General features: G+C 42.8%; 7 protein-coding genes across 8 annotated transcripts in view; 2 read left to right on the forward strand and 5 right to left on the reverse strand.

Annotated features, from left to right (window-relative positions):
• Window positions 1–1,553: 1,553 nt before the first annotated feature.
• On the reverse strand, window positions 1,554–16,503 carry LOC139400778 (ADP-ribosylation factor-like 5A). Its single transcript, XM_071145427.1, has 6 exons — window positions 16,133–16,503; window positions 5,849–5,909; window positions 5,367–5,514; window positions 5,015–5,098; window positions 4,077–4,228; window positions 1,554–3,816 (listed from the first exon to the last, which is right to left on the reverse strand). The coding sequence occupies exons 1-6, from the start codon at window positions 16,176–16,178 to the stop codon at window positions 3,768–3,770; spliced, it is 540 nt and encodes a 179-aa protein (XP_071001528.1). The 5' UTR covers window positions 16,179–16,503; the 3' UTR covers window positions 1,554–3,767.
• A 409-nt stretch (window positions 16,504–16,912) lies between these two features.
• On the reverse strand, window positions 16,913–70,966 carry LOC139400789 (voltage-dependent L-type calcium channel subunit beta-4-like). 2 transcript variants are annotated; one of them, XM_071145438.1, is made up of 14 exons: window positions 70,681–70,966; window positions 69,222–69,305; window positions 28,504–28,623; window positions 28,120–28,242; window positions 27,627–27,757; window positions 26,073–26,149; window positions 25,066–25,085; window positions 23,646–23,726; window positions 21,356–21,414; window positions 20,936–21,045; window positions 20,562–20,713; window positions 20,209–20,304; window positions 19,840–20,034; window positions 16,913–19,529 (listed from the first exon to the last, which is right to left on the reverse strand). In XM_071145438.1, exons 1-14 carry the CDS (start codon window positions 70,729–70,731, stop codon window positions 19,251–19,253), a joined length of 1,578 nt encoding a protein of 525 aa, XP_071001539.1. In that variant the 5' UTR covers window positions 70,732–70,966; the 3' UTR covers window positions 16,913–19,250. The 2 variants fall into 2 exon arrangements, with proteins under 2 accessions (XP_071001539.1, XP_071001540.1); XM_071145439.1 differs by lacking the exons at window positions 69,222–69,305; window positions 70,681–70,966 and adding an exon at window positions 48,507–48,883 and having other exon boundaries at window positions 16,914–19,529.
• A 500-nt stretch (window positions 70,967–71,466) lies between these two features.
• On the reverse strand, window positions 71,467–87,250 carry LOC139400814 (signal transducing adapter molecule 2-like). The gene is made up of 14 exons (XM_071145440.1): window positions 87,065–87,250; window positions 86,130–86,214; window positions 84,689–84,764; window positions 83,724–83,819; window positions 83,406–83,552; window positions 78,310–78,376; window positions 77,969–78,170; window positions 77,662–77,756; window positions 77,441–77,523; window positions 76,514–76,601; window positions 76,289–76,343; window positions 75,771–75,927; window positions 74,864–75,024; window positions 71,467–74,731 (listed from the first exon to the last, which is right to left on the reverse strand). Exons 1-14 carry the CDS (start codon window positions 87,102–87,104, stop codon window positions 74,563–74,565), a joined length of 1,521 nt encoding a protein of 506 aa, XP_071001541.1. The 5' UTR covers window positions 87,105–87,250; the 3' UTR covers window positions 71,467–74,562.
• A 582-nt stretch (window positions 87,251–87,832) lies between these two features.
• Window positions 87,833–99,612, forward strand: LOC139400830 (very-long-chain (3R)-3-hydroxyacyl-CoA dehydratase 2-like). The gene is made up of 7 exons (XM_071145441.1): window positions 87,833–88,051; window positions 89,650–89,767; window positions 90,631–90,649; window positions 91,240–91,328; window positions 91,937–92,058; window positions 96,018–96,196; window positions 96,602–99,612. Exons 1-7 carry the CDS (start codon window positions 87,927–87,929, stop codon window positions 96,679–96,681), a joined length of 732 nt encoding a protein of 243 aa, XP_071001542.1. The 5' UTR covers window positions 87,833–87,926; the 3' UTR covers window positions 96,682–99,612.
• A 3,670-nt stretch (window positions 99,613–103,282) lies between these two features.
• Window positions 103,283–234,800, forward strand: LOC139400846 (adenylate cyclase 5). Its single transcript, XM_071145442.1, has 21 exons — window positions 103,283–104,230; window positions 162,707–162,856; window positions 167,359–167,480; window positions 197,548–197,659; window positions 200,966–201,093; window positions 207,650–207,808; window positions 210,605–210,746; window positions 211,887–212,021; window positions 216,991–217,013; window positions 219,241–219,400; window positions 220,395–220,492; window positions 221,157–221,244; window positions 222,162–222,278; window positions 222,543–222,701; window positions 222,904–223,079; window positions 224,141–224,161; window positions 224,464–224,596; window positions 224,677–224,940; window positions 225,229–225,433; window positions 227,289–227,413; window positions 230,664–234,800. The coding sequence occupies exons 1-21, from the start codon at window positions 103,283–103,285 to the stop codon at window positions 230,790–230,792; spliced, it is 3,594 nt and encodes a 1,197-aa protein (XP_071001543.1). The 3' UTR covers window positions 230,793–234,800.
• A 12,756-nt stretch (window positions 234,801–247,556) lies between these two features.
• On the reverse strand, window positions 247,557–260,070 carry LOC139406075 (vesicle-trafficking protein SEC22a-like). Its single transcript, XM_071148542.1, has 7 exons — window positions 259,985–260,070; window positions 259,003–259,217; window positions 256,146–256,309; window positions 255,663–255,836; window positions 252,135–252,253; window positions 251,769–251,837; window positions 247,557–248,137 (listed from the first exon to the last, which is right to left on the reverse strand). The coding sequence occupies exons 2-7, from the start codon at window positions 259,182–259,184 to the stop codon at window positions 247,937–247,939; spliced, it is 909 nt and encodes a 302-aa protein (XP_071004643.1). The 5' UTR covers window positions 259,185–259,217; window positions 259,985–260,070; the 3' UTR covers window positions 247,557–247,936.
• A 26,410-nt stretch (window positions 260,071–286,480) lies between these two features.
• Window positions 286,481–288,358, reverse strand: part of LOC139400859 (protein disulfide-isomerase A5-like) — a 52,211-nt gene continuing 50,333 nt past the window's right edge. Inside the window, 1 exon segment of the mRNA XM_071145451.1 lies at window positions 286,481–288,358. This exon segment is cut by the window's right edge and continues 2,282 nt beyond it. The gene's annotated coding sequence lies outside the window, so the exon portion shown is untranslated.

The following is a 288,358-nucleotide window of genomic DNA, read 5'->3' on the forward strand; positions in this document are numbered from 1 at the left end:
ACATACATATATACACATACATATATATATATATATATATATATATATATATATATATATATATATATATATACACACACACACACACACACGTATATATATATGTATATACTGTATATGTATGTATATACAGATACGGTGGGGCAAAAAAGTATTTAGTCAGCCACCAATTGTGCAAGTTCTCCCACTTAAAAAGATGAGAGGCCTGCAATTTTCATCAAAGGTACACTTCAACTATGACAGATAAAATGAGGGAAAGAAATCCAGAAAATCACATTGTAGGATTTATTTGCAAATTATGGTGGAAAATAAGTATTTGGTCACCTACAAACAAGCAAGATTTCTGGCTCTCACAGACCTGTAACTTCTTCTTTAAGAGGCTCCTCTGTCCTCCACTCGTTACCTGTATTAATGGCACCTGTTTGAACTTGTTATCAGTATAAAAGACACCTGTCCACAACCTCAAACAGTCACACTCCAAACTCCACTATGGCCAAGACCAAAGAGCTGTCAAAGGACACCAGAAACAAAATTGTAGACCTGCACCAGGCTGGGAAGACAATCTGCAATAGGTAAGCAGCTTGGTTTGAAGAAATCAACTGTGGGAGCAATTATTAGGAAATGGAAGACATACAAGACCACTAATAATCTCCCTCGATCTGGGGCTCCACGCAAGATCTCACCCCGTGGGGTCAAAATGATCACAAGAACGGTGAGCAAAAATCCCAGAACCACACGGGGGGACCTAGTGAATGACCTGCAGAGAGCTGGGACCAAAGTAACAAAGCCTACCATCAGTAACACACTACGCCGCCAGGGACTCAAATCCTGCAGTGCCAGACGTGTCCCCCTGCTTAAGCCAGTACATGTCCAGGCCCGTCTGAAGTTTGCTAGAGAGCATTTGGATGATCCAGAAGAAGATTGGGAGAATGTCATATGGTCAGATGAAACCAAAATAGAACTTTTTGGTAAAAACTCAACTCGTCGTGTTTGGAGGACAAAGAATGCTGAGTTGCATCCAAAGAACACCATACCTACTGTGAAGCATGGGGGTGAAAACATCATGCTTTGGGGCTGTTTTCTGCAAAGGGACCAGGACGACTGATCCCTGTAAAGGAAAGAATGGGGCCATGTATCGTGAGATTTTGAGTGAAAACCTCCTTCCATCAGCAAGGGCATTGAAGATGAAACGTGGCTAGGTCTTTCAGCATGACAATGATCCCAAACACACCGCCCGGGCAACGAAGGAGTGGCTTTGTAAGAAGCATTTCAAGGTCCTGGAGTGGCCTAGCCAGTCTCCAGATCTCAACCCCATAGAAAATCTTTGGAGGGAGTTGAAAGTCTATGTTGCCCAGCAACAGCCCCAAAACATCACTGCTCTAGAGGAGATCTGCATGGAGGAATGGGACAAAATACCAGCAACAGTGTGTGAAAACCTTGTGAAGACTCACAGAAAACGTTTGACCTTTGTTATTGCCAACAAAGGGTATATAACAAAGTATTGAGATAAACTTTTGTTATTGACCAAATACTTATTTTCCACCATCATTTGCAAATAAATTCATTAAAAAATCATACAGTGATTTTCTGGATTTTTCTTCTCATTTTGTCTGTCATAGTTGAAGTAACTATGATGAAAATTACAGACCTCTCTCATCTTTTTAAGTGGGAGAACTTGCACAATTGGTGGCTGACTAAATACTTTTTTTGCCCCACTGTATATACATATATATACAGTATATACACACACACAAACACACACACATAAACTCAGCAAAAAAAGAAACATCCCCTTTTCAGGACCCTGTCTTTCAAAGATAATTTGTAAAAATCCAAATAACTTCACAGATCTTCATTGTAAAGGGTTTAAACACTGTTTCCCATGCTTGTTCAATGAGCCATAAACAATTAATGAACATGCACCTGTGAAACAGTCATTAAGACACTAACAGCTTACAGATGGTAGGCAATTAAGGTCACAGTTATGAAAACGTAGGACACTAAAGAGGCCTTTTTACTGACTCTGAAAAACAACAAAAGAAAGATGCCCAGGATCCCTGCTCATCTGCGTGAACGTGCCTTAGGCATGCTGCAAAGAGGCATGAGGACTGCAGATGTGGCCAGGGAAATAAATTGCAATGTCCATACTGTGAGACGCCTAAGACAGCACTACAGGGAGACAGGACAGACAGCTGATCATCCTTGCAGTGGCAGACCACGTGTAACAACACGTGCACAGGATCGGTACATCCGAACATCACACCTGCGGGGCAGGTACAGGATGGCAACAACAACTGCTCGAGTTACACCAGGAACGCACAATCCCTCTCCATCAGTGCTCAGACTGTCGGCAATAGGCTGAGAGAGGCTGGACTGAGGACTTGTAGGCCTGTTGTAAGGCAGGTCCTCACCAGACATCACCGGCAACAACGTCACCTATGGGCACAAACCCACCGTCGCTGGACCAGACAGGACTGGCAAAAAGTGCTCTTTACTGACGAGTCGCAGTTTTGTCTCACCTGGGGCGATGGTCGGATTCACGTTTATCGTCAAAGGAATGAGCGTTATACCGAGGCCTGTACTCTGGAGCGGGATCGATTTGGAGGTGGAGGGTCCGTCATGGTCTGGGGTGGTGTGTCACAGCATAATCGGACTGAGCTTGTTGTCATTGCAGGCAATCTCAACGCTGTGTGTTACAGGGAAGACATCCTCCTCCCTCATGTGGTACCCTTCCTGCAGGCTCATCCTGACATGACTCTCCAGCATGACAATTCCACCAGCCAAACTGCTTGTTCTGTACGTGATTTCCTGCAAGACAGGAATGTCAGTGTTCTGCCATGGCCAGTGAAGAGCCAGGATCTCAATCCCATTGAGCATGTCTGGGACCTGTTGGATCGGAGGGTGAGGGCTAGGGCCATTCCTCCCAGAAATGTCCGGGAACTTGCAAGTGCCTTGGTGGAAGAGTGGGGTGACATCTCACAGTAAGAACTAACACATCTGGTGCAGTTCATGAGGAGGAGATGCACTGCAGTACCTAATGCAGCTGGTGGCCACACCAGATACTGACTGTTACTTTTGATTTTGACCCCCCCTTTGTTCAGACACACATTATTCCATTTCTGTTAGTCACGTCTGTGGAACTTGTTCAGTTTATGTCTCAGTTGTTGAATCTTGTTATGTTCATACAAATATTTACACATGTTAAGTTTGCTGAAAATAAATGCAGTTGACAGTGAGAGAACGTTTCTTTTTTTGCTGATATATATATCCCATTTGGGATGCAGATGTAATGTAAATACTGGACTGTACACACAGGGCAATACCACCACCTCAGGCCGTCCGACAATACTGCAACAAGGCCACTCTGGGCAGGCAAGCCCACTCACACACAACTAAAGACGACTCCTGTTAAATCTGAGCTGTCCCAAGCATTCCTTTTTCTTATAATATGAAAACCAAGCGTGCAGATTCAGAAATTAAATAGAGTCTTTTGTTTAGTTTTTCTTTCCAGAATGGATCCTGAAATGGTAGAGTGGTACAGTTCTGGTTGTTCACAGTTCTCAGTCAGAGCAGATCAGTGTTCTGTAGAAATAAATAAACACGCAGCAGAAAAACAACATCCTGGCCGGTAGCGAGTCTGGCCAACCGGGTCAAGTCAGTCTCATGGAGAGGAAAAGAGCCGCCTGTAAACCACCCAATCCCTCAGGACTGAAGGTGTAGAGAGAAGAAAGGAACATCACACTGTTGTTGTTGATCAGCGTCAAAGGTCATCTAACCCGCAGTCGTGACATCATCCACTCCAGGCCCTGGCACAACCTAAAAGGTAGGGAGACAGGATGGAGAGAGATAATGTCATTTTCAGCATATAAAAAAAGTGGGAATAAGACAAATGCTAGTTTAAATGTAAGCGACCCTCCAAGGAGGAAAGACCATAGCTTGCCGGTCCCTGGTACTAAAAAAAGCTGAGCAACAGTGCCCTACTGTATGAATGTTGGACCAGGTCTCTTGCAAAATAACTTTAATCCCAACGAGAATAACCGGCATAAATAATGGTTAAATTAAAATATTTCGCTTACCCCTCTCCAGTGAGGGCGCAGCAGGCTTGGATGTGCCACTGGTGGTCTTTGACTGAGGTGAGCTGCAGGCTCTGGGAGATCTCAGCCACAGACATACAGCCTTTCACATCCTGTTTGTTAGCAAAAATCAGCAGGCCCGCCTTCTTCAGGTCCTGAAGAGAGGTTGAGGGTGGATGACAAGATGACGCCGATAGACATGGTCACTTTATTCCCAGCTCCTAAGCAACTTTGTTTCAAACATTTCGCTACAACCGCAATAACATCTGCTAAATATGTGTATGCAACCAGTAAAATTTTATTTGAGTTTGGGTTCTAAGACAATTAAGGAGTAAATACAAGGAGGGAGGATGAGGAGAATGAAATTGAGAGGTACCCATATGCTCATAGATCATCATAGAACATAGGCAGCTTCCATGTTTGCTAGGCTGAGGGTAGTATCACAGATTGAACAATGAGACAGATATTTCACTGGACGTATAAATGTGAAGCATCCGCTTGGCGTTTCCACTCAATACCAAATATGGTAGTGAGAGGAAGCCCAGCGGCCGGCAATAGAAGAACGAGATTTTGGCCGACATTCTGCACATTTTCGGTTCCCAAAACTAGAGTCTGTTTCAAACAGTGGCAAAGTTTTGTAGACTTTAGCCTTTGCCAAAGTTCTAAAAAATTGAGTTGATAAGAAAGAGTGCAAAGGTGAATTGAGTTGTTGCACACGCACACTTCACAGAGTAGGTGTTCCCTAACGGAAATAGGCAAATGTTTGCAAGAACACGCCAATAGGATCTCGCTAGCTCGTGCTTGGCTCTGCCCTCCTCCTTGCTTGTTCTGCCCACTATGACAAATTTGTTCCCATCTTAGTTATAAAACTCATTCTACGTTGACACAAATATTGTGTGCAGTGTGCACTATAAAACATGGCCAAGAACACCAAAACTCACTTCATCTGCAAGCATTCTGTAGAGCTCCTCTTTGGTGACAGAGATTCTCTCTCTGTCTGTGCTGTCCACCACTACGATCACAAACTGGAGAGAAAGATAGGGAGAGAGACATAAGAAAGGATATTAAAAAGACAGTCGTAACACTGTACATTAAGTTACTCTTATATCTAAGTAATAACACAAGCAACATTGTATTAATCCTTTAATATTTTGGAATTTACATTGTAATTACATAGCAATATTGTTGAGCAGTTTTTGTTACATGTTACCAGACAGCCTAGTTTAATTCAAGACACACACAAGTTAACAGTTCAACAAACAACTGCCATACAGCCACAGTACGTGGTCTGACCTCTGTGTTAGTGTAGTACGTGTTCCAGGAGGATCTCAGTGACTCCTGTCCTCCGATGTCCCACATCAGGAAGTGCGTGTTGTTCACCACTATCTCCTCCACGTTGCTGCCTATTGTAGGAGACGTGTGGACCACCTCATTCATAGAACTGCAAACACAAGCACAGGAGTTTCTCAATATCAATGCAAAACAACAATCAAGTCAGTAAGAATGTTGGTAGGCATGAAAACAATGTGGTTGTCAACAGGTAATTTTGTAAATCTATTCCCTATTGGATCACATTCTTCCATAAGTGGGTTAACCAAAAAGTATTTAAGCTAAGGTCACTTTCTCATTTAGCAGAAAAAAACCTTATGAAGTCCTAATCTCCCCCTAGTTGTGAGAAGAAATGAGTCTACTGTTGTTGTACCACTGTTTTCCCTTCTTCAGACCTCACTCTCATCCCCCTATCTTTATCTCCTAACAGCAGGCAAAAAACTTACAACTGGTAAAGTATGGTGGTCTTCCCCGCATTGTCCAGGCCCACAATAATAACCTTGTGCTCTGAAAGAAAAAGAGTAAGAAGAAATAAGTCTTAAAAACACGTACAAATAATCACAAGACACTAGGCAATAAACTTCTAAAATAAGTCTGACTTCAATGCACTGTGGCTGACCTACACACCCAATAGGGAGCAGCACCATTCTTCATTTTCTTCTAAAACACTGTTGATATTGTTCAAACAAAGGACCTCAGATCTCCAAAGCACAGCCATGAATTAAACAATCCATTCTGTTTTGGAGCAGACTTCGAGACTTGACAGTGAAAAACTACCATGTTTTACACATTTTCACACTGCTCTCTCACTCAGACTTAGCAGTGCCAGAGACGAGGGGGGAACACGCACAGTTAGGCCTACATTAGGGTGAGCTTGCTTTCTCAAGCTGAAAGCAGCAGCTGTTGGGAATGGTTGGACGGATACTGAGCCACCACCTGGTCATCCAAGCAAAGTCAGAGCCTTCTGGACTCAAACATGCAGCTCCATGTAAACACTGTCGCCCTGTACGTAACCACATTGTGACTGGAATTTGAGAAATGCACAGTATTAGCAGAGAAGAACCAACCAGATATGGGCATAGGCCAGGTTGAGCAAAATTATTACTAACAAAGCTGAACAAATAGCCTAACCACTCCCCTTTTGAAAGCTGCAGACAGGAGTATAGTGTGTTTGGATTGGATCTAGGGCTGGGCCTACTCAATACTCTCTCCTTCTCACATCACTCCCATCTCCCTTACTCGTGCCCATATGATCAACTTATGTAGACACATCATGTGATTGACAAGGAAATGTTGGTTGAGCAGGACGGAAATTACAGAAGTGAATCTTTTGTCTTTAAAACCCCAGAAAAACAGAACTGAGAGGGAGCCTCAAGAACATCTAGAGCCTTGTTAGTTTCTGGGCCATAAGGCTCAAGAGGGGAGAGAGTCAGTTTACAGCTCTACATGTTTTCTGACATGCCTTCAGGACCATCCACCATGCTTAGTCTTAAGGCACTGGGGCTCACATATAGTTGGACTGATCCAGTACTGCAGATAAGAAAGTAGCCTACACTCTGCCAACACTGCTCCTAGGTCATTATCACCAGCTTCTCCTTATGTCCTCTGGCTATAAGGAGAAGAAGTTTATAGCCAAATTGTATGTGCTCCTATGTACTTCACATGTTGGTGCTTATATAGATACAGTGCCTTGCGAAAGTATTCGGCCCCTTTGAACTTTGCGACCTTTTGCCACATTTCAGGCTTCAAACATCAAGATATAAAACTGTAATTTTTTGTGAAGAATCAACAACAAGTGGGACACAATCATGAAGTGGAACGACATTTATTGGATATTTCAAACTTTTTTAACAAATCAAAAACTGAAACATTGGGCGTGCAAAATTATTCAGCCCCTTTACTTTCAGTGCAGCAAACTCTCTCCAGAAGTTCAGTGAGGATCTCTGAATGATCCAATGTTGACCTAAATGACTAATGATGATAAATACAATCCACCTGTGTGTAATCAGGTCTCCGTATAAATGCACCTGCACTGTGATAGTCTCAGAGGTCCGTTAAAAGCGCAGAGAGCATCATGAAGAACAAGGAACACAACAGGCAGGTCCGAGATACTGTTGTGAAGAAGTTTAAAGCCGGATTTGGATACAAAAAGATTTCCCAAGCTTTAAACATCCCAAGGAGCACTGTGCAAGCGATAATATTGAAATGGAAGGAGTATCAGACCACTGCAAATCTACCAAGACCTGGCCGTCCCTCTAAACTTTCAGCTCATACAAGGAGAAGACTGATCAGAGATGCAGCCAAGAGGCCCATGATCACTCTGGATGAACTGCAGAGATCTACAGCTGAGGTGGGAGACTCTGTCCATAGGACAACAATCAGTCGTATATTGCACAAATCTGGCCTTTATGGAAGAGTGGCAAGAAGAAAGCCATTTCTTAAAGATATCCATAAAAAGTGTTGTTTAAAGTTTGCCACAAGCCACCTGGGAGACACACCAAACATGTGGAAGAAGGTGCTCTGGTCAGATGAAACCAAAATTGAACTTTTTGGCAACAATGCAAGACGTTATGTTTGGCGTAAAAGCAACACAGCTGAACACACCATCCCCACTGTCAAACATGGTGGTGGCAGCATCATGGTTTGGGCCTGCTTTTCTTCAGCAGGGACAGGGAAGATGGTTAAAATTGATGGGAAGATGGATGGAGCCAAATACAGGACCATTCTGGAAGAAAACCTGATGGAGTCTGCAAAAGACCTGAGACTGGGACGGAGGTTTGTCTTCCAACAAGACAATGATCCAAAACATAAAGCACAATCTACAATGGAATGGTTCAAAAATAAACATATCCAGGTGTTAGAATGGCCAAGTCAAAGTCCAGACCTGAATCCAATCGAGAATCTGTGGAAAGAACTGAAAACTGCTGTTCACAAATGCTCTCCATCCAACCTCACTGAGCTTGAGCTGTTTTGCAAGGAGGAATGGGAAAAAATGTCAGTCTCTCGATGTGCAAAACTGATAGAGACATACCCCAAGCGACTTACAGCTGTAATCGCAGCAAAAGGTGGCGCTACAAAGTATTAACTTAAGGGGGCTGAATAATTTTGCACGCCCAATTTTTCAGTTTTTGATTTGTTAAAAAAGTTTGAAATATCCAATAAATGTCGTTCCACTTCATGATTGTGTCCCACTTGTTGTTGATTCTTCACAAAAAAATACAGTTTTATATCTTTAAGTTTTAAGCCTGAAATGTGGCAAAAGGTCGCAAAGTTCAAGGGGGCCGAATACTTTCGCAAGGCACTGTATATATACACATACATGCATGCATACACACACACACACACACTTTTCTCAACAATGACCTTTACCAACATTTATATTTCATTTTGCAGAAATGATTTGCATTCTGTAAGATGAACCCTTACACTCAGTGGGAACTGACCTATATAGATAGGGATAGATTGAAATGTTTCTACAGAATAAATATGGAAGGCATATGCATAACCATGGTAGCAATCAAAAGGGAACAGTTAGGAGATAATGGGAAAATTATTAGATTAAAAGGTGAGGACAACAGTTCACCTGACAAGACTGAATCCAAACATTACACTTGATTGTATGAGCATTTTACATTTACTGTTCTTTTCTCTGCATTTGTTGATCTGAAAATACTCTGGATACATTCAGTAACATGATAAGAATATTCTTGGGAATTTTGTGGAACGTAAAGCATAAGACAACAAATAAATGACAAGGACTTGAGTGAGAGGTGCATAGTTCCTAAGTCATTTCAATGCACTTATGACTGAAAGAGTCTTCAACTAGTTCTCCTAGCTGTGTTGTTGAGGAATTAGAGCAAGCACACTTTTGTTTGGAACTCAACCTTGCCATCACACAATTACTGTTGTTGTTTAGACAATGGAAAAACGGCCCATTGTAAATCGGAATATGGGTCAGGTGGGCATTATTTGAAAGCTTGTTCTATTGCAAACATGAGTAGGTAAATTAATATGATCTTACAGTGTTAGGATTTCACAAGGCAATTCAGAGAAGCAGACTATAATTTTGGTGCGCACAGAATAGAGTCATGAGTGCATTCAGATGTGTGATCCACGGCAAATAGTCTTGACAACACAACAACAACCAAACTCATTCTGTTCAGGGAAACCCAGGGTATAACGCCATGTCATTTTGTAACTGTACACCAAACATAGTGATCAGAAAGGTTGACACCGTACACTGAGTGTACAAACTCAGGGGTGCAACTCAATATTAGGAAGGTGTTAATGTTTTGTACACTCAGTATATTACAGTACATGCATTCTATGATATGGAAATGTGAAGTGCACACTTGGACAACGAAACACTTGCAAAAGTGGCCCAATTAACGGGATGGGGAGCAACTTCTTGTTGCCCGTGGTGCTCAAGTTCAGAACGGCTGTCAGTCACAACCGATACAGCGATGTGAAGTGGAGACCCTGAGCTCATGTATAACATGTTAGTGTACAGCTACTGTCTGCATTCCGATTTAGGCACATATGTCTCCAAATCTGCCATTTTCAACCCATATACGAGTACAAGTGTTTTAGTAGGGCTGGGAATTACCAGGGACCTCACGATACGATATCAAAATACTTAGGTGCCAATACGATATTGCGATTCTACATGTATTGCATTTCGATACTGTGATTTTATTGTGATTCAATGTTCCTAACATATTGCTCAAAATATGTTTGCTGCAGAGGGACAAAAGAGAACCATGACAAAAGGAGTTTTGATCAGTTAGGAAAATAAGTGCTGAAAACAAATGGGCTCCCTATTTAAAAAGAAGATGGCTCTACAAGCTATAAAGGATAAATATTGGAGTTTTGGTGCAGTTACAGCAAACTAGCTCAAAAACTAAACATTGCAGTATTGTCAAAATGATACTTATGCAAGTTGGTAGTTCCTTTTAACATGAGTCTTCAATATTCCCAATTAAGAAGTTTTAGGTTGTAGTTATTATAGGAATTATGGGACTCTCTCTATACCATTTGTATTCATTTGTATTTCATATACCTTTGACTATTGGATGTTCTTATAGGCATGTTCTTGCCAGCCTAATCTCGGGAGTTGATCGGCTTGAAGTCATAAACAGCGCTATGCTTGAAGCACAGCGAAGAGCTGCTGGCCAACGCAGGAGTCAGTTAAGAACAAATTCTTATTTTCAATGACGGCCTAGGAACAGTGGGTTAACTGCATTTTTCAGGGGCAGAAAGACAGATTTTTACCTTGTCAGCTCAGGGATTTGATCTTGCAACCTTTCGGTCCAACACTAAACACTAGGCTACCTGCCACCGTATCACAATTTCAGTGGGTCAGAAGTTTACATACACTAAGTTGACTGTGCCTTTAAACAGCTTGGAACATTCCAGAAAATTATGTAATGGCTTTAGAAGTTATTAATAGGCTAATTGACATAATTTGAGTCAATTGGAGGTGTACCTGTGGATGTATTTCAAGACAGGTTAGCCTAGTGGTTATAGCATTGGACTAGTAACCGGAAGGTTGTTCTGCCCCTGAACAGGCAGTTAACCCACTGTTCCTAGGCCGTCATTGAGAATAAGAATTTGTTCTTAACTGACTTGCCTAGTTAAATAAAGGTTAAAAAAAATAAAAAATAACTCAGTGCCTCTTTGCTTGACATCATGGGAAAATCAAAAGACCTCCAGAAAAAAATGTGTAGACCTCCACAAGTCTGGTTCATCCTTGGGAGCAATTTCCAAACGCCTGAAGGTACCACGTTCATCTGTACAAACAATAGGACGCAAGTGTAAACACCTTCTGCCCAAGCAGCCGTCAAACCGCTCAGGAAGGAGACGCGTTCTGTCTCCTAGAGATGAACGTACTTTGGTACGAAAAGTGCAAATCAATCCCAGAACAACAGCAAAGGACCTTGTGAAGATGCTGCCGGAAACAGGTACAAAAGTATCTATATCCACAGGGAAACGAGTCCTATATCGACATAACCTGAAAGTCCGCTCAGCAAGGAAGAAGCCACTGCTCCAAAACCGCCATAAAAAAAGCCAGACTACGGTTTGCAACTGCACATGGGGACAAATATCGTACTTTTGGAGAAATGTCCTCTGGTCTGATGAAACAAAAATAGAACAGTTTGGCCATAATGACCATCGTTATGTTTGGAGGAAAAAGGGGGAGGCTTGCAAGCGAAAGAACACCATCCCAACCGTGAAGCACAGAGGTGGCAGCATCATGTTGTGGGGGTGCTTTGCTGCTGGAGGGACTGGTGCTCTTCACAAAATAGATGGCTTCATGAGGGTGGAAAATGATGTGGATATATTGAAGCAACATCAATATATCAGTCAGGAAGTTAAAGCTTGGTCGCAAATTGGTCTTCCAAATGGACAATGACCCCAAGCATACTTCCAAAGTTGTGGCAAAATGGCTTAAGGATAACAAAGTCAAGGTATTGGAGTGGTCATCACAAAGCCCTGACCTCAATCCTATAGAAAATTTGTGGGCAGACCTGAAAAAGCGTGTGCGAGCAAGGAGGCCTTACAAACCTGACTCAGTTACACCAGCTCTGTCAGGAGGAATGGGACAAAATTCACCCAACTTATTGTGGGAAGCTTGTGGAAGGCTACCTGAAATGTTTGACCCAAGTTAAACAATTTAAAAGCAATGCTACCAAATACTAATTGAGTGTATGTAAACTTCTGACCCACTGGGCCCATTGAATGTGATGAAAGAAATAAAAGCTGAAATAAATCACTCTCTACTATTATTCTGACATTTCACATTCTTAAAATAAAAGTGGTGATCCTAACTGACCTAAGACAGGGGATTTTAATAAGATTAAATGTCAGGAATTGTGAAAAACTCAGTTCCGACTTCAACTGTACCTTGACACAGCACTCAACACCTACTTGAACTACTCTGGACTGTCTTCAGTCTGTCAGTCAGTGGAGTACTTTACTTTCATTACAACTGAACAACTACTTTGGTACTTTAAGGAAAGGGAAATTCCTATTTTTGCTCTCAGAAACAACTGTATATTCCTAGTTAGAGATGATGACACAATAGTAGTATGGGAAGCCAACTTCCCATGGGGGTGGTCTTATCGATGCCATTATGTAGATACTTGTTCTGGTGAGTGTTATTTTTTGCCATTAGGTAATGCAGATACCAACTTGTTTTGAACCTGATACAAATCTTACTATGTGAACTTTTTTTGCAGCCACTGCAAAAAATGCAGATTGCACAGAGCACACAGCTGCGTCACCGGAGTTTGAGCTCACCACCAGTTAGTCTTGTGTAAGCAAATGCATAAGATATTTTCTCAGTTGCAAAGGTCGCTCAGGTGCTTTAGGCTGTGTGAGCAGTTAAAATATATGCATACTGTTCCATTCACACTCTACTACTGTCCCTATTTACTGTAAATAGCCATTGTAACTGGTGCTGTGCTAGTGTATTGTATTTGTCCTTCACCTTGTGAATGAACTGCCATTGTTCCATTTAAACCCCCACAGTGAGATGAGTATTTGAAATTACTGTTTGACGTACTACTGACACCGCAGCACAAATGGAACGCCTCGCGCCCCATGGGCTTTATGACATGTGGGACACCGTTGCTGGTAGAAGACTACCAATCAAAGCCTTCCTCAGACACAGGACATAGCCAATTACAATAGACCTATGTGAGAGGACAAGGTCTTTATATTACAAAATAAAGACATTGTGAGAGGAGATTCCAATGAAACTAGCCTGTTTTTATAAGACAATTCAGCTACAGTATTGCTCTGACTGAACCAATATGGAGCCACTCAGAAATGTGTCACGTATATTTTAAATGAGACCAGAAAATACAGTGTACAATGCTAGGCTACATATGCAAAAATACTTTAATGTAGAGCAGATATGAAAGGTGCTGTAAGCCTCTAACAATAGTTTGTCAGTGAAGAAGCTGGGTAAAAAGTTGACAAAACAGATAATTTCCATTTTCAGCAGCGTTGAAAACATAAAAAGCACTGCATGACAGGACATGCTTTGGGTGGGAGGTATGCCTAACTCTGGTAGTAACAGACAAAAAAGATGGTGCTGTATTTCGTTAGAGGCTAGCTGTCCAGCCAGGGACAACTGTAGCTTTGTTGTAAACTCCTTATGGAATTGCCATACCATACATGTTTGGCTTGACAATGACAGAAATGGAGTTAACAAAAACACTAGCATATCAAGCATATCTGGAACCAGGCTAGGACAACAGACAGGAGTCGTCATCATTCAGAATGAGTCATTCCTTCATTTTCATCCTTGGGTAAACACATTCTGATGTGGCAGTAAACACGTTTCCATCCAGTTTTTATTACGGCTGGGAATAGCCAGGGACCAGCCAGGGACCTCACAATACGATATTATCATGATACATAGGTGCAGATACAATATGTCTTGCGATTCTCGATATTCTATGTATTGCTATTTGATACTGTGATTTTATTGTGATTCAATGGTTGAAGCATATTGCTCACAGTGCCTTCTGCAGAGCGACAAGAGAGCCATGAGAAAACTAGTTTTGATCAGTCATGGAAATAAAAGTGCTAAAAACAAATTGGCTCCCTATTTAAAAATAAGATGGAAATCAAGCTATGAGGGGAAAAAAACGAGTTTTGGTGCAGGTACAGCCAACTAGCGCAAAAAATAATATTGCTATATTGTCAAAACGATACGAAACAAAATAATATCACAATATGTTTTCACCCCCATCACTAGTTTGTACGCGAGTAAAGTCATGGCATATGAAAAATATATTTTTTAAACACGACAAGTGTGAAGGAAACAGGAAATGTCGGTATAATTTAAAATGTCGACAGACAATTTGTTCTTTCGACAGAAAATGTATTATGCAACAAATTGCGGTGGAAACGATTTATTGTGTGACTGTTGATAGAATAACCTTCATGTCGAGGTAAATTTGCAGTCACGTGATGCTATATTTATTATGGATCCCCATTAGGTGCAAGGCAGCAGCTACTCTTCCTGAGGTCCAGCTAAATCAAGGCAGTTATATAGTCCAGGGTGGTAAAAGTGCATGGTGATGAGCTTGATGCTACTTTCCAATAAAATCGAGGGTCTTCATTTGTAAACTAGTTACACGATGATCGGTGCTAAACTGTCAATTAAGAAATCAAAATAATCTTGATTTTATCCATCTCAACATAATCTTACCTGTCGAGTGTCTACTTTATCCGTGAACAGTTGTCTGGAGAGCATGCACGAAAACCAGATTGGGCAAATGTGCCAATTATCGAAACAGTTTGTGTGACAAAACTATGGAAAATGGAATGGAGACACTTGACACTGTTTTGTTATTCGTTACATGAACATTTAAGCGCAACAATTGTTTATGTGCACTATGTCATAACGCACAGACTTGTATCCGCAAAGTCAGTCTGATGGAAACACCTCTGGTGTGGAAAGGCACATATTTTAATGCCGGTTTTATAATATTTGCACGAAAATCTGTCGCAAATTGGATGGAAACCAAGCTACTGACTGCATGCGAGTGAACCACTTTAGTTACGATATCCGTGATTGTTTATGTATTTGGCCTTTTATTTGACTAGGCAAACAAGTCTTTACCGCAGTCAGTGATCCCCTGAGAATAGATAGGCCTACAACATAAAACCGAACGGTCCAGAGAGAACTTTCCATAGAAATACTCTGCTGCCCTCGGCGCTCATGTTACAGGGGTTCGCACTGATCTTATTACATATTGAGTAAGCTCAGGATTGAGCGGGGAGGAATTGGTTACATTTTCAGCTAATTCAGACAAATGCACTAAAGACGACAACAGCACAGTTTTAGTCTACAATCTGTGAGGGGAACGGGACAAATGTAGCTGGGCTCGTGCTCAAATTTGAAACTTGAAGTTCCATTTTACTCTTCAGTGATCCTGAATTTTCCTACCTGATAATATACCTCTCATTAATATACCTCTCATTATAGTTCAATATGGACACAACACCTAGATAACATAAACACCCACCAAAAGAGTACTGTATTTTATGGGATCTACTAGTACACTTCCCATGGAAAATAAAAACTCAGGAGCTTATGCTTCCCAAGAGGAAGAAAATGTGCAACATTATGTACATTGTACTGTAGTGCCTGTTCCTCTGTTTACTAAGCCAAACCGGAGTCGGTCTACTCTAAACAATGACAATGTAACATTAGCTAGCAATGTTAGGCCTTGAAAATCAGAATAGCTAAGGATATAACGTTAACTAAATCTGTCGTTCTGCCCCTGAACAAGGCAGTTAACCCACTGTTCCCAGGTCGTCATTGTAAATAAGAATATGTTCTTAATGGACTTGACGAGTTAAAGGTTAAAATAAAATAGTACAGCACAGGCCCTCTGAACACTGCAGTGTTGACGATAGCTAGCTAGCTATGAGATATATCATTCAACTAACGTTACCTAACTAATGTATGTATTACTGTAAATTACAGCAAAATAGTTATAGGTAGCTACAGTAACTGGGTAAAGAAAAGGCAGCTTTACGTTAGACTGATATAGGCCCGGTAAAAACTAAAGCTATGATACATTAGCAAGTAAACTAACGTAGCTAGCTAACGTAACCAGTGGACCAGGCTTGGCTGTGTTGGCTAACAGCTGGACTAGCCAGCTAACTTATCCATTGAACTTAACACTCGACGTTAACGATATATTTACCTTGATGATTGAAAAGCCTCCATAGCTTGGTGAAAAGTATTCCCATGGCTGTTGCGGAGCCTTTGGACAACTACCAGTAGCTACGGCCAATTAATTTAGCTAGGCTATAGCGAATTCCTGAAGATGTTGCTAATGCGCTAGCCAGGCAATGCTGCTGTCAGTATCACACTTGGCAATATTTGACGGTGAAAAAGAAACCAGTAATGTCAACGCTTCTTGACAACGTTTTCATCTTTGTACGAAGGCCTTTATGGTCGACATAGAATTACAGGACGCGGTTTACACTTTATTTCTAGATAATACAATGATAACTGGCTTGCTTGGTCCGCTGGAGTGCGGTCGTCAACACTGACGCACGCCTACTCTAAACTGCACTCTCTCCACAGTCGGTCCAGTGAGGATGGATTCCAGAGAGAATCAGAAAATTATTACCCACAGTAGTACTGCATCAATAGGCACTTTAAGTCATATTTTGAAGTGAGGCAATTGCAAGCATTCACAAAATGCCACATATTTGATAAGACAGTGTCTTCAGTTTAGTCCATGCAGGGAACCTGTGGGACAAACAAACATAAATTGCACAACAAAGGAAGGACAGTAAATGATCACAATGAATAAATCATGATTCACTGTAATTCGGCGAGTATCCACTGGATGTACACTGCTTTGTGTTCTGTTTTAGTGAAGAGGAAATTCTTTTTTTGATAAGAAGGGCCAACTCAATGGCCTACATCTTCAGATAACACATCTGTCCTAAGAAGAGAGGCAATGAAGAAAATAGTTCCTTATAACAGAGCTCGGAATTTATTTAACAAAATAAGTAATTTTTTTATGCAGCTAGAGTTGGTTCTCATTATACATCAATGTTCCATAAAACATATTTCTCTTTCTTCTTGATGAATTAAAGTGTTGTATTAGTCATGCAGTTATGCATTTCCCTTTTGAATGTCATCTTTCACAAAAATAACAATAACACAATAACATAATCATTGAACTGCAATGAAGCCGCTAAGTAGCAGAGGAAGGAAAAGCATCAGCATGCAGCACTGTACACATTTGCATAGTAAATTATCTTTTTTCTCTAGATTAGTTTGTCTTCTTTGTTTTTCTCTTTACGAGCATGCCTTTATAGAATACAGCATAAACAGAAATCAAGCTGTCTTGGCAATAGAAGAAGGCATTCAAAGATGAAGAAGAAATAATAATGATGCACACCCAGTATTGGTGCACAACACACAACTCATAGTATATAGAGAGACATTATCTGACGTAAACTTCTAGCCACCACCTCCCCAGTCTATACCCTTCACACTCTCTACACAACTTAACTTTTATAATTGGCTAACCATATAGACCTTAAAAACTCCTAACTAAAATGCTACATTTTGAGGATATGTATATGATTAGGAGAGTAACCACTCCATTGCTACAGTGCTAAAAAAGAACGGAAGTATGAATAGAGAAAGAAGTTTAACACAAGGCCTGGGTTAAGCAATAAGGCTGTAATTTGTGTTATGATACGCAAATTCTTGGGATAGTAAAATTGTCCTTTAAAAAAACTACATAATTTTGTTTTCACGGCCAGTACATGGAAGACTTTTAAATGGGGCATTAATATAGAATAGCCGATGGTTGGAAAGCAAATAATACTGACCAAGTGTTTGATGTCAGAATCACAAACCTTTCTGACAATATAACATTAACTTCACAGCAGACTGAAGCCTTCTCTTCCTCTTATGTGTTGACTAATTTAATTGTTGAAATGTGAGTACCATAAATAACAGTCACTTACTCAACTACAGTGTCCTACTGGTTTTTCAATAGCAACAACACATACATAACATGATCATTATTCCATGGCATTCTGTATATTGACAAAAAGACATGATGGCATTGATCATTCTAAACCAATGAAACTTTGATGAATGGACAGCAGGTATTTCTTACTGGCCAAACAGGACTTTCTTTGAATATATTACACTTGAATTAAGAAGACTGTTAAAAAGAGAAGAAAATATGATGCAAATTAAATCACTATCAGAGGCTGCTTATACAGAACATGGGATGTGGTAAACCAATCAGATGATCAATATTCCCCTGATTGGAAGTATAACCATCTTCACTGAGCCTATCCTCTGAAACCCATTTGAACAATAAAAAATAACCACACATGGGCATATTGCCCTTCTCAACATTGGATGCCTAGTCTTGAGATCTACTAACTTGAATTTGGCTATTTCCTCTTGGATTCCACATACTAAACTGATAGGCAAAGTCTTCACACTAGAGTGTTAAGGTACTATATAAAGAAGGGATGCACCCTTTCCTGAAAGAGCACAATATATGAAACTTGCTCAGCAAATTCTACTTAGAAAAGTGTGATTTTCTGTCCTGATGCGGCATGTCGCAAATGGCACTAAGTATCATTGAGGAGAAGAAGGGAATAGAAGTCCAGGAAACTAGAAGATTCCAATTCAGAAACCCCCTAAATAATCACTCAACATTTTGCAAAACAGAAACTTTGTCTGCTCTGAGAAGCAGGTTATAGGCTACAGGACTGGAAACACTAACATCCAAGACAATTTCAAACAACTTAGTGATATTAATTAAAGATACAGTGCACTGACTCTGCTGCTATTGGCTCCTGGAAACGTGCAAAGAGGTTCTCTGCTGATCGAGTGATGCATGGCGCTGCCTGGCACTGGTTCAAGGCAGGTGATGATGGGTCATCATGACCACCACGACAGCTATCCCTGCTAACACTGAGACAACAGGGAGTCGAGGACCACATGGTCACCCCTTTCACCCAGCCATGCCAAGTCTCTGCCATGTTAGAAAAGAAGAAGACAAGCCCAGTGTTGGGCCTTCCCTTAAAAATAAACATGGTGAAAATCTGCTCATCCTATTTTTCGTTTTTTTAAAATGGAGGCGTCGAGATTTGATTTTCAGTTGGTCAATGCTCACGTTTCCAGTGTGAACCAGTGCCAGAGGTAAAGCGAGTTACTAACACTTTATAAAAAGGTTGTTACAGTACAATTAAATGAAATAGCTGTCTTGTGGCTCTGTCGTACTCAAATGTGAAGGGAAGGGAGGCCTATGTGATATAAGGGTCTTCAGCTCAAAGCCTGTGCCTGGAGTCATGGCTATAGCCTCCGGGGGAGCCATTGCGGTTACGGTGGGGCTTGTACGTGTCCTGGTAGGGGTCATGATAGTCCTCCTCCACCAGGGGGTAGTGGACCTGGTCCCGGCTGTGCTGCGAGCCGGAGGATAGGCGGTTACGGCTCTTCCTCTGCCGCTCATTGTGGTAGTTCTCGTCTGAGGGCATTAGGCTGTGTCTCTCGATGGGTGAGTGGTCTGCTGCTGTGTGATTGCTGTTCCTGTTTGTATTTCTTTGGCCCTGTCCAGGGAGAAGGAGGGGACATATTGTACAAATCTGGTCATTCAGCCATTGACTATAGCATCAGCATTTTCATTACTGTGGCAATATTTTTTTTATATAGTGAGAAAAATCTCAGTGACTATAAGACTCCATAAATAGGCAACAATCCTGTATCATTTCACTACTGACTGATACCTTTTCCAATTAATTATTTACAACTGATTTGCCCAACGATAATTCAGCAAAATAAACAGTCACTATAGCTATTGCCACCACATCTATTGTACTTTAACCCCCTATTTAACTAAATAAGATCAATTATAATCACCTGTTGGTTCACCAGCCCGGTTATGGCTGTGGGGTACGGAGAGAGAGCGGTAGATCCCAGGTTGCGGCCCAGCAGAGGGTTGAGAGGGGTACTCAGGGAGGTGTGTGTGGCCCTCCAGTAGGCTTCCAGGTACTCTGCCAGGTGCTCACATGCATCCTCCAGCTGATTCTCATCCAGAATGATGTCAAACATTTCCTGAGAGAGAGAGGAGGGGAAAGAGAGAGACAGACAGAGAGAGCGAGGGTGAGAGCAGAGACATGTAGAATTAGACTTGACAGACTGATTTGCTGATAGCCCTTGTGAAGGCCAGAGACAGTAACAGGATGTAGCAGTTGACAGAGTGTACTGCGGGGGATATTGGATGCCTACCGGGGGGCACTGTGCTAGTTTGTCCGCTGCCACCAGCTGCACATTCAAGTGTTTGCTCTGGGATTTCCCTCTCGACTTGATCAGCCGCTGCAGAACCTGTGGATAGTTGATATATAAATCAAGCCAGAAGAGGGCAGCAATGCAAATCAGCCTGGTCATGGTTGGAAATGGAAATAGTCACAGTGGGAACCCATCAATGTCAAATCCTTGAATTCACCTTAAAAAATATATTTGTAGATGTCAAAAGGATTTCACTCCCAGAGCCTGGTTCCTCTGAATTCCCTCCCATTTTCAATATAGGTACATTAGTAGAATTAGAACCATTTGGGGATAAAGGGAAGCCTAAAAATTACCTTAGGAGAGGACACTTTAACATGGACGATGATAGGTGCTAAGGACGTCTTTGTGAGCTGGGCCGGATGGTTGATCGTGTCAGCATCCAGAACCACCAGCTGTAAGGATCGGGCCAGCTCAAATATCCTCTCAATCTCACTCTGAACTTCCGCTGTACAGGAAAAAGAAGACAGATCACAGACAGAGGATGAATCTATTTATAACGACAAGCTCAGAAGACATAAATTCCACAAATTCTGTGTAAAACAGATCCTTTATCAGATATGAAAAATATATTATATGCATACATGTATTTGTAACTTCCATTTTAACATGTACAATATACCCACATTAAAGTAAAGAATGATAGCATTCAATGCCATTGTGATGATACCTAGGTTGGATCTGGTGTTGGATCTTTCAATGATGGCCCTCTTGCTGGGGTTGTTGAGCACTGACCTCTTGGCCAGAGCGATGTCTGCCGTTACCCTTGTAATGGATATCCTACAAGGTATAGAATCAAGACAGACAGAATAGGAGAACATACAACACAACATATTAGTCACAATCCAGACTAGTATTGTATGGTTACCAGAATGTTTATAAAACCTAAGGAAAGACCTAGTCAAAACAGGTGGTCAAATAAGGTACTTTGACAACTCAATAAATTCATTCACAAGTGCTTTACATCTTTTTTTCAACTAGCTATAGTAGTTTGCATGAGGGTAAGTGGAGCAGCATGCAGAGGGTTAGTACAGTGTGCAGGGGAAAGGGCTGGAGACAATATGCAGGAAAAGGGCTGATGACTCCTCACCTGCCATCAAACCTGTGCTTCAGGAAATCAAAGAGTGCTTTCTGCATCATGTCTGTCACCTGCACACAGAGCCCGGGAGCAGCAGAGGATGGCAGACAGAAAAGAGGGATAAAATAGTGAGGAAAAATGAGTGAAAGATAGAGAGAGCGTGAGTAACAGGACAGGTGAGAGAGGGTTAAGACAGACAGCAAGGAAATAAGCCAGCAGAAATTAATTGACAATTCCTCACAGCTATAGCAAGCCTGGAAGAACCCCTGCAAGACCCATTTCATATGCTGAAGCTACATTCCCTGATGGGCAATGTTTATAAATAGCACATGTTATGGACAAAGGTACCCAAGGATGTCAAAAGAACAGTTGTCAACTTTGCAATCATTTTCGATTTCAGTATTAGTGCTAAATCATGACCATCCCATCTTTCCCCATCCACCACCATTATCCATCCAATAAAGATTTCTCCATATTCCTCATATCTAGAAGGTCTCTCTTTATGTAGTGTTGGCTTGTCTCTCTTGTTGCGGTGTGTGTTTTGTCCTATATTTTTATATAATTTATTCAAAAAGGTAATCCCAGCCACCGTCCCCGCAGGAGGCCTTTTGCCTTTTGGTAGGCCGTCATTGTAAATAAGAATTTGTTCTTAACTGACTTGCCTAGTTAAATACAGTTTAAATAAAAATGAATTATGACATCCACCCAGAAGGTCCATTCAGGCTCCTCTGGTCCTGCCTGTGATTTTTTCCACTGGGCCAAAGCATCCATCAAAGGAGAAGCATGATCTCTGGTTTCTTTCCACTTCATTTTCTAAAGAATTAATCCTGGTTACATTAAATAAGGTGATTAAGGCCTACAATGAAGTGTCATAAAGACCAATGCCGATGTGATGAATTGGGCTATAGCAGGCCAGACCAGTCTTCATTAATGCTATTTTTGCAAGCTATTTGAATTACACTCTGAAGCTGGGTAGAACTGTAGTTTTGAGGACAAGTCTAGCAAGGAGCAGTGTGGAACAATTATTATATGGTATATCCAAAAATATGAGAGTTAAAGACTTTTCACACAGAAATAATCATATTCTTTATAGTTAATGGCAACATTGACATTTTTTACATTTCGCTAGGGACATTTTTAGAGGAAAAAAACAGATGTTGTGTAAGCTCTCTTGACATTGAGCATGAATGACAACAGCGTCATGCTGTTCACACAACAAAGCAGTGTACTGTAATGAGATATTTTGGACCAATACACACGTCTCTGTAAGTTGGGCAAAAATTCCCATTAATAAGACCAAATTGTGCCCCCATTCCATCCACCTTGTCGCTGACAAAAAATATATATATTTTTGCTGTATTATCATAATAACAAACACAGTTTTCTTGTACACACACAGATCTTCTGGTGCTGTTAATCTCTGTGTTTCTAATTTCAAGCCATGTTCCACTTTTTCAGACTGACGTGTTTTACCCAGAAGGTTGTTACCACGGCAACACGGTGGAGAGGAGATGAGGACTGTGATTCTGTGTGAAGATGATCCTAGCTCCTCACTTCCCCCCATACATGCCAGGGAAAAGATGCTGCCCTATTTCTTCTGCAAGCCCCCATTGCTGGTTAGTTAGCAATGAATGGATCGGCCTGACATAGCTGTTATTGTTGGAGACCTCCAAATATCTACTCTGATAATAAATGGGGGAGTTATTCACTGTCCGTGAATGTGTGGGTAAACCTCTTCAATGGAGCTGCATCTTAACCTCTAGTCTACACGCTGACGGTCCTCAATATTGATTACAAAACGGAGAGCTGGGAATTGTTGTCACTTTGGTGTAATGTATGGCACACAACCAAATATTGCAGTCGTTCTGAATTGCTATTTTGGAGGCTTAATAACACTTGACCTGTCACGCCCTGACCTGAGAGAGCCTTTTTATGTCTCTATTTTGGTTTGGTCAGGGTGTGATTTGGGTGGGCATTCTATGTTCTATTTTCTATGTTTTTCTATTGCTTTACTTTGGCTGGGTATGGTTCTCAATCAGGGACAGCTGTCATTCGTTGTCTCTGATTGGGAATCATACTTAGGCAGCTTTTCCCCTTTTGTCAGTGTGGGAAGTTGCCTTTGTTAGTGGCACTATAGCCCTCTTAAGCTTCACGGTCGTATTGTTTTGTTGGCGACATTAGAAATAAAGTAATGTACGCTCACCACGCTACGCTTTGGTCCACTTATTCCTTCCAGGAAGACGGCCGTGACATGACCAATACAACAACAAGAGACCGAAAGTATTATTGCTATGATGCCAACCTCATATCCCTTCAGGGACGGTCCTACCAGGACCACCGGTCTCATAGAGGGGACCACGTCATAGGGAGGGATGTGTTCAGTCTGTAGTGGAGATAGATGGTTAGAGGGAGCACAGACACCACAGCAACATGTAACATGCCATTCACCATTATGAAGTCCTTTTATTAGGTATTATTACATGTCAAGAAAGTTTGTCAGTGTATTTACAGTGTTACAACGCAACGTGTTACCAATGGATGTTGAATGTGTATAACAGTAGCTGGATATATTACAGCTATCCGCTGTTAAGTGATGCTATTAAGACATTTGGACGGTTCTGTTTTACTTCCTAAAAATGTGCTGACAAAGTGTTGTTACAAAAAATACTGCCAGCAGATTAAAGACGAGATATCCAATTCTACACATTTTGCCATAGGGTGTAGAGAACTGTTTCCAGTTTTTAATATGATATCTGAGTGACTAACATATCAATGTGGGCTCCCCAGTCGTTGAGACTGGTGTTTTGCGGGTACTATTTAATGAAGCTGCCAGTTGAGGACTTGAGGCGTCGGTTTCTCAAACTAGACACTAATGTACTTGTCCTCCTGCTCAGTTGTGCACCAGGGGCCTCCCAACCAACAAGAATAGACTGATGAGTTTCAGAAGAAAGTTCTTTGTTTCTGGCCATTTTGAGCCTGTAATCAAACCCACAAATGCTGGTGCTCCGGATACTCAACTAGTCAAAGAAGGCCAGTTTTAATACTTCTTTAATCAGCACAACAGTTTTCAGCTGTGCTAACATAATTGCAAAAGGGTTTTCTAATGATCAATTAGCCTTTTAAAATGATTAACTTGGATTAGCTAACACAACGTGCCATTTGAACACAGGAGTGATGGTTGCTGATAATGGGCCTCTGTACACCTATGTAGATATTCCATAAAAAATCTGCCGTTTCCAGCTACAATAGTCATTTACAACATTAACATTGTCTACACTGTATTTCTGATCAATTTGATGTTATTTTAATTGACAAAAAAAATGATTTTCTTTCAAAAACAAGGACATTTCTAAGTGACCCCAAACTTTTGAACGGTAGTGTATATATTTACAAAGAATATATGGGGGATTGGAAATGATGCAGACAATTACATTAATGGAAGCCACAATCGATTTGCAATATTAAAGCTACCCCCTAAAAATAAAAATAAATTATATAAAGATAGTATAGTATTTATAAGAGATGAATTGGGGTGAATAAATAGCAAGTCAATTCAGTTATTATTATTCTGTATGCCTGAAATAGAGATCGAAACTTGCATATGGAGGATGAAATGCCGACCAAACTTATGAATCTGGGTACAACCAGTTTCTTATTTGGTTACAGATCTTGGAGGTTACCTGTATGTGAATGAATGAATGAAAAGTGTGTATACTACTCACCACTTTCTGCTTCTGTTTTCCTGTAAAAATGATAAAATAACTGATAAGTGCCTTTGAATGCAAAGCAGAGACCTAATACAATATACAGTACAAAACATTACAGTGATACCTTTTTAGTATCACAGTACTTTAATACCCAGTGGTTGGGTTGAAACAGTTGATGGAAACATTTGGATTGTACAATGATGGATGAAAATAACTTATTATCACACAAATAAATGAAGTATTAAATATACAGTATGTATACAGTATATTAGTGGTCGAAACACTTTATTTATTTGTTGCTTCTATTCCAAACCTCCCTTTGCAGGTGGCAGCCATTGGTTGCACTTGATAACTAACTTTGAAGTTGCATTATCATATAAAAGTGTTTGGTGTCTTATAAAGAAATTGAAATAAAGATAGAGTATTATTTCAATGTATGCTTAGTAGCCCTTGCTATAAGTTGGAGAAGATCCTTTGATTTGGATAACCAGAGTTTGGGCTATATGGTTATGTTTCACTTAAAGCAAACTCATTGCATGGACATAATGCCTGTCCATAATCCTCTTGGAGGAAGAGGAGGAGGAGTGGACTGAGAGTGCATGGCCCACCTCATTCCAGTCCAAAACATGGCACATTCTGGAAGACACAAAGATCTCACAACTCCATATTCCATCCACCCAACCTCCAGCCACTGTTTCCCATTTGACATTTAAAGGTGCATCATTTTTAAGAAATTCTACGAAAATGTAACTACATTTTTTTTTTATGCTGGTGTAGAACAATAACATTGGGTATGTATACTCTGGTAACCATTCAGTTCATAGTGACGGGACCGCCAGTTCTCACACTGGATTTGATATGTTAATAAACAACACACTGAGCAACAATGATATGTTATGTTAGAGACAGGGACAATTAGATCATAGCTCTGTTTGCTTAATGATTCCTTCTGACAAACAACTAATGAGACGTCGCACCTGGAGAGACGCCCTTCCCTAATAGGCTTCTGTCTGGAGGCTCACCTGCAGAGGGAGGGTTGGGTTTGAACCCGCCTGAAACCATGTCTCCTAGACTGGAGGAGGAATTCCCACTGGACTTACTGCAAGGCACAAAGGATAACAGACAGAGATAGAGAGAATAATCATTAATGTGGAACACAGATCGTTTCATCACAGAGTCAAACAGAACTCCTATCCCCAGGAGAAACAGGGTCACTAACAATTCTCTGTCTTTGATCAGTCATTTTATTGTTACTTTAGACATCCTTGGTGTTTTACTGTTATTTTATTCTTCTCCGTTATTGCCGCTTGCTTGTTTTTATCTCTTGAATTGTATTATTTTACTGTAAACTGTGTTGTAGTGGTAAATGCACTTCTAGAATGCACTTCCATGTCGAATATTTAGCAGTAGAATATAATTATCCAACAGTAGAATGTAATTGGATGAATACTATGTACATGGTAGACTATATAAGTATTGACTATACATTGTTCCAGAAATTATGATAACACAGGGCTGGAATCGAATTGGCTAATATATAATTTATGAGCCGTGATCGCCGTGGAGATGATATCTATCACGGCACTATGTTTTACCACACTGTTTTACCACAACTGCTGCATAATGTAACCCTCTGCAACATGAGGCCAACGGGGAATACAAAATGTCCTTTAAAATAGACAACAAATAGTTAAAGCATAGCTGAATGAGGAAAATGATATATGATGACGCATATAATCTCTTATCATATTAATGTCACCTAAGAAACACATCACTAATCTGTTATTATGAGTAATCTCTGACCTGTTTTTATGAGTAATCTCTGATCTGTTATTATTAGTAACCTCTGATCTGTTATTATGAGTAACCTCTGATCTGTTATCATAAGTAATCTCTGACCTGTTATTATGAGTAACCTCTGATCTGTTATCATGAGTAATCTCTGACCTGTTATTATGAGTAACCTCTGATCTGTTATTATGAGTAACCTCTGATCTGTTATTATGGGTAACCTCTGATCTGTTATTATGAGTAATCTCTGATCTGTTATTATGAGTAACCTCTGATCTGTTATTATGAGTAACCTCTGATCTGTTATTACGAGTAACCTTTGATCTGTTATTATGAGTCACCTCTGATCTGTTATCATAAGTAATCTCTGACCTGTTATTATGAGTAACCTCTGATCTGTTATGAGTAACCTCTGATCTGTTATTATGAGTAACCTCTGATCTGTTATTATGAGTAACCTCTGATCTGTTATTATGAGTAACCTCTGATCTGTTAATATGAGTAATCTCTGACCTGTTATGAGTAAAACACATAGTCACAGCAGTGTCAGACCTGGAATGGAGAGTAGGTGGCTTCTCATTGTACTTTAGTAACTTTTTATAATAACTTTTATAAATGCTTAATAAAGTTGATAAATAGTAAATTAATGCTTATTCATGAAAGTTCTTATAAATTGTTATTCCCTCTCCAATCCCCTACCCATCCTCTAACACAGCCCCTCCTCCCAACCAAGCCCACCTCAGCCCCTCAATACACCACCCCCAGCCCCTCCACCCAGGCCTTACCCGTAAGAGCGTGTGCCCCTCTTCTGCTCCTGTTGTAGACGAATGTTATCCAGTTTCAGAGGACTGGGGATGAATCCGATCTCACAGCCCTCCTTCACCAGCCGGCCAATCCACCAGTCATTACTGTACTTCTGTAATGGGCAAGACAACATGAAACAACTCAATGACTGAAGTGTGTGTGTTTTGTTTGTGTTTGTTTGTTTGTTTAGAGATACAAGGCTGTATACACACTCTATGTGACTCCATTGATTCCCAAGCAGGACATGCATTATTGATATTGCGTCATCCATAATGGCCCGTGAACAGATGTGGCTTGAAGCAAACATAGGCTGTCTGAAATGGCACCCTATTCCCTATATAGTGCACTACTGTTGGCCAGAGCTACTTTTGGCCTCATGGGTTCCAGACAAAAGTAGTGCACTACATAGAGAATAGGATGCCAATTCAAACGCAGCCATAGCTTTAGCAGTACAGTGTGTTATATATGCTGTACCTCTTTAATGTGCAGGAAGTCCTTGGCATCGAAGGAGATGGCGGTTCCTGCCACAGGGACATCCTCATCCAGGGCTCCACAGTAACTGACGTTAGTCTTCACAGCAAAGGCCACGGCTTTGGCCTGAGACGATACAGGAAACACCATGTATAAGAAGAGTGCCTAGCCTAGCTAGATAAGCTCAACCATAACCCACAGGGCATTACTGGTTGCAAAGATGCCCGTTCTGGTTTTAATTTGGTTGTAATAATGTAATTTCAACCAGCTTTGCCTACTGGGGCCTTCCCAATGATAGGGGCCTTGTTCTTAAGGTATATGCCTGTGAGAGTACAGTAGCATAGCATAAGGCTACACAGTGGGACACCTAGCAGAAATCTGTCTCACCTTGGCCTTCTCCAGCTGAACAGTGGCCTGCTGCTCCTTCTCCAGCTTGCCGCCTGTCGGTTCCTCCTCCAGGGAGACATCTGAGTCCGATGGTCGGCTAGTGTAGGAGTCAGCTGAACCCTGTAGTGTGACAAGATAACAGTTAGACAACAGCCAGACAACAGTGAGATGGTCGGCTAGTGTAGGAGTCAGCTAACCCTGGACAGGAACAAGACATTATGACATTTGTCCCTGAAATATATTCAATATTGTAGCTGAACCACTCTGTAGTTCTCATTACTATTATGGCACATTTTTCTGCGCTTACACAGGTCAGTGAAGTTTGTGAACTTTTGCATCACTATGAAAGCTGTAATGCTGTGTTGAAAGCTGCAATGCTGTGAACATATATTAGGTAAGTCTAAATGGTTAACCTACTGTACATGTCCTAAATATTACCAGAATGCAATGAATAAGCACAGAGTAGATGTGGCAGAGACAGGCCTACAGCCAGGTGCAACAGAGGGGGGGTCCGTACGTCATGTGGCAGGGAATATGCCTTTCCAAGCGGGATCAAAGGGACCCTGATTAAAGCTGGTGAGCCGTGCGACACAGTTCACAAATATGTGAAGGAGAGAGAGGGAGAACAGAGAGACAAGGACGGCAGGCTGGCACACAAGTGGCAAGACAGCTCCCTTTCTACATCAATACCCCTCAGGCTGAATGGAGCAGAGTGGACTAGTGTTGGAACTGACAGTGATTGCCAGGGTAGATGACCAGTTTGACCACCATGATGTGTAGTTGGTCATTGAAACTTCCACAAAAGCAGCAGTGAAATTATTTATCTAAAAGGTTCAAAGAAATCTTGGTCAAGATCTGCTGTCTTTTCTTGCTCGGTGCAACAAGGTTAATCAATCTTCAAGGCCCTTGTTCCTTTGTGTGGGATCTTTTGATTCCTGGATCAAAGTAGTCTATTTCTAATGCTTTCAATAGTCTCTTCACAGGAAGCTGATTAGAATGAGAGAGAGAGAGAGAGAGAGAGAGAGAGAGAGAGAGAGAGAGAGAGAGAGAGAGAGAGAGAGAGAGTGTGTGTGTGTGTCCCTGTCTCTGTCCCTGTGTGTTGCTTCCCTGGGTGGACGTGGGTACTGTGGCTCGGCCCACCACCCAACCTCAGGCAGTCTCATGTCATTACGATCAGAAGAGCTGCCCCCGATACCATACGCACGCACACGCACACACACACACACACACACACACACACACACACACACACACACACACACACACACACACACACACACACACACACACACACACACACACACACACACACACACTATTAGCAACGAGTCAGTAGTTGCTGGGAGAGAGCCCGGTACAACACCCCCTCACTCAGTCAGAGCGGGAAAGACGAGAGTGTGAAGAGGAGATAGAGGAAGATAAAGGGACAGACCGTGAAGAAAGAGTGAGTAGGGGATGAGAAGAAAGTGTGAGAAGGACATCAAAAGGAGGGGGAGCGGGGGAGGGAGAAAAGTAGAGAGGGGGGAGATTGAAAGAGGAAGAAGAGGGATAGATAAAGAGAGACGGACAGGGACAGAGAGAGAGAGAGAGAGAGAGAGAGAGAGAGAAAGGGAAATAGATAGACAGGGAGAGGGTGACAGAGACAGAGAGACAGAGAGATTTCCCATCAGCCTTGTGAGCGACTCAGAACACACTGTCAGCACAGCAGCACAGCGGAGCCCCAAATGCCAGCACGCAGCGCCTGCCTGCTGCAAGGGGGTGGATGATTCTGAGGGGGGGGGGGCAAGGGGACTCTATTTCAGGCTTCCTGACGAAGGCAATGCTAGACATGATGACGATGATCACATCTACAGCGCAGTGTGCAGTCACAATGGCTATAACATTCACTCAGAGTGTTACAAAGACAACTGATATCTCAGTTCTGGGTCTCGATGTGTCTACTGTGACATGTGATGTTGCTAAAGAGTTGATGACAAGGCAGACATATGCACTCCTACCTCTAGACCTGCCCCCATTCCTGTCTAATAAGTAATACAATAATGACATGTAATATGTTACTTTCAAGTCCTAGGGTTAAATCTGTAGCTGTTTTGAATTGGCACATACACTGGGCACATACTCTTTGTGACATCTACTGATGTAACATTTGCTGTCTATCTGTTTGGTCTATAGGATACTGAACTGTCCTGCGACTCACAGGCCCCGCTGCATCATAGCCATCAGCCACTCGTCACCCCCTGCCCCTTGACCAGGCCCCCCAGTCAGTCACGTGACCACATGTTACATAACTGCAGCAGGCTGAGTGACGAGAGAGGAGAGGCACCATCATCATCATCACCACCACTGCTGCTGCTGCTACTACTGTTGACATCAATGTCCAGTCTGATTAATCGCCCTGTACCCTATATCTCTCCCTCGCCTTCTCTCTCCCTCCTTCTTTCTCTCGTTAAAAAAAAAAAAGTAATACTTTTTTTTAAACCTTCATTTAACTAGGCAAGTCAGTTAAGAACAAATTCTTATTTTCAATGACAGCCTAGGAACAGTGGGTTAACTGCCTTGTTCAGAGGTAGAACGACTGATTTTTACCATGTCAGCTTGGGTATTCGTTCTTGCAACCTTCCGGTTACAAGTCCAACGCTCTAACCACTAGGCTACCTGCCACCCCTCATACCTCACCTGTCACGTTCACTCCTGCTCCCCCGTTCAGGCGCTGGACGTCACCGGTCTACTAACCAGCGGTTCTGGCAACCCATCTTTACGCACACCTCCATCTCATCATCAGTCACACCTGCACGTCATTACTCCCTTGATTACTTAACCTTTATATAGCACTCTTTTGTTATCAGTCATCAGGTGGTATTGCTTATGTTTCTATGTCAGACACTTCTCTTGTTTTGTATCGCTCCATGTTATTATTAAACTCACTAACCGCACCTGCTTCCTGACTCCCTACATCTACGTTATAGAATACTACCTCAACAAATGGAAGTAGCAGTTAACCAAGACATCTCCCAGATGGTCGGCGAACAGAGACACCTACTTCGTCAACACAATGACCAGCTGGCTCATTTGGGGACGGCTATGGATGAGGTCCTCCGCGTTCTTCAATGAGTCGACATTACTCAAGGGGCGTCATCTCCAAACAGAGGAGGATTTTCTACCACAAGTCGACCCAGCGAGCCAGTACCGCAGCCCATCCAGCAGTCCGTTCTGGTCAGCGATGCCTGATTGTCTCTCCTGGACAAATATGACGGGACTCCATTGAAATTCCTTGGCTTCCTACTCCAGTGCTCCCTCTATTCCGCTCATCAGATGGGAGCCCCCACCACGGAGAGGTCCAAGGTTGCCACGGTTATTTCTCTGCTGACTTGACCAGCGTTGGAGTGGGCCATGGCCATCTAGGAGAGGAAGAGATGGGTTCCTATGAGGGGTTCATGGCTCTCTTCAGGGGGGATCTTCGACCATCCACCAGAGGGCAGAGAGGGGGGTGAGCTCTTATTCCAACTAGGGCAGGATGGCCAGACTATGGTGGAGTATGCACTCACCTTTCGGACAGTGGCAGCATCCAGAGGACGGCATGAGCTGGTGCTCCGCACCCTATTCAGAAGAGGATTGCGCGAAGAGTTCCAGACGGAGTTGGCTATGGCAACCTATCCTTGGACCCACTCAACGCGATGGCCATCCATCTGATAACCTTTTTCGGGAGTGTCGGTACCGCCATCGCCTCTCTCCCTCCTCCATTGATCATTCTGAGTCAAAGCCTGAACCCATAGAGGTGGGGGCCACATGTCTCTCCGTGGCTGAGCGACACCATCATAGACAGCTGGGGCTCTGTCCTTATTGCGGACAGGAGGGACACCAGCTTCTAGGGTGTCCAGTATGTTCTAACAGGGGGTCCACGGGTTAGGTGTGAGTATTCCATCATCATCACTTTCCGCTAAACCTTTCCTTGTAACGATTTCACTGGCTGGCTGTCCTTCATGTTTTGTTTCTACAGGTCTAGTGGACTCCGGTGCCGCGGGTGAATCTTATTGACCAGGCCCTCGCCTCCTCCCTTAACATCACCTCATACTCATTCTCCTCTCCTTGCCTGGTTCAAGCACTGGAGAGTCAACCACTGGAATCTGGGATAATCACACACATCACAGCACTACTCACCCTCACCGTGGAATCCATACATCAAGTAAGCCTTCCCTTCCTCATCATCAGTGCACCCGTACACAAGATCATCCACCTGCTTACCCTTTCCCTGTGGTTCCACATCGGTTGAGAGTCCTGTGGTTACCCTTCAGCCCAACATCCCGGAGGTATACCAAGATCTTTGGGAGGTTTTTCCAAGACCCACGCTACCTGTCTCCCTCCTCATCGGTCCTGGGACTGTGCCATCGACCTGCTTGCAGGCTCTGAGCCTCCGTGTGGCCGCATCTACCCTTTGTTGGTGGCCTTCTTCTTCTTTGCCAAGAAGGGGGTAGGATTGTGCTCGTGCATCGATTACAGAAATCTGAATTCCATCACCAAGAAGTACCGCTACACTCTCTTGTTGGGGCGGGCCGCAATTGAACAACTCCGCGGGGCCTAGTTTTTCACCAAGATGAACCTGTGGAAGTGCCTACAATTTGATCCAGATCCGGGAGGGGGATGAATATAAGACTGCCTTCAGCATGATGTCTGGTCACTTCGAGTACTTGGTGATGCCTTTTGGATTAGCCAATGCTCCGTTAGTGTTCGACATTCTGACGACATTCTGGTCTATTCAGCTAGCTTGGAGGAGCACAAGTATTGTTTATGTTTCTATGTCAGACGCTTCTCTTGTATTGCTCCATGTTTGTTATTATTAACTCACTAACTGCACCTGCTTCCTGACTCCCTGCGTCTATGTTACATCATCCTCTGCTTACAGACCAAAGATTGTAGGCGCAACGTATATCAATCACGACCACCTCCTCTTCTTCCATATGCTCACAGAATTATTCAGTGTCTTTATCATTTTCCCATGCTACAACCTGTCAAGAACAGTAACATATGCTGGCTCCTGTATGCGCGGTGTGGACTATGCAGTTCCATTGGCTGTAATAGAAACCTAGAAGTAAATACAACAAAGGACATGTGGAGACATGAAAACATGACTTATCATACTGTGACATGATGTAATACACATGATGTAATGACCATGTGAGTCATAACTTTCCTTTGGCCTATACAGTGCATTCGGAAAGTATTCAGACCCCTTGTCCTTTTCCACATTTTGTTACGTTACAGCCTTATTTTAAACTGGGGAAAACTTATTTTTCTCATCAATCAACACCCAATTCCCCATAATGACAAAGAGAAAATACCTTAATTACATAAGTATTCAGACCCTTTGCTATGAGACTCGGAATTGAGCTCAAGTGCATCCTGTTTCAATTGATCATCCTTGAGATGTTTCTACAACTTGATTGGAGTCCACTTGTGGTAAATTCAATTGATTGGACATGATTTGGAAAAGCACACACCTGTCTATATAAGGTCCCATAGTTGACAGTGCATGTCAGAGAAAAAAACAGGCCATGAGGTGGAAGGAATTTTCCATAGAGCTTCGAGACAGGATTGCGCCTAGGCACAGATCTGGGTAAGGGTACCAAAATATTTCTGCAGTGTTGAAGGTCCCCAAGAACACAGTGGCCTCCCTCATTCTTAAATGGAATAACTTTAGAACCACCAAGACTCTTCCTAGAGCTGACCGTCCGGCCAAACTGAGCAATTGGGGGAGAAGGGCCATGGTCAGGGAGGTGACCAAGAACCCGATGGTCACTCTGACAGAGCTCCAGAGTTCTTCTGTGGAGATGGGAGAACCTTTCAGAAGGACAACCATCTCTGCAGCACTCCACTAATCAGGCCTTTACGTTAGGGTGGCCAGACTGAAGCCACTCCTCAGTAAAAGGCACATGATAGCCGGCTTGGAGTTTGCCAAATGGCACCTAAAGGACTCTTGGACCATGAGAAACAAGATTGAACTCTTTGGCCTGAATTCCAAGTGTCACGTCTGGAGGAAACCTGGCACCATCCCTGCGGTGAAGTATAGTGGGGGCAGCATCATGCTGTGGGGAGGTTTTTCAGCGACAGACCCTGGGAGACTAGTCAGGATCTAGGGAAAGATGAACGGAGCAAAGTACAGAGAGATCCTTGATGAAAACCTGCTCCAGAGTGCTCAGGACCTCAGACTGGGGCGAATGTTCACCTTTCTACAGGACAACGCAGGAGTGGCTTCGGGACAAGTCTCTGAATGTCCTTGAATGGCCCAGCCAGAGCCCAGACTTAAACCCCATCAAACATCTCTGGAGAGACCTGAAAATAGCTGTGCAGCGACAAACCTCATCCAACCTTACAGAGCTTGAGAGGATCTGCAGAGAAGAATGGGGGAAACTCCCCAAATACAGGTGTGCCAAGCTTGTAGCGTCAACCTAACCTCCCCATCATCTGGTACAAGCCAAGAGTGCCACACTGGAACCTACATGCCTCTCCTCAACTGCCATCCAACTGATGATAGTATCAGAATTTGAAAAAAGATGTGATTCATTTGGAAGACAAAATGTATATAATGTACAGCATATCTGATAACTTGGTCAACCCCATCTGAAATATAATAAATCATTCACAAAGGACTTCCTCCAGCTCTACCATCTAAGATCATCTTCCTCAGACATACATTTAGGTTTTAATATGTTACTATACTGGCAGAAAATAAGCTATGGGGGAAAGGTTTTCTACACCAAAGCATTCACAGAATTCAGTCAGCTGATCACTCCAGTTTGGAACACATTATACCAGGCAGCCAGCTGGTCTGTCTTCCCATTACTGCAACTCAGCAATACTGGAGAGGATGGGGAGACTAAGCAATACTGATCAAATCAAATCAAACTTTATTTGTCACATGCGCCAAATACAAAAAGTATAGAGCTTACTGTGAAATGCTTACTTACAATCCCTTAAACCAATATTGCAGTTCAAGAAGAGTTATAAAAATATTTACCAAATAAACTAAAGTAAAACATGTAAAATAATTCAAGTAACAATAACGAGGATATATACAAGGGGTACCGGTACCGAGTCAATGTGTGGGGGTACAGGTTAGTTGAGGTAATTTGTTCATTTAGGTAGGGGTGAAGTGACTATGCATAGATAATGAACAGAGAGTAGCAGCAGTGTACAAAACAAATTGAAGAGGGGGGGGTCAATGTAAATAGTCCGATGGCCATTTGATTAATTGTTCAGCAGTCTTATGGCTTGGGGGTAGAAGCTGTTAAGGAGCCTTTTGGTACTAGACTTGGCGCTCCGGTACCGCTTGCCGTGTGGTAGCAGAGAAAACAGTCTATGACTTGGGTGACTGGAGTCTCTGACAATTTTATGGGCTTTCCTCTGACACCGCCTATTATATAGGACAAGGATGGCAGGAAGCTTGGCCCCAGTGATGTAATGGGTCGTAAGCACTACCCTCTGCAGAACCTTTTGAGAATCTGGTGACCCATGCCAAATCTTTTCAGTCTCCTGAGAGGGAAAATAGTTTTGTCGTGCCCTCTTCACGACTGTCTTGGTGTATTTGGAAAGATGGAGGATGGGGAGAGACTGGAGGATACTAGGGGAGGATGGGGAGAGACTGGGGGATACTAGGAGATGATGGGGGAGACTGGGAGATAATAGGGGAGGATGGGGAGAGACTGGGGATACTAGGGGAGGATGGGGAGAGACTGGGGATACTAGGGGAGGATGGGGAGAGACTGGGGGATACTAAGGGAGGATGGGAGAGACTGGGGGATACTAGGGGCGGATGGGGAGAGACTGGGGGATACTAGGGGAGGATGGGAGAGACTGGGGGATACTAGGGTAGGATGGGAGAGACTGGGGGATACTAGGGGAGGATGGGAGAGACTGGGGGATACTAGGGGAGGATGGGAGAGACTGGGGGATACTAGGGGAGGATGGGGAGAGACTGGGGGATACTAGGAGAGAATGGGAGAGACTGGGGGATACTAGGGGAGGATGGGAGAGACTGGGGGATACTAGGGGAGGATGGGGAGAGACTGGGGGATACTAGGAGAGGATGGGGGATACTAGGGGAGGATGGGGGAGACTGGGGGATACTAGGGGAGGATGGGAGAGACTGGTGGGATACTAGGGGAGGATGGGAGAGACTGGGGGATACTAGGGGAGGATGGGAGAGACTGGGGGATACTAGAGTAGGATGGGTTAGACTGGGGGATACTAGGGGAGGATGGGAGAGACTGGGGGATACTAGGGGAGGATGGGAGAGACTGGGGGATACTAGGGGAGGATGGGGAGAGACTGGGGGATACTAGGAGAGGATGGGGGATACTAGGGGAGGATGGGGGAGACTGGTGGGATACTAGGGGAGGATGGGGAGAGACTGGGGGATACTAGGGGAGGATGGGAGAGACTGGGGATAATAGGGGAGGATGGGGAGAGACTGGGGGATACTAGGGTAGGATGGGAGAGACTGGGGGATACTAGGGGAGGATGGGAGAGACTGGGGGATACTAGGGGAGGATGGGAGAGACTGGGGGATACTAGGAGATGATGGGGGAGACTGGGAGATAATAGGGGAGGATGGGGAGAGACTGGGGATACTAGGGGAGGATGGGGAGAGACTGGGGATACTAGGGGAGGATGGGGAGAGACTGGGGGATACTAGGGGAGGATGGGAGAGACTGGGGGATACTAGGGGCGGATGGGGAGAGACTGGGGGATACTAGGGGAGGATGGGAGAGACTGGGGGATACTAGGGTAGGATGGGAGAGACTGGGGGATACTAGGGGAGGATGGGAGAGACTGGGGGATACTAGGGGAGGATGGGAGAGACTGGGGGATACTAGGGGAGGATGGGGAGAGACTGGGGGATACTAGGAGAGAATGGGAGAGACTGGGGGATACTAGGGGAGGATGGGAGAGACTGGGGGATAATAGGGGAGGATGGGGAGAGACTGGGGGATACTAGGAGAGGATGGGGGATACTAGGGGAGGATGGGGGAGACTGGGGGATACTAGGGGAGGATGGGAGAGACTGGGGGATACTAGGGGAGGATGGGAGAGACTGGGGGATACTAGAGTAGGATGGGTTAGACTGGGGGATACTAGGGGAGGATGGGAGAGACTGGGGGATACTAGGGGAGGATGGGAGAGACTGGGGGATACTAGAGTAGGATGGGTTAGACTGGGGGATACTAGGGGAGGATGGGAGAGACTGGGGGATACTAGGGGAGGATGGGAGAGACTGGGGGATACTAGGGGAGGATGGGGAGAGACTGTGGGATACTAGGAGAGGATGGGGGATACTAGGGGAGGATGGGGGAGACTGGGGGATACTAGAGGAGGATGGGGAGAGACTGGGGGATACTCGGAGATGATGGGGGAGACTGGGGGATACTAGGAGTTGATGGGGGAGACTGGGGGATAATAGGGGAGGATGGGGGGAGACTGGGGATACTAGGGGAGGATGGGGAGAGACTGGGGATACTAGGGGAGGATGGGGAGAGACTGGGGGATACTAGAGGCGGATGGGGAGAGACTGGGGGATACTAGGAGAGGATGGGGGAGACTGGGGGATACTAGGGGAGGATGGGAGAGACTGGGGGATACTAGGGGAGGATGGGGAGAGACTGGGGGATACTAGGGGAGGATGGGGGAGACTGGGGGATACTAGGAGAGGATGGGAGAAACTGGGGGATACTAGGGGAGGATGGGGAAAGACTGGGGGATACTAGGGGAGGATGCGGAGAGACTGGGGTATACTAGGGGAGGATGGGAGAGACTGGGGGATACTAGGAGAGGATGGGGGAAACTGATGGATACTAGGAGATGATGGGGGAGACTGGGGGATACTAGGGGAGGATGGGAGAGACTGGGGGATACTAGGAGATGATGGGGGAGACTAGGGGATACTAGGAGATGATGGGGAGACTGGGGGATACTAGGAGAGACTGGGGGATCCTAGGGGATACTAGGGGAGGATGGGGAGAGACTGGGGGATAATAGGGGAGGATGGGGAGAGACTGGGGGATACCAGGGGAGGATGGGGAGAGACTGGGAGATAATAGGGGAGGATGGGGAGAGACTGGGGATACTAGGGGAGGATGGGGAGAGACTGGGGATACTAGGGGAGGATGGGGAGAGACGGGATACTAGGGGAGGATGGGGGAGACTGGAAATACTAGGGGAGGATGGGGGAGATTCTCAGTTACACTGGGTGAGGAGACTCAGACATAATTGGGGGGGGGGGGGGGTTGAGGAAAGACTGAATTATACTGACAGTAGGAGGGGGAGATTCAACCATACTCGGGAGGATGGAGGGATAGGGGAAGTTTGGGGAGACTGCAGGAGGATGGGAAACACTCAGATCCTTTGCAGTATTCCCTTCTATCTTGTGATAGAGCATCCATGATCCTACAATGGAAGCACAAATATGTTTGATGGCCTGTTATCATTGTGGTCATGACCTTCCCTCTGAGTAAGACAGAGGAATGTAAAGAACTTGTGAATCCACTGTAAGACAATATTCAAAAAGTACTGAATATCCATACCATTCACCAGCACCTTCATTGGCCAAGAATATCATTCCACTGAACCAAAAGGTACAGGAAAACTTGAACAAAAATATGCAGAGCATAACAACAAACCAAAAAGGGTATTTTGGCAAAAAAAGACTGAAAATACCCAGTTGAAACTCATTGAAAACAACCAATGAGGCAATTTAGTTAGGATTAATGGTACCAGGACCAGATTTCACCAGCAGAAATGATCCATTTAGAATCTTTCCATCAATACAAATAACTGTTATTTACTACTGTCACGCCCTGGCTATAGAGAGGCTTTTATTCTTTATTTTGGTTAGGCCAGGGTGTGACTAGGGTGGGCATTCTAGTTTCTTTATTTCTATGTTTTTCTATTTCTTTATTTTTTGCCGAGTGTGGATCCCAATCAGAGGCAGCTGTTTATCATTGCCTCTGATTGGGGATCACATATAAGTTGTCATTCTCCTTTTGGTGTTTGTGGGATCTTTTGTTGTTGTTGTTGTTTGTTAGCTCTGTGAAGCATGCAAAACGTGCTGTTGTTATTCTTTTGGTGTTCTGAGTAATTAAAGAATCATGAACACTTACCACGCTGCACCTTGGTCTCCTTCAGACGACAAACGTTACAACTACCTCATTATGGCAAAATGTATGGGAATGTAAACCAAATATTCATGTCAGTACATTTCTTGGTAAGATTATTTTAACATTACAAAACATACATATACAAATGACAATATCACACAAACATCAACTACATCACACCTGCCCAGACCCACCTGTTCACACCCCCCATCTCCAGCATCCTCATCACTCTCCACCACATGACCTCAAACTGCACCATTTTGTTTCTCTCCATCGCCCAGGCACTTTCAACATTTAGATAATAAAGCATTTGACCTTCATGTCAGTTCAAAACAATCGATGTGTCACCCCTATGTCAGACTTTGACTGATCAACAAAGCAAACCATCCAGCAGTTACGTAGAAGGAAATTACTTTGACCTTGTGGCGACAATGTTTTTTAAAATTGTTTTATTTAACCTTCATTTAACTTCCAAGTCAGTTAAGAACAAACTCTTATTTACAATGACATCACTACAAGAGCGACAACACAACACTACATAAAGAGAGACCTGAGACAACAACATAGCAAGGCAGCAACACGTAGCAACACAACATGACAACAACATGGTAGCAGCACAAAACATGGTACAAACATTATTGGGCACAGACAACAGCACAAAGGGTAAGAAGGTAGAGACAACAATACATCACACAAAGCAGCCACAACTTTCAGTAAGAGTCTCCATGATTGAGTCTTTGAATGAAGTGATTGAGATAAAACTGTCCAGTTTGAGTGTTTGTTGCAGCTCGTTCCAGTCGCTAGCTGCAGCGAACTGAAAAGATGATCGACCCAGGGATGTTTGTGCTTCAGGACCTTTAACAGAATGTGACTGGTGTTGTATGTGGTGGAGGGCTGCAGTAGATATCTCAGAAAGGGGGGAGTGAGGCCTAAGAGGGGTTTATAAATAAGCATCAACCAGTGGGTCTTGCGAAGGGTATACAGAGATGACCAGTTTACAGAGGAGTATAGAGTGCAGTGATGTGTCCTATAAAGAGCATTGGTGGCAAATCTGATGGCCGAATGGTAAAGAACATCTAGCCGCTCGAGAGCACCCTTACCTGCACCCTTTCCTGCCGATCTATAAATGATGTCTCCATAATCTAGCATGGGTAGGATGGTCATCTGAATCAATGTAATTATTCTTAAAGCACATCTCACACTAGATTTATTAATGTTTTTTATTTGATTTATTTCACCTTTATTTAACCAGGTAGGCCAGTTGAGAACAAGTTCCCATTTACAACTGCGACCTGGCCAAGATAAAGCAAAGCAGTTCGACAAAAACAACAACACAGAGTTTCACATAAACAAACGTACAGTCAATAATACAATAGAAAAATCTATGTACAGTGTGTGCAAATGTAGAAGAGTAGGGAGGTAAGGCAATAAATAGGCCATAGAGGCAAAAATAATTACAATTTAGCATTAATTCTGGTGTGATATATGTGCAGATGATGAAGTGCAAGTAGAGATACTGGGGTGCAAAAGAGCAAGAGGGTAAGTAAAAATATGGGGATGAGGTAGTTGGGTGTGCTATTTACAGATTGGCTGTGTACAGGTACAATGATCGATAAGCTGCTCTGACAGATGATGCTTAAAGTTAGAGAGGGAGATATAAGACTCCAGCTTCGATGATTTTTGCAATAAGTTCTAGTCATTGGCAGCAGTGAACTAGAAGGAAAGGTGGCCAAAGGAAGTGTTAGCTTTGGGGATGACCAGTGAAATATACCTGCTGGAGCGCGTGCTATGGGTGGGTGTTGCTATGGTGACCAGTGAGCTGAGATAAGGCAGGGCTTTACCTAGCAAAGACTTATAGATGACCTGGAGCCAGTGGGTTTGGCAACTAATATGTAGCGAGGACCAGCCAACAAGGTAGTACATGGGGCTTTGTTGACAAAACGGATGGCACTGTGATAGACTACATCCAATTTGCTGAGTAGTGTTGGAGAGAATTTTGTAAATGACATTGCCGAAGTCAAGGATCGGTAGGATAGTCAGTTTTACGAGAGTATGTTTGGCAGCATGAGTGAAGGAGGCTTTGTTGCAAAATAGGAAGACGATTCTAGATTTAATTTTGGATTGGATATGCTTAATGTGAATCTGGAAGAAGAGTTTACAGTCTAACCAGACACCTAGGTATTTGTAGTTGTCCACATATTCTAAGTCAGAACCGTCCAGAGTAGTGATTCAAGACGGGCGGGCATGTGCGGGCAACAATAGGTTGAAGAGCATGCATTTAGTTTTACTTGCATTCAAAAGCAACTGGAGGCACGGAAGGAGTGTTGTATGGCATTGAAGCTCGTTTGGAGGTTTGTTAACACAGTGTCCAAAGAAGGGCCAGATGTATACAGAATGGTGTCGTCTGCGTAGAGGTGGATCAGATAACCACCAGCAGCAAGAGCTACACCATTGATATATACAGAGAAAAGAGTCGGCCCGAGAATTTAACCCTGTGGCATCCCTATAGAGACTGCCAGTCCGGACAACAGGCCCTCCGATTTGACACACTGAACTCTATCTGAGAAGTAGTTGGTGAACCAGACGAGGCAGTCATTTGAGAAACCAAGGTTATTGAGTCTGCCGAATGTGGGTCAAGAGAGACTACAAAGGAATTGAAGCTAAGAAGAAATATGATCTCTGTTTGTGCCTCTTCACATGCTTGGCAGAGGCATGCTGTCATGACACACTTTAAAGGTGTTACATCTAGAATGTCTCCAAATTTCTCCCCTATGTGGAAGCTAGGTGAATTGCAACAGTACTAGGCTGCATTCAAAACAAATCTGCCCCGTGTAGCATTTCCCCTTAACATGGCGGAGACTCCAATTGAGCCTGTAAAAACAATATTTTTTGTTATTGAAAATATATTTCACATCGATTTAGATGGTACAATGATTCCCTACACTATTCAGTGCTTGCTTTCTCACATAAACTTAAACTGAGCGAACAGTGTAGAATTTCAATAACCAGGAAAATTACAGAACGATTTCTACATCAGCCGCTTGACCCGATTTCCACTAGATAACACAGCCACAAAGTCAAAACAGCTCTCCCATTTTGACAACAGATGCCGCTTTTGCGGGAGAAATGAATAGGCGAATATCACTGCCAATCACAACACTGGTGGGTAAGTAATACTGTGAAACATTATGATTACACTATTACTACAGATATATTATGGACATTTTCTGGAATTACAATGCAAAAATTCAAACAAGATCCTGAAGTGTATCACCTTTAAAAGATTCCTAAAATGACTTGTAGTGGGCACAAGGCACCCGCCACCTCTCCCACCACCAGGCCACTCACACTACTAGGTCACTAGTGAGAAAGTTATCGATGAGTGTCAAGAAAGATGGGCTTGAAACAATCAAGGATCAGGCCACACTCATGCCTTATCTGTTGAGACGCCTAGGAAGATACTGTCTGAAAATGGCAGCCACTAACACTTCCAGACCGGTGATAAGCACCGATAACAGTCTACAGGACCATTAGGAAATATTCTGGAGCAGAGGTGCCTTAAAGAAGTTTACAACTGCTGGGTAACAAGACACCCTCTTACAGGGGAGATGGATTAAACAAATGTCTAAGACATAGCGCTCACACTTTATTGGGATAGTCCATCTGTAGATACTATACAGATGGTCATACTATCAACAAACTATCTGTTGATAAGCAACTGCTTGCTAAGGTGCCAGTTAGGGTTAGGTTTAGAATAAGGGTTAAGGTTAGGTTTAGAATAAGGGTAAGGGTTAAGATTAGGGTTAGGACAGGGCCAGGGTTGAGGATTCGGATAAGAGTTAGTAGCTGGTTAGTTGAAATGTTACTGATAGTCTGTAGATAGTGGTGGGCAACTCAACATTTTTGGGGGGAATTTAGTCGGGGTCTCAACTTACTGTTGCGAGTTAGAAAAGTAGAATGCACAAGGGGTAATTCAACATTTGGTTGTTTATGAGCAGTTTTTCTCTTGTTATGTCAGTCATTGATAGTAACTCAATAAGCCCATGTCAGCTAAACATCTTTTGATTGGTAAAATCAGCTATCTAAACTTGTAGTAATCATGGTCAAATTACTGCACTGATTTTGTTAGTCAGTCTCCTCACTCAGATATTATATTATATATAAAACCTGCAAATAGTTCTCTCCACCCTATGGCAGAATGTTAAGAATTGCACAAAATGTGCTGTAAAACAGCTCATATTCCTCTCCGCCCCATGGCAAAATGATTAGAATTGCAGCAAACCTGCTTCAAGCAGCAACATTTTCTCTACACCCCATGGCAAAATGTGTAGAACTGCGGCCCCTCATCATGAGTTGCGATTTTTTGTGGCCCCCACCCCAATCAAAGTTGTCCATCTCTGCTCAAGAGCATCTACAGATGGACTATCCAAATAAAGTGTTACCGATTTGTCCAGGTCTTGATTAACCTATTGGATGTGGTCCCCACAAATTATCCAGAACATACAGAAAGAGAAATGTATTGGAAATAGAAAAAGATTATGACCGTGTAATAATAGTGCAATTACAGTGTAATTTTTTGACAATGTGATGTAAAGAATATCAGTTTAGTTTCACCAATCTACAGGAAGACAGATGGAGGGAGAGTGTGAAAAAGCACAATAGATGCCTGCTCAGTGTGAATCTCCATCCCTTCTCTCACCTCAACCTCCCTTCAACCCCCTCTCCCTCCCTTCACTCCTCTCTCCCTCCCTTCACTCCTCTCTTCCTCCCTTCACTCCTCTCTCCCTCCCTTCACTCCCCTCTCCCTCCCTTCAACCCCCTATCCATCCCTTCACTCACCTCAACCTCCCTTCAACCCCCTCTCCCTCCCTTCACTCCTCTCTCCCTCCCTTCACTCCTCTCTCCCTCCCTTCACTCCCCTCTCCCTCCCTTCACTCCCATCTCCCTCCCTTCAACCCCCTCTCCATCCCTTCACTCACCTCAACCTCCCTTCACTACTCTCTCCCTCCCTTCACTCCTCTCTCCCTCCCTTCACTCCCCTCTCTCTCCCTTCACTCTCCTCTCTCTCCCTTCTCTCCTCTCTCCCTCCCTTCACTACCATCTCCCTCCCTTCACTCCTCTCTCCCTCTCTTCACTCCCCTCTCCCTCTCCCTCTCCCTCCCTTCACTCCCCTCTCCCTCCCTTCATTCCCCTCCCCCCTCGCCCTCCCGTCCCTTCACTCCCCTCCCTTCCTCCCTTCACTCCCCTCCTCTCTCCTTCCCTTCACTCCCCTCTCCCTCCCTCCCCCGCTCCCTCCCTTCACTCCTCTCTTCCTCCCTTCACTCCTCTCTCCCTCCTTTCACTCCCCTCTCCCTCCCTTTATTCTTCTCTACCTCCCTTCACTAATCTCTCTCTTCCTTCACTCCTCTCTCCCTCCCTTCACTCCTCTCTCCCTCCCTTAACTACTCTCTCTCTCCCTTCACTCCTCTCTCCCTCCCTCTCTCTCCCTTCACCACTCTCTCTCCCTCCCCTCACCCTCCCTCTCTCCCTCCCTCCCTCACTCCTCTCCCCTCCCCTCCCCTCCCCTCTCTTCACTCCCCTCCCTCCCTTCTACTCTCTCTCCCTCCCTTCACTCTCCTCCCTCCCTCACTCCCTCCCTTCACTCCTCTCTCCCCTCTCGTCACTCCCCTCCCCTCTCCCCCTCCCTCGCCCTCCCTCCCCTCCCCTCACTACCATCTCCCTCCCTTCCCTCCCTTCACTACTCTCTCTCCCTTCACTCCTCTCTCCCTCCCTTCACTACTCTCTCTCCCTTCACTCCTCTCTCCCCCTTCACTACCTCTCTCTCCCTTCACCCTCCCTTCACTCTCTCGCTCCCTTCACTACTCTCTCCCTCCCTTAACTACTCTCTCTCTCCCTTCACTCCTCTCTCCCTCCCTTCACCACTCTCTCTCCCTTCACTCCTCTCTCCCTCCCTCCCTTCACTCCTCTCCCCCTCCCCTCTCTTCACTCCCCTTTCCCCCCCACCCTCCCTTCACTTCCCTCTCCTCTCTCTTTCCCTCCCTTCACTCCTCTCTCCCTCTCGTCATTCCCCTCCCCTCTCCCTCCCTTCACTCCCCTCCCCTCACTACCATCTCCCTCCCTTCCCTTCTCTCTCCCTCCCTTCACTCCTCTCTTCACTCCCCTCTCCCTCTCCCTCCCTTCACTCCCCTCTCCCTCCCTTCATTCCCCTCCCCCTCACCCTCCCGTCCCTTCACTCCCCTCCCCTCTCCCTTCCTCCCTTCACTCCCCTCCTCTCTCCCTCCCTTCACTCCCCTCTCCCTCCCTTCCCCGCTCCCTCCCTTCACTCCTCTCTTCCTCCCTTCACTCCTCTCTCCCTTCCCTCTCCCTCCTTTCACTCCCCTCTCCCTCCCTTTACTCTTCTCTACCTCCCTTCACTAATCTCTCTCTTCCTTCACTCCTCTCTCCCTCCCTTCACTACTCTCTCTCCCTTCACTCCTCTCTCCCTCCCTTCACTCCTCTCCCCCTTCCCTCTCTTCACTCCCCTTTTCTCCCCCACCCTCCCTTCACTCTCCTCTCTCACTCCCTCCCTTCACTCCTCTCTCCCTCTCTTCACTCCCCTCCCCTCTCCCTCCCTTCACTCCCCTCCCCTCACTCCTCTCTCCCTCCCTTCACTCCTCTCTCCCTCTCTTCACTCCCCTCCCCTCTCCCTCCCTTCACTCCCCTCTCCCCCCCTTCATTCCCCTCCCCTCTCACCCTCCCGTCCCTTCACTCCCCTCCCCTCTCCCTTCCTCCCTTCACTCCCCTCTTCTCTCCTTTCACTCCCCTCTCCCTCCCTTTACTCTTCTCTCCCTCCCTTCACTCCTCTCTCCCTCCCTTCACTCCTCTCTCCCTCTCTTCACTCCCCTCTCCCTCTCCCTCCCTTCACTCCCCTCTCCCTCCCTTCATTCCCCTCCCCTCTCGCCCTCCTGTCCCGTCCCTTCACTCCCCTCCCCTCTCCCTTCCTCCCTTCACTCCCCTCCTTTCTCCCTCCCTTCACTCCCCTCTCCCTCCCCCGCTCCCTTCCTTCACTCCTCTCTCCCTCCCTTCACTCCTCTCTCCCTCCCTTCACTCCTCTCTCCCTCTCTCCCTCTCTTCACTCCCCTCCCCTCTCCCTCCTTTCACTCCCCACTCCCTCCATTTACTCTTCTCTCCCTCCCTTCACTAATCTCTCTCTTCCTTCACTCCTCTCCCCCTCCCTTCACTACTCTCTCTCCCTTCACTACTCTCTCCCTCCCTTCACTACTCTCTCCCTCCCTTAACTACTCTCTCTCTCCCTTCACTCCTCTCTCCCTCCCTTCACCACTCTCTCTCCCTTCACTACTCTCTCTCCCTTCACTACTCTCTCCCTCCCTTAACTACTCTCTCTCTCCCTTCACTCCTCTCCCCCTCCCTTCACTACTCTCTCTCCCTTCACTCCTCTCTCCCTTCACTACTCTCTCCCTCCCTTCACTACTCTCTCCCTCCCTTAACTACTCTCTTTCTCCCTTCACTCCTCTCTCCCTCCCTTCACCACTCTCTCTCCCTTCACTCCTCTCTCCCTCCCTTAACTACTCTCTCCCTCCCTTCACTACTCTCTCCCTCCCTTAACTCCTCTCTCCCTCCCTTAACTCCTCTCTCCCTCCCTTCACTACTCTCCCCCTCCCTTCACTCCTCTCTCCCTCCCTTCACTCCTCTCTCCCTCCCTTAACTCCTCTCTCCCTCCCTTCACTACTCTCCCCCTCCCTTCACTCCTCTCTCCCTCCCTTCACTCCTCTCTCCCTCCCTTAACTCCTCTCTCCCTCCCTTCACTACTCTCTCCCTCCCTTCACTCCTCTCTCCCTCCCTTCACTACTCTCTCCCTCCCTTCACTACTCTCTCCCTCCCTTAACTACTTTCTCTCTCCCTCACTTAACTCCCTAACCAGCCCAAAAACGTTTTTCTCTTGTTGATTCCCATCACACATCAATAAAAAGTTGGGTTGCTCCATAGCAATTGAGTATAATGGTGTGTATGAAGACCTATTCTAGCACTGTTTAGTCTGCATTGATAGGATTGTGGTACTGCTCTGTATTTTGGACTTCATGGTTCTCTGATCATTTGCATCCCTATGTGTGTGTTGATTGTACTATACATGCTTTCATCTGAGAGAAAGAGTGAAAGGAGAAAACAACAGAGTGAGAGAAGGAAAATGGTGGGACACTGTCCCTTTAAATGAGACACAAAATACTTGCAGCTCTCTGTTCCAAGGAGCTACATAATGATACATTAAGCAATCACAACCTTAAAGGGAAGGGCTAAGGCTCTGCTCCGCAGGCTAACACACACGCACTCACACACACACAGAGTTACAGCGTGTATTGGCTAATCAGTCATCCAAAGACATGGTAGATGGTATAGAGAGAGTCCTGTATGTCAAGATCAGTGGATGTTCAATAATATAGAACAAAGTAATGAAGGGTTCATCTAGCTTGTTCTCCTTCAGTGGCATCAGAAGCCTTGGAGAATCACACAGAGAACCATACAGAGAACGAGAACCACACGGAGAACCATTCAGAGACACATGCATCCCTCTCCTCCATCCCCCCCCCCCCCCACCCCCCCATGATCCACACACCTTATCTTATACACGCTGAGTCTCCACCCTCCTCCGACCCCTTGTGTGTGTTTGAGTGCATTTTGTGTGTGTGTTTGCATGTTCAACCAGTGTCAGTTGTATGGTGTTGTCAATACACAGACACCTCTCTCTCTCTCTCTTTCTCAGACACACACACACATACACACAATGAGAAAATAACAGCACGGCACAGGCAATTAACACTGCTTACACCATCTAGCCCTCCACCACAACCCCTTACTCACCGCCTCCGAGTCTTCAAATCCATGTAGGTACAAATTATCATACATGGAGGTTTAATATTCCAACAAGCGCCACTTGACGAATTGACAAAAATAGTAACGATGGATTGAAGCACCAGCACTAGAGATGGATTAATGGGTGTTTACATTCCCACTAGATAGAAAACAACCACACCATAGCAGACATTTTAAAAAGCCCCTTCTTATTGTTCTCCTCTCTTAGCCTTTATGGTGAATTGAATGTTTTTGCCCCAGGCTTAAAGAGTTTTCCTTAAACCCATAATAAGGCAAAGCAGAGCTTCAGTTATCCCCAGAGGCTGCTTTCTAGATCCAGACCTGGCATTTTATCTGCCTTCCAAATGAAGAGCCAACTGTTCCTCAATCATAGGCTGATGACAAAGCAGGGAGGCAGGCTCCTGATTGGCTTCTTCATGCTCCAGTCAGCTTGAGCGAGCATTCTCACTGATGGTGAATAAGGAAGAGAAGAGGAGAGGAGGGTCTGTAGATTGAGAGCGGCAGCCTTTCCCCTCCATCTCTGACTGGGGTCTCATGTAATTTTCTACCCATGTCTAATACCCTCTGTTGTATTCTCACTATCTCTCTATCTTTACCTCTATAGCCCTCCCCTATCTCTTTTTATTTTCCTCTGTCGTATGGTGGCTTGGTGAAGAGGCTAATATGTGTGTGTGTTTATATTTTTTTAACCCTTATTTTACCAGGTATGTTGAGTGAGAACACATTCTCATATACAGCAATGGCCCAGGGAATAGTTACTGGGGGAGGGGGGATGAAAGAGCCAACTGGAAGCTGGGGATAATTAGGTGGCCATGATGGTCAGATTGAGGATCAGACCCTTTTAACGTCCCATACAAAAGACGACACTCTACACAGGGCAAAGTTCTGTGGCATTGTAATCTTTTGGGGGGGCAGAGGAAATGTGCCCCCTACTGGCACTCCAGTACCACTTACAGCAGCATCTGTTCTCCCATCCAGGGACCGATCAGTATCGACCCAGCTTAGGTTCAGTGGGATGCAGGTGTGTGTATGAGTGTGTGTTGACTACATTGCATCCCACAGTTGTCCTTTGGGTGGTGGAACCATTCTTGATACACACAGGAAAAGTGTGAAAAACCCAGCAGTGTTGCAGTTTTTGACACAAACCATTGCGCCTGGCACCTACTACCATACCCCGTTGAAAGGCATTTTTATCTTTTGTCTTGCCCATTCACCCTCTGAATGGCTCACACACAATCCATGTCTCAATCCATGTCTACGCTGATCAAAGTGGATTTAACAAGTGATATCAATAAGAGATAATAGCTTTCACCTGGATTCATCTGGTCAGTTTATGTCATAGAAAGAGTAGGAGTTCTTAGTGTTGTGTATACTTGTGTAAAATTAGACATACAAATCATTTCATTTTATAATGAGGAGATATATTCATGATATATTTTTCTTGTTTCTGATTACAATTTCGATAAACAAGTACATTCTCAAACAAGTGTGTCCCTTTGATTTAATCAAGTGAAATTGCAGTGAAACATTTGTTGGGATTCAGAGAGCTCCTTTCAAAATACATGGTGGAAGACTGGAGCAATATCGCCCTCTAGTGATGAAGAGACTTACAGCAGGTGCACATGCTACAAACTGCCCATCTTCTCATCTGAAAATATGAAACATCACAATCGGACAGATTTGACTCTCTCCTACCCAACCACACTTTTTTTTTACATTGTTTGCAAATTTATATGTGACACGTATTAATGCCAAAATAACATGCAAAACAGGCAAAACAAAAGTAATTAAGTTAATAAAGCCGTATCCAAACATCATGTCTTTTTTGCATTCTTGAGTAAGGCAGCTCCAAAATGCAGGCGTTTCAGCCTAGCTCAGTGATTTTTCTGGTGGTGGTGGGGCAGCCAGCGGAAAATACAGATAGTAGGGGTTGGTAATGTTCTCTAAATGCGCCAATATTGGCTCAGGTGAGGCTCAAAACAGGTGGGGCTCTGAATGACGGGTCACCACTGGACCTGAACATTGACTGGTTAGCAACTAGCTGTTCGCTCAAGAGGAAGCTTCTAACTGTAATATCTGTAATATGACCCAGGTTATCACTTAACCAACTAGAGTGCATACCAATGGTGTTGGATCTGTGACATCTACTTGTGTTGATCATATCTTCACTAATGCTACAGAGCTTTGCTACAAAGCAATATTAGTTTCCATTGGCTGTAGTGACCATAACATTGTGGCAATAACAAGGAAAGCCAAAGTGCCAAAGGTTGGGCATAAAGTAATTTATAAGAGTAAAGCACACTGCCCTTAAACAGTAAAGCACCCTTTGCTGGCTCTAACAGCCGCCCAATCAGTTTGCTGTCTGTTCTTAGTAAACTGATGGAGAGGATTGTGTTTGACCAAATAAAATGCTATTTTTTAGAGAACAAGTTAACTACCGACTTTCAGCATGGAATATAGAGAAGGGCACTTAACTTGTACTGCACAACAGATAATTGGTTAAAATAAATGGATAACACTTTGTTAGTTGGAGCTGTTTTGTTAGATTTCAGCCTTTGATGTTATTGCTGTCACTTGGTTGGAGAGTTACTTATACAATAGAACCCAGAGAATGTTTTTCAATGGAAGCTTCTCTAACATCAGTAGTGCTGAGCAATTAACCAAATTTGGTAAAATTCCATTTAGTTATTTTCTTTCCTGTGAGATCGATGTGTAGTTTCTCTGAAGATAAATCAAATCAAGCCCGAACTGTGCGACGTAGTTGAGAGTTGTAGTTTCCAACAGGCCAATATTTTACATAGGTTAGCGCAGAAAATGTGGTAATTAACTACAATGACCATAATACATATTTACTTTTTTTGTATAAGCCAACCAATGGGGAAAAGTCTTTGACTTTTTGTGTATATAATCCATGTCAATTTTGGTAAATGTATTGGTTGCCTGGTGTGGCTTCTTTATGTATTCTAAATGGTCAAATAAAATAAAATAGAAAATTACTCGCCTACTTGTGTCACGTTCTGACCATCGTTCGTGTGTGTTTTCCTTGTTTTAGTGTTGGTCAGGACGTGAGCTGGGTGGGCATTCTATGTTGATTGTCTAGTTTGTCTATTTCTATGTCTGGCCTGATATGGTTCTCAATCAGAGGCAGGTGTTAGTCATTGTCTCTGATTGGGAACCATATTTAGGTAGCCTGGGTTTCACTGTGTGTTTGTGGGTGATTGTTCCTGTCTCTGTGTTTTCACCAGATAGGGCTGTTTCGGTTTTCGTTACGTTCATTACGTGCTTTGTTTTGTAGTGTTTGTATCGATTTGTGTTTTACGTTTGTTTATTAAACATGGATCGCAATCTACACGCCGCATTTTGGTGCGGTACATTCCAGCTCCGTGTATCGGCCGGGCTAGAGTGAGCGTCGAGCCAAGTGCCATGAAGCCGGCTCTACACATCTGGTCCCCAGTGCGTCTCCTTGGGCCGGCTTACATGTCACCAGCCTTGCGCACGGTGTCTCCGGTTCGCCTGCATAGCCCAGTGCGGGCTATTCCACCTCGCCGCACTGGCAGGGCGACCGGGACCATTCAACCGGGTAAGGTTGGGCAGGCTCGGTGCTCAAGAGCTCCAGTGCGCCTGCACGGTCCGGTCTACCCAGTACCACCTCCACACCCCAGCCCTCCGGTAGCAGCTCCCCGCACCAGGCTTCCTGTGCGTGTCCTTGGCCCAGTACCACCAGTGCCAGCACCACGCATCAGGCCTACAGTGCGCCTCGCCTGTCCAACGCTGCCAGAGCCTTCCTCCTCTTCAGCACTGCCGGAGTCTCCCGCCTGTTTAGCGCTGCCAGAGCCTTCCGCCTCTACAGCGCTTCCGGAGTCTCCCGCCTGTTCAGAACTGCCAGTCTGCAAGAAGCTGCCAGTCTGCAAGGAGCTGCCAGTCTGCAAGGAGCTGCCAGTCTGCAAGGAGCTGCCAGTCTGCAAGGAGCTGCCAGTCTGCAGAGAGCTGCCAGTTTGCAAGGAGCTGCCAGTCTGCAAGGAGCCGCCAGAGCTGCCAGTCTGCAGGATGCCGCCAGAGCTGCCAGTCTGCAGGATGCCGCCAGAGCTGCCAGTCTGCAGGATGCCGCCAGAGCTGCCAGTCTGCAGGATGCCGCCAGAGCTGCCAGTCTGCAGGATGCCGCCAGAGCTGCCAGTCTGCAGGATGCCGCCAGAGCTGCCAGTCTGCAGGATGCCGCCAGAGCTGCCAGTCTGCAGGATGCCGCCAGAGCCGCCAGTCTGCAGGATGCCGCCAGAGCCGCCAGTCTGCAGGATGCCGCCAGAGCCGCCAGTCTGCAGGATGCCGCCAGAGCCGCCAGTCTGCAGGATGCCGCCAGAGCCGCCAGTCTGCATGGAGCCGCCAGGGCCGCCAGTCTGCATGGAGCCGCCAGGGCCGCCAGTCTGCATGGAGCCGCCAGGGCCGCCAGTCTGCATGGAGCCGCCAGGGCCGCCAGTCTGCATGGAGCCGCCAGGGCCGCCAGTCTGCATGGAGCCGCCAGGGCCGCCAGTCTGCATGGAGCCGCCAGGGCCGCCAATCTGCATGGAGCCGCCAGGGCCGCTCCAGTCTGCATGGAGCAGACTGGCAGTCTGGCAGTCTGCATGGACTGGCAGTCTGCATGGAGCCGCCAGGGCCGCCAGTCTGCATGGAGCCGCCAGGGCCGCCAGTCTGCATGGAGCCGCCAGGGCCGCCAGTCTGCATGGAGCCGCCAGGGCCGCCAGTCTGCATGGAGCCGCCAGGGCCGCCAGTCTGCATGGAGCCGCCAGGGCCGCCAGTCAGCATGGAGCAGCCAGAGCTGCCAGACTCTTCCAGATCTGCCAGTCAGCCAGACTCTTCCAGATCTGCCAGTCAGCCAGACTCTTCCAGATCTGCCAGTCAGCCAGACTCTTCCAGATCTGCCAGTCAACCAGACTCTTCCAGATCTGCCAGTCAACCAGACTCTTCCAGATCTGCCAGTCAACCAGACTCTTCCAGATCTGCCAGTCAACCAGACTCTTCCAGATCTGCCAGTCAACCAGACTTTTCCAGATCTGCCAGTCAACCAGACTCTTCCAGATCTGCCAGTCAACCAGACTCTTCCAGATCCGCTAGTCTGCCAGAACCGCCAGCCAGCCAGGATCTGCTGGATCCAACTACCTGCCTGGGCTTCCTCTCAGTGCTGAGCTACCCCTCTGTCCCGAGCTACCTCTGTCCCGAGCTGCCCCTCTGTCCCGAGCTGCCCCTCTGTCCCGAGCTGTCATTAAGGAGGGTAACCTATCTAGGGACGCTAAGGAGGTGGACTAAGACTATTATGGAGTGGGGTCCAGCGCCAGAGCCGCCACCGCGGAGAGATGCCCACCCACACCCTCACCTATAGGATTAGGTTGTGCGTCCGGAGTCCGCACCTTGGAGGGGGGGTACTGTCACGTTCTGACCATCGTTCGTGTGTGTTTTCCTTGTTTTAGTGTTGGTCAGGACGTGAGCTGGGTGGGCACTCTATGTTGATTGTCTAGTTTGTCTATTTCTATGTCTGGCCTGATATGGTTCTCAATCAGAGGCAGGTGTTAGTCATTGTCTCTGATTGGGAACCATATTTAGGTAGCCTGGGTTTCACTGTGTGTTTGTGGGTGATTGTTCCTGTCTCTGTGTTTTCACCAGATAGGGCTGTTTCGGTTTTCGTTACGTTCATTACGTTCTTTGTTTTGTAGTGTTTGTATCGATTCGTGTTTTACGTTTGTTTATTAAACATGGATCGCAATCTACACGCCGCATTTTGGTCCGACTCTCTTTCCCATACAGAAAATCGTGACAACTTGTCTGGTCTGTGTGGAGAAGACACGGAGACAGAGAAAAGAGAGAACGCCCGATCGAGAGGGACAGAAATCAGATGCTTTGCGAGGTATCCTGAAAATACATTATCTAAGTGATTGACAGTTGGTATTCAGCAGCCATAAAATTATGCCTTATTTACTTTGAAGAACTACTAAAATTGTGATTTTGTCAGACAGCATAGGCAGCAGCTCTATAGAGACGAGATGAATACTTGGAATTAAATAATAAAGTCAGAAAATAAAACAAATGTAATATACACAACAACTGAAATATTTTATTAAAGTAATGTGAATACATGATGGTTCATACTGTAAGTTAGGCCTCACTCCCCCTATCTGAGATCTACTGCAGCCCTCCACCACATACAACACCAGTCACATTCTGTTAAAGGTCCTGAAGCACAAACATCCCTGGGTCGAGCATCTTTTCAGTTCGCTGCAGCTAGCGACTGGAACGAGCTGCAACAAACACTCAAACTGGACAGTTTTTTCTCCATCTCTTCATTCAAAGACACAATCATGGACACTCTTACTGACAGTTGTGGGTGCTTTGTGTGATGTATGGTTGTCTCTACCTTCTTGCCCTTTGTGCTGTTGTCTGTGCCCAATAATGTTTGTACCATGTTTTGTGCTGCTACCATGTTGTTGTCATGTTGTGTTGCTACCATGCTTCGTTGTCATGTGTTGCTGCCTTGGTGTGTTGTTGTCTCAGGTCTCTTATGTAGTGTTGTTGTCTCTTGTTGTGATGTGTTTTTTGTCCTATATTTATATTTGATTTATTTTTAATTTTTAATCCCAGGCCCCCGTCCCCGCAGGAGGCCTTTTGGTAGGCCGTCATTGTAAATAAGAATTTGTTCTTAACTGACTTGCCTAGTTAAATAAAGGTTAAATAAAATCAAGTTTTAAGCATTAATGGCCAGTCACTACCATCATGTGACTTTTATTAGTTGATTTTTTTCTGTGTTGTTACAGCGTTCCTCCCACATGATGCATTAATGTACGAAATAGAAAACCGTTATTTTTTAATAGAAACGAAACTGACCCGCCCTCAAAAATCACTAATCGCTCAGCACTAAACATCAGATATGTACAGTGCAGTGTCCCTCAGGGCAGTTGCCTTGGACCCGTTATTGATCTTTGTTTCTCTAAATGATTTGCCACTGGTCTAACACTATACTATAATGACTATGTATGCGGATGATTCCTCACTCTACATGTCAGCACCCAAAGCCAGTGAGCTCACTGAAATTCTACATAAGGAGTTCCAGTCAGTATCAGAATGGGTGATTAATAATAAGCTGTTCTTAAATACATCTAAAACTAAAAGCATTGTATTTGGTTCAAAACATTAAGACCTGAACCTCAACTGGAGTTGTACATAAAGGGTGTAATCAATGAGCAAGTTGAATCAAATCAAATTAAATCAAATTTTATTGGTCACATACACATGCGATGTTTAGCAGATGTTATTGCAAGTGTAGCGAAATGCTGACAGTGCTGACAGTGCAGTAATATCTAACAAGTAGGAAGCTGTTCTGCGTTTTTGACACAAATCCACTGTACTAGTTGTTCAGGCTCTGGTGTTGTCCCATCTTGATTACTGTCTGGTAATATAGTGCAGCAAAGAATGACCTAGCAAAGCAGCAGCTGGCTCAAAACAGAGCACCACGCCTTGGCCTTAACCCTACATACATAACTTACATCAACAACATGTATGCCAGCCTTTCCTGTTTGATGGTTGACAAGAGAGTAACTGCTTCTCTTCTAGTTTTTATGAGAAATATTACTGTGATGAAAATTCCAGATTGCCTGCATAATCAATTAACCTTCAGCTCAGACATCCATACATACCCCACAAGACATGCCACCAGGGGTCTCTTCACAGTCCCCAAGTCACGGCTACGCACCATTTTTTAGAGAGCCATGATCGCATGAAACTCCCTTCCATTTCCAATTACTCAAGCAAACAGCAAAATTACCTTTAAAAAACGAATTCAACAACATCTCATTGAACGGCGGGGACTGTGGGCAAAATGCAAATTCTGAAATTTTGTAGATTGACTCGTTAAATGGTAGTCAAGTTTTTGCATTTCAGCAATTCACAGAAATGTAAGTCATTGATGCCTTGCTTGCTATAAATACCAAGAAATCCACAAGGACTGACCAATTGGAGCTGGGTCTGCTCAAGTGTGCTGCCCCCTCATTGCTGGCTCAGTAACCCATAGATATTTCAAAAGTATGGAAAACAGCTTATGTGATGCCACTCCACAAGGGCAGGGATAGCAGTGATCTTGATAATTATTGTCACATTTCCAGGCTTCCATGTCTAGCTAAGATTCCTGAATCCTTGGTAAATAAACAACTTAACTCTTTTTTATCTGAGCATAGCATTTTGAATATAAATCCATTTGGGTTTAGTCCAGGGCACAGCACTAACACAGCAACCACATTAGTTGTTAATCATTTTGTGAATGCTTTAGATGCTAAAATGAATTGTGCTGCCTTGTTTGTGGACAAACAAAAGCATTTGATTCTTTGATCATGCCATTTTAATGAACAAGTTGTACTCGATTGGCCTGGGCTCTAACGCCTTCTCTTGTTTCATGATTATCTAAGTGACAGAACTCAGGCCATCGTGATTGATGTGGTTAAGTCAGAATTTCTTGAAGTAACGGTGTTCCGCAGGGGTTGATTCTAGAACCTGTTCTTTTCACTATTTATACAAATGCTATTGGTCAATCTGTTAAAAGTTGTACATTTCATCTATATGATTGTCACGTCCTGACCTTACTTCCTTTTTTATGTCTCTATTTTTGGTTTGGTCAGGCCGTGAGTTGGGGTGGGCATTCTATGTTTTTGTTCTAAGTTTTGTATTTCTGTGTTTGGCCTGGTATGGTTCCCAATCAGAGGCAGATGTCTATCGTTGTCTCTGATTGAGAACAATACTTAGGTAGCCTGTTCCCACCTGTGTTTGTGGGTAGTTGTTTTCTGTTTTGTGTGTCTTCACCTTACAGAACTGTTTCATTTCGTTCACTCTCTCTCTCTTTGTTGTTTTTTTGGTTATTGCAGTGTTCAGTTTATTTATTTAAATTAACATGGACACTTACCACGCTGAGTTTTGGTCTGATCCTTCCTATTCCTCATCCGAGGAGGACAAAGATCGCTACAATGATACTATTATGTAAGCAATTGCCCCAGCTGCTGACCTAGCTGTCACAAGGCTACAGTCCCATTTTGCAACTATGTAGGAAACCTTTACTGATTTAAAACTTGTGCTTTAATACTAAATACATGTTGTTTTCAAGTTCTCATAAGATTGTCTCAGATGGATTATATCTTCACTCATTGGATGGTTCTATAATCGAAAGAGTCTCTGCATTACAAATACCTTGGTATTTGGATTGACAATGATTTGTTTAAAAAAGAATATGAATGAGCTTGTTAAGAAACTAATGTGAGTTTTTTTTACACAAACAGATCTTGTCTCTCTCTAGTCAGCAGGAAGCAGATTGTGCAATCAACCTTGCTAGCTGTTAATGATTATGGTGATACTATTTATCAAAGTGCAGCTGCCTTTACTTTTAAACCCCTGGATGCCATTTTTTATTTAAGCTTTAACTCAGACAATGCTGGGCCAAACGTGCGCTGCCCTATGGGACTCCCGATCTCGGCCGGTTGTGATACAGCCCGGGATCGAACTCAGGTCTGTAGTGACGCCTCTACCACTGCGATGCAGTGCCTTATACCAAGGCCGTTCTCCCCTGATTGCTCAGTTTGGCCGGGCGGCCAGGTCTAGGAAGAGTCTTGGTGATTCCAAACTTCTTCCATTTTAAGAATGAGGGAGGCCACTTTGTTCTGGGGGCCTTCAATGCTGCAGACATTTTTTGGTACTATTCCCCAGATCTGTGCCTCAACACAATCCTGTCTCGGAGCTCTACGAACAATTCATGGCTTGGTTTTTGCTCTGACATGCACTATCAACTGTGGGACACAGGTGTGTCCCATTCCAAATCATGTCCAATCAATTGAATTTACCACAGGTGGACTTCAATCAAGTTGTAGAAACATCTTAAGGGGGCCTCCCGAGTGGCATAGCTGTATCAGGCACTGCATCGCAGTGCTAGAGGTGTCACTACAAACCCTGGGCTGTGTCATACAATTGAGGCGGCGACCAATTGGCCCAGTGTAGTTCGGGTTAGGGGAGAGTTTGGTCGGCCGGGCTGTAGCGACTCCTCTGGCGGACCGGACGCATGCATGCTGACATGGTCGCCAGTTGGACGGTGTTTCCTCCAACACATTGGTGTGGCTAGCTTCCGGGTTAAGCGAGCAGTGAGGCTTGGCTCTCGACCTTCGCCTCTCCCGAGTCAGTATGGGAGTTGCAGCGATGGGACAAGACTGTAACTACCAATTGGTGTGAAAAAATAAGTGATGACAATGGAAACAGGATGCACCTGAGCTCTATTTCCAGTCTCATAACAAAGGGTCTGAATACTTATGGAAATAAGCTATTTCTGTTTTTTCTTTTTAATAGATTTGCATAAATAAAAAATAAACCGTTTTTGCTTTGTCATTATGGGGTATTGTGTGTAGATTGATGAGGAACATTTTTTATTTGATCCATTTTAAAATAAGGCTGTAACGCAATAAAATGTGGAAAAAGTCAAGGGGTCTGAATACTTTCCAAATGTACTGTATATTTATGTTATCTGTGCAATTTGTGTCATGCTGTATTTGACTTGTTTTATGTTGTATTGAATTTTGTTCTATAAAATTGTATATGCATGGCTCCCTTGAAAAAGAGACACTGATCTCAATGGTGACTCCCTGCTAAAATAAAGGTAAAATAAATAGAATACCCAACCCCCTTTTAGGACAGGTTTGACTCTCTCCTAACCAACCCTGTTTTATGATAATGGAGAGGAAGAGGGTTCATCCTTTCCACATCCCCTGACCTCTACAGTAAACCCCTGAGGCTTCAGTAATGGGAAGGGGGAAGGGTGTTCATCCCTTCTATGTGCTTTCTCACCTAGTGGTAGCCCATCATCTTCACTGGACTGGCCTCATCTAATACCATCAGTATGGGAAGCTTCATGTAATGTGTGTATTTATACAAAAAATAATAGATAGAATATAAAGAATCGCTAAAAACACCTATGACTTAGAATGAGAGTCAAGGTACAGTATTTTAAGGCATGAGAAATTATATGGCCTATGTTCAGTAGTATCTAGAATCAGGCAGCAGAGAGCACTAGTGCACTATAGGTCTCCAGGGAGGGAGAGAGACCCAGCTGCACCAAGAGCTGACACTCTGCCTAAATAGCTGACTGCACTACAATTGATCTACTTCTCATCTGAATAAGGGTACAAAATTAGATATGGAAGTTTTCCACCAGAAAACATTTTTGACGTCATTGTACTCAATGAGATGTCTATGTACAGTACAGCTGTGTAGCCCGGCTGGCAACTGCATCACTGCAGATCCTAAGAGACAGACACAGACCCACTGTGCTGTAAACAGTTACTGTCCTAGCTAGCAGAGAAAAGACTCATGCCATAGATCTTAAGAGGCAGGCTCACTGTGATGTAACAAGTTACTGTCCTAGTTACTGAAGCTTATCCCATAGACTCATCCCACAGATCCAAATTGACCTAGTGACACTTTTAGAAAAAATTGTGCTATGTAGAACCTAAAATGGTTATTTGGCTGTCTACATAGGAGAACCCTTTAAAGAACTCATTTTAGTTCCAGGTAGAACCTTTTTGGGTTCCAGGTAGAACACTTTTGGGTTCTACATAGAACCCAAAAGGGTTCTACCTGGAAACAAAAAGGGTTCTAACTGGAACCAAACATGGTTCTCTAATAGGGAAAGCTGAAGAACCCTTTAAGGTTCTAGATAGCACCATTTTCTAAGAGTACAGCAAACTCATCTCCTAGACACGTACAGCACACTCTGACATCAGTGGAGGCTGCTGGAGCTCCCGAGTGGCGCAGCAATCTAAGGCACTGTACCTCAGTGGTGTCACTACAGACACCCTGGTTCGATTCAAGGCTGTATCACAACCGGCCGTGATTGGGAGTCCCGTAGGGTGGTGCAAAATTGGCCCGGGTTTGGCCGGGGTAGACCGTCATTGTAAATAAGAATGTGTTCTTAACTGACTTGCCTAGTTAAATAAAGGTTCAATGAAATAATAATAATGTACAGAACGGGGCAAATGGAATGACATCAAACACCTGAAAACCATGTGTTTGATGTGTTTGATACCATTCCACTGATTCTGCTCCAGTTATTACCACGAACCCGTTCTCCCCAACTAAGGTGCCAACAACCTCCTGTGCCTGACATTGGCAGACCCTCTTTGCCTGGCTTAAGCAGCAGACTCTGGCTGATGTCTGGTGTCAGCCAGTATAAGACCCTCTTCCTCTGACTTTGAGATAAGTCTTTATAAAAGGTTCTTGAGTAATAAGGTCATGAACCATTAGGATTTGCTGTTGAAGGACTGGTACTGGTAGTGTGAGAAGAGGAGAGGAGAAGGGTGAGAAGTGGGAGAGCTGTTTCCAATGCTTCATGAAGAAGTGACTCATAAATGAACTGCTCCAGAGTTCAGCCAGGCGACCTACATAAAAGGGATTAACCAGAAATCAGCATCTTGTATAATCAGTTTGCTATAGTTGCTGCTGCTACTATAACTGAAAAAATAGGCTAACCAGATGGCTTTGTTAAAGGCATTGTCTACATCCCAAATGGTACCCTATTTCGTATATAGTGCACTATTTAGAGAAAAGGGTGCCATTTGGACACATTATTGTGATTTAGAAAGGCAATTAAATCTCAGACAGCATTCAGCGGATTCAGACAAGCTTCGCTGCTTAGCTTTCATCCCAAAATGAGATTTATTTCAGAGGTGAATGAATGTAAAAGCCATTCAATTAAAATGTCTAAATATGAAGACTCCCGTCCCAACTCAGACAGTCATGGCTTTAACCTTGGAGCCCCGGGCATAAATCATGGCTGGAAGTTTCTGTCCAGTTCCTAGAACTATACTGAACAAAAATATAAATGTACATGCAACATATAAGGAAATAAGTATATTTTAATTAATTAATTAGGACCTAATCTATGGATTTCACATGATTGGGCAGGGGTGCAGCCATGGGTGGGCCAGGGAGGGCATAGGCCCACCCACTGGAGAGCCAGGCCCAGCCAATCAGAATTTTTTTCCCCACACAAAAGGGCTTCATCACAGACAAAAATACTCCTCAGCACCTTGGCAAAGGATAAATGCTCACTAACAGGGATGTAAAAAAAAATGTGGGAGATTTGTTTTTTGTGCGTATTGAAGATTTCTGGGAAAAAAATTTCAGCTCATGAAACATGGGACCAACACTTTACATGTTGTGTTTATATTTTTGTTCAGTGTATATTGATGAATTATCTCATCCTAGTGCAGAAGTTTTCAAAGTGTCAGAGATGGGGGGGGTGTTGAGTCACTACTGAATTAAGCGAAGGAGCTGCAGAGAATAGAGAAGAGTCGAGTAGTACTTTATTGACCCCAACTTGGTCAAGTGTTTTTTTTTACTGCTTGGGCACCTTGTGAGTCACTACTAAACAAAACTGAAGAACTGATACTGTACATACATCTTTTAAATACAGTTATACAGTACAGTCATAAAACTGGTTGGTTGTCAGACAGACTCAGACAGTGATGTGGATGGTGGAACTACTTACTGTTCATTCAGTCTATGACTCAATAATACCACCTCAGATCAACTAAAGCTGCTCTCTGAGTGCTGCCAGCCTACTATCCTAAAACCACATAGAATGGGATTATCTCATAAAATATTGGAAGGTTGCAAGATTATTTTGCAGTTTATTTTGGTCTGTAAACAGCTGCCTGTCCATCCCCTTTCCTGTATTTCAGTAAAGAGGGGGGTTTGAGACCAAAAAATGAGAATTGACCATGGGACAGAACCCAGAGACACAGTCAGGGTCAAAGGTCAGATTGGAACACGTTATTCCCATAGAATTGGAATTATTTATTCTAATTCTATGACTATCCCATCATGAACCCAACACTGAACATCTGTCTACAGGAAGCTAAATATACCATCTGGGGATGAGGGAAAAAACGCAATAAACGCTGCTGTAACATTTCACCTTAAATATCTATCCGCCCACATTTCCTCTCTCTTTTGACTGTTTTCTCTAGCTTGAGTATTTCTCCTCATTCGACCTCTCTTAAACCTCAGACACACTCCATCCTTCCCTTATTACTCTCAAACCTCTCTAGTTCGTTAGCAGATTCACTGCAGGTCAAAAGTTTTAGAACACCTACTCATTCAAGTTTTTTATTTTTTTAAATTATTTTCTACATTGTAGAATAATAGTGAAGACATCAAAACTATGAAGTAACACATATGGAATAATGTAGTAAATAAAAAAGTGTTAAACAAATCAAAATATATTCTTCCAATAGCCAACCTTTGCCTTGATGATAGCTTTGCACACTCTTGACATTCTCTCAACCAGCTTCACCTGGAGTGCTTTTCCAACAGTCTTGAAGGAGTTCCCACATATGCTGAGCACTTGTTGGCTGCTTTTCCTTCACTCTGCAGTCCGACTCATCCCAAACCATCTCAATTTAGTTGAGGCCGGGGGATTGTGGAGGCCAGGTCATCTGACGCAGCACTCTATCACCCTCGTTGGTAAAATAGCCCTTACACAGCCTGGAGGTGTGTTGGATCATTGTCCTGTTGAAAAACAAATGATAGTTCCACTAAGCCCAAACCAGATGGGATGGCATATCACTGCAGAATGCTATGGTAGCCATCCTGGTTAAGTGTGCCATGATTTCTAAATGAAGCAAAATCAGTGTCACCAGCTAAGGACCCCCACACCATCACACCTCCTCCCCCATCCTTCACGGGGGGAACCACACATGCAGAGATAATCCGTTCACCTACTGTGCATCTCACAAAGTCAAATTTGGACTCCAGATCAAAGGACAAATTTCCACCTGTCTAATGTCCATTGCTCATGTTTATTGGCCCAAGCAAGTCTCAAATCAAATCAAATCAAATCAAATTGTATTTGTCACATACACATGGTTAGCAGATGTTAATGCGAGTGTAGCGAAATGCTTGTGCTTCTAGTTCCGACAATGCAGTAATAACCAACAAGTAATCTAACTAACAATTCCAAAACTACTGTCTTATACACAGTGTAAGGGGATAAATAATATGTACATAAGGATATATGAATGAGTGATGGTACAGAACAGCATAGGCAAGATACAGTAGATGGTATCGAGTACAGTATATACATATGAGATGAGTATGTAAACAAAGTGGCATAGTTAAAGTGGCTAGTGATATATTTACATAATTTCCCATCAATTCCCATTATTAAAGTGGCTGGAGTTGAGTCAGTGTCAGTGTGTTGGCAGCAGCCACTCAATGTTAGTGGTGGATGTTTAACAGTCTGATGGCCTTGAGATGGAAGCTGTTTTTCAGTCTCTCGGTCCCTGCTTTGATGCACCTGTACTGACCTCGCCTTCTGGATGATAGCGGGGTGAACAGGCAGTGGCTCGGGTGGTTGATGTCCTTGATGATCTTTATGGCCTTCCTGTAACATCGGGTGGTGTAGGTGTCCTGGAGGGCAGGTAGTTTGCCCCCGATGATGCGTTGTGCAGACCTCACTACCCTCTGAAGAGCCTTACGATTGAGGGCGGAGCAGTTGCCGTACCAGGCGGTGATACAGCCCGCCAGGATGCTCTCGATTGTGCATCTGTAGAAGTTTGTGAGTGCTTTTGGTGACAAGCCGAATTTCTTCAGCCTCCTGAGGTTGAAGAGGCGCTGCTGCGCCTTCTTCACAATGCTGTCTGTGTGAGTGGACCAATTCAGTTTGTCTGTGATGTGTATGCCGAGGAACTTAAAACTTGCTACCCTCTCCACTACTGTTCCATCGATGTGGATAGGGGGGTGTTCCCTCTGTTGTTTCCTGAAGTCCACAATCATCTCCTTAGTTTTGTTGACGTTGAGTGTGAGGTTATTTTCCTGACACCACACTCCGAGGGCCCTCACCTCCTCCCTGTAGGCCGTCTCGTCGTTGTTGGTAATCAAGCCTACCACTGTTGTGTCGTCCGCAAATTTGATGATTGAGTTGGAGGCGTGCGTGGCCACGCAGTCGTGGGTGAACAGGGAGTACAGGAGAGGGCTCAGAACGCACCCTTGTGGGGCCCCAGTGTTGAGGATCAGCGGGGAGGAGATGTTGTTGCCTACCCTCACAACCTGGGGGCGGCCCGTCAGGAAGTCCAGTACCCAGTTGCACAGGGCGGGGTCGAGACCCAGGGTCTCGAGCTTGATGACGAGCTTGGAGGGTACTATGGTGTTGAATGCCGAGCTGTAGTCAATGAACAGCATTCTCACATAGGTATTCCTCTTGTCCAGATGGGTTAGGGCAGTGTGCAGTGTGGTTGAGATTGCATCGTCTGTGGACCTATTTGGGCGGTAAGCAAATTGGAGTGGGTCTAGGGTGTCAGGTAGGGTGGAGGTGATATGGTCCTTGACTACTCTCTCAAAGCACTTCATGATGACGGAAGTGAGTGCTACGGGGCGGTAGTCGTTTAGCTCAGTTACCTTAGCTTTCTTGGGAACAGGAACAATGGTGGCCCTCTTGAAGCAAGTGGGAACAGCAGACTGGTATAGGGATTGATTGAATATGTCCGTAAACACACCGGCCAGCTGGTCTGCGCATGCTCTGAGGGCGCGGCTGGGGATGCCGTCTGGGCCTGCAGCCTTGCGAGGGTTAACACGTTTAAATGTCTTACTCACCTCGGCTGCAGTGAAGGAGAGACCGCATGTTTTCGTTGCAGGCCGTGTCAGTGGCACTGTATTGTCCTCAAAGCGGGCAAAAAAGTTATTTAGTCTGCCTGGGAGCAAGACATCCTGGTCCGTGACTGGGCTGGATTTCTTCCTGTAGTCCGTGATTGACTGTAGACCCTGCCACATGCCTCTTGTGTCTGAGCCGTTGAATTGGTGTCCTTTAGTAGTGGTTTCTTCGCAGAAATTCGACCATGAAGGCCTGATTCACACAGTCTCCTCTGAACAGTTGAACCTGGCCGGTTCCCCTCTTTCCACTGGGATTCTTTGCCTCTAACCCTATTACAGGGGCTGAGTCACTGGCTTACTGGTACTCTTTCATGCCGTCCCTAGGAGGGATGCGTCATTTGAGTGGGTTGAGTCACTGATGTGATCTTCCTGTCTGGATTGGGTTGTGCCGTGGCGGAGATCTTTGTGGGCTATACTCGGCCTTGTCTCAGGATGGTAAGTTGGTGGTTGAAGATATCCCTCTAGTGGTGTGGGGGCTGTGCTTTGGCAAAGTGAGTGGGGTTATATCCTTCCTGTTTGGCCCTGTCCGGGTATCATCGGATGGGGCCACAGTGTCTCCTGACCCCTCCTGTCTCAGCCTCCAGTATTTATGCTGCAGTAGTTCATGTGTCAGGGGGCTAGGGTCAGTTTGTTATATCTGGAGTACTTCTCCTGTCTTATCCGGTGTCCTGTGTGAATTTAAGTATGCTCTCTCTAATTCGCTTTTTCTCTCTTTCTTTCTCTCTCTCAGAGGACCTGAACCCTAGGACCATGCCTCAGGACTACCTGACATGATGACTCCTTACTGTCCCCAGTCCACCTGGCCGTGCTGCTGCTCCAGTTTCAACTGTTCTGCCTGCGGCTATGGAATCCTGACCTGTTCACCGGATGTGCTACCTGTCCCAGACCTATTATTTGACCATGCTGGTCATTTATGAACATTTGAACATCTTGGCCATGTTCTGTTATAATCTCCACCCGGCACAGCCAGAAGAGGACTGGCCACCCCTCATAGCCTGGTTCCTCTCTAGGTTTCTTCCTAGGTTTGGGCCTTTCTAGGGAGTTTTTCCTAGCCAACATGCTTCAACACCTGCATTGCTTGCTGTTTGGGGTTTTAGGCTGGGTTTCTGTACAGCACTTTGAGATATCAGCTGATGTATGAAGGGCTAAATAAATACATTTGATTTGATGTTGAGATGTGTCTGTTACTTGAACTCTGTGAAGCATTTATTTGGGCTGCAATTTCTTTTTTGAGGCTGGTAACTCTAATGAACTTATCCTCTGCAGCAGAGGTAACTCTGGGTCTTCCTTCCCTGTGGCGGTCCTCATGAGGGCCAGTTTCATTATAGTGCTTGATGGTTTTTGCGACTGCACTTGAAGAAACTTTCAAAGTTCTTGAAATGTTCCGTATTGACTGACCTTCATGTCTAAAAGGATTGATGGACAATCGTTTCTCCTGACTTATTTGAGCTGTTCTTGCCATAATATGGACTTGGTCTTTTACCAAATAGGGCTATATTCTGTATACCCCCCTACCTTGTCACAACACAACTGATTGGCTCAAACACAATAAGAAGGAAAGAAATTCCACAAATGAACTTTTAACAAGGCACACCTGTTAATTGAAATGCATTCCAGGTGACTACCCCATGAAGCTGGTTGAGAGATTGACAAGAGTGTGCAAAGCTGTCATCAAGGCAAGGGGTGGCTATTTGAAGAATCTCAAATATAAAATATATTTTTTATTTGTTTAACACTTTTTTGGTTACTGTATGATTCCATATGTGTCATTTCATAGTTTTGATGTCTTCACTATTATTCTACAATGTAGAAAATAGTAAAAATAAAGAAAAAGTAGTGACCGGTAGTGTACATGCTAGCAGATATCCATAGACTTCCAGTCATTGTGCTAACACTAGTTAACATTGGCTCGTGAAACTACCTCTAACTTTGTTCGAACTGGACACAGAGACATAAAAATGGTATCCACAAGTTCATCTGACTCTGGGGAAGAAGATAAAGGGCCTCCTTGCCAAAATCCCGAAGTATCCCTTTAACACTCTCCAGCCACCACTCTTGTCTGTAAAGAGATTAAATCCAAACACATAGCTCACTGACAGTGACAGGAGTGACCCAGAACAACCCTGGTCTGAACAGGCTGGCTCCCGAAGGACAAGCACAGAATAAGAATAGGGAAAATTTGTAAGATCACCCAAGATACGCATCTGGATCTCTTGCCACTATGCCATGCCCATGATCATATGCTCATCCTTCTCTAACCTTAAAACCTTAAAACTTCAATATGGGGGTTTTCCCCAGCAAAACGGCAGCATTGAAATGACGATTGAACAGATTCCCAGATCCCATATTATACCTTTAAGTAGATTGGATAGATGCACTGGATAGATGCACTGAATAAATACACTTAACACTCACTCAGGGCAGATGTTGTTTCTACATCCATCGATATACTCTTATGAGGACAAACTGAGGAAGGTCAGCCAAGCGGTAGTGTAGGAGCTGTGTGTGTGTGTGTGTGTGTGTGTGTGTGTGTGTGTGTGTGTGTGTGTGTGTGTGTGCGTGCGTGCGTGCGTGCGTGCGCGCGTGCGTGCGCGCGCCTTGTGTACCTAGATGACTTGTGAGAAACTGTATTTTCCCTCTAAAAATATGCTTCAATCAGGCACAAATGTATTATTGTCACACAGCATGAGATGCGTCTTCAGGACCTAATTGGATAAACATTTACCGTTTGAGAGAGGAATAAACTGTGAAAACTGAACAAACTGTGCCTACATCCAATTAAAAGACAAATGATTAATAGTGTATCGTTTAAAAGAAGGGTATAGTGAACATAGAATGAGGCAGACTGAGACTCTGCATATCCAGACCGCAGCTGCGACCTGAAATATCACAGTATGCAAAGTAACCATTCAAACAATAAATTCCCTCATGACTGCAGTGACCTACATATAAAGTACATTAAACACATCCTTATGCATGTACACATTCATAAAGCCTTTATAACAGCTACATAAGACATAACAGCCATCACAACATAAGTCATAAGTGTCATAAGCAAATCTGCCATGCTGATTTGGAGCTGATTTGTTAAGCTTTAATATGTGCACAGCTTACATGCACGTGCAAACACACGCACACACCTACACACACGCACGCTAGCATGTGATAGGCAAGCCCCCTGACAGAGAGAGAGAAGCAGAAGCCAATAACATTAAGATGTCCTTGTAATGCTGAATAGCCTTGACAGAGTCCAGTTTCCTAGGCAACCCATTACTTTGGATGTCACAGTCCAGCAGAAAATGGTCCTCTCTGTATTACTGAATAATCATTTTAGGACTATTTTTGCATTTGTTATACTTTCATTTGTTATACAGTTGAACACAGGTGCTGCGACAACTATGACTATGTCCAGAACAATATGTCTCACTCATTCATAATAAATGATACATGAATGGTAGTGAATACAGAGAGTGAATACAGTGATAATGAGAAGACAGTGAATTCCAAATCACACTCAAATCAAAGCCACTGGCTCAGCAGGCAACAGAGGTGACAACCCAATGTTGAAGCAACACCTGTTTTGTTAAGTGTGTTCACTGTTCTCTTCTCCCAGAATAATTTAACCATTCAGAATGTTTCATTCAGACAATACATTTTGCACAGGATGACCCACATTTGTTAGGGGTCTAGTACAGACAGTACGCAACTGACAACTGTTAATTGGATAACACAACTGACAGTTGGTTACAAGAGCATTCATTGCTGAAAACCTAGCAGCAAATATAACTAACGGGGTTTATAGAGGCATGATAGTGGTGCTGTAATACAGTGTATAGCCTAGTTTTGGACAACCCTGATACAATTTTTGTTCCTGTGTAGTAATTCTGTAATTATTCTCGTAACAATATTGTGATATCACGTTGTTACATAGTGATCTATAGTAATTGCTTTGTAATTGTGTAGTAATGTTGTTTTTCTAGTTTCTCTCACCTGTCTGAGGATAAAGCTGGTAGAGGTGGTGCTGCCGTCACTCCTCTTCAGCCGACTGCGTCTGGAGTAAGTCCCTCTGTTCACCTGGTGGGCACAGCCAAATCACATAAGTCACTCTGTCACTCTCACTTTGCAGCACCACAACAAGGGCACCTTCAGGAACTCCCTATCTGACTCCAGCATCTGGGGCCTCAGGTGATCAGGTGACTGTCGTCAGATGGCTGGGCAAAGCCAAAACATACTGTATGCATTTCCATCCAGTAGACTTCTGGGTGTGACGGTGTAGACTCCTGGCTGAGACCTAAAGACTTTCACTGGCTCCCCAAACGAATGCCTCTAGGCTTTAGCTCAGCTAGAGACCTTTCATAAGAACTAAGGAGAGGGAAAATACAACTGCATCCCGTTTCATTTCTGCCTAACTTAAAAACAATTGTGCCGTTGTTAGAATATTTACAGTTTATCACATGTTGACTTGACTATATGCTGTAAGATGTTGAATATGTAAGCTGTTGTATGTAACATATTGATATAAGGCTGTGAAACTAGGTCATGTGTTCAGTCAGTCTGCCCTTCATAATTGGATTCCAGCTATATGGATGAATTATTAAATACCCTATTTCAAACCACATAAATCAGATTCACACACCCTACCTGCAAAACTTCACACCGAACATCAGTAACCATCACATACAGTAGGGAGGCTATGACTGTACCTAGCCGATTAAACTCAACTCCACAATTTAGGATGGAGTTAATGGCAACTAGCGTGAGCGGACTGGAGCTCCGACGTCACAAAAAATGAAGAAAAGATGCTGAAATCAGTCGTTTTGTTTTTTATAAAACCTTAATTTTATGTGACATCGGAGCTCCAGTCCGCTCACACAAGTCGCTGCTCAACTCCATTGTAAATCGTGGAGTTGAGTTTAGTCGGCTAGACCAGTGGTTCCTAACCTTTTTTGGTTACTGTACCACCAAGTACATTTTGCTCTGCCCAGAACACTCTTGAATTCCCCTTCATGCATTTTACAAGTAAGTCTATGGTCTCATGAGTCTTCTCAAGCACACCCTGTGGATAGGCCAAGTATCCCTGGGGTACTTAGGAAACACTGGGCTGGACTGTACCTTGCATTATTGAGAGTTGTTTTACAAATGTGAGAAAATAAATAAACTACTGTAGCCTATCAATAAGGAAATATTTAGACAACATTACTCAAGGATAGAAGCTGACATTTTTCTTCCCCTGTAACCAACTTTCTGAAGGTAGCCCCATAGAGAATGTTTCCCCCATTTTGGTGCAGTGGAGAACACTTTGTTGTCCGACACTGACCTCCCAGGATAGTCCTAAATACATAAACGTAAAACACATCACCTCAGTTGGATTTAAAAGTCCAGTGTTTTTGTCAGGGAGTCAGGGACCAAGAACAGCGTGTACAGTATCTCCTATAACGCGGCACTTTACCTTCTGGAGTCCGTCGCTAGCCCGGTGACGGGTGTAGATATGCCGGGACATCTCGGCTAGTTCGTCGGTCCAGGGGGGAGGCTGTCTCTCTGTCCCGGTCCATGGCAACTGCTGTTGCGGTTGTTGAGTTGGTTCCTCCAGCTTTGCACTGTTGCTTACAAACTATCAAAGAGATGAGGAACGATACAGTACTTTCTTGGTAAACAGTCCGTGTGAACGAACCAGTCTTTGCGCGTGTACAGTGCTACTCCACACTGCTGTTGTATGATACGCTACAGATGTGCACGCGCAACTGGCACGATCTTGGCTGCTGGTCTCTGCTTCCCGCATCATCCATCGTGCGGTCCATCGCCATTATGGCATTGGTTTTATCTGTCATTATTATCTTTGTAAAATAGCCTAAGATGCAAATACACAATTGTTTACGTTTGGATGTTTCTAGAGAAATAAGCTTATTTCATTACAGTTTTGTTTTATTACAGATTTGTATATGCTATATTATACTGTATATTTATGTATTTCTGACCATGGAATAACCTGTACATATCTATGGATTTGGAATTAAAAGAATGTAACAATGTACTCAATAATTAAATATGAAAACAATAAATTGTGCTGAAATATATTTGGGGATTAGACTCTGCATGTGAGAGCTGATAAAATAATGAAACTATTGTCCCTTAGGTTTCCACAAAATATAAATTCATCTTTGGTGCTCTGTCTTACAGGGGGGAAATATAAGAAAAGACATACAGTACGAGTCAAATGTTTGGACACACCTACTCCTTCCAGGGTTTTTCTTTATTTTAACTATTTTCTACATTGTAGAATAATAATAATGAACACATCAACACTATTAAATAACACATGGAAACATGTAGTAACCAAAAAAGTGCACTGGACCTTTAGCTTCAGTCTATCTTTGAGTGGGAAAAAAAAGAGTAAAGAAATGTATTCTGCCAATAGAGTATGTGTATCCTGCCAATGGAAAGTTAAGCGAGTAAGACCCAAAGACAGCTCACAAAATAAATTGGAGCACTTAGGACACCAGGATTGTTAAAGCTTCAGCTTCTGTGCTAGAATATTACTAGTTCAGCTCTTCAGTGGTCAAATTGTGAACTCAAAGAAAACACTCACTGAATAAAACATTGTGTCTCCTAGTAACAATTATAGAGGTGACTGCTCATGCATCACTGGTCACAGTGAGACTGTGGAGAGATTCTTCATATAGTGATTCTTCTTCCTACGTAGACATTTGTTCACGCCCCTCACCAAGGTCATAACAGAAGGAACCGAGCCCTACACAAGGTAATTTTAACAGAAGGAACCGAGCCCCTTCACCAAGGAATCCAAAGGAAGGGACACACCATGACTCATTGAACATTACATCTGACAATAGGGGACAACCTCCAGTTGCACAGGTACAAGATGAATAGTGTTGCGTCTTCCCCTTCCGAATAGATTGTAAGACCCCATACATGGTCAGCAAGAAACGGAAGACATGAGTGAAAAGAAGTCCTTTACAGATGTGTAAAACGCAGGAACATTGTGTGTATGATTTCTGCATGGGAGAACATGGTCCGCAACCATCTGCCTTGTAAATGACTGCCTATTGTTATTCTCTTTCTACATCATGTGTGTCATTGACTAACTGTTCTCCCATCATCCAGCATACACTTACAAGATGTCCAATTATTTCACACTATTCAGAGAACACATATTACAACAACAAGAATAAAAACAGAATTATCAGTACAAGAGAGCCTTGAACACAGGTACATTTTATTTGAAAGAATATTAGTCGACTGTGTTTCGAAATAATTTTTTACAATAACACAAGATAAAGAGAAACCTTGATGTTACAAAACATAGTCGGTTATTATGTCGGTAGTACTGAATCGGAACATTCCCTGGAAATGTTTTAAATATAAAGAATTCTAGATATACAGATGTCAATTCCTTATTCCTAAAGAAAAACAAGGCATCCAGTGGTAAATAAAATGTTAACAAGGTTAAAGTGCAATACCCACAATGCCAGAAGATATTTTACATGTAATGTACACAACACCTTTTAAGAGGAAAGTTAAGACAAATAAAGCATAGACAGTTCTTATGAGTCAGAGTTGACTTGATCCAGATTAAACAAAAACAGAATCCTGGTCTTCGGTCTCACTCAACAGATTCATTAAGTTCAGATGAACATTTTAGGTTTAACAGTTCTCTAGCTACTAGTCTTTGTACAATCCACACCTTTATCAGTAAATACCCATTTCTAGCTGTTGGTCACGGTAGCTATTTGTTCTGCTTGCATTTTGGATAAGACACAAATAAAGTAAAAACAAAAGCATTAAAAGCAGAAAGTATATCTTACATCTAGAAACCATAAAATATTATCTGATCATATGGATATAATCCAGGGAAAATATATAATATAACAAATATAATACAAATAGAATTACAACATTAAAATTAAAGGTCCAACTGCAGAGCAGACAGCCATACCAATGCAAAGATAATGCATAAATGAAAATATGTTTGAGAAATAGATTTCTATGAAAACGTGACCGCTCACAGCCCAGAAACATAAAAAGCAGACAGATATCAATATAATAAATCACAGACATCTATTAATAACGTCTATTGTCAAAAGCCTTTTCAACAAAAGAGTGAATTAAGAAAGACCATAGAAAAATAGATAGGACTAGGCTCATTTCCCAATCAACCACTTATAGCTTGCAATTACATCTTGTTAATCACTGTATATGTGGGGCCTCCAGGAAGTTGCCTAGAGCCTTGGCACATGAATATTGTGTTAACCAAAAGCCATGTTGTTATTTAGCCTGGTCCCAGATCTTTTTGCGCCATCTTTCCAACTGCAGTATTGTTATTGTCAAGCCAAACATGACAAATTCCATGAGTTAGCAAGAGAGCAGAAACAGACAGGCACCAGGCTAGATCACATTTGCATTACAAAAAAAGTAATGTGTATAAAAATGTATATTGAACCTACAACTGCAGTAATTTGGAAAGGCTGCATGGTCACAATTCAAAATCTATTTAACGCCAAGTTAATTTGATAAATTCACCTTGAAGTAGCACACAAATAAAAATGTTTAAACATTTTGCTTTACTCCTAGAATGTATTAAACACCCAAAGGGTGTTGCAAGGCAGGCAGTGTATGGGAAATTAATCAAACTATATTGCGGTATTATAGTAGTGACTAAACCACAGAAAGAAATACCGATAGCTGTAGCACTTCATAACCTTTGGCCCCGAGAAGGGTAAACTAAAGTGGATGATGCTGTTAGATAGAAAAAAACAAGTCCTGGTCGGGGTCAATTCCATTGAGAATTGACTTGTCCTGGCCAGCCATGGACTCCTTCAATCGGACTGATTTCCTGATAGACCAGAGGGTGAAGAGAAATCAACATTTAAAAATATAAAATAAAAAACTGAACAGGGACAAACACACACATACCATCTATGATGCAGTTTGGAAATGATCAGCTGGACAGCTGCCCACTTAAATGTTTTTGAGGCAAACCAGGTTAAGGAAAATGACTTATTTTACACTCTCTACTTAAAACGTTCATCCCTTCAAAATGGGCTGTGGTGGCTGGTAGGTTGGCATGTAGTCTCCCTCCTCTCACACAGCCACTGACCTTTGTTACAATCATCTAGGTAGTGTCCCAAATGGTACCCTGTTCCCTACATAGTGCACTACTTTTGACCAGAGCAGTAGTGCACTACGTAAAGGGCATTTTATCATAAAGGTCAAAATAGGGGGAGGATAATCACACACACACTTGTGTATTGTTGTACTGTGTCTGTTGGTGGGGATATGCTGCTGCTCACTCAGACAGCCTTGGTTGTATTGCACTTTACAGGAGAGGCTGCTGATAGTAGGCCTGTTGCTGCTGTGGGGCCTGGTGCGATGAAGCAGCCATTTGATAGGAGGCTGGTGGCAGGTTGGAGTTCTGATAGGCCGACATGTCCATCTGTGGGGCTACACCCATCTGTGGTGGGTAACCGGCAGGTGCATATGGAGAACTGCAGTGAAGAGACAGAATAGTACAATAGTTGCCACCTACCGCCTAACACAAGCATAAAGGCCGACATTTAACCTTAACACAGGAGCAATGCCCCCCCCAAAAAAACTCACAACGGAGAGGAGAGGCCTACCTGTAAGGAAGCTGTGCTGGCTGACCATTGGGAGATGTGACGTTAGGGGGGAGCGACTGGAGTGGTCCGGGTTGGTCAGAGCCCATGTAGGCCTGCTGGCCTGGGGGGCCCTGGGGCATCCCTGGAGGTATGTAGGAACCACCAGCCTGACCTGGGTATCCCTGAGAGATAAAGAGACCGTGTTCAATATGAAATTTGATAAAATATATTTTTATTTTATTTATTTAACCAGGCAAGTCAGTTAAGAACAAATTCTTATTTACAATTACTGCCTACACCAGCCAAACCCGGACGATGCTGGGCCAATTGTGCGCCGCCCTATGGGACTCCCAATCATGGCCGGTTGCAATACAGCCTGGATTCGAACCAGGGTGACGCCTCTAGCACTGAAATGCAGTGCCTTAGGGCTCCCTAGTGGAGCAGCGGTCTATTTCATAGTACACTCACTGTATATTGATTTACTCCACAAAAATATAGCATACGTTGGCAAGAAACAACATTACAGGCAGGCAGTTATACAAGGGACAGCTTGTTTCTAAAATGGCTTTGCAGAGCTGTGCAGAAAGTGACAAGGAGGTAAAAAGAGTCCAAGCATGACCACTGGAGTCTCCTATTAGTCTACGTCTCCAAGGAGGGACACTGACATCCATCATCAGGGACAAATTGCACAGCAGACAAAACACACAAGGTCACACAAGGTCTGCGTCTGAAATGGCATCCAGTTGCCTACATAGTCCAAATATAATTATTAGATTTTTTTTTTTTACCAGAGTCCAACATATGAATATGGTGCCTTTATGGACCCTGGCATAGTGTCTGCCTTCACTGAGGTCACCTGGTTGTGGATGTACAAGGTGACCTGAACAGAAAGTATGTCACAGTGGTTTGTTTCTTTCTCCTAATTGACCTGCATGGGGAGTTGAGAGGCAGGTGCGTAGTGGGGCTGCTGCTGGGACTGCAGTTTGGAGTAGGCTGTGTAGAATGGTGTCTCGTTCATCAGTTTGTTATAGAGCTCCAAGGCCTCCAGCACCTTCACATTCAGCTCAGACAGCTCAGAGTGTTGCCTGCCAGGGATGGAGGGAGAGAGGGAGATGGGAGAGCGAGTGAGGTGGAGGGGTGGAAAAAGAGAGAAAGAGGGAGAACCGCAATGCGAAGGAGAAAAAAAAAAGAAGAGGTTATCACGACACTTGTAGGACAAAGACTAAGGTTCTGTGAGGGTGATGATCCCTGGTACTCATCCAGATAGTCAACATAAAGCAGGTATAACTAAATGAATAACTATGTACTCTGGCCAACATATTTGACTAACCAATAGAAATAAAGGGTGTCATGCAAACACTGCAGTATAGCCTCTAATATACTATTGGAAATATTGTCCATTATGAGTAAGTACACTGCAGTATACTGCAGTTAAATTGACTTTACCTGTCAATGTCTTCCAGCTTGTCATCAATCATTGGATTCATCTGCTCACAAGCACCTGAGAGGGTAAAGCATTGATCAAGTGAGGCTAAACAGACAAAAACAGTGTGAGTGTAGTGGTGTAGTCAAGCCAACTGCAGTATGTGTGAGTGAGTGAGTATATAGTCAAGACAACTGCAATGTCAATGAGCATGAGATTTATAAGAGCAGTAAGTCATTGTTTTATACCCTCCTGTTGGACCAGCTCTGGGCAGTCAGGTGCTGCGTCAGCAGGGTCAGTATTCTGGAGCAGATACAGCGCTCCATCCATCTTCTCCTGGGGGGGGAGAGCGTAAGAGAGAGGGGGTGAGGGACAGGTGAAGGGAGGAGAAAGTCATATGATGCTACAGGGTTTTCATTGGTCAAATTATCAAAATGAATGGTGGACTGATTGATTGTACCCATTTAACCAACTATGGATAAGCTAAATTATATAGGCCTGCAGGTATGTACAGCCATAGGCTGAATCCCAAATCACTCCCTTCCCCTTGGTCTTCCATTTGTGCATTCACGCGCACCTCCGCCATATGCACATCGCACCAGGCTTCACAGCAGCAACAGGCCTACTATCAGCAGCCTCTCCTGTAATGGCAGGCAACCAGGGCTGTCTGAGTGAGCAGCAGCATATTTCCACCAACAGACACATTGCAAGTGTCCCAAAGGTAGGGGATAATTAACTCTCCAACTCTTCAGCCAAGCCAGCAAGGCTGCAGGCTTCAGAGTGAAGCACTATCCCAACACGCACCACAATATGTTTGGAGTTCGCAATGTAATACAAAAGAATGGAGAGGAATTCTTAAATATATGCCACGTCTGATTAAGACCTGACACAAGTAACAGATGAAATACCTCGCAAATAAATGTTCACTGGTACAGAGGTTCATCTTCTAAAGTGAGAGGGGGATTTGTTCATTAGAATTTCATGCCAATTGTATTATTTTAAAGTAGAACATGAACTGCATCAGTCAAGTCACGAGTGTCCCGAAGTTGATGGGTTTATTGATCCCCTCGCCACTCTCTAGAAGTCACCCTTGGACTTTCATCAGCAACATGTGACAACATGCGAGTGGTTTTGGAAGCACCAATATAGTAGGTCCAGTACGTAGAAGCACCCACCTCATCTATAAAGACAGGCTCAGACTCCACTATGGCTTCTATTTTGGGCTCCTCCGGGGCTGGTGTCTTCTCCACATACGTTACTGTTAGGAGAGAGATTTACATTTGACATTTAACCGACACACTTATCCAGAGCCACTTTACGGTCAGGATTTCAAACATGAAACCAAACACTAGAACGATTCTCCCTGCCTCAGTACAGGAAAAGGGGAAGAACCTACCTAGTTCAGGCTCAGCATTGAGGTTGGTCGTGACAAAGTTGGATGGGAAGAGACCTACTCCTCTGTGGTTCTCTCCTTTCCACCAGTTTGAATCACTGTGGCAGCAACATGGTGTTATCAGTTCAAACATTCTTGTAAGTAAAACCATTTATTTTGTTTCCATAAAAGGACTGCAGAACCTGAGAAGGTTGGCACTAGATATATGACTGAAGACAATTAAGTTGAAGCGTGGTTTCCACATTGGCCTATACAATAGGTCATCATATAGGTCAGACTCAGGTTTCCATAGCAACACTTCCTTAGCTACCTGTCGTCCAGGACTAGAATGAGCTCCCCCGTCTTGAAAGTGAGCTCGTTGTCTTCGGCCGCCTCAAAGTCGTAGAGCGCCCGCACCTTCCGAGAGTCCTTGCTACCCCCTCCTCCGTTGGTGTTGAAGGGGGGGTCGGCGGACACGGTGAGGGGCCGTGTCTCAGCATGCTGCTTCTGTTCCTGCAGGGACAGCTCGATAGCTGCAGATAGGAGGACAAAGGCATGAGGGTCAAAACACATATGTTTTAATCTCTCTAATAATGTATTTATTCATCCACCTGCACAGTTCATAATGTAATATAATGTGGTGTTCTAGAATCTGTTGGATAGGATCTGTACCTTTGGCAAGGTCGTCATCGTCAGATGGTTTACTAACAGCAGGTGTGGTGACCTTTAGGCTGGACCCCTGTTGACAAAGAGGTGGCTGGTTATAGAGAGCGAGAAAGAAAGCCTTCCAGAACAAATGGGGATTTGGATTATTTGTGACGCCACCTGTAGGGATTAATAGGTACTACAGGCTTTCCATGTAATATTGTGGTAGTAAAGAGTATGAATAAGAAAGGACCTCAAATAAATCATCACTTCATATGCTTAAAAATATAGCCCAACAACAGGAATATAGTGACATTCTATGAAGAATAAACTGTTGTCTGTGAGAGGGGTTGGGCAAAGTAGTTTCAGTAGCAAACACCTCACAATGCCACTTATTAACAGGACACTCAGCCGACCATTTCAGCTCGGAAGTAGGCTAAGCAAATAAGCACCAGACTGTTCCTCAATCACAGCAGGAAATCTCATCCCCCTTATAGGTAGAACTGGGGTATTATCAGAGGAAATTACATTCGGCGCTCATGCCTTAAAAACAGACACACAAGCTCCACCCTCCTCCTCTTTATTGGCAACACATGGGTGAGCAAGTGCACTGAGAACACAGGCAGACTGCACAACACGGAGCCAGCGAATGTATACACACAGAGCTTATTTGTTACAGGGGACCACAAGTGGAAGTCACAAGGAGAACTTTGTGTTTGAGATAGGTAGACGATAACAGTCGTTTTAGTTTTGTTGGCGATAGCAGTTGTTTTAGTTTTGTTGGAGAGTCTGGCTACAATCAGAGGGTAGAGTACTGAAAGATGATGGTGAATTTTTAAAAATAAAATGTCGGGTCAAATGGCTCTATTTTCCAGGTAAGGCGCATAGTCCCTCAAAGAACAACATAACATCGAGGCCCTCTGGCACGAAAAATGGTCAATTAAAACAATAGCCAAACTCTTTTAGGCGGGAGAAACAGAGTTAGTAGGGAGGGAAGACTGGCCACAGCTTATACAATGATATAAAATGTTATTGGTCACATACACATGGTTAGCAGATGTTATTGTGAGGGTAGCGAAATGCTTATGCTTCTAGATCTGACAGTGCAGCAATATCTAACAAATTCCACAACAAAACCTAATACACACAATCTGGTAAAGGAATAGGATGAAAATATACAAGTATAAAATATATGTATGAGCAGTGACAAAGCAGCTAAGATGCAATAGATAGTGAAGGATACAGTATATACACACACACATATGAGATGTAAAAATCCTTAAAGTAGCATTATTAAAGTGACTAGTGTGCCATTTATTAAAGTGGCCAATGATATCAAGTACATAGGTAGGCAGCCCCCTCTCTGTGTTAGTGGTGGCTGTTTAACAATCTGATGGCCTTGAGATAGGAGCTATTTTTCAATCTCTGTCCCAGCTTTGATGCACCTGTACTGACCTCGCCTTCTGGATGGAAGCAGGGTGAACAGGTAGTGGCTTGGGTGGTGTTTGTCCTTGGTAATCTTTCTTGCCTTCCTGTGACATCGGGTGTTGTAGGTGTCCTGGAGGGCAGGTAGTTTTCCCCATGGTGATGCATTGTGCAGACCGCACCACCCTCTGGTGAGCCCTGTGGTTGTGGGCGGTGAAGTTGCCGTACCAGGCATTGATACAGCCTGACAGGATGCTCTCAATTGTGCACCTGTAAAAGTTAGTGAGGGTTTTCGGTGACAAGCCAAGTTGCGCCACCTTCACCACACTGCCTGTGTGCGTGGACCATTTCAGTTTGTCTGTGATATGTACACAGAGGAACTTAAAACGTTCCACCTTCTCCACTGCTGTCCCGTCAATGTGGATAGGGGGGTGCTCCCTTTGCTGTTTCCTGAAGTCCACGATCATCTCTTTTGTTTTGCTGACATTGAGTGAGAGGTTATTTTCCTGACCCCACACTCAGATTGCCCTCACCTCCTCCCTGTAGGCTGTCTCGTCGTTGTTGGTAATCAAGCCTACCACTGCAGTGTCGTCTGCAAACTTGATGATTGACTTGGAGGCGTGCATGGCCACGCAGTCGCGGGTGAACAGGGAGTACAGGAGAGGGTTGAGAACACACCCTTGTGGATCCCCAGTGTTGAGGATCAGCAGAGTGGAGATGTTTCCTACCTTCACCACCTGGGAGAAGCCCGTCAGGAAGTCCAGTACCCAGTTTCACAGGGCTGGGTCGAGACCCAGGGTCTCAAGCTTAATGATGAGTTTGGAGGGTACTGTGGTGTTGAATGCTGTGCTGTAGTCAATGAACAGCATTCTTACATTGGTATTCCTCATGTCCAGAGGTATAGGGCAGTGTGAAGGCAATTGCATCTTCTGTGGACCTATTGGGGGCGGTAAACAAATTGGAGTGGGTCTAGGGTGACAGGTACGGTGGAGGTGATAAGATCCTTGACTAGTCTCTCAAAGCTCTATTTCATGACGTTTGCCTGGGGGGGTTGGTTTATGACAGTCATAAATACCTCTTCCCCCCCTTTTCCTCTCTCTACCCTACTAAGGTTACATTTGCAAAACCCTTGGTTAACAGAGATTCTGGGAACGTCAGAATGTGGGGGGAAATTAACAATATTCTGGTAATCCGAACAATTGAACATATGCGGTGGTACAAATCTGTCATTCTGCCCCTGAACAGGCAGTTAACCCACTGTTCCTAGGCCGTCATTGAATATAGGAATTTGTTCTTAACTGACTTGCCTAGTTAAATAAAAGTTACAAATAAAAAAAAATAAGAACTACAGAACGAAGCCAACATCAGCATGAGCTTTGGTTGCGAATGGTATGAACTTTTGAACTCTTATTCACTACAGAAGTGATACCTCCTAGCGGTTGAGTTAGCGACCGCAGCTGCAAACGCAGGTTAGGAAGGAACAGACAGAGTATCCCGTCTATCACACAACGACGTTACTACAACGTATGCAATTGACAACCAGAGACATTCTTCAAAGGACAGAGGACTCGGTTTGGCAACACGGCCTTCCATCTACCACCAACCTACTGAAGCGCAGCTCAGAGTAAATATTTATTGCATTTTCCTTTTCCAAATGGGCGTTAATTTAGAATGCATAAGATACTGTATTTACGATAGCACAGCTTCTACCTGTGTCTCTCAGTCTTCCAGCTCTTTCACTCCAATCCAGCCCCTTTTCCTTTGTGTAACAAGTTGTCATATCTGTTCCGCCCGCTAGGGACGTTTTGCTTTATGACGTAATTTGTAATCAAGTTATGATGAATTGTGTGTATGTGAATTCTGTGTGATTAGTTAAGTATTTAGTAAATAAATAAACCCAATTTTGTATTGCTGATTCAAATCATTAGCCAGGGTTCTTGCAGATAACCAAGAATTTACAACTTTCAGATGAGACTGCTATGAATGTAAAATATTACTAGGTCTTTAAGAGTTTATTCGGAAGATAACAGCTCTATAAATATTATTTTGTGGTGCCTGACTCTCTAGTTAATTACATTTACATGATTAGCTCAATCAGGTGATATTAATTACGGAGAAATTGTTTATAGAATAGCATGTCATATCACTTAATCCGGCATAGCCAAAGACACGACAACTACATGATGACAGAACTGAGTGCTACGGGGCGATAGTATTTTAGTTCAGTTACCTTAGCTTTCTTGGGAACAGGAACAATGGTGGCCTTCTTGAAGCATGTGGGGACAGCAGACTAGGATAGGGAATGATTGAATATGTCCGTAAACACACCAGTCAGCTGGTCTGTGCATGCTCCGAGGACGCAGCTAGGGATGCCGTCTGGGCCGACAGCCTTGCTAGGGTTAACACGGTTAAAATGTTTTACTCACGTCGACCACGGAAAAGGAGAGCCCACAGTCTTTGGTAGCGGGCCATGAAAGTGGCACTGTATTGTCGTCAAAGAGCACAAAGTTGTTAAATTTTTCTGGGAGCAAGACGATGTCCGCGACGGGGCTGTTTTTCTTTTTGTAATCCATGATTTTCTGTAGACCCTGTCACATATGTCAAGTGTTGAGCCATTGAATTGTGACTCCACTTTGTCTCTATACTGACGCTTTGCTTGTTTGATTGCCTTACGGAGGGAATAACTACACTGTTTGTATTCGGTCATGTTTCCAGTCGCCTTGCCATGATTAAATGCGGTAGTACGTGCGTTCAGTTTTGCAGGAATGCTGCCATCAATCCGCAGTTTCTGGTTAGGAAAGGTTTTAATAGTCACAGGGGGTACAACATCTCCTATACTGGCCCACCGAGTCAGCGTATACATCAATGTTATGGTCTGAGGCTACCCGAAACATATCCCAGTCCATGTGATTGAAGAAATCTTGAAGCGTGAAATCCGATTGGTCAGACCAAAGTTGGATAGACCTAAGCACAGGCGCTTCCTGTTTTAGTTTCTGCCTATAGGAGGGGAGCAACAAGATGGGGTCATGGTCAGATTTGCCAAAAGGAGGGCGGGGGAGGGCCTTGTATGCATCGTGGAAGTTAGAGCAGCAGTGGTCAAGTGTGTTACTCGCCCGTGTACTGCAATCGATATGCTGATAGAATTTAGGTAGCCTTGTTCTCAGATTAGCTTTGTTAAAAATCCCCAGCTACAATAAATGCAGCCTCAGGATATATGGTTTCCAGTTTGCAATGTCCAGGGAAGCTCCTTGATGGCCGTCTTGGTATCCCCTTGCGGGGGGATAAATATGGCTGTGACGATTAGCGAGGAGAGTTCTCTTGGGAGATAATACGGTTGGCATTTGATTGTGAGGAATTCTAGGTCAGGTGAACAAAAGGAATTGAGTCGTTAATCATGAAACATACACCCTCGCCCTTCTTTGTGCAAACAAAGGATCCACTTTGGGAAAGTCGTATTCCCGGTTGTAGTGCTAGTTGTGCTGGTAAGTTGAAGTCTCTCTGATATCCAATAGTTCTTCCCGGCTGTATGTAATAACACTTAAAGTGTTCTGGGCTAACAATGTAAGAGATAATACATTAAAAAAAACTAAATACTGCACAGTTTCCTAAGGACTTGAAGCAAAGCTGTTATCTCTATCGGCGCCATCTTCAGCAACACTAGGTTAGGGGGATGGACGCCAGGCTGTTGACTACTTTACCTGTGAGCCAGAAGACGGGAAGGCGACCCCCTCCTCTCTCAGAGACTTAATGGTGGCACTGATCAGACTGAGCTGTGGATCTTTCTGGAACTCGTCACACCACTCCACCATCATCCCCTTCAGCTTATCACACACCTTGGGGTGGGCCTGCGGGGATAATAGTAATTACTTTTAGTCTACTTACTTATTTGAGCGAGGCAAAACATTGACACAAAGAGCTTGATAGAGCCAGTTGATTGTTATCCTCACGTACATAAGTCTGAACGTCATCAATTCACCAGACATATTTCAACAGAAAAACTTTGACAGCTTACGTACCCTGCTCAATATAGCTCGGACTTCAGTGGCAAAGTCCCGTGAGCAGATTTCTAAGTGAAAGATTCTTCCACTGTTATTGACACAGGCAGCCAGCAACTGAAAAAGAGGGAGAAAAGCCAGGTTAGTCCAGTAGTCAGCCTGGATGATCTATTTTGAGGCTTCACAGTAAAACAAGAGTAACGCTTTGATTCACATCCACACCAAAGTTTAATAATCGATTAACACATTAACAGATATGACACCAGTGAAATTATGCATGTTTTTATGATTGGGGGGGTTAAAGTTGACTGAGTGAGAAGAGAGCGACATCTAAAAATAGGACAGACATGTGACCATCTACCCCGATGGTGAGTCAGAAAGGAAGATCACATGTTCTGACGTTGAGCATCATCACTCCATAATAACACTGAGCAGCAGAAAGAACAAAACAGTAAAAACCTTTCTAGGGCCATGGATCATCACACTGACTGTGCTGTGGCAAGGCTGCCCACAGCGATGATACTGAGTTACGAGCTCAGAGCTCTAGAACTGCCAAGAGCAGCAGGAGATGGACCACTCCTCCCAAATACTTTATTAAATCAGACTGGAGTGTCATTGAGGCTTAGGGCAACAGTCAGTTTTTGATCCACCAGCCACAGTGCATAAAGAAATTCACACTCGGAAGAAATTCTAGCACATTGTTCAAACTCTGTTGTCCATCATATAGCAGGATTCATGACTCATATTACCTGTGTATATGATCCCAGTCACTCAACAACCTCTAGGGCCTGACACCAGGAAGTGAAAAACCTGACCTTGCACTAGGTTCCCACCTTTCCAATATATTTCTACATTGGCTCTAGGCTAAGCTGAACTCAATCATACATTAATAAACCTGTTATACAGTAAGGAAACCCACTGGATTTTCCAACGGTCTAGTGAATGATGTATTTTGTCTTGAATAACACAATAACAAAGTCACTCACGGTGAGGGCTTGCATGGCAACGTGTGGGACCTTGTGGTTTACTCTCTTCATCACAGACCTCAGGCAGTCCTTAGCTCTGGGAGAAGACAGGCAGGTAGAGACATACGATTAATATGGCACACAAGTAGTAGGTTATTACAACATGAGTCATCTTCAATATACGCTTATTAATTGCATATTAAAATAGCCCTCTCCCCTCCAATCTTCCTGGAGACCTGCTGATACACTAGTATGACTCTGTAGTTTCACATATTACAAATACTTGGAAGCAATGTTCCCGATAAGAGAAGCACGAGATTAGAAAGTTGAGTGAAGTTCAGAGTTGTCGCCATTAAAAAAAAGACACATAACGTTTCCTTTTACTGTGGGAATTGTGATCGAATCAATGCAATATTAGCCACTTTCAATGCAACATACGGAAACAAAAACGAACTATGCAAGACTTAGTATGCAAAACTAACTATGCAAGAGATTTTGTTGTAGGCAGAACGCATCAGAGTATGATTCTGTGCATTGACAGGCATGACACAGGCTCGTACTCTACACAGACCGATGCGCCATAACCAATCAGAACCGACCTTTGCCCTATATGGATTTGTGCAGTTCACTTTTACAGTATGAGCAATTGCGATTATTATGCGCTTGTTTTGAGATCAAAGCAAGAGCTGAACGTAGCCATCTGTGCACATTTGTTGATATTTTTTGCTAGTTAGTGAGTTATTTGCCCAGTTATAGCTAATTTATAGTCAGCAGTGTGGGAATGATTGCTTCCTACAAGAGCACAAAACATGTACATTTCTAGCCATCTTCGAAAGCTAGTCAGGCAAAGAGCTTTTCTTTATATCTTAAAGGGGCAGTGTATATTTTGAGACAGGCTTGAATAAGCTAAGTAGCCAATAGGCAGAGGGTAGCATAATTTGTCTGATTCTCTGCAATAATGGTTTGGGAATAAAATGTATTTTATTTTGTAAAGTGGTTTCTTGCATTAAACAACTAAATGTTCAGTCACCTCCTTGCCTGAAGTGGATAAACAGGTTAATGTCAAGCCCTGCATGTTTTTCTCTCAAAAGTCTCATGGAATGTAGGCCTACATTGAACAACACACATTGGCTGCTACTGCCATTTCCATGTTAAAATGTTATGTGATGCATTTTCTCCATTGTTTTTTTTATTGGTAGGCCTACATTGTGATCAAATAGCCACAGTAGCCTACTTGAAATCTGGTACAGCCTCAGTGTTCACAGTAAACGCACACCGGAAGTTGCATAGATATTTCGCAAGGTTCAAGTTTGCGCTCAGCAGACATGTGATTTGCTCAGTGACGAAAAATATTAGAGAGAACATTGCTTGGAAGTACTTGAAAATTAGCCAGGCAGCTAGTGCTCTGGTCCAAGTAAACAATTAAGTTATTTTTGAAACAGGAAGTCTCATTCCAGCTTACCCATTGGGTGTATGTCCAACCCTGTCACAGATATCCATGATCAGGGCCCAGTCCTCCACTGTATTGGTTTCATTGGTTGCTTTCTCTGACAATGTGGTACACCGGGATACATGTGGTTAGGTGAGAGAAGAGAACCTGTGGTTCGGCATGTACTGTCCATATTATCACTGCTTTAAACAGTTTGAGCCTGTATTTTCATAGGATTGACAGTTACTACTTTTATGGAGGGTGTATGATTAAACTAGCAATAAAGCAGTTAAAAATAAGTTATTCCTTATAACTTCTTTGTTATGAAATAGCCATTACATATCGGTGACTAGCTTGTTAGGTGTAATTGTACAAAGTTCAAATAATAGTGTACAAGGGAACCATGAGAGCTTGTTCCAAAGATGATAAACTGCTCATGGAAAGAGGGTGATTTGCATGTAACATTTGTTGAAGTAAACCTAAAACTAATCCAACATACATCTGGCCAGTTAACTAGATAGATAGCTCATGACGTTATTTTTTAATATGTGAGTTTGTTGCAGTTTAGGCTGTCTCGTTATTTAAAATCGTTGATTAGCTACAATACACTGATTACAGAACAACTAGCTAACATACTCGCTAGCTAACATATATAGCTAGCACAGTGGTAGCTAGCTAGATAGGTAGTATGGCCGATGACTGTCTGCTAACCCTGTGACTACTAAGTTAGACTTAGAGAGTTTACCAAACCACATAACTGGTTAGCTATTTAGATAATATAACATTTGATTATAAGGTCAACGTGTAGCCAATGATATGTATAAATAAGGTGTCCCCTTCTGTATGTGGTGTAGCCAGACTAGTTGTTGTTAGCTTGCTCGCTAGCGGTTCTGTCGGTAGCTAAGATGAAGCTAACTAACAGTTAGCTCACTCCGAATCAAATTGCCCAAATGAAGTGCTCAACTTACCAACATCTTGGTCGAATGGATTCTGCGCAAATAAAGGCATATTTATCCCTTTAAACCAACCGACGTTGTTGAGAAAGAAAACGTAAACTATTTTTTTCAAGAATATATATATTTTTAAAACCCTTCCTCATCCATCAAACTCTGTACACTTATACCAGTTGCTCTTCCGTAAATTTAGGTGGCTGCAAAAATGCCTGATTTCTTTTTAGAATTAAATGCAAAACTATAGAACTCAAATCATTTCGACACTTATCGATGCACATATATTTCAAGCTAATTAAAGAACGCAAATTAAACATTTCTGTATTTCTACATTCAAATGTATCATGTACAGGCAAATACAAATACACCTCTTATGACTCTTTAAAATAGTTATTTTTCTGTTGTAACACTGCCACCAGTGGGTGGAAGAGGTACGTGAATATTCCATTGTGCCTTTCCTCTTATTTCTAAGGCTTATAATAAAAATGGAATGGTTCGAAAAAACATTACGTACATTACCACACATAAAGAACAACATGCAGCAACAGTGGTACATAAAGGACCATAACGATATTTATGATTTGTTGTAATTCGAAATATGGGCTATCCGATACGCACAGTATTTTGTTTGTTTTGTGCCAAAAACCCATACAAATCTACGGCATTAACAACTCAAAAGCAATCACTAAGCTAAAGTAAACTGTTCATGGTGATGTTTCGGTAGGGGGCGCGGGCTGCTGGTCCCGTAAAATATTGCGCAGGCCCAGTTTACGCCTTGCATTTCCTGATTTTGTGGACTGATTAGAAGAGTAGCTCTGCCTGATTGCTATTTTCTAAGCATCTGGCACACTAATCGGGCAGTGCCAAGTGGGGTTCAGTCATGTCAGCACCTGCTATGGGGACCACGAAGACGGCTCACAGTGATGTGGCCCCGAAGAAAAAGAGGGGACCGGGTGCCCTGGCTACGGCGTATCTGGTTATATATAACGTGGTTATGACAGCTGGGTATGTACACAATTCTGATACACTTCCTGTTTGACGAGAATGGGGTGCAAGCGTGCATGATCTGTCATAATTAATGTTATGGGAAGGCTCGTGCCTGCTACGAAACTCGATCTCCGAACTGTTTTTCTGGCCATTTTGCTCAATAATGCTTGTATTTTGGAAATAATGATAGGCTAATGATTAAATCATTCCCATGCGAACAACTCTGCTTCGCTGGCGACACGTTGTCGATAACTCGTTTCATTGTGCTGCCTTCAGCGACATTGCAGCATATAATTTCAGTCAAACACAGAATTTATGTGTTGTTACTTTGTAACAGCCTCCATCGGAAATGTATCAATTGTCTGTCTTTGGTTACAGTTAGTTCTAGTGCTCGCCTACAAAACACCGCAATTAGCTATGTTGCCTAGAGTTGCAACTGTAATCGCGTAAATAATCAGTCAAAAGTTTGGACAAACCTACTCATTCAAGGGGTTTCCTTTATTTTTATTATTTTCTACATTGCAGAATAATAGCGAGGACATCACAACTATGAAATAACATTGCAGAATAATAGTGAAGACATCACAACTATGAAATAACACATATGGAATCATGTATTAACCCAAAAAGTGTTAAACAAATCAAAATATATTTTAGATTTTTCAAAGTAGCCACCCTTTGCCTTGATGACAGCTTTGCACCCTCTTGGCATTCTCTCAAGAGAATGCCAAGCGTGTGATGACAGCTTTGCACACTCTTGGAATGCCAAGCGTGTGCAAAGCTGTCATCAAGGCAAAATATGGCTACTTTTGAAGAATCTCAAATCTAAAATATATTTAGATTTCTTTAACACTTTATTGGTTACTACATGATTCCATATGTGTCATTTCATGGTTTTGATGTCTTCACTATTATTCTACAATGTAGAAAATAGTAAAAATAAACAAAAACCCTTGAATGAGTAGGTGTCCAAACTTTTAACTGGTACTGTATGTAATATATATCATTTTAAAAAGGCTGTCATTATGTACAGTAATAGCTATTGTTCTTTATGCGTACTGCATGTAGTTTTGCAACCACCATTTGTTATTTTTTTATTTTTAATATAAATAGTTGTTTTGGCAAAAAAAGTTCTGACAGTATTTCTGATTTCACTCAGCATTATGATACAAGTTGTTGTGAAAGAAATTGCACAAGTGCAAAATGCTGGATGCGCTCCTGTCCTAACATTTAGGTGACGTTACAGTATACTCTCCCTCTCCCGTTCCTGTCTGGTGAGGTGATATTTTCCCTCTGTGATACTTGCTCTGTTTATTGAGCACCAGCTACAACGGCTACACCGTGCCTTTTCAGGGGCTATATAGCCTGCTCAGTTTCTATTACTAACTTTAGTAGATTAATATCTATCACGTTCAAAACCTGTCACTCCTACCAATCACGACTATTCAAGAATATGACTGTGCAGATGCCGCTTCCATCTAGGTATTAGGCCTACGTTCTGTGTGGTTGGACTGTATTTCCACCCAGAACTCCCTGGAAAATAGTGGCAGTTGTTACTGAGTAGACTATCCTGGCTAAATAACTGAAATAAACATGAAATGTGTGTGTTCTTCCAGCTGGCTGGTCATTGCTGTGGGCCTGGTGCGGGCCTACCTTGTCAGAGGCAGCTACCACGGCCTGTACTTCTCTATAGAGAAACCCCTGAAGTTTTTCCAGACCGGTGCACTCTTAGAGGTGAGTGGATGTAGGCCAAGCCTCTGTTGTAGGGCCTCAGGGTGAGACCTGGGTAATGTTCATTAGGTACACTAGTAAAATATTATGCAACAGAAAATGGAAATCTGTATACTTTTTCTTATTTGACAAGTTCAGGTAGAGCCCCCTTTATGTCACTTCCTTACAAAATGGTTTCTCCCCACTGAACAAAATCTGGGATTTTATTCAGAGCACTTAACAGGACAGCCCCTTATCGCTCTCTGTGTGTGGTGCATTTGGTAAGTCCCCTACTGTATAAATACAACTTAATGGCAGGAATGTTCAAGCACATAGCACTGATGTATTTTTAAATAGAAACTCCTCCACAATGACTGGCCTTGGCCTTCCCCCGCTCCCACCTCTGTGCTACTTACAGACAGCACAGAGGCCTAGCAGGGTGTTAGTGTGATCCTCTCCAGCCATACTGTAACACAGAGGGAAGGGATTAGGCCTAGTGGAACTCAAGCTCAGTCTACATGTTGCTCTTATTCCAACTCCCTCCATTCATAAAAACACCTTTAAACACTGGGCATTTCCAGTGATTATGTTTTGACTTTTATCTAGTCCTTGACCAGTAGAATGAACTGTCTTGGTGTACATATCCACTATCATAGGATTGACAGACTACATCTTATTGCCATATTTAACCTTGATTCACTAAAGAGAAATATGAATCAGCTGTGAGATCAGAGTTTATAATTGCATACATAAAAAAAAGTCAATTAGTCTCAAACTCATGTACTGACAATCTGTGTGGAGATACAATTAATTGCATAAAATATTTACACTGACCATATGGTGTGACTGTATTTATGCTGAGTGTTTTTATTTTTATTTCCGTTCAGATATTGCACTGTGCAGTGGGTAAGTTGAAGTTCCTCCCTCTTCTCATGGTCAAAGTTGTGTAGTCTCTACCGGTCATGTGGACATAAGCCCTACTGAGAGCCATTGCCTCAGATAGAGATAGCCTTTCCAGGCTGCTAAGATAAGCCTGGCCTGATGGTACTAATGTGATAACGAGCATGACCCTGCTCCATTGTGTTCGTTGCATTCCCGGTTCACAGTCCACTAATTATCGGGGATTTGAGGCTAACCCTTACCTTCATTATTGCAGCTGTCTGTCTCTGTCTGGACATGCGCTGCCCTCTGCTGGACAAATCTAGACACTACACACATGTATCCCACAGCTTAGTCAGTGTAATACAATGAATTTTGTAACTGGAATTGGTGTGCTCTATTTTTTGCTATCTTATATCAGCTTTTGTGTGCTGTCTACGAATTAATAGTCCAACACTTGACATACTTTTGCACACATTTAAAATATGATGTCTTCTCTTTTCTTCTCATCATGTATTTTGCTCAGTATCACTGTTGTGAAGTGGTAAAGCTGTATTTTGAAGTGATACAGTACATATCTTCTAATGTGATGATCATGCTGTGTTCTCCTGCTCCAGGGATCGTTCCATCCTCTGTGGTTCTAACGGGGTTCCAGGTGTTGTCTCGGGTCTTCCTCACCTGGGCTGTGACACACAGCGTCCGAGAGGTACATCTCTTCTTCATCTAATCATTCAGCCCCCCATTCACCAATTATGGAACTAGCCATTTATTTTCCAGATAAGTTTCGTTTGTTTGATCTGTTGGGATATCAGGATGAATCAGCACTGTGAATTTGAACATTTGAAAGCTAAAATATTACGGAGTGAGACAGTAAGAAATATTCCAACTTTATAATATGTGGTCATGGTTTCAGGGGATCAATGCCCCTAGATGTTGTCTTCATCCCAAAGAAAGAGACTTGCTGATGCCTTAAGGTCTGTGAGCCTGAAATAGTGAACATGCTTGAAGCCAATAGGGTGAATAACACTAACATGTTTGTAAGGTCTGAAACGCTCTACTGCATATGTGTGTTTGAGTATTTGCAACTATGTTAATTTACAGAGAATGACTTTTGCTTTAAAATCTTGTGTTTACAATTCTCTCTCTCCCATGACATGCAGAGTTACAGCGTAGTATAGTTGGTGCAACAAACTGCACAGTTCTGCTATAACCCCTCGGTCTTCCAGTTGAATGAATCTACTACAAGCTATTGCATGCTAGCTTTGAATTGTCTGCCCAGTCTCACCCCTGTCTGTTTGTCCTGTCTGATCCCAGGTCCAGAGTGAAGACAGTGTCCTGCTCTTCGTATCGGCCTGGACCATTACAGAGATCATCCGCTACTCCTTCTACACCTTCAGTCTGCTCAACCACCTGCCCTACCTCATCAAATGGGCACGGTAAGAAAAGCTCCCCGCTCCTCCTGTTGGCCAACTGAATGAGAGAGGCACTCACTTCACATTGGAAAGAAGTGCTGTAGAATTACTTTGTGTGTTAAATTCAAAAAGGGGGTTAGAGCTATAGGACAGACACTTCAAAACCTTATTCCTTATGATTTATTATTATTATTTATTAATGTTATTTAATGTGTTTCTATGGGCCATACTTTTGACTGGTACTGTATATACAGTGGGGCAAAAAAGTATTTAGTCAGCCACCAATTGTGCAAGTTCTCCCACTTAAAAAGATGAGAGAGGCCTGTAATTTTCATCGTAGGTACACTTCAACTATGACAGACAAAATGAGAAAAAAAAGTCCAGAAAATCACATTGTAGGATTTTTAATTAATTTATTTGCAAATTATGGCATTTGGCATTTGCCAGAGAACACCAAGATTGGCAAATTCGCCACTGGCGCCCTGTGCTCTTCACAGATGAAAGCAGGTTCACACTGAGCACATGTTACAGACGTGACAGGGTCTGGAGACACCGTGGAGAACGTTCTGCTGCCTGCAACATCCTCCAGCATGACCGGTTTGGCGGTGGGTCAGTCATGGTGTGGGGTGGCATTTCTTTGGGGGGCCACACAGCCCTCCATGTGCTCGCCAGAGGTAGCCTGACTGCCATTAGGTACCGAGATGAGATCCTCAGACCCCTTGTGAGACCATATGCTGGTGCGCTTGGCCCTGGGTTCCTCCTAATGCAAGATAATGCTAGACCTCATGTGGCTGGAGTGTGTCAGCAGTTCCGGCAAGAGGAAGGCGTTGATGCTATGGACTGGCCCGCCCGTTCCCCAGACCTGAATCCAATTGAGCACATCTGGGACATCATGTCTTGCTTTAGTCCAGGTCTGGGAGGAGATCCCTCAGGAGACCATCCGCCACCTCATCAGGAGCATGCCCAGGCGTTGTAGACTCGTCATTTTGACTTGTTTTAAGGACATTACATCAAAGTTGGATCGGCCTGTAGTGTGGTTTTCCACTTTAATTTTGAGTGTGACTCCAAATCCAGACCCATGGGTTGATACATTTGATTTCCATTGATCATTTTTGTGATTTTGTTGTCAGCACATTCAACTATGTAAAGAAAAAAGTATTTAATAAGAATATTTCATTCATTCAGATCTAGGATGTGTTATTTTAGTGTTCCCTTAATTTTTTGGAGCAGTGTGTGTGTGTGTATATATATATATATATTTATTTATTTATTTATTTATTTATATATTTATATAAATATATATATTTATTTATTTATATAAATTTATATATATTTATATATTATATTATATTTATATAAATATAAATATATATATTTATATAAATATATATATATATAAATATATATATATTTATATATATTTATATAAATATATTTATATATATATATATATATTTATATAAATATATATATATTTATATTTATATAAATATATATATATTTATATAAATATATATATATTTATATTTATATAAATATATATATATTTATATAAATATATATATATTTATATTTATATAAATATATATATATATATTTTTATAAATATATTTATATAAATATATATATATATATATATTTATATATATATATTTATATAAATATATATTTATATAAATATATATATATTTATATTTATATAAATATATATATATATATTTTTATAAATATATTTATATAAATATATATATATATATATATTTATATATATATATTTATATAAATATATATTTATATAAATATATATATATTTATATTTATATAAATATATATATATATATATATATTTATATAAATATATATATAAATATATATATATATATATATATATATTTATATAAATATTTATATATATATATATATATATATTTATATAAATATATATTTATATATTTATATAAATATATATAAATATTTATATATATATATTTATATAAATATATATTTATTTATTTATTTATATATTTATATAAATATATATAAATATTTATATATATATATATTTATATAAATATATATATTTTTATAAATATATTTATATAAATATATAAATAAATATATATTTATATAAATATATAAATAAATAAATATTTATATATATTTATATAAATATATAAATAAATAAATAAATATATATTTATATAAATATATATATATATATTTATTTATTTATTTATATATTTATATAAATATATATTTATTTATATATTTATATAAATATATAAATAAATAAATATATATTTATATAAATATATATATATATAAATATTTATATATATTTATATAAATATATAAATAAATAAATAAATATATATTTATATAAATTTATATATATTTATATATTATATTATATTGGTGGGGGAGTTCTTTGATGCTTTACACTAGAGTCTCTGTCATTCCGAGACGGTGGAAGTAGGGGTGCGAGCATCTTGAGAGAATGTGACTGCGCATTTAAGAACCGCGTGTAAACGGCCTATCTTTTCTGCGACATAAAAGCTCACAGCACATAAAATATGCATCTAATACGAACTGAAATATTATCAGAAACGTGTTGGATTGTTTTCACAGGTTTCATATCCTTATAACCGGTCAAACTGATGTCATTTGGAAATCTTCCACTGAAAATCTTTTAGCTGTTTCAGATTATTGCATTTTCTCCCCGGTCCCTAAACGTCCTCCCTCCGCGAGATAAGCAGACATAAGAGAGAGAACTTTGTTGATTTCAATTAGATTATTGATGCGTTTATTCTATCGATTTAAGGCATTGTTGTGGTGAGTTAGGCTTTATTTAGTCTTTTAGGGCCCCTTCAGATTATTCACATTTTAGTTTTAACCATAAACTGGCACACCTGATTCAATTAGTCTTGACAAATCATCAAGGCTTTGACCCATCGAATCAGGTGTGCCAGTTTAGGGTTAAAACAAAAATGTGAAACGTCTGGGCGGGCCCCGAGGAGAGGGTTGGGTAACCCTGTTCCAGGGCAACATGTAATGACAGAAGAGTTGCCTTCTAATTATTATAGGCCTAGACAAGTTGACAAACAAATGTCTTCCAAACATCAGAAATTATAAGAAGATATCTAGTAAAGAAAATGTTTTTAATCCCTTCTAAAAAATTGTTATGCCATTCCTGCTGTCATTATATAGTGCCTTCAGGAAGTAGTCATACTGACTTATTCTACATTTTGTTGTGTTACAGCCTGAATTTTCCAAGAACATGTTTTCACTTTGTCATTATGGGGTATTGTGGGTGAAAATAAATAAATTCATAAATGTTGAATTCAGGCTGTAACACAACAAAATGTGGAATACATCAAGGGGTATGAATACTTTATGGAGGCACTGTATATGTTCATAACAGAGTTATACGGGGCTGTATATAAAGAAACCTGGGCGTGTACGACACTCCATCCATAATGTGTTTTCTCAGTCTCAACCATGGCAACAAAGGCCTACTCATTGGGGAGGACCTTTTGTTGCCTGGTAGCAAATGATGATGATTCTTCTAATGTCAGCCAATGTTGTGGTGCTTCACTCTTTTCACTTTCAGTTGACTTTATAAAGACAGTTTGTGGTACATGACAGGTAGAGGAGCTGCACGATATGGACAAAATATTAAATAGAAACATTTTTTATGAATATTGTGATAGCAATATGAGAAAACAAGAGTCTGAACTTGGGCATGACAACAAATGAACACGTCTGGGAGGAGTAGTTTTCTATCAGAACATGCTACCCAAGTCCCTATTAGAATATGCAGTTGCACAAACAACATGCAGCATAAGATCTGGGCCACCACCACTTGTCACCATGAATTGAAAGTCAGCAGAATGAATTTGCTACAGTAGTGATATTGCAGCCTCTTTCAATCTGGATATTGTACATGTCCATATTGAAATGTACTCCTTCCATCCTATCTCCAGGTACACATTCTTCCTAGTGCTGTATCCTATGGGAGTGACAGGTGAGCTGCTGACCATCTATGCAGCCCTGCCCTATGTGCAGAAGACAGGTCTCTACTCTGTCACTCTACCTAACAAGTACAACTTCTCCTTCGACTACTACACCTTCCTCATCCTCACTATGGTCTCCTACATTCCACGTAAGTCTCTGTCTTTCTCTCTTTCTCTGTCTCTCGCCACATTGCATCTCCCCTTCCTACTCGCTACAATAGTTCACTGATTTACTATTTCAGTAGTACACCAGTGATGTGTTGGATTGAGTATGTAGGGGAGATGCATTTCATGAATTACAAAAAGCGAACATCTAGACAAGCGAGCACTAAGTGTGAAGTAATGCATTACAATTCACTGTAAGATGCTTTGCGCTGTGAATTCTAATGCTCTACCTTGCACTTAGTGCTTGCTTGTCTAGATGTGGGCTTTTTAAATGTTGTGAAATAACTCATAAATATGTTTTAAGGTGTCTGTACTTAATTCTGCATATGATTCTATGGTTACTTGTTTTTTTTTTATCTGACTATGTTGTCCTCCCGTTGTTTCCCCAGTGTTTCCCCAGCTCTACTTCCACATGATGCGTCAGAGAAAGAAAGTCCTGGCCCACGTGGAAGAGTACAAAACAGAGTAAACACAGCAAACACACGGCAGACTGATCACATCATGCCACGGGGAGGAGTGGAAAAAGACGAGATAACCTTTAAAAAAAGAAAAAACATGCCTGACCAATTAAATATGTCTGCTTGTTGAAATACCAAGAAACTCAACTCTTTTTCAGATCAAGAAAATAACATGGGGAATGGGGATGATCGATCTAACAATGGTTCTTGCTAATCAGTTGGTTCGGTTTTGGGCTGTTGCCTGGCTATTAAGATGCTCTTGTCATTTACAATATACCAACTGCTTTTCGTTTTCTTTGTCCGTAAATGCAGTTACCATGTTATCAAAATGCTACTTACTCAAAAACTGTTTTGTAAATGTGATGATGATCCAGTTCCGTTGCACTGGACCCTTTGAGAGGCAGCAGAATGCTGTGCTGTTGCCTGTGACTCTGGTCATAATGTGCTGAATGCACTGATACAATCAATGCCTTCTTCTCTCATAGTTCAGTAGAAGACAAACACTAGAACCCCCCCCCCCCCCCCCCCCCCCCCCCTTCTATCACTGGGTGCATCCCAACTGGAAGCCTATTCCCTATATAGTACTATTTAGGGAATAGTGTAATTTGGGATGCTACGATGCTTTGTGCTCAAATGAATAGTTGTCCTTTGTTAGGATGGATGGAGGGTTCCATATTTGTCTGACTCAACGGAGGACTATGCCTGTTTAAGTAATTTATTTCTGCGACTAGTTTTTTCACCTGCAGAACTTCTGATCACATTCCATTTGGTGTAATAAAGCTTTTCTTTATTCTGTGCTTTACATAGTTTTGTTTTCCAATACTTATTTTCAAATACTCAACTAACTGCAGCAATTCAGTGCTTATTGTCATAAGATAGCTTTTTGCTTTTATGTTTTGGATTTTTTGTGTTGACAATATTTGTTAATAATTTGGACCATTTGGGTTTCTTTAGAATCATATTATGTTGATTGTGGGTTGGGTATTGATTTGTAAATCTTTGTTTGAAGTAGGGGTAGGCCTCCATGACCTAGAGTGGATAGTATGTCGATAAGCCAACCAGTTTTACACTTACTTTGCTTTCTTGTGTATATTTTCTGAGGGAACTCATTTATTTACTCAAGCTTTAAACTTAAGGTGGTTCTCAAATTGTCATGGTGTGATGTTGGACCAAGACACTGGTGGACATTGCCTGGAAAACATGTTGAAGGGTTAACCACAAATGAGCCAATACTCACACTTTTTATTTATTGACTGTTTGTTCTGAACTACAGTAGGGTGCCAGGACATGCACTGTCAGACACTGGGCTCCCGAGTGATGCAGGGGTCTAAGGCACTGCATCTCAGTGCTAGAGGCGTCACTACAGACACCCTGGTTCGAATCCAGGCCGTGATTGACCCTATGGGACAGGGCGCGCACAATTGGCCCAGCGTCGTCCAGGTTTGGCCGGTGTAGACCGTCATTGTAAATAAGAATTTCTTCTTAACTGACTTGCCTAGTTAATTAAAGGTTACATTTAAAAAATAATAATATAAAAACAGGACGCTTGCATGGACACGAGTCCATTAGATTAGAGAGCTTGTAGTCCTGCATGGACTATGACTTAAAGAGGCAATCTGCAGTTGCTACATTTATTTTTGACTTATAAATTAAAGCTATATACATACAATAGGTATCTTGAAGAATATAACGTATAAATGCCTTATGAGCTTAGTTCAACTGTTGTACCCCATCAGAACCCAAAATATAAGCTTGTTTTACTCCAATATTTGTTAAAAATAGAAATATAAACAAACACTGTATAAACTCAAAACATCATTTTGATATCATGGATGATCAGTCCTTGTATCCATAGCCCTGTCTATGAATTTGAAAGTTGTTACATTTCTCCATTCCTCAGCTTTTTACCAAAACAGTTGTGGGGTGCCTGCTTTGTTAATGTTTCAACTGCGGACTGGCTCTTTAAATCTAATAATGTAGAGAGTCAGGCGTTTGCGTGTGTGTGGTTCAGAGTTTTCGTCCACCTCTGACTCAGGAGAAGGTAACTGAGTACAATGTAAAACCTTAACGGTTATCAATGTGGATGCAAACAGTAACTGCACTGCATTAACACTGAAAACTCAAATAATTTGGTTTTAGTTTTGCCTAATAAATTGTTGTAGAACCAATGTGAAAGACAAACTAGATTTTGTGGACTTTAGCTTAATAGAAAGTGTTGAGGTTGTGTTGTGTTTGAGTAGTGATCACCCTTTTGCTTCCATGTCTGTGGGACTGCATCTCACTGCATGCAGTTTTAGACATTGATCAGGAGTTGCCTGACACTGGTATTGCCCTGATGCTCTTTGGGATGTGTAACAGTATGTTTATTATATCCTGAATTACGCTGTGAAAGGCCTACACTTTGCAAGGGATTCTTCCCCGACATAATGTTTGTTTTCCTCCCATTCTTAAAATGTCCTGCTGTCCTGATAGTTGAGTTCCTATGTTTCTGTTCTTTGTTGGCCTAACATGTAGTCTACACTCTTATGAAAGAGATGAGCAGCAAGGTGAACTGAAGATGCCTTTAGTACATCAACAACCACCCAACATCCCACCTAACTTGATTTAACATTGCCCTGGGCCTACGGTATCGGAGGATGTTTTGTAAGCATGGCCAGGATTGTTGGAAACTTCCTCTAGAGGCAGGAGTGCAACTCTGTAAAATTGCATGTAGGAGGAAATAAATGTCCATTCATCATTCGAAGTGATGATACTTTGGTATAACTTACAGTATGGAAAAAGCATGCCACAATACTACTCTACACACTGGTTCTACTAAACAAAACTACAGTATGTTGATCTTTTTGATAAAAAAAATGTTTTGCATGGGACCAGCAAACTTTGTATAAGTATGATTAGTTATATAACTATATATTTACAATAAACTTAACATGGAAGCAAAAGAGATTTCCTGTTTTTTCTCTGTATTTTGATTCTTGTTTTGATTATCTACATCTATATGGACTTCTGTGATCCAATTAGTGTACTTGTGTTGTATGTCTGTCCTGTCTGTCTGTCTGTGTGTTATTATTTTACCTCTCACATGATGGCAGTAGTGTTCTACACCAAAGCTATGTATGCTAATGTTGGACCCTTTCACCCTTGGTAAATACCTTTATTCAGTAATTTTTTTTGCAGGTGCCAGTGCAGGTGTGGATGACTGTGTTTAGTGTTGTATTAGGATCCCCATTAGCGGTTGCTGAAGCAGCAGCTACTCTTCCTCGAGTCCACATAAAACATGAAACATGACATAATACAGAACATCAATAGACAAGAACAGCCCAAGGACTGAACTACACACATTTGCAAAATAATTTGATCCCATAATCAGATTCCTGTTGTTCAATATTGACCTTATTCCCAATGGATAACCACGACCCCGTACATCAACACAGAGGACAGAAACACATGCTGATGCTGCATGCAGGCCAGGGTCTCTGTATTTTTGGTTTATCCAGGAACATGCAAAGGCATCGGTTTCCAATCGAAGAGGAAGATGTGGGGGGAGTCTCACATTTCCCGAATCCCCATTGAATACAGGTTTAATCCTTACTGTGATTCCTACAGTAATATACAATGAGCTCCAAAAGTATCGGGATAGTGAGAATTTTGTTGTTGTTTCGTCTCTGTACTCCAGCACTTTGGATTTGAAATGATACAATGACTATGAAGTTAAATTGCAGACTGACAGCTTTGATTTGAAGGTATTTTCATCCATATCTTGTGAACCGTTTAAAAATTACAACACTTTTTGTACATTGTCCCCCCATTTTAGGGGACCAAAAGTATTGGGACAAATTAACTTATATGTATATTAAAGTAGTACAAAGTTTAGTATTTTGTTCCATATTCATAGCATGCAATGATTACATCAAGCTTGTGACTCGACAAACTTGTTGGAAGCATTTACTGTTTGTTTTGGTTTTGTTTCATATTTTTTTTGTGACCAATAGAAATTAATGGGTAAATAACGTATTGTGTCATTTTGGAGTCACTTTGGAGTCACTCTTATTGTAAATAAGAATAGAATATGTTTTTACCATGATTACGGATAGCTCTGAATGAATTGTGAATAACGATGAGTGAGAAAAATACAGAAGCACAAACAGCTACAGAGGCAATACAACAACAAATGTGTCACTGTCCAAATACCTCTTGGACCTCACTGTAACTGTTACAACTGTTAATCATGAACCATTAGAATGAATGAGCTGGTATATGTCGTTTCTTATGCTTGAATGACAGCCACGAGAGTAAGGTTGTGGGAAAGACACATCACAGGCACGGTGCACTTACCTACAGTGTGTGTTTGTGTTTGTTTTGTTCTAAGCCTTTTGTTTCGCTCACCAACAAAGGCAGCGATACTGTATGCCATAATGCCTTTCTCTTATGTTGAACCCAGTGATCATGTTTCTCCTATTGTGTGTGTTTCAGCGATCCTGTTACGCTTGTTTCCAGAATGTACTGTCCCTGGCAAGGGAAACAGATACACTATCTGACTTTCAAGAGGTTAGGTTAAATAATACGTAAATTGACACACAGCCAGTGTCATTACGAGGCTTATAACATAAAATGGCCACATTTAGAACAAGCTGTTCATAGGACGCGCTGCCTGCAACACGATATAGATAGTTGACACAGTAGCATATTGTCTCTCCTGGTTGTAATTCATGCAATTGGTTTATGAGGTGATCAAAGACAAAGAACATAGGATATATAAAACTGTGACTTGGTGGAGTTGGGATCTTGGGTTTCTGGTTTTCTAATGCCATATAGAAGAGATAGAGCTATACATGTGCCAGAGAGCTCCTCTCAGTAGAACACCCCCAAGTACACATAGCTGTTTGTAACAGAGAGAACAGGCCCGGATAGTCATTACAGTATCACAACAAACCCTAGAACAACAATTTGACCACCACTTGTCACTACACCTGCAATAACATTTGCTAAATATGTGTATGTGATCCATACAATTTGATTTGATTTGAAATGCATAGCAGTCGCCCAAGTCTAGACCATAAAAATGGAAACTGTCCCTCAGTTACCAGAGTGGCAGAAGTCACACCCATGTAATCAATTAGGTATTTCGATTTACATGTCAATATACAACACCAAATAGAAAACATGTGGGTTTTCGTTTGCGTTAAGGGTTAATCGTTTGCGTTTGAGGTCCAGCTGTGATCACAGACCCGCCCATTCATCCAAATGCGGGGGAGAACGCGCAGGAGTCGCATCTCCAACTGACATAGTCGAAAGCCAATGAAAAGCTTTAAAGTGAAAGTCATACTCGCGCATATCCAATGGGAATGAGCAAACGGCTGATTTTGGGAATCAGACTTGGTTGAATGAAAACCTAACAGCAACCAGCAATGGTAATAAACCGTCCGATGCCTGCCTGATCAAAAGCGTGCAATGTAATGCATGACTCCCTATCATAGCCCACTGGGAGTACGCTCAGAATGGTTTCTTCTTCTGGTCAGTCTGTTGTGTTATTCGACGTCGCAGGAATCCAAAAAGGGGTTGAACTAGGACCAAACGCGGTGGTAACGTTGGGTGATGTGTGCTGCATGAATCGTATGGATCAACACCAGATTGAGTCTTCAGGGATTTTGTGTGCAGTCGCTGGTGGTCGGCTGTTATGTGGTCGTGACAGCTCGTTAATTCTGGGCAGAGTTTAACATACAGATGCAGTAATAATACCGTGGAGAAACGTTTTTTGGGGGGATGCTCTGGCTTTTGTGTGTGTTTAAACGTCGAGTCTTTCTCTCCTCCGCTGGTCAATGAAAGCGCGTGAGGGTCGGGATGTGACGGTTTCGCAATTAGGATGTAACCAACCAAGCATCGACAAGGCTGCAATGAGATGCACAGGTTCAGTTCTAGCCCCGAAGGAGACGCTCAACTAATGTAGCTTTGACGTCGACGTGGGATTGTCCCCCACATCATCACGTTTTTTCTTATAATTCATTTTACATCAAGGCAAAAGAAAGTGCTTGGGGAGGTATTACAGATTCACAACATGATAGATGTTGGTATGGCCAACTATTGGAGTTGTATAGTCTTTTTATTCCATGGCCTTGGCCTATAATTAACAACATTTCTGCATACAGAGTTTATATTTGGATTATAATGAATTATGTAAAACGAAGTCCTCCTGGAAATGTATTCTACACTAGAGGTCTGTTTGTTGTTACAGCATATGTCCCAGATGACATCTAATTTAATTGTTTTTAAGTGATTTTCAAGAGCATTTTGCCATCTGCGGCCAAAGTTATCCCCAGTCATCAATAGGCCTATGCGTCACATTTTCAAAAGTATCATGGACATACATTTTCCCTATCATAATGGACATTTAACTGGACACATTTAATTGACTTCAACATTTTCTGAATTCAGTCATCACGGATTTCTCAGGAATGTCATAGACCTGTCATTTAAGAAACCATTGTGACAATGTAACAACATTGTAGCAAGAACAATAATTTGCGCGAATTCGGCTTTTCTAAGAGACTATAAGCAGGCACGTGTGTGGTCCTGTGTGTTGCTTTTTTCTTTGACTTTTATCTGAGAAATATAATGTCCAGATCGAACAGTGTGAGCCCGCCCGAAGTCGGTGCGCCTGGGCTGAGGGGAGGGACTGAGCTCAGATCTGCTTGGGGCGAGTCTGAGTCTATTGCAAACGGATGCCCATACTCGGCTAGATCTCCGAGCAAAAAACTCGCCCGGTCGAACAGCAGATGGAGGGAAGGAGATGATGATCCCGAACAGCAGCCCGGACCAGGACGAGCCACGACAACGGTTAGCAGGGTCAGTTTTAGGTCTAGATCTGCGTGGCAAGAGCATGGGACTGGGGAAGAGAGCCGAAACAACAACCGATCTTCCCCAAGGCACGCAGATGGAGCCGGGGAAGTGAGACCCAAATCGGTGGAATTGGGCTTGGAAGACCGGAGAGTGAAGGGCTCCAAACCCGAGGAGGAACTCATGCCTGAAGTTCACCTTTCCATGGTTGCGTGCTGCAGCAGCGCGATGCAGATTTTCAGATCCAAGAAATTCCAATCGGAGAAGTTGGAGAGGCTGTACCAGCGTTACTTTTTCCGGCTCAACCAGAGCAGTTTGACCATGCTAATGGCCGTTTTGGTGCTCATGTGCGCGGTCATGCTGACATTCCATTGCGCGGGAGGAGTATGCAGGATAACTTACGTGGTGGTCTTTTCCTTAGCCATCTTACTTATCCTCATATTGATGGTTGTGTGCAATCGGAACGGGTTTCATCAGGACCACATGTGGATAGTCTGCTATGTGGTCATTCTAGTCGTGCTGGTTGTACAAGTGATCGGGGTGCTGCTTGTTCAGCCGCAAAGTGGTTCTGAGGGAATTTGGTGGACGGTGTTCTTTATCCATGTCATCTACACGCTGCTCCCGGTTCGGATGCGGGCTGCGGTTATCACTGGAGTTATACTGTCTACCATCCATGTGGCCGTGTCTTGGAAGTTAAACGAAAGGGATGCCTTTATATGGAAGCAGGTAGGTCCTGTTTTATAACGTTTTTATTAGGCTACGCATGTATTAAGCATTCATAAATCAATAACTTTTCTAGTAACTTCACGCATGGATGAGTCTACCAAATAAAGTATAAAGATATATTTTTGGGGGGACATTCCATCAAGTGACAAGTGGCCTGTTTGGATAAAACTTGCTGAGTCAAAGGCGTATTTTATTGTATATAATTCTAATTCTCACAAATTACCTAGCCTAAGATACTACTCATTAGGAAATGAACACCGTAATGTGTCTGTCATTATTGCATTACTCATTTGTACTGTGCTCTATTGTACATTTCACACATCCAATGCCTTTTCATCGGACAGTGACTGACTGATCAAGATGCCCGAGTTTGTCTTGAGATGCTGCTGATGCTTGTCACTATGGAAACGGTCTCGATTGACCATTGCTCAGTCCCCTAGTTGTTATCATGGAGAAGACCAGTAGTAAAAGCATCCAATTAACATTTTAGAGAGAGGAAAAACACTTCTAAGAAGGAAATCAGAGCTCACTGGGTAAAACGGAAGTTTTAAGAATTTAAGAATTTAGGTAAAATAACTTCTAGAAGATGTTCTAGAATTATGGGTCAGAATGGAAGTGCCACATATCTGCATCCTTTTGAAGTGACAGTGTTGTTGACTGTTTAGGGTTTGTAGACTTGAGAAGAATTGGGTTGGAAACATGGGGTTATTTTGTTATAGATATTTTGTAAAGGAAAAACAACAATTCTAGGCTGTTTGGTTTTATTGTGTTATATGTTAATAACATGTTGAGGCCCCTGGCTCTAATTGATTAGTTTTAAAACCTTTCACCATCAGAGCTGGGCTCTTGATTTGTAGAACCTTATGCATGTCATCTCTCATTCCCCTCTTGGTTATAGTATTGCGTTTCTAGGGTCATATCAGTTTATGATAGATGCAATCATCACTTGTCTTATTTTAAATGTGAATTATATTTATTGTGTCAGAGTGAGGAAATTGCTCAAATGCCCAACATAACTTTTTGCTCTGCCACTTAAATTACGGAGGATGTTTATAATCCTAAAAATGTGAGGTAAGAAAAAAATACTCATTATAAGGAGCTATATACATATAGCTTTTTCTTACCTCACATTTTTATTTACAGTAGTAGTGGACATAGTGTTTCTCAATTTCCACAAAACTTTTTATTTTGCATTCTAATGGTGCAACCTTTTTATTGGTCCACATTTTTGTCATTTAGCAGCCTAGAATTTTTGTTTTTCCTTTACAAAATATCTATAACAAAATAACCCCATGTTTCCAACCCAATTCTTCTCAAGTCTATGGTCAACAAAAGACTGACCATCTCTTGTTGTCAAATTGACTGGGGCCAGCAAATCTCTTGTTGTCAAATTGACTGGGGCCAGCAAATCTCTTGTTGTCAAATTGACTGGGGCCAGCAAATCTTTTGTTGTCAAATTGACTGGGGCCAGCAAATCTCTTGTTGTCAAATTGACTGGGGCCAGCAAATCTCTTGTTGTCAAATTGACTGGGGCCAGCAAATCTTTTGTTGTCAAATTGACTGGGGCCAGCAAATCTCTTGTTGTCAAATTGACTGGGGCCAGCAAATCTCTTGTTGTCAAATTGACTGGGGCCAGCAAATCTCTTGTTGTCAAATTGACTGGGGCCAGCAAATCTCTTGTTGTCAAATTGACTGGGGCCAGCAAATCTCTTGTTGTCAAATTGACTGGGGCCAGCAAATCTCTTGTTGTCAAATTGACTGGGGCCAGCAAATCTCTTGTTGTCAAATTGACTGGGGCCAGCAAATCTCTTGTTGTCAAATTGACTGGGGCCAGCAAATCTCTTGTTGTCAAATTGACTGGGGCCAGCAAATCTCTTGTTGTCAAATTGACTGGGGCCAGCAAATCTCTTGTTGTCAAATTGACTGGGGCCAGCAAATCTCTTGTTGTCAAATTGACTGGGGCCAGCAAATCTCTTGTTGTCAAATTGACTGGGGCCAGCAAATCTCTTGTTGTCAAATTGACTGGGCCCAGCAAATCTCTTGTTGTCAAATTGACTGGGGCCAGAAAATCTCTTGTTGTCAAATTGACTGGGGCCAGCAAATCTCTTGTTGTCAAATTGACTGGGGCTGAGTGATTTGTAGATATTTGACACTTGCCATTTGCTGGCCCCAGTCAATTTGACAACAAGAGATGGTCAGTCTTTTGTTGACCAATAATGAGGCTGCACCATTAGAATGCATTTTTTGTGTGGTCTCAATACATTTAAAAAATATATATTGTGATAAACGATTTATCCACTATTACTGTAGATATTTTAAGGACATTTTCTTTATTTGTTTGTATTATTATTATAATGTATTTTCATTTTTTTTTATTTTTTACCCCTTTTTCTCCCCAATTTCATGGCATCCAATTGGTAGTTACAGTTTTGTCCCATCGCTGCAACTTGTTACATATAGCTCCATTAAATAGTGAGGTCTGTTATAAAGAAGCAGCACATCCCAATAGGCCTACATGTGTCATTTTATTCAAAGAGTAGAATCAAACTCATAATGTCTATTACAATGCCAGAAGGAGCTTGTGTTTGAGAGCCCCTCTCCGAGGCCAAACATGAAATGGTGCTCCGTATGTAGGATCCCAAAAACTATTCAATGAAACTAGGGGTACATCCCAAATGGCACTATTCCCTATATGGTGCACTACTTTTGAGCAGGGCCATTTAGAATGCACACTGGTAAATTACTTTGGACCGGCAGTTCTTAATTCCAGTTTATCTTAGTAAAAGGATACTAAACTTAAGCCTCTTCTGGAAAGACATACTTAAATACAATATTGTACACAAAGTTACAGAAAAAAGATAGGAAAAATATTTAAAAAGAAAAAGCATGACTTCACGGTGCCCTACCAAACCTCAAATACAATGGCCTGGTGACCCATTGTGCGTGCCGTTGTGCCCTCTTTCGCTTGGCTGTGTTCTTTCTCTCTCTCTCTCTCTCTCTCTCTCTTACTTTGTCATTTTCTGGCTTGTTCTCTCGCTCACTGTGTTTACCAGTCCCTGTACTACTTATAAACATCTGCTCTAACAATGTGCTCTTCCCAAGAACCTCTGCTTTACAAATCTGGCTAATGGAAACCGTGCATCAGTCCACCATTGAAGTTTAAGGGCTTGTAAATTAATGATTGAACCGTGGAAAAAAATCAAATAACTCAAAAGCAAAACTCCACTCAATACCGCCTCTTTCCCATAGGCTAGAATGGATCATTCTAATCCCCTTTCTTTTTCTTTTTTGAAACTTTGATTATATTGGTCAGAGAGTGTTTGTGATACAGACATGTGACCCTATATCTAATTGCATTTTCTGTGAAAATAGGCTCTTTTTGAAATGAGTGTGTGGGAACAGGCTGTTGTAATTGTTTCTCTTCCTCACCATCCTGTTGTTTTTAGCACATCAGATCTCCCCCTGTTTATATACTGTAGGTCCCAGCAGGTCTCCACTGTTGAGCTGTATGTTTATGTGAGATCCCAAGATGATGCTTGTATCAGGAGTGCTCCCATGAATAGGCATAAAACAACTTGAACATAATGACTGCGGCCTGGCTCGAGACGGTGGCATTGTGTTGTATGTGGGTCTTTCTAAAAACTAGGGTACCAGTGAGCATTTCTTGTAGTGGACAACTGTTTGGAGCTGTTACAAAGTCGTTCATAATAATTTGCCTTTTCATGTGAAAACATTAAGATATGAAGGGGGAACATAGATACATTAAGTATAATTCATGAGTTTAATCAAAAGGTTCAACTATTTCTCATGCTTGGAGTCTTCACGGATTTGGCAAAAATCGTGTGACGTAAAACACTACTTTTCTTCCCTTACATTTCTGATACTGATGTTTGTCTTTACATCATATACTAATAATTTAACAATTGAATTACACGTTGAACTTGATCCTGTAAAATTCCTGGATATTGCTGTTGACTTATTAATGAACTGATGTAACTGTAAATGGTTAGCTGACTGATATAGCCTAGCTACCTAACTAACCATTGGTAAACTCATTCAATGATGCCATACCGCCAAAGCAACAGTATCTATTGCTAGACTAGAGATATTCCCCAACCTATAGTTAGTCAGCGGTTGCACATCTAACTAGCTGGAATGAAGCAAGGATGTGAATAATTCTTTGGTCCTTTAAAAACCTGCTGTAGTTAACATATTGTGTGCTATAGCTTGGAAAATAAATACATGTGACTCTGGAGGACAACATGTTTGCAACACGAAACTAACGAGTATTGCGGTACTGGTATCGTCCCGGGCCTTCTATGAGGTCGAAATTACACACTGAATTTGTGAAAATTATAATAATGCCCTATTTGTGTAAGAGCTATTTGAAAAAAATGCCTGGAATTTCAACATGTTCAGGTGGGATGGAACTTTTCACCCAAATCAGGATGTCACAATGTGACCTGATTATAATAGACTGTTCATCTGGGTAAGGGGGTGGGCTCCAGACTATCCTATCAGCTAATGTATGTAAATATCTTCTAATTTGTTTCCTAATGCCCACACAAAACTGAGAATTTCATGTACCAAAGGAGGATCAGGGAAGTAAATGATAAAATATATTTTGGCGTTATTTTCATTAAATAACCACAGTGATTTAGACATACAGTGATGATTTAATAAGTACAATTACAAAGACTGCATGGGGGCTTTAATACCTGTCAAATACTTACTTCCTCTGTCCCTGGGAGAATGTCAATTTCATTTCCTTGATTCGTCGTATCCTCTCTCATCTCCTTCTCAAAACCCATTGGATGAGAAGGTCAGAGGTCCTTCCCCTCTGACCTTATCCAATGGGTTTTGAAAAGGAGGTGAGGAGAGAGGACGCGAAGAATCAAGGATATGTTTTGATTATCCCATTGCTTGCCTCACTCTCAAAGCGCATTTGGGGAGAGGAGTGCACTTGCACTTTCAAGGAGAAGCAAGGAGTGGAGGAAACAAGGACAGAGGAAGCAAGAATTTAATCGCTAGTTTTTAGACAGGCTCACACAATGCTTGAAGAGTTTACTGATTATAATTATTTAATTGTTTATTATTATTGTCTATGATTTTGTTGACAGAACCTAATGTATTATATTATATCAACTATTTAAACATATAGAACTGCTGTTGTTTATCTTTTTCATTATTCAGGAATGTTTAGCATGGCTATAAATGATAGAGAAGTTGACTAAAGCACAAAAAGACCTGGCAACTAGGCATGCCAAAGAAACATGCAGTGTATCACGTTTCAGGTAAGACCCAGATGAAGACAATGTCGAAGTAACAGCAGTTTTTTAATCCAACAGGGGCAGGCAAAAGACAGGTCAAGGGAAGGCAGGAGTCAGTAATCCAGATAGGTGAGGCAAGGGTACAGGACGGCAGGTAGGAAGAAATGGTCAACACTGGGAAAATAAGAAAACAGGAACAATCGAGAGACAGGAACGGAGGGAAAACTGCTGGTAGGCTTAACGAAACAAAACAAACTGGCAACAGACAAACAGAGAACACAGGTATAAATACACAGGGGATAATTGGAGTGACACCTGTGGAGACAATCACAAAAACAGGTGAAACAGATCAGGGTTTGACCTGGGCGCATACCTGGTTGACCTGGGTGTTGGCGTTAGAAATCCACAATGAGGCCTGGGTCCAGGATGTCCCTGGCGGGGACCCAGCACCTCTCCTCTGGGCAATAACCCTCCCAGTCAACCAGGTACTGGAACTCCCTGGCCCGTGGTTGAACCTTCAGGAGACGCCTCACCATGTATGGCGGTTGGCCATTGATGAGACACGGGAGAGGGGTGGGCCTGGAAACAGGAGACAAATGGCTACGAGACATGGGTTTAACTCGGGACACATGGAAGGTGGGATGTATGCAAAGGGTACGGTGCAACAGAAGACGAACAGCAGAGGGGCTAATCATTTTGGAGATGGGAAACGGGCCGATAAACTGGGGGAAGAGTTTGCGCGATCCACCCGGAGGGGCAGATCCCGGGTGGTAGCCATACCCTCTGCCCGAGACGATACCGGGGACCTGGGGTCCGATGGCGATCTGCTTGTCATCGACACCTGGAGGTGGTCTTGAGGAGGGCCGACCGGGCTCCATCTGGACACTCCCAGCAGAGATGATGTAACCCAGAAAGGGCATGGTGGAACGATGGAACTCGCACTTCTCTGCCTTAACAAGCAGCTGATTCTCCAGAAGGCGTTGAAGAGCCCACCGGACGTGGAGCACGTGTTCTTGGGGGGGTGGGGGGGGGGGGGGGGGGGGGGGGGGGGGGGGGGGGGGGGTGGGGTCGTCAATGTAGATGAAGAAGAACCGGTTCAACATGTCGCAGAGAACATCATTTACCAGAGCCCGGAACACAGCAGTGGCGTTGGTGAGGACAAAATGCATGACAAGATACTCGTAGTGGCTTCTGGCCATGATGAAGGCGGTTATCCACTCTTCCCCTCTCGTAGAGTGGGGGTAGGCGTTCCGGGGGGGTAGGCATACCGTAGATCCAGCTTGGAAAATGCAGTGGCCCCCTGGAGTGGTTCGACGGCAGAGGAAATGAGTGGTAGCGGGTAACGGTTCTTAATGTCATTGAGTCGCCGGTAGTCAATGCACGGGCGGAGGGTCATGTCTTTTATCGCACCCACAGGAGAGGAAGAGGGACAGATAAATCCTGCAGCTAGGGAGTCCACAATGTAGGTCTCCATAGACTTGGTCTCCGGTCCCGACAGAGAGTACAGATGTCCCCGGGGCGGCGTGTTGCTAGGGAGAAGGTCAATCCCGCAGTCATAGGGTTGGTGCGGGGGAAGCGAAGTGGCCCGGGCCTTGCTGAACACCTCCCTGGGGGTTCTGGTACTTCGCTGGGATTGGTGGAGAGGTCCAGGGCACCTTCCAAGCCCCCAAGAAGACAATGGATGTGGCAGAACGGACTCCAGCCCATGATGGCACCAGTAGACCAGTTGATGAGGGGATTGTATTGCTGGAGCCAGGAGAATCCCAAAACCACTGGAATCTGAGGAAATTTGATGAGCAGAAACTGAATAGTCTCGCTGTGATTCCCTGACACCTGTAGGTTGATGGGAGTGGTATTTTCGGTGATCCGGCCTATAGAGCGCCCGTCTAGCACTCTAACATCCATGGGAATGGAGAGGGGCTGAGTGGGGATGTTCAGCTCGGAAGCCAGGGAAGAGTCAATGAGGACCCGGAGAGATTTAGACTGGTTTCCCCACAGCAGAATGGTATGAAAAGGGGTGCGAGCAAGGGAAGCAGAAAAGTTCTCTATATGGACCGCCAGAGTACTCATGTCAAATGTCAAAGTAACAACAGTTTATTAATCCAACAGGGGCAGGCAAACAACAGGTCAAGGGCAGGTAGTGGTCAGTAATCCATATAGGTGGGGCAAAGGTGCTGGATGGCAGGCAGGCTCAGGGTCAGGGCAGGCAGAAATAGTCAACACCGGGAACAATCGAGAGACAGGAACAGAAGGAAAACCGCTGGTAGGCTTGACGAAACAAGTGAACTGGCAACAGACAAACAGAGGACAGAGGTTTAAATACACACGGGATTATGGGAAAGATGGGCGACACCTGGATGGGGGTGGAGACAATCACAAAGACAGGTGAAACAGGTGTGGCACGTTGTTTCTCCATGTTTCTTGTGACATTTTGAATGACATGTAGATGTTTTGTAGTTGCTAGTTGGAGTTAGGGTCTCATTGTGCCTATCTAGACTTTATTTCTGTAAATGCACATGTAAAGCTGCAAGAAAATCATATTTAAATGTATATCAAACCATTTTGAAATTTTGACCACCTTATTTATCGAAAGACTCATGTGTACTGCACTCCCAATACATGCAGGGATGACCGGCACCCTGGTAAAAGTAGTGCACTTTATAGGGAATAGGGTGCCATTTGGGACGAAGCCTACAGCCTTTCAGATGGAACCTCAAATGGAGATAATTGGGACACATCTGACCTCAGTGTTATCTGATGTACCTCACCTTAACCTCCCATCCCACCTCCCCAACTGTATTGTGTCTCTGTTATCATAGGGGGACCTGTGGGCAATCAGGAAATAATGTGCGTGGGAGTCAGGGAGAGATGGGCTTTGTAGTATTTGAAATGAATGCTGATGCTGTTCAGGTCCCCATTGCAGATGTTTCATTAACCCTTTACACTCATACCTGTATATTTGGGCACAAAAAAGATTGCTAAATTGGAACGCAGTGACTGTACAGTAACAGGGGCGGCAGGTCGCCTAATGGTTAGGCGTTGGGCCAGTAACCGAAAGGTTGCCACATTGAATCCCGGAGCTGACAACGTGAAAATCTGTTGTTCTGCCCCTGAACAAGGCATTTAACCCACTGCTCCTAGGCTGTCATTGTAAATAAGAATTTGTTCTTAACTGACTTGCCTAGTTAAATAAAAAAATACAGTAACATGCTTCACAGCGATGCCGTTCTGAACTTGAGCACGACAAGAAGTTGCCCCCATCCCTCCTGCTTATTGGACAACTTAAGCAAATTGTTTGCTGTCTGAGTGAGGGATATGCTGTGAATTAAGAGGACTCTATGTATTTAGAAAGATGAGACATTGATGATTATAATAAATACCACTTAGATGTCCTACAAGCAAGCCAAACACCCATGAGTTCAAATGTGCACTTAAAATTTCCATATCATAAAACTCATGTCATAAACAGTGTCAACGTTTATGATCACTATGTTTAATGTACAGTTACAAGATGACAAATGACCCTGGGTTGTTCTGAACAGAAGAAGCCCATGTTTGTCTATTGTGAGGAAAACTTGCAGCAGCACTCGCACCTGAATGCACGCATGACTCCTGTCTACGCACGCCTGAATGCACGCATGACTCCTGTCTACGCACACCTGAATGCACGCATGACTCCTGTCTACGCACACCTGAATGCACGCATGACTCCTGTCTACGCACACCTGAATGCACGCATGACTCCTGTCTACGCGCACCTGAATGCACGCATGACTCCTGTCTACGCACACCTGAATGCACGCATGACTCCTGTCTACGCACACCTGAATGCACGCATGACTCCTGTCTACGCACACCTGAATGCACGCATGACTCCTGTCTACGCACACCTGAATGCACGCATGACTCCTGTCTACGCACACCTGAATGCACACATGACTCCTGTCTACGCGCACCTGAATGCACGCATGACTCCTGTCTACGCGCACCTGAATGCACGCATGACTCCTGTCTACGCGCACCTGAATGCACGCATGACTCCTGTCTACGCGCACCTGAATGCACGCATGACTCCTGTCTACGCGCACCTGAATGCACGCATGACTCCTGTCTACGCGCACCTGAATGCACGCATGACTCCTGTCTACGCGCACCTGAATGCACGCATGACTCCTGTCTACGCGCACCTGAATGCACGCATGACTCCTGTCTACGCGCACCTGAATGCACGCATGACTCCTGTCTACGCGCACCTGAATGCACGCATGACTCCTGTCTACGCGCACCTGAATGCACGCATGACTCCTGTCTACGCGCACCTGAATGCACGCATGACTCCTGTCCACGCGCACCTGAATGCACGCATGACTCCTGTCTACGCGCACCTGAATGCACGCATGACTCCTGTCTACGCGCACCACAATTATGATCCGTTTCCCTGAATTGCATTGTGAAAGCCTAACACTGTAATATTGTATTTTATAACTTATAACTCAATGGTCATGTTGGCTGTAGAACAAGCTTTCAAATGATGCCCACCTGACCCAGATTGGTATTTATAATGGACCGTTTTTGGATTGCGTTAACAACAACAATAATTGTGTGATGGCGGGGATGCAGCATTGTTTTCCAAACAAAACAACTACAGGTGTGCTTGTTCTAGTTCCTCATCGGCACAGCTAGGAGAGCTAAAAAAACAAACAAATTACAGTTGAAGACTCTTCTTTGAGTCAATAGAGTGCATTGAAATGACTTAGTTCCCATTCAAATGGTTATGCGTATGCTTTTCATATCTAATCTGTAAGAAACATTTACATTTAGCCCAATCCATATAGGCCAATTTCCATCCGGGTTAAGGTTGTGATAGCAGTGGCCCTTATAGGAGCAATCGACAGTGAAAACAATAACAAAGCATTTTCTCCGCCACTGTTTTGCTAAAAAGTTTAAGGATGGGGCTGGAGAAATGTAACCACTCTCAAATTCAGAGACAGAGCTATGGATGCAAGGTTTGCCTATCATCATCACAAGCCTCAGTCAGTCATCATGTGCTCTGTTATAATTCCTACCTCCCCGGCTATCTCCCACTTATGTGTGCGTGTCTATGTGTGTGTCACCCCTCTGGGTGTGTGGCTCTAATACCGCCCCTGTGCGCGGTACATCAAATTGAGTGAAACGTCAGAGAGACAAATCCATCATTAGGTGTCAGGGTTGATCAGTCTCTCCTCCCTCCTGTTTCCTCAGCTGTGATTTGGCATCGGTGATCATCGGTGATTCGGAATTGATCATTCATCGTCACCGGCGGTGGTAGTGCCGGTGACACAACAATCCGGATTGTCCTCTGAGTGCACTACCACCGCCAGAGAGAAAGCATTTATAAACAGAGGGCAGAATTAGATAATATGGGAAATATTTTGCTTTAATACTTTGATCCCTTAAATTGTATGGATGCTGCTCAGTTAAATTTGTTGTCATGTTCATGGCGAAAATATATGTTGAAATTGTGAGAGTAATAATTAAATAATTAAATGTTTAAAAATATCTTGACAGTCTATATCATATAATTTGACCACATCGGTGTTCCGATAATAATCCATATAAAGTACAGTAATTTGTTAAATTTACTATAAAAGAGATAGTGGGAAATGGAATGATGGATGTTGGAAGATTTGGCAGAGAGCGTTTTTAGTGACAGGTGGGACTTTTCAGCGGGCGCCTGCTGATCAGCATCTCACGGCCCTCGATATTGACATCTCACAGCCCTCGATATCTCACAGCCTTCAATATCTCACAGCCCTCGATGAACCGATGTTTTGGATTTAATCATCAGCAAAATGAACAGTTGCATTCAATTTCCATGCACCATCTCACAACAGGACAATTCACGTTGCTTTAGCAATGGAAAACATGCTTCAAATGAGTAGGCAACACTCACCAGACTTTCTCCATATTTGTAATTGGCTGTAATTTAGAGCAGACATTATCGGCTGCTCGGCCATTAAATTCTGAAACTAATGCAAAGTTTCCACTTTTATAGCAGCTCTATGAGCCCTTTGTGTGGAGTTCAAGATTACCTCTCGGGTGCACCACTTAATTCAACTCTTCTGGCCAGTTGGCTGGTTTGACTACTGTAGATAAAGACACTACTCACTCAGTGCTCACTTAGAAGCAATCTGTATTCAAATGTTTTGAATTACTGCAATAAGCTTTTAGGATGCAACACTAGTTAGGCAATGCATGGATGTGTGGTTAGAAATCAACAGTAATAGCTATCATACGCAGAGAGTTTGTGCAACATTTTTTGCAAAGAATATTGAAAGTCGTAACAATGTGCACTGAGAGTTGGGAAGCAGGTTCAGGGAGTGAGTTTTTTAATAAAATAAACACAACATAATACAACAACAAGAACAACACACAGACATGACACAGGAACAGAAACAATAACGCCTGGGGAAGGAATCAAAGGGAGTGACATATATAGGGAAGGTAATCAGGGAAGTGATGGAGTCCAGGTAAGTCTGATGACGTGCAGGTGCGCGTAACGATGGTGACAGGTGTGCGCCATCATTTTGGGTGTGAATTAACACTGTGTGCTAAACTGGGGTTAGCCTCTGAGCAACACAGACAAATGAAGCCTGGGGCTGGAAACTGGCAAGAGCCACTCTCTTTGTCCCTGATGATCTTGTAGTTAGCATGGAAGATAACAAACGTCTCATCAACTTCCGGTTTCCATGTAGATTTAATTGTTCTCCAATGGGTTTTTTTCTTCTCTTGAAACTCTAATTGATTAGTCAAAATGTCTGTTAAGATGGGATCCCCATAAAGAACCTTGTTTGTTCTCATTTCCAGAGCTCTCATCAAATATAATAAAAATGTATTTGTCACATGCTTTGTAAACAACAGGTATAGACTAACAGTGAAATGCTTACTCACAGGACCTTTAACAACAATTCAGAGTTAAAGATAAAACAAACAAAAAAATAGAAATAGTGTCACAAGGAATAAATACACAGCAAATAACGAATAACAATAACGAGTAAAAATAACATGGCCATATACAGAGAGTACCAGTACCGGGTCAATGTGCAGGGGTACGAGGTAATTGAGATAGCACGTGATTTTGTGTCACAATAGAGAAAAAGGAAACTTTTGTATTGTCATGTAACCCAAACACCCTAGGCATTGTTGGCTGGAAACAAAACTGGATTTCTCCATGGCGCCACACTGTATTGTACCACAGAGTAATCCACCATATAGAAATTACACTTGTCCCAGCCCAGCCATGACCTTTGTGTAACCCCTTATGTTTGCCCCTGACATGATTCTCCATCCACACTGTGTTGACATTGAAGCTGCCTCATGGTGCGAAAGTAACAAGCGTTAACTCCCCTCGTATCCACTCTACTCTCCTCACCACTCTCCAGGAAAATAAACTTGCTATCCCATAATATATGGTGCTTGCCAGGCCAAATAACCCTCTTCCCTGGATGATATTCAAATAAAATTTTTGTAATTGTGAGTACAGTCTTCTAACTCTGTCTGATAGCCTCTATACAAAGCTTAAAGAGTAACTTTTATGATTATATATATTTTTTTCAATCAAAAACCAGATGTTTTAGGCTTAGTTATAGTGAAAAACATGTATGTCATCTCAAGGGAGGGGTTCGGTATGAAATAAACTCTTCTAGATGTGCTGGGTGGTACCACCTCAAGGCTTACTATAAAAGCAGGTGACAGTGCTCCTTATTTGGCAATGGTCTTGGTACAGTAAGTGGAGTGTGCCCATCTATTTAGCATGATGCTTCCTTGACTAGAATACAGACATTACACAAAATTCAAAAGGCACATTTCCGCACATTACTGTTTCATGAATCTGGGTTCATGAATTATGTGCTGTTTTTACAAAGAAAAAAAAACATATAGGTTATGAAGTTTATACGTTAATATTCGTAGCTACATCCATCGTAAGAAGAAATAAAGGATAATGGTGGTCATGCCAACTCGTTTAGCTTTTTCCTGACCACTTTGACTGATTGGTGGTGCAATCTGCTAAAATAGTTGGCTCATAGTTCAATGTTTGAGAGTTCTAATCCCGTATGGGGTAGATATCTTTTTTTCTTCTTTAAATACTTCATTTACACAATAACCCCACCCATAACTTATCACCTGAATGCATTTATTTTGTATTTTTAGGGTTTGGGAAAAGTCTGAAATTTGGTTTGAAAGTTACTCTTTAAGCCTATATCTGGTGCTAGACACAAACACATAAGAAATGGTTAATCGTCGAATAGTTCAAACCAACTCCAACTTTATCAATAATTTTTTCTGAACCACTGACCTCGAGCTCAGGATTTTTCAATAGGTCAGGTGTTTGGAGGACCACGGGCAGAGCTTATGTTCACTACAAGCTGAAGCTTTAATCCCCCTGCTCAGTGCAAGTGCATTTCTGCTTAGCTGACCGTATGCCACTCCCTAAGTTTTACACATTACTTAGTTACTTTTAACCAATGTTACTTTTAACCAATGTGAATACTGTAGCTCTCAACTGAGCCCTGAGTGGAAGCATGGACAAAATATTGTGTTTGAAATTACAAGTTGTAAAAAATTATTTACAAGTGTTTTCCTAGTATGACTCGGCTATCGCAAGAGTAAACTATGGAGAACCTGACATACTCCATTGAGTTGTTTGGCTCAGTCACCTTCTGTTGATTTGTACTAATCTTAAAATATGCTAAGAAACCACCTCCACAGAAAAACCTTTGCTGGTTAGTAATCGACTTTGGTGCAGGACAAGTGGCTCCCTAACAGATGTTGAATCCGATCCAAGTCAGATTTACCAAATTACCATTTGAGACGGGCGAATGTGGCGTCTCATGCATTTTCCTCTTTGAGCAGACCTCGGGAGTGAGGACCCTGCTTGAAACTGACACCTCTTGGTGATTTTATCTGAGCCATCAGATTTAACATCCAGTCAGTGGCCTGACTGTCTTGTGTTCTGTTCCGTCACGGCCGTTGAGACTGAGTGCACAATGTAAACCCCCAGCAAAGAGAGAGAGAGAGAGAGAGAGAGAGAGAGAGAGAGAGAGAGAGAGAGAGAGAGAGAGAGAGAGAGAGAGAGAGAGAGAGAGTGGGAGAGAGAGAAAGATCATTCTCATCTCAAAGTCTTGAAAATATGAAAATGTAATGTGGGCTTCTGATACTCATTGCTTTTAATTTGGATAGTTTTCTCTCTCTCTTTATGCTCTGGTGTGATTCATATTAATAGAGTGAGAGGATAAAAGATTATGCAGTGCTGCTGTGTGCTTTCTGTGTCTCTTTCCATAAAGGCTCAGGCTTTGCTAGTGCTCTCAGGCCAATGAGATCATAAAGAGAGTGATTTGAATGTGCATAGACCAGTATCCCATTCAACTACTCACTGGGCAAAAACTGGTTGAACCAACGTTGTTTCCACGTCATTTCAACTAGAGGTCGACCGATTATGATTTTTCAACGCTGATACCGATACCGATTATTGAAGGACCCCAAAAAAAAAGCCGATACTGATTAATCGGCCGATTTTTATTTATTTATTTGTAATAATGACAATTACAACAATACTGAATGAACACTTATTTTAACTTAATATAATACATCAATAAAAATCTATTTAGCCTCAAATAAATAATGAAACATGTTCAATTTGGTTTAAATAATGCAAAAACAAAGTGTTGGAGAAGTAAAAGTGCAATATGTGCCATGTAAAAAAGCTAACGTTTGAGTTCCTTGCTCAGAACATGAGAACATATGAAAGTTGGTGGTTCCTTTTAACATGAGACTTCAATATTCCAAGGTAAGAGGTTTTAGGTTGTAGTTAATATAGTATTTATAGGACTATTTCGCTCTCTACCATTTGTATTTCATATACCTTTGACTATTGGATTCTCTTATAGGCACTATAGTATTGCCAGTGTAACAGTATAGCTTCCGTCCCTCTCCTCGCCCCTACCTGGGCTCGAACCAGGAACACATCGACAACAGCCACACTCGAAGCAGCGTTACCCATCGCTCCACAAAAGCCGCGGCCCATGCAGAGCAAGGGGAACAACTACCCCAAGTCTCAGAGCGAGTGAATGTTGAAACGCTATTAGCGCGCACCCCACTAACTAGCTAGCCATTTCACATCAGTTACACCAGCCATTAGGCTGATAGGCTTGAAGTCATAAACAGCGTTGTGCTTGCGAAGAGCTGCTGGCAAAACGCACAAAAGTGCTGTTTGAATGAATGCTTACGAGCCTGCTGCTGCCTAACATCGCTCAATCAGACTGCTCTATCAAATCATAGACTTAATTATAACATAACACACAGAAATACAAGCCTTTGGTCATTCATATGGTCGAATCCGGAAACTATCATTTCGAAAACAAAACGTTTATTATTTCAGTGAAATACGGAACCGTTCGGTATTTTATCTAACGGGTGGCATCCCTAAGTCTAAATATTCTTGTGACATTGCACAACCTTCAATGTTATGTCATAATTATTTAAAATTCTGGCAAATTAGTTCGCAATGAGCCAGGCTGCCCAAACTGTTGCATATACCCTGACTCTGCGTCCAATGAACGCAAGAGAAGTGACACAATTTCACCTGGTTAATATTGCCTGCTAACCTGGATTTCTTTTAGCTAAATATGAAGGTTTAAAAATATATACTTCTGTGTATTGATTTTAAGAAAGGCATTGGTGTTTATGGTTAGGTACAGTCGTGCAACGATTGTGCTTTTTTCCGCAAATGTGCTTTTGTTAAATCATCCCCCAGCGTTGCATCGATTATATGCAACGCAGGACACGCTAGATAAACTAGTAATATCATCAACCATGTGTAGTTATAACTAATGATTATGATTGATTGATTGTTTTTTATAAGATAAGTTTAATGCTAGCTAGCAACTTATCTTGGCTTCTACGGCATTTGCCTAACAGGCTCCTTGTGGAGTGCAACGAGAGGCAGGTGGTTATATCGTTGGACTAGTTAACTGTAAGGTTGCAAGATTGGAGCCCTGAGCTGACAAGGTGAAAATCTGTCGTTCTGCCCCTGAACAAAGCAGTTCACCCACCGTTCCTAGGCCGTAATTGAAAATAAGAATATGTTCTTAACTGACTTGCTTAGTTAAATAAAATTATTATTTTTTATTTTATTTTTATATTTAAAAAACGGCAAAATCGGCGCCCAAAAATAACGATTTCCGATTGTTATGAAAACTTGAAATCGGACCTAATTAATCGGCCATTCCGATTAATCGGTCGACCTCCAATTTAAACCCCCAAAAATCTATGTGTTGACGTTGAATCAACGTGGAAAACTGATTGGATTTGAAAAAATCATCAACCTAAGGGATTTCTTTTTTCTTTTAACCTGAATCCAATTACATAGTGAGTTATTTTGTTGATTTCACGTTAGTTGACAGGCCAACCAAATATAGATTAAAACCAGACGTTGAACTGTGGGTCAACCCTTCCTGTCCTAATAAGGCAGGGTTCAAGCCAAGGGAATGTGTTGTATTGCATGGGACAATATGTGTGACCTAGTAGTCAAATAATATGATTGGAAGTCATTGTGTGGAAGTCAAATCATTTTGTGGTTGTGGTGTCTGATCATGTCCTCTGTGGTATTCAGACGTTTGCACAAAGGTCCATCTGCAGAAAATGCTACCTAGCCTACTTATTTGGGGAATTTTGGTCTCCTATTGTGCGAGTTGTATTCATCTAGACTTCTTTGGGAGACTGCAGTAAAAGGTAAACCCGTGGTAAAACAACGTATTTTGTTCCGATAGTGATGAACACAAATATTACAAATATTTTGAACCATGAGTAGATATGGAACCCACCTGTCTGGTTGTGAGATCTATTTGCTAGTTGTCAAACATTTGAACTGTTTGACAACAGGAGAATCAGTCCAGAATTCTTGAACCAACTGCCATCTGATTACATAAACAGAATGGTCAGTGATGGCTAACATTTACATTCTTATGTCCATAGACTGAAATGTGTTGCCATATAGTATTTATCATTTAGAGAACATGCTAATGTTGGCACAGTGTTGTGTGACTTTCTTCCTCTGTGTATTGATGCATATTTCCTTTCCTCTGTGTTTGTGCTGCTAAATCAACATATCTTTAAACCATTATTCATCATAGCTGATTGATGCTGAGAGGGAGGCCTGGAGAGTGGGGAATTCATAAAGCAAAATAATAATCAAATTAGTCATATCCGTTGGAAGATTAGCTGGGGACTACTTCTACCACCAATATAGTATTCACATGAGGGTCTCCGGGCTAGCCAAGCACATGGCTGTCAATTATCTCTCAGTGGCGAGGAATGACTCAACGACTGCTAGCTAAGCTGCCAATTATCCTCCATAGTTAACCCTGTTCTGTTTTGCAATGTTATTGCTAGCTGTTGACAGCTCTGGTGTCTCATATTGGCTATAGCGTGCCTCCCAAATGGCGCCCTATTCCTTATATGGTACACTTACCAGGGTCCTGGTCAAAAGTAGTGCACTATATAGGCAACAGGGTGGCATTTGGGACACAGACATTGTCTCCCGCCCATAGGAGAAGCACATAGATTGTTCCATAGGGTTTCTCTGGAGGCTTTCTTGTTAATAAGCCTCCATTAATGAATCAGTGGTTTAATGGGAGCTGCGTCCTCTGTCTTCCTAGCTTTGACATTTATCTGATTTGACTGTAATTCACAGCCAGGCAGAGCAGAGAAGATATTTCCTCTTGATGACATGCTGTGGAGGTGACCTCTGGTTGGGGTATTTAAGGCCAACCAGAGCCTGGATGGCTTGCCTCAGTGAAATGACAGTCTTCGGGGCAAGAAGAGAGCAGAGAGGACAGTGCCCTATAACCCACTGTAAAGTATTTTTGTGACAAAGTTTGTGTGTGATCAAGGTGGGTTACCAAATCAGATGCTGTTGAGTTATTTTATCTCAAGTTAAAATGTTGATTATTGTTGAAGTGATGTAAGCTGGGCCTATTAAGGTTGAATGCTGCTTGGTCTCACATACTCCTTGTTATTCTCTCTCCATGTTCCTCTCCTGGGAGGGACTGCAGCAGTTTCTACCATTTGGTGATCTGAGGGGTAGTAACAAGACGTCTTGTCTGTTATGTCCCAAATGTCACCCTATTCCCTACACAGTGCACTACTTCTGACCAGAGCTCTATGGGCCCTGATCAAAAGCAGTGCAGTATATAGGGAATGGGGTGACATTTGGGACGTAGCCTCTGCCTTTTACACTGGCCCTTTGGGACAGTTTGGGGTAAAGCCTGAGTGATCGGTCATTTACACTACATCTTAGTCATTTAGCAGATGCTGTTATCGAGAGCGACTTACATCAGTCACTCTGCCAGTCTGTCTTTATCTGAGCATTATTCTTTCCACCCAGATGGCGTAACAACGTGAGAAATGCACCATGGTGCGGAACGGATTTCTGACAAGCTCTCTTTCTCACCTCGGTGACTTGTAGTAAATTGACGGATGGTCAGCAGAAGTCAGCCGAAACTAACTAAGACAGTGTGATCACATTGTTGAAAGGGAATTCTCCTTGTTTGGTGTTGACCAGGGTGTAGTACTGCCGGAGCATGGAGGAGCTGCACTCCCTCACTTTTTTCAATTTGAGAATACACAGAGCTGGTAAAACGTTTTATGGAAAATACATTCTGATAAATTCTAAATAAATGATATTTAATTACCACTATAATGCCATGAAAAACAATAGAATGACAAACCAAATAAATATGTATAGTAGCCTAGAGGTAGGTAAATGGTGATTTCTTCCCTGTTTTCTCTCTGGCGGTGGTGAGAATGATGAAGAACTTAAGGCTATGTGTGTGCACTGCGGAGGCTTGACCACTTTGGCCAATCAGAACGTTGAAAAAGAAATCTAAATTCACTGTGTGTCTGACTTGATGTTCATACAACTCCATGGACCCCCTCTTGCGCAGTGGAAACCAGAACGATATGTAACCACTTGGTTATGGCGACACTGTTCTGCCGAGGACACCCAAACCAAGGAGCATGAGCCTCTGGAAGTTGCTGTAGCCCTGCGTTGGATATTTAGCCTACATTGGCTATTGTTTGAGACACAGGGCCCATTCTACATAGCTTGGTATGTCAGGGTGGACAATTGGAAATGTAAATTGGGCCAAGTTGGAGGTAATAATGTATTTAGGTTATAGTTTATTGAGATGCATACACAACATACACAACACCAAAAGCTTGATTTCATGGCTGTTTTGAAAATAATTTCCTGCAATTCTACGCAGTAATGATTTATGTTCACTCAGTAACGGTGTGTGGGTAAAATCACCAGGGAAGCCAAGCCGGAGGAAAAGAGCCATATTACATCCTATGTGTTGTGATAATTGCTTTGTTTGCTCTATAACCTGTTCGTTCATATGCCTTGCCACCGTGATATACTGTATAAGCCTAAGGCAGAAACAATAAGAAGACACAGTGGCAGAATAAATTCAACCACAACCTATTTTCATCACAAAAATCTGTCCGGTGGAGTCCACAAAGCATATTGCACGTAACAAACAGTTACATGACCTACAGCATGGTCAAGCAAGGTAATGTTTCCAATATTTTCGGACTACTAAACAACAACCGCAAGTCGCACAGAAAACAGGAGTTGCCTCCACTATTCCAGCCCCATTTCAACTTCAACATTTCAACATCATCAAATCCCCTCTGCTTAGTTCAATACAGTGACAACTAAAATATTCCAAAAACCATTTATTCCAATCAACGTAAGCTAAATATCATACATACATATATACAGCTGTACATATTACTGATTTCTGTCTGTGTGTGTGTGTGTGTGTGTGTGTGTGTGTGTGTGTGTGTGTGTGTGTGTGTGTGTGTGTGTGTGTGTGTGTGTGTGTGTGTGTGTGTGTGTAAGTAAGTAAGTAGAAAAAAACGTATTGACATACCCTACTTGTAGAGAAATGCAAATGCTGCCATCCTCTATTTCAGGTTGCCGAAACGGTCTATGACTCTGTCATACATTACACACTCTTATTTTTTGTTGTCCTACACTACCTGGCTAAAATGCTTGCTCGCTAGCATAATTTACAAGGGCAACGATTAGCCAGCTAGTTAACATTAGCCTACTACATCTAGCTACATATTGAACTTGAATTCTCTCAGGCCAGAGGCACAGTGTATGAATGTAAGGTTAGATCAGAATCGTGGTTAAAATCATTGCCCCGTACAAAGAATGAAGTAAGACCACAAGTCCAAATCCCTATCTCCAGCCATGGCTAATTTAGGAAATGGCCAAGTTTTTTTCTTTCTATCAATGGCATTTGGCTTTTGACGTGATGTGATTGGTGTGGCTTCCCTTGACACTTTTTTTTGGTGTGCCAGGACCATTCACAGTTGAGCTCGCTAATTGGCTATTGTATTTTTTATCAACGGAGGCCAAATGCTCGCTGGCTTCCATTGCATTCAATGCTACGGCAGCAACAATATCAGATAGCATCAATAGATGGGCTACACATACAGAGACAGAGGGGCTCTGTTTTTCTTTCTCCAGTGAGATACATTCAGTCTCTTGCGATATTGAAGTAAAATTATGAAACACAGAGAGACGAAAGGTAAATTATTTTATGCATTTTAATTTTTTTATTGGTCAATGTTTTGGGGAAGCCTGGCTTCCCTTGGCATCCATGACTACACACCACTGGTCAATTGTTTTGATAGCATGTTTAAGAATTGACAGTTCACCTCTCTGTTTTATTTTATTCTGTAATAGGATATATTATAACCATGTGTTCAAGCTAAATAAGAATTTGTTCTTAACTGACTTGCCTAGTTAAATAAAGATTAAATTAAAAAATAAATAAAGCTCTCCTCGTAAACAGCACAATGATATTAAGCTATACGTATTTGTATTTACAGTAGGCTATAGCCTAAACAAAGCTATACCGTGTAGCTATAGGCCTACTACAAATGATTGTTGTTTGTTCCCAAACTTGCTGAATGGCAGAGCTATCCTTCAGCCCCACAAGTTGGTTCAACAACATTAACATCGTTTCATGATCCTGGCTCTGTCCTTTCAGCACCACGAAGGGCCCTCCAATCGTTTAAAACGACATCGCATCAAGATCTGTTGCTTACATCTAATAGTCATACTCATCACTTATTATTGTTATTATTACAAATAGAAGATTAGATCAAAGCTGAATCAATTAAATATAATAGCATAGCATAATAGGCCTATAACGTGACTGTTACACCAAAAACACCTAATTTCTAATGAGATTTGAGGATGGTTAGCTGAAGCTGAATCCTCCAAAAAGTGTTATGCTGCACCAAAACTCAACAGAGAGCACAAATAGGCATGATATACAGTATGCTTTGATGGAAAAAGAAAGGCTAACAGTTTGTTAACACCATCTGCTATAATTCACTCACAAAGATCTACATGCATATCCCCATGAAACTGATTGAGATCAATCAAATAATTAGCGTGGAGATGCAGTTTGGACATTTCACCGATAAAACGTGAAGAATTATCATTTACGATTGACAGTGATGATGGCCTATTTGGAAGTTAGGTAGCCTATGTCTAACTTGGTGTTTCAGTTTATTAAAAATTGAACATTTCCTTGAGACAATGTGTGTGGGCATAGACAGACGTTGCCGGATGCATTTTATGCATATTCTATGACGATAGGCTATTCAATTGGCTACATCTGTCAGTACAAACTATGATTGAGTAAATTATTCCGTCCTAAAAAATAGCACTACACCACTGGTGTTCACGCAAGCCTGTCTGGTTTCTCAATGATCTAGTTGGGTTTGGATGGCTCTCTGGTTCACTCTTCTTTGCTTGGTCTGAGTACCAAAAGTAACAAGCCCATTACAGAAAGACGGGTATGCCCTGGCCGCTCGTAAACGCATCTGTTCTGTTCTCTGGGGTCTGGTGTTTGGCTCGCTGTACACTGCTCCAGTCCACACAATACCAGACGTTGAGTCTCTCAGCCAGCCATGACTAGGAGAGGAGCATACTACATGGCCTTGATATCAACTGTTCTCATAGCCTGGCCCCAGATCTGTTTATGCTGTCTTGTTGTTAGAATGAGAATAGGATTTGGTAAGACATTACGAACAGGTCTGGGACCAGGCTACTGTTCCAAACTTCCCACAGGCCTCCAGTTTAGTCTTAGCGACTCACTACTAACTACAATGGCTCTTGTGGCTCAACCTCAGAGTAGCCCCGTGCATGGACGGATCTCCTGGCAACAGTGTGGTTCCAGATTTGTATTTCTCTAACATTTGGGGAATATGTGTCTCTAAAGAGGCAACCTAATGCAGTTGTGATTTAAAAATATGTTTTACTATAAATGTAACATGACAGTCGCTGAGAGGCTGCTGGATGGAACATTGTTATTGTGGGTCTCCTATTTATAGACCTGGATTCAAACAGTATTTTGTTTTCTTTACAATAAAGAAAAGGTTTTTGCGGTGTGCTTGACAGAGTTTGCCCGGCAAAATCGAACCAATGAAATAGTCCTAAAAGTGCAAACCCCGCCCATCTGGCATTCGAGACAGGCTCAATCAACACCTCAAAGTATTTGAAAAAAATAAAAATGTATTATGCTATTTGAACCCAGGCCAGTTATTTATGGGGGGGACAAGATCAGAAGAGTTTTTTTGTTTGCCTGTATACTCACACGGCCGATGTTTTCCTGCTTGGATCTCACTCCCTGTCCCTGACTCCATAATAATGAGCTAGCTAAGGGAAAAGCACACAGGACTCAGGGTCTAGGAGGACAACAAAGCTCGCTGGTCTCAAATGGCACCCTATTCACTATATATTGCACTACTTTTATAGGGTTTGGTCAAAAGTAGTGCACTTTATAGTGAATCGGGTACCATTTCAGACGCAGCCTGTCTCTACTGTATTCTATAAGGCTAGCAGCTGGGACTGGCATCTGATCTCATGGCTTAAATCCTCATGAATACAGGAGCGCTTGTTTGTGCCTGGCCCTGCTTGGATAAAGCAAGCCAGGTCTATGATATCTAGCGAAACGGTAGGCTGGTGTACCGTCTGCCTGCATGTTTGTTTTCTGTTCTGCTCCCTCTGTGAGCCCATATGCTTAGTAATGTAAGCAGATCCTTTGATTGGACAAGGGACCATGATTGCATCCCAAATGGCACCCTATTCCCTATGTAGTGTACTGCTTTTGACCAGGGCCCATAGGGGAAATGGTGCAATTTGGGATGCTGACCTAGCATCGTTATTGGTCCAGGTGATGATAGCAGGGGCTCAGGTAGACGCACAGGTACAGATATCTTTAGCCACAGTACTGATTCATGAAACCGTACTACCTAGATGAAGTTGCATATAGTTGAGCTTGTTTCAGTAGACCTACATCTCTAGATGAAAATGTGATTATTTTCTTAGAAATACAATTTCTAAGAAAATAGCTGGCAGTTCACAGTAAAAGGAAGAAGCTGAGGCAACACTGAGTTCATCTCCTCATATGATTCATGGCTGTGAACTCACAGATGTCTCCTCAGTATATATTGAAGCACAAACATTTCCACTTAGAAATGTCTGACTTTTCCCTTACAAAAAAATGTAGCAACCCCTAGAAAAATGTCCATTAATTATAATCCACAGAATAATCTACATTTCCTGTTGCTGCAGGATTATTTTAGCCTCGTACGAACCATCCTGATCTCGCACGGCAATATTCTGTTTTGCTACAGGCTAGGATTATTAAACTGGCTCAAATTAAGATTCTACATCTGTACACTAGTGCTATGGCATAGTTTACAGGGTGCTATTGTTAAGGTTATGAGAAGACACAATTACGACTATTATGTGCCATTATGCTAATTACGTACAGATAAGGAATTGCATTATATTATTATGACTAATAAGGTAAAATGATACTCCCTATCTGTCAGGTTGGAGTGAGGGTGTGAGGGAACGGATTCACTTTGTTCTTTTTTCTGTCATGCAGAAGAAAGGAAAAGCACTCCTGTGAGAATTCACAAAGAGTGTATTTAAACTAATATGGTCAAATGGTTTTGCTGCAGGATACGTTTTTGGAAGAGTTCCAGTGTTGGATAGCCATAGCCAGCTAGCTAGCATAGGGATAGACTAAACTAAAGGGATAGACTAAACTAGCTAGCTGGATTTGCTAGCTTAGTGAAAGTGAAAGTTTAAAAAAATACAACCAAATATAGCTAGCTCTCTCTCTCTCTCTCTCTCTTGTTTTTCCTTAATTTTGGAAGAAATTAATTTGTTAAAAACTGTTCAACTATTGTCTTTCTCTCTCTTTGAGTCAACTACTCACCACATTTTATCCACTGCAGTGCTAACTAGCTGTAGCTTATACTTTTAGTATTAGATTCATTCTCTGATTCTCTGATTCTTTGATTGGGTGGACAACATGTCAGTTCATGCTGCAAGAGCTCTGATTGGTTGGAGGACGTCCTCCGGAAGTTGTCATAATTACTGTGTAAGTCTATGGAATGGAAAGAGAACCATGGACCTCCTAGGTTTTGTATTGAAGTCAATGTACCCAGAGGAGGTGCTACCCTACAGAGTGCTGCTGAGGCTTTACTGTAGACCCTAATTGCAAAACATTGTGCTTTAATCAATTATAACATGTGAACATATTTAGTATAGAGGAGGATGGTCCCCCCCTTCCTCTTCTGAGGAGCCTCCAGTGAATTATATGTAAAAAAAAAAATATGCATATTTTTCTGCATACTGTAGGCTATCTAAGCATACCTCTTAACCTGTTCAGTTGTCATTTTAATTAATGATGCACATTGATTCTTTAAGAACTTATGGCTTAGGACTTTAGTACAACTGCCACACTGGTCTATAGTTTCATAACCCAAGAGTTAAAGCAATTTTTGTATTTTCTAAAGACTAGCAATCTTGCCAGCAGGCATGCCTGCTAAGATAGTTAGACAAGCTAGTCTTACTTGATTGATAGCCTGAAATGGCTTGGTACTGTAGCTAGTCGGGAGAGGTTGAGAGATCGGGAACCTATCTTAGCTGAGTGGGCACATGCCCTTGTGCCCACTATGAGCATGACTTCTCTTGCTTTGATTTCTGGTCAAACAGATGGAAAAGGGGTCTTAGAAATCATCCACCAGAAAAAACACAAATGTTGAAGTAAAAACTCTGCCAACTAATATCAACAAGTATATTTCGTTTGAAGAAATTATTTGCCTACTGTAAGTACCTTGTGCCTTATAATTCGTTACCAACAACCCACATCGGTAACATAATTACCGGAAAATCAGTAACGGAATTACTGCAATTGAAATGGCTACAATTCTTGTCTAGTTAAATAAAGGTTAAATAAAGATCAAATAAATAAAATACAATGGGAAATCATAGTAGTCACGAACCACAGATGGGTCACCTGCTACTGTCCTCCCTTCCACTGATATACTGTTATGTTCAGTTCAAAACTTTTTTTCTTTCTCTTTCTGTCATCTGGTGTTCAAAGCGAGACAACCCCTCTCAAAGTCTGGACAACCCCCCCCCCCTCACTCACTCACTCACTCACTCACTCACTCACTCACTCACTCACTCACTCACTCACTCTCTTTCTCTCTGTCTCTCTCTCTCTCTCTCTCTCTCTCTCTCTCTCTCTATGTCTCTCTCACTCACTCACTCTCTTTCTCTCTGTCTCTCTCTCTCTCTCTATGTCTCTCTCACTCACTCTCTCTCTCTCTCTCTTCTCTCACTCTCCAGTTAATGTCACCTCTCCCACCTCCTACTGACACCTACCCATGAGCCCCCTCTCTTTCCATATACTTTAACCAGCATCCTCACCCACTGAGCACCGACCAACACCGGACTTCCGATAAGTAGTTGAAATTTGGTCAGTCTGCCCTGGCCTTGATTTCAATGTCCTCAGATGTGAAATCAAGGCAGTACAGTACAGTACCATGAGCACAGTAAAGAAAAGAAAAGTAGAGTATAGATCAGTACAGTATAGGAGAGTATTCTACTGTACTGCACTGAACTCTACTCTACTGTGATGTGCTTTGCTGAACTGTGATGTCCAAACTTGTGAAACATAGACGTCTACGATTGACCAACCAAATGTTGTCTTATTTGGAGTCCGAGCTCATTAGAATAATAGCCATTGTGTAGAATAATACCCATATATGCAAAGCATGATATTGCGTATTTCTACCTTTGTGTACCTATTCAGGATACATTACAATGACAAGAATGACATTCATATCAATTATTTTGCATTTCTGTGTAGTACAGATCAGGGACCCATGATGTAATTCTGTTACTGTAATTCTGTTACCGGGAGTAAATCCACTTAACTGTAGTTCAATAACCAAAAGAGATGTTTTCAAAGTCAAGGTGCCATGTCATAGCCGACACCACGGTCTTTCTGCAGACATCTATGAATATCAACTCGGAGCAGATATTTAACAAAGTCTTTGGTAAACGTTGTCTCATAATAAACTGTAATTGCTTTAATTCTGTTACCAAACTTTGCATCTGCACATTTTTCCAGTAAATATGTGGTTTTATATGGTTTATGGTTTTTGTTTGGCATACATTTTAAAGTGAAAAATCTGAGTCTCAGCGTAATTCCATTACCATAGAATTGCCCAGTACTAAAGGTTGTGTGCATGTCTTAAAACTATTCACTGTTCAAAGGAGAGGACAATAAAGATGTCAGTGGGAACCAGGAGAGCAAACCTTAGTACCCGGGTAGTCCTACTTATAGAAAGAGCCATAGGGTAGCCAAACATTAATGTTTGCACTGATGTTCCACTCAGATTTATCTCAAAGGTGAGGCTGAGAGTTGCACTCTAATATGTACACACTCAAGTGTGCTTGCAGACCAAATCATTCTGGATCTTGTTGGAGGGTTGAGAGAGGGTTTGGGTGAGAGGGTGTGGGGGGGTATATAGGCAAAGAGCACTCACAATTTATACTGAGTTAAATAAAAGGGATACTTTTGTATTCTTTTTAGGCAGTCGTTTTTTTTAGGCAGTAGCCAAAAATGGTCCCCTAAAATTGCGTGCTACATCATATACGGTATCTACAGATGTGTACCACTTCATTGCTCTTTCTCTCACTCTGCTGTGTGTGATTCTTACTAACTGTCACTTAAATGGCAAGGGGCTGAATCTCATTGGCTGGATCTCGAATTGCTAGGGGGCTGGCCCACGTGAGGAGAAATGTAGGGAAAATGGCGCAGCACAGATTCAAACTAGAGATTTTGTGACTAATTGAGTTAAGACAGTAGTTCTGCTCATATATTTTGCATACATGAACTACACATTTACACATCCAGCCCAAAGTGGGAGTAATAAATACTTACTAGTCGCCAAAGTACCGGAGCATGTCTTTAAATAAAGAGCTGCCAGTTCACTCCAACATGTGAGGAACATGAAAATGTCAAAAGAGTGGTATTCAAAGTCGGGGAGAAAGATACATTAGAAACACACAGTTTTATTAAGTAAATGTTTTGTTATTTATTTATTTATTTTGGGAATAACATTTTTTAAAAGAGTAAAGATTATTAGTAAAGATTGAAAAAGTTTGAATACCACTGCCTTAACCAGTTATTTATGACCCTATTTATAATGAAAAAAAAAAACATGCAACATATAAAGTGTTGGTCCCATGTTCATGAGTCGAAATAAAAGATCCCAGAAATTGTCCATATGCACAAATTTGTTTACATCCCTGTTAGTGATAATTTCTCCTTTGCCAAGATAATCCATCCACCTGACAAGTGTGGTATATCAACAAGCTGATTAAACTGCATGATCATTACACAGGAGAACCTTGTGCTGGGGACAATAAAAGGCCTAAAATGTGCAGTTTTGTCTCACAACACAATGTACAGATGTCTCAAGTTTTCAGGGAGGGTGCAATTGGTATGCTGACTGCAGGAGTGTCCATCATAGCTGTTGCCAGATCATTTTATGTTAATTTCTCTACAATAAGCCACCTCCAGCGTCGTTTTAGAGAATTTGTCAGTACGTCCAACAGACCTCACAACCGCAGACTACATATAACCACGCCAGCCCAAAACCTCTACATCCGGCTTCTTCACCTGCGGGTCATCTAAGACCAGCCACCCGGACAGCTGATGAAACGGTGAGCATGCACAACTAAATCATTTCTGCACAAACTGTCAGAAATAATCTCAGGGAAGCTCACCTGCGTGCGCGTTGTCCTCACAAGTGACTTGAGCTGACTGCAGTTCAGTGTCGTAATCGTCTTCATTGGGCAAATGCTCACCATCAATGGCCACTGGCATGCTGGAGAAGTGTGCTTTTCACGGAAGAATCCCGGTTTCAACTGCACCGGGCAGATGGCAGACAGCGTGTATGGTGTCATATGGGCGAGCAGTTTGCTGATGTCAATGTTGTGAATAGAGTGCCCCAGGATGGCAGTGTGGTTATGGTATGGGCAGTCATAAGCTATGGACAATGAACACAATTGCATTTTATAGATGGTAATTTGAATGCACAGAGATATTTTGATGAGATCCTGAGGCCCATTGTCGTGTCATTCATCCGCCTCCATCACCTCATGTTTCAGCATGATAATGCATATCCTCATGTCGCAAGGATCGGTACACAATTCCTGGAAGCTGAAAATGTCCCCGTTTTTTCATGGGCTGCATACTTACCAGACATGTGTCCCATTGAGCATGTTTGGGATGCTCTGGGTCAACGTGTACAGCAGCATGTTCCAGTTCCCTCCAAAATCCAGAAACGTCGCACAGCCATTGAAGAGGAGTGGGCCAATATTTCAAAGGCCACAATCAACAGCCTGATCAGCTATATGCAAAGGTGAGGTGTCGCGCTGCTTGAGGAAAATTGTGAAATGGTGTTTACACCAGATACTGACTGGTTTTCTGATCCACACCCCTACCGTTTCTTTTAAGGTATCTGTGACCTACAGATGCATATCTGTATTCCCAGTCAATCCTAATGAATTTATTTCAATTGACTGATTTCCTTATAGGAACTGTAACTCTGTAAAATCTTTGAAATGGTTGCATGCTGCATTGATATTTTTGTTCAGTGTAGTTCCACAACTTTGTATGTGACAGCATATAGAGAGATATTAGTAGTGTAGGACAATTGGATATTCCATTGATGAGCACATACAGGTAACTGCCAAAATAAAGGAAATACTTAAATAAATAAGGGATACAAAGTATATTGAAAGCAGGTGCTTCCACACAGGTGTGTTTCCTGAGTTAATTAAGAAATTAACATCCCATCATGCTTAGGGTCATGTACAAAAATGCCCAGTAGCCTGTTATTTTGGCTGTCATGGCAAGAAGAATAGATCTCTGTGACTTTGAAAGAGGGTTCTCAAAGGGGCATAGGGGGTTTAAAGGGAATTTGTGTGTGTGTGTGTGTGTTTTAGTCACCAGATCTCCACCTAATTGAACACTTACAATATGGGAGATTCTGGAGCGGTGCCTGAGAAAGCGTTTTCTACCACCATCAACAAAAAACAAATGATGGAATTTCTTGTAGAAGAATGGTGTCGCATCCCTCCAATAGTGTTCCAGAATGTATGCCAAGGCACATTGAAGCTGCTCTGCTGGCTTGTGGTGGCCCAACGCCCTATTAAGGCCCTTTATGTCAGTGTTTCCTTTATTTCGGTAATTACCAGTATCATAATGCTCTGCAATCTATCTATCCTAGATGGTTGAAAATGTTGCAGCTTCATTTGATGTACGTCAAAAAGTAAAATACCTGCATGGATGTGTTTTTACTCAAGCAGTACATGTTGATGTGATGCTAATGCTTCTCTGATGAATCTTTTGAGGAGGTCTCCCGCTGTTTTATTGTGAGTCATAACGTGGAGTTATGCAGTAGGTTAACACTGTGATATGTTTGCCTTGGAGGAGTAAAGATAACTGGCCTGGCTGAGTGTTCTCTCTCACAAGCGGGTTGAAATACATGTTTCTGCATTGGTCTATCCTCAATATATTGCCTATATAACCTAGAATAGACATCGGTTGGGATTTAAAGTTAAAATTGGAAATTAAATTATAGATCCTCGACTTTGGGAAGTGCTCTGAAAAGTGTGATTATATGCAAGTGATCATTATGGTGTGGTTGCTGTCGAGAACATCACCCTCAGATCTCACTCCAGTGATACTTTCCAGTTTCCACATGTTTTAACTGTGAGGAACGTAATGTAGAAAACACACTGCTGCTTGATAAGAGTGAGCTTCTCTCTCTCTCCCACCCTTATATGGACCCCTTGTTCTACTAAACAGTATTTGAACCTTGGAGGGTGGTAGGGTAGATCAGCTGAGCAGTTGTACACATACCACAGGATAGGTCACGGATGGACTACAGTAAGTAATTCCCACGTAACTCCTCCCTCCACTTACCCACCCACACTTACAGTAAACATCATCCTCCTCGGACCTGACGTTAGTATGAGAACCAGTGTAGAAGTAGGTACCCATGATTTTGGATTTGGGGAATGGCAAGGAACATTGGCTCTGTGGGACCAGTCTGGCAGCCAGTCCCCTTACCCTTCTCCTCTCCTCCTCCTCTCCTCCACGCATCAGCCCCTCAGGGATGGCCTATTTCCATTGTCTGTCTGCCAGCAGTTTTCATTTTTAGCTAAATCTCATAATGAAAGAAAGCAACCAGTGTGTGAGAGTATTTGGGTAGTATTGTGTGTACACGATTAATACAAGAACCACATGAGAAGTGTTAAAATAGGAGCAAAGGGCTTTTCAGTTGGGCCGTATTGGGTGGCGGAGCATCGTAAATATGCTTTATTGATATGTTGAGTATATGTTTATCGTTTGCCTTTGCCAAATTTCCACTGTTAAAAAAACACAGACCATGAACCAATATGGGTTCTTGTAAATGTGTACAATGCTTGGAGATGGTAGCAGTAAGAATATATTATTTCAGATGAGGGAATGTGCCCCTTGGTTTTTGCATTATTGCCTTTGAGACATGTCATTACTTGTAATGACTTGTTATGCCTTTCCCCTTTCTCAAGTGTTGAAAGTATAAATCCATTTACAGGATACAAAAATCAACCATTTAAATAGTATACAAAAACAATTGTCACTTTAGGGAGTGATTATCCCTCTCCAAAATGATTTTCAATATGTCAGCATGATATTGCATCCTCAAAACAGGAGCTTTCTAACACAATACAAAACGCGGACTAATTGATGTGGCAGTATTGCACCAAATGAATGCTACAGTACAGTAGATTGAATTAAGACCCCCCTTCCTCTGAGCCCTAGCGTTTGAGCTTAGGAGCTAGCACTAGGACCGTGCTGTGTCCCAAATGGGACCCTATTTCCTACATAGTGCAATACTTTTGACCAGGGCCCATAGTGCACTACATAGGGAATATGTTGCTATTTGGGAGGTAGACCGTGTTAGCTGATGGCCACATTAACAGATTTGCCTGCTGGTGCTCAGTAATGGGGGCTCAGCAGGGCCTGCAAACAATGCTGCCCAGTGTCCATGCACTTGTCCCACTGCAAGAGTAATCCATTAGCCATCAGAAGGTGAAACACGTGGATTATGGAAACACATTAAGCAATTACTGATTCTAAAAATAGACCTGGGTCCTCATCCATCTCCTGGCCAGCCAAAGCTGTTGCCATGTTAACACTACTCAATCGGTAGTGGGTTCTGTTGTTTTCCCTCGCCTCGCCTCACCTCTCCACTCTCTCTGTGTTTCATGGTTAATGTGTCAAAAATAACACAACATAACAATTACAGATGGGTAAGAGGAGCCTTTTATTTTTTTTATTGTTGTTTGAATTGACATAAATAGACTATTATAGTGCTAAGGTAAAGGGCCTGATAATCTAGATCATGGACGGGTAACTTTGATGGGGGTGGGGGCCACAAAAATTCTGAACTCGCCATGAGAGGCCGCAGTGGCTTGTAATTCTGTGTACCCATATCCATGCCCACACATTCACAGTCAGCGTCAACACTAGTCTTTTGGGGGCCTAAGTAAAATGTTGTTGTGCCCACCCCAACATTTTAGCAGCCCCCCTCTTGACAGTGGAGAGAAAAGTTTTGTAGTTAATTTCCTGCAATTCAAGAGAAGATGTTGCCATTTTAGAGCAAATTTGGGGCAATTCTACCAATTTTGCCAAGGTGCGGAGAGAAGATTTTGCAATTTTAAAACTAAGTTCATGCAATTCTACTTATTTTGACATGTGACGGAGAGAAAAATGTGCAGTTTTACAGTGTCACGGATCCCTCCGGAACATTCATTACACACACCAGGCCCCTATTCCCAGTGATTAGTAATTGTAATAGTGTGCCCTTGGATTACCAGTGTCCTGTCGATTATTGTTCCAATGTCCGTTGGTTCATGTGAGTACTTGTGCTATGTTGTTTTGGCTTTCGTGCCACGTATATCATGCAGATGATTAGGGGTCTCGTCCCGTGTGATAATCATTGTGCGATATTGTATTTATTCGAGGTACTACTTGCTCTTTTGTTTGGGTTTCTACCCTGTGTTTTGTATACGTGTTTGTTTGGTCTTCGTCCCTGTGCCTTTACACGGCGCGCTGTAATATGGGAAATAAAAACCCCTATTACGCATTCCTGCGCCTGTCTCCCGACCCATTTATACCAGCGTGACATACAGCTAATTTCCTGGAATTCTACACATTTTGCCATAGGGTGGAGAGAAATGTTTGCAGTATCTGAGTGAGAGTGACTAACAAAATCAATGGGGGCCCCCCGGTCAGTAATTCAACCATGATTACAACAACTTTAGATCGTCTAGCCAGCTAATTTACCAATCTAAAAAATAATTGCTGACATGGGCTAATTGATTGACTGTCAGGGGGGCCCCCATTGATTTAGTTAGTCACTCTCACTCAGATACTGCAAACATTTCTCTGACATAATAAGAGAAAAACTGCTGATGCACAACCACATTTTGAAATTGCACCTTGTGTATTCTACTATTCTAACTCTCAACCAGTAGCGGTGTGTGGGTAAAATCACTGGGGAAGAAAGAAAAAAAGGCATATTACAACCTATGTGTTGTGATAATTGCGTTGTTTGCTCTATAACCTGTTAGTTCATATGTCTTGACACCGTGATATATAGGCCTAAAGGCTGAGACAATAAGAAGACACAGTAGCAGAATAAATTCAACCACATCTTTGTTTCATCACAAAACCGGATAGCAACCTCCGTCCGGTTTAGTCCACAAAGCATATTGCATGTAACAGACAGCTACATGACCTAAAGCATGCTCAAGCAAGTTAATGTTTATGGATTTTTCGGACCACTAAACAGTTATTGATTTAAAACCACAGAGAGTAACCGCAAGTCACAAAGAAATCAGGAGCTGCGTCCACTATTCCAGCACCATTTCAACATCATCAAATCACCTCTCCCTAGTCTGATAGTGTGACAACTAATAGATACCAAAATGAATTTAGTCCTATCAACATAAGCTAAATATGATGTGGCTGTCCATGGTTCTGATTTCTGTGTCTTTGCGAGCGTGCGTGTTCGTGCGAGTAGAAAAATATGCTGATTCACCCTACTTGTAGAGAAACGCCAATGCCAGCCTCCTCTCTTTCATGTTGAGCAAAGGGTCTATCAGTCTGTCATACAGTACACACGTTTAGTTTTTGTTGTCCTAGGCTACCTAGTTAAAATGCATGCTCGCTAGCCTAACTTCCATTCATGGGCAACGTTAGCTAGTTAACACTAGCCTTTTACATCTAGTTACATATTGAACTTCCATCCTCTCAGGCCAGGGGCACAACAATGAATTAATGAATGGTTGGATCAGAATTGCCATTATAATCATTGGCCAGTACGGACAATTAAGTAAAACCACAAGTCCAAATCCCTATCTCCATCCATGGCTAATTTAGGAAAGGGCCAACATTAGCTAGCAAGCGAGACACTGGAGGACAACACAACGAGATGCAACAATTCAACTCAGCTTGGCTTCCTTTGACAGTTTTTTTTGGTGCGCCAGGACATTCACAGTTGAGCTTGCGGGGTGGCAGTAGCGCCTTCCCTGATCTAGATGTTTCAATAGGATGTTACATTTCTCTGCTTAACCGTTTAAATGCTTGCGAATGATTTTACTTCAGTGAGTGGAGACAAGCACTTAGTCTCATGGGTTTTGACGGTGCAGGAAACAAGATACTGGAGAAAGAGAGCGGGGAGGGAGAGGAAGAGAGAGAGGGAAACAGAGATAATGCCTCTCTCATGTTTAGTTTTGGTGAGAAGCTAATTCGATGAATAATTGGGTCATCAGTAGATATGATACTACTGTACCAACAAATATGAAAGAGGTGACAGCTGAAACATTTTTAGTTCTTTCACATATTTATGAAGGAATGTCAGGCTTTTGTCTCGCTTGTTATTTCCTATAAGTACTGACAGGCCTGATGTAGGGCTGAGGGAGAGGAACAGTGACTGACAGACTTTGTATCACATGGTGACATTTTTTTATGCATTTTCTTTGGTGACAGTCATGACTGAGAGCTGCAGGGAATCTGGGAATATTGAGGGAAATATTTCCTCAGGTCTGATTCTCTCTACAGAAGATATTACTATAGCCTTGAAGAAAATCTGTCAGAGATAGAGAAATCAAATAGCACCATGAGAATTTTTTTTTGTTTGTGCCTAGAGCATGCTTACTTCATATGTTTTCAAATGGATAAAGGTTCAAGGTTCAATTGATTTGTCATACAGTATGTATAAAATACAGTTGAAGTCGGAAGTTTACATACACTTAGGTTGGAGTCATTAAAACTCGTTTTTCAACCACTCCACAAATTTCTTGTTAACAAACTAAAGTTTCGGCATGCCTGTGAGGACATCTACTTTCTGCATGACACAAGTAATTTTTCCAACAATTGTTTACAGACAGATTATCTCACTTATAATTCACTGTATCACAATTCCGTTGGGTCAGAAGTTTACATACACTAAGTTGACTGTGCCTTTAAGCAGTTTGTAAAATTCCAGAAAATGATGTCATGGCTTTAGAAGCTTCTGATAGGCTAATTGACATCATTTGAGTCAATTGGAGGTGTACCTGTGGATGTATTTCAAGGCCTACCTTCAAACTCAGTGCCTATTTGCTTGACATCATGGGAAAATCAAAAGAAATCAGCCAAGACCTCAGAAAAATAATTGTAGATCTCCACAAGTCTGGTTCATCCATGGGAGCAATTTCCAAACAACTGAAGGTACCACGTTCACCTGTACAAACAATAGTACGCAAGTATAAACACCATGGGACCACGCAGTCATCATACTGCTCAGGAAGAAGACATGTTCTGTCTCCTAGAGATGAATGTACTTTGGTGCGAAAAGTGCAAATCAATCCCAGAACAACAGCAAAGGACCTTGTGAAGATGCTGGAGGAAACGGCTACAAAAGTATCCATATCCACAGTAAAGCGAGTGCTATATCGACATAACCTGAAAGGCCGCTCAGCAAGGAAGAAGCCACTGCTCCAAAACTGCCATAAAAAAGCCAGACTACGGTTTACAACTGCACATGGGGACAAAGATCGTACTTTTTGGAGAAATGTCCTCTGGTCTGATGAAACAAAAATAGAACTGTTTGGCCATAATGACCATCGTTATGTTTGGAGGAGAAAGGGCTAGGCTTGCAAGCCGAAGAACACCATCCAAACCATGACGCACGGGGGTGGCAGCATCATGTTGTGGGGGTGCTTTGCTGCAGGAGGGACTGGTGCACTTCACAAAATAGATGGCATCATGAGGGAGGAAAATTATGTGGACATATTGAAGCAACATCTCAAGAGATCAGTCAGGAAGTTGAAGCTTGGTCGCAAATGGGTCTTCCAAATGGACAATGACCCCAAGCATACTTAAAAAGTTGTGGCAAAATGGCTTAAGGACAACAAAGTCAAGGTATTGGAGTGGCCATCACAAAGCCCTGACCTCAAACCTATAGAAAATGTATGGGTAGAACTGAAAAAGATTCTGACCCACTGGGAATGTGATGAAAGAAATAAAAGCGGAAATAAATCATTCTCTCTACTATTATGCTGACATTTCACATACTTAAGTATATTTAAAACCAAATACTTTTAGACTTTTACTCAAGCAGTATTTTACTGTGTGACTTTCACTTTTACTTGTGTCACGTCCTGACCTTAGTTCCTTTTTTATGTCTCTGTTTTAGTTTGGTCAGGGCGTGAGTTGGGGTGGGCATTCTATGTTGTGTTTTCTAGGTTTTCTAATTCTATGTGTTTGGCCTGGTATGGTTCCCAATCAGAGGCAGCTGGCAATCGTTGTCTCTGATTGAGAACCATACTTAGGCAGCCAGTTTGTCCACTATGATTGGTGGGTAGTTGTTTTCTGTGTTTACCAAACAGAACTGTTTCGTGTCGTTCACGCTCTTTGTTGTTTTTGGTCATTTAGTGTTCTGTTTATTTTATTAAACATCATAAACACTTACGACGCTGCACCTTGGTCCTCACCTTCTTCCACCAACGACAGCCGTTACAACTTGAGTCATTTTATATTAAGGTATCTTTACTTTTACTCAAGTATGTATGACTTTTGAGTACTTTTCCCACCACTGTGACTGGGAATACAGATATGCATCTGTTGGTCACAGATACCTTAAAAAAAGTGGTGGGCATGGATCAGAAAACCAGTCAGTATCTGGTGTGACCACCATTTCACCATGTACCTCATGCAGCCTGACACATCTCCTTCACATAGAGTTGATCAGGCTGTTGATTGTGGCCTTTGGAATGTTGTCCCAGTCCTCTTCAATTGCTGTGCGAAGTTGCTGGATATAAATCTGTCGTTCTGCCACTGAACAAGGCAGTTAACCCACTGTTCCTAGGCCGTCATTGAAAATAAGAATTTGTTCTTAACAGACTTGACAAGTTGTTATTTATTTTTATTTCACCTTTATTTAACCAGGTAGGCCAGTTGAGAACAAGTTATCATTTACAATTGCGACCTGGCCAAGATAAAGCAAAGCAGTTCGACACATACAACAACTCAGAGTTACACATGGCGTAAAACAAACATACAGTCAATAATACAGTAGAAACAAGTCTATATATGATGTGAGCAAATGAGGTGAGATAAGGGAGGTAAAGGCAAAAAAAAGGCCATGGTGGCAAAGTAAATACAATATAGCAAGTAGAACACTGGAATGGTAGATTTGCAGTGGAAGAATGTGCAAAGTAGAAATAAAAGTAATGGGGTGCAAAGGAGCAAAATAAATAAAATAAAATAATTACAGTAGGGAAAGAGGTAGTTGGGCTAAATTATAGATGGGCTATGTACAGGTGCTGTAATCTGTGAGCTGCTCTGACAGCTGGTGCTTAAAGCTAGTGAGGGAGATAAGTGTTTCCAGTTTCAGAGATTTTTGTAGTTTGTTCCGGTCTTTGGCAGCAGAGAACTGGAAGGAGAGGCGGCCAAAGAAAGAATTGGTTTTGGGGGTGACCAGAGAGATATATAAGTTAAATAAAGGCTAAATTAAAAAAATACAAATAATATTGGCGGGAACTGGAACACGCTGTTGTGTTCATTGGGTGACACGTCTGGTGAGTATGCAGGCCAACTGGGTAATTTTCAGCTTCCAGGAATTGTGCACTGATCCTTTCGGCATGGGATCGTGCATGATCATGCTGAACGCATGGCAGCATATGAGTGATGGCAGCATATGAATGGCAAGACAACTGGCCTCAGGATCTCGTCATGGTATCTCTGTGCATTCAAATTGCCATTGATAAAATGCAATTGTGTTTGTTGCCCATAGTTTATGCCTGCCTATACCATAACCCCACCGCCACCATGCATGGGCACGGGTGTGAGATATAAAGCTACAGAATATCTAAACACTAACGTAAACTCACTCCATTCCGTACAAATGTGGATAACCACGACATTCAAACAAGGCTACAAAGATAACTAATGGGACTGTAGCGACTGTGTTGATGTCAAAATCGGGGGTGTGAACTAGGTTTCTATTCAAGCGTTGATCGACATGGTAATGGCTCTATAGGATTGGAGAAAAGTTGAACAAACTGACTCTCCGTTACATCGTGACGTGTCATAGCGTACAGCACGCATAAAGCAACTATTTCTGTCTTACAATCTCTCTCCACCAGGGGTAGCACTTCTCTCGTCCTTTAAAAACAAGAAATGGACAGTGATGGGGGTAAGGGGGGATACCTAGTCATTTTTTGTGTCATCATTACATGCGATCATCATTCTCAAAGCGATCATCATTCTCAAAGCCGCTGTTTACTTTTAAGATCTCTTTAGCACCGCCCTAAAAACCCGATTTCAAATTCAACACAAACCTTCAAATAGGAATGTAATGACACATTATATAAACTCTTTATAGTGTTTTATTTACATTTTAGAGGCGATAAGGTGATAAATTGGAAAGATCGAGTGAAAAAAAGCAATTTTCCCACACATCTCTCCTTCTCCCTATCAAGCATTAGTTTTGCTCATTGCCTGCTTGAATTATGCAGAAACGGGCAGCGTTTAGGTAATGTAATTGATTCTGTTGGTAAGGGTAGAAATTGTGCTTTACAATGGTATTGACATTACAGTTGATCTGGAAGTAATACGTTTTGGGGGCGCTAAAACAAGGGCAATTGTACGGACCAAGGCGATGTACGAGTTTACGTGAGTTTACGTTATGCGTTTCGATCTCCTCCACTTTCTTTTTCATTACTTTCTCAAGTAAGGAGCAGTCAACAGTTTATGGTATATGTTTTGTTGTGAAAACATGTTACTTTTGATGTTCCCGGACCGATTTCACTTGGTTTCCCAAATTAAGTACTTGGTAGCTGCAGGAACAGGGTTGGAGAGCCCATGGCATACATAGTTTGGGCAGAATATCACCTGCCATGCAGCAAGCGTTGACTGCGTGGAGTGAAATAACCGGAGTAGCCTACCCTAACGAACAGGCAGGAAAGGGGCTTACATTTACTATTCCCGTGCATAGGCGGATAACATGCCAGGTAACATACAGTAAAAGGCCAACTCATATTCTGTTTATCTGAAATACATTTTCTTCATATCATAATGTTTCTTTAGACCTACCTAAAATAAAGAATGGATGTATTGTCATGGTGTATGTTAAATGGATTTATTAGACTTGTTCAAATGCAGATGTTCCAAAGGCGCTCATTAGCAGCTTGGATGTGTGGAGGCCTGGAGATGCTAAACATGTTTATGTTAATTCATGGTCAATTACCATGAGACCGGCAGTATTTTGCATGATAATAACCTGTCTGACAATATTTCATGACCGCCACAGCCCTAGTTGTGCAAACCCACAGTTTCATCAGCCATCTGGGGGGCTGGTCTCAGACAATCACACAGGTGAAGAAGCTGGATGTGGAGGTCCTGGGCTGGCCTGGTTAAACATGGTCTTCAGTTGTGAGGCTGGTTGGCGTACTGCCAAATTCTCTAAAATGACAGTGGAGGTGGTTTATGGTAGAGAAATGAACATTCAAATATCTGGCAACAGCTCTGGTGGACATTCCTGCAGTCAGCATGCCAACTGCATGCTCCTTCAATACTTGAGACATCTGTGGCATTGTGTTGTGTGACAAAACTGCACATTTTAGAGTGGCCTTTTATTGTCCCCAACACAAGGTGCTTGATATACCACACCTGTCAGGTGGATGGATTATCTTGGAAGGAGAAATGCTCATTAACAGGGATGTGTAGAAATGCTCACTAACAGGGATGTGGAGAAATGCTCACTAACAGGGATGTGGAGAAATGCTCACTAACAGGGATGTGGAGAAATGCTCACTAACAGGGATGTGGAGAAATGCTCACTAACAGGGATGTGAAGAAATGCTCACTAACAGGGATGTGAAGAAATGCTCACTAACAGGGATGTGGAGAAATGCTCACTAACAGGGATGAAAACATTTGTGCACAATGTTTTAGAGAAATAATATTTTTGTGCGTATGGAACATTTCTGGGATATTTTATTTCAGCTCATGAAACATGGGACCAACACTTTACATGTTGCGTTTATATTTTTGCTCAGTGTACAATGCTGAGTCACTGAGCGATGCATTTGAAAAGGTAAGGGTTCTGCCCCAAATGGCATCCTATTCCCTACTATTTAGTACACTACTTTTGAACAAAGCCCAGTGGGTTCTGCTAGGGTATGGCTTTTGAATGCTTTTTTTCCAATTCAGGCGTGTGTGTGTGTTTAAGCTTGTGCATGCATACACAGTACATGTGAGAGATTATGATCTGTGTGTGTGTTTAAGCTTGTGCATGCATACACAGTACATGTGAGAGATTATGATGTGTGTGTGTGTTTAAGCTTGTGCATGCATACACAGTACATGTGAGAGATTATGATGTGTGTGTGTGTGTTTAAGCTTGTGCATGCATACACAGTACATGTGAGAGATTATGATGTGTGTGTGTGTGTTTAAGCTTGTGCATGCATACACAGTACATGTGAGAGATTATGATGTGTGTGTGTGTTTAAGCTTGTGCATGCATACACAGTACATGTGAGAGATTATGATGTGTGTGTGTGTTTAAGCTTGTGCATGCATACACAGTACATGTGAGAGATTATGATGTGTGTGTGTGTGTTTAAGCTTGTGCATGCATACACAGTACATGTGAGAGATTATGATGTGTGTGTGTGTTTGTTTAGGCGTTTTCCCTAATGTCAATGTTCATGTGTTATAAAGAGAGACAATCCTAACCCCATACAAGGTGTGCATAGCACTGAGGACTTGGGGATTGGGATACATTGTGTTGCTCTTAGCTATTGACAGTGCTATAATACAGACCAACTCTACTCTGGCTCGGGAACTGTGTATCCTAACTTATCTACAATTTACGAGGATCCCAGTCTGGTCTATTTTTGCTTGGTGGACGGCGGACGGAGTGCAGTCACTCACAGCGTTGCTTTGATCCGGAAGAAACAGAGGCAGACTTGTGTCTGCTTAGTGCTCATTGTCCCTGGCTTGGACAGCTCCTGTGGATACAAACCCAGTAGCACAACCAGCATGTAATGTGGAGTACTAGGTCATAAAAATGATATGTGGTGTCTGTGTATAGAAGCCCTAAGCCACGTTGATTTATAGGAAAGTAGCTACAGATGCGGTCAAATATATCGGCACCCTTGCACTTTACAATGGAGCAGAATGTACTTTTTTAGAACTGGTTGAATGGTAATCTTTACCCAGTAGGCACCTTCAACTTACCACAGGTGATGTCATTTACACAGTAAATTAAAACTTGCTTCTAACCAAATGAATATGAATTTTGAATAATTAATCCTGACCATTTTTGGTCTTTAAAGGAAACACCAAAATTTCAGTTCAGGTCCTGAGCAGTTGTAAAAAAAAAAATGTAATGCATTTTATAAGAAATAGTGAATTGTGCTAGGGTGCCAATATATTGGACCGCATCTGTATATGTCTCTTGTAATCGCTCCTGTAGAGGGGAATGTGTGCGTGTGTGTGTGTGTGCGTGTTTGTGTGTGTGCGTGATTGTGTGTGTGCGTGTTTGTGTGTGTGTGTGCGTGCCTGCCTGCATCACCCCTGTAGAGGGAATTCAACCCTCGCTAAGGTTATCAGCTTTGTTTTAAAGGCACTCGAATGAAGCCAAGTAGCCAACACTCCAAACATAATGAAGCACAGATACAGAGATATCCTAGGACAACATTAATATTTATCCCCAGTTTGTCCGAGAATGGTATGCCTGGTATGCCAACCGTTCCAGTTAGTTGATTTGTTCACTGACTGAGGTCTGTGCTCTCTGCTCCAGTCCAGCTACTTCTTTTCCATGCAGGCATTGTTAGTTTAGATTCCATTTGCTGTGCCTGAGTGGCCCATTATTCCCTCTGTGTTATATTATGGGAATGAGATACTTGTTAACTCAAGCACTGCAGTCAAATATGCCTTATTGAAATACAGTACAGCTTTCATGTAAGTCACCATGAAGCCCTGGGAGATTATGTTTCCCTGGTCACAGTAAGTCTGTTTATCTTACATGTCAATCCAGTTGGTTTGTCGTGACCTGTGTCGAAGGTGACTACACAGGTGCCTGAGCTGCCCAGTTGCCCATGAACCAGAAGACAAAATGCCCTGTTGATTTCACAGATTCAATTCAAACCTTATGTCCATTCTGTTCATACCAAAGGCAGTTGTGCCTTATAAGATTTGTGATGGTTTCCCATCTCTACTAGGCCTAAGTAGATTGTTTTGGCTAAATCTTTACAACAGGCTTTATCCCATTCAAAAAAATATAATGCTGGTTCTAATTATAGACTGCCAATTGGCCTGGAGAACAAGATAATGTGTACTTTCTGAGAGTACTAAGACTAGGCATCGGTAATGATGAAGATCAGACAGACACCCTGCTAAGCTCAGCTCTATACACTTGGAGAAAGTTTGTCTTTCTTTCTCCTTGGACTGTGTTGTGGAAAGCCTGTGCCTTGGCTGTGGTTTGGCCAGACTGGTACTTATCTCTGAGTTATCCATCCGTGTTCTATCTGTGTTGCCTCAGAGAGTGATAGAGTCAGTATTTCTACCAAACCTGGCAGGCACCTGTTGTACTGACCAGAGACTTTGCGATTGTAGCTTACATCATTTTGGAACCGCAGAAACAAGCAGGGCAATTTATTTGTTCGATGTTGATATCCACCGACAGTTAAATGAAACGTTCCTGGCAGTTTGACTGGGAACTTTGGTCTCCACTGATTGAGCTAGCCTAAATGTATCTTAATTGAAAAAGCATTATTCTCTTAGCACACTGACCCAAGCCTTCTCTCTCCATTATCCAATTTCAGATCATCACCCTTTGAAATGTGGCCATTGTTTGAAGGGTATCAACTGCCTGATAGTAGAACAGAGGGTCCATAGGCCATTCTGGTCAGATATTATTCTATTATTTTCAAGGCTTAAGTATATTATATTTTGTTTTGAGGGTGTTATATAGGCCTAGTAGTGCAAGACAAAATATATTTGTCAACCTACTGTACAAGAATTAAAGGTCCGATCAGGCAGACCCTATGAAGATATAAAGTTGCACTCACATAATTAAATACAGTAGAACATTATCTCTATGACAGGCACTAGTATATTTTCAGTGGAGAGGATGGAATATCTTAACTACTGTTTTATCTGGGGGATGGAGATTCACTAACAAGCCGCCTGGCGCCCCAAAGCCATAGGGCAAAGGGTCTGATTCAATTAACCATCTAAAACCACCTTTACAGCTATCCCAAGTGGCCAATCCAACAGGTATATTACAGGCTTCTATTGGGTCAACAGCCCAAATAGATCATTTAGCTAATTTACAAATTATTATGATGGAGGGGCCATGGTTTGTTAGGATAATAAAATAAATTCAGTGCAACCTTTTTCAATTGACATTTTTTCAGCCATATTGCTTGTAAACGGGGGACAGAAATTGCTGGGTAGGCACCTGCAAGGCCAGAGCACTCAGTCTGCCACTGCTGCAACTGAGAGTGTGTGTGTGTGTGTGTGTGTGTGTGTGTGTGTGTGTGTGTGTGTGTGTGTGTGTGTGTGTGTGTGTGTGTGTGTGTGTGTGTGTGTGTGTCTGTGTGTGTGTGCATGCACACATCCCATTCATTCACCTCTTCACTGCTCCACTGAGTGTTCTAGGTCAAGTATGGCCATTAGAACAGAGAATACCTCATCCACTGACAACCACTGTCAGTCCACTGTCAGTGCATATCATGGGTGTATTATGAGGTAGCTAGCTAGCATTAGATCTCTATAATTCACTATGGCTAGAGTTAGCTCATAGCCTCATTCTGTATGCCAGTGACACAGCTGTAGGTCATGACCTCAGGTGTAAGCAGATGTTATGTGTTCTGTGTTGATCCTCAGAGGCCCCTTGTAGTTCATGTCATGTTGAGAAGATGTCTAGCGAAATAAACCAGTTTTGATCATGCTAACTTGGTGGTCAGTCATCACTTATTAATAACACCCTATTTACTAGGTCACATAAACAACAGTTAAAGCTGTATAGCAAAAACAGGTTCACTGATGAACAGTTAACATTCTTTGGCGATACCAAAACTTAATATAATCTCCAAAACAGATACCATAACAGATAAAACATGGTCAATACAGCCCAAACAGCTACAGGAACTGAAATGCATGAAAGTGGGAAAACAAAACAACAATTTTCATAATCATATGACTATATCCTGCCTGCAGACGTTGGTCCTTTTAGACGAGGCTACAGTATATCTGTTCTCTCTGTCTCTCTCTGTATCTTTAGAAGGAGAAGAGGGTGACTTTGTTCTTCAATGTGTACATCATTCTGCTTTATCCTAACCACTCCGAAAGACAACCAAACACACATACAGTTGAAGTCGGAAGTTTACATACACCTTAGCCAAATACATTTAAACTCCGTTTTTCACAATTCCTGACATTTAATTAGGTCAGTTAGGAACACCACTTTATTTTAAGAATGTGAAATGTCAGAATAATAGTAGAGAGAATGATTTATTTCAGCTTTTATTTCTTTCATCGTATTCCCAGTGGGTCAGAAGCTTTTTCAGTTCTGCCCACACATTTTCTATAGGTTTGAGGTCAGGGCTTTGTGATGGCCACTCCAATACCTTGACTTTGTTGTCCTTAAGCTATTTTGCCACAACTTTGGAAGTATGCTTGGGGTCATTGTACATTTGGAAGACCCATTTGTGACCAAGCTTTAACTTCCTGACTGATGTCTTGAGATATTGCTTCAATATATCCACATAATTTTCCTCCCTCATGATGCCACCTATTTTGTGAAGAGCACCAGTCCCTCCTGCAGCAAAGCACCTCCACAACATGATGCTGTCACCCCCGTGCTTCTTGGATAGGATGGTGTTCTTCGGCTTGCAAGCCTCCCCCTTTTTCCTTCAAACTTAACGATGGTCATTATGGCCAAACAGTTCTCCATTTCCCCAAAAAGGACATCTCCAAAAAGTACGATCTTTGTCCCCATGTGCAGTTGCAAAGTGTAGTCTGGCTTTTTTATGGCAGTTTTGGAGCAGTGGCTTCTTCCTTGCAGAGCGGCCTTTCAGGTTATGTCGATATAGGACTTGTTTTACTGTGGATATAGATACCTTTATAACTGTTTCCTCCAGCATCTTCACAAGGTCCTTTGCTGTTGTTCTGGGATTGATTTGCACTTTTCGCACCAAAGTACGTTCATCTCTAGGAGACAGAACGCGTCTTCTTCCTGAGCGGTATGACGGCTGCGTGGTCCCATGGTGTTTATACTTGCATACTATTGTTTGTACAGATGAACCTGGTACCTTCAGGCATTTGGAAATTGCTCCCAAGGATGAACCAGACTTGTGGAAGTCTACACATTTTTTTCTGAGGATTTAGCTGATTTCATTTGATTTTCACATGATGTCAAGCAAAGAGGCACTGAGTTTGAAGGTAGACCTTGAAATACATCCACAGGTACACCTTCAATTGATTCAAATCATGTCAATTAGCCTATCAGAAGATTCTAAGGCCATTACATAATTTTCTGGAATTTTCCAAGCTGTTTAAATGCACAGTCAACTTCTGACCCACTGGAATTGTAATACAGGGAATTATAAGTGAAATAATCTGTCAGAAAATAATCTTGTTGGAAAAATTACTTGTGTCATGCATAAAGTAGATGTCCTAACCGACTTGCCAAAATTATAGTTTGTTAACAAGAAATTTGTGGAGTGGTTGAAAAACAAGTTTTAATGACTCCTACCTAAGTGTATGTAAACGTCCGACGAGAGGTGTTAGTGTTCGTATCAGTTGCACCAAAGAGCAGTTTGTGTATGGTAGGATCGAAGGTTGGGTGTTTCCGTGTGGACGGCTGCCTTAAATATAAACTCCCCTCTCCCCTCCTCCCCCTGCCTACCCCATCTTCTCCACCCTGTTAGTTGTGCATCTGTAGGGAAGCTGGCTGGCTGGGAGCCCTTTGGCCCACTGTTACATAAACCTGAGCCCAGCTGAGCCTCACAGGACAGACTGCAGCCTTTATCCTGCCATACTTCCCTGCGCCACAGAGCACAGCAGAGCACAACTCAACTTAATGACGTCAGCCACACGGAGGTTGTGTCCCTGAGCCCTGGTCAAAAGAAGTGCACTACATAGGGAATAGGGTGCCATTTGGGATGTACAGACAACACAGAGGCTCCTATTGACAAGAGTTGAGATGTTTAGAAGAAAAAATGTACATATTTTAACTGGGACATAATCACATGACGTTTTGTCCCCCCAGCCCCAACCCAGACTCATCCTTTCTAACGCCATCTGTCCTCACGAGGTGAGCCCCAGAATGCACCTGACTATGGACGACTCCATGCCAGATGATGAATCAGTTTCTCTGGTTGTGCTTAGAGTAGTTCTCTACGGGCCAGTTTCTTGGACACAGATGAATGCTTTTAAGTTCAGGACCAGATTTCTGAGAGCTCTCACGAAGATTATAAACCGCATAGTTTGGGTCCTGGATGCTGATTGTCTGAAACAGCATTTCACGGGTATTACAAAAAAAGTACTTTTTACTGTTCTTATTACGTTGGTTACCAGTTTATAATAGCAATAAGGTACGAGGGGGTGTGGTATATGGCCAATAAACCACGGCTAAGGGCTGTATCCAGGCACTCTGCTTTGATTTGTGGCCTGTAGTACAGTATATTGACCATATACCACACCCCCTCATGCATTATTATTAAAGAGCAACTGCCTCTAAAAAACAACTTCTCATTTAGAAAACAGCCTATGAGGCATCGATATGAGTCCGAAACATTTACTCTACTGTCAAAATTGACTACAAGTGTAAATAGGAAAATGTTTGTCATAAAGTCAGTTTCCTCCACAACAGAGTTTTGTGAGACTTGTGGTAATGACTGCATCACAATGTAAATTAAGGTTGGGTTTATTTAAATCCGGCCCACATACCCACAGCTGGCAGCACGCAAGTAATCATCAATTTGGAGTGCAGCTGCTCGCGACCCAATCGTAATGCCCGTGGTAAACTTTGGGGATGGTTAGTAAATTACACAATGTTCTGTACATGGGACAATATGTTAACATTCCAATAACTCCACATTTCAATGACTTAAAAACGTCAAAACAACTATAAATTGTAGAAATTCATATGAAAGCATTTAATGAGAACTAAAAGGTGTGCAACATGAAAATATTGTCTCACTTACATTGTGTAATTTATTGATGGTCCCTAAATAGCCCCAGAGATAGGCTATCCAAAGTCAAACCAATTTTGAGAAGGTTAGACAACATCGAGCTGAAGCTAATTGGCGAAAAGTCTGGCTAACTCTTCCCACCTGTGAACACACACAAGAGACACTCACATCAAACCACACCCGAAACCAACTCACGTTTGAATTCAGTGATGGCCGCTATCATTTCTTAAGTAACCAAATCTACTACGAGGCCAAATCAGAAAGTGCAGTCGCCCTTTAACTATTTGTCTGTAAGTGAGTGAGAGGAGGCGATCGGCTTGGGAGCTTTTACAAACGTTTTATTTAAACAGGGGTCTGGCCTCCAATGAGCTCAGTTGTTGAGGCTGGTGTGTCCTCATCTCACATTTTCAGTCACTGCGAATTTTCCCTGTGAAGAATATTTTGTTTACTGTGACCTGTTACCTCGGTGTGAGTTGGAACGATCCATCACTCTTGTTTTAAAAAAAATATGCTTGACCCAGGCAGAACTCACCTTGAAGGCCACTGCGTTGACGTATACTATGAAATTACACACACACAAAAAAACACTGTCTTAGCCCTAGTGACACAATTGCACTGAATTGTTCCATATGTTGAAATAGGTTGAAAAAAAGCCTTCCAAAAGCGTAAAGTGACAAACGCCCACTACACGCAGAGAGATGATGGCTCATTTGAATAGACTAATTACTACAAGGCCGGTGACATTCATTAGCCAACCCCTAGATGTCCACTGTCAGTATTTGGGGATGGTGTCTCCAAGCAACACAGTGATTTGATTTCTCTCCCATCCTGGTCATCTATTATTTAGATTTTATTGAACCTTTTATTAAACCAGGCAAGTCAGTTATGACAGCCTTATTTACAATGACGGCATAACCATCGCTAGTTGTATATTTGACGTTTGGTTTGTTTGGCCTTTTGATTTGTAGATAATGGTTTGGAGGTAGCCAGTGGCAGTCTGGACACATTGTGGCATTAGGTTGGAGTACCAGCCAGGTATGACATCACAGATGGATGACTGTAAAGGGTTTATTTGTGTGGCTGCAGGTTGATCCTGGACTGGCCTGAGATCAGTCCTGTTGGTGAGATCGGTACTGGGCTTGTATTCACAAAGAGTCTCAGAGTCGGATTGCTGATCCAGGATCAGGTTCCCCTCTTTCCATATAATCTTAGTCATTATGATCTAAAAGTTTAAAGAACCACTGAACACTCTGATTGGTACGTGTGTTTTTCTGTTGCTCTTTAGAAATTTCAGTCTTGGAGGTGTGTTTCCCGTTTGGTTAATGATATTTGTTCCCCAAGAGACACTGTAGACGTGGAAGCCTACTTTATTTCACTTCCTCAAAATCCCCAGAATAAATGTAAGATAACTCAAGAAATCTTTAATTCATTTTGACATTTTTGCCGAGGATGTTTTAGTTGCACAATTTTACATCAAACTAAGATGTTTGGTGCTGAGCAGGTCTTCACACTGTCTATGGTATTGGATGGTGAGCAATCACCACAGCTGTTCACCCCATGTTAGTGGGCAAATGGACATCATAAAGTCAAAACCCTTGTGTTCCAAACTCCGTTTTAGACTAGACTGACTTTATGACCAAAATCATCCTATTTACACTTTGTAGTACATTTTGACACTACAATAACTGTTTCTATCGATGCCACATAGGCCATTTTTAAAGAGATCTATTGCTTTTTAAAGCCTGTCGCTCTTTAAACTGATGCTAGATCAGCACTCCTTCTCTAAGACTCTTTGTGAATGCAGGCCCGGATGGTGAGATTCATTATGATGGAGATTGGGCCTCATATTCAGAGCTGCCAGACTAGAGGAGAGGTATAGGCCCTGGGTGAGGACTGATTCCATATGAGATCCAGCATCGGTCATGGCTGATTTACTTCTAGTGGAGCGAGCCTGAGAGGGGGAAGGGTTAACGATGGAGAGATGGGAAGAACAGAGCAGAGGGAGAGATGCTGAAGGTAGGAGGTAATTAAGGCGATTTGTGTTGGGACAGAAAATATACAATTCCGGCTTGTTTAATCCAACCTTGGAAGTGCCCAGTTGAAACTTCTTGATTCCTCTGATCTTTATATCTTAAACCTGTAGACATTTTTTGCGTACCCGCAGAGACATGGTCTGCCCATGTACTGAACCAGTGGCTGAAGACAAAGGTTATGGCTTGAATCATTAAATTTGACATGATATGACTTCTAAACATGTAAATAATTGGATTGATTATTGACCTACCTGAAAACCAAAGTGTCAGATGCATTTTGGCTTGTCTTCCAGGTTGCGGTGAGGAAGGAGGCATTTAGCTCTTTGCTTGTCCTCTTCTCAAGGTGTTTACCTTGGTGTTTCCTGCTGAGACTAAACTACTCTATTTTCATGCAGCCTGTTGGAGATCTCTGAGGCAGGGGACAGAGCCATATGTCACCCCTGCCTATTGACTGGATGCCTTTGGGACACATCCCCCACCCCCCATCCCCAGGCCTGTCATGTCACTCTGCTCATCTGCTCAGACAGAGCTTTCTGGAGAGATCAGGTTCCTAGCTGCTCATATCTCCACTGATAGGCCCTGGTGGTCTGTAACCATAACCAAACACATCATTCATGTCAAGTGGATACACTGTGTCTGTGACCAGTACATTATTACTACAGTACTATGAGCTGTGTTCTTCTGAGGTACAGGGTGGAACATATTTGAGTCATCCTGGGAGACAAGGGAGATGTTTCTCACATATAATTTTGTAATACCAGACCGGTAGACAATGGGACATCCAGTGTGTGTTGGTAGGCTTCACCTACTTACTGTATGTTTGCAAAACTGTCCTCCTATCAGTGTGATGTATCTGAAGACTTAAGGGTTGCATGATGGAATCCTCATTCCCCATCCTGGGTTTTTGATACTGATCATGATGACCAAAGGGAATTCTACCAAGGTGTTGCCTCTCTTTTCTTTTGGTGAAGGTATTATTTCATAGGGAACATACAGTATCTGCCTTCTATTAACAAATACATGTGTTTATTGTTAGGGTTCCAATGTATGGGAGGAAATTTGATTTGAGTGCTAGCTGTTGACATCAAAGCACTCCAGAGCCCACTGTGCCCCATGTGGCTGGTGTTTGCAAAGGGGGCTATATTTGGAATGGCTTTGAGTTTCTCTTCTCTTCTTTTTTGAAGTGGGGAGGGAGATGAAAAATGTAAAATGCTTTTTCTTCTGTTCCGTGGTTGGTGGTGATGGGCACACCAACCTTTCTACTTCAAAGGTGTGAGTCAGAATTCAACATTTATGACTCAACGGGCTCAGCTGCCGTCTCCTGTGTCGCATGGCACGAGCATTTAAAATGAGCATTCAGTACCCATAGGAGAACAGCTCCATTTAAAAGCTAAGCAATAGTTTGGCACACAAGACTGTTTAGTACTACAGTAAAGTATTACATTGATATTGTAATCCCCTTAGCCCCCAATCCTCTGGCCAGGATTCAATCAATTGCAGATAGTGAACTTTTAAATAGCTCTTTCAGAAATACCTTTGATTTACATGTTCCAGATGGAGGGAGTTGACACTTGGTATAGAAATTGTCAGTGTGGTTGCGTGCTCTGCATGACTGCAAAACCTGGTTCCCTTTCAGAACTGAATGGGTCACCCAATGGGCCTGCAAGTGTTAACTTCCTTCCTCTGTCTGGATGTCACTGCTGTGATAATCAAACACACTTATTCAGGAAGTCTGTTATTGATTGGATCCTGACCTTCAGGCCTACATTGCTGTTGTCTCGTCGTTGATTTCATAACGGATCACATGAAGAAGCAAGCGTTTGTTGAAATGGGAGCACAAGATATAGCTCTGATTACGAAGAAGTTCATGGAGGAAAGATACAAGTTAGGATACTGATATAACCAGGAACAGAAGTGCTTTGTAGTATGTGTCTGTGTGTGTGTGCGTTTTATAAAGAAATTGACTCATTTTGCCTCGGTCTGAAGTATTGCAGTGCTAATCTATTCAAGGGAATTCATTTACACTCGTTGAATTTACTGCGCTGGCTAATGTAGTACAGGTCAAACTTGTGTCGCATTTTGAAAAAAGCCTTTTTTCCCCCATTAAAACATCACATCATAGAGAATGCCCACCTTCTCTTTTCACTGTGACACACCATTATGTCTGGCACTACTTTGGAGATGCACTTAGCTACTGTCAGCCTGAAGAAGATCAATGTCATTATGTTCTGTATCATCATCCATTCCCAGGTGGGTAAAATGTTCTGGAGATATTCTTCACTCTCAGAGTCAGTTTGGACCAACAAGATTATGGCCCAGTAATTCTAAGTAATCGCCAGCTGAATACTGTTCCTCCCCGTCACACAAAGTGAAACTTTTGGATTCTTGGAGCCTTCCAGCTTATCATCACATGGACTGAATCAGACGTTTCAATGGGACATTTGATGGGGCTTTTGGTAAATGAAAGATGTCAAATTCCTGCACGTTTTCTATTTCTTTTCAAATGACATGTATCTTGACCAACACATGGCAGCACATTTGCCTTGCACATGAGAGCGTTATAGGACGTTATGGAACCGTAACATGTGGCACCTCACAGTGCCGTGTGATGCTGCTCACAATAAGCAGCAAGCAGCCTGGCCGGCACATGACTTGCATTTATTTTAGCACACAATGCACTTCATTGTGTTGACTTCACCCATTCTATATAGGGATTCACATTTAGACCATATCAAACCATTCTCCGCTATACATTCTCAACCTGATGACTGTCCTGTAAACGGGGCCCTGACTGTCCTATAAACGGGGCCCTGACTGTCCTGTAAACGGGGCCCTGACTGTCCTGTAAACGGGGCCCTGACTGTCCTGTAAACGGGGCCATTCAAAATTATTATTATTCTACATTTTTTTTGTGTGATTTTTTTATTGTGTGTGATTTTTTTAAACAATACAAAACATACACATACAAACGACAATATCACACAAATATCACACAAACATCAACTACATCACACCTGCCCAGACCCACCTGTTCACACAGGTTTGAATCTCCAGCACCCTCATCACTCTCCACCACATGACCTCAAACTGCACCATTTTGTTTCTCTCCGTCGCCCAGGCACTTTCAACATTTAGATAATAAAGCATTTGACCTTTCCATTGTGCTAACAATGGAGCATTGGTTGATTTCCAGTTTTGAAATATACGTTTTTGATTGACAAGAAAAGTGTCTTCCAACCAATCGGGTATCTCACTGCATCCTCATATGCCATGTCATCAAATATGCAGACTGATGGATTAAAAGTACATTTACATTGTAATACTTCTGACAGCCAACTTTCTAGCTCCACCCATAACTTGTTGACTTGGGAAGGCATGGATTATTGAGTCATTGTTAGTTTTACACTTAAGACATGACTCTGCCGTTGTGCTGTAATAAATTCTATACAGTAGTTTAACCTGGATTAAGCGTACATTTTAGCAAACTGTAATTTCATTAGTTATGTTCCAACATTCCCTCCGTCTTGAACCAATATCAGTTATTTTTAAGTCTTGGTTCCAATAGGGCCATTTTAAAGGGGGTGGAGGTCATAATTAAACATGAATCCTGGGAGTCCTAAATTTGCTACTTTTCATCTACTTGAGAATGCAGAGTTACAGCAGTTTGTCATCTGCTTATTATAAGCCATCTACAATCTAGCAGTCGGTGAAACACACTACGTTTTCAATGCCCCAGTGACAAAGGAAATTTTAAAAAGGCCATTTTCTCAAACTCAACACACCAAATAAAGCTGTCAGCAGCGATATGCACTAGGGAATCTTGCCATCATATCAGACATGGCTGATGAGTATGATTACAGTTCCTCAGAGGCCCTGGCTCACCTGGCTCAGAGGCCCTGGCTCACCTGGCTCAGAGGCCCTGGCTCACCTGGCTCAGAGGCCCTGGCTCACCTGGCTCAGAGGGCCTGGCTCAGAGGGCCTGGCTCAGAGGGCCTGGCTCAGAGGGCCTGGCTCAGAGGGCCTGGCTCAGAGGCCCTGGCTCAGAGGCCCTGGCTCAGAGGCCCTGGCTGGATCCTGGTGGTACGCTTGATATTGAGTTGTCTTCTCAGCAGAGAAGCGTCTGTGAGACTCTCTCTCTCTCTCTCTCTCTCTCTGGATGATGGGTAGGTAAATATTGACACCAGTACCATCTTGCTCTACAGGGTTTTATAATGTCGCACCTAGAAAGGTACGCAGGTGATCTAGTGCTCCGCTCGTTCCCTGGTTACAACCGACGCAAGAAATGCGTAACACAGCACAGGACTCAATTAGCGTGGCTTGGTAAACAGAAACACGACTACAGAAAAATGCAACAGGGTCTTTGTGTTTGAGTTTACACTGACACACTCCATTATTATAGAGGTTGAATACAGAAATGGGTCAGTAGGATTTGTATTACCATATTTGTTTTTGACTAAAAATAGCCTGAAGACTATAGTGATTTATAATAGCCTGAAGACCATATTGATTGGACATTTTAACAGTACAAATGGTTAATAGAACCAGCCATGGTGTTGGAGAGGACATGACTGTTATTTCAACAAATTGTTTATTAAAGGTTTATAAGCTATCTATAAACTCATGATTTATAGTTGATAAACTACTTATAAACATGGTTTAAAGTATATTTCAAGTGCTGCCACATAGGCTATTAGGAATTGTCCTGGACTTATTAGAACAAAAGGAAAACATAATCTGATGTCATCGACAGTTCTGACAGCAACAGTTCTTTACTGAGCAAATTAAAAACTGTTAGCCCAGGTGTGTTGACATTTCTTCTTCCAGAGCCATATCTATTCCTTTTCTTATGCTTGGTTGTGGTTATTATTTTGTGATATCCGATTGGTAGTTACAGTCTTGTCCCATCGCTGCAACTCTCGTACGGACTCGGGAGAGGCGAAGGTCGAGAGCCATTCGTCCCCCGAAACACGACCCTGCTAAGCCGCACTGCTTCTTGACACACTGCTCACTTAACCCGGAAGCCAGCCGCACCAATGTGTTGGAGGAAACACCGTACAACTGGCGACCTTGTCAGTGTACATACGCCACAGGAGTCGCTATAGCGCGATGGGACAAGGACATCCCGACCGGCCAAACCCTCCCCTAACCTGGACGACTCTGGGACAATTGTGCGCCGACTCATGGGTCTACCAGTCTTGGCTGGCTGCGATGCAGTTCCCTAAACCACTGCGCCACTCGGGAGGTCCTGGTTGTAGTTATTCTAAGTAATGTGAGATTTTTCTGTGGTGTTGATGAGTGCTGCAGGATACATGCATTAACTAGAAAGAGACAGTACCACAACATGCAGGGCTTGACCTCTCCCGTGTTCACTCTGCTCTGCTCTGGATGTACTACACACACACACACACACACACACACACACACACACACACACACACACACACACACACACACACGCACGCCATACACACGTGTGCAGGCTTGCACACACACACACACACACACACACACACACACACACACACACACACACACACACACACACACACACACACACACACACACACACACACCATATACATTGAGGAATAATATAATGCATCTGGGGAGATATAGATCCATTAGGTAAACAGGGTTTGTTGTCAAGGGTGGGCTGTTCAGGGGCCTCATCTGTGTACTTGTTTGGATTACAGGCAGGCAGTATTACATCCACCTGCAACATGCTCCACTACTCTCCCTGTAGACTCATGGTAATAGGACTGGGACCGTTGACTTTAAGTACTTGGGAGTGGGGTTTTTACTGGATTGCAAGGTTTGTTGATGTGTCTGTCCTCGAAGAGGGAGAGAGAAAGCTAGGCTCTCTTAAAGAAGGTATTGCTGTGTTCAGTGACATCATGAAGCTCAGACATTTTAGTGCATTCGGTACTTTTGACAGACATTCAGGACATCAGCAGAACATCAACAGGTCAGAGACCTCATCGAGCCCCTCCCGCCTTTTCTTTTATTTGATTTGGGAGGTACATTTCTTGTCGGGGGGGGGGGGGGGGGGGGGGGGGGATCACTGCCTGATTCCACTGAACAGGTTAAAAAGTCCAGAGTCCAGGAAGTGAAGTGACTTTGGTCAGTCCTTCCTAATATGGTGGGACCAGGCCAGGTTAGGGAGTATAAATAGAGCAGGATTGTTGTTTGGTAATATTTGCATTGACCAGCTGGAAGCCTTCTCTGATGCTCTGTTGTTTCCATGGTAGTGCAGTGGGGCTGGAGGGGGGATGCAAATCCCTCAGCCTGGCCTCAGTCTGCACTGGCTTTAGCAGCTGCCCTACTGATGCTACTGGCCTTCTACTAATACAACTACTACTTTATTAGGCTCACTTAGATAGCTCAGTAGTAGGGAATGGCTATCACAAGGCCTTTTTTTCCCTGTGCAACATCCACATGACCATCCCTATCTGCTGCCCAGAGCTGGTAACCTCCACCAAATGTATCTGCATTCCTCTGCCGAGTCCGTACGGGAGTTGCAGCCATGGGACAAGACTGTAACAACCAATTGTATCCCACAAAAAAGGGCTAAACAAAATATAAAAAATTGTATTATAGATTTCTTGACTTATATTCTATTTTGAGGAAGTGTACAGTATACTTCCTACTGCGTCTCATGCGGGACAAACAGTAACTAGGGTTCATCCAGTTGACCGTCTTTTTTAAAAGTAAAAAAAATAATGTTTTACCCCTTTTTCATTTATTTAGTAGCTACTATCTTGTCTCATCGCTACAACTCCCATATGGGCTCGGGAGAGACAAAGGTTGAAAGTCATGCGTCCTCCAATACACAACCCAACCAAGCCGCACTGCTTCTTAACACAGCGCCATCCAAGCTGCACCAATGTGTCAGAGGAAACACCATGCACTTGACAACCTTGGTTAGCGCGCAGTGCACCCAGCCCGCCACAGGAGTCACTGGTGCACAATGAGACAAGGATTTCCCTACCGGCCTAACCCAGACAACTGCGCATCGCCCCACGGACCTCCCGGTCGCGGCCAGTTACAACAGAGCCTGGGCGCAAACCCAGAGTCTCTGGTGGCACAGCTGGCGCTGCAGTACAGCGCCCTTAACCACTGCTCCACCCGGGAGGCCCTGACCTGTAGACTGTCATTATGTTATATTATATAATGGTCAGGGGTCAATGCAGCTCCACAAGGCTTTTAATACACCTTCCTGTTTAGAGTAGAAAAACACCTCAACCTCTTCTGGGTCTCTGTGGGATAATCTCAATTGCATACTCTTCACGTCCTCTCTCCTCACCTCCTCGAAACCCATTGGAGGAGAAAGTCAGAGGGGAGGGACCTCTGGCTTTCTCATCCAATGGGTTTTGAGAAGGAGAGAAGAGGCAAGGAGTAAGCAATTTAGATTCTCATATTCTCTTGTCTCCCATCTCCTCATCTCTATTTCTCTCTCTTTGTGTATTTTATTTTTCTTTCTCCATCAGTGCTTACTCTCTCTCTCGCTCTCTCTTTTCCTTTCAGTCGTTTTGTTCTACTTTAAGCTTCATCACAACCTCCTATCCCTCTATCTCATCCCTTCCTTTTCTCTTAAGCCTCAAGAGAGATCTCACTAATAGAATATTGACTCTATAAAGACATGTTGTTTTTTCATCATTGGACATGCCATCAGTGTGAGTAGGAGTCAGCTGCTGATTCTCTGATTCAGTCCATGTGTGGTTTCTGTGAAAGGGATGGCTATAGCCTATGGCTGCCAGTCTCAGGACAACAGTGTGCTTCTTTCATCTCTGCTGACTGAAGGTAGTTCAGATACAGCCTTCTGGTGCCTGGTGTTATTTGGTTTGAAAAATAGCCACCTACTATTTGTTGTCTTACTTGTGCTTGCCTGTGGCAATAAAACCAATATAATAATATAAAAAAGGTGCCACTCCACTCACCTGGCACTCCAGACATGCTCAATCAAACACTACTTCTGTTTGTACAGATGGCCTGTAATCACTACTGATTGGCCCTGTCAGTGAGACATTACCAGACATTACCCTAACGGCACTGTCAAATTAGTGTCAATACTCTCCCTTTCTAACAGACCCATTTTTCACACACACACACACACACACACACACACACACACACACACACACACACACACACACACACAGGCTCGCCTGCCTTCCTGTCCTCAGTGTGCAGTGTGAGATATTTTGGCTGGAGATATGTGTGCAGGAGTACAGTTCAGATCGGCTGAGACAGACAGACAGACGGATGTTATGAACCATGGTGTGTGTGTCCTGGTGCCCCTGATACAGACAGACAAGCTTTGTCACAAATGGCACCCTTATCCCTATTTAATGCACTACTTTTGACATGGCTCGATAGAGGTCTTGTCAAAAATAGTGCACTATGTACCATTTAGGACGCAGACACAGTCAGACAGTGTTGAGGGAGTTGAGATGCCAGAACAGAGGGGACCAGGGACACTAAAGGCTCCTCACTCTACTCAACAAGTAGGAAGACTGTAGGAAGAATACTGCTGAAGCAGGCCAGGGCTGTAAAAAATCAACTGGACTGCTCTCTCTCTCCCCCCCCCCATATCTATGTCTTGGCTTATATTGGTCTCCCTCCCCCCATCTATGTCTTGGCTTATTTTGGTCCCTGTACGATTTAAGTCATTTGGACAGTAGACACAACTACCATTAATGGGAATGGAATACTCAAAATGTGGTGACGGGGGATAATATTAGCTTGTACATCAAATCTCACACAGGAATTAGTCGCGGAGGGAATTGAAATATGCTACTGTAAGCATTCTATATTACATTTATTTAAAACTCTCTTCTTTCTCTTCCTATTTCTTCCTCTCTTTTCTCTATCTTCTTTTCTCTCCCTCTCCTTTCCCCCTGTCTCCCTCCCTCTCCAGATAGTGTCCAACGTCCTGATCTTCTCCTGTTCTAACATCGTGGGCGTGTGTACCCACTACCCAGCCGAGGGCTCCCAGAGACAAGCCTTCCAGGAGACCAGGGAGTGCATCCAGGCTCGCCTCCACTCTCAGAGGGAGAACCAGCAGCAGGTAAGGCCTGTCATGGGACTGTGGAGGACTTGGCATAGTTATGGCTTTATAAATACATTTAATGTATGTATTCATACTTAATTATACAGTATTACTTGAAATTATAGTAATTAGTTGATATTATGGTAAGTGATAAAGATTGGTATAGTTGGTTTAGTTGCAGCAGATACTTTGATATAGTGTTTTCTGACACACTACACTCACACGCATGACACTTACACTGTCACATGACTCTGAAGGACCTAATAGGAGACAGGAGGTCATAGAGAGCAGGAGGTTCATAGGTTCAGATCACCTGTAATGACGTCTGCTTCTAAACTCAGCAAAAAAGAAACGTCCCAGCGTGGTAGGCGTACATTTTCTTTTATTTTTTTAGGAGTGCAAACACATGCAACATAAAAAGACAAGATCCCACAACTGAAGGTGGGAAAAAGGGCTGCCTAAGTATGATCCCCAATCAGAGACAACGATAGACAGCTGCCTCTGATTGGGAACCATACTCGGCCAACAAAGAAATATAAACATAGATTTCCCACCCTAGTCACACCCTGACCATCAAATAGAGAATGTATAGGATCTCTAAGGTCAGGGTGTGATAGGGACACATTATTCCATTTCTGTTTGTCACATGTCTGTGAAACTTTTTCAGTTTATGTCTCAGTTGTTGAATCTTGTTATGTTCAAACAAATATTTACACATGTCAGTTTGCTGAAAATAAATGCAGTTGACAGTGAGAGGACGTTTCTTTTTTTGCTGAGTTTATGAAGTCTAAGATTGCAGTTTTTTTTTACAATCACTAGGACCCATTTGTAAATACTTAGGTTACTTCTTGGAAAGTCTTCACACAGTGAGCACAACAGCAGTCTATGTGGGCAAAACTGTGGATCATTTTTCATTGCTTTGGCACAAAATGCATTCAATGACTACATCTTTCAAATGTCATGAATTATTTTCTCACTCAGACACAACCACCACCAAAACTCTATGTACCTACAGGCCAATTTGCACATGTTAACATACTCTTTTCAAAACTGTTATACTTACGTTCAAAACCAAACATAACACAAAATTGAATAAGACAGCAGTTTGCTATATTTCTACAGTAATACTGTATATAAATATTTTCCAAATATAAAAAATGAAATACTATCAAAACAATTAGACCAACCACAGCTGATTCCCATTGTAGCTGAACACCTACCCTGGTGTTGGTCTTTCAATTTCATTACCATCTATACAAAAGGGGACATTTTAGGAATAATGCTGTACTGTAATGTAAACATGGACCCAGCCAGAGATAGAGAAGTGGCTGACAGAGGAAGAAGAGTGTCTGGGAGAGGGAGAGGATGATGGTGGAAGAAGACTGAGAGGAAGATCAAGAGCTGTTGTCTCAGATGAAATTAGGGCTACTATAATTGATCATGTAATAAATCATGGTCTACCAATGAGCGAGGCTGGTCTGAGAGTGCAGCCAAATCTGCAACGCTCCACAATGGCATCTATTGTGAGAAATTTCCGGCAAAACAACAGGTGAGATGTGCATTATTCTGCAAGGGCATCTGACTGAACTGCACATTTCAGAAGTAAATTGAGCAAAGCCTCCAAGCCCACTTGTGTGTAATTGTTTTTGTATTTCTGCTGAGGACCCAATGGTTACCTCCCACATGCGGGAGAGGTAGGATTTTCACTGCTGTGCAGGAAACTGCAATAGTTTGGGACAGAGTGTTGGCAGACAACATTACTTTTGGAAATATTCACAATGTAAGCATAACAACTATTTCAACTAGTCCTGAAACAACATCAAGTCAGGATGAAACAGTTGTACACTGTCCCCTTTGAACGAGTCAAGCAACTCAGGAACCAATATGTCCAGGTAAGATGACTATAAAATACAGAACTGGTTTTGAACAAAACCAAACAGGGCAGAGGCACACACGTAATAGCCTAACTCTTATGTTTCCTTGTGGATTTAATTTAGAGAGTCATGGAGATTGAAGCCAGGCAAACACCCCACATATTCATCTTTGTGGATGAGGCTGGTTTCAACTTGGCCAAAACACGGCGGCGAGGTAGGGAAGGTAGGGTGATTGGGAAAAGAGCCACAGTGGATGTCCCGGAACAGAGGGGACAACATCACAATGTGTTCAGCAATATCCTCTGATGGATTGCTGTTACACAAACCGCTAATTGGGCCATACAACACCGAGCATCTCATTTCATTACTGGATGACCTCTGTGGAAGGGTTGTGCCAGGTGAGGAAAGGGTTGCAGTGAGGCGAAGTCGGCCAACGTTTGTGATTGTACGGGACAGTGTGACATTTCACCACTCCCGTGCAGTCACAGAGTGGTTTGCAGCCCATCCCAGGATGGTGTCACTTTTCCCCCCACCTTACTCTCCTTTCCTCAACCCCATAGAGGAATTATTTAACCTCATGGAGGTGGAAGGTTTATGACCACATGATCAAATGTCGCAATGAATGCTGGATGCCTGGACATATCTGCAGAAGCTTGCCAGGGATGGACCAGGCATGCCTAAAGATTCTTTCCTAGGTGTATTTCCCAAGATGACATAAGATGTGATGTGAATGAGAACCTGTGGCCAAATGCAGAAGACAGGGTTGATTAGTATTGCTACTGTATCTGTATCAGTAGATGGTGTATATACAAATTATTGTATTTTGGAATCACTCAATGCCAAAATATGACATAAACCATTGAAGCATATTGCAGCATGTCTGATTCATTCCTGTAACATATACTGCAGTGAATTCTAAACAGTAGAGATGTGTCATTCTTGTTTTGTAAAGACATTTTACTAAAGAAAACATTGTGTAATGCTACCTGTTGTTAGTGTTTTTTAGGTCATTGTTTTATGAGTGACAAAGTGTGCTTGTTGGGTGACAACCTTTGCTAGTGTTATGGAAGAATGATTTGATTTGAGACATGTATGAAGTGTTTTGGTAGTTTTAGTGCATTTTGGATGTGAAATTAACTGCTGTGCCAAGCTAAAAGTTAGTTAGGAGAACTGTGTGAAGCTTTTTGAAAAAGTGACCTAACTATTGACCTAACTAATGGGTCCTAGCGATTGTAAAAAAATTACCTGTAAAACTGCAATCCATAGGGGTGAACCTGCCACGTCCGTTTGCGATATTACAACAACAAAGACGTTACTTCAAACAACGAAAACTGTTTATTTTCTCCTCTATCACTGCACGTGCGATAGAGCAGCAATGTATGTACTACGATTTTAACCAAATCAAATTTTATTGGTCACATACACATATTTTGCAGATGTTATTGCGGGTGTAGTGATATGCTTGTGTTCCTAGCTCCAACAATGCAGTAGTATCTAACAATTCACAACAATACACAGAAATCTAAATGTAAAATAATGGAATTAGTTTTCCCCTGGTGATGCGTTGAGAAGACCGCACCACCTTCTGGAGAGGGCGGTGCAGTTGCCATACCAGGCGGTTATACAGCCCGACAGGATGCTCTCAATTGTGCATCTGTAAAAGTTTGTGAGGGTTTTAGGGGCCAAGCCACATATCTTTAGTCTCCTGAGGTTGAAGATGCGCTGTTGCGCCTTTTTCACCACACTGTCTGTGTGGGTGGACCCTTTCAGATCGTCAGTGATGTGTACGCCGAGGAACTTGAATCCAGGTATAGACCTTACCATCAAATGCTTACTTACAAGCCATTAACCAACAATGCAGTTTTGAGAAGAAAATAATATATATTTTACTAAATAAAGAGAGAGATACAGAGAGATATACAGAGATAGTTAAAAAGAGATAGAGAAACTCTTAGCTAACAGCTAATTCGCTAGAATTGACAAGAAGTTAAAGAAGTGGGTTTGTGTGTTGTTGTTGGCCTATCCTAGCCCCTCGGTAACACCCGTCCACCTACACCTGCTGCTGTGGTGTAAACAGAATAGGAGATTCGTCCCAAATTACACCCTATTCCCTATATAGTGAACTAATGTGGACCAGAGCCCTGGTAAAAATGTGTGCATTATATAGGAAATAGGGTTCCATTTTGGACGCAGCCAAGGAGATGGCATCAAGGGCTGGCCCACACTTGTCAACCAGTGATAACATCTCTCAGTAGGCAGGGATACTGTGCCGTGGGCGTCATCGCAATAGAGGGATGGAAAGATAGATGCAAGCAGCCGTCTGTTCTAGTCCTAAACTACCCAGGTCTTCCCCAGTTGGAATGACCAAAATCAAGTCCTCTCCATTTCTGTCTCACTGTCTGTCTCGTGTAATGACTCCTATCAACTAAATCTCTGGTTTGTCCGTTTTCTCTCTACTCTCTCCCCTGCCCCCCCCCCCTCTCTCTCTCTCTCTCTCTCTGGTATTTTCTCTCCTTCTCTCTTTCTCCCTGGGTGTCTTCCCTCACTCTCTCTCCCCCTCCTCTCTCTCATCATCCTTCTCTCTCTCTACTTTCTACCTTCCTCCCCATCTCTTGCCCTCTCTCTCTCATTCCTCTATCTCTGTAGGAGCGTCTCCTGCTCTCCGTGCTTCCCCGTCATGTTGCCATGGAGATGAAAGCTGATATTAACGCTAAGCAGGAAGACATGATGTTTCACAAGATCTACATCCAGAAGCACGACAACGTCAGGTACCGGTCACCAATGCCATGATCAGGGAGAGTGGGGACACATGCAGTCAATGCCATGCTCCAAAGCTATGTCCAGGTCATTCTCTTAATCAATTACCATGCTACTTTACTCAGCATTACCTAGCCTCTGAGGATTATTACCATGTTGATAGTATGTGTTTAACCTCCAGTGGTAGTGGAGAGTATTACTAATCATCCAATAGCAAGCATTAAATATGTGATGTATTCTAGAGAATCAGAGTAGACACCATCTTGTTGATTATGGAACGAATGCACTAGGCCTACATTAGAGAGAGAGAGAGAGAGGTTTTCTCTGTGGCTGTCTGGCTTGTGGACACCAAGAAGACTCATAACGTCATGCTGTGTGTTGTGTTCTCAGAACCATGCCTGGTAGGCTTCTAGCTCTTGCAGACTAGACCCAAACACACATAAGAGGTGCTATTGTAGCTTTGAAGAGTCTCTTTGAACCACATGGGTAGAGTCGGAGGTCATGTATCTTTCACTCTTTTCTAAAACAAAACAGTCTTTTCATTGTCTGTGTGTATGTGATCATTATCAGTTTGTTGCCATGTTAGAGCAGAGAGAGTTGAACCTTAAAGTCAGAGAGGGTTTAGCTCAGAGGCTTGGCAGTTCCTAGAATATCTACCGCTATGGAAGGAAGGTTCAGTCACAATGCATGTGATGCCTGCTGTTTTTGAGAAGAATGAAAGATCGAGAAAACACACTCACGGACACAGGCACACAGATAATTCCATATAGCACTAACATTTATCGCTAAAAGTCTCTCACACATTTTAAAATGAGTCACTCTAGATAAGCTAGCCACACTGTAGAAAACACTATCAATGACAATTGGTTATGATAACGATGGCAATGCGGATGATGAAGATGCTGTGCGACAAAGAAGTATGTATATTTTCTGTTCGTGGTGATTCTGTCCGGCGACTGATCTCAACTGGCCCTGCACGAGGCTGCTTGAAAAAGCGTTGCCCCTGTTTTTAACTGACTCACTGGGGGTCTAGGATTACTGGCCGCTAGGCTAAGCTAAGCCTGGCTGACTGTGCGGCTAATACCCTGCTAAAGAGAGGGAGGCCTGGAGTAGCAAGCCGATAACAGTGCCCGGCCACCCTCTGTAATTGGGCAGCAGACAGACAACAGGAAAAGAGAGTTGACAGCTCCTGGCAGGGATAGAGAGAGAAAGAGAGAGGACGATTGGCTGTGGAGAGAGAGAAAGGATAGAAGACTGGGGCTGCTGTGTCTAACATTACTACATTACTAGTGCATGTGGCTGTCAAATCCTCGCTTCCTCTCTCATAAGCATCAAGGACCTCTCTTTCAATGGGCTTTGAGAGGAATTGAGGAAACAAGGATGGAGAAAGCAATCATTATTTGACAGCTAGTAACGTTTTCAGACACTGCCGGTTTCAGTGTTTCTTTGTGTGCTCCAGTTAGATGGGGGAGAAATACTGGAGGATGTACTGTATATAGCCTAGCATGTGAGATGGGGTTGCTGAGAGAGCAGATAGCATCTTGTCCTGCAGCATGTCATGTCCCTGGCCGCTCCTCCCAGCTCTGACTGCTCTGCTCCTCCCGGGCCCTGCTCAGCTCAGCCCACTCTGCTGTATGTCAGGAGGCCTCCCTTTTGCTTTTCTGCCTCCTCCTCCACCTTCCTCCTCCTCCTCGAACAAAAGCCCCATGGCTTTCAGCAATTAGGCCGAAATGTCCCGACTACAAGCGTGTTATGCAAGTTAGCAGCAGTGGGGTGTAGGGATGTTTGTCAAGAAGTTTTGAAGCTCATCTCAGTGAAGTGGGGTATTGATATGTCTACTAGAAGACAACACAGCTGTGTTTTTTTGCCAGTTTAAAGTTTCAAAGTTGATTTGCCATGTGCACAGGATACAACAGGTGTAAAACAGTATAGTGACATTCTTAGCTTGAGAGCTCTTTCCCAACAACGCAGTGATAATAATAATTTATACAATGTTTGGATCTAATCCTGAATGCTGATTGGTTAAAAACGCATTCCAACCGGTGTCTACTCCACAAGTTACCTCTGGCAAAATCTATGACGTTAAAATGCTTATTACTCTGTTCCATCTGACTGCGCAATCCACTGTCTCATCAGCCCAGCCTGGCAAGTAATGAACTTGATCTCCACTATAAAAAGCATCTAAACATTATATCACATTTCTTTTAGACTAACATTTAGTTTTCAACAGCGGAGATTTATATAAATATTGCTGTCTGTCTCTCCGACATTTGCAACATTGTTTCTGTATTCTAATTTGATCTCCAGCTGTCCCATAGTAATGAATGTGTAGGGGTCGGGAGTCGGGATGAGACAGACAGGATATATACAAAGAAATGTACATTTAAAAAAGTTGAAAAGAAACTAAGTGTAGCTAGTTTGCAGTTTTTCCAGATTCAGTTTCAAGTGATTGTGTTAACTGTGTTGTTGGCTAAAAGTTTGGATACACCTACTCATTCCAGGTTTCTTCTTTATTTTTACTATTTTCTCCATAGTAGAATAATAGTGAAGACATGAAAACAATGAAATAACACATATGGAATCATGTAGTAACCAAAAAAGTGTTAAACAAATCAAAATATATTTGAGATTTGAGATTCTTCAAAATAGCCACCCTTTGCCTTGATGACAGCTTTGCACACTCTTGACATTCTCCCAACCAGTTTCACCTGGAATGCTTTTCCAACAGTCTTGGAGGAGTTTGCTGAGCACTTGTTGGCTGCTTTTCCTTCACTCTGTGGTCCAACTCATTTCAAACCATCTCAATTGGGTTAAGGTCAGGTGATTGTGGAGGCCAGGTCATCTGATGCAGCACTCCATCACTCTCCTTCTTGATCAAATATCCTTTACACGCCCTTGAATGAGTAGGTGTGTCCGAGCCACGGTCAATGAACAGCATTCCCACGTAGGTATTCCTCTTGTCCAGGTGGGAGAGGGCAGTGGGGAGCATTATATGTAGATCTCTTGGGGCGGTATACAAATTGGAGTGGGTGTCTGGGATGATGGAGGTGATGTGTGCCATGACCAGACTTTTCATGCCTACAGATGTTAATGCTTCAGGCGATAGTCGTTGTGGCAGGTAGCCTTAGACTTATTGGGAACAGGTGCCTTCTCTGAGAACGCGCCCTGGAATACTGTCCGGCCCTGAGGTCTTGCGAGTGTTGACCAGATTAAAAACCTTACACACGTCGGCCTTGGAGAGCGAGACCACCCAGTCCTCTGGGAAAGCGGGGGCCCTCGTGCACGGCTCAGTGTTGTTTTTGTCGAAAAGTGCATAAAATGCATTGAGTTCGTCTAGTATATTTTATTTATTTTATTTCACCTTTATTTAACCAGGTAGGCTAGTTTAGAACAAGTTCTCATTTACAACTGCGACCTGGCCAAGATAAAGCACAGCAGTTTGACACATACAACAACACAGAGTTACACATGGAATAAACAAACATACAGTAAATAATACTTTAGAAAAAAGAAAAATGTATATACAGTGAGTGCAAATGAGGTAAGATAAGGAGGTAAGGCAATAAATAGGCCATGGTGGTGAAGTAATTACAATATAGCAATTAGACACTGGAATGGTAGATGTGCAGAAGATGAATGTGCAAATAGAGATACTGGGGTGCAAAGGAGCAAGATAAATAACTAAATACAGTATGAGGATGAGGTAGTTGGATGGGCTGTTTACATATGGGCTATGTACAGGTGCAGTGATCTGTGAGCTGCTCTGACAGCTGGTGCTTAAAGCTAGTGAGGTCTCCAGCTTCAGTGATTTTTGCAGTTCGTTTCACTCTTTGGCAGCAGAGAACTGTCAGGATAGGAGGAATTGACCAGTGAGATATATCTGCTGAAGCGCGTGCTATGGGTGGGTGCTGCTATGGCTACTAGTGAGCTGAGATAAGGCGGGGCTTTACCTAGTAGAGACTTGTAGATGACCTGGAGCCAGTGGGTTTGGCGACGAGTATGAAGCGAGGGCCAGCCAACGAGAGCGTACATGTCGCAGTGGTGGGTGATATATGGGGCTTTGGTGACGAAACGGATGGCACTGTGATAGACTGCATCCAATTTGTTGAGTAGGGTGTTGGAGGCTATTTTATAAATGGCATCGCTGAAGTCGAGGATCGGTAAGATGGTCAGTTTTACGAGGGTATTGTTTGGCAGCATGAACAAAGGATGCTTTGTTGCGAAATAGGAAGCCGATTCTAGATTTAATTTTGATTTGAGATGCTTAATGTGAGTTTGGAAGGAGAGTTTACAGTCTTGCCAGACACCTAGGTATTTGTAGTTGTCCACATATTCTAAGTCAGAACTGTCCAGAGTAGTGATGCTGGATGGGCGGGCAGGTGCGGGCAGTGATCGGTTGAAGAGCATGCATTTAGTTTTACTTGCATTTAAGAGCAGTTGGAGGCAACGGAATGAGAGTTGTATGACATTGAAGCTCGTCTGGAGGTTAGTTAACACAGTGTCCAAAGAAGGGCCAGATGTATCCAGAATGGTGTTGTAGAGGTGGTCTGTGTAGAGGTGGATCAGAGAATCACCAGCAGCAAGAGCGACATCGTTGATGTATACAGAGAAGAGAATCGGCCCGAGAATTGAACCCTGTGGCACCCCCATAGAGACTGCAAGAGGTCCGGACAACAGGCCCTCCGATTTGACACACTGAACTCTATCAGAGAAGTAGTTGGTGAACCAGGCGAGGCAATCATTTGAGAAACCAAGGCTGTTGAGTCAGCCAATAAGAAAGTGGTGATTGACAGAGTCGAAAACCTTGGCCAGGTCGATGAATACGGCTGCACAGTAATGTCTCTTATCGATGGCGGTTATGATATCGTTTAGGACCTTGAGCGTGGCTGAGGTGCACCAGCTCTGAAACCAGATTGCATAGCGGAGAAGGTACGATGGGATTCAAAATGGTCGGTAATCTGTTTGTTGACTTGGCTTTCGAAGACCTTAGAAAGACAGGGTAGGATAGATATAGGTCTGTAGCAGTTTGGGTCTAGAGTGTCTCCCCCTTTGAAGAGGGGGATGACCGCGGTAGCGTTCCAATCTTTGGGAAAGAGAGGTTGAACAGGCTAGTAATAGGGGTTGCAACAATTTCAGCAGATCATTTTTAAAAAGAGAGGGTCCAGATTGTCTAGCCCGGCTGATTTGTAGGGGTCCAGGTTTTGCAGTTCTTTAAGAAGATCAGCTATCTGGATGTGGGTGAAGGAGAAATGGGGGAGGCTTGGCCGAGTTGGTGTGGGGAGTGCAGGGCTGTTGACCGGGGTAGGGGTAGCCAGGTGGAAAGCATGGCCAGCCGTAGAAAAATGCTTATTGAAATTCTCAATTATCGTTGATTAATCGGTGGTGACAGTGTTTCCTAGCCTCAGTGCAGTGGGCAGCTGGGAGGAGGTGCTCTTATTCTCCATGGACTTTACAGTGTCTCAGAACTTTTTTGAGTTTGTGCTACAGGATGCAAATTTCTGTTTGAAAAAGCTAGCCTTAGCTTTCCTAACTGCCTGTGTATATTTGTTCCTAACTTCCCTGAAAAGTTGCATATCACGGGGGCTATTCGATGCTAATGCAGAACGCCACATTATGTTTTTGTGCTGGTCAAGGGCAGACAGGTCTGGAGAGAACCAATGGCTATATCTGTTCCTGGTTCTAAGTTGTTTGAAAGGGGCATTTTTATTTAAGATGGTGAGGAAGGCACTTTTAAAGAATGACCAGGCATCCTCTACTGACGGGATGAGGTCAATATCCTTCCAGGATACCCGGGCCAGGTCGATTAGGAAGACCTGCTCGCTGAAGTGTTTTAGGGAGCCTTTGATAGTGATGAAAGTAGGTCGTTTGACCACAGACCCGTTATGGATGCAGGCAGTGATCGCTGAGATCTTGGTTGAAAACAGCAGAGGTATATTTGGAGGGCAACTTGGTTAGGATGATATCTATGAGAGTGCCCGTGTTTACGGATTTGGGGTTGTACCTGGTGGGTTCATTGATAATTTGTGAGAGATTGAGGGCATCAAGCTTAGATTGTAGGATGGCCGGGGTGTTAAGCATGTCCCAGTTTAGGTCACCTAGCAGCACGAGCTCTGAAGATAGATGGTGGGCAATCAGTTCACATATGGTGTCCAGGGCACAGCTGGGCTATAGCAAGCTGCAATGCTGGTATATAGCAAGCGGCAATGGTGAGAGACCTGTTCATGTAAATGTGACTTTTTAAAAGTAGAAGCTCTAATTGTTTGGGTACAGACCTGGATAGTAAGACAGAACTCTGCAGGCTATCTCTGCAGTAGATTGCAACACCGCCCCCTTTGGCAGTTCTATCTTGTCTGAAAATGTTATAGTTAGCGAAGGAAATTTCAGGGTTTTTGGTGGTCTTCCTGATCCAGGATTCAGACATGGCTAGGACCTCTGGTTTGACAGAGTGTGCTAGGGCAGTGAATAAAACAAACTTAGGGAGAAGGCTTATAATGTTATCATGCATGAAACCAAGGCTTTTACGGTTACAGAAGTCAACAAATGATAGCGCCTGGGGAATGGGAGTGGAGCTAGGCACTGCAGGGCCTGGATTAACTTCCACATCACCAGAGGAGCAGAGGAGGAGTAGGATAAGGGTACGGCTAAAGGCTAAAATAACTGGTTGTCTAGTACGTTCAGAACAGAGAGTAAAAGGAGCGGATTCCTGGGCACGGTATAATAGATTCAAGGCATAATGTACAGACAAAGGTATGGTAGGATGTGGATACAGTGAGGGTAAACCTATGCATAGAGTGACGATGCTTGCTACATGGCAGACCAATCTGAACTCATCTCTCCAGCCCATCAATTATCTTAGCCAATCATGGCTAGCGGGAAGGTTCCTGGCTTTTTCCGTGGCTAAACCAACTAGGCTCGTAATTTAACAATTTGATTTGTATTTACAGATGGCATACAAGTATGTAATTAAGGCCCATGAAATTTCACGTTCCAGAAGACATTTCTGCCCCAAAAACGCATTTTGATAAAAAAATTATGTTTTATGTTCAAATATGAAGTAGTGAAGCATGACGTATGTCTAGTTTCATGAAACAAGTCACATATTGCCGGAGGTCACAGTGGGACTACTTATACACATTAGAGTATTCAGATTTGGGGTCGGCTGTGAAAGCCCTGAGTGCAATAGCTCTGCCATTTAGCTTAGTGTGTACCTCTGTGTTAATCCAGAGCTTTTGATTGGGGAAAGCAGCAAAGCTCAATGTGGGGACTACGTCGGCGATGCATTTTCTGATGAAGCCCAAGACGGAGGTGGTTAGCTTGTTGATGCTATTGCCGGAGTCCCGAAACATATTCCAGTCACCTCTAGCAAAGCAGTCCTGCAACATAGCCTACGATTCTGAAAACCATTTCTCTAAGGAGCGCGTCAGTTACTTCCTGTTTGAGCTTCTGTTTATAAAGAGGAAGCAGGAGTATAGAGACATGATCTGATTTGCCAAAGGGGGGAAGAGGGAGGGCCTTGTATGGTTGCTTGTGGGTTGAATAATAGTGGTCTAGGACTTTATCGCCCCTAGTGGCGAAGGAGACGTATTGACAGAAGTTGGGCATTTTGTCCCAACTGAGGACAGATACATTTTGCATTAGGACATGGCCTTTGGCTGACATTTTTTATTACGATATTCATATATTGAACTCAATTCATGAACTGAACTCTGAGTTCTGTCGCTCTCACTCTGTTGTCTCTCATGCAAACTCTCCCCTCCATCCCTGTGTGGTACAGTAAGGAGAGACAAGTCCATGCTGCTGCAGCTCTGCATGTGTCTGTGTGTCTGCCAGGTGCTTGGCTGCAGGCTGCAGTGCAGTTGTGCTGCAGTCCACAGTGGCATCCAGCCTAGTCTTTTAGTACCTTACATTACATAATATCCCGTACAGGAGCTGTTAGTCTATATCCGTGCTGTTCTAACTAGTACTGACACACTCTCCTTGTTCAGCACAGCACAGCATTAAAGCAAACAGCACAGGATATACTGCTGAGCTCTGTCCTTCACTTCTCACTTCCCCTCTGCTCCTCCCCCTATGGACATTCCTTTGAGGACATTCTACCTCCTCCCCCCTCCCCCACCAACAGACATTTACAGTGCCTTCAGAAAGTATTCATACCCCTTGACTTATTCTACATTTTGTTGTGTTACAGCCTGAATTCAAAATGGATTCAATATTTTTTTCTCTCACCCATCTACACACAATACCCCTTAATGACAAAGTGAAAACATGATTTTGGAAATGTTTTAGATTTGGTCTTGTGTTTTAGGTTATTGTCCTGCTGAATGGTGAATTAATTTCCCAGTCTCTGTCCAGGTTGTGGACAGGTGTCTTTTATACTGATAACAAGTTCAAACAGGTGCCATTAATACAGGTAACAAGTGGAGGACAGAGGAGCCTCTTAAAGAAGAAGCTACAGGTCTGTGAGAGCCAGAAATCTTGCTTGTTTGTAGGTGACCAAATACTTATTTTCCACCATAATTTGCAAATAAATTCATTGAAAATCCTACAATGTGATTTTCTGTATTTTTTCTTCTCATTGTGTCTGTCATAGTTGAAGTGTTCCTATGATGAAAATTACAGGCCTCTCTCATCTTTTTAAGTGGGAGAACTTGCACAATTGGTGGCTGACTAAATACTTTTTTGCCCCACTGTAAGCCTAACACTTGTGAATGATGCCCAGCATAAGAAACTGCATTTTCTTGCGACTTTTTCGAATCATAGTCACACACCTCATATAGCTTAGCCCATAGGCTTATATGTTTTTATAAGGTTTGTATCACAACTAAAGTGGTCAAATAGCTTCATTAAGCACATTAATCTGCTTTAGGAGGGGTTTAGAGTTTCAAGTTTGGAGAAGATAATTTTCACCATAAAAATACACCTTTATAATCAAAGCATTACATGCATAATCGCATTTGCGGTCACTTTTGATAATGGTGTTTCCCCCATAATGGAACATTCACGCTTATAGCTAAATGTTCTGTTCTTTTGCATCAGCCACATTGCGTAATTTTTTTTTATTTTTTATGCAAGTGGTTGTATTCATTTTTAGATCTATCGCACCCCACAACTGTCCCAGACTATGTTTGGAATATCTATTTATTGCACAGAATAGAATAGGTTGACTTTTGTACTATGGGGGATAGTAGATTGACATGGGCTAGTGCTTTTGCTGTTCGTTAGGCCTACTCATCTTGTTGGCTGACAAAAAGTAAATATGGACAGTTCTTCAAATATCTTCAACATGCACCTTGGAATTGGATAAGGACGCGCGCAGTTGCGTCCCTGATGTGTCTGTCTTCACTTGTAGCCTGTGAGAAAGACCCGATCACGTGATGATTGCGCAGCACTCAGGGATTGCACAGCACTCCGGGCCGCAAAAGGCATATATTTTTATTGGGTGCATTACGGCCACAAAGGGGATGCCACCGTGAAATTCGAGGCATTATCAAGTGCTTGTCAAATTGTGAATGAGAGACTATTGTAGTGTGTACAGCCTGCGTAAAAAACAAAGCAGAGCTAATGCCTTTCAAGCAACTTTTTTCAAATCATCATTAGAGTCTCATCCTGCAGCCTTACAATGTATTAAAAATCTAAACATATAGCCGAACATTTGTGGAACAACTAAAGTTACATTAAATAACTCTAAATTGAGTATATAGGAGTACCTATTTCTTTGTTAACCTCTCAACACAGAATAGTCGCATGTACGCACTCCCTCAAATCTTTTGGAGAAAATATTTATATTTTATAATTGTATTCTTCATACAATAAAGTAATATCAAATAATACCACAGAATTATAAGCAAATCTTGTTTGCTAAATGAAGTAGTGTAGCCCACAGCCATTTGGCATAGCCACATCAGAACCTAACATAAGGACAACTCCGAGTATGCTATTCTTTTCATCTGAAATATAATACATTTTCTTCATATCATGCTTTTTTAGATCTGTCTAAAATAAATAAGGGATTTATTGTGAAGGTGTAGGCTATATTATATGGATTTATTATACTTTTTAAAATGTAGATTTTCCAAAAGTCTGCATGTGTGGAAGCCAGGAGATGCTAAATGTGTTTATGTTAATTAACGGTGAATTACCATGAGACTGCAAGGTATTTGCTTGACAATCAACAGCTGAAGAAATGTCATGACCGCCACAGCCCTAGTTGATCCATCCTCAGTTTCTCTGGTGGCAAGTGGTGTACTAGTGTACATTAGAACATAGCCCTGGTCGCTCTTGGGGTTGGGTTAAATGCAGAAGGCACATTTCAGTTGAAGGCATTCAGTTGTACAACTGACTAGGTATCCCCCTTTCCCCCTTTCTTCCCAGCTGATGTCACCTGGGTGTAGAGAAAATGGCTGCTGAGAATATGGATGATATTGGATGGGAATGGCTTGTCTTTGGGGCATGCTGGTGTAGAGCTCTGCTAAGACCACGGACAGCAACAGAGTTGACAGGAAGGTGTGCAGCCAGGGACAGAGAGGAGGAAATACGAACTGACAAGCAGCCAAATGTAACAGCTACACATGGGTTTGGTTGGGCATGACAGGATCATCACAACAACAGAGACAGAGACAGAGACACAGAGAGACAGAGAGAGAGAGAGAGAGAAATGTATAAATGACCACACAGACAGGTAGCTGAACTGGACACTATCCTGATATGACAGTAGTATTAGAACTAAAATGACAGAAGGCGTGGTAGGAGAACTGTGAAGAGGGGAGATAGAGAAGGAAAAGAGTGAGAGGGGGATATGCAGGGTGAGATGAGTGAAGTGGAGAGAGGCATAGAAGGAGGGAGTGAGGGAGAGAAAGGGGAAGGAGGGAGAGAGGGGAATGTATGCAGAGTGAGGTGAGTGAAATGGAGAGAGGCAGGGAGGCCATGAGTGCGGCAGGAGGGGAGAGCCCAACCATCAACAGTGCTGAGGGGTCAAGCTATGTGGCGGGAGATGAAAGGCTGATTGTCTGTGGCAGTGCCAAGAGGTCCGGGGGAAACAAGGTTAGGGGTCAAGACAGAAGCCCCTTTTGACATGGCAGCGAGATGACCCGTAACAGGTTCTGCGGGGCTAGCTATGTAAGCAGGAAGTGCTTTCTCTCTCTCTCTCTCTCTCTCTCTCTCTCTCTCTCTCTCTCTCTCTTTTTTCTCTCTCTCTCCCTTCATGCGAGCCAAGGCCTAGCTCAGAAGCAAGCAAGCATGGAGGCGTACTGTAACAAACAAATTCCTAACAATATAATGCCATTCACTCCCTTGCAGCTTGGGTGTCACGTTTTAACTGAAACTCTGGGTTTCAGCGGTTTCACCCCAAGCTGTAAAAGGGTTGTTATTCCATCCTGGGCCTTGTTGTTGTGCAGATTATCCACCTTTTGGAGTGATTTACAGTAGATTTACTCTAGTTGTGACATTGCCTGAGTCCAGCGCATGGCCTTGTTGTAGCCTGTAAACCAGGTTGTGTGGTTAGTACAGAAGATTCATTCCATTGTTACATTCCATTGAGCAAATGAGATATGACTGTCTGTTTATCATCTCTGACAGTTTAGCAAAATAATGCAATGGATGAGCACAATAACGCTGATGCGAATATATTGTCTCTCTCTGACTGAGACTCAGAACTGTGGTCTCCCGAGTGGTGCAGCGGTCTAAGACAGTGTATCTCGGTGCTAGAGGCGTCACTACAGACATCCTGGTTCAAATCCAGGCTGTATCACAACTGGCCATGATTGGGACTCCCAATCTTGGTTTCATCAGACTAGAACATCTTGTTTCTCATGGTCTGAGAGTCTTTAGGTGGCTTTTGGCAAACTCCAAGTGGGCTGTCATGTTCCTTTTACTGAGGAGTGGCTTCTGTCTGGCATAAAGGCCTGATTAATGGAGTACTGCAGAGATGGTTGTCCTTCTGGAAGGTTCTCCCATCTCCACAGGGGAACTCTAGAGCCCTGACAGAGTGACCATTGGGTTCTTGGTCACCTCCCTGACCATGGCCCTTCTCCCCAATTGCTCAGTTTGGCACATGACAGCCCACTTGGAGTTTGCCAAAAGCCACCTAAAGACTCTCAGACCATGAGAAACAAGATTTTCTAGTCTGATGAAACCAAGATTGAACTCTTTGGCATGAATGCCAAGCATCACATCTGGAGGAAACCTGACACCATCCATACGGTGAAGTATGGTGATGGCAGCAGCATGCTGTGGGGATGTTTTTCAGCGGCACAGACTGGGAGACTAGTCAGTACAGAGAGATCCTTGGTGAAAATCTGCTCCAGAGTGCTCAGGACCTCAGTCTGGGTTGAAGGTTCACCTTCCAACAGGACAACTAACCTAAGCACACAGCCAAGACAACGCAGGAGTGGCCCAGCCAGAGCCCGGACTTGAACCTGATCTTAATTCTCTGGAGAGACCTGAAAAAAGCTGTGCAGCAATGGAGTATGAGCCAATCTGAGAGAACTTGAGAGGATCTGCAGAGAAGAATAGGAGAAACTACCCAAATACAGATGTGCCAAGGTTGTAGCATCATACCCAATAACACTCGAGGCTGTAATCGCTGCCAAAGATGCTTCAACAAAGTACTGATTAAAGGGTCTGAATACTTATGTACATTTTATATTTCTGTTTTTTTTATTTTTTATAAATTAGCAAACATTTCCAAAAACCTGTTTTTGCTTTTTCATTATGGGGTAATGTGTGTAGATTGATAAGGAAAACAAACTATTTTAGAATAAGTCTGTAACCTAACAAAATTTGGAAAAGTCAAAGGGTCTGAATTCTTTCTGGGGGCCCTGTATACATACATAAATACAGTAATTTATAGAACATATTCCTCTATAGAAAATGGGCCTGCTGTACATGTGCCTCTAACATGAAAGATATGCTTTGGGGCAGAGTTGAATGAAGGAAACCCATGCATGTAGACCCTTGTTTCTCTAAATGCCTTGATTTCTGTGAAGTACTATAGGAAGTTACTGTGTGTAAAAAAAAAAACAACAACACCATCTTAGATATGCCTCCATTAAATATCTCATGATTCATCGTCTAACGATTAAATGGAGCTTTAAGACCTGACACAGCTCTCGATTTCTGCCCAGGCTCCCGCCTACCCCTTCCAAACCAGCCCAAATATACATATATGGTCGTGCCCTAGGAGAACGGAACATACTGCTTCCTGGGAGATAATATTTGTGGCGCTCTTAATCCGCTCGTTGTGGGAGGCACAGGGATTATATTTGTGTCTAAATTTAGCCTCCATGTCGCCCCTGTCCTCAGCTACAGTACAAGCTGATAATCTATGTTTAAAGGGAGGTGGTCTTGGCTGGGTCTAGTGCTCCGCCGTGTCCGCCGTTCCTGTGTCTGTGTCAGCCAGCCAACCCAGGATCACACAGAAAACAGACCAGGGGGACTAGCCATTACAGTACAATTCACATGACATAACCTCTATTTTCTTTCTCTGCAATGAATACAATTGAGAGTATTCTGTTGCTATCACTTTGTAAACAACAAATGTACACAACCATTCCAAAGTTTGGGGTCACTTAGAAATGTCCTTGTTTTTGTAAGAATTGATCAGAAATACAGTGTTATGGTGCGTGAATGAGGACCCAAAAGCGAATTAACAAAACAGAGTTACTTTAATGACGAAACACACGTAGGCTCAGATGGACAGGCAGATTCCGACAGGACAGGACAAGGTTAGATGAACAGGCAGATTCCGACAGGACAGGACAAGGTTGCAGCAAACACGACGATAGTCTGGTTCAGGCATGAGAAACACAAACGAGAATCCGACAAAGACAGGAACAAAAACAGAGAGAGATATAGAGGACTAATCAGAGGGAAAAAGGGAACAGGTGGGAAAAGGGGTGACGAGGTAGTTAGGAGGAGACAAGGAACAGCTGGGGGAAAGAGGGGGAGAAAAGGTAACCTAATAACGACCAGCAGAGGGAGACAGGGTGAAGGGAAAGGACAGAAACAAGACACAACATGACAATACATGACAGTACCCCCCCACTCACCGAGCGCCTCCTGGCGCACTCGAGGAGGAAACCTGGCGGCAACGGAGGAAATCATCGATCAGCGCACGGTCCAGCACGTCCCGAGAGGGAACCCAACTCCTCTCCTCAGGACCGTACCCCTCCCAATCTACTAGGTACTGATGACCACGGCCCCGAGGACGCATGTCCAAAATCCTACGGACCCTGTAGATGGGTGCGCCCTCGACAAGGATGGGGGGGGGGGGGGGGGGGGGAAGACGAGCGGGGGCGCGAAGAACGGGCTTGACACAGGAGACATGGAAGACCGGGTGGACGCGACGAAGATATCGCGGAAGAAGAAGTCGAACTGCGACAGGATTGATGATCTGGGAAATACGGAACGGACCAATGAACCGCGGGGTCAACTTGCGAGAAGCGGTCTTAAGGGGAAGGTTCTGAGTGGAGAGCCAAACTCTCTGACCGCGACAATATCTAGGACTCTTAGTTCTATGCTTATTAGCAGCCCTCACAGTCTGCGCCCTATAACGGCAAAGTGCAGACCTGACCCTCTTCCAGGTGCGCTCGCAACGTTGGACAAAAGCCTGAGCGGAGGGAACGCTGGACTCGGCGAACTGAGATGAGAACAGCGGAGGCTGGTACCCGAGGCTACTCTGAAAAGGAGATAGCCCGGTCGCAGACGAAGGAAGCGAGTTGTGGGCGTATTCTGCCCAGGGGAGCTGTTCTGACCAAGACGCAGGGTTGCGAAAAGAAAGACTGCGTAAGATGCGACCAATAGTCTGATTGGCCCGTTCTGCTTGACCGTTAGACTGGGGGTGAAAGCCGGAAGAGAGACTGACGGAAGCCCCAATCAAACGGCAAAACTCCCTCCAAAATTGAGACGTGAATTGCGGACCTCTGTCCGAAACGACGTCTGACGGAAGGCCATGAATTCTGAAAACATTCTCGATGATGATTTGTGCCGTCTCTTTAGCAGAAGGAAGCTTAGCAAGGGGAATAAAATGAGCCGCCTTAGAGAACCTGTCGACAACCGTAAGAATAACAGTCTTCCCCGCTGACGAAGGCAGTCCGGTGACAAAATCTAAGGCGATGTGAGACCACGGTCGAGAGGGAATGGGAAGCGGCCTGAGACGGCCGGCAGGAGGGGAGTTACCGGACTTAGTCTGCGCGCAGACCGAACAAGCAGCCACGAAGCGACGCGTGTCATGCTCCCGGGTGGGCCACCAAAAACGCTGGCGAATGGAAGCAAGCGTACCCCGAACGCCAGGGTGGCCGGCTAACTTGGCAGAGTGAGCCCACTGAAGAACGGCCAGACGAGTAGGAACGGGAACGAAAAGAAGGTTCCTGGGACAAGCGCGCGGCGACGGAGTTTGAGTGAGTGCTTGCTTTACCTGCCTCTCAATTCCCCAGACAGTCAACCCGACAACACGCCCCTCAGGGAGAATCCCCTCGGGGTCAGTGGAGGCTACTGAAGAACTGAAGAGACGAGATAAAGCATCAGGCTTGGTGTTCTTAGAGCCCGGACGATAAGAAATCACGAACTCGAAACGAGCGAAAAACAGCGCCCAGCGCGCCTGACGCGCATTAAGTCGTTTGGCAGAACGGATGTACTCAAGGTTCCTATGGTCAGTCCAAACGACAAAAGGAACGGTCGCCCCCTCCAACCACTGTCGCCATTCGCCTAGGGCTAAGCGGATGGCGAGCAGTTCGCGGTTTCCCACATCATAGTTACGTTCCGACGGCGACAGGCGATGAGAAAAATACGCGCAAGGGTGGACCTTGTCGTCAGAGAGGGAGCGCTGAGAAAGAATGGCTCCCACGCCCACCTCTGACGCGTCAACCTCGACCACGAACTGTCTAGAGACGTCAGGTGTAACAAGGATAGGAGCGGATGTAAAACGATTCTTGAGGAGATCAAAAGCTCCCTGGGCGGAAACGGACCACTTAAAGCACGTCTTGACAGAAGTAAGGGCTGTGAGAGGAGCTGCCACCTGACCGAAATTACGGATGAAACGACGATAGAAGTTCGCGAAGCCGAGAAAGCGCTGCAGCTCGACGCGTGACTTAGGGACGGGCCAATCAATGACAGCCTGGACCTTAGCGGGATCCATCTTAATGCCTTCAGCGGAAATAACAGAACCGAGAAATGTGACGGAGGAGGCATGAAAAGTGCACTTCTCAGCCTTCACAAAAAGACAATTCTCTAAAAGGCGCTGGAGGACACGTCGAACGTGCTGAACATGAATCTGGAGTGACGGTGAAAAAATCAGGATATCGTCAAGGTAAACGAAAACAAAGATGTTCAGCATGTCTCTCAGGACATCATTGACTAATGCCTGAAAGACAGCTGGAGCGTTAGCGAGGCCGAAAGGAAGAACCCGGTATTCAAAGTGCCCTAACGGAGTGTTAAACGCCGTCTTCCACTCGTCCCCCTCCCTGATGCGCACGAGATGGTAAGCGTTACGAAGGTCCAACTTAGTGAAAAACCTGGCTCCCTGCAGGATCTCGAAGGCTGAAGACATAAGAGGAAGCGGATAACGATTCTTCACTGTTATGTCATTCAGCCCTCGATAATCTATGCAGGGGCGCAGGGACCCGTCCTTCTTCTTAACAAAAAAAAACCCCGCTCCGGCGGGAGAGGAGGAGGGGACTATGGTACCGGCGGCAAGAGCTACAGACAAATAATCTTCGAGAGCCTTACGTTCGGGAGCCGACAGAGAGTATAGTCTACCCCGGGGGGGAGTGGTTCCCGGAAGGAGATCAATACTACAATCATACGACCGGTGTGGAGGAAGAGAGGTGGCCCTGGACCGACTGAACACCGTGCGCAGATCGTGATATTCCTCCGGCACCCCTGTCAAATCACCAGGCTCCTCCTGTGAAGAAGAGACAGAGGAAACAGGAGGGATAGCAGACATTAAACATTTCACATGACAAGAGACGTTCCAGGAGAGGATAGAATTACTAGACCAATTAATAGAAGGATTATGACAAACTAGCCAGGGATGGCCCAAAACAACAGGTGTAAAAGGTGAACGAAAAATTAAAAAAGAAATGGTTTCGCTATGATTACCAGAGACAGTGAGGGTTAAAGGTAGCGTCTCACGCTGAATCCTGGGGAGAGGACTACCATCCAAGGCGAACAAGGCCGTGGGCTCCCTTAACTGTCTGAGAGGAATGTCATGTTCCCGAGCCCAGGTCTCGTCCATAAAACAGCCCTCCGCCCCAGAGTCTATTAAGGCACTGCAGGAAGCTGACGAACCGGTCCAGCGTAGATGGACCGACAAGGTAGTGCAGGATCTTGAAGGAGAGACAGGAGTAGTAGCGCTCACCAGTAGCCCTCCGCTTACTGATGAGCTCTGGCTTTTACTGGACATGAAGTGACAAAATGACCAGCAGAACCGCAATAGAGACAGAGGCGGTTGGTGATTCTCCGTTCCCTCTCCTTAGTCGAGATGTGGATACCTCCCAGCTGCATAGGCTCAGCACCCGAGCCGGCAGAGGAAGATGGTAGTGATGCGGAGAGGGGGGCAACGGAGAACGCAAGCTCCTTTCCACGAGCTCGGTGACGAAGATCAACCCGTCGCTCAATGCGAATAGCGAGTTCAATCAAGGAATCCACGCTGGAAGGAACCTCCCGGGAGAGAATCTCATCCTTTACCTCTGCGCGGAGACCCTCCAGAAAACGAGCGAGCAAAGCCGGCTCGTTCCAGCCACTGGAGGCAGCAAGAGTGCGAAACTCAATAGAGTAGTCTGTTATGGATCGATTACCTTGACATAGGGAAGACAGGGCCCTGGAAGCCTCCTCCCCAAAAACAGATCGATCAAAAACCCGTATCATCTCCTCCTTAAAGTCCTGATACTGGTTAGTACACTCAGCCCTTGCCTCCCAGATTGCCGTGCCCCACTCACGAGCCCGTCCAGTAAGGAGAGATATGACGTAGGCGACACGAGCAGTGCTCCTGGAGTAAGTGTTGGGCTGGAGAGAAAACACAATATCACACTGGGTGAGGAACGAGCGGCATTCAGTGGGCTCCCCAGAGTAACACGGCGGGTTATTGATTCTGGGCTCCGGAGATTCGAAAGCCCTGGAAGTGGCCAGTGGATCGAGGCGGAGATGGTGAACCTGTTCTGTGAGGTTGGAGACTTGGGTGGCCAGGGTCTCAACGGCATGTCGAGCAGCAGACAATTCCTGCTCGTGTCTGCCTAGCATCGCTCCCTGGAGACATTGTTAATGTTGTAAAGATAATTGTAGCTGGAAATGGAAGATTTTTTTGCAGCAAACACGACGATAGTCTGGTTCAGGCATATCTACATAGGCGTACAGAGGCCAGCATTATCGACCAGCAGAGGGAGACAGGGTACCATCAATACTCATACAGTGTGTTGTTAATGTTGTAAAGATAATTGTAGCCACATAGGCATGTTGTGTTAGGCATGTTGTGTTAGCTAATCCAAGTTTATAATTTTAAAAGACTAATTGATCATTAGTTTGAGAACAGACGCCTGATAAGTCCTCAACTGGCAGCTTCATTAAATAGTACCCGCAAAACACCCGTCTCAACGTCAACAGTGAAGAGGCGACTCTGGGATGCTGGCCATATTTCAGACTGGCCAATAAAAATTAAATATTAAGATGGGCAAAAGAACACAGACACTGGACAGAGGAACTCTGCCTAGAAGGCCAGCATTCTCAAACTAGACACTCTAATGTACTTGTCCTCTTGCTCAGTTGTGCACCGGGGCCTCCCACTCCTCTTTCTATTCTGGTTAGCGCCAGTTAACTGTTCTGCGCTGTTCTGTAAAGGGAGTAGTACACAGCGTTGTACGAGATCTTCAGTTTCTTGGCAATTTCTCGCATGGAAAAGCCTTAATTTCTCAGAACAAGAATAGACTGATGAGTTTCAGAAGAAAGTTATTTGTTTCTGGCCATTTTGAGCCTGTAATCGAACCCATAAATGCTGATGCTCCAGATACTCAACTAGTCTAAAGAAGGCCAGTTTTATTGCTTCTTTAATCAGAACAACAGTTTTCAGCTGTGCTAACATAATTGCAAAATGGTTTTCTAATGATCAATTAGCCTTTTAAAATGATAAACTTGGATTAGCTAACACAACGTGTCATTGGAACACAGGAGTGATGGTTGCTGATAATGGGCCTCTGTACACTTATGTAGATATTCCATACATATTCCAACATTAACAATGTCTACACTGTATTTCTGATCAATTTGATGTTATTTCAATGGACAATTTTTTTTGCTTTTATTTAAAAAACAAGGACATTTCTAAGTGACCCCAAACGTTTGAATGGTAGTGTATTTAAATACTACAGTGGTGGAGCTTCCATTTGGAGCGGCAGGTAGCCTAGCAGTTAGAGAGGCGAGATGGCAACTGGAGGGTTGCCAGTTCAAATCCCTTGTCTGACGGGAAAAATCTGTCGGGAAGTGAGCTGGCAACCGGAGGGTTGCTGGTATCAAATCCTAGATGCCATTGCCTGCTGTTGAGACTTGTGCAAGGCTCTTTGTCATTATGGGGTAATGTATGTAGATTGATAAGGAACAACAACAGCTCCTAGTGTGGCAGCCTCCCACACCTCTCCAAAACCTGTATGTGTCCTTCGGAGGGGTTGGGTTAAAAGTGGAAGTCAAATTTCAGGTTGACTTAGTTTGCAATTGACCAATAAAGTAATCTTAATTTCAAATCAAGGCACTCTTGAATTATGAAAAAAATTATAATAAGGAGAATGCAGTCTTTAAATTGTCATTATTTGTCTTGGTTCAAACCCCAGAATGGGGATCCATATTTATAGTTATCCAAGGTCAATTGGAAGGCAGCATCCCCCATCCTCCCCTTCCCATTCCTTCCCCTCTCATCTCCTCTCCTCTAATGCTTGATGGCTCTCCTCCTAATCACAATCTGTGGTCATGACAACAGCTCTCTGGGACAGAAATACAAGGATGCTAAGACTCCAGCTAAGAGCGACCACATTCACTGAATTCTTAGGTGTAAGCAATGGGAGTGTGGGCCTACTGGGTGGAGCACCAGCGTTGGGAGTATGGGTCTACTGGGAGGAGCAGAAGCAATGGGAGTATGGGCCTACTGGGAGGAGCACCAGCAATGGGAGTATGACCCTACACTGAGGAGCACCAGCAATGGGAGTATGACCCTACTTGGAGGAGCACCAGCAATGGGAGTAAGAGCCTACTTGGAGGAGCACCTGCAATGGGAGTATGAGCCTACTTGGAGGAGCACCTGTAATGGGAGTATGAGCCTACTTGGAGGAGCACCTGTAATGGGAGTATGGGCCTACTGGGAGTAGCACCAGCAATGGGATTATGGGTCTACTGGGAGTAGCACCAGCAATGGGAGTATGGGCCTACTGGGAGTAGCACCAGCAATGGGAGTATGGGTCTACTGGGAGTAGCACCTGCAATGGGAGTATGGGCCTACTGGGAGTAGCACCAGCAATGGGAGTATGGGTCTACTGGGAGTAGCACCTGTAATGGGAGTATGGGCCTACTGGGAGTAGCTCCAGCTGTCCCTGTGATAAGCTTATACCTATCCAATTCTTTCATATGAACAGATTGGGGGTAGAGACTAAGGATTGTTTCTGGACAGAACCACTGTCTCTGGTTTTGTCTAGGTTGACTCTAGATGGAACCATCCCCTCCTCCCCCAATGATTATTTTATAACCTCGTAACACCCTTCTCTGTCTCTCTCTATGCCCCTGTTCCTTCAGCTCTATTTTCAGCGTATAGACATATCTTATCTTGTCCCCATTCATCTTCCTGCAGGCAGGGCTGCTAGTGGCATGGAGCTGGGCTGTGTGTACCCTGTGATACTCATGTGAGCGTATTTGTCTCTGAAGCTGCTCGTTTCTTCCTCTCTCTCACTCTCTCTTCCCTGTCGTCTTTATCTCCATCCCGTGATGAAAGAAAAGAACACAGACAAATATATCAAAAGATATAATTACCCAATTTTAGTCCCCCCCCCTCCCTTTCTAGATACAGGGGCTAGGAAAAGTATGTGAATCCTTTGGAATTACCTTGATTTCTGCATAAATTAGTCATACAATGTTATCTGATCTTCATCTAAGCCACGACAATAGACAAACACTGTCTGCTTAAACTCATAACACACAAACAATTATACGTTTTCATGTCTTTGCTGAACACAGCGTGTAACCGTTCACAGTGCAGGGTGGAACAAGTATGTGAACCCTTTGATTTAATAACAGGTTGACCCTCCTTTAGCAGCAATAACCTCAACCAAACGTTTTCTGTAGTTGTGGACCAGACCTGCACAACGCTCAGGAGGAATTTTGGACCATTCCTCTATACAAAACTTTATCAGTTCAGCAATATTCTTGGGATGTCTGGTGTGAATCACTCTCTTGAACTCATGCCACAGCATCTCAATCGGGTTGAGGTCAGGACTCTGACTGGGCCACTCCAGAAGGCATATTTTCTTCTGTTGAAGCAATTCTGTTGTAGATTTACTTCTGTGTTTTTTGTCGTTATCCTGTTGCATCAACCAACTTCTGTTGTGCTTCAATTGACGGACAGATAGCCTTACATTCTCCTGCAACATGTCTTGATAAACTTGGGAATTCATTTTTCCGTCGACGATAGCAAGCTATCCAAATAACTTCACAGATCTTCATTGTAACGGGTCTAAACACTGTTTCCCATTAATGAACAAGCACCTGTGGAACGGTCGTTAAGACACTAACAGTTTACAGACGTTAGGCAATTAAGGTCGCAGTTATGAAATCTTAGGACACTAAGGGGGCCTTTCTAATGACTCTGAAAAACAACAAAAGAAAGATACCCAGGGTCGCTGCTAATCTACGTGAACGTGCCTTAGGCATGCTGCAAGGAGGCATGAGGACTGCAGATGTGGCCAGGGCAATAAATTGCAATGTCCGTACGGTGAGACGCCTAAGACAGCGCTACAGGGAGACAGGATGGGCAGCTGATCGTCCTCGCAGTGGCAGACCACATGTAACAGCACCTGCACAGAATCGGTACATCCGAACATCACACCTGCGGGACAGTTACAGGATTTCAACAACAACTGCCCGAGTTACACCAGGAACGCACAATCCCTCCATCAGTGCTCAGACTATCTGCAATAGGCTGAGAGAGGCTGGACTGAGGGCTTGTAGGCCTGTTGTAAGGCAGACATCACTGGCAATAACGTCGCCTATGGGCACAAACCCACCATCGCTGGACCAGACAGGACTGGCAAAAAGTGCTCTTCACTGACGACTCGCGGTTTTGTCTCAACAGGGATGATGGTTGGATTTGTGTTTATCGTCAAAGGAATAAGAGTTACACCGAGGCCTGTACTCTGGAGCGGGATCGATTTGTAGATGGAGGGTCAGTCATGGTCTGGGGCGGTGTGCCACAGCATCATCGGACTGAGCTTGTTGTCATTGCAGGCAATGTCAACGCTGTGCGTTACAGAGAAGACATCCTCCTTCCTCATGTGGTACCCTTCAGGCAGGCTCATCCTGACATGACCCTCCAGCATGACAATGCCACCAGCCATACTGCTCGTCCTGTACGTGATTTCCTGCAAGACAGGAATGTCAGTGTTCTGCCAAGGCCATCGAAGAGCCCGGATCTCAATCCCATTGAGCACGTCTGGGATCTGTTGGATCGGAGGGTGAGGGCTAGGGCCATTACCCCCAGAAATGTCCGGGAATTTGCAGGTGCTTTTGTGGAAGAGTGGGGTAACATCTATTGAGAACTCCTTTAAACGGCATAGCATGTTCTCCGGAAACCATTCAAGCATTCACAGCCAACCTTCAGACTTGGATAAGGAACTGAGGGCCACAACGTCCCTGAGAACAACTCCCAGTGTCAACAGAAGCTCAAGAGATTAGTCGATCATGTCATGTCAAGCCAACCTGACTCCCAGGCAGTCCCCCCATGGCCTAGTGCTGAAATCGAGCTGTCGCTGCCTCTTCTCTCTCTTTGTCTCCAGATTGAATATAGAAAAGTGAAACTAGATGAGCTCATCTTTATCCACACTGTCGTAGTGTTGTGTATGTGTCCTGTCCCGACCACCAAGTGGAAACACATAATAGACAGCCCTATCAGTTACCTTGTTCTCAGGGAAGATTACCTGCCTCCACACACTCTCTCTCTGTGTTGAGTGAAGAAAGCCTCTGTTCTCCAACACCATTGGGACATACATTTTTCAATAGCATAGATTGCTAACACTCAGCACAGTCACATAGCCAGAAGTAATTGTGTTTTTCAATAGCGTAGATAGCTACTTGTCTTTAGCACTCATCACAGCACAGTCAGTCAAGTAGTCAGCCCACTGGAATGGTAATGGGGCTGACGTATTGGTAACATATATGATAAGGTGCTGTGGTGGCGGCTATTGTTAATGTAGAAAGTCAGAAAGTCTTCCCATGAACATTTTGTTTTGACAGGGAGTCATGCTGAGACCAAGGTCTCTTTTTCAGATGAGCCCTGGAATTACAAAATAATATACACATCACTACACTACAATAAGCAAAGCAGAGATACAAAACACAATCATTGAAAACAAACACATTGTTCTGTAAAAGGGTCCTCAATCAGCTGTCTGAATTGCCCTAGAGGCACCAAATCATCCAATTTTAGAGAGTTTAGGAGATTATTCCAAACATAAGGTGCAGATTTACCTAGCCTCATACGAATCATCCTGATTTCTCAGATTTTTTTGTATTTTTTGTAACTTTTAAACACTTTTTCCCCCCAATTGGAAGTTATGGTCTTGTCCCATCGCTGCAACTCCTGTATGGACTCAGAAGAGGTGAAGGTCGAGAGCCATGCGTCCTCTGAAACACGACCCTGCCAAGCCGCACTACTTCTTGACACACTGCTCGCTTAACCTGGAAGCAAGCCGCACCAATGTGTTGGAGGAAACACTGTACAGCTGGTGACCGAAGTCAGTGTGCATGCGGCCAGCCTGCCACAAGAAGTCGATGGGACAAGGGCATCCCAGCCGGCCAACCCCAGACCACGCTGGGCCAATTGTGCACCACCTCATAGGTCTCCCAGTCGCAGCCTGGGATCGAACCGCTGTAGTCTGTAGTTACACCTCAAGCACTGCGATGCAGTGCCTTAGACCGCAGTTTTATATGCCTCCTATAGCAAAGCTGTTGATGAGTCTGGTGGCACTGATCTGTCTCAATCCAACCGACAGGTTAAATTCAACTCCGCAGCCCATGGGAGACTGGATACTCGCAAGGTGTAGGAGATCGGGAAGGCAGTCTGGCCACCCCTCCATCCGAGAAGCTTCGATCCAGCTATGAAACAGCTTTGCCACGCTTGAGACTGACTTACCAGCTCCAGGACTCAGCACAGATTAGCCGGTAGCCTCCCAGTGCCACCCTCCCCCATGCCCACCGCAGTTCAGCAGGTCGTTTCCCCCATCGGATTCCATCACTACCACCAACATTGTGGGCAGCTCGATGGTGAGAGATATTGGCCTGCCTACGGTCTGTGGACCGACTAAGGTCCACTGCCATCCAGGAGCCCATGTCCATGACATCAACACTCTCCAGACCACGGTTCTGGCCAACTACTCCAATATTGACACTATTGTCACACATGTAGGTTTTAACAACCTTCGTTTTAAGCGGCCTGAGGACCTGAGGGAGGACTACAAATAATTTTTAAAGAACCTCCCTAGCACAGGGTAGAGAAAAATAATCTCTGGGCCCCTCCCATGCTACCGAAGGGGTTCCGAATAATTCAGCTAACTATTTGCCATAAACGAGTACCTGAAGAAAGTTTGCAATGACAGGAATGCCTCTCTTTGTGACAACTTTGATTTGCTTGGGAGCAACCAGCACTTCTTAAAAAAAGAGACCGGATTCACCCCAACCGCAGGGGTTCCAGTATTATTTCCAGCAACATCTAAACGGTTTTAGAGACTGACGGACAGGGTCTGGTAGTGCTCCAGTTCTCCCTGTCAGAATAAGCAACAGAGGACTTGGAAAGCATATCAACTCCTGTAGACATGATGAGTAACCTAGTTTATGTTCCTTTAACTCCACCTTCTAGTAAGTTTATACAAACTGTCATCTGTTACCATTATGAAAGATTGGAGACTGTCAGAAAAAATGCTTGTAAAGTTAATAATTTGGTAGTTATTCTATTCGTTACCTCGAGGCAGATGCCCCAGGGGCAGAGTAGCCCACTCTCATTGAAAATGGCTCTTTTAAATGTTCGAGCAATCACAAGTAAAACCTTTCTCGTGAATGACCTCATTACTGAGCACAAAGTTGATTGTTGATGTTTCTCACTGAAACATGGCTGTCTTCAGACTGTAGTGCTTCTCTTATTGAAACCTCCCAGCTGTAAGGACATTTGGCAACTTGGGTCTTTTGAGCATCATGCTATACTGTTTAAATGTCGGCCACCAGTGCTGGCCATAACCCTGTATAGGCCACCATAGCACTGCCCCACTTTCTTTACTGATTTAGCTGAACTATTGTCTATTGTCCTTGAGAACTATGATAAAATCATTGTGATGGGTGATTTTAATATTCATGTTGACAAAGAGACTGACTTATGAATCTTTTGAGCTCTATGGACTTTATCCAACATATTATTGGGCCAATGCATAACCGCGGCCATACTCTGGACCTGGTTATTACCAAGGGGCTTTCTATTGACTTGCTTTATCTGATCACCACTGTGTATTTTGTACCACCTTGTTGCCCATAGCACAGGGTAATACTGAACTCATTATTAAGAAACGCTATCTTACCTCTGAAGTTGCTACAGATTTTACTGAGTGTATGAACAGTACTCCATCACATATTTTGCCTTTCTCTTGTGTTGATTTATTTGCTAACTTTAATAGCAAATTAAGAGCAACCATTGATTCCATAGCTCCAGTAAAGTTGAAAAAAGCCAAATCCAAAGGGAGAGCCCACTTGGATGAGTGAGAAAACTTGTACATTTAAGAGAAATTGCAGAAAGGCAGAGCGGAAGTGGAGAAAGTCAAAGTTGTAAGTCCGTTATGATATTCTGAGAGAGGAACTTGGCATATACAACAAGGCAATTAGAAATGCCAGACGGGCTAATTTTTCTAACTAATAATCCAAATAATTTGAGAGTGATCTTCTCGATAAATCCTACCCACGCAAACCTATGTGAACTTTCCTCCATATATAAATGTTTGTGGCTAACAAACATTAGGCTGGGTATCAGTCTAGCAAGACCTGATGAGGAGTTTGATGATACGTTCCCTAGCCTATCTCGCAAAGGCACTACGCATTTATTTTTGGTTGACACAGACATGCTCAGGGAAGTGATATCATCACTTAAGCCTTCTACCTGCCTTCTCAATGCTATCCCCACCACCTTCTTCAAAACAGTTTTTAATTGCATATCTGAAGAAGTGCAAGCTACTGTTAATCAAATCAAATGTTATTCGTCACATGCGCCGAATGCAACAGGTGAAATGCTTACTTACAAGCCCTTAACCAACCATGCAGTTCAAGAATAGAGTTAAGAAAATATTTACTAAAGTTTAAAAAAATCGAATCAAATCAAAAAGTAAGAGGAAAATTACATAACAATAACTAGACTTAATTGTTCAGCCGTCTTATGGCTTGGGGGTAGAAGCTGTTAAGGAACCTTTTGGTTCTAGACTTGGCGCTCCGGTACCGCTTGCTGTGCGGTTGCAGAGCGAACAGTCTATGACTTGGGTGACTGTGACTTGGCACTTTCGCTTAGGCACTTTCCCCACTGCACTGCATTGCACTTTCCACCACTGCACTAAAATCTGCTATGGTGAAACCCCTTCTGAAGAAATTTTCAGTCAACCACTAACCTTCCATTCTTAAGCAAACTTCTGGAGAAATTGGTTTTCAAACAGCTAAATCATTTTTTAACTGTATTTAAAAAAAAATTGAATCTGGTTTTCAGGCCCACAATAGCACATTTACTACTTAGTTAAAGTAGTAAATGATCTTAGAGCCAACATAAATGCCAAACAGCTCTCTGTCCTCTTGGATTTGCATTCAACACTTTTGATCATGATGAAAGGGCGTAAAGGGGGGGGGGGGGGGGGAAGGCGTATTCCAAGTTGGAAGCACAGAATTGTCTAGAATGTCATTGTATGCTGTAGCGTTTAGCCCCAGACCATTATTCCCCCTCCACCAAACTTTACAGTTGGCACTATGCGTTCGGTCAGGTAGTGTTCTCCTGGCAACTGCTAAACCCAGAATTGTCCATCAGACTACCAGATGGTGAAGCGTGATTCATCACTCCAGAGTCCAATGGTGGTGTGCTTTACACCACTCCAGCCGACTCTTGGCATTGCGCATGGTGATCTTAGGCTTGTGTGAGGTTGCTCAGCCATGGAAACACATTTCATGAAGCTCCCAGAGAGTTCTTGTGCTGCGTTGCTTCCAGAGGCAGTTTGGAACTCAGTAGTGAGTGTTGCAACCGAGGTCAGATGATTTTTAAGCGCTTCAGCACTTGGCCGTCCCGTTCTGTGAGCTTGTGTGGCCTACCACTTTGCGGCTGAGCCGTTGTTGCTCCTAGACGTTTCCACTTCACAATAACAGCACTTACAGTTGCCCAGGACAGTGATAGCAGGGCAGAAATTTGATGAACTGACTTGTTGGAAAGGTGACATCCTATGACGGTGGCACATTGAAATTCACGGAGTACTTCAGTAAGGCCATTCTACTGCCAGTGTTTGTCTATGGAGACTGCATGGCGGTGTGCTCAATTGTATAAAGCTGTCAGCAACAGGTGTGGCTGAAATAGCTGAATTCACAAATTTTAAGGGGTTTCCACATACTTGTGTATATATACAGTATGTTACCCCTTGGCAGAGTTATCAGTAAGCACAGCATTGATTTTCACTGCTACGCAGACGTTACACAGCTTTACATTTCTGTGTCACTAGAGGATTATTAGACTGTGTTAGTGATTTAAATACTTGGATGGCACACAACTTCCTACAGCTAAATCAAAACAAGATGGAGGTACTTATTGTTGGAGCCAAAGCACAGAGGGAGATTCTGTCCGCACAGACAAAACAGCAGGTAAAAAAACATAGTTGTTATTTTAGATTCTGAACTCCATTTCATATCACACGTAAGGAATGTCACCAAAAAAGCTTTTTACCACCTGAGGAACATTGTCAAGGTGAGGACATTTCTCTCTCAGGCTGATACAGAGAGACTCATCCATGCTTTGATTACAAGAAGGCTTCCCTACTGTAATGCTCTTCTGTCTGGTCTACCCAAGAAAGCCATTGGTCAACTGCAAAACATACAGAATGCTGCAGCACGAGTACTGACCAAGACTAGATGGAGAGCACACATTACACAGGTTTTAAGGTCTCTGCACCGACTGCCTGTGAGTTTTAGACTACATTTTAAGATACTTCTATTGGTTTTTGGCACCCCAATACGTCAGACATGCTTTTACCCAGTAGGTCCCTCAGGTCCTCTGGCACTGGCCTTTTAACAATCCCAAAGCTTTGCTTTTCCTTAGGTAGATTTTTAGACGTTCTGTTTTTATTGTTATTATTTTGTTTTTTATCCTCTTATGTTTGTTATGTAGTAAATATTTCAGTTTTGATTTTCATTCTTAGTTTTTTTCTTCGAGTGAAGCACATTGTGTTTCATTCCATGTCTGAAATGTCCTGTATAAATAAAGCTTGGTTTGATTTGATGATGACCTAAGGTACACGGGAAGTTTGTTCAAGAGGGCTTTATAAACAAAAAGAATGCAATGCATCGATCTATGAGACTTCAAAGAGGACCAGCCTAATTTCTGATACAGAATTCAGTGATGTGTACTGAACCTGTCGCCTGTAATAAAGCTTAGTGCACTACGATGAACTGCATCCAAGGGCTTCAATACAGTGGCAGCCGCATTCATATACTGTGTTATAGATGATATCATCATAATCTATTACCGGTATGAATGTTGACGGAATTATTTGTTTTCTGCTATTTAACAAAGCCTATAAAGGTGCAATGACCTGGCCTGAAACCATATTCATGAACACTTAGAATACATTTTGTAGCTAGGAAAGACCTAACCCGAGTTTATCAAAGATTCAAAAATGTTTTGATAGGTAAAACAGTTTAGAGACAGGGTGATAATTATTTAGGTCGGAGGGGTTAACACCAACTTTGTGGAGAGGGAGCACATGGTCCGCCTTCCAAACCCTGGGGATTGCAGCAAGATAACCGTAAGTAAAAAAATATGTAAATGATTCCGCAATTAGGGCAGCAAAAGAAATGATCAAGTAAATCTGAGGTTTTTTGACAGCCATCTTAAGCAAGGCATCTAGCACATCACAGGTAGAAAGTTGTTGAAATGGGAACAAAGATTCACTAGAAGTTTATGGATCTTCCATCATGCCAAGTAGAGTCTGGGAGAGTGAAGAGCAGTCGACTCACTGACCAGGGTCAAAAAAAACATAATTTCTTTCAAATAAAAAGCCTTCCAAGGTAAAATGCTGATTAAAAGCATCACTTTTCTCATGTTTCTCAGAAATGGTACCATTGAATTGAATAGACCAGTGGCAATCAGCCTTGAGTCAGAGCCACCTCTGTACCCGTGGTAACGGCCGATGCCATTCAGTAAGAGTGGTGCGGCGTGGGTATTGGAGAGGAGGAAGCAATCATGACTTTCAGACTATCCTATAATTTCTCCACTTTATACACAGTTGTATTACTTCAGGGTGGGAAAAAAGGATAGGAATTAATTTAGCTTTTCATTCAACAGCTCTATCTGCTCCCTTATTCAATGTCTGGTTGGCTGGAAGGTACTGAGCACTGTGCTGAGTTCAATGTCTCAGCCAAGATACAGTATGTTAAGAGGTACTTAGTATTGATCCGAGACGAGTATTAAGGAAGAATCAGAAAGTGACCTGGAATGTTTTCTATCTGGTAACTGGAGCTAACCCTTTTTCTCTCTCTACCTCTCTCTATATATATCTCTGTGTGTGTGTGTGTGTGTGTGTGTGTGTGTGTGTGTGTGTGTGTGTGCGCCTGTGCGTCTTGCAGCATCCTGTTTGCAGATATCGAGGGGTTTACCAGTCTGGCGTCCCAGTGTACTGCCCAGGAGCTGGTGATGACACTCAATGAACTTTTCGCCCGCTTCGACAAGCTGGCCGCGGTGAGAACACAGGCAACCACACACGCACACACACACGCATGCGCACGCACACACAGACACACACACACGCACACACAGACACACACACACACACAGACGCACACAGACGCACACACGCACACACACGCACACACACACACACACACACACACACACACACACGCAGGTGAACCCTGCAACACTAGGATTGTACAGTACTCCTTTCTCCCACTTTGGAGTCCTTTCTTCTGCTATTTGAAATGCCAGCCAGATATAGTTGAGTTTACAGATAACGATGTAGATTTTTACAACTTTGAATTCCCTGACACAATTCACTGTGTGGTTGTGTACCCCCGCTGGTCTGCCAGCCAGGCCTCAACTATCACCTCATTAGCCCACTGCAGGGGCACTGAGTCACAGCACACCTCCCAGACATAGACCCATTCTCATCCAGACCCAGCATGGACCACTGTGACCTCCCTGGTACTGGCACAGAGAGCAGAGCACACACAGGCCCATATGCATGAACATACATACTTGCATGCACAGGCACGTACACATAATACAATCTGCATACACACATAGCTGTGCACACGCACGCACATATGAACAAACACACACACACACGTATGTGCATGCGAAGACACTGAGAACTGCCCATCTCACTAGCCACGTCTTAGCTGATTCCAGTACACATACACACATTCAGTTTCATATGTCAGATTAATCACATAGACGTATTAATGATGCAGTCAGAAGGATTTTCTTAAATGCACTTAAATAGATTTAGATCCTGTCAGACGTTCCAAGGAGGTCGTGAACACACACACACACACACACACACACACACACACACACACACACATACACCCACGTACTCTTTAATTTGCACAACACTAGGAGTGATTGTATGGATCCTGGTCTAAACAGAGCCATGTGCTGTGGAGACAGAAGGCATTCAGGTGGTTATCATGAGACATGAGCCTGCTGCAGTCCTATGCCCTGCCCAAGGGAGACACACACACACTCTCTCACACAAACCATTATGCTAGATATTTACAGTACAGCACAAGGCCAGACTCACTCTGCCAAGCAACCATTAAGGTCATATCCAGGGCATGCTACTTAACTATGTGTTCTAGAAGACACATGTAGAATGATTACTCAAGCTTTCCATGTGACCACTCTGTGTTGCCCCCCCCCCCCCCCCCCCCCTCAACCCAATATCTTTATAGCCTGAACTGCTGAGTTCTAAATAACAAACCATCAAGCACACACACAATAGCCTATTGACAGTATTTTATACTGCAGTGAAATTGTATTCAAATAGAAAAATAGCCATTCTCTTTAACATTCATGTCATGAGGGCGTTTTGCAGTGCAGGATTCCCAGAAAAGGAAGTGATTCATTTAATATTCTATTTAGATTTGGTATTTATAAGCGACAGGACATTATATAGGGATAATTATACATTGTATGTAAAACATACCCCATACACCACAGATCTAGTGCCGTCAGAAAGTATTCACACCCCTTAACTTATTCCACATTTTGTTGCGTAGATGTACACACAAGATTCCATAATGACAAAATGAGAACATGTTTAAAGGCATTTTTGCACATTTATTGAAAATGAAATACAGAAATATCTGATTTACATAAGGATTCACACCCCTTAGTCAATAATTTTCTGAATGCACATTTGGCAGTGATAATAGCTGTAAGTCTTGGTAAGTCTCTAAGAGCTTTCCACACCCGGATTGTGCAACATTATTCTTCAAGGTCTGTCAAATTGGTTGTTGATCATTGCTTGACAACAATGGATTTTCAAGTAAATGTAAGTCAAAACTGTAACTCAGCCACTCAGGAACATTTACTGCCTTCTTGGTAAGCAACTCCAGTGTAGATTTGGCCTTGTGTTTTAGGTTATTTTCCTGCTGAAAGGTGAATTCATCACCCATTCTGGTGGAAAGCAGACTGGACCAGGTTTTCCAACAGGATTTTGCATGTGCTTAGCTCCATTCTGTTTATTTTTTTCTCCTGAAAAACTACCCAGTCCTTAACAATTACAAGCATAGACATAACATGATGCAGCCACCACCATGCTTGAAAATATGGAGTGGTACTGAGTAATGTGTTGTATTGGATTTGCCCCAAACATAACACTTTGTATTCAGGACAAAAAGTTAATTGCTTTGCCACATTTTTTGCAGTATTACATTAGTGCCTTGTTGTTTTAGAATATTTTTATTTTGTAAAGGCTTCCTTCTTTTCATTCGGTCAATTATGTTAGTATTGTGAATTAACTACAATGTAGTTGATCCATCCTCAGTTTTCTCCTATCACAGCCATTAAACTCGAACTGTTTTGAAGTCACCATTGGCCTCATGAAATCGCTGAGCGGTTTCCTTCCTCTCCGGCAACTGAGTTAGGAAGGACGCCTGTATCTTTGTAGTGACTGGGTGTATTGATAAACCATCTAAAGTGTCATTAATAACTTCACCATTGTCAAAGGGATATTCAATGTCTGCTTCTTTTTTTACCCATCTACCAATAGGTGTCCTTCTTTGTGAGGCATTGGAATACCTCCCTGGTTTTTGTGGTTGAATCTATGTTCGGAATTCACTGCTTGATGGAGATACCTTACAGATAATTGTATGTGTGGGGTACAGAAATGAAGTAGTCATTCAATAATCATGTTAAACACTACTATTGCACACAGAAACCATGCAACGTATTATGTGACTTGTTAAACACATTTTTACTCCTGAACTTATTTTGTCTTGCCATAGCAAAGGAGTTGAATACTTAGTGACTCAAGGCATTTCAGCTTTCATTTGTAATTTATTCGTAAAATTTAGAAAAACATAATTCCACTTTGACATTATGGGGTATCGTGTGTAGGCCAGTGACACAAAAATCTCAGTTTAATCCATTTGAAATTCAGGCTGTAACAAAATGTGGAAAAAATCAAGGGGTGTGAAAACTTTCTGAAGGTACTGTAGTTTTATCCCAAGTGTTGGCAAAATGTGAAGCCAGCATTCGGTTGCCTAGATATAGTGGTCAGGTTTTAATTTGGAAAGGAGTTATTTTCCACTGAGTTTTTAGTCATGAGGCTATTATCCAGAGAGACTTACAATACCAAGTGCATTTCAACAAGCAGGCAACAAACACACTTTTTGTGATCATCGTATGTAAAACCCTCCTCAAAGGAAATGCTAGTAACACACTAACACATTATGTGTGTGTGTGTGTCTGTGTGTGTGAGCATACATGTGTGGGTGTGTGCGTGTTTGTGTGCATGCATGTATGTGTATGTGTCAACAGGAGAACCACTGCCTGCGTATTAAGATTCTTGGAGACTGCTACTACTGTGTGTCTGGGCTGCCAGAGGCCCGGGCCGACCACGCATCCTGCTGTGTGGAGATGGGTGTGGACATGATCGAGGCCATCTCGTGAGTATGGCACAGCCAAATACATGTATAATGCCTTCGGAAAGTACTCAGACCCTTTTTCCCACATTTTGTTACGTTACAGCCTTATTCTAAAATGGATTAAATAAATACAAATCCTCAGCAATCTACACACAATACCCCATAATGAAATTTTTACAAATGTATTCAAATGAAAAACAGAAATACCTTATTTACCTAAGTATTCAGACCCTTTGCTATGAGACTCGATATTGAGCTCAGGTGCATCCTGTTTCCATTGATCATCCTAGAGATGTTTTTACAACGTGATTGGAGTCCACCTGTGATAAATTAAATTCATTGGACATTATTTGGAAAGGCACATGCCTGTCTATATAAGGTCCCACAGTTGACAGTGCATGTCAGAGCGAAAACCAAGCCATGAGGTCAAAGGAATTGTCCGTAGTGCTCAGAGACAGGATTGTGTCGAGGCACAGATCAGGGGAAGGGTACCAAACATTTTTTGCAGCATTGAAGGTCCCCAAGAACACAGTGGCCTCCATCATTCTTAAATAGAAGAAGTTTGGAACCACCAAGACTCTTTCTAAAGCTGGCCGCCGGTCAAACGGGGCAATCGGGGAGAAGCGCCTTGGTCAGGGAGGTAACCAAGAACCCGATGGTCACTCTGACAGAGCTCTAGAGTTCCTCTGTGGAGATCGGAGAACCTTCCAGAAGGACAACCATCTCTGCAGCACTCCACCAATTAGGCCTTTGTGGTAGAGTGGCCAGACTGCAGCCACTCCTCAGTAAAAGGCACATGACAGCCCGCTTGGAGTTTGCCAAAAGGCACCTAAAGACTCTCAGACCATGAGAAACAAGATTCTCTGGTCTGATGATACCAAGATTGAAGTCTTTGGCCTGAATGCCAAGCGTCACGTCTCGGGGAAACCTGGCACCATCAATACGGTGAAGCGTGGTGGTGGCAGAATCTTGCTGTGGGGATGTTTTTCAGCGGCAGGGTCTGGGAGACTAGTCAGGATTGAGGAAAAGATTAACGGAGCAAAGTATAGAGAGATCCTTGATGAAAACTTGCTTCAGAGTGCTCAAGGCCTCAGACTGAGGCGAAGGTTCACCTTCCAATGGGACAACTACTTAAGCACACAGCCAAGACAGTGCAGGAGTGGCTTCAGGCAAGTCTCTGAATGTTGTTGAATAGCCCAGCCAGAGCCTGGACTTGAACCCAAACGAAAATCACTGGCGAGACCTGAAAATAGCTGTGCAGCACACAATCCTGTCTCGGAGCTCTACGGACAATTCCTTCAACCTCATGGCTTGGTTTTTGCTCTCACATGCATGGTCAACTGTGGGAACTTATATAGACAGGCGTGTGCCTTTCCAAATCATGTCCAATTAATTGAATTTATCACAGGTGGACTAGAATAAAATTGTAGAACATCTCAAAGATGATCAATGTAAAACAGGATGCATCTGAGCCTAATTTCGAGGCTCATAGCAAAGGGTCTGAGTACTTATGTAAATAAGGTTTTCAGTTTTAAATCTTTCATTCATTTGCAATCATTTCTAAAAACCTGTTTTTGCTTTGACATTATGGAGTCTTGTTAGTAGATTGCTGAGGATTTTTGTATTTCATTTTAGAATAAGGGTGTAACGTAACAAAATGTGGAAAAAGTCAGAGGGTCTGACATATAGTGGGGCAAAAAAGTATTTAGTCAGCCACAAGTTCTCCCAGATAAGAGACCTGTAATTTTCATCATAGGTACACTACAACTATGACAGACAAAATGAGAAAAAAAATCCAGAAAATCACATTGTAGGATTTTTTATGAATTTATTTGCAAATTATGGTGGAAAATAAGTATTTGGTCAATAACAAAAGTTTATCTCAATACTTTGTTATATACCCTTTGTTGGCAATGACAGAGGTCAAACGTTTTCTGTAAGTCTTCACAAGGTTTTCACACACTGTTGCTGGTATTTTGGCCCATTCCTCCATGCAGATCTCCTCTAGAGCAGTGATGTTTTGGGGCTGTTGCTGAGAAACACGGACTTTCAACTCCCTCCAAAGATTTTCTATGGGGTTGAGATCTGGAGACTGGCTAGGCCACTCCAGGACCTTGAAATGCTTCTTACGAAGCCACTCCTTCGTTGCCCGGGCGGTGTGTTTGGGATCATTGTCATACTGAAAGACCCAGCCATGTTTCATCTTCAATGTCCTTGCTGATGGTAGGCTTTGTTACTTTGGTCCCAGCTCTCTGCAGGTCATTCACCAGGTCCCCCCGTGTGGTTCTGGGATTTTTGCCCACCGTTCTTGTGATCATTTTGACCCCACGGGGTGAGATCTTGCGTGGAGCCCCAGATCGAGGGAGATTATCAGTGGTCTTGTATGTCTTCCATTTCCTAATAATTGCTCCCACAGTTGATTTCTTCAAACCAAGCTGCTTACCTATTGCAGATTCAATTTTGTTTCTGTTGTCCTTTGACAGCTCTTTGGTCTTGGCCATAGTGGAGTTTGGAGTGTGACTGTTTGAGGTTGTGGACAGGTGTTTTTTATACTGATAACAAGTTCAAACAGGTGCCATTAATACAGGTAACGAGTGGGGGATAGAGGAGCCTTTTAAAGAAGAAGTTACAGGTCTGTGAGAGTCAGAAATCTTGCTTGTTTGTAGGTGACCAAATACTTATTTTCCACCATAATTTGCAAATAAATTCATTAAAAATCCTACAATGTGATTTTCTGGATTTTTTTCCTAATTTTGTCTGTCATAGTTGAAGTGTACCTATGATGAAAATTACAGGCCTCTCTCATCTTTTTAAGTGGGAGAACTTGCACAATTGGTGGCTGACTAAATACTTTTTTGCCCCACTGTATATAGAGTTTTGCAAAAAACACATATTCATACACATCTAAAACCTATGAATAAAACATCTGAGAACAGTCAAATTTTACACGTGAAGGTGCCCATAAGCAATCATTTCAAATGTGAAATATAGGTCAATATAGCGTTTTGGAAATAAACTCTTCAATTGTTCTTCAATCCTGTTCCTGGAGAGCCACACGATGCACAAGCCTTGTTTCAGACAGGTGGTAGGAGGCACGTGTGCATTAGTGCCATAGTACTCCTACACTTCCAGGCCCAGAGAAACCAGAAAGGTTCAAATCAGGTTCACTCTATACGCATGAAGAGGCACTTAGCCTAATTTGTGTCTGCAGAAGTTAAGTCAATGAGTCCAGGACAGGTGCTTGGTGTGCTTGAAACAGGCTAATGCTGATTGCGTTACTGTTCAGTTGTATTTGTTTGTGGCGTCTGATTGGTGTTTGCTGAGAGAGATAAGGGCTGGCTGATTTATTGATTGGCTGTTTCTGAATGACGAGACAGATGTCTGTCTCTGCTCACAGACCTGACTGTCTCCGCTCACAGACCTGACTGTCTCCGCTCACAGACCTGACTGTCTCCGCTCACAGACCTGACTGTCTCCGCTCACAGACCTGACTGTCTCTGCTCACAGACCTGACTGTCTCCGCTCACAGACCTGACTGTCTCCGCTCACAGACCTGACTGTCTCCGCTCACAGACCCGACTGTCTGCCCCTCAGCACTCCTGTCAGCAGTAGTGTGTTTGTATGTGTGTGCGTGTGTGTGTGTGTCAGTGTGTATGTGTGTGTCTGTGTGTATGTACGCACGTGCGTGCAATTGACTGTTTTCGTCCCTTCGACCAGAGCGGCTGTGGTTATTGCATTTTTGCTTCACTTAGCTTTCTCCTTTTTCTAAGCAGTCCCCCAACTTCCATGACGCAATAACATGGAACAATGTTATAAAATCTAGAATATTGCCACTGATGAATGGTTTAGAAGGCGAAGGTGAGAAAATGTTCTGGCTCAGTGTCCCTGCCCTCTACATTCACAGGGAGTCAGCGAGGCACCGTATTAGGAGACTGCTGTGACATTATAACGAGGTGATTACTGCATTGTAACCAAATATACTGAGCTTGAGCAATTTTGACAAAAACAACGGATATACACTATACACTACCCTTGAATGAGAACACCTACTCATTCAAGCGTATTTCTTTATTTTGTACTATTTTCTAATTGTGAAGACATCAAAACTATGAGAGATGTGAGATTCTTCAAATAGCCACCCTTTGCCTTGATGACAGCTTCGCACACTCTTGGCATTTTCTCAAGCAGCTTCATGACATAGCCACCTTAAATGCATTACAATTAACAGGCGTGTGTTCTTAAAAGTTAATTGGTGGAATTTCTTTCCTTCTTAATGCATTTGAGCCAATCAGTTGTGTTGTGACAATGTAGTGGGGTATACAGAAGATAGCCCTATTTGGTAAAAGACCAAGTCCATATTATGGCAAGAACAGCTCAAATAAGAAACGGCACTCCATCATTACTTTCAGTCAATACGGAACATTTCAAAAACGTTGAACGTTTCTTCAAGTGCAGTCACAAAAACCATCAAGCGCTACGATGAATCTGGCTCTCATGAGGACCGCCACAGGAATGGAAGACCCAGAGTTACCTCTGCTGAAGAGGATAAGTTCATTAGAGTCACCAGTCTCAGAAATTGCAGCCTAAATAAATGCTTCACAGAGTTCAAGTAACAGACACATCTCAAAATCAACTGTTCAGAGGAGACTGTGTGAATCAGGTCTTCATGGTCGAATTGCTGCAAAGAAACCACTACTAAAGGACGAACAATGGACATTAGATCAGTGAAAATCTGTCCTTTGCTCTGGAGTCCAAATTGGAGATTTTTGGTTCCAACCGCCCTGTCTTTGTGAGACGTGGTGTGGGCTAACGGATGATCTCCGCATGTGTATTTCCCACCGTAAAGCATGGAGGAGGAGGTGTGATGGTGTGGGGTGCTTTGCTTCTGAAACTGGCTGTGATTTATTTAGAACTTAACCAGCATGGCTACCACAGGATTTTGCACCGATGTGCCATCCCATCTGGTTTGGGCTTAGTGGGACTATCATTTGTTTTTCAACAGGACAATGACCCAGTACACCTCCGGGCTGTGTAGGGGTTATTTTACCATGAAGGAGAGTGATGGAGTGCTGCATCAGATGACCTGGCATCCACAATCCCCCAAACACAACCAAATTGAGATGGTTTGGGATGAGTCGGACCACAGAGTGAAGGAAAAGCAGCCAGCAAGTGCTCAGCATATGTGGAAACTCCTTCAAGACTGTTGGAAAAGCATTCCAGGTGAAGCTGGTTGAGAGAATGCCAAGAGTGCGCAAAGCTGTCATCAAGGCAAAGGGTGGTTATTTGAAGAATCTCAAATATTGTCACGACTTCTGCCAAAGTTGGGTCATCTCCTTGTTTGGGCGGCCCTCTGTTTCCCATCATGTCTTTGTGTGTAATTGTTTATTGTTATGTGGTTTGTCAGGCGCATTACTTTTGTTAAGTGGTTAAGTAGTTTTGGCACTTGTATGTTTTTATTGTGCTGTCTATTTGGAACGGAATTAAAGTGCACCTGTTTGCTACACTCTGCTCTCCTGCACCTGACTTCGCTTAACAGAATTACACACCAAGACATGATGGGAAACAGAGGGCTAAATACATGTAGATTGATTAGGGAATAAAAAACAGGTGTATATGGGACAAGACAAAACAAATGGCCATATGAAAAATGGAGCGGCAATGGCTAGAAAGCCGGTGACGTCAATCGCCGAACGCCGCCCGAACAAGGTGAGGAGCCGACTTCGGCGGAAGTCGTGACAAATATAAAGTATATTTTTATTTGTTTAACACTTTTTTGTTAACTACATGATTCCATATGTGTTATTTCATAGTTTCAATGTCTTCACTATTATTTTACAATTTTGAAAATAGTCAAAATAAAGATAAACCCTTGAATGAGTGGGTGTTCTAAAACTTTTGACCTGTAGTGTTTGTTGCCCTAAAGCGATTCACATACGGAAATATTGCCGATTTCACCATCGAGTACACATCTTGTCCCTCTAGTTAAAGCGGCTAGTGCCTAGGAAGGCGACAGCCGCCGGTGACCATAGCAACAAAATGTATATATTTATTTTCACCTTTATTTAACCAGGTAGGCCAGTTGAGAACAAGTTCTCATTTACAACTGCGACCTGGCCAAGATAAAGCAAAGCAGTTCGACACATATAACAACACAGAGTTATACATGGAGTAAAACAAACATACAGTCAATAATACAGTACATTATCGACATAAAAATGTATTCACATGTAACAGATATTATTGTTTCAAAAATTGATTCGAAAGCAGTTACTTTTATTGTTAAAAGTGACTCTGTAAACTGATAGTGTTAGCCACCTAGCTAGCTAAAGTGGGAAAGTTAGCTGGACATACGTGCTGATGTATTACAACACAGGCTATGTTTTCTCGTGTGATTGGTGAACAACACACAGAATCCTATTTTCTCAACCTCGGTTGAGCTGCTTTCACATGCATGAGTACCGGCGACCACTCCATCTGGATAGAATACTTGGGAACAGATTTCCTCTTTTCTCCCTCCAAAATCAGTGCTCAGTGGTCTCTAACTGTTTCTATCTGTGTCTGTGTGTGTGTGTTCTAGGCTCGTGAGAGAGGTCACAGGGGTCAATGTGAACATGCGTGTGGGCATCCATAGCGGCAGGGTCCACTGTGGGGTACTGGGACTCAGGAAGTGGCAGTTTGACGTGTGGTCCAACGATGTCACGTTAGCTAATCACATGGAGGCTGGGGGCGCGGCAGGGTACGTTTGGCCAATCATGACAAACCAGTACAGAGACACTCACCCAATGACACTACATATTTTCTCCTATGCTCTGTATCAAAATACACTATAATAATACATAGAATAACACATAGAACTTTTGTATTGGGCATACATTCTAAGTGGCATGCTACTATGTATTTGGGATATGTAAGGGATAATCAACAAGGGGCTATGCGTTCTATGGAAAATAATGAACGGCGTGGAAGGTGTGTTCCATGACATGCTAGCAGTCCCAGAGAATGCGTAGAGCCACGAGTTGATTATCCCTTTTTTACCATGACTATAATTTTTTTGTTTTTTTATTTTACCCCTTTTTCTCCCCAATTTCGTGGTATCCAATTGTTTTAGTAGCTACTCTCTTGTCTCATCGCTACAACTCCCGTACGGGCTCGGGAGAGACGAAGGTTGAAAGTCATGCGTCCTCCGATACGCAACCCAACCAAGCCACACTGCTTCTTTACACAGCGCGCATCCAACCCGGAAGCCAGCCGCACCAATGTGTCGGAGGAAACACCATGCACCTGGCAACCTTGGTTAGCGTGCACTGCGCCCGGCCCGCCACAGGAGTCGCTGGTGCGCGATGAGACAAGGATATCCCTACCGGCCAAGCCCTCCCTAACCCGGACGACGCTAGGCCAATTGTGCGTTGCCCCACGGACCTCCTGGTCGCGGCCGGAAGCGACAGAGCCTGGATGCGAACCCAGGGTCTCTGGTGGCACAGCTGGCGCTGCAGTCCATGGCTATAATTTAACACATTTGACACTAGACACTGTGTTCATTTGACCAGTAGAAATGTGTTCAACATTCACTGAAGTAGCTAGCAAGTTTACTAGATAGCTACAGTAGTTGCCGTCGTAACCAAACAAACAGACTTGCTAGTTTAGCTAACCACATTCTGAAAATCTAATTCAACAATACCGATACTGTTTTCAATTCAGCTTTTGCTTACAAAAGCAGCTCAAACAAAACATGTAAAAATGAACTATAGCCATTGAATTCTACCGTGCAAATATACTGTGCCTTACAGGGAAATAATGCATGCTCTAGAATGCCCTTCAAGACAATTAGAAAGGAGTATTCAACATCATGGTATACAATCACTTTATCACTGGCAAACAAATATTTAACTACATTACTATGTCAATTTTGCACAATCCTTTTCTATGGTACAGTTGAAGTCGGAAGTTTACATACACCTTAGCCAAATACATTTAAACTCAGTTTTTCACAATTCCTGACATTTAATCCTAGTAAAAATTCCCTGTCTTAGGTCAGTTAGGATCACCACTTTATTTTAAGAATGTGAAATGTCAGAACAATAGTAGAGAGAATGATTTATTTAAGCTTTTATTTATTTCATCACATTCCCAGTGGGTCAGAAGTTTACATACACTCAATTAGTATTTGGTAGCATTGCCTTTAAATTGTTTAACTTTGGTCAAACATTTCGGTTAGCCTTCCACAAGCTTCCCACAATAAGTTGTGGATTTTGGCCCATTCCTCCTGACAGAGTTGGTGTAACTGAGTCAGGTTTGTGGGCCTCCATCCTCACACACGGTTTTTCAGTTCTGCCCACAAATGTTCTATAGGATTGAGGTCAGTGCTTTGTGATGACCACTCCAATACCTTGACTTTGATGTCCTTAAGCCATTTTGTTACAACTTTGGTTGGGGTCATTGTCCATTTGGAAGACCCTTTTGCGACCAAACTTTAACTTCCTGACTGATGTCTTGAGATGTTACTTCAATATATCCACATAATATTCTTTCCTCATGATGCCATCAATTTTGTGAAGTGCACCAGTCCCTCCTGCAGCAAAGCACGCCCACAACATGACTGCCACCCCCGTGCTTCACGGTTGGGATGGTCTTCTTCGGCTTGCAAGCATCCCCCTTTTTCTTCCAAACATAACGATGGTCATTATGGCCAAACAATTCTATTTTTGTTTCATCAGACCAGAGGACATTTCTCCAAAATTATAATCTTTGTCCCTATGTGCAGTTGCAAACCGTAGTCTGGCTTTTTTATGGCAGTTTTGGAGCAGTGGCTTCTTCCTTGCTGAGCGGCCTTTTAGGTTATGTCGATATAGGACTTGTTTTACTGTGGATATAGATACTTTTGTACCTTTTTGCTCCAGCATCTTCACAAGGTCCTTTGGTGTTTATACTTTATACTTGTGCACTATTGCTTGTATAGATGAACATGGTACCTTCAGGTGTTTGGAATTACTCCCAATGATGAACCAGACTTGTGGAGGCCTACACATTTTTTCTGAGGTCTTGGCTGATTTCTTTTAATTTTCCCATGATGTCAAGCAAAGAGGCGCTGAGTTTGAAGGTAGGCCTTGAAATACATCCACAGGTACACCTCCAATTGACTCAAATTATGTCAATTAGCCTATCAGAAAGAAGCTTCTAAAGCCATGACATCATTTTCTGGAATTTTCCAAGCTGTTTAAAGGCACAGTCAACTTAGTGTATGTAAACGTCTGACCCACTGGAATTGTGATACAGTTAATTATAAGTGAAATAATCTGTCTGTAAACATTTGTTGAAAAAATTACTTGTGTCATGCACAAAGTAGATGTCATATCTGATTTGCCAAAACTATAGTTTGTTAACAAGAAATTTGTGGAGTGGTTGAAAAACGGGTTTTAATGACTCCAACCTAAGTGTATGTAAACCTCCGACTTTAACTGTATAATCCTGAAATGAATGAATGAATAATAATGACCATTGTGTCCAGTAAGTCATTGCTGTGTTTTTGTGCCAGGCGGATCCACATCACCAAGGCCACTCTGAACTACCTGAATGGAGACTATGACGTGGAGCCAGGATCAGGAGGAGAGAGGAACGTCTATCTGAAGAGGCACAACATCGAAACCTACCTCATCGTGGGCTGCAGCCAGAAAAGGGTACAGTACAGCCTTGTCATCCCTTTACTGTTAGATTAGGTTATTATGACTATGGCCCAGAGTTTTACCTGATTACGTGATCTGACCCTTTAAATGGACACCTCACAGTTTTTAACCACATCTTTCATCGCTATTTTCCTATGTAGACACTGGTATGGTGCTGGAGATAATTAATGAAATAATACTAGTAATATTAGTCCCGTGCAAATACGGCTTTACACGGACATGTGTAAGATTTTCATTGTAAATTACACAGACATGAGTAAGGTTTCCAATGTAGATACTTGACTAGGAAAAACTCTGGGCCCCCAGTTGACTGTAATAGGAAAACAAACTCAGCCCTGCTCAGTCAAAATTCTGATACATTTTCATAAACTCTTTTTTATTCACTGGCTGATTATCATGTCTTGTTTTTTTATAAGCAGCTGGTTGGCTTACTTTTGGAAATCATGCATCTCTAAAGAGTGATGTCACCCGTTCTCTCACCATGAGATAATGTTTGTTTACGTACAGTACAATGTCCTTTTAATCAGCTGAGAATATATTATATCAGTAGTGTGTGTGTGTCATATCATATCAGTCCTGTGGCGATATCAGAAGCCTTGACTCTAATCCAGCTAATGTGTACTTTCACATAATATATCATATTATTATATACTACATTCTAACTTATGGGTTGATTGGGAATGGGTTGGTTCTCACGATCCCTGTTACATTACAGACCTGCCCTAATAAACTGTTTACAAGAAGTGATACATTTTAGTGTGCATCCCAAATGACACCCTATTCTCTATAGAGTGCACTACAGTGCCATTTGAGGCATAGCCTTAGAGTTCACTACCTTTTCCGTTCAGTTTGAACCACTACACTCATCCCAGGTCAGCTATCACTACCTATAAGCATATTTAATTGTAGTAGGAACCGTTGAAAACATGTAACTGATCTACAGTAGAGTAAGTGATTGTTGCATGGAATTCCCCTAGAAGTATAACTGTCAGGGGTGGAAATGGGGGGCAACCCGGGAGTGAAATCATTTTAGCATGGTCTTTAATTCAAGGATTTTACATTGGTGGTTTCCTGGTCCCCAGAGTGACTTTTTCCATTACCACCCCTTGTATATCTGTCTCCCTTACCTTGCAGAAAGAAGAGAAGGCGATGATAGCGAAAATGAACCGTCAGCGCGCCAACTCTGTCTCCCACAACACGGGCCACTGGACCGACCGACCTTTCTACAACCATGGAGGAAACCAGATCTCCAAGGAGATGAAGAGGATGGTGAGATACCATTCTGTCCTCACCGCCATTCAGACTTTATCTTTACTCTTCTCTGATCTGGCCTTCACAGCAAGGCCAGGTTGTGGTTGTTGTGTGTTTGTGTATTAATCGGGGACTATAGAAAGCCAAGGACATGAGGCGGTTATGTCATTGCATACGGTATATCTTTCATTGTCTCCCTAGGCTCTTTCTGTCTTTAGTCTGGCATTTAGCTCTAGGGTCACAGTGCCCCCACCCCTGTTTCACTTCCCCTGACCCGGTGCCCAAGAAACCCCAGAGAGAGGGAGAGAGAGAGAGAGAGAGGAGCAGAGTCAGTGAAGCGGTAGCAGGATGGCCACAGTCAGTCAGGGCCTTAATGATTTAATCAGTCACCAATAAGGGAAACTCACCTGAGGCGGATACACCTTTTATCTGTGTGTTTCCTGTCTGTGTAGACGTCAGTGAGCTGAGGTCTGACATTGAACAGAATGGTGAACGTACCGTCAGACCTCAGAGTACAACTACCACAGATACATATAATAATATTATAATAGTCATTGAACAGATGCTTTTATCCCAATACACTTTTTCCAAAACTGTCAGTATTGACAGTTACACATCTATTCATTATATCCATGTCTCTACTCTCTTCTGAGACGACGATGGAAATAATTTGCATTCAGTAATGAATTCCCAGAAAGCTTCTGTATAGTCTCAAGGGTAGAGGGGGAGGCAGGCTGGCATGCTGGCAGCAAGCAGTGGCCCTTCACACTACAGTTCACCTCTCCAGCAAGTGTCTCTCGAGGACTACTCACTCTGTCACAATACAATACGTGGGCAACAAGGATGAACAAATACCATAACATTTAGTCAGTGAGGTCCCATCTGCAGCAGAATAACATTACCCAGAATCCCAGGGGGAATCATCTCTCTTACACAACAAAGACATACACCAAAGCACACACACATACACACGTACACAAATGCATACACACGCACAGAAGTACAAACACAAACACACAGAAAAAACCTATAGTGTGTGATGACCATTGAGTCCTCTTTCTGTTCCCCAAGGCCTCCCACTGTGCTAAAACAATGCTGCTATGGTGACTCACTGTCTGTTGTTTACCTCTCCTCCTCTCTCATTCCATCCCTTCCCCTCTCACCTCGTCTTCTTTTCTCTCCTCTCTTAACATTAACTCAAGGGCACTATGTCAATACAATAATGGTCTGAGTCTGGTTCCAGTCGTAGCGCACCTGCCTACTATTGTCTTCACCACAGAGTTTTGGTGTGCAGATTACAGTCAGATAATTATTTCTGGTTATCTTATTATCTCTTCCCTGCTGGATCTGAAATCAGTGTTTGAAATCAATGAATGAGCTCAGTGCGTGTGGGCGTAAGTAAGTCCTGTCTGATTTAATTATTGGCTAGCTGCGACAGGACAGCTGTATTGTGAGAGACAGTCTCTCTTTGGCAGATTAATACATACTACGCAGTTGGATGTCTGTCTGTCTGTCTGTCTGTCTGTCTGTAGTCCTGTACTCTTACAGTCAGTTGGTGGTCTGAACATGAACTAAGTAATATTTGTCTTGTCTCTCTCCCTATATCTCTATCTCTCTGTTTCTGTCCCTCTGTCTCTCTCCCTATATCTCTGTCCCTCTGTCTCTCTCCCTATATCTATCTCTCCCTATATCTCTGTCCCTCTGTCTCTCTCCCTATATCTCTATCTCTCCCTATATCTCTGTCCCTCTGTCTCTCTCCCTATATCTCTATCTCTCCCTATATCACTGTCCCTCTGTCTCTCTCCCTATATCTCTATCTCTCCCTATATCTCTGTCTCTCTCCCTATATCTCTATCTCTCCCTATATCTCCGTCTCTATCCCTCTCTCTCTCTCTCCTCATCCCCTTGCACCGCTTGTGAATCCCAGCAGCAGATATAAAGAAAGAGCAGAGATAGAGGGAGCAAGGAGAAAGGGAGCAAGGAGAAAGGGAGCAAGACAGATTGCATGAAAGAGGGGGAGAGAATGTGTGTGAGGCGAAAGGAAAGGGAGTCACGTAGTAATTCCCACTAGCCCCTGTCCTCCAACTTCCTGGCAGTGCAGGGCAGGCAGCGGAGTAGAGATTACTTATAATGACCTGCTGTCAACTGTGTTTCTTGCGTACATTCCTACTATGTCATTAATCACTGTTCTCCTATTCCATATAAAATACAGAGAATTCTGGTATTTGGGGATGTTCCCCCTCTCTGTTTGTAGAGTGTAGTTTTATCAGTGGAATTGCTTATGTTATAAAAGACATCCTAGAAATTCTGCTGGAAAGTCACATCCCAAAAGGAAGGGTTTCAGGGTATTTTCAGCTTAGTCCACAATTGTGGCAATTGACGAGTATAGATTTTACCAAGATGTGACAAAGGCACAAAGTAATAGGTTTACTGGTCAGACAGAAGAGTGAATCGTAATTGATGTACATATGGGAGTGGATTTGTTGATATGCAAGTAGATGACTATCTCCTGGAGATTGTGTGGTGTTGATGTTTCTTGGAACTGTACAGCACATTTTCTCCTGTTGTTGTTGCTGTCTTCATCCAATAGAGGGCAATGCAGTTCCGTGATTGATGTAGAAACTCTTAATTTCACCTAATGGGCTCCTATTTTGTGTCAAACTCAAGTTAGTTTGCAATTTTGTTATGTAAAAACTGCCGCACTGTCATTTCCCAGCCCTAAAGCCAGGTTTGGCAATTTACCTGTCTAACATCAGCTCGCTTGCACAATATCTGAGGTGTGTCTTTAAAAACAAGCGCAAAGTGACAATTTCACAACAGCGCTAATGAGAAGTCTTAAGACCCACAAAAAGCAGGTCTTAACGTTAATGCAGTTGATAGTCGGGAAGGGATTTTGAGGGTGGAAGCTCAGACTATCCAGCCATGACACACAGTGCCCATGGAAGAGAGATGTGCTTTTTGTGCTGGCGAATCTCATATTTAGAATCATAAAACACTAGAAGTTTCCCCCCAGCTCCTGTAATTTGATGATTAAAAACCAAGCATAGCCTGCCCTCCCTTTAATCAAGGCTGGTTGAGCAGTATCGCATAGATCTGTATTTTTATCCTGGCCATTAGCTAAGTAGCCTACAGATAAAGGGGTTTTAAATGGTCTACTAAGAGTGCTTTGAGATATATATATTTTTGCCTTCATGCTTTTGAATTATTTACAATTCACATACCTGCATACTTCATTTCACTTGTTCAAGTAGGCTATCCATCCTCATTTTCAAAGAGTGCCCCTCTTCCGATTACCAAAGACGCGCCCCTCCAAACTATTCAGTCCTCCTATAATGCCATATCAGCTGCAGATTTGTTTTGTTAATCTGCCTTGCACATAGGCAACGATACAATTGACATGAGCATAGTATTTTGTATAGACGTTTAATAGTTATTTGTACACACATTTAGGCCAATGTGTGCACACAGTGCCATGGAACGAGAGAATGGATTTATGTTGTCATGCTTCTGACCCCATCCTATTTAGAAATATTGTTTTAAAAAACAGATGGCTTGCTTTCCGTTTTATATCAAGGTTACCATTACCCTAAGCCTAGGCTACTAAGGCTTGTTCAACAGCAATGCGTCTTGTCTTATTTATCCTGGCTTGCAAAGTAGCCCATAAAAGGTGTTTAAATGGTCTATTTGTCAGATTGCCTTGAATTTTTTATATAATGTACATCCTGAAACATACACACATATGCCTACCTGCATACTTCGTTTAGCGTGTTCAAGTATCCATCCCCATCTCTCATCCGGTGATCAAAGACACTCTCCTCAATTATTCAGTCCTATATATACTGCAGAGAACTATTCTATATTTTGCTTACTGAGAACGTGTCTCACACATACAATACCATTTCCGTGAGCCTAGTATTTTCTATTTTAAGTGTGATGTGTAAAGACATGTAGTTTGGCTATAGCTCATTGAAGCCAATTACAACTATGTTTACTGCCAACACTCCAAACATAGGCTGTTGAACACTGGATGGTTTTTTTGTTTGTTGTTGACATCACTCGTTACTGTAGCCTATGCTTTTCAAAAAACTGTAATATCAATACACAATGGACCAAGATGAGAATATTCTGTGCCCCCAGCCGAATTGGAGTTGTTGACAGCGCAAAGACAGCCAATAACCTACAGAATTTGAGACAAGCGCATGCAGTATTCAGCCACAGAACGTGTTGATTGGCCAGTGAGTGGCCAAGCCCTACAACTTGTTTGTTCATCAAAACCTAGCCCTTTTGCGCCACTGCTAGCTATTGTGCTCATAATTCCGGCTGTGAAAATAGCAAAAATAGTTTTGACGCACCCCAGGACCTATAGCTATACTGCCAGCACTTTGATTGACCATTTCGTTAGGTTTGTGAAAATAGAGCCCCATGTGATGTAAATAAATAAACGTACATTATTATGAATTAGGTGTGTGGTAAACAACACAAACCACCCTGCTGGTATAATAATCCGTGTCAAGCTTTAATGAAGGCTCAGAGAGACCCCCTCGATGGTCTTATGACAGGCAGACAGTCTTCTACAGAAGCACTATTGACTCATCTCCCCAGGAAGATGCCTGGATAGCTATTGTTCTCAATTTTGAATGTGTCTGATATAGCACCCTATTCCCTATATAGTGCACTACTTTTGACCAGAGTTCTATGGGACCTGGTCAAAGCAGTACACTATGTAGGTATGGAATAGGGTGCCATTTGCAATGGAGCTTTTGTTGTTGTTTTTAGCCTCTTGAGTAAAGAGTTTGGGCAGAGATAAAGCTGGCAGAGGTGTCAGTCTCTTATCTTGGTGGTTGACACTCATTGTTTTGTCAACACCTGACTGTGTGGATGGATTCTACCTCTTTCTCTTCTAAAAAAAACTCTAGCACCACTTAAGGTTCTCTGTTTGCAGATGTTTTTCTGTCAGCTAACACACTGTTCTGCTCTTTTCTTCTAGGGATTTGAAGACCCCAAGGACAAGTGAGTAGAGACCCCCTATCCCCATCTTGCCTCCTGTGAGTTAAAGTGGTGGGCTGCCTTCTACTGCAGGTCATGTTTCCAGGGTTTCTAAAGACAAATGGCAGTATCAAAGCCATAGATCTTTAAATTATCTAGATACAGTTGAAGTCAGAAGTTTACATACACTTAGGTTGGAGTCATTAAAACTTGTTTTTCAACCACTCCACAAATTTATTGTTAACAAACTATAATTTGGCAAGTCGTTTAGGACGTCTACTTTGTGCATGGCACAAGTAATGTTTCCAACAATTGTTTACAGACAGATTATTTCACTTATAATTCACTGTATCACAATTCCAGTGGGCCAGAAGTTTACATACACTAAGTTGACCGTGCCTTTAAACAGCTTGGAAAATTCCAGAAAATTATGTCATGGCTTTAGAAGCTTCTGATATGCTATTTCTCATCATTTGAGTCAATTGGAGGTGTAACTGTGGATGTATTTCAAGGCCTACCTTCAAACTCAGTGCCCCTTTGCTTGACATAATGGGAAAATCAAAAGAAATCAGCCAAGACTTCAGAAAATAATTGTAGAGTCTGGTTCATCCTTGGGAGCAATTTCCAAACGCCTGAAGGTACACGTTCATCTGTACAAACAATAGTACGCAAGTATAAATACCATGGGACCATGCAGCCGTCATACCTTTCAGGAAGGAGACGCGTTCTGTCTCCTAGAGATGAACGTACTTTGGTGCGAAAAGTGAAAATCAATCCCAGAACAACAGCAAAGGACCTTGTGAAGGTGCTGGAGGAAACAGGTACAAACGTATCTATATCCACAGTAAAACTAATCCTATATCGACATAACCTGAAAGTCCGCTCAGCAAGGAAGAAGCCTCTGCTCCAAAACCGCCATAAAAAAAGCCAGACTACGGTTTGCAACTTTACATGGGGACAAAGATCATATTTTTTGTGGAAATGTCCTCTGGTCTGATGAAACAAAAATAGAACTGTTTGGCAATAATGACCATCGTTATGTTTGGAAGAAAAAGGGGGATGCTTGCAAGCCGTAGAACACCATCCTAACCGTGAAGCACGGGGGTGGCAGCATCATGTTGTGGGGGTGCTTTGCTGCAGGAGGCACTTCACAAAATGTATGGCATCGTGAGGAAAGAAAAATTATGTGTATATATTGAAGTAACATCTCAAGACATCAGTCAGGAAGTTAAAGCTTGGTTGCAAATGGGTCTTCCAAATGGACAATGACCCCAAGCATAGTTCCAAAGTTGTGGAAATGGCTTAAGGACAACAAAGTCAAGGTATTGGAGTGGCCACCACAAAGCCCTGACCTCAAACCTATAGACATTTTGTGGGAAGAACTGAAAAAGTGTTTGTGAGCAAGGAGACCTACAAACCTGACTCAGTTACACCAGGTCTGTCAGGAGGAATGTACCAACATTCACCCAACTTATTGTGGGAAGCTTGTGGAAGGCTACCTGAAATGTTTGACCCAAGTTAAACAATTTAAAGACAACACTACCAAATACTAATTGAGTGTATGTAAACTTCTGACCCACTGTGAATATGATGAAAGAAACAAAAGCTGAAATAAATCATTACTATTATTCTGACATTTCACAATCTTAAAGAGGTGATCCTAACTGACCTAAGACAGGGAGTTTTTACTAGGATTAAATGTCAGGAATTGTGAAAAACTGAGTTTAAATGTATTTAGCTAAGGTGTATGTAAACTTCCGACTTCAACTGTAGGTGTGTGGCAGTCACAGAAATAAACTGCTGTAGCTATAATACACAGCATAGCAACCGAAAACACGAACAGAACATCCAACTTGCCAGGTTTCTTGTATGACATGGCCATGACATTCATACCCATGAGTGGACAGTGATCGCAATCTGTTAGTCATAAAACATTCTTATCACCTGGTTTGAATTTGTCCACTGATCCACTGACAATAGGCCAGATTGCATCTGTAATTAATGCAATCAAACAATACACTGCTGATTCAATGACCGATTATTCCCATCAAACTAACATGATGAGAGTGGTCTGATGATCTCAATCACTTTGCTTATTTCACTTGATTGTGGTGATGCAGTTCTGTGGTGAAGTGTGGAGTTAAGTTGTGGTTGCAGGACTGGGGGCAGGCTGGCCCATAGAGACATAGGACCTCTTGTGATGGCCTGAAACAGAAAACAAAAAAGTGTCTCCACGTCTTGTGTTATCTAGACATTTCATTTTCAGAAACACACAGGAAAACCTGAACCCAGAGGACGAGGTGGACGAGTTCCTAGGGAGAGCCATCGACGCCAGGAGTATCGACCGGCTACGCTCAGAACATGTCAAGAAGTTCCTGCTGACCTTCAGAGAACCAGACCTGGAGAAGAAGGTACTGACGTCCTTCTCCAGGGAAGTGACTCGAAATATTCAGACTAGTGCCCTGAGTGAATTTTCTGGATAGATCTTTAGCAGTAGATTTGTCAAACGAGTGAGCAGTGTATTCATTTGTGTCAGAATTGATTGTCAAACTCGGGGCCTTGCGTTTTTCCTGACTACATGGCCCGACCAGGAAAAAGGTTTAGTGTGAGTCTATAACTAAGGGATTTTTCCTTGTCATGTGTCATGGTCAGTAAAAATAAAAAAATGCAGGGCCCTTGTCAAGACAAGCAATTCTGCTACAAATTGCTACACCACTCACTGGTTTGACATATCCAGGGCATGTCAAGTAAAGCTTGAATGAAGGGAGAGTGGGAGAGAGTGAGTGGTAAACATGGTTGGGTTTAAAGAGAAGATACATAAAAGGTGAGCGGGAAGGAGAGAGAGGGTGATAGCCGACCGAAAGAGAAGAGGCCCCATTTTCAACCTGCTGTCTTTCACCTCTCACTCTCTCATCCCTCTGTCAGTCTTTCTCGCCAGGGTCTGGTTAACCTAACGTAGCAGACATCAAATAAACGCTTGAGCGGGGTTGGGAAAAAATGGAAGCATCCGGTTTTCAGGCTTTCCCTCTTTCCCCCGGTTTCAGACAACACCGCTGTGGGTGGGGTATGGTGGGCTGTAAAGTGGCTACCTAGAGAGGATCAAAATCCCTCTCTGTGTGTCTACTACCAGCCGGTAGTCCAGTCTTTTGTGGGAGAGATAATCACTGCCTTTGTTCTCCTCCATTACCTGTCCACCTACAGATCTCATAATTTACCTCCTGAGTACCATACATTAGGCTATGGATTGCAGTTCAGCTGTGGAACCCTTACCATGCTGTTCTCACAGTGTGATGCTGTTGTGTCAGTATACTGTACAAAAGGGTTTAAAGTGAGATGTGAAGCGCACAGCCAAGCCTTTGTTTACCTTTCTGCTCTTATATTTTTCCATTTCCGTTTCTCCTTCAGTACTCCAAACAAGTGGACTCCAGATTTGGAGCATACGTGGCCTGCGCCTCTCTCGTCTTCCTCTTCATATGTTTCATCCAGATTGTCATTGTACCACAGTAAGTACTGAATCTCTCCTAGTGAATACTCATACAGTATAGTACCACAGTAAGTACTGAATCTCTCCTAGTGGATATTCATACACTATAGCACCACAGTAAGTACTGAATCTCTCTTAGTGGATATTCATACAGTATAGTACCACAGTAAGTGCTGAAAAATTCTCTACTAGTGAACCACAGTGCATATCTCCCATATCATTCACAACTTGGAGCCCTAGCTCTTCCTGGGCTGAGGGCAGGGCTTTGGGGATGAGTAGAGGAGGAGACTGAGATAGACAGGACCTAGATGAAGCTGATACTTGAGGGGACCCAGGAAAGGCAGTCCCAGACAGGCCCAGTACAGGGACTTGGCCCAGACATTAATGAATGTCCCGTCACCTGCTGTCACCACCTTTCCTCTCCTCTGCCAGAGGGGCTGATGGGTACCGCTGGGGCTGCCGGCAGCTGGCTGTTTGTTAATTCTCAAGGATGCCCCTCAAGTGTGTACCCCTCTATCTTTCTCTCTCTCCCTGCTATTGATCTTTTCTTCACCATTCCTTTTTCATTATCCCCTCTTCCTTGATCCTTTTGTCTCACCTCTCTCTCTGTCTCAGACGTATTTACTCATATTTCTCCTATCACTTCTGTAATCCTCTCTCTCTCTCTCTCTCTCTCTCCTAAGCTCCACTCTGATGATTGGGTTCTACACCACCTGTCTGATCATCCTGGTGGCTGTCATGTTTGTCTCAGCAGTCTACTCCTGCTTTGGGGTGAGTACTTATGTTTTCCCAGTAATTTGTTTGTGTTCGGAAGCTTCCTCATACTTTGACGTTGACGTCTATACCACAAGACAATGGGCGACAGCACTGCCCATCTATCAAGTACCCATTTAGCTCTAGCCCTTAGCCTGACGCACTGGCGCAGTGGGAGCTCTCTGTGGCTGTCTGGGAATGTTGTATCTCACAGTATAACAGGTCTGTTTCCACAGCATGACTGGGCCAATCACACAGCAGGTTAACCTGCTTGGTGGATGGTATTGATTTTTAACTGCCCTGAGAGCAGCAGTCCCCTGGAGAAACACAGTCAGAGTCAGACTGCTTAGTGAGGCATTTAGAAAGGAACTGGCATGTAATTGGGCGAAAGATTGAAGTGGACGTAAACTCACAATAGGGATATTACTGTTTTGTCAGTTAAGGATGTTTGAGAATGACGGCAGCGGACTAATGATGTCATAGCTGTGTTGTTTTTCCTGGAGGGCCCTCTGGATATTTCATTTCCTGCTCTCTCCTCATTGGCCGATTGGTCGGGTTGGGAGAAATGAAATAAGCCTTTAAATGGGAACTGGAAACAAGAACAACAGGCTTATGATCTTCTTTAGTTGTAAACTGATGAGATGATAAGCGGGTTTGATAATATTACCATTGTGGCACTGTAAGCTCTGGAAAAGTGAGGGTTTTAGAATTCCAAAGAAAATGCTGCATGCATGAACCCCACATTGTAAGGAGTCTGATTTTGTGGGAGAGGAGTAGGGCAGCACTTCAACCAACATGAGTTGAATTGCAGCCGAAAGTCATAGCTGGTATTGTGGCCTGTAGGATACAAACACAACGTTCTCTAGTAACTCAGGGATGACATGGACTGACCTACTGACCATGTCCTCTCCATCCGTCCCCTGTGCTTGGGACAGTTTTTCCCGGTGCCTCTCCAGACCTTGTCCAAGAGGATCGTCCAGTCCAGACTCAACAGCACCCTGGTGGGAGTCTTCACCATCATCCTGGTCTTTCTCTCTGCCTTCATCAACATTGTAAGTCACTGGGCCTCCACTCCAAATGGTTGCACAGATATTTTGAAGGGGAAAACCCAGACAGCAAAGCTTACATGCTTCTGCATTAATGAGTGTTTGACATCTGTGGGTTGTGTTCATTAGGGCCCACCGCAGCAGAACATTATTGCAACAGAAAACAAAAACAAGTATTACTTATTTTAAGTTCAGATGTTTCGTGCCTGCTGAACACTGCCCAGTTGTCATTCATAATCATGTTAACCCCATTTGCCCTCTGCTCCCTAGTTCACCTGCAGTACTGGAGACCTGAGGACTTGTCTGAGCTGGGAGCTGAACATCAGTCGCAGCAGTGTGAACGCCTGCCATGCACGCAGCCTAAACTACACCCTTGAATCACTAGACGGCTTCTGTGGCAGTCCCTCACCCAACTGCAACTTCCCTGAGGTGTGTGTGCGTGTGTGATTGTGTGGTGTGCGTGCCCAGCTGGGCTTGAGCAGTCATCCTCACTAAACTGACTCTGCGCCAGAAGCGGCCAATTAATTTCACAATGGCATGCTAAAAGATTTGCAAATGTTTGACATCTCTCTCACTCACTCTGTCTCCCCCCCCCTCTCCTTCCTCTCCTCCCGGCACCCTCCCTCTGTAGTACTTCTCTTCCTGTGTGTTGTTGAGCCTGCTGGCCAGCTCAGTCTTCCTGCAGGTCAGCAGCATAGGTAAACTCCTACTCATGCTCTTCATCGAGATCTTTTACGTCCTCATCATGGAAGTGCCAGAGGTCAGCCTGTTCGACAACGTAGACCTGCTGGTCATGGCCAACGCTATGTGAGTAGTTTAGAAAATCCATTAACTTGCAGGTACAAAAAAAAAGTCAAGCCATGAAAGAAAGTCGATACCCTGACATTGTTGAATACTCTCGCAGAAGCCTTTGATAAGAAACCTTGCACAATAAAACTGCAGGAGCATTCAACAGTGTGCTGGTATCTACCTTCACAACACTAGTGACATAAGTTATTGTGTTTCTGTGGGATCATGAGGCGACTTTACCACAAGGGTACAGTGTTGTGTAGGGATTTGTGCTGGCTCAGGTTCACACAGTTCAAATATAAAGGTTTTATTGTCACGTGCACAAGTACAGTGTAATGCTTTTCTTGCAAGCTCTTTACCAACAATGCAGTCATCAATACCAGTAGTGCTATAAAATAAAGGAGAACAAAAACATGTGAAATAGAAATAAGAAGAACACAAAAGTAATTAAGCTATATACAGGGTCAGTGCCAATACCATATTTACAATGTGCAGGGATACTGGAGTGGTAGGAGTAGATATGTATAGAGGTAAGGTGACTAGGCAACAGGATATATGATAAACAGAGTAGCAGCAGCAGCAGCGTATATGATGATTGTATGTGAGTGCGTGTGTAGTCAGTATGAATGTGCGGTGGCACCTTAATTGGGGAGAATGAGCTTGTGGTAATGACTGGAGCCAAATCAGTGGAATGGTATCAAATACAAGAGACACATGGTTTCCAGGTGTTTGATGCCATTCCATTTGCTACGTTCCAGCCATTATTATGATCCGTTATCCCCTCAGCAGCCTCCACTGGTGTATGTGTGTGTGAGAAGAGTCCTGTGTGTGTTAGCTATTTAGCAGTCTTATGGCTTGGGGATAGAATGGTATTGCGCTAAACCAGGCCAGTTATTCACAACATGCAAGCAGCAGATTTAAATTAAGTTTAGTGGTGCGTTTACTTAATGTAATGGATGACTTGGTTAGTCAAGCGCCAGGTGCTGTCTACCGTTATCCATCTTCAGATGGAGTGGAGGTTTCGGTCGCCCTGCTTCTCCCTCTCCCTAAAATGTGCTCTCTTTGTTTTCTCTTCACAGTGAGCATATAAATGGAACAAGGTGAGATTTATGTAGCTTAACACTACTAAACAATTTGAAACACACAAATTGATTGAGATCGATTGTATCCAATATACTGTAGCTTTAATGCATCCTATAGATCTTCCTGTTTTTTCATATGCCTCAAGTAGTTAGATAACATTGATAAACAGTGTTGTGACCTTGTATATTGTTTAGTAATGGTATGTAGTATCTAGTAATGGTATGTAGTATCTGTTATTAGATAAGTGATTAAAGAGTGCTGTGGCATGCCTTTAATTGATCTCTGTAGTTGATCTGTGGTATCTGTCCTCTCTGTCCAGCTGTGTGATGGACTCTAAGGTCCCTCTGAAGATCATGACTCCTGTAGTTATCACTGTTTTCGTCCTGGCCTTGTATCTACACGCCCAGCAGGTGGAGTCCACAGCCAGACTCGACTTCCTCTGGAAACTACAGGTAGGTGTGTGTGTCTGTATGTGTGTCTGGGCCATGTCCAAGGTCATTGATACCTCTTTTCCCTTCCTCCCTCTTTCCAGGCCACAGAGGAGAAAGAGGAGATGGAGGAGCTACAGGCCTACAACCGTCGCCTCCTCCACAACATCCTCCCCAAAGACGTGGCCGCCCACTTCCTGGCGCGGGAGCGTCGGAACGACGAGCTCTACTACCAGTCCTGTGAGTGTGTGGCCGTCATGTTCGCCTCCATCTCCAACTTCTCTGAGTTCTACGTAGAGCTGGAAGCCAACAACGAGGGAGTGGAGTGTCTCCGGCTGCTCAACGAGATCATCGCAGACTTTGACGAGGTGACAGGGGAGGAGGAGAGAGGAATGAGGATGAGCTGACGATGTGTGTGTGTGTGTGTGTGTGTGTGTGTGTGTGTGTGTGTGTGTGTGCGTGCGTGTGCGTGCATATATATCTATTTTCTGTCATATTACTCCTTATATAAACTACTAGTGGGTACTAGTGACTATTCTTGGACCCTGTTATGTTGAAAGAGAGCTAACAATTTCAATGCTATTAACCCAAGTAAAGCAACTAGTAAACTTATTTCTCTAACCACTCACTTCCCCATTCCCCTCCTCTTGCCCCAGATCATCAGTGAGGACCAGTTCCGCCAGCTGGAGAAGATAAAGACCATTGGCAGTACCTACATGGCTGCCTCTGGCCTCAACGATTCTACCTACGACAAGGAAGGCCGCTCACACATCAGAGCCCTGGCAGATTACGCCATGAGACTCATGGATCAGATGAAGTACATTAACGAACACTCCTTCAATAACTTCAAGATGAAGATAGGTAAGGCTGCCTACAGGAAAGATCATTTTTTTGCCTCGTTATTAATTTTGATGTGACAATGGGTTATTCATGAGAATAATGGTATGCTTAAGCGATGCCTCACAAAATGTATAATGAGTAATGGTAAAAATGTTACCTAACCTGTAAAAAAAACTGCTGGCCCATAACCCTGAAAACCCCAAAAATGTATATTAAACATACTGTGTATATTGTTAGAAACTGCTGGCCCATAACCCTGAAAACCCCAAAATGTATATTAAGCATACTGTGTATATTGTTAGAAACTGCTGGCCCACAACCCTGAAAACCCCCAAAATTTATATTAAATATACTGTGTATATTGAACTTTTGGCTGCAATCCCATTAACGGGATGATATGACAACAGCCAGTGAAAGTGCAGGGCACTAAATTCAAAACAACAGAAATCTCATAATTAAAATTCCTCAAACATACATGTATCTTATATCGTTTTAAAGGTAATCTTGCTGTTAATCCCACCACAGTGTCCGATTTTAAATATGCTTTACAGCGAAAGCACCACAAACGATTATGTTAGGTCACCACCAAGCCACAGAATAAACACAGCCATTTTTCCAGCCAAAGACAGGAGTCACAAAAAGCACAAACAGAGATAAGATTAATCACTAACCTTTGATGAGCTTCATCAAATGACACTCATAGGACTTCATGTTACACAATACATGTATGTTTTGATTGATAAAGTTCATATGATGTATGTATGTATGTATGTATGTATGTATGTAAAAAAAATCTGCGTTTACATTGGAGCGTTACGTTCACTAGTTCCAAAAACATCCAGTGATTTTGCATAGCCACATCGATTCAACAGAAACATAAATACTCATCATAAATGTAGATAATACAAGTTATACACATGGAATTATAGATATACCTCTCCTTAATGCAACCGCTGTGTCAGATTTAAAAAAAAAACTTTACAGAAAAAGCAAACCAAGGAATAATCTGAGACGGCGCTCAGAAAAATAATCAAATTAGCCACCATGTTGGAGTCAACAGAAACCAGAAATGACATGATAAATATTCCCTTACCTTTGATCAGAATGAATGCACTCCCAGGAATCCTAGTTCCACAATAAATGCTTGATTTGTTCGATAATGTTCGTTATTTATGTCCAAGTAGCTACTTTCGTTAGCGCGTTAGGTATACAAATCCAAATGCTCGTGCAGGTCGAGCATTACTTCGGACAAAAACTTCTAAAAGTTATATTACAGGTTGAATAAACATTTCAAACTAAGTATAGAATCAATCATTAGGATGTTTTTATCATAAATCTTCAATAACGTTCCAAACAGTGAATTCCTTTGTGTCTAGAGGAGCAACGGAACGGATTGAGGTCAGCAAGTCGATATCATGTGGAATGCGCGTGATCAGGAAATGGCTCTCTGCCAGTAATCTGACTCATTCAGCTCTTATTCAGTCCCACAACACAGTAGAAGCCTGATTCAAGTTTCTAAAGACGGTTGACATCTAGTGGAAGCCCTAGGAAGTGCAACCTCATTCATATCCCAATGTGAATTCAATAGAGCCTGGGTTGAAAAATCGACCAACCTCAGATTTCTCACTTCCTGTTTGGATTTCTTCTCAGGTTTTTGCCTGCCGTATGAGTTCTGTTATACTCACATACATCATTCAAACAGTTTTATAAACTTCAGTGTGTTTTCTATCCAATACTAATATGCATATATTAGCAACTGAGACTGAGGAGCAGGCCGTTTACTCTGGGCACCTTTCATCCAAGCTACTCAATACTGCCCCTGCAGCCATAAGAAGTTAAAAACATGCTGAACCATATCCCTGTCCATCTGCTCCAGGTCTGAACATGGGTCCAGTGGTGGCTGGGGTGATCGGGGCCAGGAAGCCCCAGTATGATATCTGGGGGAATACCGTCAACGTTGCCAGCCGCATGGACAGCACTGGTGTACCTGACAGGATCCAGGTAACTCAGAGAAACAGCATGGTAGAAACTGATAACACACCTAGGATTTCTTCTGTGACCTTTTTCTGACTATGATGAAGACCTAAGGCTCACAAATTGTTGATACAGCACATGGGAGCATAGCTTTTTCTAACCTTATGTCTATCTTGAATATATACAGTTGAAGTTTACATACACCTTAGCCAAATACATTTAAACTCATATTTTCACAATTCCTGACATTTAATCCTAGTAAAATGTCCCTGTCTTAGGTCAGTTAGGATCACCACTTTATTTTAAGAATGTGAAATGTCACAATAATAGTTGAGAATTATTTTTCAGCTTTTTTTTCTTTCATCACATTCCCAGTGGGTCAGAAGTTTACATACAGGTACACTCAATTAGTATTTGGTAGTGTTGTCTTTAAATTGTTTAACTTGGGTCAAACATTTTGGGTAGCCTTCCACAAGCTTCCCACAATAAGTTGGGTGAATTTTGGCACATTCCTCCAGACAGAGCTGGTGTAACTAAGTCAGGTTTGTAGGCCTCCTTGCTCCCACACGCTTTTTCAGTTCTGCCCACAAATGTTCTATAGGATTGAGGTCAGGGCTTTGTGATGGCCACTCCAATACCTTGACTTTGTTGTCCAGAAGCCATTTCCACAACTTTCGAAGTATGTTTGGGGTCATTGTCCCATTTGGAAGACCAATTTGCGACCAAGCTTTAACTTCCTGACTGATGTCATGAGATGTTGCTTCAATATATCCACAATTGTTCTTCCTCATGATGCCATCCATTTTGTGAAGTGCACCAGTCCCTCCTGCAGCAAAGCACCCCCCCAACATGATGCTGCCATCCCCATGCTTCACGGTTGGGATGGTGTTCTTCGGCTTGCAAGCCTCCTCCTTTTTCCTCTAAACATAACAATGGTTCTATTTTTGTTTCATCAGACCAGAGGACATTTCTCCAAAAAGTATGATCTTTGTCCCCATGTGCAGTTGCCATAGTCTGGCTTTTTTTATGGCGGTTTTGGAGCAGTGGCTTCTTCCTTGTTGAGCGGCCTTTCAGGTTATGTCGATATAGGACTTGTTTTACTGTGGATATAGCGATTTTTTTTTACCTGTTTCCTCCAGCATCTTCACAAGGTCCTTTGCTGTTGTTCTGGGATTGATTTGCACTTTTCGCATCAAAGTACGATAATCTCTAGGAGACAGAACGCATCTCCTTCCTGAGAGTTATGACGGCTGTGTGGTCCCATGGTGTTTTTACTTGCGTACTATTGTTTGTACAGATGGCACCTTCATTGGGATACATTTCCAAACGCCTGATGAACCAGACTTGTGGAGGTCAACAATTTTCTTGGTTGGCTGGTCTTGGCTGATTTCTTTTGATTTTCCCATGATGCCAAGCAAAAAGGCACTGAGTTAGAAGGTAGGCCTTGAAATACATCCACAGGTACACCTCCAATTGACTCAAATGTTGTCAATTAGCCTATCAGAAGTTTCTAAAGCCATTACATAATTTTCTGGAGTTTTCCAAGCTGTTTAAAAGGCACAGTCAACTTAGTGTATATTGACTTCTGACCCACCAGAATTGTGATAGTGAATTATAAGTGAAATAATCTGTCTGTAAACAACTGTTGGAAACATTACTTGTGCCATGCACAAAGTAGATGTCCAAACTGACTTGCCAAACTATAGTTTGTTAACAAGAAATTTGTGGAGTGTATGTAAACTTCCGACTTCAACTGTATGTACTACTGTTCAAAAGTTTGGGGTCACTTAGAAATGTCTTTGTTTTTTAAATAATTTTTTGTAAATTAAAATAACATCAAATTGATCAGAAATTGTAAATGACTATTGTAGCTGGAAACGGCAGACTTTTTTTATGGAATATCTACATGGGCGTACAGAGGCCCATTATTAGCAACCATCACTCCGGTGTTCCAATGACACGTTGTGTTAGCTAAATTCTGAAACTTGTCAGTCTATTCTTGTACTGAGAAATTAAGGCTATTCCATGCGAGAAATTGCCAAGAAACTGAAGATCTCATACAATGCTGTGTACTACTCCCTTCACAGAACAGTGCAAACTGGCCCTAACCAGAATAGAAAGAGGAGTGGGAGGCCCCGGTGCACAACTAAGCAAGAGGACAAGTACATTAGAGTGTCTAGTTTGAGAAACAGACACCTCACAAGTACTCAACTGGCAGCTTCATTAAATAGTACCCGCAAAACATCAGTCTCAACGTCAACAGTGAAGAGGCGACTCCAGGATGCTGGCCTTCTAAGCAGAGTTGCAAAGAAAAAGCCAAATCTCAGACTGGCCAATAAAAATAAAATATTAAGATGGGCAAAATAACAGACACTGGACAGAGGAAGATTGGAAAAAAGTGTTATGGACAGACTAATCTAAGTTCGAGGTGTTCGGATCACAAAGAAGAGCATTCGTGAGACGCAGAAACAATGAAAAGATACTGGAGGAGTGCTTGATGCCATCTGTCAAGCATGGTGGAGGCAATATGATGGTCTGGGGGTGCTTTGGTGGTGGTAAAGTGGGAGATTTGTAGAGGGTGAAAGGGATCTTTAAGAAATAAGGTTTTCACTCCATTTTGCAACGCCATGCCATACCCTGTGGACTACGATTTATTGGAGCCAATTTCCTCCTACAACAGGACAATGACCCAAAGCACAGCTCCAAACTATGCAATAACTATTTAGGGAAGAAGCCGTCAGCTGGTATTCTGTCTATAATGGAGTGGCCTGCACAGTCACCGGATCTCAACCCTATTGAGCGGTTGTGGGAGCAGCTTGACCGTATGGTACGTAAGAAGTGCCCATCAAGCCAATCCAACTTGTGGGAGGTGCTTCAGGAAGCATGGGGTGAAAACTCTTCAGATTAACACATTGACAACTAGAATGCCAGAGGTCTGCAAGGATGTCATTGCTGCAAATGGAGGATTCTTTAATGAAAGCAAAGTTTGAAGGACACAATTATTATTTCTATTATAACCTTGTCAACATCTTGACTATATTTCCTATTCATTTGGCAACTCATTTCATGTATGTTTCCATGGAAAACAGGGATTTTTCTAAGTGACCCCAAACTTTTGAACGGTAGTGTACTTTTATTTATATTATCATGTGGTAGGGGAGGCAGGGTGCCTAAGATCAAGATACGTGGAGACTTATCCTCTGTGTCAGTTTATGACTACAACTTCTTACTTTCTACCCTTCATTCCCTCTCTCTTTTCTCTCCTTTCTCCCACCAGGTGACCTCTGACCTGTACAATGTGCTGAACTCCTATAACTACACACTAGAGTGCCGAGGCCTGGTCAAGGTGAAGGGTAAAGGAGAGATGCAGACCTACTTCCTCACTGGAGGACCTCCCAGCAGTTAACACCCAGGGTGTGTCTGAAATGGCACACTATTCCATGTATAGTGCACTACTTTTGACCAGGGCCCATAGGTCTCTGGTCAAAAGTAGTGCACTACATAGGGAATAGGGTGCCATTTCAGACGCAAACTATTCAAAAGCAGCCCCAGTAACGGACTGACACTGGCGCAGGAGAAGTAGAAGGGGGGGCTGTTGGACTAAAAGGGGCTAACCCCCAAGCCTTTGACGAGCAGGTTCATAGACCTGTGTTAGCTTGGGGAACTGACTGCCTCCCACCCATACCCCTTTTCCTACATTTAGCCCCTCCCTACCTGCACAGGTTAGCCTCCGATTGGCCCAGAGTGAAGGAGACCACACCCAGCATCCACTCGGATTGGGGGAAAGTGACAGAGGGAGGGGCTTAGAGGGCATGGGTTCGCTGAGGAGACCAAAGAAGTCCTAGACTGCAGAAGACAGACACATTATGACAGCAGTCTCTCACAGTCTTATTCCCACCAGTCAGTGTGAGATAAGGAACCACTTTACAGCCAATCATCTCACAGTACTGTAGGTCTCTGTAAGGTTCTCTGAGGAAATCGCTACACTACCTGTGTTGTCAAAGACATTCTGCTGAAGGATCCAAGTCGATCCAAAAAAAACCTGCATGAAGACACTGAAAACCATATATACACGTAAAACACACACTGTTTTATCTGTATATATATATATATATATATATATATATAAGTATATATATGTGAAAACAAACTGTTTTTGTCCATACAGTCCATGTATGTTGTCTTTGTACACTGTTGTACTGTTAAGTGGTACAGATATTGCAATTCTCCATACAATGGGTATACTACACACTAACATGGCCATCGCCAGCCAGTACAGCAACACTGTCAAACCCTTTACCAGAGTTAGTCAGAGAGGAAGGAGCAGTGTGTTTAATCACCAGTAGGGGTCCTAGGTGGGCCGTTAACCTGGCAGGGTACTTGAACGACCAGAGTGAGACTGCTCTGCTCCTCTCCGTGTGAGTTTACAGAACTCTTCCACAGTCTACTTTACACACAGGCGCAAACACACAGACAAACGTGCAACAGACACACACACGCAGAAACACACACACACGCGCTGGACAACACACATACAGTGGCAAGAAAAAGTATGTGAACCCTTTGGAATTACCTGGATTTCTGCATAAATTGGTCATTCAATTTGATCTGATCATCTAAGTGACAATAATAGACAAACACAGTGTGCTTAAACTAATAACACACAAATTATTTAATTTTTCTTGTCTATATTGAATATATAATTTAAACATTCACTGTTTAGGTTGAAAAAAGTATGTGAACCCCTAGGTAATGACTTCTCCAAAAGCTCATTGGAGTCAGGAGTCGAATCAATGAGACGATATTGGAGATTTTGGGTAGATAATAAAAAAACACAACATTTTTGTTTGCTATTCAATAGAAGCATTGCCTGATGTGAAACATGCCTCGAACAAAAGAGATCTCAGAAGACCTAAGATTAAGAATTGTTGCCTTGCATAAAGCTTGAAAGGGTTACAAAAGTATCTCTAAAAGTCAGTCCATGGTAAGACAAATTGTCTATAAAATGGAGAAATTTCAGCACTGTTGCTACTCTCCTTAGGAGTGGCCGTCCTGCAAAGATGACTGCAAGAGCACAGCGCAGAATGCTCAATGAGGTTAAGAAGAATCCTAGAGTGTCAGCTAAAGACTTACAGAAATCTCTGGAAGATGCTAACATCTATGTTGATGAGTCCACGATACGTAAAAAACTAAACAAGAATGGTGTTCGTGGGAGGACACCACGGAAGAAGCCACTGCTGTCCACTGTTGCGTCCACTGCTGTCTGATGTTCGCAAAAGAGCACCTGGATGTTGCACAGCGCTACTGGCAAAATATTCTGTGGACAGATTCAACTAAAGTTGTGTTGTTTGTAAGAAAGGAACACACAACACTATGTGTGGAGAAAAAAAGGCACAGCACACCAACATGAAAACCTCATCCCAAATGTAAAGTATGGTGGAGGAAGCATCATGATTAGGGCTGCTTTGCTGCCTCAGGGCCTGGACAGCTTTCTATCATCAATGTAAAAATGAATTCCCAAGCTTATCAATACATTTTGCAGGAGAATGTAAGGCTATCAATCCGACAATTGAAGCTAAACAGAAGTTAGGTGATGCAACAGGACAACAACCCAAAATACAGAAGTAAATCAACAACAGAATGGCTCGAACAGAAGAAAAAAAACTTCTGGAGTGGCTCAGTCAGTCCTGACCTCAACCCGATTGAGATGCTGTGGCATGACCTCAAGAGAGCGGTTCACACCAGACATCCCAAGAATATTGTGGAGCTGAAACAGTTTTGTAAAGAGGAATGGTCCAGAATTCCTCCTGACCGTTGTGCAGGTCTGATCCTCAACTACAGAAAACGTTTGGTTGAGGTTATTGCTGCCAAAGGAGGGTCAACCAGTTATTACATTTTTTCCAACCTGCACTGTGAATGTTTACACAGTGTTCCATAAAGACATGAACAATTATAATTGTTTGTGTGTTACTAGTTTAAGCAGAATGTCTATTGTTGCGACTTAGATGAAGATCATCTAGAAGATCAGAACATTTTATGACCAATTTATGCAGAAATCCATATAATTCTAAAGGGTTCACATACTTTTTCTTGCCACTGTACACATACATACAAAAAACACAGACACATGCTGAAAACACTTTCAACTGAGGATGTCAATGAAAAGCTTTTTTGTATTTTCAACATTTTGTATTTTGACTCCAAAACACCAAACTATCAGATATTTTAGATTCTATATTTTGTACATTAATATATTAGAGAGAGAGACATCTATAAATAAACACCAAGTGTATTCAAATGTACATAGCTGACAGAGACCTATTACAATCATGCACATTTGCAAGGGGTGGGAGATATCAAGCAGTTGCCTGCACTTGTGGCAAGGCAATTTTCTTTGACCTTATTAACACCCTGCAGTCAGTCCATACCATAGATAGATATAGTTTTGGTGCTCCAAGAAGCCTTTGAACTACACTGCTACTGTCCCCCACCCCATCCCACCAACCCTGGTTCAATCAGATAGTATGACCCAATGAATGTCCAATGTTCTCCAATGAGGCCTTTATTCTATAGGCTATAATATACTGATGACATGATCCTTATGTTAAATAAAGTAAAGACCAGCTTTGTGGGAGTCCCATGTGGATATGTTTTCATTTTGACCTTTCACATGCTGTATGTTTTTATTACTGGTTTGTGTCCCAAATTGCACCCTATTCCCTGTTTAGTGCACTAATTTTGACCAGGGCTCCGGTCACAAGTAGTGCACTATGTAGGCAATAGTATGCTTTTTGGGTTACACACCCTGGTCAAAAGTAGTGCACTATGAAGGCAATAGTATGTTATCTGGGTGGCGCACCCGTTTTACTAGAGCAGCCCCACTAGATGTCTTATCCTCTGGTCTTTAATCATTTCTAACTGAAACACTCCTACCTTCTTCAGTCCCTCTCCACTCCTCAAAATGGTGCCATTTTTTGCTCTTGTGACTTTTTCTTTACTGTTATTGTGTGTCATTGGTTGTGTTATAAGGTTTTATAGGAGGTTGAGATTGTACTTTAGTTGCTGGGCCTTTGAATATAAGCAAGGAAAATACAGTGCCATTGAATTCCATTTACCTTTAACATTCGTTCTCAAACTTGACTTTGAGAGGGGTACATTTCAGGTGATGGGACAGACAGACAGTCTCTGTTAGGGGGGCAGTGGGGCATGGCTCCCTTCCTCTCCATATACTTGGAGATAGGATGAACCTCATAAGGTGTTCCTTAGATAAAGGAGTGGTGAGGAGAAGAGAAATGGCATCAGTGCATTTTTAGTCAGAGGCAAACCTTCGGTTGTCTTGGCTTTCTATCATGTCAAACACTATGCTGTTTTTTTGTTGTTTTTTTTTACATTCAAATAAACCACTAAAATGTCATATGTATTGTTGGAAATGCCTGTTTTATGTGGCATTCAATGTGCCTTTCTATAACCTTATTATATTTGGATGGTTGTTTAGATGTAAACCCATATACAGTCAGTTTATTAGGTACACCCAATGGATCGGACCCCCCTTTGGCTCCAGAACGGCCTGAATTCTTCGGGGTGTGGAATGATTGCTCAGTTGGTATCAAGGGACTTAACGTGCCAGGAAAACATTCCCCACACCATTACACCACCAGCCTGTACCGTGGCACTAGGCAGGATGGGGTCATGGAGTCATGCTGCTTACGCCAAATCCTGACTCTGCATAACGCAATATCAAATCAAATCAAATTTTATTTGTCACATACACATGGTTAGCAGATGTTAATGCGAGTGTAGCGAAATGCTTGTGCTTCTAGTTCCGACAATGCAGTAATAACCAACAAGTAATCTAACTAACAATTCCAAAACTACTATCTTATACACAGTGTAAGGGGATAAAGAATATGTACATAAGGATATATGAATGAGTGATGGTACAGAGCAGCATAGGCAAGATACAGTAGATGATATCGAGTACAGTATATACATATGAGATGAGTATGTAAACAAAGTGGCATAGTTAAAGTGGCTAGTGATACATGTATTACATAAGGATGCAGTCGATGATATAGAGTACAGTATATACGTATGCATATGAGATGAATAATGTAGGGTAAGTAACATTATATAAGGTAGCGTTGTTTAAAGTGGCTAGTGATATATTTACATAATTTCCTATCAATTCCCATTATTAAAGTGGCTGGAGTGAGTCAGTGTCATTGTCAGTGTGTTGGCAGCAGCCACTCAATGTTAGTGGTGGCTGTTTAACAGTCTGATGGACTTGAGATAGAAGCTGTTTTTCAGTCTCTCGGTCCCAGCTTTGATGCACCTGTACTGACCTCGCCTTCTGGATGATAGCGGGGTGAACAGGCAGTGGCTCGGGTGGTTGATGTCCTTGATGATCTTTATGGCCTTCCTGTAACATCGGGTGGTGTAGGTGTCCTGGAGGGCAGGTAGTTTGCCCCCGGTGATGCGTTGTGCAGACCTCACTACCCTCTGGAGAGCCTTACGGTTGAGGGCGGAGCAGTTGCCGTACCAGGCGGTGATACAGCCCGCCAGGATGCTCTCGATTGTGCATCTGTAGAAGTTTGTGAGTGCTTTTGGTGACAAGCCGAATTTCTTCAGCCTCCTGAGGTTGAAGAGGCGCTGCTGCGCCTTCTTCACGATGCTGTCTGTGTGAGTGGACCAATTCAGTTTGTCTGTGATGTGTATGCCGAGGAACTTAAAACGTGCTACCCTCAATAGGAACCGGGGTTCTTTGGACCAGGAAGTGCTTTACCACTCCTCACCAACCAGTGTTGGTGATGGCATGCCCATTGGAGTGCTTCATGTTTTTAGCTGATAGAAGTAGAACCCTGTGTGGTAATCTGCTGAAATAGCCATATGTGACAAGAACTGACGAGTTGTGCGTTCCGAGATGCCGTTGTGCACACCACTGTTGTACTGCACCATTATTTGCCTGTTTGTGACCCGCCTGTTAGCTTGCACAATTCTTGCCATTCCCCCTTGACCTCTCATCAACGAGCTGTTTTCACCCACAGGACTGCCAATGACAGGATGTTTTTTGTTTGTTTACCATTCTCGGTAAACCCTAGACACTGTCCTGCGTGAAAAGCCCAGGAGGCCGGCTGTTTCAACAGTGGCGATTTTAGCATGTAAATCTTGGTGGGGCAATTATAATTGGGATGCATGCCAGCACAGCCACAACACAACACAACACAACAATGCACCTGGCTATCATTTACTGCCTTTAAAAAAAACATACAGTACCAGACAAAAGTTTGGACACACCTACTCATTCAAGGGGTCTTCTTTATTTTTACTATTTTCTACATTGTAGAATAATAATGAAGACATCAAAACTATGAAATAACACATGCGTTAAACAAATCAAAATATATGTTATATTTGAGATTCTTCAAAGTACCCTTGATGACAACTTTGCACACACTTGGCATTCTCTCAACCAGCTTCATGAGGTAGTTACCTGGAATCCATTTCAAATAACTTAATTTGTGGAATTTCTTTCCATCTTAATGCGTTTGAGCCAATCAGTTGTGTTGTGACAAGGTAGGGGTGGTATACAGAAGATAGCCCCATTTGGTAAAAGACCAAGTCCATATTATGGAAAAAACAGCTGAAATAAGAAAAAATAAAGTCCATCATTACTTTAAGACATGAACGTCAGTCAATGCGGAACGTTTCTTCAAGTGCAGTCGCAAAAACCATCAAGCACAATGATGAAACTGGCTCTCATGAGGACCGCCACAGGACAGGAAGACCCAGAGTTACCTCTGCTGCAGAGGATAAGTTCATTAGAGTTACCAGCCTCAGAAATTGCAGCCCAAATAAATGCTTCACAGAGTTCAAGTAACAGACACATGAACTGTTCAAAGGAGACTGTGTGAATCAGGCTTTCATGGTCGAATTGCTGCAAAGAAACCACTACTAAAGGACACCAATAAGAAGAAGAGACTTGCTTGGGCCAAGAACCACGAGCAATGGACATTAGACCAGTGGAAATCTGTCCTTTGGTTTGATGAATCCGAATTTTAGATCTTTGGTTCTAACCTCCGTGTGTTTGTGAGATGAGGAGTAGATGAACGGATGATCTTCGCATGTGTGGTTCCCAACGTGAAGCATGGAGGTGGTGGTGTTATGGTGCTTTACTGGTGACACTGTCAGTAATTTATTTAGAATTCAAGGCACACTTAACCAGCATGGCTACCACAGCATTCTGCAGCAATACACCATCCCGTCTGGTATGCGCTCAGTGGGACTATCATTTGTTTTTCAACAGGACAAATAAAATAAAATGTTATTGGTCACATACACATGGCTAGCAGATGGTATTGCGAGAGTAGAGTAGTGCTTCTAGTTCTGACAGTGCAGCAATATCTAACAAGTCAACAATAAATGCCTAATACACACAAATCTAAGTAAAGGAATGGAATAAGAATATATAAATAGTTGGATGAGCAATGACAGAGCCGCATAGCCTAAGATGCAATAGATAGTATAGAACAAATCAAACCAAATCAAATTTATTTATATAGCCCTTCGTACATCAGCTGATATCTCAAAGTGCTGTACAGAAACCCAGCCTAAAACCCCAAACAGCAAGCAATGCAGGTGTAGAAGCACGGTGGCTAGGAAAAACTCCCTAGAAAGGCCAAAACCTAGGAAGAAACCTAGAGAGGAACCAGGCTATGTGGGGTGGCCAGTCCTCTTCTGGCTGTGCCGGGTGGAGATTATAACAAAACATGGTCAAGATGTTCAAATGTTCATAAATGACCAGCATGGTCGAATAATAATAAGGCAGAATAGTTGAAACTGGAGCAGCAGCACAGTCAGGTGGACTGGGGACAGCAAGGAGTCATCATGTCAGGTATTCCTGGGGCATGGTCCTATGGCTCAGGTCCTCCGAGAGAGAGAAAGAAAGAGAGAATTAGAGAGAGCATATGTGGGATGGCCAGTCCTCTTCTGGCTGTGCCGGGTGGAGATTATAACAGAACATGGCCAAGATGTTCAAATGTTCATAAATGACCAGCATGGTCGAATAATAATAAGGCAGAACAGTTGAAACTGGAGCAGCAGCACAGCCAGGTGGACTGGGGACAGCACGGAGTCATCATGTCAGGTAGTCCTGGGGCATGGTCCTAGGGCTCAGGTCCTCCGAGAGAGAGAAAGAGAGAAGGAGAGAATTAGAGAACGCACACTTAGATTCACACAGGACACCGAATAGGACAGGAGAAGTACTCCAGATATAACAAACTGACCCTAGCCCCCCGACACATAAACTACTGCAGCATAAATACTGGAGGCTGAGACAGGAGGGGTCAGGAGACACTGTGGCCCCATCCGAGGACACCCCCGGACAGGGCCAAACAGGAAGGATATAACCCCACCCACTTTGCCAAAGCACAGCCCCCACAACACTAGAGGGATATCTTCAACCACCAACTTACCATCCTGAGACAAGGCTGAGTATAGCCCACAAAGACCTCCGCCATGGCACAACCCAAGGGGGGGGGCGCCAAAACACAGAACACAGTATATACATATGAAATGAGTAATGCAAGATATGTAAACATGATTAAAATGCCATTATTAAGTGACTAGTGTTCCATTTATTAAAGTGACCAATGATTTCAAGTCTGTATGTAGGCAGCAGCCTCTGTGACAGAAGCTGTTTTTCAGTCTCTCGGTCCCAGCTGTACTGACCTCGCCTTCTGGATGGTAGCGGGGTGAACAGGCAGTGGCTCGGGTGGATGTTGTCCTTGATGATCTTTTTGGCCTTCATGTGACATCGGGTGTTGTAGGTGTCCTGGAGGGCAGGTAGTTTGCCCCGGTGATGTGTTGTGCAGACCGCACCACCCTCTGGAGAGCCCTGCGGTTGTGGGCGGTGCAGTTGCTGTACCAGACGGTGATACAGCCCGTCTGGATGCTCTAAATTGTGCATCTGTAAAAGTTTGAGAGGCTTTTAGGTGACAAGCCAAATTTCTTCAGCCTTCTTCACCACTGTCTGTGTGGGTGGACCATTAAATTTGTCAGTGATGTGTACACAGAGGAATTTAAAACCTTCCACTTTCTCCACTGCTGTCCCGTCAATGTGGATAGGGGGGTGCTCCCTCTGCTGTTTCCTGAAGTCCACGATCATCTCCTTTGTTTTTTTGACGTTGAGTGAGAAGTTATTTTCCTGACACCACACTCCGAGAGCCCTCACCTCCTCTCTGTAAGCTGTCTCGTTGTTGTTGGTAAGTCAGACTGGTGTGTCGTCTGCAAACTTGATGATTGAGTTGGAGGCGTGCATGGCCATGCAGTCATGGGTGAACAGGGAATACAGGAGGGGGCTGAGCATGTACTCTTGTGTTGGGGATCAGCAAAGTGGAGATGTTGTTTCCTACCTTCATCACCTGGGGGTGGCCCATCAGGAAGTCCAGGACCCAATTGCACAGGGCGGGGTTGAGACTCAGGGCCTCAAGCTTAATGATGAGATTGGAGGGTACTATGGTGTTGAATGCTGAGCTATAGCCAACAAACAGCATTCTTACATAGGTATTCCTCTTGTCCAGATGGGATAGGGCATTGTGCAGTGTGATGCTGATTGCATCATCTGTGGACCTATTGGGGCGGTAAGCAAATTGAAGTGGGTCTAGGTTGACAGGTAAGGTGGAGATGATATGATCCTTGACTAGTCTCTCAAAGCATTTCAGGATGACAGGAGTGAGTGCTAAGGGGCGATAATTAATTCAGTTACCTTTGCATTCTTGGGCACAGGAACAATGGTGGCCATCTTGAAGCATGTGGGGACAGCAGAGTAGGATAGGGAGAGATTGAACATGTCCATAAACACACCAGCCAACTGGTCTGCGCATGCTCGGAGGACGGGGCTAGGGATGCCGTCTGGGCCGACAGACTTGATAGGGTTAACACGTTTAAATGTCTTACTCATGTCGACCACAGAGAAGGAGAGCCCACAGTCCTTGGTGGCGGGCAGCGTCGGTGGCACTGTATTCCTGTATGTTGTTTACAATTACACCATGAGTTGTTAATCATGAAACATACACCCCGCCCTTTTTCTTTCCGGAGAGATTTTTATTCCTGTCGGCACTGAGAATCCAGGTGGCTGTACCGACTCCGACAGCATATCCCGAGAGAGCCATGTTTCCGTGAAACAGAGTAGGTTACAATCTCTGATGTCTCTCTGGAAAGCAACCCTTGCCCTGATTTTGTCAACCTTGTTATCTTGGGACTGGACATTAGCGAGTAATTTACCCGGAAGCGGTGGGTGGTGTGCGTGCCTCCGAAGTCTGACCAGAAGATCACTCCGTCTCCTTCTTCTCCGGCGGCGTTGTTTTGTGTCGGCCTCTGGAATCAGTTCAAATTGCCCTTGCCCTGGGTGGTGCGTACAAAGGATCCGCTTCCACAAAGAACTAGAAGCTAGGCAGCGCTCTCTGTCGGCGCCATCTTGCTCTCCAGGCTGTGTAAGGGCTATTTGACCAAGGAGGAGAGTGGTGTGGGCATTCCTACCAAACCACAGGACCTTTGTTTTGGAGCAAGGTTAAGGGCAGTGAAAGCTTGTTGGACACTAAGAAAGCTTTGTTGTAGAGCGTTTAACACAAAATCCGGCGAGGGGCCAGTTGAGTATAAGAATATATTATTTGCATATAAATAGATGAGAGAGCTTCCTACTGCCTGAGCTATGTTTTTAATATAATTTGAGAAGAGCGTAGGGCCTAGAATCGAGCATTGGGGTACACCATTGGTGACAAGCAGTGGCTGAGACAGCAGATGTTCTGACTTTATACACTGCACTCTTTGAGAGATGTAGTTAGCAAACCAGGCCAAAGACCAAGAAGGAGAGTGATGCATCAGATGACCTGGTCACCCGATCTCAACCCAATTGAGATGGTTTGGGATGAGTTGGACCGCAGAGTGAAGGAAAAGCAGCCAACAAGTGCTCAGTATATGTGGGAACTCCTTCAAGTCTGTTGAAAAAGCATTCCAGGTGAAGCTGGTTGAGAGAATGCCAAGAGTATGCAAAGCTGTCATCAAGGCAAATGGTGGCTACTTTGAAGAATGTCAAATATAAAATATATTTAGATTTGTTTAAAACCTTTTTGGTTACTACATGATTCCATGTGTTATTTCGTAGTGTTGATGTCTTCACTATTATTCTACAATGTAGAAAATAGTCATAAATGATGAAAAACCCTTGAATGAGTGGGTGTGTCCAAACTTTTGACTGGTACTGTAGCTTATATGGCGTACTTGCATAAACAAATGTTGTTTCTACTGACAATTGAGATGTACAAACTATGGCATAAAGGGACTGCAAGCGGATAAGATCCATAATTTAGACTAAGACATTAATGAGCGAGCTAGGACGGACGTATTCAATATAACTATTTGTTCAGCACTTTGAAATGTACAGCAACATAATTACACTCTTCTTCAGAACCGTAGGACAAATAAAGTGGGCAAATAAGCAGACAATGAAAGCTCTTACAATATTCAATGATTATATTTCTCTAAAACAGGTTATAAGCTACATGTGCACGCACCACCAAGTCAGAATATTAGCCGAAATTAAGAGGGGAAAATAGACCAAATTATTAGGGTGAGGCACATGGCCTACTAACAGCTTGCTACACAACATGCACTAAGTATTACTTTCTTAGCTACAGTATACATATCTCCCTGGCATATTACATCATTTATGCAGCAGCATACAATACATTTTTGGACTGACCTTATTGTGCTGTACTGACTTGAACAGGAAGGTGGTGCGGCGGTCCTTCGTGGGCAAGTTTTGTCATCAAACTTTTATCAAAGTCTGCCATTCTCTGGATTTCTGGTGCTTTCAAGACAACTGAGAACTGAAAAAAACAAAAAGGTAGATTTCATGAGGCCCAAGTTCCTGACTTACAGGATGGATGACCATTCAAAACATATTTTCCCAGTCAGAGCTCGTTTCTTCCCGAGTTCCCAGTTGTCTTAAACTCACTGAAGTCAGAATTCCCAGTTAAACAGTTGTAACTTGAATTTGAGCTCTACCCTTAGATTGAGGTGACGTAGTGTCCGCATGAGTGACAGAACACTGAGCCAATCACGGCACAACTAGAGAACATCACCAACCGCTATGCTCTGTATTTTCCGCTGGCTGCCCAACCACCACAGAAAGCACTGAGCAAGGCTGAAACACCTGCATTTTGGAGCTGCCTCACTCAGGAAAGCAAAAAAGAGACCATGTTTGTGTGCAGCTTCTTCTTTTCCTTCTTTTGTTTTTATACATTCTTTGCAAACGGATATGTGACACCTATTGATGCCAAAATAACATGAAAAACAGGCAACACGAAGAAAACAAAAACTGGTGGAGCCACCTGCCCTGAATGACAAGCCACAACATTGCGTTTCAGAGATACTGAAACTGGCGTGCCTGGCACCGACAATCATGCCACACTCAAAGTCGCTTAGGTCATTTGTTTAGCCAATTCTAGCATTCAATCTAACAGTAACTAAATGCCTTGATACCTGTCGGCCTGCTTTATATACCAAGCCACGGCCACATGATTCATGTCTGTAGGAGCAAAAGATTTTCGTAAACGGGGTTTTGTGTGGAAAAATACTGAAAAAAAATAAATAAATATATATATATATATACATACATACATACATACATACATACATACACTGCTCAAAAAATAAAGGGAACATTTAAACAAACACAATGTAACTCCAAGTCAATCACACTTCTGTGAAATCAAACTGTCCACTTAGGAAGCAACACTGATTGACAATAAATTTCACATGCTGTTGTGCAAATGGAATAGACAACAGGTGGAAATTATAGGCTATTAGCAAGACACCCCCAATAAAGGAGTGGTTCTGCAGGTGGTGACCACAGACCACTTCTCAGTTCCTATGCTTCCTGGCTGATGTTTTGGTCACTTTTGAATGCTGGCGGTGCTTTCACTCTAGTGGTAGCATGAGACGGAGTCTACAACCCACACAAGTGGCTCAGGTAGTGCAGCTCATCCAGGATGGCACATCAATGCGAGATGTGGCAAGAAGGTTTGCTGTGTCTGTCAGCGTAGTGTCCAGAGCATGGAGGTGCTACCAGGAGACAGGCCAGTACATCAGGAGACGTGGAGGAGGCCGTAGGAGGGCAACAACCCAGCAGCAGGACCGCTACCTCCGCCTTTGTGCAAGGAGGAGCAGAGGAGCACTACCAGAGCCCTGCAAAATGACCTCCAGCAGGCCACAAATGTGCATGTGTCTGCTCAAACGGTCAGAAACAGACTCCATGAGGGTGGTATGAGGGCCCGACGTCCACAGGTGGGGGTTGTGCTTACAGCCCAACACCGTGCAGGACGTTTGGCATTTGCCAGAGAACACCAAGATTGGCAAATTCGCCACTGGCGCCCTGTGCTCTTCACAGATGAAAGCAGGTTCACACTGAGCACATGTGACAGACGTGACAGAGTCTGGAGACGCCGTGGAGAACGTTCTGCTGCCTGCAACATCCTCCAGCATGACCAGTTTGGCGGTGGGTCAGTCATGAGGTGGGGTGGCATTTCTTTGGGGGGGCCGCACAGCCCTCCATGTGCTCGCCAGAGGTAGCCTGACTGCCATTAGGTACCGAGATGAGATCCTCAGACCCCTTGTGAGACCATATGCTGGTGCGCTTGGCCCTGGGTTCCTCCTAATGCAAGACAATGCTAGACCTCATGTGGCTGGAGTGTGTCAGCAGTTCCTGCAAGAGGAAGGCATTGATGCTATGGACTGGCCCGCCCGTTCCCCAGACCTGAATCCACATCTGGGACATCATGTCTCGCTCCATCCACCAACGCCACGTTGCACCACAGACTGTCCAGGAGTTGACGGATGCTTTAGTCCAGGTCTGAGAGGAGATCCCTCAGGAGACCATCCGCCACCTCATCAGGAGCATGCCCAGGCATTGTAGGGAGGTCATACAGGCACGTGGAGGCCACACAAACACACTACTGAGCCTCATTGACTTGTTTAAGGACATTACATCAAAGTTGGATCAGCCTGTAGTGTGGTTTTCCACTTTAATTTTGAGTGTGAATCCAAATCCAGACCTCCATGGGTTGATCAATTTGATTTCCATTGATAATTTGTGTGATTTTGTCAGCACATTAAATACTTTTTTCTTTACATAGTTGAATAAGAATATTTCAGATCTAGGATGTGTTATTTTAGTGTTCCCTTTATTTATTTGAGCAGTATATATATATATATATATATATACACATACATACACACACACACTTAAAAATCATACAAATGTGATTTTCTGGATTTTTGTTTTAGATTCCGTCTCTCACAGTTGAAGTGTACCTATGATAAAAACAATTATAAATCAAATCAAATTTTTATTTGTCACATACACATGGTTAGCAGATGTTAATGCGAGTGTAGCGAAATGCTTAGACCTCTACATGCTTTGTAAGTAGGAAAACCTGCAAAATCGGCAGTGTATCAAATACTTGTTCTCCCCACTGTGTGTATATAAATAATAATATTTATATATATTTATTTTTTTCCAGTATTTTGCCATCCAAATGGTAGGCTATTTCTGTTTCAACAACCCACCCCTAAAGTGGAACCTTTTCTGTAAGCAGGTACTGGTAGCAAGAGGAGAGAACTTACCAACCAACCTGTAGAGTATTTGAGTTGAATGTTCCTATAGATGTCCAGAGGGGGGCAGCAGTACACTGTCATTGATGCCATAACAAGGATTGCAATTGATAGGGAGACACTGTTTAGTACAGCCTTGGTCTTGTCTTCACTAATGATATAGCTATGATATTGGCTAGATGAAAGCAATATGATTTAGGATATCACTATATTCCCTACAAAGCTGAATGAAGAACATTTTTAAAATATACTTGTAAGTAGCCTACATGTGGTGGAAGTGATTCAAGCAGGACTCATAATACAATAGTCATCTTGTTAAATGACAGTCCTTACCCTTTAAAGCCCCACACCTGTGAGCTGGCCATGGATGCTGTGGGCAGTGAGAAAATAGCCTTAATGTCTGTGGGAATAGATTAGAATAGTCACAAATAGAATTACAAATAGTTCAAATAGAAATAGCACAACAAATGAGCTACAATTTCCCCCTTATAAAACACCCAAGTATTCATCTGCATTCAACCGCACACTTCCTGATTAAGAACATAGAGGGATATTGAGCCAAGAGCTCCATGTACCTCTGGATGAAATTTCTGCTGCTTCTAATATTGAACACACTAATAATAATAATAATAAAGGTAATCACCATGAAGTCTCCCAGAACAGCTACCCCTCACTGCTTCTTGCCTGAAACTGCTTCTGTAACTGAATAGGTGATGCAGCCAGATATCTGGGTCTGATCTTTATAAATCAGTAGAGCGTGTTCTCAAAAAGGAATAAAAGGAGAAATTCATATGAAACGTGTAATAGAAGACTGTCAAATTCTTTGTGCACATCAGAAAGTCATTTTACATAGGACTTATCTTCTTGATGTTGTGTAATTACATGGATTGCAGAATTATGTCAGTCCAAATAGCCAACATCAAAATAATGTTTCTATGACCCATTTCATACTGGAGAGTAAGTCTGTTAAGATGTACAGGCTAATATGTTTTGGCCATTGTCAGTGACAAATCTTAAAAGGCCCAGTGCAGTCCAAAACATGTTTAATTTATTTAGATAAATATCGCCACACTGAGGTGGGACTAATACTGTGAAAATACCTTGTGTCACGAACCGGCTCAAAGCCCATAACAAAAATCTGTTATTCCTTAACGAAAGTAAACAATATACAATTAACAATGGTGTATGTAGTCAGTAGTGCAAGTGAGTGGTTGCATAGATGTAATAATAAGGGGTTTTGAAAAGTGCCAAAACAAAAGGACCAAAAACAGCCACAACCAAAATCCAACAAGTGTGTTTGTGTGGAGAGTCTCAATGAATGGGGAAAAGGACTATTTATACCGGGACAAACCCAAGCCCAGGTGTGTCCCATTTCACTGACGACCCTCCTGGCTCCACCCACCGACATCTTATAATAAGGAAAACAAGAGCAACGAGATCGAATACGGCAGACTGGGAGGGTCGTCACCAGTATAAGAGTGGTTTGAAATGACGTGAAATTTCAGATTGTTTTGGTGTCATGTAGTTTTGACCTGCCTCGTAACATCACCAAGCCATACATGTGTTAATAGACCAAGACAGTTCCAAACCTCTGCCAATAACAGCTAGTTTTCCGTTTCCCTCAGACCACTGACAGTCCTAGCTAAAATTATTGCTTGAGAAATTGCTAAGCTGGATTGATTGACCATATTAATTGAAAACAAATCACTAAGGTTCTTAATTGTTACTCAGAAATGATATTCAAATAAAAATATTGGACCTTTAAGGATTGAATCAGTGCAGTAGTCAGTCCCCAAGATATACATGTAGGTAGTTCAATTGTTTTTAATACTTGGTTCCATGTTTAGTCACTGCATGAGTGAAGATAATAGATCTAGTCTGACTGACCATGGATACACCCAAAATAAAAACCATAACTCATTGCACAATTCCTTAACTCATCAGTAAATTAACTAATACCCTCAAATATGGGGTTGGTGAGGGCTCACAGGTAAATTCAATCATTTCCAGGAGTGGCTGCTGTTACCAACTCTGCACCAGGGGTCTGTCAGTTGACAAGATGAGGACAATGCTGACAGTTGGATAACACCACTTGTTTAAACATATGCCATACCCAACTCTGCTATCAAGCAATAGCATATGACTGATGCCTGCAACAAAAAGTAAAACATGGACATTACAGGCTTAGTGAGTGTTCATAATTGCATGCCTTAAATTATTTTTCTTTAAATCACTGGCCAAAATAAAAGTAGACCATAATCATGCACATCATTTATTCAAAAGTAAATTCATAATCAATACATATATTTACTAGCCATGTCAACAACAAAAAAAATGTACCTACAAAAATGGTCTAAACATGTGAGACACGTATGGGATGTCAGGGATTCAGAGAATGACAGGTCAGGGATTCAGAGAATGACAGTTGAGTACTGGCCTAACCCTCCCTGGACATGCAGTACACATGGCAAAAATAGGACCACATTAAGAAACCCTGGTCTCCAGTAGTCCAATTTACTAACATGTCCTAATAGTCTAAGACAGAAACCCCTGTTCAGAATCCTGTTAATTCCACCAAAGACATTCATGATTGTTATTAGCCAATTAACTAATAATTTAGCTGTAGCGGCACCACCCATTAATCCTATTGGTCTGCATCACTTTGTAGGTCACTCTAGAGTGAGCTCAGCATCCATCAATCCTGAGCTGTGGTGGAGAAGCAACGTGAGGAAGATAAAGGCAGAGATACCTCTTTTCCTTAGACATTGTAGTGGTTTCTAGTTGCTGTTGGCGGTTAGTATCTTTCAGACAAAGTTGGTTTGTTTTAATATCTTCCCCTTCCCCTCGTTGTTTGGTTGTAAGTCTCATGGTTGTGGTTTGTCAGACGTTGTAGTCCGGAGATTTGCTCTGCAGCTGCCTCAGTCTGATCTGTAGTGTCATGAAGGCCGCTACAGTCACGTGGAAGAGGATCTGCCACACGTTCCTCAGTTCAAACAGGCAGATGTTGGACAGACAGATCAGGGCGAAGGCCAGGAATGACTTACTGTTCCTCCTCACAGAGAAGTAAGCAAACAGGTAAAACTGCAGAGAGAAAGGTCAACTGAGACTAGACCTACTGCAATGTATTGAAAATTAAGATTCCTTGCAGAAAGCCAATCTTTTTGCTTTCAAACCAAGCGAGTAACGATCAATGATTTTAAAATCAGGATGCCCCAATTTAGTGCACGCGTCAATCCGCTACGAGAAATAAAAAAAAAGCCATAGGCTCCATTTAAAACAAATACATATTTTTCAATGTACCCAAGGACACTTGAGTACAATGTGAAAATTGTAGCTAGACTACACAACCAAAAGTATGTGGACACCTGCTAGTCGAACATCCCATTCCAAAATCATGGACATTAATGTGGAGTTGGTGCCCCATTTGCAGCTATAACAGCCTCCACTCTTCTGGGAAGGCACCCACTAGATGTTGGTACATTACTGCGGTGACTTGCTTCCATTCAACCACAAGAGCATTAGTGAGTGCAGGCACTGATGTTGGGCAACTAGGCCTGGCTCGCAGTCAGCATTCCAATTCATCCAAAAGGTGTTCGATGTGGTTGAGGTCAGTCGACAAACCATTTCTGTATGGACCTCGCTTTGTACACGGGGTCACTCATGCTGAAACTGGAAAGGGCCTTCCCCAAAACTGTTGACAAATTTGGAAACACAGAATCTAGAATGTCATTGCATGCGGTAGTGTTAAGATTTCCCTTCACTGGAACTAAGTGGCGTTGCCCGAACCATGAGAAACAGCCCCAGGCCATTATTCCGCCTAAAAACTTCAGTTGGCACTACGCATTGGGTAAGGTAGCGGTTCTCCTGGCATCCGCCAAACCCAGATTCATCCATCAGACTGCAAGATGGTGAAACATGATTAATCACTCCAGAGAAGGTGTTTCCACTGCTCCAGCATCCAATGGCGATGAGCTTTACACCACTCCAGCAGTCACTTGGCATTGCACATGGTGTGGCTGCTCGGCCATGGAAACCCATTTCATTAAGCTCCCGACAAACAGCTATTGTGCTGACGTTGCTTCCAGAGGCAGTTTGGAACTCGGTAGTAAGTGTTGCAACTGAGGACAGAATTTTTTACGCACTGTGCTTCAGCGGTCCCTTTCTGAGAGCTTGTGTGGCCTACCACTTCGCAGCTGAGCTGTTGTTGCTCCTAGACATTTCCACTTCCCAACAGCACTTGCAGTTGTCCGGGGCAGCACTAGCAGAGTAGAAATTTGACAAACTGACTTGTTGGAAAGGTTGCATCCAATGACAGTGCCACATTGAAAGTCACTGAGCACTTCAGTAAGGCCATTCTACTGCCAATGTTTGTGTATGGAGATTGCATGGCTGTGTGCTCAATTTTATACATCTGTCAGCAACCTGTGGCTAAAATAGCCTAATCCACTAATTTGAAGGGGTGTCCACATTCTTTTGCATATACAGTGAATTTGGAAAGTATTCAGACCCTTTGACATTACAGCCTTATTCCAAAAATTGATTATCTTTCTCTCCCACATTCTTGCTGTGCTGTTTTGTTCAGTTTAATTCAGTAGCTAGCTAACTATATAGCTAGGTGTCATCTAAAAATAACCCTAATTAATAAGACTGTTCTTATTTGATTAATGGAAGTCAGACCCATCTACAATAGAATTAGCCACAATAGTGGATTTTGCAGTTAGTAGAATTATGCCATACTTATGGCTATTTGTATTACTGTCAACACTTATTTTGAAGGCAAACGCCACTATTGTGCCTAATCCTTACTGTGGCTAGCTTCACAAACCATAACCCGGTGCAGTCGAGCCTCACTAGCCAGATGAAGCTAGCTGGCTGCTTATAACGTTAGCAACTTAAACCTGTTGCCCAAGCTGACCAGCTATTTATTTTCATGAATTGAAGTTAAATGTCAATAGGCGAACGGTTGATTGTCAAGGGCAATGAATTCCATTATCTTGGCTTCAATGGATTTCGTACTTGTTACTCTGCTGACTGCTCGATCCACACAGCATACATTGTGGGCTAGTTTAGGAATGCTGTGTTGCACATATAGTGCCAAATTTTTTGTCGCGTCATTAAGTCATGTGCGTACGTTATATAGATATGCACGTCAGCTTTGACATCGGGGGGTTAATCTAGACATCGGTCGATACCAGATGTTGGCATTTTTAGCTAATATCGTCCAATTCCGATATGTTCACCGATATATCGTGCATCCCTAAAAACAGGTTTAGAAATGTTTGCAATATTACATTTACATAAGTATGCAGTACCTTGTTGAAAGCCCTTTGGCAGCGATTACAGCCTTCCTGGGTATGACACTACAAACTTGGCACATGTTTATTTGGGGAGTTTCTCCCATTCTTCTCAAGCTCTGTCAGGTTGGATGGGGAGTATCGCTGCACAGCTATTTTCAGGTCTCTCCAGAGAGGTTTGATCGGGTTATAGCTGGGCCACTCAAGGATATTCAGACACTTGTCCCGAAGCCACTCCTGCGTTGTCTTGGCTGTGTGCTTATGGTCGTTGTCCTGTTGGAAGGTGAACCATCACCCCAGTGAGGTCCTGAGTGCTCTGGAGCAGGTGTTCATCAAGGATCTGTACTTTGCCTCGATCCCGACTAGTCTCCCATTGTTTGCAGCTGAAAAACCATCTTCACACCACGATGCTGCTACCACCATGCATCACTGTAGGGATGGTGCCAGGTTTCCTCCAGACGTGACGCTTGGCATTCAGGCCAAAGACTTCAATCTTGGTTTCATCAGACCAGAGAATCTTGTTTCTCATGGTCTGAGAGTCCTTTAGGTGCGTTTCCACAAACTCCAAGTGGGCTTTCATGTGCCCATTACTAAGGAATGGCTTCTATCTGGCCACTTTCCCATAAAGGACTAATTGATGGAGTGCTGCAAAGATGGGAGAACCTTCCAGAAGGACAGCCATCTCTACAGAGGAACTCTGGAGCTCTGTCAGAGTGACCGTGGTCACCTCTGACCAAGGCCCTTCTTCCCTCATTGCGCAGTTTGGCCAGGCAGCCAACTGTAGGAAGAGTCTTGAGGGTTCCAAACGTCTTCCATTTAAGAATGATAGAAGCCACTGTTCTTGGGGACCTTCAATGCTGCAGAAATATTTTGTTACCCTTCCCCAGATCTGTGCCTAAACATAATCCTGTCTGAACTCTGCAGACAATTCCTTCAACCTCACGGCTTGGTTTTTGCTCTGACAACTGTGGGACTAATTATATATGAGGAGTGCCTTTCCAAATCATGTAGAATCAATTGAATTTACCAAAGGGTGAATTCCAATCAAGCTGTAGAATCATCAAGGATGATAAATGGAAACAGGATGCACCTGAGCTCAATTTTGAGTCTTTTTTTAATGTTATTTTTTACTTTTAATACATTTGCAAAACCTGTTTTCACGTTATCATTATGGGGTAGCATAGATTGATGCGGAACTTATTTATTTCATACATTTTAGAATAAGGCTGTAACATAATGTGGAGAGGGAAGGGGTCAGAATATTTCCCAAATGCACATGGTCTAAACCCCCCCCCCCACCCCCGTACACAGAGTTGTGACGTAAATCATGCTGTGATGTAAAGTGCAGGGTTGTTAGTCACTCAGCAGTGTCAGCCAGGCAGAGGCAAGCAGCTCTTACTCATACTAGCATCACTTACCTGATACAAACCGGCTGCTGTGCCCAGGAAAAAAGAAATCATGTCATTAAAGTCTTCGTCGTTGTAACTCTGCAGATGCACAGGACAGGTAAGGAGGTAGAGAAGGGAGAAGTATAGATTGAGGTAAATGAATGTATAGCCACTGAATGTTTAGCAGCAGGTAGGCTTGGTGAAACCGGAAACAATCAGCTAACAAAGGCACTGGACATAAATAGCTGCTGAACTGTGTAAGCTCACCTCCAACTAAGAGGTGTTTAAATGATTCCTATGAAGGCTTGGTTTTACATATTATAGTTACAGGTGTTGACTTTTGTCATACCCATAGAATGAAATAAAATGCAATGCATCTCTACAGTCTTACTGTACCTGCATAAAGCCCTCTATGGCATGAAACCCTTGGAGTAGATTGAGGCCTCCACAGAAGATGCTTAGCACACAGGAGATGATGCCAGGTAGAGACACCGGCTCAAACTGCTGGCTGGGAGCTGGGAGGAAAGGAAGGGAACTGTAAAGAATCAGCAGTAATGACCTGCTGGCCAATGAGCCATAGATGCATTAAGAAGCTCTGATAAACAGCCACATCCTGTCCTGAAGGACACCACAATACACACTCCCTGCCAGAGACTTCACTGACTTATGGTTTGGTGTGAAGTAGTCGTGACTACATTCCTATCAATATTAAAAATAGCTACATAGAGCAGGATTAGTTTACGGGTTCTGAGAATAGGTGAAAAATAAATGGTAAAGCACTAAACCAGGGCTACTCGACTATATTTGTTATAGTCACATTCAAAAAGTTAATTGCTGGAGGGTACAGACACCAACAAAAAGACAACCAACAGCAAAACTAGAAACCACACCATCTAAGGAAAAAGAGGCATCTCTGCCCCTGCTATATTCCTCATGTTGCTTCACCACAGCTCAGGATTGTGGGATGCTGAGCTCACTCTAGAATGGCCTCAAAGTGATGCGGACAAACAGAATTAATGGGCGGTAACACTAAAGCTAAATTATTAGTTAATAACAGTCTCATACGAATGTGTTTGGGGTAATCAGGAGTCTGAACAGGGGTTTCTTAGCTTATTAGGACATGTTATCCAATGGGACTACTGGATGCCAGGGTTGCTGAATGTGGTCTTCTTCAGAACTATCAAAAACAAATGCCATACAAAGCACTTAAAATGTTGATTACAGTAATCAGGTAGTTTTAAAATCCTCTGAAAACAAAATGCTTCCTCCCCTAACACAGAGTGAAAACATGGACCAGCAAGCTATTTATTTGATTCTGTTTTAAGAAACATGTTTGAATCTGACCTTGCCATCCTCTCAATAAAAGTTATAAATAACAAATAGATGACAATCAAGTAACCCAATTGCAAATGTCAGTCTGAAGGATGCTTTGAATTCATTTCCCCCGGTCATTAGGTTATAGCATTACATTTGAACATGTTGCAGCACAGAGAGAAACAGAAGACGCGTACAGTATGTGTTCCTGGAACATACTTCCTTCAGACTGAAATTTGGAGTCGTAGTTCTCATGCATGGGGTCATAATAGCTTATAGTCCAAACCATTGAAAGAGCCAAATTCATAGCGAATTACTTGTATTTATTTTTTAAACATGCCAAATTAGCGCTAGAAAAACAGCCAGAAACCACACGAATAGGCCTTGTAGCACTTGCCATTTTGACAATAGGTCAGAATTGTTTTTAAATCATGTTCACTATGGAATAAATGTATATATTTTTTAATCGATTCAAAGTATTCATTGTGATGCAATGCCATTTCTTTTCTGCATCAACTCAGCATTAATTTAATCCATTAACTGCACTGTCATCTCTAAACATTACCAGTTGTATTGCCTAATTGGTGAGAATGGCTAATCGACACAGGTGCGTGCAATGTGTAATCGGGGCCTGTGTTTCCTTGAAAAGGTGTTTCCTGAATGTGTTGAAAAAACATTTTGTTTTAGCCATCAGCCATGTGCGTTTACTTTATAAAAGTACTTCATTTATTTTTAAAACTGCGGACTTACTGAAAAATAAATGTTTGTTCCTCTTTCAAGCCTTTAAGATGACAAGGTATCAATCAGCCAGTCTGTCACAAGGGACAGGACTAAATTGATAAAAGGGTGAGATCTAGCCCTCGGGCCTCCAGTTGAATAGCCCTGCACTACACCATCATGCGCAATCTTAGAATTCTCCCAACATCTGAAAAGAAACCACTGATTCAATTCCAAAATGTGGAATCTTAACTACAGCGTTAAAACAATGTGATTATCAATCCTCCTACTCTTCCCATACCCACAGTGAGCGATAGGAAGGTGAATAGGAAAGCAGTGGTTCTTGAGGGAGAGAGAGGAGCTGTGGTGACCCAGGGCAGAATCAGTTAGCTGACAACCAAGCTGTCCTAGAGGTATGGAATGGATGGAAGCCATTTTAAACATGTGCTAACGTGACAATGGGAGATACCTACAGTAAAGGCTTAGGTAAATTGGATAAGGGAAATTAGAATGAGGTGGCTGGAATGCAGATGAAATCCATTTGACATTCAGTACACAGTTAAGTGATTGTTAAAGCTTATGTGAAGAGTCATATTTTACAGTGCTTAAAAGCATCAAAGGCAGCTAGGTGCTTTGATTGAAAAAGGCCTCAGCCAACAAGTCACTAGCGTACATTGTGTCAGGGTACCTATTCTATAGCCTAGCCAAACACTGGGACAGTTGTGAAATAAGTAGCCTAGCCAAACACTGGGACAGTTGTGAAATAAGTAGCCTAGCCAAACACTGGGACAGTTGTGAAATAAGTAGCCTAGCCAAACACTGGGACAGTTGTGAAAGAAGTAGCCTAGCCAAACACTGGGACAGTTGTGAAAGAAGTAGCCTAGCCAAACACTGGGACAGTTGTGAAAGAAGTAGGCCTAGCCCAACACTGGGACAGTTGTGAAAGAAGTAGCCTAGCCAAACACTGGGACAGTTGTGAAAGAAGTAGCCTAGCCAAACACTGGGACAGTTGTGAAAGAAGTAGGCCTAGGTCACATTAAAATAAACATTTGAAAAAGCAATGAGTGATGCAACAGATCAGAACATATAGCTTAAAATATGTTGATAAACTATTATTTATTCACATTAGTGCAGCAATGCACACAAGGCAGTAGGCCATGCAGTAATGTTTGTACCATAATGCAATTAGAGGGAAAACAGTTCACATGTGAGCAGTTTGTGACAGATACAAATATCCATTATAAAATTTAGAAAGAGACCAATAGGCTACTTTGACATGCCTCATAATATGTATTTAAACATTCAGGTTTCAAACAATGAAGTCTGTCTAAATACATACTGCCTCCAGCTCATTACAAAGTGGTGTGAACTGCCTTCAGTTGCTGCGTTCAAAATAACTGAACTCGGAAAGATCTGACTTCGAGCATTCAAGACAACTGGGGGGAGAGACTTGTAAAAATGTACTTCAACTGTCATCCAACTCGGGAACTCTGGCCTCTTTCTAGATCTCACTTTCCAACCTGACGATCACTGACATCATGATTTGACCTAGTATTTTTTAGTTGCCAGTTGTCTTGAAAGCACCACAAGATGCTGCAGCAGAATGCTCTGTATCTGTATGCTGTACGCGTGTGTTAAGATGCGTAATGAATATACTGTACGTGCCAATTTAATTCAACTAAATCATGCAATTTAACCTATCAAATGTATTTACGTCGACTGGCATGTCAATCATTGAATAGGCTAAAAAGCATGTCGCAATGGGAATTGTTTTATCCCGGACAATTGGCCAGCACCAATATTATTCATCAGCTTTTCAAAAAAAGAATTCCAGCCAAAAGCCAGCTATTACCGGCTAACGGAAACCCCGGTGTGTGCATGTGTGGAACTTACTTATGCTCTTGTACTGGAAGACCTTGCGGCGTGAGAAGCCGAACCGTAGGTCCTCAGAGGACAGCTGGTATGTCGGTATCATCTTGAGCTCTGACTGCATGTCAGCCAGGTTGATCTTAGAGGTCAGAGAGCAGGAGTTATTGTAGCGCTGCTTCGTATCCTGGAGGAAGTCGTCTGGAAGTGCCAGTTTAAAAAAAAAAGGTATTAAAAATACAACCCATGCTAGAAAGGAAGGTCATAGCAGCATCTGTCGTTACATGATTAGTATAATAGTAATTAGAGGTACAACAGGGTTTCAATTTGAAAGTTTTGCTTAAAAAATAACAGGGAAACCCGGTTTGATTTGACAGTAAGGCAAAATATGCATTTGTAGAGAAAACATAGCCGGGGTCACATATGTTGTCATGCGATACCGACCATATGAGTTGGTTACAGGACCAACAAACATGAGACCAGGCTAGGGAAAACAGAGGAGAGACTCACCAAACTCTCTGAAGGAGTAAGGCCTCACAGCATTGCGGATGAGAAAGCCGTCGCACCTTTGGAGAACCTCGTTCTGCAGCTCTTCCAGGAAACAGAAGGCCATGGCGTTGGGACAATTCTCCGTACACACCACCAGATATCCTATTCCCAGAGAACTGGTGAAACTAACACACAACCATCATCTACTGCAATTGCAGTGCTGAACAGTGGGAAGTACAGTATCTAAGTACACCAACCAAATCAGAACTAAGAAATGTCCCTGCATGTGATGACCTTCAAGACCAAATTCAATTAATGTCTGTAACAAACACTGGCATCATACCATCTGTTTGGAGAATGATCTAAGATATAGCCTAAAAAAATTGTTTTTTTTACATAAAAAAAAAAAAAAAAAAACTCAGACGTGTTTCCAACAAATTCATCAATAACTACAGAAAATCTAAATCAACATCAGGTGGCTTGAAGGCTTGTTAGTTGTGTGACTGCATTGTAGAGCAGAGCGATGCCAGTATGTTTACCACTAAATAACTTCAGAAAGAAACACTCACCCACCCAACAGGCATTTAAAAGAGAGGGGGAAGTGGGAACAGCGAGCTCCCTCTTCTCCCCCACCCCCCCCCTCTCTGCTTATGATGAATAATTAGGAGAGTTCCAGGCAGGGGCTGACTAAAGGCCCCACCCACCCAGAGCAGAACCCATTAAAGGTCCAATACATCCAAGTTGGGCATTGCCCAAAAGGATCTTTAAATCTTTCTATTAAATTAACCAGTGATTTAAATGCTGTCTGGCACGTCCTCAGTTACTTTCCTTCAGTGTCAAGGCCAACGTTGAGCCTTGATTAAAGGACCTTGAGATATCAAATGAGGCTTCAGACTAGAGTGGATGGCCAACCAACCCTGCTGCTGGAGAGAGGGATGCGCGTGTGTGTATACACTCCTTTTTATTCAAGCCAATATCTGCTGTCTTAATGGGACCAATTAGCTAATAACCCATTTCCATGTAAACAGATGATCTCTAAGCATTTTATAAAATGAGGACAGAGTGATAACACTACCATTCAAAGCAAAATTATACTATCAAATAGTATTGGTCCCATAGACAATGTAGGTTTTTGCAAGTGCAGAGAAATGCTCATGTTTTATAACTCCAACAGTGCAGTAATACCCAACAATACACACAAATCTCAAAAATGTCAATGAAGGAATTAAGAAATATCATAATTAGCAATCAGTCCAGAATATAAATATGACGGTAAATGGACAGTAAATGAATAGAAGGTGTTTACAGCAGTAGTTATATAGGATAAGCCTAGACCACAATACAGAATATACATATGGTGGGTAAAAGAGTATGTAAACATTAAAGTGACCAGTGTCGAATGACTCTGTACACATAGGGCAGCAGTCTAAGGTGCAGGGTAGAGTACCGGGTGGTTCCTGGCAAGGAACAGTGGCTAAGTTCAGGGCAGAGGCCAGCTAGTGGTGACTATTTAAGTCTGATGGCCTGGAGATCTAAATGTTTTTTTTCCAGTCTCTCGGTCCCAGCTGTACTCTCTGCGTCTTCTAGATGGTAGCGGGGTGAACATGCCGTGGCTCGGGTGGCAGAGGTCCTTGATCTTCTTGACCTTCCTGTGACACCAGGTGCTGTAGATATCCTGGAGGGCAGGCAGTGTGCCCCCGGTGATGCGTTGGGCTTACAGCACCACCCTCTGGAGAGCCCTGCAGTTGTGGATGGCGCAATTGCAATATAAGAATGTGATACAGCACAACAGGATGCTCGCGATGGTGCATCTGTAGAAATTTGTGAAGGTTTTAAGGGACAAGACAAATTTCTTCAGCCTCCTGAGGTTGAAGAAACACTGTTGCGCCTTCAACACATTGTGAATGGATCATTTCAGTTTGTCAGTGATGCTTCAAGTTCCTCGACGTACACGTTTCAACCTCGCCACTGTGGCCCCGTCGATGTGGATGGGGGCGTGCTCTCTCGGCTGTCTCCTGAAGTCCACGATAGGCTCCTTCGTTTTGTTGACTGAGGGAGAGGGTGTTTTTTTTTTTTTCTGGCACCACTCTGCCAGAGCCCTCACCTCCACCCTGTCTTGTCATTGTTGGTAATAAGACCTATCAATGTTGTGTCGTCTTCAAACTTGATTGAGTTAGATACATGTGGACACAGTCATGGGTAAACAGGGAGTACAGGAGGGGGCTGAGAACGCACCCTTGTGGGGGCACCATGTGTTGAGGATCGGCATAGTGGAGGTGTTGCCCACCTTCACCACCTGGGGTCAGCCCATTAGGAATCCGTTGCACAGAGATGGGTTCAGACCCAGGGCCTGAGCTTAGTGATGAGCTTGGAGGGCACTATAGTGTTGAAGGCTGAGCTGTAGTCAAAAAACAGCATTATTATAATTATACATAGATATTCCTTATGTCCAGATGGGATTGGGCAGTGTGACTGCGATTGCGTCATCTGTATCTTTTGGGGCGTTACGCAAATTGTAGTGGGCCTAGGGTGTAGGGTAAGTTGGAAGTCATGTTCCTTAACTCTCAAAGCATTTCATGACTGAAGTGAGACCTACAGGGTGATGGTAACTGAACAAAATTACTTTTGCTTTCTTGGGCACGGGAACAATGGTGGACAGCTTGAAGCAAGTAGGGACAGACTGGGATAGATGTTGAATACATCCATAAAAACTCTAGCCAGCTGGTCTGCACATGTTCGGAGGACACTGCTTCGGATGCAGTCTGAGCGGGTATAGAGAACTGCTAGCAACTTTGGGTGGTGAAAATATCAAAGTCTACAAGAGTTAATATAAAATATTGGATAATACCACTATGATTCACAGTTAAGCCAAACTTACTGGATATTGAACTTTCCTGTCTTCAGAGAGCAGCGGCTTGGGAACGTGGAGAGTTTCTCAGACAGAGTTTTGATCTGCTTCTTGGTTTCCTGTAGGCCTTCGTCCTGCTCATAGTCTGTGGTGGCAGACAGGGGTAGACCATCCGTACTCCTCATCACCAAGGCAAACAGGACCATGGACATCTTTACTGCTCTATACGCACTCCGGACTGACACCTTCAAAACAGAGCATGTTCATAGATTCAAGGGCATGAGGATTGTGAAGTCATGAGCATTCTGATAAAATTTAACTAAATCTGATCAATTTGAACTAAAATTGCCAGATCAGCCTGGCAGCATATCAATACTACCATCTAATCTAGACTGCCACGGTTCAGTACCTTGGATAGCACCTTGAGGAACTGCTAGTACTAACGACAACTGTGTGCCCACCACACCGTCTAGACGCTCGCTAGCAAGCTAGTTATTAACAGGGTACATGTATCTTGAGTGAGCCTGAAACATTTGTCAGTTTGCCATGATATGGTCCACGCATAAGCGATTGTCTGGGCATTGCTAGCTCAGCAACACTGGACAAGTAGCTAGTTACCTTTTGCAGCAGGATAATGCTGGGTAAACCTTTGAGGGTGGCGCAATTAAAGATTGTGCTAGTTAGCGGTTTAGCTTAATTTACATCGCATATTCAATAGTCGGACAATAGTCGGAGCTTTTAAAAGCATTGCAAAATCTAGCTATATCTATGTGGCATAACTTCAAAAACAAAGGCGCCACATTGCTAAAGTTATCTGGCTAGTTAGTTAACGTTAATTCCTCAAACAAGCCCTTTGCGCTCTCCTACCTGCTGTCAATTAGCTAACTAAAGTTACCAGCTAGTTAATGCACATGGCTACTGCTGTAGGACGCTAGCTAGGAAAAGCAAAACTAACATGGTCAAGCATGGCCTTCAAAACACATGGACATGAATTGTTATTTTGCAAGCTAACCTGAAAAGACACGCGTCAATTCAACGCTGCGAAGTTGCTGCTACCGTACTATCACTGGGCACGTTTCATTTTTATAGCTACATCCATTCTTCTTCTATGGTGTATTGGCAATCACACAATTGAATGTGCACCCGCCACCTACTATGCGGGATGGAAACAGAACTAAAAAAACTAACTAACAAAAAAAAAATCTAACAACTTTTCTGTTATTTTTTTTTACTGATTTGACCTGATGCTTACACAGGCTCAAGGGGAACATGGGAGGGCGTGTCTTCCGGTGCCAGTACCCCTTACAAGTCTTCAGAAGTAAAATCCTTACTAAGTCCCAAAAACGTTTCTGCCACAGCCACAATAATGTCCAGTTTCTTAGACTTCTTTGAGACTTGTACTGTACAATTTATAACTGTGGCAATGAACGCAACAAATTCCAACTTTTTAACACACAGAGTATCTTTTGTCTGGAAGCAAACATTTACCAAAGGCTGTGGTGTATCCACTACCATATCTTCACTAGCATCACTCAATTTTCTCAATTATTTTAATCGCCTCCATAGGAGATTCGATTGAGCGCTCTAACTTTTGCAACCTCAATCTCCTTCACCCTTACAGGTCACTCCAGGAACTCATGATCCCCACCACAATTGCAACACAGTCGTCCTTCTACACACCGTTCTTCAGTATATTCTGTTCGTCTGCACACACTTTAAACATGGCCAAATCCTTTACAATTCATACAATGCAGGGGTTTGGGGACGAAACCTCTTATGGCGGATCTTATAAAACCAAGCAACACTTGCGTAGGTATTTGCTCTACATCAAAAAACAACAGGACCAACAGACTTTCGTCTTGTTCGCCATTCACCCAGTTGGTCAGTTGCTGGGCACCAACCACACCAGGAATTCTCTTCAGGTATTCAACCTGAATATCCGTCATCACCCCTGAGATGACTCCTGTGACGGGTGCTCTACCCCCGAAGTTCAAAACACACACTTTAGTTGTCCGGATCCTTTTGAGACCCACTGCAATCTTCCTCTGTTCTTCAGAAATACAATGAATGAAATACAATGTAATACATCCTTACTCAACAAACGCATCCCAACAAGCGATTCATTAGCATTCACACACGTATGCTCCACTCCAATTTGAGACAATTTCCTTTATGTTCCAGTTTTTGATACTACTGTTGTCCATTCAGAACCTTCGTCTTCACCAAATTTGCTCGACATACTGTTTGATTCGAACTCTGCATCCACTTCCGCCATCTTCCCACCAAGCGTGGTCCGTTCCAGTTACATCCATTGGAAAGCTAGCTAACTACTGTACACACAGGATAGAAACTGTCTGTGTTTACCAGACAGAGTTTAGATAGACATCACAAAATTGTATCTGTCACATTATGGCATCTGTGAGAGCATGGCAGCGCCATCTTGATTTTGAAGTAGTCCATTTCTTCTTCTATGAGTTGGCAAACAAACTGAAAGTGTGCACACTGTCACATAGAGCAGTGGTTCCCAACCTTTTTCGGTTACTGTACCACCAACTGAATTATGCTCTGCCCGAAGCAACCCTGAAGCAGTGGAGGCTGCTGAAGGGAGGATGGCTCATAATAATGGCTGGAACCTAGCTAATGGAACGGCATCAAACATATGGTAACCATGTGTTTGATGTATTTGATACAATTCCATTCATTCTGCTCCTGCCATTACCATCCACAATTAAGGTGCCACCTGTGCCCTGAAGTACCCCCTCATGTGTATTTCACCAGTAAGCCTATGGTCTCATGAGTCCTATCAAGTACGCCCTGTGTATAGGCCAAGTACCCCCAGGGGTCCTTATATCGCTGGTTGTGAACCACTGAATTAGAGTGTGTTGTTTGAACAGGTATAAAGGTTGGTGGAATCTTTTGGGGGGGGGGGGGGGGGGGGGGGGGGGGGGTGTATCAGCTTTAAAATTGCACATAGATTGTGGTTCCAACAATGTAATTGTCGGAATCATTTACAATCCCCCATATATATACAGTGCCTTGCGAAAGTATTCGGCCCCCTTGAACTTTGCAACCTTTTGCCACATTTCAGGCTTCAAACATATAGATATAAAACTGTATTTTTTTGTGAAGAATCAACAACAAGTGGGACACAATCATGAAGTGGAACGACATTTATTGGATATTTCAAACTTTTTTAACAAATGAAAAACTGAAAAATTGGGCGTGCAAAATTGTTCAGCCCCTTTACTTTCAGTGCAGCAAACTCTCTCCAGAAGTTCAGTGAGGATCTCTGAATGATCCAATGTTGACCTAAATGACTAATGATGAATACAATCCACCTGTGTGTAATCAAGTCTCCGTATAAATGCACCTGCACTGTGATAGTCTCAGAGGTCTGTTAAAAGCGCAGAGAGCATCATGAAGAACAAGGAACACACCAGGCAGGTCCGAGATACTGTTTATGAAGAAGTTTAAAGCCGGATTTGGATACAAAAAGATTTCCCAAGCTTTAAACATCCCAAGGAGCACTGTGCAAGCGATAATATTGAAATGGAAGGAGTATCAGACCACTGCAAATCTACCAAGACCTGGCTGTCCCTCTAAACTTTCAGCTCATACAAGGAGAAGACTGATCAGAGATGCCGCCAAGAGGCCCATGATCACTCTGGATGAACTGCAGAGATCTACAGCTGAGGTGGGAGACTCTGTCCATAGGACAACAATCAGTCGTATATTGCACAAATCTGGCCTTTATGGAAGAGTGGCAAGAAGAAAGCCATTTCTTAAAGATATCCATAAAAAGTGTTGTTTAAAGTTTGCCACAAGCCACCTGGGAGACACACCAAACATGCGGAAGAAGGTGCTCTGGTCAGATGAAACCAAAATTTAACTTTTTGGCAACAATGCAAAACGTTATATTTGGCGTAAAAGCAACACAGCTGAACACACCATCCCCACTGTCAAACATGGTGGTGGCAGCATCATGGTTTGGGCCTGCTTTTCTTCAGCAGGGACAGGGAAGATGGTTAAAATTGATGGGAAGATGGATGGAGCCAAATACAGGACCATTCTGGAAGAAAACCTGATGGAGTCTGCAAAAGACCTGAGACTGGGACGGAGATTTGTCTTCCAACAAGACAATGATCCAAAACATAAAGCAAAATCTACAATGGAATGGTTCAAAAATAAACATATCCAGGTGTTAGAATGGCCAAGTCAAAGTCCAGACCTGAATCCAATCGAGAATCTGTGGAAAGAACTGAAAACTGCTGTTCACAAATGCTCTCCATCCAACCTCACTGAGCTCGAGCTGTTTTGCAAGGAGGAATGGGAAAAAATGTCAGTCTCTCGATGTGCAAAACTGATAGAGACATACCCCAAGCGACTTACAGCTGTAATCGCAGCAAAAGGTGGCGCTACAAAGTATTAACTTAAGGGGGATGAATAATTTTGCACGCCCAATTTCTCAGTTTTTGATTTGTTAAAAAAGTTTGAAATATCCAATAAATGTTGTTCCACTTCATGATTGTGTCCCACTTGTTGTTGATTCTTCACAAAAAAATACAGTTTTATATCTTTATGTTTGAAGCCTGAAATGTGGTAAAAGGTCGCAAAGTTCAAGGGGTCCGAATACTTTCGCAAGGCACTGTAATTGCAAATAATATACTTTTTTCTTTACATAGTTGAATGTGCTGACAACAAAATCACACAAAAATTATCAATGGAAATCAAATTTATCAACCCATGGAGGTCTGGATTTGGAGTCACACTCAAAATTAAAGTGGAAAACCACACTACAGGCTGATCCAACTTTGATGTAATGTCCTTAAAACAAGTCAAAATGAGGCTTAGTAGTGTGTGTGGCCTCCACGAGCCTGTATGACCTCCCTACAACGCCTGGGCATGCTCCTGATGAGGTGGCGGATGGTTTCCTGAGGGATCTCCTCCCAGACCTGGACTAAAGCATCCGCCAACTCCTGGACAGTCTGTGGTGCAACGTGGCGTTGGTGGATGGAGCGAGACATGATGTCCCAGATGTGCTCAATTGGATTCAGGTCTGGGGAACGGGCGGGCCAGTCCATAGCATCAATGCCATCCTCTTGAAGGAACTGCTGACAGACTCCAGCCACATGAGGTCTAGCATTGTCTTGAATTAGGAGGAACGCAGGGCCAACCGCACTAGCATATGGCCTCACAAGGGGTCTGAGGATCTCATCTCGGTACCTAATGGCAGTCAGGCTACCTCTGGCGAGCACATGGAGGACTGTGCGGCCCCCCAAAGAAATGCCACCCAACCCCAATTTGAATTTGCCAATCTTGGTGTTCTCTGGCAAATGCCAAACGTCCTGCACGGTGATGGGCTGTAAGCACAACCCCCACCTGTGGACGTCGGGCCCTCATGCCACCCTCATGGAGTCTGTTTCTGACCGTTTGAGCAGACTCATGCACATTTGTGGCCTGCTGGAGGTCATTTTGCAGGGCTCTGGCAGTACTCCTCCTGCTCCTCCTTGCACAAAGGCGGAGGTAGCGGTCCTGCTGCTGGGTTGTTGCCCTCCTACGGCCTCCTCCACGTCTCCTGATGTACTGGCCTGTCTCCTGGTAGCGCCTCCATGCTCTGGACACTACGCTGACAGACACAGCAAACCTTCTTGCCACATCTCGCATTGATGTGCCATCCTGGATGAGCTGCACTACCTGAGCCACTTGTGTGTGTTGTAGACTCAGTCTCATGCTACCACTAGAGTGAAAGCACCGCCAGCATTCAAAAGTGACCAAAACATCAGCCAGGAAGCATAGGAACTGAGAAGTGGTCTGTGGTCACCACCTGTAGAACCACTCCTTTATTGGGGGTGTCTTGCTAATTGCCTATAATTTCCACCTGTTGTCTATTCCATTTGCACAACAGCATGTGAAATTTATTGTCAATCAGTGTTGCTTCCTAAGTGAACAGTTTGATTTCACAGAAGTGTGATTGACTTTGAGTTACATTGTGTTTGTTTAAGTGTTCCCTTTATTTTTTTGAGCAGTGTATATATGCTGAGCATTTGTTAGTTGCTTTTCCATCACTCTGCGGTCCAAATCATCCCAAACCATCTCAGTTGGGTTGAGGTCGGGGGTTTGTGGAGGCCAGGCCATCTGATGCAGCACTCCATCACTCTCCTTCTTGGTAAAATATCCCTTACACAGTCTGGAGGTGTGTTGGTTGGGTCATTGTCCTGTTGAAAAATGATAGTCTCACTAAGCACAAACCAGATGGGATGGCGTATCGCTGCAGAATGCTGTGGTAGCCATGCTGGTTAAGTGTGCCTTGAATGCTAAATAAATCACAGACAGTGGCACAGGCAAAGCACCCCAACACCATCACACCTCCTCCTCTCTTCCATTCTTCATGTTGTAACCACACATGCGGAGATCATCCGATCACCTACTTGGCGTCTTACAAAGGCAAGGCGGTTGGAACCAAAAATCGCAAATTTGGAATCATCAGACCAAAGGACAGATTTCCACAGGTCTACTATCCATTGTTCATGTTTCTTGGCCCAAGCAAGACTCTTCTTCTTATTAGTGTCCTTTAGTGGTTTCTTTGCAGCGAAATAGATCATGAAGGCCTGATTCACGCAGTCTCCTCTGAACAGTTGATGTTGAGATGTGTCTGTTACTTGAACTCTGTGAAGCATTTATTTAGGCTGGTAACTCTGGGTAGTTTTATCTCAATCTCTTCATTCAAAGACTCAATCATGGACACTCTTACTGACAGTTATGGCTGCTTTGCGTGATGTATTGTTGTCTCTACCTTCTTGCCCTTTGTACTGTTGTCTGTGCCCAACAATGTTAGTACCCTGCTTTTTGCTGCTACCATGTTATGCTGCTGCCATGTTGTGTTGCTACCATGTTGTTGTCATGTTGCTACCATGCTGTGTTGTCATGTGTTGCTGCCATGCTATGTTGTCATCTTTGGTCTCTCTTTATGTAGTGTTGTGTTGTCTCTCTTGTCATGATGTGTGTTTTGTCCTATATTTTTATTTTATTTATTTTATTTTTAATCCCAGCCTCCATCCCTGCAGGAGGCCTTTTGCCTTTTGGTAGGCCGTCATTGTAAATAAGAATTTGTTGTTAACTGACTCACCAAGTTAAATAAAGGTTAAAAAAAACCTTAACACAACTGATTGGCTCAAATGCATTAAGAAGGAAAGAAATTCCACAAATTAACTTAAAACAAGGCACACCTGTTAATTGAAATGCATATCTCATGAAGCTGGTTGAGAGAATTCCAAGAGTGTGCAGAGCTGTCATCAAGGCAAAGGGTGGCTACTTTGAATAATCTGTGTATTAATCATGTATTCTGATTTGATGAACACTTTTTTGGTTACTACATGATTCCAAAAGTATTTTCCTCAATTTTCCCCTAACCCTACCATCCCTCCCCTAATTGGAGTAAACTAATGGACAACTCCTCTTAGGTTTCTACTTCCAGCTTATACATACAATATACATTTACAGACACAGTATAGTATACAAGTTATCTTTTGTTTGTTTTTAGTCCCATCCTTCAGCTCCACTCAACCCCTCCCATCTATCTCTGAATACCATCCAGTTGTTTTCTATTTGCCATATATTTTCAAACGTTCTGAACCTTTCTATTCTCATAGATTCTACATATCGTAGACATTTTTTTATTATTATATTATTGATTGTCTTTCTACATTTGTTATTTATTTAACCAGGCAAGTGAGTTAAGAACAAATTCTTACTTACAATGAGGAACAGTGGGTTAACTGCCTTGTTCAGGGGCAGAACGAGAGATTTTTACCTTGTCAGCTCTGGGATTCGATCTTGTAACCTTTCGGTTACTGGACCAATGCTCTAACCACTACCTGCAGCCCCAGAAATAGATCACCCAGCAGTGCCATTTGCAGAGTTAGCTACAGGTAAATGTAATTCTTCAGCCATTCCTGATTCTACGACCAAAAACAAGCTACATATGGACAGTACAAAGTACAAATGATCTAATGATTCTGTCTATACGCAGCAAAATCTGAAGAACTGGGATGGTTGTATCACCCATATAGTGCCTTCGGAAAGTATTCAGAACCCTTGACTTTTTCCACATTTTGTTACGTTACAGCCTTATTCTAAAATTGATTAAATTGTTTTTTTTTACCCTCAAATCTACACACATTACCCCATAATGACAAAGCAAAAACAGATTTTTGCTAATTCATTAAAAATAAAAAACTGAAATATCACATTAACATAAGTATTCAGACCCTTTACTTAGTACTTTGTTGAAGCACCTTTGTCAGTGATTACAGCCTCAAGTCTTCTTGGGTATGAGGCAACAAGCTTAGCACATCTGTATTTGCGGAGCTTCTCCCATTCAAGTTCTGTTAGGTTGGATGTGGAGCATCGCTGCACAGTTATTTTCAGGTCTTTCCAGAGATGTTCAATCGGGTTCAAGTCCGGGTTCTGACTGGGCCACTCAAGGACATTCAGAGACTTGTCCCGTAGCCACTCCTGCATTGTCTTGGCTGTGTGCTTAGGGTCATTTTCCTGTTAGAAGGTGAACCTTCGCCCAAGTATGAGGTCCTGAGCGCTCTGGAGCAGGTGTTCATCAAGGGTTTTTACTTTGCTCCGTTCATCCTTGCCTCAAGCCTGATTAGTCTCCCAGTGCCTGTCGCTGAAAACCATCCCCACAGCATGATACTGCCACCACCATGCATCACTGTAGGGATGGTGTCAGGTTTCCTCCAGACGTGACGCTTGGCATTCAGGCCAAAGAGTTCAATCTTGGTTTCATCAGACCAGAGAATCTTGTTTCTCATGGTCTGAGAGTCTTTAGGTACTTTTTGGCAAACTCCAAGCGGGCTACCATGTACCTTTTACTGAGGAATGGCTTCAGTCTTGCCACTCTACCATAAAGGCTTGAATGGTGGAGTGCTGCAGAGATGGTTGTCCTTCTAGAAGGTTCTCCCATCTCCACAGACAAACTCTAGAGCTCTGTCAAAGTGACCATTGGGTTCTTGGTCACTTCTCTGAGCAAGGCCCTTCTTCCCTGATTGCTCAGTTTGGTCAGGTGGCCATCTCTAGGAAGAGTCTTGGTGGTTCCAAACTTCTTCCATTTAAGAATGATGGAGACCACTGTGTTCTTGGGGAACTTCAACCCTGCAGACATTTGTTGGTACCCTTCCCCAGATCTGTGCCTACGATACATTCCTTTTGCTCTGACATGCACTGTCAACTGTGGGACCTTATATAGACATGTCCAATCAATTGAACTTACCACAGGTGGACTCCAATCAAGTTGTAGAAAGATCTCAAGGATGATCAATGGAAACAGGATGCACCGGAGCTCAATTTCCAGTCTCATAGCAAAGGGTCTGAACACTTATGTAAAGAAGTTATTTCTGTGTTTTATTTATACATTTGCTAAACTTCCTAAAAAACTGTTTTCACTTTATCATGGGGTATTAGGTGTAGATTGCTGAGAATTATTATTTTTTAAATCTATTTTACAATAAGACTGTTAACGTAACAAAATGTGGAAAAAGTCAACCTGTCTGAATACTTTCCAAAGACACTGCTGATGCTTTTTATAGTCCAGTGAGGGGCTTCGAAGCCACCAGTCTGCCATATTGGCACTCTTCAGAAAAGCAGTCCTCCATAGTATTTCATTTAAATGTTAAGAACAAAATTACATGTTTTTAAGTATTTTGCTGTTGTTGTAGTGGGGACAGTATTTTTATGTTTAGCTCACATAATATCATTTAAACGTATGCATTAAGGTGTCTGTAATATAACAAACGTGGCAAAAACAAATGTGGACATTATTAAATGCAATTCTATTGCTTCCAAAATAATTTCTACAAATGTGGGGGAGTGCCAAGATGGAGGTGTGGTGGCTTCAGCACCCCCTGTTAGTCATCTAGTGTATATATTAATTATTGGTTTGTACACATCATTGGGCTGTACCCATAGAATTAGGAATAAGAATAGACAGGGTCCTTCTTGTGATGGGTTTAAAAGGTCAGACATTTTGGCAAGGGAGTTGGTCAACCATGGCTTGCCAGTGCTGTGATGTGTAAAACAATGAATTTGAAAGTTATCTACACTGTATGTTTGTCAGCTAGCTAGGTCAGATAGTTTTTTATTTGACCATTTTTTTCTCCCCAATTGAAAGTTACAGTCTTGTTCCATCGCTGCAAATCCCCTACGGACTCGGGAGAGAGCCATGCGTCCTCCGAAATACAACCCTGCCAAGCCACACTGCTTCTAGACACACTGCTCGCTAACCCGGAAGCAAGACACACCAATGTGTCGGAGGAAACACAGTCCAGTTGACGACCGATGTCAGCTTGAAGGTGCCTGGCCCACTAGAGCACATTGGGACAAGGAAATCCCGGCCTGCCAAACCCTCCCTTAACCCAGACGACCTTGGGAAAAGTGTGCGCCACCTCATTGGTCTCCCGGTCACGGCCGGCTGATCAAATAAGCAAAGAGAAACTACAGTCCATTACTTTAAGACATGAAGGTCAGTCAATTCGGAAAATGTCAAGAACTTTGAAAGTTCAAGTGCAGTCGCAAAAACCATCAAGCTCTGATGAAACTGACTCTCATGAGGACCTCCACAGGAAAGGAAGAGCCAGAGTTACCTCTGCTGCAGAGGATAAGTTCATTAGAGTTACCAGCCTCAGAAATTGCAGCCCAAATAAATGCTTCAGAGTTCAAGTAACAGACACATCAACTGTTTAAAGACTGCATGAATCAGGCCTTCATGGTCAAATTGCTGCAAATAAAATCACTACAAATAAAATCACTACTACTGGTCTGATGAGTCGAAATTTGAGATTTTTGGTTCTAACTGCCATGTCTTTGTGAGACGCAGAGTAGGTGAACGGATTATCTCTGCATGTGGTTCCCACCGTGAAGGACGGAAGGGGTGTGATGGTGCATTGCTGGTGATTTGTTTAGCAGTCAAGGCACAGTTAACCAGCATGGCTACCACAGCATTCTGCAGCAATACACCATCCCATCTAGTTTGCGCTTAGTGGGACTGTCATTTGTTTTTTAACAGGACAATAACCAAAACACACCTCCAGGCTGTGTAAGGGCTATTTGACCAAGAAGAAGAGTGATGGAGTGCTGCATCAGATGACCTGGCCTCCACAATCACTGACCTCAATCCAATTGAGAGGGTTCGGGATGAGTATGACCGCATGATGAAGGAAAAGCAACAAACAAGTGCTCAGCATATGTGGGAACTCCTTCAAGACTGTTGGAAAAACATTCCTCATGAAGCTGGTTGAGAGAATGCTAAGAGTGTGCAAAGCTGTCATCAAGGCAAAGAGTGGCTACTGTGAAGAATCTAAAAAATACAATACATTTTGATTTTAACACTTTTTTTTGTTACTACATGATTCCATATGTGTTATTTCATAGTTTTGATGTCTTCACTATTATTCTACAATGCAGAAAATAGTCAAAATAAAGAAAAGCCCTTGAATGAGTGCTGAAGGTGTGTCCAAACTTTTGACTGGTACTGTATATGTTTATTTCTGTCTAGAATATATTTTATTTGAAGGCCCTCCTTTCGGAATGACGACAGGTGCAGGAAATACTGTAACCCAGAAAGTTATGTATTGCAGCAGGGTTGTACAACTCTGGCCTATGGGGAGCCACTGTGTCTTCATGTCAATCATTTACTCCTGTTAGAAAGACTCAATTCATTGCCATAATTTGAATACTTTTAAAGTATACCTATTCTGCTTGCAACTGCTTGAGCTAAATGGTTCTGTTTGCCATATATATTTTGGGCAACAGACATAAATGAAAAGGTATCGTGCAAGTGACTCAAGCAAATTGACAATAGAAATAGGCAGGTGAATATCACTCCTTAGAGAAAGCACTTGAGGGTACTCATAAAACGAATGAACCCACTTGATGGAAATCCACAGTGCCCTTTCTCTTTCAGTGTGTGTGTGTGTGTGTGTGTGTGTGCCTGGAACGGTAGGATCTCCATTAGCCGTATGTAATGTTATGACTGTGACACTTCTAATAATATTTTGAAGATAAATACACAACGCTGAGGACGAGAGGTCAAAAGTACTAAAAGTCAATAGAGTACTAACATAGGGAATTATCAATGGAAATAGTTGGTTTTCAGTTCAACTGTTAGCAATGTCAGTCCTGAACTTATGGGGTTGCATGTTCTCATTGGTCCAACCTGAAATAATAGGATAGTTTTATTGCAAGGAATTCTAATTGGTCAACCACAGGCTAGGGCTGGGTTATAAACTACATCCTGTCCCTTTGTTCTGTGAAGAAAAGCACTGAGAGAGCATCACTGAGGACAGGGGAGAATGATCATCTGCCACCCCGTATAATTTGTTCTCTTTGAATAAACCTATTTTTCTGCCCCTGATTTGCTTTGCTGTCTGTTTTATTCAAAAATAACATCACCTGCTAACACACTGATCGGAGGTAAGGTTCACAGAGAAGAGGAAAACACTACCTCATCACTGCTATTCCTATTTGCATTAATGGAATTGCCATATGAGTATCACCATGGAGAACTAGCTAGCTACAGTTTTTGTGCTCTAATTATTAAAAGTCCAGCTAGTGCTCAGGTGAAGCAGACCTGCATTAAGATTCAGCACACGCAGCATTACGGATGAACTAACTGTGTCCAGCTGTGGATGTGTCCCAAATGGCATCCTATTTTTTATATAGTGCATTGTTTTTGATCAGGGCCCATAGGGTTCTGGTCAAAAGTAGTGCACTATCTAGGAATAGGGTGCAATTTGGGATGCAACCTGTGTGATTCTCCATGCACCCTTTAGGAATGCATGGATTATTGATGAGCCGGTAAATATTTGTAATTACTGTGGTTCAGGTCTGCTAATGATTTTCAGATACGCGCTCCTCCGCTCCTGCAGGTTCGGGCTTTTACCTTTAACCTTTTATTAAATATGTGCTCCCCAGTGGATTGGAGTAATTTGCATTGGCAAATATTAGACTCAGTCAAACAAAGCTCAGTGTTCTGTTGTTATCATTATGGTTGGGTTTACTTGAACTGTTCAGACTGCATGTTGATTATGACCTGATATTCTAGTAATGTGATTGACATAAAGAAAAGGAAGTATTATTAACTTCAATGCCCTTTCATCATTGGTGGCAGTCTTGAGAGAGAATGTATGAGTGACAGAAATAATTCCGACCTAGCCTACCAACAGCTAATTCTGAATAAACAGTGATAAACCCCTTGAAAGGCAAACTTATTGCACACTTTACATTGCAATGGAAAATACTCAACACATGAAACAATAAAAAGATGCAATTAACATAAGCATTCCTGTTTCTGGTAAGGTTAGTAAAAACCTCCAAGACAGGGAGAAACCACGTGACAAGAGACCTTTGCAAAAGGAGTGTATTTCCAGCCCACCTAGGATCGAACAATAGAGATTCAATTGCTAAACATTTCTATATAAATTATATGGCTAGCAGGCATTTCTTATTTATGAAACAGAGTATTATAATCTCCACCCGGCACAGCCAGAAGAGGACTGACCACCCCACATAGCCTAGAAACCTCTAGGTTTCTTTCTAGGGAGTTTTTCCTAGCCACCGTGCTTCTACACCTGCATTGCTTGCTGTTTGGGGTTTTAGGCTGGGTTTCTGTACAGCACTTTGAGATATCAGCTGATGTACGAAGGGCTATATAAATACATTTGATTTGATTTGAGTATTGTAGCGAATTGGAGGGGTGGCCCCAACAGGGTCTCAACCAACGATTTCCAGTGAGCACCAAAAGTAATGGGATAGTGAGAAATGTGTTGTTGTTTTGGCTCTGTACTCTAGCACTTAGAATTTGAAATTAATTTGCTTAAATTTGAAGGTATTTTCATCCATATCGTGTGAACCGTTTAGAAATGACAGCACTTTTTGGACATTGTCCCCCCATTTTAGGGGACCAAAAGTATTGGGACAAATTCACTTACATGTGTATTAAAGTAGTAAAATGTTAAGTATTTGGGGCCATATGCATAGCACACAATGATTACATCAAGCTTGTGACTTTACAAACTTTAAGTATTTGGGGCCATATGCATAGCACACAATGATTACATCAAGCTTGTGACTTTACACACTAAGTATTTGGGGCCATATGCATAGCACGCAATGATTACATCAAGCTTGTGACTTTACAAACTTTAAGTATTTGGGGCCATATGCATAGCACACAATGATTACATCAAGCTTGTGACTTTACACACTAAGTATTTGGGGCCATATGCATAGCACACAATGATTACATCAAGCTTGTGACTTTACACACTTTAAGTATTTGGGGCCATATGCATAGCACACAATGATTACATCAAGCTTGTGACTTTACAAACTTTAAGTATTTGGGGCCATATGCATAGCACACAATGATTACATCAAGCTTGTGACTTTACACACTAAGTATTTGGGGCTATATGCATAGCACACAATGATTACATCAAGCTTGTGACTTTACACACTAAGTATTTGGGGCCATATGCATAGCACACAATGATTACATCAAGCTTGTGACTTTACACACTAAGTATTTGGGGCCATATGCATAGCACACAATGATTACATCAAGCTTGTGACTTTACAAACTTTAAGTATTTGGGGCCATATGCATAGCACACAATGATTACATCAAGCTTGTGACTTTACAAACTTTAAGTATTTGGGGCCATATGCATAGCACACAATGATTACATCAAGCTTGTGACTTTACACACTAAGTATTTGGGGCCATATGAATAGCACACAATGATTACATCAAGCTTGTGACTTTACAAACTTTAAGTATTTGGGGCCATATGCATAGCACACAATGATTACATCAAGCTTGTGACTTTACACACTTTAAGTATTTGGGGCCATATGCATAGCACACAATGATTACATCAAGCTTGTGACTTTACAAACTTTAAGTATTTGGGGCCATATGCATAGCACACAATGATTACATCAAGCTTGTGACTTTACACACTAAGTATTTGGGGCCATATGCATAGCACACAATGATTACATCAAGCTTGTGACTTTACAAACTTTAAGTATTTGGGGCCATATGCATAGCACGCAATGATTACATCAAGCTTGTGACTTTACAAACTTTAAGTATTTGGGGCCATATGCATAGCACGCAATGATTACATCAAGCTTGTGACTTTACACACTAAGTATTTGGGGCCATATGCATAGCACACAATGATTACATCAAGCTTGTGACTTTACAAACTTTAAGTATTTGGGGCCATATGCATAGCACACAATGATTACATCAAGCTTGTGACTTTACACACTTTAAGTATTTGGGGCCATATGCATAGCACGCAATGATTACATCAAGCTTGTGACTTTACAAATTTTAAGTATTTGGGGCCATATGCATAGCACACAATGATTACATCAAGCTTGTGACTTTACACACTAAGTATTTGGGGCCATATGCATAGCACGCAATGATTACATCAAGCTTGTGACTTTACACATTTGTTGGATGCATTTGCTGTTAGTTTTGGCTGTGTTTCAGAGTATTTTGTGCCTATTACTGCAACCTTAAAAGTTCTAAATTATGTTACCAGTGCCCTTGATTCTAAGCAATGTTGTGCTGCTATTTTTATTGACTTAGCCATAGCTTTTGATATGGTAGACCATTCCATTCTTGTGAGTCAGCTAAGGAGTATTGGTGTTTCTGAGGGGTCTTTGGCCTGGTTTGCTAACTACCTCGTTCAAAGAATGCAGTGTGTAAAGTCAGAACATCAGCTGTCTCAGACACTGGCTGTCCTCCAATAAATCGGGATATCGGCGTTGAAAAATCATAAATCGGTCGACCTCTACTATGTACAGGTGCAGTGATCTGTAAGTGATCTGAAACACAGCCAAATATAAATCGGCATGTAAGGGTGGCTAGATGTTCCTACCATTTGGCCATCAAATTTGCTACCAATGCTCCTTATAGGACACATCACTGCACTCTATACTCCTCTGCAAACTGTCCATCTCTGTATACCTGACGCAAGACCCACTGGTTGATGCTTATTTATAAAACCCTCATAGACCTCACTCCCCCTTATCTTAGATACCTACTGCAATCCTCAGCCACATACAACACTTGTTCTGCCAGTCGTAAAACCCTCAGACCCCACTCCCCCCTATCTGAGATACCTACTGGAATCCTCATCCTACACATACAACACCCCATTCTGTCACATTCTGTTAAAGGTCTCCAAAGCACACACACCCTGGGTCGCTCCTCTTTTCAGTTCGTTGCAGCTAGCGACTGGAACGAGATGGAAAAAACACTCAAACTGGACAGTTTTATCTCCATCTCTACATTCAAAGACTCAATCATGGACACTCCTACTGACACTTGTGGCTGCTTCGCATGAGGTATTGTTGTCTCTATCTTGTTGCCCTTTGTGCTGTTGTCTGTGTCCAACAATGTGTGTGCTGCTGCCATGTTGTGTTGCTACCATGCTGTGTTGTCATGTATTGCTACCATGCTGTGTTGTCATGTGTTGCTGCCATGCTGTGTTGTCATGTGTTGCTGCCATGCTGTCTTGTCATGTGTTGCTGCCATGCTGTCTTGTAATGTGTTGCTACCCTGCTGTGTTGTCTCTTCATGTGGTGGTGTCTCTCTTGTTGTTATGTGTGTTTTGTCCTACATTTTTATTTTGAATCCCTAGCCCTGTCCCTGCAGGAGGCCTTTTGCTTCTTGGTAAGCAGTCATTGTAAATAAGAATTTGTTCTTAATTGACTTGCCTAGTTAAATAAAGGTTAAATAAAATAAATAGAAATTAATCATAAATAATGTATTTTGTCATCTTGGAGTCACTTTTATTGTAAATAAGAATATATGTTTTCAAACACTTAATGCTACCATGATTATGGATAATCCTGAATGATGAGTGAATAATGATGAGTGAGAAAGTTAGACACATATCCCCAAGACATGCTAACCTTTCTCCATTCCAATAACAGGGGAGGGGGGGTTATGATATTTGTGTCTAATTTTCTTACTCATCATTCAGATTTTCCATAATCATGGTAGGATCCACATTAATGTAAAGTGTGAAGTGTTAAAAAACATATTCTTATTTACAATAATCTGAAACACAACCAAAACAAACATATGGAACCTACTTTAATACACATATACTGTAAGTGAATTTGTTCCAATTCTTTTGGTCCCTTAAAATGGGGGGACTATATACAGTAGGTGCTGTAATTTTTCAACGGTTTTCCCGATATGAATGGAAGTAAAGCTGACAGTCTGCACTAACTTCCTAGTCATGATATAATTTCAAATCCAGAGTGCTAGAGCACAGAGCCAAAACAACAACACATGTTTCACTGACCATGTGTCACTGACGCACAGTTTTCTGGAAAGTAGCACATCCCGCTTAAGGTCTTATTTGGGATAAGTTGTTTACATGCACCTTTGATATCTCGCTCCCAAGTATTCCTGTAATAAACAGAATATTCCTAATTTAAGTTTATATGGGTTAGATGGAATAGTAAGTGAAATATGGACACTGACTGTAGGCCTATAGCCTCTCACATGTAACATAATATAATATTAACTCCAGCAGAATTATGCATTTCTTGCAATAAAATGTTATACAACAAATGTTAATTTTGTCTCAGAAAGTAGAGAAATATGATTTTTCTTTCATCATTTCGAGAAAATGCAAATCTGCGTGTAATGCGTTATCTTTGACACCGTTATGCAAGCAGACAATATTTCAACCACATAAAATATGCACTTAAGACGAACTGAAGTCTTATCAGAAATGTGTTTCACCCCAGGACCGAGTCTGTGAAACCCTACTATGGTGCTTCTTCTGAGGAGTACCAATAGGGCCTACCGGAGGCTTCAAAGCCTCTCATTGGCCAAGACACAGCATCAGCAATTTAGTGTTTATATACATCATTGTTCTCAAACAAGTTAACTTAACTGTCATGCCAAGAGGCCTGAACCTGATAAAGAGGTCGCTAGGTAAACTATCGCGACATTAACCCCTTCCTTCGGGAGAGCGCATCCACATGCTTTTATAAACCAAGCCCCTTACGTGTACATGCCTCTATGATGGACTCACGGCACCAATGTGGCGAATTTGAGGAAAAGCCCGGTAGCACCGACCGGGACTCAAATCCAGGTCCAGCGACTGTCAAGCCAACACCTTAACCGTTATGTCACGAGGTGCAAACCTCTTGATGAGGTCGCTAAGTATTTGGTTAAGGCTGCTAGTACAGTGTTTTACTTGACTAGTGGTAGCTTAGCAAGTTGCAAGCACCATGCTCTACCAACTGAGTATCAGAAAAAGAGAATAATCACATTTGAAGCCAGTTTCTCATCACTCCCTCACTTTAAACAAAACCACCCAATATCCCCAGAGTGCACTGATCCTCATGTGGCCATTTCAGCATGGAGGGACATCCCTGAATCCTTGTCTTCCAGCTCTCTCAGTTCCAGCAGGCCAGGCTGTGGGTCCTGTAGCTACACGTTGACGATGATGGATGTCTGCTGCACTGTCAACTTGATGAATGGCCAGTGGTCCAGGGAATGTTTTGGGGTGAAAGACTGTCAGGTGAGAGCAAGACGATGCTGTCATTCACACGGACTAAATAAATGGGGAGGGACAGTGGCACAGAGAGATGTGGTCTCTCTCGCTCTCTTGTTTATGTAACGCTGATTCACTTGTGATTGGCTGTAAACTTTTAAAAGCATTTACCTTAACCTTGATGTTCTCAACAATCAAATGTATTTTATAAAGCACTTTTTACATCAGCAGTTGGCACAGAGTACTTTACAGATACTCCGCATAAAACCCAAAAGAGTAAAGACTGCACTGGGTAGAGATTTAGGAGTACATGCAGCCATTAAGGTCAGATCATTTTTGAAGACGTTCAAATGTTCATAGATGACAAGCAGGTTCAAATAATAACCATGGTGGCTATAGAGGGTGCCACAGTTCAATACGTCAGGAGTCAACGGCAGTTGTCCTTTCACAGTTAGGCATGGTCTCTTAATTGATTTTTGGAGCAGAGTTTTTCACCAGACCAGGTAGAGGGATAAATTAATGTCTATTGAAGACTAAGTCAGTTTAACATTATAATGATGGGAGTTTGGCTGTGAATCAATCAATGTACTGGATCTAGGCAGGCTGCAACCCCCTGGGCTCGATATCTGAAAACCTCTTCTTCCTGTAACAACAGCCAACGGTCGATTCAACTAGAAACACTGATCAATTTGGGATACATTTCGACCCATTCAACATGGTGACTGGATTTGAAAGCCATTTCAATCCACCTCGATTCACTTCGGTTTCTCCCACTCAGTTTCTCCCATTGACAGTACACTTTTTCATTCAGCTTTTCCCATTGATAGTGTAGACTGGAGCAATAAAGTATGAACACAGTTCTCAGTTCTGACATAATGGAACTGAGATGGGCACGCAAAACTATAATTTTCCAATTTCTATCAGCAAACAAAGAAGGAAGCAGTTATAGTGGCCATTGACTGGCAGCTCTACAGCACTCCGAACTAAATGAGAGTATAGATCTTTCAGCTGAGGGTGTAAATCATTTTGATTACTGCGTTGAAAGAAAGCAGGATAAAATCTTTATTTTGCCAGATAGAGCAGATCTTCCAGGGTCTATTTATTTATTTGACTTCTATTATTCAGACCAATTTGTTCACACGCCTCTGTGTAGTCTTCCAGGCAATTCATTTCCCAAACCTCATGCAGGCATAGCCACAAAGGCAGAGACCTTTTTGTTTAGGATCAATGTCTAATATTTCCAGAGATGCAAAAATATAAAAGGGAAAAAGATCCAAGCAATAGTTAACAGGATGGTATAATTATATATATATATATATATATATATATATATGAGTATTTTGTCAGCACAAAAGGACCAACCCACTGAGAACAGACCAATTCAACATGACGTGGAAACAACGTTGATTCAACCGATGTGTGCCCAGTGGGAAGTGGGTAGTTGTGTCTTCCTGCCTGATACTAACAGCTATATCAATCATTTAAAGTCTGGACATAACAGTTCAGTGTTATGAAGTACAGTGCCTTCAGAAAGTATTCACACCTCTTGACTATGTCCACATTTTGTCGTGTTAGTCAGAATTGAAACTAGATTAAATTGAGATTTTTTGTCAATGGCCTACACACAATACCTGATAATTTCAAAGTGTAATGAAAAGCTAGATGAAAAGCTGAAATGTCAATACGTTTTTAAACTTTGTTTCCATTCAACATGCCATACAAATAAAGACATTTTAATGAATTATATGAAGAGTGCCTTGGTCCTCCTTTCTTTTTTATGACCAATTTACCCCTTTTACCAAAGAACACCTGTCTACAAAAATTTACTATTGTGTACCTTAGCAGCGCTTCCCTTTTCTACAAGTATTCAACCCCTTTGTTATTGCAAGCCTAAAGTTCAGGAGCAAAAATGTGCTTAACAAGTCACATAATACGTGGCATAATCTCACTCTGTGTGCAATAATAGTATTTAACATGATTTTTTTTATTGACTACCTCATCTCTGTATCCCACACATACAGATAATTGTAAGGTCCCTCAGTTGAGCAATGAATTTCAAAGACTGGGGAGGTTTTCCAACACCTCGCAAAGGGCACCTATTGTAAAAAATAAAAATAAAAGCAGGCATTGAATATCCCTTTGAGCATGGTGAAGTTATTGTATGGTGTATCAATACACCTAGTCACTACAAAGAAACAGCTCAGGGATTTCATCATGAGTCCTATGGTGACTTAAAAACAGTTTGTTTTCTCCTGTCACAGACATTAAAATCTGAGGGTGGATCAACAACATTGTAGTTACTCCACAATACTAACCTAAATGACAGAGTGAAAAGGAAACCTGTACAGAATAATTAAATATTCTAAAATATGCATCCTGTTTGCAATTAGACACTAAAATAAAAATACAAAACATTTGGCACTGAAATGTATTTTATGTCCTGAATATAGAGTGTTATGTTTGGGGCAAATCCAACTCAAAACATTGTTTTCATATTTTCAAGCATGGTGGTTGTTGCATCGGGTATGTCATCGGCAAGGACTAGGGAGTTTTTTTGTTGATTAAAAGAAATGGAATAGAGCTAAACAGTCAAAATCCTAGAGGAAAACCTGGTTCAGTCTGCTTTGCAGACAAATTCACCTTTCAGCACAACAATAACGTAAAACACAAGGCCAAATATACACTACAGTTGCTTACCAAGATGACATTACCGAGTGGCCTAGTTAAAGTTGACTTCAATCAGCTTGAAAATCTATGGCAAGACCTGAAAATCATTATCTAGCAGTGATCAACCACCAACTTGACAGAGCTTGAAGAATTTTAAAAAGAATATTCAAATATTGTACAACTCAGGTGTGTGCACAGCTCTTAGAGACCTACCCAGAAAGACCCCCAGCTGTAATCACTGCCAAAGGTGATTCTAACATGTATTGACCCAGAGGTGTGAATACTTATGTAAATGAGATGTGTTTTTCATTTAATACATTTGCAAACATTTCAAATTTTTTTTTTCACTTTGTCATTATAGGGTATTGTGTGTAGATGGGTGAGAAATAATTATATTTAATCCATTTTGAATTCAGGCTGGAATAAACTAAATGGGTCTGAATACTTTCTGAAGGCACTGTATACAGTGTAGCTACTGAATACTGGAAGCAATTGACCTTAGACGGTACGGTTTAATTTAGAGTATTGTGTCTTTATTCTGAGTAAAATGTATCTGCTGAGAGAATGATGGAAAGAAAACAAAACAAAAAATCCAAGCCAGCAGTAAACACTTAGCATGAAAAGCACAGGTCTGGGAAGATCAAGAATATGCAGAGAACAGTTGGAGGACAAGAAGATGGGACCCATTTGTTCGCAGTGCAGCTCTCAGACAGAACCCAATTACCTGGAAGGAAATCTGTTTTTGTTAAGGAGACTTAATATCATTCCAGACAGTCCTTGGGTTGCATTAACACTCCGCCTTATCGCTTATCCTCTAGTTCCATTTCCTTGTACCTTTTGCAACCCTCCTTTCAACACAAAGGATTGTGACCAGCCAGGAGAAAATGGCCCGCTCCCTCCAAAATCCTCCCAAGTGAAATTATGATTGAGTGGAGTATCTAGTCCTGCTCTCTCAGGCATTAATCAGCTGGACTGGCTACTGCAGTCGTACGTTGTATGCATCTACCAAGCAGTATTTTATCCAAAGTAGCCATGCATAGTCTTAAATAAGCTAAAGTTAAAACTGAGTCTAGGTTTTTAGACTCAGTTAGTCCAGTTTCCAAGTCTTGTAGTCAAGTTTGACATAAGAACTCTAATGGTGACACCTTATGGTCTTGCTGAGAGGGAGGCTTTTAATAACGACACATGGCCATTCTCCTCCAGTCATCTCTCACAATAAACTCCTGGGTGTCAGTTCTGCTGAGCACTGCTACAGGTCTATTTGTCTTTAATCCTGGATGATGGAGAACCAGGCCAGACCCCAGACATAGGTCCAAATGTGTGGGTTAAAAACAGCTTTCACTTGTCTGGGTCCCAGATCTGTTTGTGCAGTCTTGCCAACTTCTTGTGGAATTGTAATGCCAAACGTTGTTTGGGAAACATACAGATCTGGGACCCAGGCTAAGCTTTCACCGGTTATGTCAATCAAGTCGCTGACCTTTAGAGGTCAAACTATTTATTATATTTCTACTTATTGTATGGCGGTGACAGTCTTATATTGTGTAAACTCAGCAAAAAAGAAACATCCCTTTTCCAGGACCCTGTCTTTCAAAGATAATTTGTAAAAACCCAAATAATTTCACAGATTTTCATTGTAAAGGGTTTAAACACAGTTTCCCATGCTTGTTCAATGAAACATAAATAATTAACATGCACCTGTCGTTTAGACTAACAGCTTACAAACGGCAAGCAATTAAGGTCACAGTTATGAAAACTTAGGACACTAAAGAGGCCTTTCTACTGACTCTGAAAAACGAATCAAATCAAATGTATTTATATAGCCCTTCGTACATCAACTGATATCTCAAAGTGCTGTACAGAAACCCAGCCTAAAACCCCAAACAGCAAGCAATGCAGGTGTAGAAGCATAGTGGCTAGGAAAAACTCCCTAGAAAGGCCAAAACCTAGGAAGACACCTAGAGAGGAACCAGGCTATTATGGGTGGCCAGTCCTCTTCTGGCTGTGCCGGGTGGAGATTATAACAGAACAAGGCCAAGATGTTAAAATGTTCATTAATGACCAGCATGGTCAAATAATAATCACAGTAGTTGTCGAGGGTGCAGCAAGTCAGCACCTCAGGAGTAAATGTCAGTTGGCTTTTCATAGCCGATCATTAAGAGAATCTCTACCACTCCTGCTGTCTCTAGAGAGTTGAAAACAGCAGGTCTGGGACAGGTAGCACATCAGGTGAACAGGTTAGGATTCCATAGCCGCAGGCAGAACAGTTTAAACTGGAGCAGCAGCAAGGCCAGGTGGACTGGGGACAACAAGGAGTCATCATGCCAAGTAGTCCTGAGGCATGGTCCTAGGGCTCAGGTCCTCCGAGAGAGAGAAAGAGAATTAGAGAGAGCATACTTAAATTCACACAGGACACCAGATAAGACAGGAGAAGTACTCCAGATATAACAAACTGACCCTAGCCCCCGACACAAACTGCTGTAGTATAAATACTGGAGGCTGAGACAGGAGGGGTCAGGAGACACTGTGGCCCCATCCGATGATACCCCCGGAAAGGGCCAAACAGGAAGGATAACCCCACCCACTTTGCCGAAGCATAGCCCCCACACCACTAGAGGGATATCTTCAACCACCAACTTACCATCCTGAGACAAGGCTGAGTATAGCAGGAAGATCACATTAGTGACTCAACCCACTCAAGTGACACACCCCTCCTAGGGACGACATGAAAGAGCACCAGTAAGCCAGTGACTCAGCCCCTGTAATAGGGTTAGAGGCAGAGAATCCCAGTGGAAAGAGGGGAACCGGCCAGGCAGAGACAGCAAGGGCGGTTCGTTGCTCCATAGCCTTCCCGTTCACCTTCACACTCCTGGTCCAGACTACACTCAATCATATGACCCACTGAAGAGATAAGTCTTTACTGAAGACTCAAAAGGTTGAGACAGAGTCTGCGTCTCTCACACGGGTAGGCAGACCATTCCATAAAAATAGAGCTCTATAGGAGAAAGCCCTGCCTCCAGCTGTTTGCTTAGAAATTCTAGGGACAATCAGGAGGCCTGCGTCTTGTGACCGTAGCGTACGTGTAGGTATATACGGCAGGACCAAATCAGAGGGATAGATAGGAGCAAGCCCATGTAATGCTTTGTAGCTTAGCAGTAAAACCTTGAAATCAGCCCTTGCCTTGACAGGAAGCCAGTGTAGGGAGGCTAGCACTGGAGTAATATGATATTTTATTGGGGTTCTAGTCAGGATTCTAGCAGCCATATTTAGCACTAACTGAAGTTTATTTAGTGCTTTATCCGGGTAGCCGGAAAGTAGAGCATTGCAGTAGTTAACCTAGAACTAACAAAAGCATTGATTAATTTTTCTGCATCATATTTGAACAGAAAGTTTCTGATTTTTGCAATGTTACGTAGATGGAAAAAAAGCTGTCGTTGAAACAGTCTTGATATGTTCGTCAAAAGAGAGATCAGGGTTCAGAGTAACGCCGAGGTCCTTCAGTTTTATTTGAGATGACTGTACAACCATTAAGATTAATGGTTCAACAGAAGATCTTTGTTTCTTGGGACCTAGAACAAGCATCTGTTTTGTCGGAGTTTAAAAAGTAGAACGTTTGCAGCCATCCACTTCCTTATGTCTAAAACACAGGCTTCTAGCGAGGGCAATTTTGGGGCTTCACCATGTTTCATTGAAATGTACAGCTGTGTGTCATCCGCATAGCAGTGAAAGTTTTCAAATGACATCCCCAAGAGGTAAAATATATAGTGAAAACAATAGTGGTCCTAAAACAGAACCTTGAGGAACACTGAAATTTAGTTGATTTGTCAGAGGACAAACCATTCACAGAGACAAACTGATATCTTTCTGACAGATAAGATCTAAACCAGGCCAGAACTTGTCCGTGTAGACCAATTTGGGTTTCCAATCTCTCCAAAAGAATGTGGTGATCGATGGTATCAAAAGCAGCTCTAAGGTCTAGGAGCACGAGGACAGATGCTGAGCCTCGGTCTGATGCCATTAAAAGGTCATTTACCACCTTCACAAGTGCAGTCTCAGTGCTATGATGGGGTCTAAACCCAGACTGAAGCATTTCGTATACATTGTTTGTTTTCAGGAAGGCAGTGAGTTGCTGCGCAACAGCCTTTTCTAAAATTTGAGAGGAATGGAAGATTCGATATAGGCCGATAGTTTATATTTTCTGGGTCAAGGTTTTGGCTTTTTCAAGAGAGGCTTTACTCCTGCCACTTTGTGAGTTTGGTACACATCCGGTGGAGAGAGACGTTTTTTTATGTTCAATATAGGAGGGCCAAGCACAGGAAGCAGCACATTCAGTAGTTTAGTTGGATAGGGTCCAGTATGTAGCTTGAAGTTTTAGAGGCAATTATTATTTTCATCATTGTGTCAAGAGATATAGTACTAAAACACTTGAGCGTCTCTCTTGATCCTAGGTCCTGGCAGTTGTGCAGACTCAGGACAACTGAGCTTTGAAGGAATACGCAGATTTAAAGAGTCCTTAATTTGCTTTCTAATAATCATGATCTTTTCCTCAAAGAAGTTAATGAATTTATTACTGCTGAAATGAAAGCCATCCTCACTTGGGGAATGCTGCTTTTTAGTTAGCTTTGCGACAGTAGCAAAAATAAATTTTGGATTGTTCTTATTTTCCTCAATTAAGTTGGAAAAAATAGGATGATCGAGAAGCAGTAAGGGCTCTACGATACTGCACGGTACTGTCTTTCCAAGCTAGTCGGAAGACTTCCAGTTGTGTGGTGCCATTTCCATTCCAATTTTCTGGAAGCTTGCTTCAGAGCTCGGGTATTTTCTGTATACCAGGGAGCTAGTTTCTTATGAGAAATATTGTTTTTAGGGGTGCAACTGCATCTAGGGTATTGCGCAAAACACAAAAAGAAAGATGCCCAGGGTCCCTGCCCATCTACGTGAACATGCCTTAGGCATGCTGCAAGGAGGCATGCAGATCTGGCCAGGGCAATAAATTGCAACGTCCATACTGTGAGACACCTAAGACAGCGCTACAGGGAGACAGGACGGACAGCTGATCGTCCTCACAGTGGCAGACCACATCCAACACCTGGATCGGTACATCACACCTGCAGGACAGATACAGGATGGCAACAACTGCCCGAGTTACACCAGGAATGCATATTCTCTCCATCAGTGCTCAGACTGTCTGCAATAGGCTGAGAGAGCCTAGACTGGGGGCTTGTAGGCCTGTTCTCACCAGACATCACCGGTAACATCGCCTATGGACACAAACCCACAGTTACTGGACCAGACAGGACTGGTAAAAGTGCTCTTCACTGACGAGTCATGGTTTTGTCTCACCAGGGGTGATGTTTCGGATTTGCGTTTATCGTCGAAGGAACAAGCGGTACACCGGGACCTGTTGGATTGGAGGGTGAGGGCTAGGGCCATTCCCCCCAGAAATGTCCAGGAACTTACAGGTGAGTTGGTGGAAGAGTGCGGTAACACCTCACATCAAGAACTGGCAAATCTGGTGCAGTCCATGAGAAGATGCATTGCAGTACTTAATGCAGCTGGTGGCCACACCAGACACTGACCGTTACTTTTGAGCCCCTTTGTTCAGGGACACATTATTCCATTTGTTAGTCACATGTCTGTGGAACTTGTTCAGTTTGTCAGTTGCTGAATTTTTTACCTTTAATTAGGCAAGTCAGTTAAGAACAAATTCTTATTGTCATTGACGGCCTAGGAACAGTGGGATAACTGCCTGTTCAGGGGCAGAACGACAGATTTGTACCTTGTTAGCTTGGGGATTTGAACTTGCAACCTTCTGGTGGCTAGACCAACGCTCTAACCACTAAGCTACCCTGTCGCCCCAAATACAAATATTTACATGTTAAGTTTGCTGAAAATAAACAGTTGACAGTGACAGGATGTTTTTTTTGCCCACTTTGGACACCCATGCTCTGGCTGAGTTTGTAAGTAACTAAACAAAAGAGCTCAGCTGCACTCGGTATGTAGGAGCTCACAGGACATAGGTTGAACATACTGGAACAAAGGTTGGACACACAAAATCCCAGGCTCTCACTATCTTTGACTCTGATTTTATGTTACATGGTATTCTTCACTCAGTTTATTGGCTCAGTTTCAAATAATCTATAAGTAAACGAATACGTCGCTATTGCATTATAATGAAAATTAAGAGATTGACAACAATATAAATTGAGAATGAGAAAGGCCATCGAGAACATGTCTTGGAAATGTTTGAGTTTTTATTTTTTGCAAAGTCCTTTTGCAAAGTCCTTATTCAAAAGGTGCAAAACTGTACATATGGCTGGGCACAGAAAATCAACAAATTGCAACAATGACTTCTTGGCATAGGTGTGACAGTTTATACACAATACGAAGTGCTTTGGGATAAGACAAAAGGTTGTCTTTATGAAAGTTTATGTAAAGTCTTCAACCATTTGCTAGAACTGAGGCCATGTGATGAAGAAACAATAGTGAAAGGAGACAAAGAAAATGATCAACAGAAAAATAACAGAACATCTAAAACAGCAGTAAAGCAGTATTCCAACACTCTGTGATGCAGTTAGTTTTGCAGAAATGTAATGGTAACATTAAATGGAGATCTTGTTCTGTCAGTCAGCAGTCATTCCAGGTGGATCTAATTTGGAAGTAGCCCATTTAGAATACCAAACAATGTATTAGTTCATTAACCCCCATATGGACCATGTTTTTTTTTAAAAATACTTCCTGCCATGATTCAGCACAGGAAATGTAAACGACCATTTTAATCTATACATCTCATACAAGACAAATGTAAACAGTTCTTTTAAATGTGGCGACTCTAGAGCACAAAACCCTCCAACTGCAACGCAAACAAGCTAGTTCCCTTTGTTTTCACTATCCCTGAGAACCTTATTCAATAATGAAAGGACCCAAACTCCTGAATAATACAAGTTCAGCTACAGATAGGCCTTTAAATATTTATGGCGGCTTAAGCAGATTAGTTGAAAACACACAGCATTAATGTTGCCAAAGATAATGGTAATGATCCGGTATCAATGATACTGCCAAGCTCAGGGAGTGTGTGTGTGCACCAAATGTTTTATTTAATATTTCCTGACCATTTTAATCTATAAAAATGTTACTTTTCAAACAAGACAAATGTAAACAGGTATTTTAATTTGGCAACTCTAGAACTCAAAACCATTCAACTGCAATACAAACAAGCTAGTTCCCTTTAATTGTGTTTTTGCTATCCTGAGAACCTTACTCAATAATGAAAGAAGCCAAACTCCTGAATATTGAAACACAAGTTCAGCTACAGATAGGCCTTTAAATATTTATAGCGGCCTAAGCAGGGGAGTTGAAAACACAGCATTAAAGTTGCCACGAAGGTAATGGTAATGGCTCCAGTATTGATGATAGTGCCGAGTGTTAAGGGGGTCCGTCGACTTTCTCACATCTCTGCGCTATTGTGAAATCTGAAGTCATCCAGTTGGATGTGTTGGGACATAAGGGATAACATTTCCCAGACCAGGGCACAGAGACAGTCATACAGAGGCAATCTGCTCGTGGATCATGGAATTTTATCCTACGAGGTGCAGCTTCTGCTGGTTCGGTTCTAACTGATAATGAATTGCCCCCACCTGCTGTCCCAGGTCTAAATCAGTCCCAAGAATAGAAAAAAATGGTTCTAGAGTATATTCATATTCCCATATGCCTACTGATATTGAGTTGAATGGTTCTGACTGCTAACCAAACAAAAGGAGGAAAAGATGGACTGGGACAGTGTCTTGTTCCAGAAAACATTTTAAGGATGGAGCAAAAAAGTCATGTTCAATAGGAGACGGCACATTAACGACCATATTTGGTCCATAGCTTTTCTAAAGCCTCTGTTTTTGATGGAATACACTAGAGTAATGCAGGACTATTGTAAAGCGGTAATACTAGGCATATCACTACAACAGGAGGATTCTGGAAATCATTGTCTGGAAATGAAATGTACAGTAACAATAATTCTAATTTATTTTTGGCACTTTATGTTCCTGTCAGATTTGATTTACTTGTGTTGCCAAGTCAACCATGGGACATGGCGGAATGGAAGCACCAGGCCTCAAAGCACC

Source organism: Oncorhynchus clarkii, chromosome 3, assembly GCF_045791955.1.
Source record: "Oncorhynchus clarkii lewisi isolate Uvic-CL-2024 chromosome 3, UVic_Ocla_1.0, whole genome shotgun sequence".
Lineage (NCBI taxonomy): Eukaryota > Metazoa > Chordata > Actinopteri > Salmoniformes > Salmonidae > Oncorhynchus > Oncorhynchus clarkii.

Excerpts from the sequence above, each read along its gene's own strand:
- LOC139400778 (XM_071145427.1), bottom strand. The coding sequence starts at position 16,178 with ATGGGAATACTTTTCACCAAGCTATGGAGGCTTTTCAATCATCAAG. Across the intron at positions 5,099-5,366 it reads CGTACTACACTAACACAGAG|TTTGTGATCGTAGTGGTGGA; the intron begins GTCAGACCACGT and ends CTTTCTCTCCAG. Across the intron at positions 4,229-5,014 it reads ACAGAATGCTTGCAGATGAA|GACCTGAAGAAGGCGGGCCT; the intron begins GTGAGTTTTGGT and ends ACCTCTCTTCAG.
- LOC139400789 (XM_071145438.1), bottom strand. The coding sequence starts at position 70,731 with ATGTCCCGGCATATCTACACCCGTCACCGGGCTAGCGACGGACTCCAG. Across the intron at positions 27,758-28,119 it reads ACTTCCTGCACATTAAAGAG|AAGTACAGTAATGACTGGTG; the intron begins GTACAGCATATA and ends TGCCCATTACAG. Across the intron at positions 19,530-19,839 it reads CCGGGCTGGTGAACCAACAG|GGCCAAAGAAATACAAACAG; the intron begins GTGATTATAATT and ends CTCCCTGGACAG.
- LOC139400814 (XM_071145440.1), bottom strand. The coding sequence starts at position 87,104 with ATGCCTTTATTTGCGCAGAATCCATTCGACCAAGATGTTG. Across the intron at positions 78,377-83,405 it reads TCCCGTCTTCTGGCTCACAG|GGGTCCAGCCTAAAGGTCAC; the intron begins GTAAAGTAGTCA and ends CTTTGTCAACAG. Across the intron at positions 74,732-74,863 it reads CCAGCACAGCTTCCTTACAG|TTCTCCATATGCACCTGCCG; the intron begins GTAGGCCTCTCC and ends TCTTCACTGCAG.
- LOC139400830 (XM_071145441.1), top strand. The coding sequence starts at position 87,927 with ATGTCAGCACCTGCTATGGGGACCACGAAGACGGCTCACAGTGATGTG. Across the intron at positions 91,329-91,936 it reads TGACACACAGCGTCCGAGAG|GTCCAGAGTGAAGACAGTGT; the intron begins GTACATCTCTTC and ends GTCTGATCCCAG. Across the intron at positions 92,059-96,017 it reads TACCTCATCAAATGGGCACG|GTACACATTCTTCCTAGTGC; the intron begins GTAAGAAAAGCT and ends TCCTATCTCCAG.
- LOC139400846 (XM_071145442.1), top strand. The coding sequence starts at position 103,283 with ATGTCCAGATCGAACAGTGTGAGCCCGCCCGAAGTCGGTGCGCCTGGG. Across the intron at positions 210,747-211,886 it reads TGGGCTGCAGCCAGAAAAGG|AAAGAAGAGAAGGCGATGAT; the intron begins GTACAGTACAGC and ends CTTACCTTGCAG. Across the intron at positions 217,014-219,240 it reads TTTGAAGACCCCAAGGACAA|ACATTTCATTTTCAGAAACA; the intron begins GTGAGTAGAGAC and ends TGTGTTATCTAG.
- LOC139406075 (XM_071148542.1), bottom strand. The coding sequence starts at position 259,184 with ATGTCCATGGTCCTGTTTGCCTTGGTGATGAGGAGTACGGATGGTCTA. Across the intron at positions 256,310-259,002 it reads ACAGGAAAGTTCAATATCCA|TTTCACCAGTTCTCTGGGAA; the intron begins GTAAGTTTGGCT and ends GTTGTGTGTTAG. Across the intron at positions 252,254-255,662 it reads CTTCCAGTACAAGAGCATAA|CTCCCAGCCAGCAGTTTGAG; the intron begins GTAAGTTCCACA and ends CTTTCCTCCCAG.